Source organism: Amblyraja radiata, chromosome 4, assembly GCF_010909765.2.
Source record: "Amblyraja radiata isolate CabotCenter1 chromosome 4, sAmbRad1.1.pri, whole genome shotgun sequence".
Lineage (NCBI taxonomy): Eukaryota > Metazoa > Chordata > Chondrichthyes > Rajiformes > Rajidae > Amblyraja > Amblyraja radiata.
Window position 1 is genome coordinate 2,585,355 of NC_045959.1, and position 288,358 is coordinate 2,873,712.

Here is a 288,358-nt window from a genome sequence, read left to right on the forward strand (position 1 = left end):
TATCCTGTCCACAAAGCAAGTATACTTACGATTAATTATCTTTTGTTCATTTTGCGACGACCAATAGATAGCATGAATATATTTTATTACATAGTACTATGTAGTGTAAACATTGATTTCCAAGTACAAAGATTTGATATTTCAGCTCATAAAGCATTGGAAATTGAGTAATGCACGCATTTCCCGTGTAACGCCTTTGAAATGTCTTTATACCAAATCGGTTCTAACACTTGTTGAATGAGACTTGCAAAGGGATGTCAATTTCAGCAGTGATAGCCCCTTTTACCAAACTGAAACACTAGAAGTTGAAACATAATTTAACCAGTGAAACGTGTATCGTGAAAATCCCCCTCCCCTTTGTTTGATATCTGCAAGTTTTCATTTAAAAGTCATATCCCCATAATTCCTGGAGGAAAGAATGTAAAATAAATGTCAATTTTGTAATCTGAATCTATCCAAAAAACGTCACAATGGAACATCGCGCCATCATGCGATACATTCACGTTATTCCCTATAGTTTAGCAATATTATTCATATTATGATTCAATAATACGCTAATATCATCTTTTCTTTGTTAAATTAATAGCATATCTATTTCAAACAGCAATTCAAAAGAGACTTCAGTCTGAAGAAGGGTCTCGACCCGAAACGTCGCCTATTTCCTTCGCTCCATAGATGCTGCCTCACCCGCTGAGTTTCTCCAGCATTTGTGTCTCCCTTCGATTTTCCATCATCTGCAGTTCCTTCTTAAACATCACCTTTACAATTTATCTACAAACTATGTAATTCTTCGGATTACTTTTCTTTACTCCCACTGATGGTGTTAACAAAGGGAAAAATAAAACGAGGCATGTATCTGAGGATTTGGGTAAATTTGGCCAATCTTCATGTCTGAATGTGGGCACATTACTTAGTTAGGAAATGGGCGAGGGAGTAGGTAGACTGCGAGGTTTGGTTGTGAGTTCATCTATCATTCACAAAAACACACTTTCCAGTAAAGCCAGCTGTTTATTGACTAGCAACTTTATAAAATTGTTGTTGTGTCCTTTCCAACCTTGATTTCACAGGTTTTGACAAGAATTACAGCTCTTGTATTGGCACCTGTCTTGACTACATTCAGCACAGATCATAAATGGAATCTATTTCTCAGGAGGGCTCACCGCACCGTTGCAAGCTACTATCAATACCGCGATGAGCTAAATAGATGCTGTCTATCATTATGCCCAGTTGATGCACCCATTTGGAGAATATCCTAAATATCCAGTCCATATCCCATTCCCGTGCCATTAGCTTCGCACAAATTGACATCTCGCAGTGAGACTGTTGAAATCCATTGACTGGAGTGAAGCCGCACAAGAAGAATAAGTCAACTTTCCACAGACCATTACGTCTCCTCCCCTCGAGTCTAAGTATCCTACGTGATAAATAATTGCCGGTAAACCTATCTGATACTGAAATATAACTAGTTCATTGTAATAGTGACCTTTGCTATGGTACTCATTGTTGGAGATTTTCTGGAGTTTGAAATATTTTTCATTTCTCTATATGTTTTCACTTTCTTTATCTAAAGTTTATTTATTCTCATTATTTCCGCTACTGCGCCTTATGTGATCTCGAACTCAACTGTTTATACTTCCTTTTCAGGCGTCGAACAAGTAATGACACCACCCTTCAGTCAGATTGATGAGTAAGATACATAGCTGCCAGTCCTTGTCGCAGACAATCGAGGTGCCCCGTTTCCAATTTTGCCTTTGACGCCAAAAAAACACATATGTGCTGAGTTGATTATAGCTAACAGCAGGCATTTGTTTTCATTCTCTGAATAAAACATGTAAAATGATCTTTTTTTTTTCAAATTTCAAGTATATAAATAATTGGGAAAATTATTTACTAATTAAGTTCTCTGCTACCTTAACTTACCTTTGGATAATTATTTAGAAATTGGATTGACTATCATTGAAATATAAATGTTTAGCGAAAGAAAAAAAATCATGTCCTCTTAAAGTCAGGCTACTCTACTCATTGTACATGTGTGTGTGTGTGTGTGTGTGTGTGTGTGTGTGTGTGTGTGTGTGTGTGTGTGTGTGTGTGTGTGTGTGTGTGTGTGTGTGTGTGTGTGTGTGTGTGTGTGTGTGCTTCCAGCATGTAGACTATTAAATCTGCACAGTAGAATCAGAATATTAGTAATTGTAGAACCAATAATATCAATTAGGGTAATTTGTTTGTCAACTGTTTAAGACTGAGGTGAGAAAAAACTTTTTAACCCAGAGAGTTGTGAATTTATAGAATTCCCTGCCATAGAGGGCAGTGGAGGCCAAATTACTGGATGGATTTAAGAGAGAGTTAGATAGAGCTCTAGGAGCTAGTGGAGTCAAGGGATATGGGGAGAAGGCAGGCACGGGTTATTGATAGGGGACGATCAGCCATGATCACAATGAATGGCGGTGCTGGCTCGAAGGGCCGAATGGCCTCCTCCTGCACCTATTTTCAATGTTTCTATGTCTCTATGTAACTGATTGTGTGTGACATTTGCCTCAAAAAAAAATACAGAACAGCAACAGAAAAGTTTTAATTGTATGGACATTCAAGGTGTTTTATTCTTCTTCCTACTTTAAGAATCTTATTACGTTTAGATTCAGATTCCGATTCAGATTCAACTTTAATTGTCATTGTCAGTGTACAGTACAGAGACAATGAAATGCAGTTAGCATCTCCCTGGAAGAGCGAAATAGAATATGATTTCAATAAATAAATCTATTTACATGCATACAGTCATAGTGTTTTTCCTGTGGGAGGAGTGTCGGGGGGGTTGGGGAGGGGGGTGATTGGCAGTCACCGAGGTACGTTGTTGAGTAGTGTGACAGCCGCAGGGAAGAAGCTGTTCCTGGACCTGCTGGTCCGGCAACGGAGAGACCTGTAGCGCCTCCCGGATGGTAGGAGGGTAAACAGTCCATGGTTGGGGTGAGAGCAGGCCGTTTAATTTACATTTCTGTGTAATAAAATATAAAGCTGAATTAATTTATATAATGGAAAGGAAAGATCAGCAAAATAATATATCAATTCACTCCATTGGCAATGAATTAAATGTATCTATTTCTTCTATAACTGAATAAAGCCCCTAACTACAAAACAGATGTGTTTTTACATCAAATGTTATAGAATCCCCTTTGTCGAAATATCTAACTGTTAAACATTACGCAGCTGACAGAAAATTATATAAACAATCTAAAAGGGATAGACAGGTCTTGACTCGAAACGTCGCCTATTCCTTCGCTCCATAGATGCTGCCTCACCCGCTGAGTTCCTCCAGCTTTTTTGTCTACCTGGAGCTAATTATGTCTGTATAGCAACATCAATACCAAAATTATCCTTTCAAAATTAACCATTCACAGGGATTCATTATTTATAAATAATGATTAATTTTGGTTAGGCCATTCTCTTTGGAATTTGAAGGTGAAATGCTCAATTTCCATTCTAAATAATATGTTTTTCAAGTCAAAATGAAAGCTAGCTAATGAAAGAGTTTGCAATGTCCCAAGTCATGCTTAAAGAAATGAATAGGTGAACGACATGGTTCATAAGCTTGATGCTTGATGATAAACTCTTGCCCACACATCTGCTGCAGCTGCAAGACTATCAACAAGTGCACTGTAATGGCATCTATCTCTATACCTCTTCAGCTTTTCTGTCCCAAGTCCCTCACCCGCATATTTGTCAGCTCTAAACTTGAATATTCCAATCCTCTCCTTCTCAATGCTCCATTTTCTACACTGCATATATAGAGGTATTCTTTGTTCTCCACAACCTTGCTCCCAATATATTAATGCTGTGGCACTGATCTACAATTAGGATATTGAGCTACCACTCAATCTGTAAGAATGTAGGTTGCAAGTTAATCAATACTTTTAGGCAACATTTTATTCTGTTCAGCATATATACAATGAACTAATTAATATAATTATAATCATAAACATTTATCATAGTGCACTTATCAATATATGGTTTGGAGACCTATGTGTCATAATAATTAGAGATCAGCTATTGAGGTGAATAGGACGAATCCAGACTTTCAGCATAAAGGCTATAGTAAGCCTTGGCTCCAACACCAAGACCCGGAGCGTGGCCTTGCATCACCCGGCGCGGCTTTAAATGGCTGCGGGACTTGCTAGCGCCCGCCAGGGGCTCCAACACCAAGACCCGGAGCGCTGCCTTGCATCGCCCGGCGCGGCTTTAATGGCCGCAGGACTTACTTACCATCGCCCGTCGGGGGCTTTGACACTGATATCGGGAGGAGAATGAGGAGTGCAGGGGAGAGATAAGACTTTGCCTTCCATCACAGTGAGGAGGAGATTCACTGTGATGGATGTTTGTGTAAATTGTGTTGTGTCTTGGTTCTTTTTCTTGTGTGTATGACTGCAGAAACCAAATCTCGTTTGAACCTCAATGAGGTTCAAATAAGAACAAATAAATTGTATTGTATTGTATTGTATTGTATTGTAGAACACCTGCAGTTGCATCCAATGTACTTCTATGCAACAATGTGGAGTATGGTTCTGATGTAGGGTCTTTGAACTGAAATTTAAGTATTTTTCCCTTTCCACAGACTTCATGGATATGTCATATCACAAATATCTGCTTATCATGAGAATCATAAGGTTCAGGCAGCATCTGCAATGGGAGAGAGTGCATGATTTTTTCCGTTTTCTCTGTTTTTCTCTATCCACAGATACTCTCTGGGTTGCTGATTATTTCTTTTTTTTTTAATGTTCCTATTACATATATTTTTAAATTGAGATAATTATGGCAACTTCTATTTATATACTACCTAGACTCCAGGAAATTATCCAAAAGAGCATTATCAGACAAAATTCAACACTGAGGAAACATGGTTCAAATAACCCAAAAACATAAAAGGAGATAAATAAACAGAATGGACCAGATAGGGATTCTAAGACCAATGTTCAAGGAAGCTCTGGAGCTTAGTACCTGGGCAGCCCAATGAGAATCCTAAAATGGTGGTGAGATTAAAATCACTCACTTTAATTCTCTACCCCACTTCTATTCTGACATTGTTCCATAAAGACCAATGTAACCTAAAGGAACTTCATATTTTGTTTAATACTCAAATACATCATTAGATAACCAACTTTTGTTAATCCTATGGTAAGGTTTTCTCTATGCAGATCTCGGGGTATCTAAATCTAAATTTTATTAGTTATTTAAGTGATGACATCGGATGGAAGCAGCATACCCAAATCTCATTGCACTTATGTGAAATGACATTAAAATATATTATTATTATTATTATTATTATTATTATATTATTAGATGCTGCCTGTGTATTGGATAACTAATCTATCTTTAATTTCAAATTTCACACAATCATTGTTCTTGATGTCACTATTCCACAATTTGCTTTTTCTTCTATTTTCATCTCCTCTAAACATACCAGCAAGTCTGCATCAACCTCTCAGTAAATATCTACATCACACGTTCATCCATTCCATTTCATACCACTGCCCCTCCCCTTCGCTGCTTGACTGATGAAGGCTCATTAAGCTCAAATATTAGTTTTGTTTCTCACTCCACAGATGCAAAGACCTCATCAGTAAGTCCAGAATCTTCCATTTTATTTCAAATTTACAAAATTGGCTTGTAAGGGGTAATTGTGGAGGGTTAATTTTCTGATTGGAAGCCTGTGGCCAGTCTTGTGCCACAGGGTCGATGCTGGGTCCCCTGCTGTTTGTTATATATATTATCAATTTGGATGACAACATCATTAACATTGTTAGTAAGTTTGCAAATGACATTAAAATCGGTGGAATAATCGACAGTGAGGAAGAATATCCAAATTTACAAGATCTCGATCAGTTTGGAATGTCAGCCAAGGAATGGCAACTAGATTTTTTCTCTGACAATTATGAGATGTTCCACATTGATATGTCAAACTAGAGCAAGGCATTTACCGAGTAAACGGTAGAGGCCTTTGGAGCAATACACAATAAAGCGATCTAGGAGAACATGTGTAGTAGGCCCCCCTCGGTCATGACTGACCATGGGAGATGCATCCTAGTTTGCTGGTGATGTGTGGTCGGATGCAAGCCTGTGCGATATCATATGGAGGCCAGGCTGTTGCCCATGCAGCACGTCCCCCCTTTCCATGTCGCTGATCGATCCAAAGGAACAGCAGGGCCATTACAGTTTGGCACCAGTGCCGTCGCAGGAGCTGCCAGAGCGAGGTTGTAGACAACGACGAACTGCCTTACGGGCTCCGACTCCGGATTTTCTTGAGGTTTACTCCAGGAGCCTTTTCCATGACTGGACATGGCCACAAGGCAGTGGAGGATTTAAATCAGAGTTTTCCCTCTCCTAGATGGACTGCCTTCCCAGACCGACGAGCCCCATCTGCATATGTGTGGTTCCCTAAAAGTGGTGAGTTGCAGGGTTTGGCGTGCTTGCCTTCATTGAGGAAACCATTTGGGACATCATGATGTAGGTGTACGTCATTGGTGAGACCACACCTGGGATGCTGTGTAGAATTCTGGTCACCCAGCTGCAGGAAGGACATTATTACCTTGGAAAGGATGCAGAAGAGATTCACCAGGATGTTACCTCATCTTGCCCGCTTTAGTTATAGAGAGAGGTTGGACAAATTGGGACTTTTCACTTTAGAGCGTCACAGGCTATGGAAGGTAATCCACACCTGGAATGAGCTGTCAGAGGAAGCTAGAGAAGTGGATAAAGTTATTGATTTAAAAAAACATTTGGACAGATATATGGATACAAAGAATTTAGAGGGTCAAATGTTGGCAAATGTCAACAAAAGCTTTGGCAAATGGATACAAAGGATTTAGAAGGCTATAGGTCAAATGTTGGCAAATGCCATCTGAAAAATACGTGTAAATCAGATTAGAGCAGAATTTGGCCACAGTCATGTGAGTAAGGGGAATACTGTAAGGGGCCAGAATACAGTAAGCAACCTTGCAGAATACCAGTGTTCAGAATTATCTTGGAGGCCATCTTGCCATCTATCCTTACTGCTTCTTAAAAGGCTTTTCATCACTGAGATTTATTTCGTTTAGTTTAGAGATACAGTGCGAAAACAGGCCCTTCGGCCCACCGAGTCAGCGCCGACCAGCGATTTCTGCAGTTACACTATCCTACACACACCAGGAACAATTTACAATTATACCAGGCCAATTAACCTACATACTTCTACATCTTTGGAGTGTGGGAGGAAATTAGAGATCCCGGAGAAAATCCATGTAGATTACGGGGAGAACGTACAAATCCGTACAGACAAGTCCCCGTAGCCAGGATCGAACATGGGTCTCTGGCGCTGTAAGGCAGCATCTCTACCACTGTGCCATCGTGCTGCACCTTTATGTTGAATATATTTATAAAGATCACTCTTCAAAGATCAATTGTGCTTTTATAGATCCAACAGGTGTTGCACTCTGCTTTATTAGGAATTCACCAAAAGTATTGCATAACTGATATTAATGAAAGTTTGCATGTTAATTATATTTCCAACTACTCTTATTTTTTCATAAAGTTTTATTGTTGAGAATTCTGTGGCATTGATTATTTTTTCTTACGCCTGGGTTTTTGTGTAGTCAATGGAATTATCTTACTGATAATGTGATATTGATTTGATCTTTACATATCATTTATGATGTTTGTTCAGCTGTTCGAATGTGAAGCATTTGGTGAATGTATTTAATAATTTCCCAGATCCCTTTGTGATCACATATTATCAGGGTTGGCAGGATACAGTGATGTTCTTGGCCATAAGAAATGTATTAGATTGTTTATGAAGTGGCAGACTGATGACAATCCGTATCTCAAATGGCTGAGAAACTATGGTAACTCAGCTGTATCATCTACCACGCAACATAATTCTACATCAAGTTTCTAAACTAGCATCCCTATTATTTGTGTGTAGTTGTCTAAACAGCTAACATGACACTTTTGTAATGAGCATTAATAATTTATTTCCATCATTATTAAGAGAAATAGTAAGATTAAACGAGAACTTACCAGTTTGAAGTTTGATCTGTATTTTATGAGGAGGAACGTTGAGGGAATACGTGAAGAACCCGCTTCCAACGCATGCGTGCCATTCTTCAAAGCAGCGGTGTGAGGTCACAGAAACTATAATGACCTAACATAGTAAGATTATCAAAGAGATACCAGTTTTGATATGATCATAGGAGGGTGGGAGCGGAGGGCACGTATTCCCTCAACGTTCCTCCTCATAAAATACAGATCAAACTTCAAACTGGTAAGTTCTCGTTTAATCTTACTATTTTACTTCGGAGTCACGTGAGTGACTACGTGAAGATTTCAAAGCTCTGTGACCTCATGCCGTGGAACGAGTCCATGCTTCACAACTGCCTTGGGTATCGGGAGAGAGTATCATTAGCAATTTTAGACACACTTATACAAAGACTTGTGTGATATAACGAGAAAATACATTTATTAATTGAAATCATAGCCCTGTAACCCTTCGGGCAAATTATAATATTGAACGTAAAATGCTTTCCGAAAATGATGATGGCTCCAAAAAACTGGTTTATTATAAAACCTTTGGAAAGTCCTTTCGGATGACCATCCTGCTATTCTGAGGATTTGGTCCGTGGGTACCTCAGAATTTTTGCTGCGGATTTTGCTGCAGCCCTGGTGGAATGAGATTTAAAACCATTAGTGTTTATTCCTGCCATCTTTAGGACACATTTGAGCCACCTTGAGATAGTTTGGGTCGTGACCCTTTTGTGCGGTTTCTTGTAAGAAATTAACAAAGCCATTTCCTGACCTCGAATGCTCTTAGTATATTCCATGTATAATTGGATATGTCTTGCTATACACAGACGTTCGTCATATGGATATGCCATAAATTCAATCACTTGACCCGATGAACCTGGTCTGTTTGTTTTATTAACTCATGAATGACAAACACCAGTTTCTCTCGTGAGATGATCAAGGAGTCCAGGCTCAGTTTGCTTAATGACTGGACTCGTTGTGCAGTAACTAACGCCATGAGCATAACCATCTTCATGGTCAGTTTCTGCAGTGATAATGCTGTTTATGGGCTACCAGCTCCTCAGCATGTTTAAAACGACACCCACATCCCAGATTTTGGAGTACCTGGTTTTAGGGGGATTTGCATTGAATATGCCCCTCATAAGTTTTGTTACCAGGGGGTGCGTTCCCACCGTGTGCCGCTCCGTTCCTTGTGATAGGTAATTGGAGAGTGCACTTCTGGCACTATTGATGGCACTGTAGCCCAATCGTTTATCATAATGGAGGTTTGTTAAGAATTCCAATACGGCCAGAATATTCTTGGCCCTTTGGTCTAGGTTGTTGTCAAAGCAGTATATGCCCCATTTCTTGATGTGTCTGAGGTACTGCTTCCGTGTTGACAGTCTTTGTGCGGATGTGATGAGATTCATCGTCCTGTCTGACAGCCCCATGCCGTGTAGTGGGTCTTTCAGACTCTACAAATCAACAAATCCATAGTCTTATGGCATGGGTGACTGCCCCCCTCCAGTTACTGGATGAATTAATAAATTCGGGCTATGTCCAATAATGGAACATGGTTCTAACACCATCCCCTGTATGACCGAATACCACGGTTGAGTAGGCCAATCGGGTACTATGAGAATCCCAGATGCCGAATATTGTTGAATTTTCCTTTGTACCCGATTGATGATGCAGAATGGGGGAAAAGCATAAAAAACGCCATTTCCCCCAATGCAGTGAGAAAGCATCTGTAGCTTCTGCCCCAGGGTCTGGTTCCCAGGACACATACCTTGGTAATTGGTGATTCAACCTGGACGCAAAAATATCAATATCTGGTCTACCATATTTTGCTGTAATTTCAGCAAATACATTTTATTTAACATCCATTCCGTGTTTTCATTAAATTTGCGTGACCTGGTGTCTGCCACTGAATTTAGCTTACCTTTATGTTGCCGATATCCAAATGTTTCTTTGGATACACCATTTTGTAATACCATAGACGAGTTGTCAATAATGATGGGGTTGGAGCAATACCTAATGCTATGTTCCCACCACTGTAGTTCAATTATAGCTTCCGTAGGCAGCTCCATAGGTCTATCAAAATGACCTTTGTTAAATTTGAGTGCTCTAATTTTTGCTCTTTGCAAATTTTGATAATGTAATGGCCCAAAATGTGTGGCCGGGAATGTAGCCACAATCTTCCCAATTATCCGGCCTACCCGTCTAATGGAGGGTCTGTTGGTGTTAAGAAGCTCGCTGCAATCCGCCTGTAGGGCTGCGGCTTTATTTATTGGTAAAGTTACTAACATATTGACCGTGTTAATGGTGAATCCTAGATAATCCATATTCGTTTCTGGTATCAATTTACACTTAACTACCATCTGTGTTCCCCTCTGATGGGTACTGTATAGTATGCATCTTTTAAGTCAATGCTTGTCATATAGAAACCAGCTGATACTAATTCTTTAGCAGTGATAAAGGTATCCATCTTAAAATGAACATATTGAACGAATGTGTTTAGGGTTGAAAGGTCAATGATAATCCTGCAACCCCCATCTTTTTTATTTTTAATAAATATGTTTGATACAAATTTTAATTGTTCATGAGTAGTATGCTCAATCACACCTTTTGTATACAATCGTTGTAGCTCCATGTGGGCTTTAGATTGTTCGGTTTTTGTAAGGACGAAATGCCTTTCTGGTGTATGTTGTACTGGGGGGTTATTGGGATGAGTAAATTCTATCAGATAACCCTGAATACTGCTTAGAACATACGAGTCTGTAGTGATTTTACACCATTCGTCACTGTAGTATTGCAACCTCCCTCCCACCGTCGTGGGTCCCTTTTTTACAAAAGAACCACACCCACCTACCTCCATGGTTACTGGTGGTTGTATTATTTTCTTTGTTTTTTGAAAAAAGGGGGTTTTGTTTTTATTCGTGTTCGTGGTTGTACTGGAGGTTTAGGCTTCCGCATCTTCCAGGGTGGCCGTCCCTGGCCATACCCTAAAAGAAGGCTGCTGCGGGTTATATTGGGTTCTGGCACTGCCACTGATATAAGCCACACTTTTCGGTCTTCCATGTGGCTGGTACCGTGATCCAAAATAAGCCTTTGCGCTGGTTTTGATGAGCCCCAGTGTCTTGGCTTCCCCAAACAAAAGGGTTGGGGTTTTAACGGCTCTTTGTTTGCAAATTGTTGCATATTTAGGATCCAGTGCTGGCTGAATAGCCGCCCTCCGCATGCTATTCAGCTCATATTGTACATTACAGAACAGGGCTAGTGCGTCTTGGTGGCCTTTAGTTTGCTCTGTTTTGTCCAGGGTGCGGATGTAAGCTGTGATCCCTGCCGTAAGCCCCTTTAAGGCTTTCTGGATTTTGAGATCATGGTTCCTGATTTCCTTCCCCATATGCTTCCAAATGCATTGGTTGACACTGGGGATTTGTAATACATCACAGTTACCAGGTGGCAGATGTCTGGCCAGTGTCTCTGTGAATATTTGTTGTTGGAGTTGATGGCCAGACATGTAGTTAATACTGGCTGCCATCCTGGAATCCAAGTCTGCCCCTGTTTGACTTGGTTTGAAGTAATCAGCCACCATGTCCAGCAGTGTATGTTTTTCTGCAGATTCAGGATCATGGGAAGCTGTGTGATCAGGGTCTGGCCCATCAGGGTCCTGCCCACTCTCCTCCGAAGAGGTCGAGATTTCAGGGGGTCCCTCACGGGGTACCCATATGGGGCTTGTCTGCCCACTGTGGCTAGTCTCCACATTCATGGGACTGCCACTGTGAAGGAGCTCCTCCAGCAGCTCCTTTAGACGGTGAGCTGCACTTGCTATTTTTGGCTGCTCCCATTCCTGCAGCCTTTCAGCAGTGTGCTGCTCTTTGTATCCCAGCTGTTCCCATCCCCGGTACTCACGGGTGCTGGTTTGCGGGCTTTCCTCGTCCCGCCGCTGGCCACACCGGTCCTGACTGTCGGTCCACGTCTGTTCCCGGTCAGCTGTTTCTCCTGGCTGCTCCGTATGCAGCCACTCATAGCGGGTTTGTTCCGTCTGCCGCACCCGTTCAGCCCTGGTCCGATATTGATACGGGCTGGTCGCCCGCTGCTGCTCCAAGTCGGGCTCTGCTAGATGGTGCGTTTTTGTTTGAACTTTGCCTCCCGGCCGGTGAGTAAGTTTCGTCGGTGCCAGAATGATTTCTGGCACAGCTGATTCCTCTACCGAGGCCTCTAGAGCCGACGGCTGCTGTCTCTGCCGTTCATCCACGTTTACAACGCGTTTCTCGGGCAGCTTTTTTGCAGACCGTTTCCTTTTCACTCTGTCCATTTTTCTGTGAATAAAAATGCAGAGTCCTTACCTGCCTTTTGCTGGTCCTTTTTTCCTTCTCCCGTTACTGGGGGATGTTCTCCACCCTTCTGTTGACTCGTGCAATGCGCTGTAGCGATATGACACGCATGCGTTGGAAGCGGGTTCTTCACGTAGTCACTCACGTGACTCCGAAGTAAAATGCCATCATTCTTACCTCTTATGAACTGGAACAGCATGCATCATTTCATATATTTTTTAACTTCATTTATATAGCATTGAATCATGGTCAAGGCCCAGTCAAAAAGGCACAACAGAGGATGTACTTCCTGTGGCAGCTGAGGAAGCACAATCTGCCACAGGCAATGATTGTCCAATTCTATACGGCTATCGTAGTCTGTCCTCACCTTCACCATCATGGTCTGGTTTGGCTCAGCCACCAAGCACGACATCCAGAGGCTACAGCAAATCGGCCGATCAGCTGAGAAGGTTATTGGCTGCAACCTTCACTCCATTGATGAACTGTACACTGCAAGAGCCAGGAAGCGAGCGGGTAAAATAATCTCTGACCCCTCTCACCCTGGCCACAAACTCTTTGAATCACTTCCGTCTGGAAGGCAACTCCGGACTGTCAAAGCTGCCACAGTCAGACATTAAAACAGCTTTTTTTCCACGAGTAGTAGCTCTACCCAATAACCAAAAATCTGTAGCCTCCTTTTGCTCTGGTATTTTATTTAAATCACATGTTTAATCAATAATGTTTTATTATTAATGTTTTATGTGTCATTCCGAACTGTCACTGTATGTTGTCACTTGCGGGAGGAGCACCAAGGCAAATTCCTTGTATGTGAATACTTGGCCAATAAACTTATTCGTTCATTCATTGAATCATAGTCAAGGCCCATATTTATTTTTCTACCTTTGCGAAGATTATGTTAACTGTCTGAACTGTTCTTGTGAGTCACTCTCCATCGTGATCCCGATTCATGCCCTGTTGATGATTGAAAGACTTTGGAGGATCAGGCGAGTCAGTTGCCACATGACATGCCTTTGATTCACTCTTTTAGCCACAATATTTACTATTTCAGTCAAATTTCTGATGAATGGTAACCTTGAAGATGTTAATAACAGAGAACCTCATGAGGCCATCACCAATGAATGCTAAGATCTTCTTGTTGGTGATGGTTATGTGATGGAAATGTTATTTGAGACTAATAAGTCTTCCTGCGTGTCAATTACATCTTGTTGAATGTGACATGGACAGGTTCATTTTCTAAGGAGCTGCGAATGGGACTATGTAATCATTACAAAATAACTCTACTTCTGGACTTCCGCTAGAAGGAAGATCATTGCTAAACTAGGTAAAGATGGTTGAGCCTAGATCATTGCCTGAGAAACTCCTGCAGTAATATTCTGCGGCTGATATGATTGACTTCCAAAGATCATGGCCATCTTCTCTCTTGCTCGATGTTATTCTAGCCTGTGAATGTTTATTTTTCTCCTTGAAACTACTTTTTGACTTAAAACTTAGCTCTTCATTCGGAAATAAAAATGGAAAACCTGAAGATACTGGAAATCTGAGAAAGGATGCAAAGTTTGAAAATATTCAACAGGTCAGTAACTCATGTTTTACATTGTGCCATTTTTAAATGATTACTCTTCATTTACAGAAACCATAATTTGGCCTTTTCATCTGGGAAGGTAACCCCTTATATCCAATTTCAATTCATATGAATATGGAAAAAAATATATATAATCTTTAACATTTTTGGGGTTGATTATCCAAATAATATACCCCGTTGCATGTCAAAGAATCATCTCATGAGTCTTCATCAATCTTGAGAGTTGAGATGCAATTAAAGATAGATCTACGGTCTGACTGCAAATGAAATGCACAATAACCAGAAGTACACAAGATAATTTTCTAAAGTCAACTGCTTTTAAGTTGCATCTGGATAAGTTAGAAGCAAATGCCAGCATTTGCAGTTATGGTAAAATTCTTGCTGATCGTTTTTGACAAAAATTGGTAATGAAGAAGATAAAGAACAAGCAGAGTCTCATTCCATATCTTACTCCATTCCTGCAAGTAGTAACAAGAATAATTTGAATTTCATATTATGTGTTGTTTGATCTGGGAATTGATCACAAATATAGGCGATCATGCCTTTTCCCAATTGAAAATAAACAGGATAAGAATAGTTTGAGCAAAACCCATATTAAAGCTGGAGGGCAAAGATCAAAAACAAATAAATAAACATCATCCATGTCTATCATCCGTCCCTTTGGGCATCCATTGTTTCTAGCTTCTTATAATTTTGAAAACTCTTTGTTCTTTTTCGATGTCAGTGACCTCGTATTAGTATAGTGAAATCTATACCGCTTTGTTCATTAAAATTAATACATTTGGCAATTTCATGCTTTTATCTACAGTGCCGACAATGCTGCCTCTCTTCTGCCTATGGGTGGGCGGCGCGACTCACGTCGCAGCGGCCTCTGCAGTCCGTCTGTCTTTTTTTATTTTTTGTCTCGTTTGAATGTAGTTTATAGTTTTTTTTTAAAACTGGGTATGTGTGTGGGGGGCGGGGTGGGGAAACTTTTAAAATCTTTTCCCTGTACGGAGAACCCGACCTTTTTTCTGTCGGGTCTCCGTTGTCTTTGGGGCCTAGCACCGTGGAGCGGCCTCCAACCGGAACGACCTGAGGCTCCAGTCACGGAGCCTACTGACTTACTTACCATCATGGAGCTGGCCGAGTTCAGAGCCTGGAGGGCTGTGGTGGCGCGCTGCTGCGACCCGACCCCGGTGATTCGGAGGCTCCAGCTGCAGGTCTGGTGGACAGTAACACCGGGAGCCCGCGGGTCCCTGGTGGGAGACCACTTTTCGGGGCTTCCGCAATGGCGACTTCTCCCGCCCGAGTTGCGGGGTTGAAAATTACTTGGTGCGGGGCCTTACATCTCCCAGCGCGGCTTTAAATGGCCGTGGGACTTGCTAGCGCCCGCCAGGGGCTCCAACACCAAGACCCGGAGCACTGCCTTGCATCGCCCGGCGCGGCTTTAATGACCGCGGGACTTACTTACCATCGCCCGTCGGGGGCTTTGACACTGACATTGGGAGGAGAATGAGGAGTGCAGGGGAGAGATAAGACTTTGCCTTCCATCACAGTGAGGAGGAGATTCACTGTGATGGATGTTTGTGTAAATTGGGTTGTGTCTTGGTTCTTTTTCTTGTGTGTATGACTGCAGAAACCAAATTTCGTTTGAACCTCAATGAGGTTCAAATAACAACAAATAAATTGTATTGTATTGTATTCATTCCATTGGTTAAGTTGCAATTGACACTTTAATATCTAAGTTGCCAGCAGACCAAGTGACATGGGGAAAATATTTGAATCGGCTAGGCTTTGATTAATAGTGAAGGGGAAGGTCAAATCTGAAGCCAGTCTAACTTGAATGGAATGAGAAGGGATTTGGATCGAGAAACATGAAATGTATGATCTATGTATGATGGTTGGGGGGGAGGGACTCAAATAGAGAAAGCTTTTAGACAGTGTGTGAGGCAGGAGGCAGAGAAGGAAAGCATTCAGACCCAACATGTAGGGGGTAAAGAAGAAAACAATAATAAACAGAGAATAAGAGGTGGTGGGGTTCTTAAATGGGTGAGCAGAGAAACAGAGGGGTGTAAAATGCGGGCAGAAGCAATAGGTAGCAAGGTGAAAAGTAAAAGTGGCAGGCAGACAAATCCAGGGCAAAAATCAAAAAGGGCCACTTTTCAACATAATTGTATAAGGGGTAAGAGCGTTGTAAAAACAAGCCTGAAGGCTTTGTGTCTCAATGCAAGGAGCATTCGTAATAAGGTGGATGAGTTGAACGTGCAGATAGCTATTAATGATTATGATATAGTCGGGATCACGGAGACATGGCTCCAGGGTGACCAAGGCTGGGAGCTGAACATCCAGGGATATTCAATATTCAGGAGGGATAGAGAGAAAGGAAAAGGTGGTGGAGTAGCGTTGCTGGTTAGAGAGGAGATTAACGCAGTGGAAAGGAAGGACATTAGCTTGGAGGATGTGGAATCGGTATGGGTAGAACTGCGAAACACTAAGGGGCAGAAAACGCTGGTGGGTGTTGTGTACAGGCCACCTAGCAGTAGTAGTGAAGTTGGGGATGGCATCAAACAGGAAATTAGAAATGCGTGCAACAAAGGCAAAACAGTTAACGGGTGACTTCAATCTACATATAGATTGGGTGAATCAAATTGGCAGGGGTGCTGAGGAAGAGGATTTCTTGGAATGTATGCGGGATAGTTATCTAAACCAACATGTAGAGGAACCAACGAGAGAGCAGGCTATTCTAGACCGGGTATTGAGTAATGAGGAAGGGTTAGTTAGCAGTCTTGTTGTGCGTGCCCCCTTGGGCAAGAGTGACCATAATATGGTTGAGTTCTTCATTAGGATGGAGAGTGACATTGTTAATTCAGAAACAACGGTTCTGAACTTAAAGAAAGGTAACTTTGAGGGTATGAGACGTGAATTGGCCCAGATTGACTGGCAATTAGTTCTAAAAGGGTTGACGGTGGATATGCAATGGAAGGTATTTAAAGACTGCATGGATGAACTACAAAAATTGTTCATCCCAGTTTGGCAAAAGAATAAATCAGGGAAGGTAGTGCATCCGTGGATAACAAGGGAAATCAGGGATGGTATCAAAGCAAAAGATGATGCGTACAAATTAGCCAGAAAAAGCAGCATACCAGAGGACTGGGAGAAATTCAGAGACCAGCAGAGGAGGACAAAGGGCTTAATTAGGAAAGGGAAAATAGATTATGAAAGAAAACTGGCAGGGAACATAAAAACTGACTGCAAAAGTTTTTATAGATATGTGAAGAGAAATGTAGGTCCCTTGCAGTCAGAAACAGGTGAGTTGATCATGGGGAACAAGGATATGGCGGACCAATTGAATAACTACTTTGGTTCCGTCTTCACTAAGGAAGACATAAATAATCTGCCGGAAATAGCAGGGGACCGCGGGTCAAAGGAGATAGAGGAACTGAGTGAAATCCAGGTTAGTCAGGAAGTGGTGTTAGGTAAATTGAATGGATTAAAGGCCGATAAATCACCAGGGCCAGATAGGCTGCATCCCAGAGTACTTAAGGAAGTAGCTCCAGAAATAGTGGATGCATTAGTGATGATTTTTCAAAACTCTTTAGATTCTGGAGTAGTTCCTGAGGATTGGAGGGTAGCAAACGTAACCCCACTTTTTAAGAAGGGAGGGAGAGAGAAAACGGGGAATTACAGACCAGTTAGTCTAACATCGGTAGTGGGGAAACTGCTAGAGTCAGTTATTAAAGATGGGATAGCAGCACATTTGGAAAGTGGTGAAATCATTGGACAAAGTCAGCATGGATTTACGAAAGGTAAATCATGTCTGACGAATCTTATAGAATTTTTCGAGGATGTAACTAGTAGAGTGGATAGGGGAGAACCAGTGGATGTGTTGTATCTGGACTTTCAGAAGGCTTTCGACAAGGTCCCACATAAGAGATTAGTATACAAACTTAAAGCACACGGTATTGGGGGTTCAGTATTGATGTGGATAGAGAACTGGCTGGCAAACAGGAAGCAAAGAGTAGGAGTAAACGGGTCCTTTTCACAATGGCAGGCAGTGACTAGTGGGGTACCGCAAGGCTCAGTGCTGGGACCCCAGCTATTTACAATTTATATTAATGATCTGGATGAGGGAATTGAAGGCAACATCTCCAAGTTTGCGGATGACACTAAGCTGGGGGGCAGTGTTAGCTGTGAGGATGCTAGGAGACTGCAAGGTGACTTGGATAGGCTGGGTGAGTGGGCAAATGTTTGGCAGATGCAGTATAATGTGGATAAATGTGAGGTTATCCACTTTGGTGGCAAAAACAGGAAAGCAGACTATTATCTAAATGGTGGCCGATTAGGAAAAGGGGAGATGCAGCGAGACCTGGGTGTCATGGTACACCAGTCATTGAAAGTAGGCATGCAGGTGCAGCAGGCAGTGAAGAAAGCGAATGGTATGTTAGCTTTCATAGCAAAAGGATTTGAGTATAGGAGCAGGGAGGTTCTACTGCAGTTGTACAGGGTCTTGGTGAGACCACACCTGGAGTATTGCGTACAGTTTTGGTCTCCAAATCTGAGGAAGGACATTATAGCCATAGAGGGAGTGCAGAGAAGGTTCACCAGACTGATTACTGGGATGTCAGGACTTTCATATGAAGAAAGACTGGATAGACTTGGCTTATACTCGCTAGAATTTAGGAGATTGAGAGGGGATCTTATAGAAACGTACAAAATTCTTATGGGGTTGGACAGGCTAGATGCAGGAAGATTGTTCCCGATGTTGGGGAAGTCCAGGACAAGGGGTCACAGCTTAAGTATAAGGGGGAAATCCTTTAGGACCGAGAAGAGAAAAAACTTTTTCACACAGAGAGTGGTGAATCTCTGGAACTCTCTGCCACAGAGGGTAGTTGAGGCCAGTTCATTGGCTATATTTAAGAGGGAGTTAGATGTGGCCCTTGTGGCTAAAGGGATTAGGGGGTATGGAGAGAAGGCAGGTACGGGATACTGAGTTGGATGATCAGCCATGATCATATTGAATGGCGGTGCAGGCTCGAAGGGCCGAATGGCCTACTCCTGCACCTATTTTCTATGTATCTATGTAATGTGAGCGTTAAGGAGGCATTTCATAAACAAGATAGAAACATTTCTACAAGGAAAGGGAACCAATGCTAACAATGAAAGCAAAATATAATGGTGTTCTATGAAAGTCAAATAAATAACTACACAGAGAAATTTGTTGAATAGTAAGTTGAGAGGGGAAGTGAAAAGGAAAATATGATGCTGTATGGAAGTATTTAGAATTTGCAACTAAATCCTTAATTAAGGATCATCTTTCAAAGTTACAGACTAATTTAACATGATCCTTCGATAACTAGTGTGAACATGGCAGAATCTAATCAGATGAGCGGGGGAAGTGAAAAGTTAAGGGAATATGAAAAGAAGGCAGTTAACATGAAAGGAAATTCAGGTCTTCTCGGCTTAACCCAGTTAGAATGACCTCACGATGCACCGATGCATCCTTATGGCGCTTTTCATCCCAGAGACCAAACTTGCACACGTACAAGTCCTCTTTCCCTCCCCATTCCCGAACTTTAAATATAACAACCACTTGGGCTGGGCTAAGTGGTGCAGCTGGCAAGGCTCTAGCCACATCAGCAAGGTGAGTGGAACTGCTGGCAGTTGTTCGCTATCTGGGTCCTAAGTTTTCTCTAATCATCTTCCTTTGGAAAATACAGTTGCCCCTCTGTGTGGTTGCAAACCTCCTCTCAGCCCAGAGATTTCTCCATGGTAACAAACTCAGCAGTGGTTTTGATGTGATCTTATTATCATTCCAAGGAATGATCTAGTTGTGACAGAGGGTATGCAGACTACGTATGAGAGGCAATCTCATGCAAATGTGGAAATACTTAAGGGTTTTGAGAGGTCAGACATGGAATTGATGTTTACACCTGATGCATTGTCTGGAAGCAGTAATCATTGTTTTTACAACACAAAGGGTTGGTCTTGCAGGAAAGGGATTAGAAAAGTTCTCTACTATCAGCATGATGAATTTTTTTAAAGGAATTCACTACCTAAGAGGATTGCAGAAGTTCAGTATTTTCAGGTCGACAGAATGAGATTAAGGGAAGCACAGGATGTGACGGTAATTCAGTTTTGACTCCACATGCTGTAACTGAAATGCAAGAGTTCACTCCTCTACATTTTATACAAGGAAGGTAAACAATAGCTTCAGTAAATGGTCCTTTTATGTTTATTAGTGCCTGTAATGTATGTTGTAATCACATGGCAATTTGAAATAACCACTCAAAAGCTTGAATGATCAATTTAATAAAACAGAATGGGAATAAGAATCAGATACTTTACTTACATGTTTTCATTTATCTTTACTCAGAAATCATGAAGTTTGTCTAGTTATGATTGTAGAAACTCACATTTCTACAAGGTAATTTTTAGAATACAATCATTTTTGAACTACTTCAAAATATGGAATTAAGAAACTGCCTCCGAAGAATGGGATTAGTATTTAACGAGGTTGATGTTATCTATGTTATTAGATGGGAATGTGATTTTTATTTCATGCAATGTGAATGGAAATGATGCATTATTTTTAGATAAGTAAATATCCATGAAAACATGTAAAATACAAAATGTTATATTATTACAAATGTTTTTCCTTGATCAAATTCTGTGCAATAATTAATATATAATGTAGAGGCAGAATAGCTATTTCACCACAGCCACAATATGCTTCTTCCTCTCTGTAACAAATGGTACAGATCCTGGTTTGCTGTGCTTGCGACGGTTCAGTTCTCTGTAAGAAAGATATACATAAATGAGGTTCTTTACTTGGTAAGTAATGACTCATACATGGACTTTTTACCTTGATCGTTAATTTTGTAATTTTCTCAGTCTTAAATGTATGGTTTACCAATCAATTGGATTCAAATACACAGAAGCCAGGTGTGAAATTGTGCAATTTGCCTATTCAATTGACTTTGTCAATTTTTATATTAGGTTTGCCTACAATACATCTCAGGGTAAACAATGTAAATGCAACACCATGGTTTATGAAATTATCAAATTAATATTAAACCAGCTGAAACAGGGAAAAGGAACATATTCACTTGATAACTTGTATTCTCTTGCATTGAGCTTTTCCAGCTGCATGTTAAAAAAATGCAGAATACTATTTCTCCTATAAATATACATCTATATAATATGCAATATAGATGTGTTAAATAATGCATAGAGACAGAGGCATGTTTGGACTTTGGCAGTTTACCAAGCTTAACTTTAAAAAAAAAAAAGGATTTTAATAAATATTTAAGTAATTCCACAATCCCTCGCATTTTAAATTGGAGATCGGGAAATTGATATTAATTAATATCATGAAAACGATTTAAATAATCCAATGGATTAAAAGCTAGGATAAACTGTGCAAAACTGTAAAGTCTTTGCAAAAACAGACTGCTGGAGGAACTGAGAGGGAAATACCATTTTGGGTCAGCACCCTTCCTCAAACGGAAGTCTTCCCTATTATCAGTCAGAATAATCAAAGTTAATAAATCAAGGAGTGCAAACAATACACATTGGTATGGTTAGTATACTTCCCAAAATAATATGACTTGGTGCTATGCATGAGGCATCAAGAAGAATCTTCTGTTTAGGTAAATGCTAAATAACTCTTCTTTGATTGTCCAATGTACTCTTACAGAGCAATTGAAAGTTGATTACAGAGCAATACTAACAACAATGGGAACACTTTTTGAAATTAAAACGCAAAGAATTACAAATCCTAGTAACTTGAGCAAAAAACAAACTGCTGGAGGAACAAATATCATTGTTTGTTATACAGAAGTGACTTGGATGTAAATGTAGGCAGCTTTGTTAGTATGATTGCAGATTACACAAAGATTATTCTGAAGGCTGTCAAAGTATACAGTGGAATATAAATCAGATACAGAAATGGGCAAAGAAATGGCAGATGGAGTTTAACCTGAACAAGAGAATGTAAAGGGAAAATATATAATTAATGGCACGACCCTTAGCCGCATTGATGCACAGAGGGATTTTGGGGTCTAAATCCATACCGTCCTGAAAGGGGCAACACAAGTACATAGCGATAAAAAACATCTATGGTATGCTTGCCTTCATTGGTTCAGTACAGTAAGCCCTCGCAATAACGCACCACAGAGGGGGAGCTGGTGGCCGCAATTGCAGATTTACCACTGTAACCTAGTGGGGGGAGTAAAGTTTAACCCAAAATTGGGAAGGAAAAAATGCTGCGTTAAACAAGTGGGAATTCACAGGGCTGGGGAGCCACAGAGCCCAGTTATGGGTCGAGTACTCACTATTTCCCAGGATACAAATATCAAGAACTAGAGGACATCGCTTGAAGGCGAAGGGGAAACATTTAAAAGGAGATGAGTTGGGAAAGTTTTTAAAAGAAGAGATGTTGGCAAGTACGTGGAACAAGCTGCCAGAGGTGGCAGATACAATAGTGGCATTTAGAATCATACAGCATGGAATTAGACCCTTCAGCCCAACTTGTCCATGATGACCAAGATGTCCTACATCAACACCAGTCCCATCTGCCTGTTTGGCCCCATATCCATCTATACTGTTCCTTTCTATGTATCGATCAGCCATGATCACATTGAATGGCGGTTCTGGCTCAAAGGGCCGAATGGCCTACTCCTGCACCTATTGTCTATTGATCCAAATGTCTTTTAAATGTTGTTATAATACCAGTCTCAACTACCTCCTCTGGCACCTTGTTCCATTTATTTACCATCCTCTGTGTGGAAAAAGTTGCCCCTCGAGTTTCTATTTAAATCTGTCCCCTCTCACTTAAAACTAACACAGGATAAAATAACCTGTGCATTCATCCTATCTATTCCCCTCATTATTATACATCACCCCTTACCCTCTGTGCTCCAAGGAACACAGTCCTAGCCTGCCCAACGTCTCCCTATAGCCCAGGCCCACAAATCCTAGCAACATCCTTATAAATCGTCTCTGCACTCATTCGGTTTAACTGCATCCTACCTTTCAGCAGGCCGACTAAAACTAAACACAATACTCCAAATGTGGCCTCCCGACATCTTGTAGAACTGTAACATAACATCCCAACTTTTATATTCAATAACCTGACTGATGAAGGCCAGTGTACCAGAAGCCTTCTTCACCACTCTACCTGCGACACCACATTCAGGGAATTATGTATCAGCACTCCTCGATCTCTGTATTCCACAAAATTCCCCTGGCTCTGCCATTCACTGTGACGATCTTGGCCTGGTTTGACTTCACAAAATGCAACACCTCGCACTTATCTACATTAAGCACCATCAACCATTCCTCAGCTCACTTGCCCAATTGATTGACACCCTGCTGTGATATATTGTGGGATATTGATTATGTGCTGGCAGATAAGGGTTGGTCTTGGCATCTTGGTCAGCACAGACATTGTGGGCTGAAGGGCTTGTTCTTTTGCTGTGCTGCTCTATACTTTTAAGTCAACAGATCAGACAGCATCTGTGGAGGGAACGACAGATGGCGTTTTGGTCAAGAGCCGACGTCCAGGCTCTTTGTAAATGTTGCCTGACCCACTGAGTTCCTCCAGCACTTTGTATTATTTGTGAAATTAGCCATATTTCAGTTGCACACATCTTTGCACATTTTAATCTTAATTGTTATTAACTTTGTGATTTTAAAGTAATTCCCCTTTTCTGAAAATGGCATACTCTCGTGGAAGACCAAGACAGATTTAATACAAAATATTATATATTTTTCTATTACAATCGTTATTGATAATTTAAAACTTTTATCCTTTCTGTAAACCATAATACTTATTTTATTGAATGCATTTTCTCTCTTGTTGGAAAATAATGTGATTATCTTATGGACTTTGGCCAGTGCTGCAGAACCTGGTTGCAGATTAGCTGAAATTTTACATCTTGAGCACAAGGTTGGTTTGATGTAAACTAAAATGTCAAGTGCACCTTATTGATTGTAATATGCTCAAATCAGCCAATTTATTCCTGAGCTAACCAACGGAAGAACACTGCACAGAGATCAGATTTATCAGGAAGCATTTATAAACAGAGATATAAAACTCAATTTCTGGAGTAACTCAGCAAGTCAGGAAGGAATGGATAGATGTTTCAGGTTGGTTCCCTTCTTCAGACCCAAAACATTGCCTATCTACAGATGCTGCCCGACCTACTGAGTCCTTTCAGTACTTTGTGTGATGTTCAAGATTTCAGCATCTGCAGTTCCTTGTGTTTCCATATAAAAATGCAAAATTGTTTTTCACTTGCATATGCCAAAATAAATTATGGATTCTAGATATGGTTTACCATGATCTCTGTCATTTGACTCGGGGTCTGAAAACATGCCTTCTGTTTTGTTATAGACCTAATCCAATGTTCTACCATTTTGCAGAAGTACTTTAGAAAAAATCCCTGATTTTATTAAATAATAAAGCCATATTTAGTGAAAATATATGGTGACCTGATATTCCAGATGCAGGTTTGTTTGAATATATAGGGCAATTCAATAAAATTGTAATTCAAATTTGAACAAAGGATATTATAAAAGGAAACATTATGTTGGACAAGATGTAGCCCGACAGAATGGTTATCCGAAACATACTTTCTGCGTTGTGCTTCCCTCATGATACGGAGTTCCTTGGACTGGCTATAAATCAGTTTAGGCAAATGCCGGTGACGAGCTATCCGTTTGATCTGAGGATGATGCTGGAATTTTTCTTTAAGCTTTTGATTGTAGTTCAGAGCAGCCTTCTCTCTTGGCATAAGCTAAAGCAAAAAAGAAAATGCATTATTCTTTTTTTAATATTTTATTTATTAGAAGTACAGTAAATTACAGTAGTACAAGCCACCTATATCTTATTACATTTATTGTACCCCTTCATTTTTTACGCTTTAAGGAAAGATAGAAATAAAGAAAGAAAAGAAAGTGAGAGAGAGATGTGTTAGTGTAAAAGAGTGATCAATAAAATAAAAAAATAAAAAACAATAGTTAGAGAAAAAAGTTAAGAAATAGACCATAGAAAAGAAAGAAAGAAAAAGAAACAAAAGCTCTATTATGAAAACAGCGCAAAAGGGATATACCAACTTCGTATTTTTCATCCCCCCGTACCAGATCCTGACACCATTTCTTTTTTAAAGTACTGATGCACCTTATACATGTAGTAAGTCGATAAATGCAGACTACGTCTTTTGGAAGTGGTCTGATTTGCCTGCAAGGAGGAGTCTCATATCTTCCAGGTGTAATGTTTCAAACATGTTTGAAATCCACATATGAAAATGCATTATTCAAGCAAACAAAATACCATTAAGTTCAGAATCAGATTTCCAAATTTCATATCTTGCTCTACACTATGCTCACATATTCAATATCCTGAATAGCTAATATTCTTCAACATTTTTATTCCTTGCAATACAACTGTTAATATTTGTTAAAATTACTTACTTGGGTAACATAATATTTCAAACTGCACATTTTCACTTTCAAATAACATATTTTAATTGTTTTTATCATCTTAGCCCTTGATTATATAAGGTACCAGAGGTCATTTTAAAACACCAAGCAGAAGCAAAATCATTTACCCTAATTAAATCATGGTCTTCACTTTTACACCTCAATCAATGAGTTCCAACTTCCATTACCAGTTAAATAAATGTATCACGCTCGATCCACTCAAGTTAATTTTCCTAAGGCTGCCTAAATCGCTGCTTCTGTCTTAATAAATCCTTGTCTCATTCGTTTTACTGAAAATAATCAAAGCAATCTCAATTTTAAGGGCTTTTATTATAATTAAAAGCAATGATTTTCTTTGCTTCAATTTATTTAATGTGCAAATTGCTGATCTGGTGCAACTACATTGCTACTCTAGGCAAAAAAAAGTATCAGTTAAGTAATTTATGAATACCTTCAAAATATGGGCAACCAAATAGGATTTTTCATTAGATAATCAGCAGATTCAGGCTGAAAATATGGAAAGGGATACCATATGGTCTGACATTAACTCATGAAATTGAAAGTCTAAAGATATATTTTAAGGTTTCAGACATCACATTGAGACAAACCTGCACCTAATTGAGCATTGAAGAGGAAACTTGATACAAAAAACAAAATCAAACTCATTTTTAATCCTCAATGTCAAAAATATCCAAACAATCCAAGACTGTATTGTGCTTTCCAGAGGTAGTAGGCACAAGTCAGGAAGCAGATAAGAAAGTCAATTAATGCTGTAAAAAGTTACATATCAAATCAGAGAAAGATTTTAAGATGAAGAGAAATTCCAGAAATTCTGTGGTTAAAAAGCCTCAGCAGAATAGGTATAAAAATAAATTAAAGATCACAAAAAAATTCAAGCTAGGAGAATGAGTTTGTTCCATTGAATTTAAGTAATCACAAGTTGCAATAGACATAGTTCAAGCAAAGTTCAAAAATATTGTAAAGAATATCCCCTCCTTTGCTGACATTTGCAGATATTTCTAAGTGGCCTAGCTTCTGACAATCATCTTATTCTTGTCCTGCTCACAATTCTAGCTGGATGCTTGGATATTACCACACAAAACAGTCATGACTCATAATACAACCATTAGTGAATAATGAATTCACACTTGGTTTGAATAACACCACCAAAATGGCTTTGCTGAAACAAGAAGTTAGCTGTACTCTGAGAATGTAGAAATGTGATGGAGAAATTCTTACGTGGAATGTATTCAGCAATTTTGGGATGTCAGCATTAATGCATAAATATCTGAGATAATGGATATCAATTGGATGCGGAACACTGGATGAAGACTTACAATACCAACATCATCTTGGAATATAGTAACATATCTCAGGTTGTCTTCATTACTACCAGATTTTATTTTGCCCCAAATTCTTCCTTTACCTTCAGGCAGATGTTTAACAAGTGCGTGCACTCAAGAAGATTGAGGCAATTGAATAGAATGCTGCACTGCCATTAGCAAACAGAGTGGCACTCTCCTTGGCAGAGTCCATTTCCATTGTGTGGATATAGTCAGAACATCAACAGCAATTAATTATTGGTACATAAAAATGCTGGAGAAACTCAGCGGGTGCAGCAGCATCTATGGAGCGAAGGAAATGGGCAACGTTTCGGGCCGAAACCCTTCTTCAGACTGATGGGGGGTGGGGGCGGAGAGAAGAAAGGAAAAATGAGGAGGAGGAGCCCGAGGGCTGAGGGATGGGAGGAGACAGCCCGAGGCTGAGGAAGGGGAGCTACTTGGTTGCTCTTCCAGTTCCTCATTATAAATCCTACCATTTTTGACTATAACACACTGACATTTATCTTTCTTCTTAGTTGTTGAAACTTTTAGAGGCTACTTTATTTTCCATTCAACCTTATTCTTATACTTATTTTTCATCTTCATCAAACTCTTTTTTTGCGGAATTGCTGCCTAATCGCAAGTCTGCTACTTTTGCTAATAACTTTGTGTCCCTTTTTTTGGAGTTAATCCTGTCCTTATTTGTTGGTTTTTCTTTTGTATTTTGCTCCAGAAACCAATCAAGATTCTGCACATGCTGCTCACAGTCATGTTTAAAAAAAAACATTTCGCCTTACTAAATAAAGGAGACACAAGGATAAACATTTACCAATCTAGTTTCACCCGGAGAAGAGAATTTTGCAGGTACACAATGATATCTTTAGACCAAATCCAGTGAAAAAAGCATTATAGAATTAGGAAAAAAGCCAAATGGACATTCAGATAAATCAAAATGAGGAAGAAACTTGGGATTACGGCATGAAATTGAAGAAATGAAATTAAACAGTTCAAGAAAAAATGACTGCAACAATGAAATCAGAATAATTCAGATCGAATTATTCATTTCTAGGACAGCAAGGTAGATAGGCATTGAAAGGCAAGTATTAAATTATTTTAAGCATTTTTAGTCTTACTTATGGACCTTAACTTCCTGCAGAGTTTTATGGGCAACTGGAAATGTAGAGCAAGAAACTATTTGTGTAAAGTGAGCAATAAAAGTAATGTAAATCACCAGTCATATCCAGGAGGCTTGTAATTTATTGTATTTTTCGTCTTTAGTCTGCTGACAGATTTATGGTTTAACAATGATTCGCATATGAACTGGGCAAGTGTTTATTTAGGATGGTGTGGCTCCCTCTCTACCATTGCTACCACAGACATTTCAATTGAATTAGGTAGACACAGAATGCTGGGGGAACTTGGCAGGACAGGTAGCATCTCTGGAGAGAAGGAATGGGTGACATTTCGGGTCGAAAACCTTCTTCAGGCCAAGCTCAATTCAATTATGTCACCTGCAGCATTACTTTTGTTATCTATTACTAAAACTCTGTTCTTGACCGCTTTTGCCAATCTGTGCTGCGATTTCCGAGAGAACGCCGCCACCTACGGCCGTCATTTTTGGCCACCTCCCTCAGAGCCCCCCTCTGCCGCATGTGTGCCGAGGATTTTTCCAGTGGATGAAATATGACCGAGATAATAATGATTTTACAATATTCCCCATTCTCTCTGCTGCCCCCGTTGGCGGCAGGGTAGGGAGGGACTATAAAACCCGGAAGCGTCCCGCTTCAATCACTTTCTTCCGGACCACGAAGTGAAAGGGTCACGGCTCTCTGAGCTGCAGCTCTACTCCGAGGTGAGTCCCCTGCATGTGCTTTATCAGCCAATTGATATGTACGTTGTTCACCATTCACCATGGTCTGAGGTTTCTTGGCATTTTGTTGGAAAGAGTTTGTATATTTGTCTATCCAAATTGTCTTTGAAATGTGTATTGAACAGCCAATTGATATATATGTTGTTCACCATTCACCATGGTCTGAAGTTTCTTGGCATTTTGTTGGAGTTTGTATATTTGTCTATCTATATTGTCTTTTGAAATGTGTCTTGAACATGAAATGCATTTGCAAATTTGTCTATCTATATTGTGTTTGAAATGTGTCTTGAACATGAAATGCATTTGTATATTTGTCTATCCAAATTGTCTTTGAAATGTGAATTGAAAATAAAAGCATTTGTATATTTGTCTATCTATATTATCTTTGAAATTTGTATTGAAAATAAAAACCATTTGCAAATTTGTCTATCTACATTGTATTTGAAAATTGTATTGAAAATAAAAATCATTTGTATATTTGTCTATCTACATTGTGTTTGAAATGTGTATTGAAAATAAAAACCATTTGTTATTGTTATAAAGCGTTTGCAAATTTGTTTCTCTTGGGTTTTAAAATGGTTGCACCCGTTTTCAGGTAACTAAAGCATGATGTCTATTGTCTTTGAAATGGTTATGTAAATTGAAATGCATTTGTTGCAACGTTTTCAGGCGAGTAATGTACGAATAAAGCTTTTTATTTCGACCAGAACTGTGTTTAAATTTAAAATTGGCGCTCATTTTGTGATTTTTGGCGGTTGCAAGATGGCAGCGATGACGTCATTTCCGACGATCGGTAAGCCGGCGGCGATGACGTCATTTCCGGTCGGAGGCGAGGCGGCGGCGATGACGTCATTTCTGGTCGGAGGCAAGATGGCGGCTGCCCACAGAGTGCACGAGGTGTTAAATAATTCTACAGAACTGGTAAGTGTTTGTTTGTTGCAGCCACAGCGGCAATTGTGTTTCAGCAAAAGCTGCAATTGTGTTGCAGCCAAAGCTGCATTGCCTTTCAGCCACAGACTACAACAGGATTTGAAGATTCGTTCAAATATTCGGCTGCTTTCTCTATGGTAAGTCTGTGTTTGTTGGACGTTATTTAAGAGCAGCATTTTGTTTCAGCAAAAGACTCTACAGCACGGTGTCCAGCCCTCCCGTGTGATGTCGGGACCCAACGGGTCCCACTTAGTCTAGTAAATGATAAATATTACAAAAAAAAAAGAACATTTCTAATTCTATGATAGTACCTTATTTGGCTTAACTCTGTGTTGCACCAAATGTTAAAGTGATACCTATTACATAACTGAAGTTACATATCACATATTTTTTGCACTCTTTTGAAAAATTGTTTCAGTATTGTGTGTGTGTGTGTTCCACACTGACAGTCGCCTAAGTGGGACAGGCCTATTACTGCGCTATACTATTTAAGCCAATGCAGCAACATTCTGCAGTGTGAAGAAGTGATAAGGACAGTTTGCAGACAACAATTAATCGATGCAAATAATAAATGTGCTTTTTGAGTTTAAAAATTGGATCCCAAGATATGGAAAGCAAGTAGCGTGGGAAAGACTCCTGGAGTACCTCAGGCTTCTGGAAAAGGATGAAGATAGGCCAAATGATCATCTGTGATGCTTTTAGTGACAATTTACGTGTTAATTTTCTGGAATTTAACTTCTCAAACTGCCATGGTGGGATTCAAGTTCAGATCCTTGGCTTAATAACCAATGTATCTGTATACTTGCCTAGTACTTAATCATTATGCTTCTTTACCTACATATATACATACACATTCGTGTTAAGAGGAATTTAGCAAGAATACCATCACTTACCACACCAAGTTTTTCTGAAGCATTAGCCTTCCACAAACGGATATTCATTTCATCAGAACCACAAAGTATGTATTTACTATCAGAAGACCATTTTACACACATCACATGTTGCATACGTTTTGTATGGTACACCTCCCTAGAAAATAAAATGATACAATAATATTCAGATACATTACAACTAGCAATTGTAGGGGCCATGTATAGAAACATTTAAATATACACAAATTATGAACTTGGACCGGTGCTCTAATTAGTGGTTAATGGAAAATAATTTCAATCCACCTACATTAAATTCATTCGTGTTAAATATTTATTAATTATTACTTTCTACACAATTTATTGCAGCGCCAATCATTTTTGCCTGCAGGTTCAATTGACTAAGTAACCTTGGTTTATGAGTAATGCAAAATATTTACATTGCAGTTAGTATTCAAGAATAAATGAGGTGTAAAAACACACACAAATTTCTGATGTGTACATTAACAAGGGAAATGGGTAATTTTCTTATTGGCATTACATGTACATACCACATTCAAATAAGTTGGGTTCTAACCAGACTTAAATAAATAAAATGATGTAATATTATTAAATACTAACAGAGAAATGATCAAAATTTTAAATGTGTTCCACCATATTATAAATGTAACGGCATTTTATTTTTTGTCAGTGTGTGCTTCCTGAAGTTTAGCAACGCCTCTTGTTCTAAATCAAAATTATATACTTTACAAAAGATAGGTTTCTACATTTATTGATGTTGATGACTAAATTTATGTAAAGATTAGACGCTTCATTTTAAAGGATTAAAGCTACTCCAAATTGTCCACATCCAATTACAGCTCTTATTGTTACATTCTATTGACCTAGGTATTGGAAAGGTGTAATTGTGGAAAATACCAAGTCTTCCAGCAAGATGGCCTCAAGGCCGACATAATCAACTATCTTTCTTTATAACCACAAAAATGAAACAGTGGCCATATCTTCAAAAGCATTAATGAATCATGGCTAAAGATTAAACAATGATAATGCACAGTTTTTGTTTAGTTGTTCAAATCAAATGGACAAGGTGGGGGAGGGAGGATCCAAATATCCTTCCCAACAGTGCATTAAATAAATTACAGCATCAATAAATTACTTAAATAGTGAGTTTGGTAAAATAATCCTGTTCAACTAGCATTGCACTGCTCCTGTTTATGCTGACTACTGAAAGGTACATTCATCATGCTCAGCAAGCTGGAAGTTTCTGCTAAATCATGGCCAAAAGCTTTTAAAAGCCTTGTTAAAAATCAATAAATGATTTCACTGATCATACTATGCTCAAATAATTTTATTTTAATTTCTTTAATATTAGCATAGTTAAAATCATATCTACAAAGAACCAATTTATGGCACAATACATGATTTTAGAGATGCAGGCTGAATGGAAGAGATCTGAAAAGTGCCAAACATCACACTAAAAATGATTCTACTGAATAAATTTGCAAATGTAAATTAGTAAATCTACAACTAAATATTTTCTAAAATTAAAATGTCTTCTTTAAAATTAAAATATTGCCATAAAATGTTTGAAATCAGATTTAAATAAATATTGTTGCTTTGATGTTAGCTAACCAAAAAGGGAGTGTTTCTCAATTTTAGTAACAGAAGTATAAAGATAAGCACCGTACCTATCCCCACATCCTGTCCTCCTATTTCATGGTCAGGAATCCCATTCAATTAGACAGGCGACTCCAATACCAAGCTTAAATATGACTTGGCAGAGGATCACAAAACTGCATACCCCAGCAAAATTGCTGGAATTCCAGTCCGCCTGGATTTTGTCACTAGACATGTGGATTATGAACTAGCTTCCACATCATTAGTTCCCGTCTTTGGATTCCAAACCACCAAACCACATGGTAGTCATTACATCTCACTTGTTGTTTTTAATTTTGGCCTTTTAATTTTATCCTTTCATAATATTCATCAATTTAACAATTCAATATTAAAACACTTGGTTGACCTCTGGCTCCACTTTTATGTTTGGCCATCTCATACCTCCACAGTAAATTAGCATTCAGAAACTTTTAAATTCTGATAGTTCTGCATAAAATATCTGGAATAAAAACCTTCTTGAAGTGCAAATACTAATACCTGATAATGTGAAAAAATGTATTGGCATTAGAAATAAAACCAAATAGAAGCAACAAAAATCAAACAAAAAATGATAATATAGTTAAATAACACGATTATATACATATATATTTTAAGCCACAAACCTGCTATGCCCTTTGTCTGCAGGGAAAATACGAATAGATTTATCAAAACTCGCTGAAACAAACTCTGTTCCTGTTGGAGAGTAATCTACATCCAGTACTGCCGACACATGATCCCTATGCACCATTAGAGGCGTATCAAGGTAGCGCATGTCAAAGGTATATAAGCTGCACAAAAGATAATATATAAAGAATCAGTGTACTACAAGAAAACACAGATCAATCTGAAATAAAGGATTCAATACCTCAAGAACATGGGAAAATCTTTCTTGATTTATTAAGCTTTTTGATTGTTAAATTTGCTAAGTCTTTACATATAATGTCTAGTTATGGTATAAGATTTGAGTTACCAATACCTTATCATTAAACATATCCAACTTTTTTATCAAGACATTTACCTATTTTCAACTTGTTTACCTTCACCATTATAAAGATTTATAACCAAAGGCTTTAGATGTTATCTTATTAAACAAAGCAATTTTGTAAAAAGGAGCCATTGTTTAACAGTCCATTGTGAAAAAGGTCACAAATCTATATTATCTTTCAAGATCACAAAGTGGATGGGCAGCTTCACATTTCTAACACTTATTGAATTTTTCTCCAAAATGCTGCATATTACCTTTCAACATATTGGATTCAGAATCTCAGGTGCACAGAAGCCTGTTGTTCAGCCCAATATGCCTGTGCTGGCTCTTCAAACCCACAGTCTGCTTTTTTCCTACAACTTTAAGCTCATCTGATTACCTTTAACAGGTTCTCATGCAATTCATCATCCTTTGACTTGGTGGTTACTAGAATGAAGCCATCATCCACACAGTGTAGTACTTTTGACAATTGTTTTACATCTATGACGCGTTTCAAATCAACATCAGGGAAACAATTTCTCTTTACCTTCCCCATAATACTCTCAATTTGAATAACTCTAATAGATCTTCACAATCTTCTGAAAACAAGCTCAGTTCCGTTGCCCCTGTCCTACTTAGGAAACCTGAACGGAAACCTCTCGAGACTTTGCGCTCCACACAAGGTTTCCGTGCAGTTCCCGGAGGTTTTTGTCAGTCTCCCTACCTGCTTCCACTACCTGCAACCTCCGGCAACCACCTGCAACCTCCGGGAACCGCACGGAAACCTTGGGTGGGGCGCAAAGTCTCCAGAGGTTTCCGTTCAGGTTTCCTAAGTGGGACAGGGGCATAACTTTCTACATACCCAAACCTCTTCTGAACCCTTTCCAAAATCTTGATATCGATCTATACACAACTCTGATCTTGTTATCTTCCGATTTGGCTGTCAATCTATTTGGGCAAAAACTGTACGCGCTAGCACTACATTTTTTGGCCAGCTTACTCACCGTTCTCCTGTACTGCGATTACACCAAGTTTCGTTCTGATCGTTGGAAGCTGGTAAGCGTTATCGAGGTTTAAAAATCATTAAAAAATGCGCGTGCGCAGATCGATTGCCTCTCCAGTCATTCAGAGCCGCGCGTATTGGTCCGTTCTACTGTCACTCCGCGGGACGGGCCAGTCGGCTGGCAGTTGGCTCCCGGTTATTCCTTGAAATTCCATTTCAAGCTCGGTGCAACGCCACCAAATTCAATGCAGTTTCATACCACTTCAACCAGCGTGCAAGGCCACCACATTCAAGCACAGTTTCATACCATTTCAAGCAGGGTGCAAGGCCACCAAAGACAGCGAGTCGTGACCTCTCCCTCCTCCATCTTGCAGAGACCGAGCCAAGCCCACACTTCTGGGTTTTATAGTCCCTCCCCCTCCCACAAGAGGGGCGAGGCCTTCATGGCATGATTGACAGGAAGAAGAATCTCAACATTTTTTAAACACTAATAACTCTTTTATTTTTCATCGATGGTAACAAATCCTCAGCACCTCAGCGGAGGGGGACTCTGAGTGAGATGGCCACCATTCACAGCCATACGTGGTAGCGTTTTATCTAAAATCAATATAAAGCGCAAACAGGAAGTAGTCAAGATAAGACTTTTAATTATATAGAAGTCAAGGCAACTTTAATTAGGCAAGGCAACTTTAATTAGGCAAGGCAACTTTAATTAGGCAAGGCAACTTTAATTAGGCAAGGCAACTTTAATTAGGCAAGGCCACTTCAATTAGGCAAGGCAACTTTAGCATTCAAACCAAAGGCAACACAGCGTTAGCATTTCCAAACCAAAGGCAACACAGCTTTAGCATTTCCAAAGCAAAGGCAACACAGCTTTAGCATTTCCAAACCAAAGGCAACACAGCTTTAGCAGTTTTTACCCCACTGCTATAAAGGCACTAAATGTAGCCGCCAAGGAACGCAGGGGCGATACATACTAAGAGACTGTGGAATCGACAGAAGGATGTAGGGCTGGGTGTTTATGCGTGCTATTTTTATGATATTTATTTTAGTTGTTTATCTTTTTTAAATATTTTACCTTGTATGTATCGTTAGCTTTTAGAAATGTTTGAATGGTGCACTGACTGGCTGACATTTTACAATTTCGTTGTACATGGTTCATGTTACAATGACAATAAAGAAACTATTCTATTCAAACCAAAGGCAGCACAGCTTTAGCATTTCCAAACCAAAGGCAGCACAGCTTTAGCATTTCCAAACTATATTTTCAAACTAAGGGCACTAGCAGGTCAGTAAAACCACTCACAGTTTAGTAGACATGTGTTCAGTGTTATTCACAGCTCAGGCTGAGAGACGTGACCCTCTCGCTCCCCCATCTTGCAGAGACTGACTGAGGCACTCAACACTTCCGGGTTTGATTGTCCCTCCAGAAGGGGCGTGGCCTTCAGGAGAGAGAATCTCAACGTTTTTTAAACACTAATAACTCTTTTATTTTTAATCGATGGGAAAAATCCTCTTGTCCTGCGCAGCGGAGGGGGACTGAGTAAGATGGCCAAAAATCACAGCCGTAAGTGGCAGCGTTTTTTCTAAAATCAATATACAGAACAACAGGTCAAGATCAGACCTTTAGTAATATACCAAGTATATTACTAAATATACTAAGTATACCAAGGCTCTTTTCCAGTACTCATTTTAAGTGCACTGGGATCACATTCTCACACCCTAAGACTGGGGCCTTGTTTCTTCAGCTCCTTTAAAATGGGCTGGTTTCCTATGCTCACCTAGTTCAATTAAAATGTGTTATATGACTGCAACATCTAAAGAAAGTGAATTAAATTTGGATGGGAGTATTATCTGGAAAATTTGCCATCCTGACACCAAACACATAATGGTGTTAGATTATCAGTATTGTAGATTTCATATTGTATTTTACTATAAACTCAATTGTGCAACATTTTTTGCAATCAATTAAGAGGTTTTAGAAACATAGAAAATAGGTGCAGGAGTAGGCCATTCGGCCCTTCATGGCTGATCATCCAACTCAGTATCCTGTACCTGTCTTCTCTCCATACCCCCTGATACCTTTAGCCACAAGGGCCACATCTAACTCCCTCTTAAATATAGCCAATGAACTGGCCTCAACTACCTTCTGTGGCAGAGAATTCCACAGATTCACCACTCTCTGTGTGAAAAATGTTTTTCTCATCTCAGTCCTAAAAAATTTCCCCCTTATCCTTAAACTGTGACCCCTTGTTCTGGACTTCCCCAACATCGGGAACAATCTTCCTGCATCTAGCCTGTCCAACCCCTCAAGAATGTTGTAAGTTTCTATAAGATCCCCCCTCAATCTTCTAAATTCTAGCGAGTACAAGCCGACTCTATCCAGTCTTTCTTCATATGAAAGTACTGACATCCCAGGAATCAGTCTGGTGAACCTTCTCTGTACTCCCTCTATAGCAAGAATGTCTTTCCTCAGATTAGGAGACCAAAACTGTACTCAATACTCCAGGTGTGGTCTCACCAAGATCCTGTACAACTGCAGTAGAACCTCCCTGCTCCTATACTCAAATCCTTTTGCTATGAATGCTAACATACCATTCGCTTTCTTCACTGCCTGCTGCACCTGCATGCCTACGTCTGAAGAAGGGTTTCGGCCCGAAACGTTGCCTATTTCCTTCGCTCCATAGATGCTGCTGCACCCGCTGAGTTTCTCTAGCTTTTTTGTGTGCCTACTTTCAATGACTGGTGTACCATGACACCCAGGTCTCGTTGCATCTCCCCTTTTCCTAATCGGCCACAATTTAGATAATAGTCTACTTTCCTGTTATTGTCACCAAAGTGGATAACCTCACATTTATCCACATTATACTGCATCTGCCATGCATTTGCCCACTCACCCAGCCTATCCAAGTCACCTTGCAGCCTCCTAGCATCCTCCTCACAGCTAACACTGCCCCCCAGCTTCGTGTCATCCGTAAACTTGGAGATGTTGCATTCAATTCCCTCGTCCAAATCATTAATATATATTGTTAATAGCTGGGGTCCCAGCACTGAGTCTTGCGGTACCCCACTAGTCACTGCCTGCCATTGTGTAAAGGACCCGTTTACTCCTACTCTTTGCTCATTAATGGTAACGTGCAATTGCACATTAATGAACTGGATTTCCAGGTTGAAAATTCAAATACATTAGTAAAATTAATATAATCTCTATTATAAACCTTCACATAGGATTGCTTGCATAACCTTACAGGTAGGCTGCAACTTGTAGGGAAAAGTGAGAAGAAAAGCAGATAACATTTCAAAACAGGGTGGAGACAGAAGGAAGTGGATAAAATGAGTTCTTAAAATATCTTAGTTGAAGCTACTTTTTCCTCATGGTGTAATTGAAAACTAGTGAAAAAGCCTGAAACACTTACCCAATAGTCAGAAGAATGATCCTCAAATTTGTTAGTAAGGACAATCAATGCATAAATCCCTGTGATTTCATTATACAGCAAAATACTTGCAAAGAAATTAAAACTTCTTAAGACTGAGCCTGACAGGCAATAAATTAGTTCACTTATAATCAACAATAAATTTCCATTAACTACTTTAAAAGAAATCAATGAGTCTTTTCAGGATCACAACTGTGAACATCCATAAAATTAAATTTAGTGTAGTTTTAGCAGAAACAGCACAATGAGAATTGGCTGCAACTCTGTACGATAAGCACAATCCACAAGGCAAAGTGCAACAACAGCTTTGTTGTATGTATCTTATATCCCAGATACAAGATATAAAGGATCCCAAAGACAAAAGATTATTTCTTCTATTCTTGAATGTATTGAGCTTTAAGAAATTAATTTATTTCATTCTCCTTTGGAAGTTATTATTGATAGCTTTTTATAGCTGGAGTTTTAGGAACTCAAACCAGACAAAATTGAGAATCCAAACTGGTTAGTTCAAAACACCCGTAGGACAGACCATGAAGAGTAGACAGTATGCATGCCACTAGATTGTTACCATGATGATTGAATTACATATCTGTTCCCAGGAGAAAGATTTCCCGTATATTTCATGATGAAAAATCACTGAAAATCCTTAAATCACTCAGGCATTAAAGTAGACAGCTTAAGAAAAATAGTCCTTAACCTAAAGAAAATGTGTTCCATAGCCTGTAATTAAACAAATATGCAATAACATAGCACTTTCCCACATTTTAAATTATCAATTTAAGATCCTTTGCTGATTCAGATCTTGGTGAATAGGAAGTGCTGCACTAATACAGATGTTGACTATCATGATATTTCACAGTAAGTAATGAATCAATGAATTACAATGCTCTTAAACTAATCTGATATACTTTCCATTCCGTGCGTGCCAATTCACACTAATCAAAAGAAAATCTGAGTTTCAATATAGTTAGTGAACAAAGTGATCTAGAGTAATTGAGATCTTTGGAGTCTCAATGGTTTTCAGTTACCAAAAGACACTGCTGACTCCAGGCATCAATGGAAATTATTTTCTTGCGTTTAAAACGATAATTGCCACTTTTAGAAAATGACTATTTCATGATGGTGCCAGCATATTTCAAAGTAGTCTCACGATGCACCCTGATGATTCCATGTTCAAGTTTCTTAACAAGAATTAACCAAATTGTAACAACAAAGTATCAAATCTTATGTCTGGAATGCACATAGTTAAAAGGTGTTTAAGGATTTTAAGCTCCTTAGAGTCATAGAGAGGCGGAAACAGGGTCTTCGGCCCAACTTGCCCACACCAGCCAAGTCCCAGCACTAGTCCCACACTAGTCCCATATCCCTTCAAAATTGTCCTATCCATGTACCTGTCAGTTTCTTAAGCGTTAGGATTATCCCAGCCTCAACTACCTTTTCCGGCAGCTTGTTCCATACACCCATCACTCTCAGATTCCTATTAAATCTTTTCCCCTTCACCATGAACCTATGTCCTCTGGTCCTCGATTTCCCCCACTCTGGGGAAAAAGATTCTGTACATCCACCTGATTTATTCCTCTCATGATTTTATATACCTCTATAAGAAATTCCCTCATCCTCCTGCACTTCAAGGAAAAGACCCAGCTTATTTAACCTCTCCCGATAGCTCAGACTCTGTAGTCCTGGCAAAACCCTTGTAAATCTTCTCTGAACCCTTTCAAGCTTGACAATATCTTTCCTATAACAGGAAACAATCCAGGACTGAACACAATACTCTAAATGCGGTCTCACCAACGTCTTATACAACTGCAACATGATTCCCATTGTCTCACCCTAATGAATTTTGGTCATGTATACACATTCCAAAAAAGAATATAGGTAGTAGAATCGGAACAGCCACGAGTTTGAAATATTCAACAAAGTGAATTTGCACTATTTTTGACAATTTAATTGAATTGTAGAATTTCCATCTATTAGATGGAGCTAGTTGTTTATTCATCAGTGTCACTCTACTTCCAGTAAAATATTTAACATTTGAATCAGCATTAATCTGGATAGCAGAAACAGCTATTCAGGTTATTGAAAAATAAAATAATTATTGCAAGAGACATCCATCCAAGAACCCCAGGACCCCGGCCAAGTGAGACAGAGGCTCATATGCGTCTCCTCTAACCTCATCAATTGTATTTGGTGCTCCCGACGTGGCCACCTTTACATCGGAGAGACTAAGCAGCCATTTCACAGAACACTTGCGTTCAATCTGCTGGATCTCCCAATTGCTAACAATTTAAACTCCCCTTTCATACCGACCTTTCTGTCCTTGGCCTTCTCCATTGCCAGAGTGAAGCTCCTCATATTCTGCTTGTCTAGTTTACACCCCAACTGTAAGAACACTGAATTGTGCAATTTTTAGGTACCACACCCCCCCCCCCCCCCTCACCTCACCTGGATGTGCTGCTTTCTCCCACTATCCTATACAACCTATACCTCGTTCCTCTAGCTTCTCAATTTACTCATCTTCTCCCTTTATCTTACTGTTTTGTCTTATTTTTGTCTCTGGCATTTGTCAGAGCAATAAAAACTTACCTGGTTCCACCCATCACTTGCCAGGCTTTGTCCCGACACCAATTACAATTAGGCTGAAGAAAGACCCTGACCAAAAACATCACCAATCCATGTCTTCCAGAGATGCTGCCTGACCCACTGAGTTACCGCAGCACTGTGTCTTTTTTATACGTCTTTTTATAGGACTTTGATAGGTCTTTTCAGAATGGAAATATATCAACAGTGACAAATTCAGCAAAGAGAAATCTATCTGATCATTCATTAGTCATTGGATAGTCTATAATTGAGATAGCTGCATAATCAATATACAGGAACAATTGGGATAGTCCGTATTTAAAAGTGATAATTTGTCTGGTGTGTATGTATAAAGTCCAGCTCCAAAAATCATAAATGAACTCCACAATGATCTTCCATTTGAGTCTTAATTTTGACATTTTAAAACCGAGCCAGTCAGCAAATCTATTGCTTACATTTGGCAACTCATCTTTGGTTTAAAGATAATCAAGTTAAATTCTCCTGCTTGGCTCTTGGAACCAAATTGGGAAACAGTCACCATGTGTACAAACAGGGTTAAAACCATGCACTGTATATCCACGCAAGCACAAAACAAATTACTTGTAATCCTCATTCGCTCCAGTAAAAATAAAAGCTTCCAAAGGGTTCCAACAAACGGCATTAGTCCGCAGGTCCATGATAACCTGCCAAAATAACATTTGAGTTAAAAATAAAGATGTGTCACATTTTAATTCAATTCAATTTCACACAAATATACGATTAAAGACCATACCTTTTTCAAAGGAGCTGCCTGTCTCATATCATACAGAACGATATTTCTGTCAGAAGCACAGCTGGCAAGAAGGTGTGTCTGAAATGGAACGTTGAATTTAACACCATCAGATGTCATTATTAAACTATAATCAACAATGAGGCTAGTAAACAAAAGAAAACATGAGAAAACCTAACGGCATGGTATGAGGAATGGTTAATAGACAAAAATGTTGTAATAAATGAGTCATTTTCAGGTTGGAAGGCTGTGACTGGCGGGATACCGCAGAAATAGGCTTGAGAATCCCAGCTGTTTGCAATCTTTAAGGATTTGAATGAGAAAACAGTGTATACCCAAGTTTGGGTGATGATAAACACTGGCTACAGACAATAGGTGCAGGAGTAGGCCATTTGGCCCTTCGAGCCAGCACCGCCATTCAATGTGATCATGGCTGATCATCCCCAATCAGTACCCCGTTCCTGCCTCCTCCCCATATCCCCTGACTCCGCTATCTTTAAGAGCCCTTTCTAGCTCTCTCTTGAAAGTATCCAGAGAACCCGCCTCCACCGCCCTCTGACGCAGAGAATTCCACTGACTCACAACTATGAGAAAAAGTGTTTCCTCATCTCCGTTTTAAATGGCTTACCCCTTATTCTGAAACTGTGGCCCCCAGTTCTGGACTCCCCCAGGGAACATGTTTCCTGCCTCTAGTGTGTCCAAACCCTTAATAATTTTATATGTTTCAATAAGATTCCCTCTCATCCTTACTAGTAATTAAAGGCATCAAGGAGGATAGACGAGGATTTGGCTAATGGGACAATGCAAACAAATCTCATCACTTTCATGGAAAAATAAAGCCTTGATGAATACATTGAAAGTGTGTGTTTAAAGATACTCGAGTGCCTTTGTACACAAATTACCGAAAGTAACACGTAGATAGTGTGAGCATCTGAGACAAACTGTTCAGGTTTGATTTGCCATTGTGTTTCGGTACTTGTGACAATAATACACCAATACATTGTAAAAGAAAGGAGTACAAAAATAAAAGATGTTTTACTGAAATTCCATGGGGCCTCCGTAAAATCTAATCTGGGATATTGAGTATTGTCATGTCTTCTGAGAAAAAATATATTTGTGATGGAGCACAAAAGTTTAACAGGTTGAACACTGGAATGGATAGAGAGTGATACACAGTGAGAATAGATTAAACAGAATCAGGCTGAGATGCACAGAAATGTCCCACTTGGGTAGGTGTTTAGAACAAGGGAGAGTCTCTAAACATGGTGAAATACATTTCGTCACCCCTGGGTTAGTTATTCTTAGGAATTCTCTGTCCAAGAAAGCTGTTGAGGCTGTTATTAAGTATATCCAATACACAGATTGACGTTTGGACAACATGAAATGAAAGGTACATGCAAGTGGTGCTGAGGTAATAGATCGGCCTTGATGTTATTAACTGAGAGAGAAAACAAAAGATATTGAAAAGCCAATTATTCTTTCTTTATTAAGCCAAACTGCTTTAAGAATCAAACAATCTGTATGAGAAACTCAGTGGGTAGAGTAGCAACTGTGTGTGGAGAGGAATGATCGATGTTTCAAGTCGAAACCCTGTATCAGGACTGGAAAGGGAAAAAAGCCAGTATAAATATCCTAAATGCAGATTCATATCCTAGCAACCTATTAATGTAAAGAATGAAGATGAGTGCTGTTGCATTGCTAACATAGAAACATAGAAAATAGGTGCAGGAGTAGGCCATTCGGCCCTTCGAGCCTGCACCGCCATTCATTATGATCATGGCTGATCATCCAACTCAGTATCCTGTACCTGCCTTCTCTCCATACCCCCTGATACCTTTAGCCACAAGGGCCACATCTAACTCCCTCTTAAATATAGCCAATGAACTGGCCTCAACTACCTTCTGTAGCAGAGAATTCCAGAGATTCACCACTCTGTGTGAAAAATGTTTTCCTCATCTCGGGCCTAAAAGATTTCTCCCTTATCCTTAAACTGTGCCCCCTTGTTCTGGACTTCCCCAACATCGGGAACAATCTTCCGGCATCTAGCCTGTCCAACCCCTTAAGAATTTTGTAAGTTTCTATAAGTTCAAGTTCTACCTGGCTAGGCACATACATAGTATTACATTGTTCTTTTAAAGCACATTACAGCTAAATACCATAAAACACATTTAATAACTAAATATCACTATTTTCTCAAGGTTTAAAATTCATGTCTAGAAACCCAATTGTCTAATGCTGCTTCTTTTCAGCATTCTATAACCAAGATACAGGTTTACCTCCCCACAGGTAAAGCATGATTAAGACCAGTCCCAATCGCTTAGTATTGCTTACACGACTAAGCACTTCCTTGTCATGAGCATAGAGAAGTACAGTGCAGCAATAGACCCTTTGTCCACCATGCCTGTGCCAAACATGATGCCAATCTAAACTTGTCTCGTCTGCCTGTCCATGGTCTGCATACCTCTATCCCCTGGAAAAACAAGGAAATGCAGATGCTGCTTTACAGAAAAAGACTCAAAAGTGCTGGAGTAACTCTGCGGCTCAGACAGCATCTCTGGAGGACATGGATAGGTGACATTTTGGATCTGGACCCTTCTTTGGTGGGGGGGGGGGGGGAGGGGGGGAGAGAGAAGGCTGGAAGGGAGGAGGAGCAGGAAAAAGCCTGGGAAGTGATAGGTGGATACAGGTGATATCCCTCTCAGTCATATTACAATTACTATTTCTAAATTCCCCCTCTTGGTCAGATTATTAACTATGGTTTGTCCTGTACTAATCACTGGCATGGTTAGTCCTTCATCAGCAGTGGGTTGCAAACTGTTCTATATATATTCCAGAAATCCCATGGTTTAAACCATTTTATTTCTCCCAGTTTGTGAAAATTAAAATTTATTGTAATCAATTTTTGAGATTTGCTTCTCCAGTTTTTCTATTTGCATGTCTCCCACGGTAGTATTATTTTAGAGAAATTCACACCCATATAAATGCAGTACCTGGGAATGAGTTTCTTTAAAATGAATTATAGGAAGAGGTTGGCAAGCTAGAACTTCACACCTTGGTATGTAAGAGATTGATGGATGATCTAATTGATGTGAATAAACCACAAGGGTAAAAGACAGAGGGAATGTACAGTCATTTTTCCAATGTTTGGAAATCAAGAATCTCTTTTCTATCATTGTTGCCTGCTCTATTATTACAATCCACTGACATCTTACATTAGCAATGTTACAAAATTTTGAGATTTAAAAAATCAAGTCTGTAATTTATCCCATCAGATAAAGCATAAAAATAAGTTTAATTTGACACCTAATTCACTTTCATATCTCAAGTATTTAAAAAGTTATGGCCATTTTCATACTCAGAAATTAGCATCTTGTTCCCTATTGATTTTCTATGGACATAACAAAAAAGCTGTGATCGTGAACAGTCAAAAGCCCATAACTTTCTTAAAAATTAAGAGAACTGAATGAAATTTTCAGTTATCATAGATTGAAGCATTCTGAAACAAATATAAAATAATCTTACTTGGATGACCTGAAATTAAAGCATATAATTAGTTAGTTACCTAATTGTAGCTAATTTCAGACTTCAATTACTAGATCTAAACATCTATCCATTTCTTAATAAATGATCAACATTCTTGAATAGCCTAAATGTCCAAATAATATTCACAAATAATTCACAATAAAACATGATTTTTAAATCTCATTTACATTAATTTATAGACCAAATGGAAGGAATTTAGTGTTCAATTGCTGTAAATAAATGCCCATTTAAATCAGCTTTCCAGTGGGTCCCTGTGAACGCGCTGGTTTAGAACGTTCACATTGCGGTAGATTTGTGCCCTCAAATGCCCAGAAAAATACTGCGGGATATAATGGGCCCAAAATGAGCTACTCGCAATATTAAACTTTGTATAAAGGGATCTTAAGAAGCCCTTTTTAATGTAAAAATATACAACCTACCTTCAGTTATTTGCTCTATGATACCCTGCGGTTGCGGGTGGTCGCGGGTTTTGAGATTGATTTTTAAACTACTATAACTATTATACGAGGCCTTTAAAACTAATAATAGCTTTTGCGACGGGGTCTTCCAGCGATTTTTCGTTAATAATTAACTAGGCTGAACATCTTCGATTTGAACAGCCTAGAGAAAATCGCGTTTTAAACCTGCCCCCTCTAAACGGCGCCAAAATCGCGCACACCCGCAGCGGCAGATTTTCAACGACGCTTCAGGTACGCTTTGCAACATACCTACTTACATGAGCCAACTCTTATGTGGTATTTCACCAACATTGGTGCTTGGATCTTCAGTTGGTTAGGCATGAAGCTTTGGAATTGTCATTATGCATTGTTGCCTCTTTCAGGGTGCTTATTCAACCGTAAACTTTACTTGAAGTAAGATTCCTGCTCAAGTTTGTTATTAAATGTTGCAATTATTATTTTTGTCCCTTTAAGAAGCACCTTGGGATCATTTCACTAGGCTTTAGATCCCATATGAGAATCCATTGTCCTGTTTCTGTACTCTGTCCATTCATCCAAAGTGAACATGAAAGCTCTATTACTGCAACTTCCAGTTTATACATCAATGAATCATTAAAGACTTGATGTTTTCTCTAATTTTCTTCCACAGCTGTATAATTGAAAGTGAATTAAATGGTTTTGCCCAGGCTGATAAAATGCACTGCAGAAAAATGATTTAACGATTTAAGCAGACTAGATAATCTTAGAAAGTTTTAAGAAGTTTAGAAGACTTTTTAAATCAATAAAGGCAACTGAATCTCCTATCCAATGACATTAAAAATTGAATGTAATCAAAACCAAAATAATTTTAGTAGTCAGCTAATACACTTAATTTCAGAAACATCAGGGAATATTTGCAAATAATTCACCTCTATTGGGTTAAATTTAACACTGCTGATACTGTCCACACTCCACGTAAAAGAGCGAATTGGGCTAGTCCTCTGTTCATCCCAGATATCCACCTGCTGTCCACATGTTGCAAATACACCATCTTTCCAATGGTGATCAATTCCTGTATAAACAGTCTAAGTACAAGCATGGATTATTACATTTGTTATGAGTACCAAGCATGCAATATTAGATTTATGCAGCAATACGGAGATAAAATATAACACACTTTTCAGAAGTAAAAATGGTAATTCAATAAAATGTAAAATAAAAAAGTGTGGATTCATGTATAGAACTTTATAAATTCTAGTTGATTTATAAAGCTAATAGGAAAAATATAGCGAAGGCAGATGATGCGGATAAAATTGACTAAAGGGATTGACGATCGTTTTTTTATGGAAGTAAATTGTAGTTATATTTAAAATTTATTTGTAGCCCAAACACCTTTGCAAACTGTCAGGAAAGCTATTATATTTGTATCACCTGTCACAATATCAATGGGATGATTTCAAATATCTCAAGAAATCCCAGTTCACTGTTGCTTCCCTTTTATCCATTTCGTCATTTAATCCATCCTGCTTTCCGCCCCATCAAAATTCTTCTTTGTAACTCTGCTTTACTTCCCTCTCAGTTATAACAGTCTTTCATCAGAACTGACACTTACAGCTTTCACTCTCTCTCTCTCTCTCTCTCTCTCTCTCTCTATGATACGATTTTCCATATTTCCCAATTTTATTTCTCCTTCCATTTAAGTTTCGATTCAAAATAAAAATCTGCTTTCATGAACTAATAACCTGTCTCTGGTCCTTTCCTGTTCAGAACAAGTGAAGCTAGAGTTACTGGCAGCAGAACATACGTGATGCATCTATAAAAGTGTAATTAGCTGACCATGAAATTATCCTGTTCCACATTCTGGAAGGTGATTAACACCTATTATATTTTGACAGCAGAGCAAGGGTTCCTGCAATACTGTATTTGGCGCCAGAGTAGTTTTCTGATTTCCAGTAGCATTTATGACCTCACCATGCACTAACAGACATTTGCAAGGTATTTAAGTCTCACCAGCATAACCCTGTGCCTTTGTTTACATAAGGATTTCTGCCGCACATATTTTATTTATCAATAATTTGCTAAATAAATGTCATACCTTGCCTAGAATCATGTGCATTGGCTCTTCTTCCTCATTAAATGCGGGACTCTCCATTTTCCACTGTTTGATGGTCTTATCATCACCGACCTTCAATAAAACTCAATCTATTAAAAAAACTGCAAATAAGCAAAACTAATTCTACTTTTACCTGTAGGGTAAAAGTTTAAATGCTCACAGTAATAATTAGGATCTATTATAGCCCATGCGACATGAAGAAATTGGTACCGATAAAGAAACTCTGAAATGCATTATATATTTAAAATAATCTGACTAATTGCAATAGCTTGCCAAAACATTAATTACAATAGTTTGACAAATGTCTTGCAAAATTATGATTGAAACCTTTGGAAAGAAATCCAATTTTGCACAACAAAAACTGAAATCATTAAACATATCTCTCAATGTAAAAACCACAACAGTTAAACTTGACTCTCATAGTTTAATGATGATTCTTTCAAATTATTTTTGGTCTTCAATTAGTCTTTTCTTTCCCCACTATTATCATTAAACTTGATGACTATATTATGATTATTAGCACTCGGGGAACAATGATGAAGCATGAGAAATACTTATGTTCTGAAATACAGTAATTCAGTCTACTGTTCAAGGATGTGGACATTTTATAACTACTGAGAAAAATAATCACAAACTGCACATCAAGTGGTAATTACAATCTACACTGCAGTAGATTTTCTGATATTCTTCATTATTATTTTCTTGCAAGTAATTATCCATAAACCATCCTAATTCACATTTGCTTGATGTCCCAAAGAAACATCACCTAAATACATGACATCAGATTCTACAATAAAGCAAATGAAAGTAAGCCTTATGTTAGAACCATCCCTCATGGTCTCTTCATAGTCCATTGTTTCTTCCTTAATAGGCTAGATATTATATGCATGCACATTCATGTGAATGCCAAAGTATACAGACATCTCAAAGCCATCCTCTCAGAACTAGACACCTATCACACTCGTAAATTTATGCTCATTCAAAAACAGAAAATGCTGTATATACTTGGCAGATCAGGCTGCGTCTGTAGGAAGAGAAGTATTTTCTGGATTCATTTTACATTTCTAACCTGTATTGTTTTTAATCTCTGTAGTCCAGAATACAATTCCTACTGCTCCCACTCAATCCTATGCTCCTGCATAGTCACGATTTCCTTTCTTCAACATCAAAACTCCCACTTACTCTCCCTTCTCTCTCCTTTAAGAAACTCCTTAAAATTGACCTCTGATTCTGATGCCTTATTCATATTATTGATCATACTTAGCCTAAGAATGGTCCCGTGACTTGGGATGTCATATTAGCCTGCAGACATGATACATGTGTAATTAGTCAGTATTGTAATTACTATTCCTTTTATTTAAAAAAACCCATTAAAATGACTCCGATGAAAGCATGCACAGCTAGTTTTTTTTTACACTAAGATTTTGAACATCAATCAATAAAACCTAGAAAGCTGAAGATCATAGATAATTTAGTCCCTCGATAATATTCTGTTTTCTCTTACATCATAGCTAAGCTTACCTTAACTTATGTTACTACTCTTGCTCTGTTTTCCACAAAACCCTCACCTAATAAAAATCCACACAACTTAAACATGAAATTTTCAATTGGTCAGCATCCTCGGCATTTTTAGGGGAACTGTTTCCAATAGTCCACTAAATTTCCATTATGGAAAAAATGTAAAATTATATTACTCCCTAAATGGCCTCTTTTGTTTATGGATCTCAACCCGAAACGTCACCTATTCCTTTTCTCTAGAGATGTTGTCTGACCTGCTGAGTTACACCAGTTTTTTGTGTCTATGTTTGATTTATACCAGCATCTGCAGTTCTTCCTTCTTCTTCCGTCCTTCCCCCCCCCCCCCCCCGCACACTAACCCCCCTCTTGATTTATATTAATATTATTCACTCGCTCCTTTTACCCCATCCCTCACCCTATCCACTCACGCATAGCCCCCAACTGCGCAGGCGCTGTTGGAGAGAGAGAGAGGGGGGGGGGGGTAGAGAGGGAGGGCAGAGACAGGGAGAGAAAGAGAGGGCATAGACAGGGAGAGAGAGGGCAGAGACAAGGAGAGAGAGGGAAAGGGCAGAGACAGAGGGCAGAGGGGGAGAGAGGGTAGAGACAGGGAGATGGACAGAGACAGGGAGAGAGGGCAGAGACAGGGAGAGAGAGGGAAAGGGCAGAGAGAGGGCAGAGGGGGAGAGAGGGTAGAGACAGGGAGATGGACAGAGACAGGGAGAGAGGGCAGAGACAGGGGGAGAGAGGGAAAGGGCAGAGACAGAGGGGGAGAGAGGGTAGAGACAGGGAGGGACAGAGACAGGGAGAGAGGGCAGAGACGGAGAGAGAGAGGCAGAGACAGGGAGAGAGAGAGGGCAGAGACAGGGAGAGAGGGCAGGGAGAGAGAGGGCAGAGACAGGGGGAGAGAGAGGGCAGAGACAGGGAGAGAGAGAGAGGGCAGAGACAGGGAGAGAGTGGGCAGAGACAGGGAGAGGGAGAGAGGGGCACAGACAGGGAGAGAGAGAGGGCAAAGACAGGGAGAGAGGGCAAAGACAGGGAGAGAAGGCAGAGACAGGGAGGGGGAGAAATAGGTGGGGAAGGATGGGAGAAAGAGGGGGGAAGGAGAGGGGGGGAAGGGAGGAAGAGGAAGAGGAGGGGGGACAGGAGGAAGGGAGCGGGGGGCGCATCGACCATAGAACTGCGTGTTCAGTGGCTTCAATCCAGAGCCCGGGGGGGAGGGGGTCGTTGTCGGCTTCAGGCTCCCGTCTTGGATGGGTTGAAACATTTCAAATAAACTAATCAGAAAGACAATTAATATTTGCTTCTGTTCCTCCAGCATTGTGTCTACCTAATATTTGCTTGAAATGTATTGAGAAACCAGGAAAATTAACTCTACTTTTTGATAATGCAAAAAGTCATAATCATTACTTGAAATTACTTTGTTGTAAATAGTTGAACAAATACACCACCTACCAAGGCCCCTCCTTTCAACATCTCCACTGACCTCCTTACCCCTCCTCCACACTGCTTCCTCTCCCAGTTTGACCTGGTCACCCCTACTGAAATCTCCAAACTCATCAGCTCTTCCAAACCCACTACCTGCTCCCTCGACCCTCTCCCCACTCCCCTGCTGAAGTCCTGCCTCCCCGTTCTCTGCCCCTACCTCACTAATCTCTTCAACTCCTCATTGTCCCAAGGAATTGTCCCCTCCGCTTTCAAAACTGCTGCTGTCACACCAATCTTAAAGAAACCTGGTCTTGATCCCTCCTCTCTCATTAATTACCGCCCAATCTCAAACCTCCCCTTTCTTTCAAAAACCCTGGAGCGTATCGTTGCGTCACAACTTCATTCCCACCTCCTTGCGTATAACCTATTCGAACCCCTCCAATCTGGCTTTCTCCCCCTCCATAGCACAGAAACTGCTCTCCTCAAAGTCCTCAACGACCTCCTCACCTCTGCTGACACGGGTTCCCTCAACATCCTCATCCTCCTCGACCTGAGTGCAGCCTTCGATACAGTGAACCATAACATCCTGCTTACCAGACTTGGGGACCTTGGCATTGAAGGTTCTGTACTCAGCTGGCTCTGTTCCTACCTTTCCAACAGATCCCACTTCATCTCTCACCATAACCACACCTCTGCTACAGCCACAGTCACTCAAGGTGTTCCCCAAGGCTCCGTACTCGGCCCCCTCCTCTTCATCATCTACATCCTCCCCCTTGGTCAGATACTCCGCCACTTCAACCTGGACTACCACTGTTACGCCGATGACACCCAGATCTACCTCGGCACCAAATCCCCCCACAAGCCCCCGTCTCCCATATCAACTCCTGTTTGTCAGCTATAAAAACCTGAATGCAACATAACTTCCTCAAACTCAACAGCCATAAGACAGAATTCCTCCTCATAGGCTCCAAAGCCACACTCAGCAAAATCAATAACCCCACTCTCACCATCGACGGCACCACTGTCTCCCCATCTCCCCAGGCCCGCAACCTTGGTGTGATCTTTGATTCCACCCTCTCCCTTGAGCCTCACATCCGCCATGTCATTAAAACCTCCTTCTTTCATCTCCGCAACATCGCCAAACTCAGACCCTCTCTCACACCTCCCGCTGCTGAAAGACTCATCCATGCCTTCATCTCCTCCCGACTGGACTATTGCAACTCACTTCTCCTTGGCATCAGCTCCACCTACATCAACCGACTCCAACTGGTCCAGAACGCAGCCGCCCGACTCATCACCCACACCAAATCCTGGCATCACATCACTCCAGTCCTCAAACAACTTCACTGGCTTCCCATCTCCCACCGGATCACCTACAAAATCCTGGTCCTCACCTACAAAGCCCTCCACCATCTGGCCCCCCCATATCTCATTGACCTCCTCTCCCCCTACCAACCCTCACGGTCCCTCAGATCCATATCAGCCGGTCTCCTCTCCATCCACAATGCCAAACTCCGCAGTTTTGGGGACAGAGCCTTCTCCAGGGCAGCTCCCAGGCTCTGGAACTCCCTCCCCCAACTGATTCGCAATTCCGTGTCCCTCACCATCTTCCAGTCCCGCCTCAAGACCCATCTCTTCACCTCTGCCTATCCTTAGCCCCACGTCCCCCTCCCTTTTCATCTGTGCATTAATTGCCTCATATTGTGTATTGAATTGAATTCTGCCTTTACTTTGTGTACTAGTCATGTCTCTACTATTTATTTCATTCCCCTTACATGTTTTTCCTCTACCTGCTAAATTTTTGTAAGGTGTCCTTGAGACTCTTGAAAGGCGCCCATAAATAAAATGTATTATTATTTATTATTATCAACGGCACCACTGTCTCCCCATCTCCCCAGGCCCGCAACCTTGGCGTGATCTTTGATTCCACCCTCTCCCTTGAGCCTCACATCCGCCATGTCATTAAAACCTCCTTCTTTCACCTCCGCAGCATCGCCAAAATCAGACCCTCTCTCACACCTCCCGTTGCTGAAAGACTCATCCATGCTTTCATCTCCTCCCGACTGGACTACTGCAACTCACTTCTCCTTGGCATCAGCTCCACCTACATCAACCGACTCCAACTGGTCCAGAACGCAGCCGCCCGACTCATCACTCACACCAAATCCTGGCATCACATCACTCCAGTCCTCAAACAACTTCACTGGCTTCCCATCTCCCACCGGATCACCTACAAAATCCTGGTCCTCACCTACAAAGCCCTCCACCATCTGCCCCCCCCATATCTCACTGACCTCCTCTCCCCCTACCAACCCTCACGGTCCCTCAGATCCACATCAGCCAGTCTCCTCTCCATCCACAAATCCAACCTCCGCAGTTTTGGGGACAGAGCCTTCTCCAGGGCAGCTCCCAGGCTCTGGAACTCCCTCCCCCAACTGATCCGCAATTCCGTGTCCCTCACCATCTTCCAGTCCCGCCTCAAGACCCATCTCTTCACCTCTGCCTATCCTTAGCCCCACGTCCCCCTCCCTTTTCATCTGTGCTTGAATTGCCTCATATTTTGTTTTGAATTGAATTCTGTCTTTAATTTGTGTACTAGTCATGTCTCTACTATTTATTTCATTCCGCTTACATGTTTTTACTCTACTTGCTAAATGTTTGTAAGGTGTCCTTGAGACTCTTGAAAGGCGCCCATAAATAAAATTTATTATTATTATTATTATTATACTTACTGTAAAAAATGATGTACCACAGAATCTAGAACAGATGCCTCTGACAAAACCTGTGTGCGCTTGCACTGTACGGATGCATTCACGCTTCATCAAGTTCCAAACTTTGATCTACACAAAAATAATAGAACATTCACATTATATAAAGAATTGCAGAAATTATATTTTTCCAAAAGTTGTACAAGTAGAGTCTCTTTCAAAAAATATTTTTATAAACAATTTCAGCGAAACTCAAATTTTAAGTGATTTTTAAGCAAGGGATTCAATTTATACATGGAAAATAGATGATGGTACATTTTAAAGTACTATCATTATTGATGATATTGTTTTCCCTTGGGCATGCAAGAGAATCCTGATGCACCTAGCAGTGAAACACTTGCAAATGTTGATTTCTCTCAAATTGATATTCAGTTCAAGGACAGAAATTTAACTGCAAAATAAATTAGAATGTTTTCTGATACCAGTGCATGCCAACTGAGTTGTTATTTTGCTATATAACAAATATGTAGGAGTAAACCATGTAAAGGGACATTAGGTGAAAGACTGGCGAGGTCAAACAGGATGTCACCCTTCTCTTCTCAATTACATGGTGTAGAAACAAAACCAGCAAGTCCCTCTTATCATTAAAAACAAAATCTAATTTCACTTCTTCACAGAATACCAACAGCCATAATTACTGTCCATATGGTTACCAAGATATAGATCAGAGAAAACTTGGTGAAAGTTGCAGTGGGGTTGGGAAAACATAGGGCGAAGAGAATAAGGCGAGGTCACGACTGCTGTGGAAAGAAGGATTCTGAGCAAAGAATAAAAACTATGAAATGGGTTGTTAAAGGTGGGAACACAAACCGAGGAATGTAAAAGTTGTGCTGTGCATTGCAGGTCAGGATATTCTAATTGACAAATAAATACTGAACCTATATCACAAACAGGCAGGGAGTTCCGATGCAAATACAGAAAGCAAATAATCTTAAATTGCAGAATTCATTATAAAGTTCAGGCAGCAATATATCAGGGCTGCAACTCTCATGCATTGAGCGTGAGAATCACGCATTTCACTCGATTCTCACGCTCTAATGCTGATCACAGTAGTCTCACGCTCAAATTTTTAAATTTTAATTAAGAAAGTCACGAAAAATTCAATTCGCCCAAGGCTTCCACACTCATTGGTGACCACACTCACCAATGAGAATAGCTTTCTGTCAGCGAGTTGCCCGTAAATAACGAACAATTTGATTGGATTAAGCCCATCGCACACTATTTAAAATGGCAAATTCTGCAGTGCTAATGATTCCATTTGACACTCAGTTGCTGGAAATTCAAATTAAAGCAAAAAGTGTTTTTGAGGCGAGTAAAAACAATGAAGGGAATATATGAGGTGAATGCATATTCTTTTTCCCCGGAGTATGTGATTCAAGAACTACAGGGCCTTGTTTTAAAGCAGGGCTCTCAAACTACCGGCCCGCGGGATGATTTGGGAAAAAAAGGAGTTTAGTTTAGAGTCTAAAGGTGAGACATGCCGGTGGTCCCAGTACCAATCCCCGAGGCACCGCTCACACCTCCCACCCTCACCTCCGGCGGCTCTGTGTCCGTCAGCCGCTCTGTCCACACCCCATGGAGATTTAACCCCGGAGCCAGGAATGGAGGTGCCGCCTCCAAAGCCGTGAGGATGGATCTTGGACTAAGGCCCCGCTCCGATGCCCGGTCCCTGGGTCACTGACACTCACCTCCCCCGGACCCCAGCTGGACACAGAGCACCTGGGCCGGCCCGCATTCCAAGAGGGGCGGGGGATAGAGACGGGGGGGAGGGGGGGAAAACGCGCCCTAGGCTACCCAAGCCTAGCTATAATGCAGGAGGCTACAAATGGGTCAGAGCGTGAAAGGGGAAGACAAATCAAAGTGACCGGCAACTGAAAGCTCGATTTGAATATTTCTACTTTCAAACATAGAAACATAGAAAATAGGTGCAGGAGTAGGCCATTCGGCCCTTCGAGCCTGCACTGCCATTCGATATGATCATGGCTGATCATCCAACTCATCCCATCCCTGCCTTCTCTCCATACCCCCTGATCCCTTTAGCCACAAAGGCCACATCTAACTCCCTCTTAAATATAGCCAATCAACTGCCTTCTGTGGCAGAGAATTCCACAGATTCACCATTCTCTGTGTAAAAAATGATTTTCTCATCTCGGTCCTAAAAGACTTCTCACTTATCCTTAAACTGTGACCCCTAGTTCTGGACTTCCCCAACATCGGGAATAATCTTCCTGCATCTAGCCTGTCCAACCCCTTAAGAATTTTGTACGTTTCTATACAATCCCCCCTCAATCTTCTGAATTCTAGCGTGTACAAGCCGAGTCTATCCAGTCTTTCTTCATATGAAAGTCGTGCCATCCCAGGAATCAGTCTGGTGAACCTTCTCTGTACTCTCTATGGCAAGAATGTCTTTCCTCAGATTGGGAGACCAAAACTGTACGCAATACTCCAGGTGTGGTCTCACCAAGACCCTGTAAGACCCTGTACAACCCCTGTACCAGAGGACTGGGAGAAATTCAGAGTCCAGCAGAGGAGGACAAAGGGCTTAATTAGGAAAGGGAAAATAGATTATGAAAGAAAACTGGCAGGGAACATAAAAACTGACTGCAAAAGCTTTTATAGATATGTGAAGAGAAAAAGATTAGTTAAAACAAATGTAGGTCCCTTGCAGTCAGAAACAGGTGAATTGATCATGGGGAACAAGGACATGGCAGACCAATTGAATAACTAAGGTACACAAAAATGCTGGAGAAACTCAGCGGGTGCAGCAGCATCTATGGAGTGAAGGAGATAGGTAACGTTTCGGGCCGAAACCCTTCTTCAGACTGAAGAAGTTATTCAGATTGAATAACTACTTTGGTTCTGTCTTCACTAAGGAAGACATAAATAATCTGCTGGAAATAGCAGGGGACCGGGTGTCAAATGAGATGGAGGAACTGAGTGAAATCCAGGTTAGCCGGGAAGTGGTGTTAGGTAAATTGAATGGATTAAACGCCGATAAATCCCCAGGGCCAGATAGGCTGCATCCCAGAGTACTTAAGGAAGTAGCCCCAGAAATAGTGGATGCATTAGTGATAATTTTTCAAAACTCTTTAGATTCTGGAGTAGTTCCTGAGGATTGGAGGGTAGCCAATGTAACCCCACTTTTTAAAAAGGGAAGAAGAGAGAAAACGGGGAATTACAGACCAGTTAGTCTAACGTCGGTAGTGGGGAAACTGCTAGAATCAGTTATTAAAGATGGGATAGCAGCACATTTGGAAAGTGGTGAAATCATTGGACAAAGTCAGCATGGATTTATGAAATGTAAATCATGTCTGACGAATCTTATAGAATTTTTCGAGGATGTAACTAGTAGAGTGGATAAGGGAGAACCAGTGGATGTGTTATATCTGCTTTCAGAAGGCTGTCGACAAGGTCCCACATAAGAGATTAGTATACAAACTTAAAGCACATGATATTGGGGGTTCAGTATTGATACTCTTATACTCAAATCCTTTTGCTATAAATGCTAACATACCATTTTCCTTCTTCACTGCCTGCTGCACCTGTATTCCTACTTTCAATGACTGGTGTACCATGACACCCAGGTCTCGTTGCATCTCCCCTTTTCCTAATCGGCCACCATTCAGATAATAGTCCACTTTCCTGTTTTTGCCACCAAAGTGGATAACCTCACATTTATCCACATTATACTGCATCTGCCATGCATTTGCCCACTCACCCAACCTATCCAAGTCACCTTGCAGCCTCCTAGCATCCTCCTGACAGCTAACACTGCCCCCCAGCTTCGTGTCATCCGCAAACTTGGAGATGTTGCATTCAATTCCCTCATCCAGATCATTAATATATATTGTAAATAGCTGGGGTCCCAGCACTGAGCCTTGCGGTACCCCACTAGTCACTGCCTGTCATTCTGAAAAGGACCAGTTTACTCCTACTCTTTGCTTCCAGTCAGCCAGCCAGTTCTCTATCCACATCAATACTGGAAAAAAGGTAATAGATTATGGCCATGGATAGCATATGAGGTGCCAATTTCTAAGGTGGAAAGGTTAGAGTGATTGGTTAGGAGTTCCTCGGTGTCTTAGTAATGTGGCTTTAAATGGGAAAGGTATTCTCCATTTACCATTATCTAGCCAAACAGAGGTGCAAAGATGAGGTTATAGTTGCAATTATCAGGGTGTAAGGATGCCTTAGTTCGTAATCTGGTGCCAAGTGTAACTAGGAGGAAATGGAACTCAAAGCAGGCAATAGAAGAAACACAAGCAGCTCTGAGGCATGCAGACATTGTTTGTAGGGTGCAGCACAGGGAAGCCAGTGTGGAGTAAGGCAGGTCCAACAGAGAGGAGGAAATTGGTTGTCGAGCAGGTACTTCGTCAGGAGGAAGCAGTGAGTTGTGCAACGGCAGTAGCTACGGTTAAGCAGGGATAGTGGATGAACTGGGAAAGTGTAGAAAAGTGGAGGTTTAGATGAACGGACCTATGATGCATGGAGGCGGGTCATGTAAGATTCCTTATAAGGGCTATTTATAATGTGCTGCCATCACTGCAGAACCTCAAACAATAGGTAGGTGGGTATCCGGCATGTCCCTTGTGTTCAGAGGTGGCAAAGTTGAGGCATATTTTATCAGGATGTAGGACTAGTCTCTCAGGATCGGTATACTTTGCGGCATAACCAGGTATTGAAGTGTATAGCTGCAGCAATTGAGAGGAGGAGAGTACAGGTGAATTCAGTGGGCATCAGGACTGGGAATGTAGCCATTCATTTTGTCTGTGAGGGAGAGAAAGTTTGAGGTGGAAAGTTTGCAGATAGGTATGAATCAGGCCAGTTACGAGGAGCTAATGAATGGGAGATGCGGATAGATTTAGGAGGAAAACTTGTTATTCCACAGGAAATAATTACTACTAGTTTGAGGCCTGATAGAAACATAGAAAATAGGTGCAGGAGGAGGCCATTCGGCCCTTCGAGCCTGCACCACCATTCAATATGATCATGGCTGATCATCCAACTCTGTATCCTGTACCTGCCTTCTCTCCATACCCCCACAAGGGCCACATCTAACTCCCTCTTAAATATAGCAATATTTAAGATAGATATAGTGTTATGGTCAGTTAGTCAGCGAATAATGAATTTTATAGAACTGACGGTGCCTTGGGAAAATAATGAATGAGACATGAAAGGAAAAGGCTGGGACACCAGAACCAACTATTGGGCCTTCCTGAGATGTCGTGGGCCTAACTCAATGACACACCAATGAACGGAGGTGCCCACTTGATGGCCCCAATGATATACTTGCATCTCTAGGATTAGTTTTTTTGCTAATGAGCTAATTAATATGTAGGTAGCTTTTTTTTACATATGGAGTCATTTATTGTAAGTTGGTGTGTTTAGCTAGATAATACGTTTGGTTTTGGGCTTCGTTTTCTTAGTTGAGCGCTTATCCTGGAGTTATAGCACAAGAAGTTTGTGTTTTAATTATAATTTAAGTAAATGCAGATGGTAGGGACTATTATGTTGTTCTGAGACAATTCTGTAGCTATGTCTGGGACTGGGATGATCGATTTCCAATCATCTTCTTTGATGAAGTATAACTCCAAATCGATGCTTTCCCCTTGATACCCAGTGATTTTGATTTTTGTTTTTAAGTTCACTGACTGCACAGTATCAAATGATGTCTGATCCAAAATAGCATACATCCTTTCAAAATAAGAGTGGATGTATATGTACAGAAAATAGGACAAGTTGAGATGAGATAGAAAGGGAGATTTGTATGGAATATAAACACCTGCAAAAATATAACTGAAAAGTAATAGCAAAATATGAAATATTTCCATAGACTGAGTGTTAGTTCAAGTTCGTATTTGCATTTTTAAACCCAGCAAGGATGAAACTCTGAGTTATTGTAGACATTCAAAGACAAAAAAAATAATTATTTGCCTAGTTTCAGGTCACTAAAATAATCCTTTAGATATTCAGTGTGTAGGAAGGAACTGCAGATGCTAGTTTGCACCGAAGATAGACACAAAATGCTGGAGTAACTCAGTGGGACAGGTAGCATCTCTAGAGAGATGGAATGGGTGAAGTCTCTGAAGAAGGGTCTGAAACGTCACCTATTCCTTCTCTCGACATGCTGCCTGTCCCGCTGAGTTACTCGAGCATTTTGTATCTACCTTTAGATATTCAACTTGGTCTTAAACAGTGAAAGTTTTGGTAACTTCTGTCAGAATTGCTGCTGGTGCTATTTTAATCAAATTAATGGCTTTACAATACAAAAAGATAATTGGCAGTTTGGATTACTTTGTAGGAATAGTCATATCTACAAAATAAATTGATTTGCAATTTGTCAGCCCAGAAAACAGATAGAGCAGAACGGGTGTAATTTACAGAACTGCAAAATAAGGGCAATGATTCTGGTGGTATAGCAAGATTAGGTTACAGCCAACAACCTATCTATAATTGTGGACAAGAGATCACTGATCCAAGGGTGACTGGGAATGGGAAGGTTTTTCTCGCTACACCAATAATGGTGTATGATTCTGTAGTGTGAGATTGAACAAAGTAAAATAGGGCTCATGCTTTACATGAAGCAAAGAATCAAGTATCTGACGAAAAATAACTGAAAAAAAATCTAACACTAAAATGAGTACTGTTAAACAGTTTTCTGAAAATGTGGTCTCTTTTGTATCCAGAGTGAATTTATGTTTATTTATATAATTCATAATTGATCAGAATAATAGAAACAAATGTCTTGTTCCTGCCACAATCAAGCAGAATTTGTCTCCCTCTACAGTAACATCATTTAACAACAGAGATCAGATCTTTAATAGTTACCAGAATTACAGGTTTTTAAAATAAGGATCTGAAAACGTGACAACTTGTATTTCATGCACTGGATCATTTTGGTCTGAGACACTGATATACAGTGCCCTCCATAATGTTTGGGACAAAGACCCACCATTTATTTATTTGTCTTTGTACTCCACAATTTGAGATTCGTAATAGGAAAAAAATCATATGTGGTTAAAGTACACATTGTCAGATTTTATTAAAGGGTATTTTTACACATTTTGGTTTCACCATGTAGAAATTACAGCTGTATTTAAACATAGTCCCCCCATTTCAGGGCACCATAATGTTTGGGATACACGGCTTCACAGGTGTTTGTAAATGCTCAGGTGTTTAATTGCCTCCTTAATGCAGGTATAAGAGAGCTCCAAGCATCTAGTCTTTCCTCCAGTCTTTCACTTTTGGAAACTTTTATTGCTGGTTATCAACCAAAGTTGTGCCAATGAAAGTCAAAGAAGCCACTATGAGACTGAGAAACAAGAATAAAATAGACAATGGACAATGGGTGATAATATTGGCCAATTTGATATGTGACAAAATGGAGGATTTCTGCCTTTGCAGCTTTTGTAGAAAGATGTCAAGCAGGTTTTGCAAAGCCATGAGGTTCATGGCTCCAGAATGTCTGGGTCCTGGGAGGAAGGTAAGTGCAGGGTGATGTCCACATGTCCCCTCAATTGTATGTATGAGGGTTTTGCAGAAAGAACTGAGCCTTGCTGTAAATGCATGAACAGGATTGGTTGGGGAAAGGTACGTTATAATACCACTGTTAACTATGTTGCAGGGTCTTTGCACTGTCATCTTGTGATTGGTCAAGGCATGGAGCCTTGTCCGAATTGTTTATGTTACGTGATAAAATGTTTCTTTACTTGTGGGGACTGTTGTCCATTAGGAACTTTATGTAGAAACAATATAATTGGGTATTTTGTGATTGGGTTAGGGGACTGTCAATTAATGTATTGTATGATCTTTATTTATGATTGGTTTGTAGGGGTTGCCCCCGCCCCCACCACCACCCCCCACAGGTCCGATACAGTATATAAGAGGGGACACCACATGAGTCTGCGTTGATCTACTGGGGTAGCACTTGGGACCGTGCTGACTTGCCTGAGGTGTCAATTCACACGAGGCTGAAGGGCTTGGACGAGTAGAGACAAGGATCGGACTCGTGGTGTTGGTTAGGTATCATATAGAAAGCGTGTTTGTGTTTGAGAATAAAGAAGTTTAGTTGATCCAGTGCTTGACTCAGTGTTTTACTGAACCAGACTAATGGGGTGAGATTAGGAGCAGAATTACATTACGGGTTCATCCAGGATCTCAACGGAGCCCCAGACATAAGTTTGCAGTCAGGGAGTGGTTGTTCCAGATAGCGAGAGGAGAAATCAGCGCCACGGTGCGGTTTTCACATCGGTTTTCCCCGCTTCGCTGATCAGGACGAATTGATCAGTTGCGTGCTTGTGTTGGGATTCCTGACAAGATCAGAGAATATTAGATTAGCTGATTCCGCCTTTGTCTTCATTGCTTCATCTAGTAAGTCGGAAGGCATATTATGATAGTCTTTTGTGTATTTTTTCAGATAATCACGAATTTGAAGATATTTAAAATATTGGTTATTTTTCAAATTATATTTCAGTTGTAGTTGTTGAAATGATAGTAATTTTCCCAATTCATACAGATCTTCAAGCGTTTTGATTCCCATTCTTTCTCAGCTAATCTAATATCGCACTTATATAATATCATTTTAAACATAGAAATACCCACAACAGATGGAATTAGAAGAGACTGGGAACAAGAATTAGCTATAAAAATTTCAAAAGAGAGCTGGGATAATCATTTACTACAGGTGCATAAATGTTCGATCAATGTACGACATACGCTCATCCAATTCAAAACATTACATAGACTATATTATTCAAAAACTAAATTAAATAAAATCTTTCCTAATGTTTCACCAATCTGTGATAAATGTCTGTGTCAAGAAGCTACCATAGCGCATTCTTTTGTTTTTTGTACAAAAATCCAAAAATTCTGGTATGAAATATTTGATATTTTTTCAAAATTAATTAAAATAAAACTGGTACCAAAACCAGAATGGATCATTTTTGGAATATCGGAAGGTATCCCTGAATTAAATGTGTATCAGAAGAATTTATTCAATTACGGGCTAATAATGGGAAAAAAGCTCATACTTAAATTCTGGAAAAATGCGCCCACACCAACAATAAAAATGTGGACATCAAATATGTTTGAAACATTACATCTGGAAGAGATGAGATTCCTCTTAGCAGGTAAAGCAGACCAATTCCAAAAGACGTGGTCTACGTTTCTGGACCTATTACAAGCATGAGGTGCAACAGTAATTTTAAAAATAAATAAATAAATAAATGGTATCCGGGCCTGGCAATGGGAGGAAAAACAACAAAAACAGACTTGGTTGGTAGTCCCCTTTCTGCGGAGTATAATATTATAATAGAGCGATTGTTCCTACTTTCTTTTTCTTTCTTTTCTAGGGTCTACTTTCTTACTTTACTTCCTTCTCTAACTTCTTTTCTAAGGGGCTTTCTTTTCCCAACACTCTCTTGCACTTCACGACTCTTGCGCACTTTCTTTATTTTCCTTACTTCGATCTTTTTCTTAAAGCTCAAAAAAATGAAGCGGTACAAAAAATGTATTAAGATATGTGTTGTGTATTATTGTAATTTACCGTACTTCTAATAAAAATAATTTAAAAAAATAAAATTAAAAAAAAGATCAGAGAATAGTAGTCTTGGAGAGATAGAGTCCTTGCCGAAGGGCGTGGTGGGGGTTAGGCTCACAAGGCTTTTCTCTAGTGGGTTAAAGTCCCCACACCTTACTTAGTCAACACCTGTTGCGGTCAGGTGCCATTGAGTTGGCCTGACACCAAAGAGATTTCAGGGGTTGGAGGCCCCGCTCAGACTGGGATACCTGAATTGCCTGGGGTGAGGGTGCGATTGGAAGGACACTTTAAAGATCGGCATCGAAAGCCTGAGCGAAGCGGACACGTGCTGAAGTCCAGTACTTAGCAGGTTGGAAGGAGAGAAGCTTAGGGGATTGAAGGCCCCGCCTACGTGAGTAGTATTAGAACTTCAGATAAGTTCAAGGACTCCGTAACAGTACTGGGAGCCCAGTGTTGCGAGTATAATTGGCTGAAAATACTCTGAGACAATACTGAGGATTGATTATCAAACATAGAGGTGATGTCAGTGGGGTTGAATGGGGTGGATCAGTACAGGATGAATGGAAGGATCACTACAGGATGAATGGGTGATCAGTACAGGATGAATGGGGGTGGGGGGTCAGTATAGTGTGGATCGGACTGTCTGTGTAGGATGAATGGGGGGGATCACTACAGGATTGATGGGGGATCACTACAGGATGAATGGGGGGGGGGGGGGGATCAGTGTAGTATGGATCGGAGGGTCTGTGCACGATGAATCTGTTCACACTCCCTCCCTCCTCCCGGGGGAGGGTTTGTTTTGAAAGTGGTATCGCCATTAGCGGATTGGCAAGCAGCGGCCGCTATCAGGGCGGGAGGGATGCTGGAGGAGGAGGAGGAGCCGCTAACACTGCCAAATATCCTATAGGATCTTTGCTCCGGCCCTCCGTCACCCCACATCCCGTCTCTTTGCTCCGCACTGCGTCGTCGCCACCGACACGAAACGTCACGTTCCTTTTCTCCAGAGATGCTGCCTGACCCGCTGAGTTACTCCAGTTTTTCGTGTCTATCTTCGGTATAAACCAGTATCTGCAGTGACAAGCCAGGCAAAATGACTCTGCATTTAGGTTGCTCGGCAGCACTTTGGGTGGTCATTGGCACCCGGGCAACCGCTAATTTCGAGCCGTGTAATTTGTCTTTGTCTAGATTAGTGTTTAAGTGTAGAAGATTTGCTGCTGACGTGTGCTTGATTGTTTTGTTGCACCTTAGATTAAAGCACCATCCCTCCCCCCCACACCCTCTTTCCCCCCCTCCCCTCTTTCCGCCCCACCCCCTTTCCCCCCTCCCAACACTCCCCCTTTCCCCTCCTCCCCACACCCCCCCCCTCCCCCTCCCCCGTTCCTTCCTCCCCCCCACTCCACCCCCTCCCCTATTCCTGTACCACATCCTGTGCAAAGCCGTCGACACGGCCGCGAACCTTCTGTGAACACGTTTAAGAAAGAACTGCAGATGCTAGAAAAATCGAAGGTAGACAAAAATGCTGGGGAAACTCAGCGGGTGAGACATGCAAAGATTGCATGAGGCTGCCTCACCCGCTGAGTTTCTCCAGCATTTTTGTCTACCTTCTGTGAACATGATTTAATGCCTGCCATCCGGGGCAGGATCCATGTGTACACGTGATAGATGTGGCCCGACATCCCTTCAGACATGCGTCCTGGCCCCTATGCAGAACAAGGTTGCAGACCCCTGATGTATAGCAACCATCTGCTGGAGGAATTCTGCAAGACGAGCAGCGTCTGTGAGGAAAGGAATTAATGTCATTGCAGGTCGAAACTATGCACGAGGACTAAGAATAGAGAGGGAAGATAGCTGGTATAAAAATGGGGACACACTTGTATACTTTCCCCAAACAGTCATCACTAGCTATTGCATAGAAAAAGAGCAATTTTGCATCGCCAATGCCTTTAACACCACAGGTTGTAAACATGCTCATCATCAAATACATCTTGAAAGTCCACCTGCACACAAATCATTCTATTATCAAACAACTTTATTACTTCAGCAAAATACTAAATCGTAGACAAGCAAATGATCCATGCCGAATTCCATTGTCCATCATTTTCAAAATATCACTTCATAATGGCACAGATACTGCTCAAATAAAAAAGCATGCTGCACAACTATCCTTTACCAAACATTTCAGAATTTACATTACATGTTATTTTTATCATAGATTTGCATATATGATTTCAGAAGTACTTTGTACATTTCAATATTATTTTGAGACGTATACCCATCAAATCATAAAATAAGTTTAAAGAATCATAGACGTTAATCGTCAAAAAAATAAACTAATCTTTAACACAAATAACAATGGGGTAGACAAATATATTTTAGTAAAATGGCCTAGTTTATCAAGGAGTTAAGCAAAGTGCTTTAAATCACAAGCCAGGTCTTTCTAGCTCATTCTTTTGGCTGATGTACACATCACTCTTATTTGCCCAATGAAAATAGTTCATCAATCATAACAGTGCATTGGTACATTTCCAGTACGCAAGGCAAGAAAAAACGCGACAAAACTGTGACTTACACGGTTGCTAGCCAGAATTAATATTTTAATAAAATTAATTGCATAAAAACCATCCATAATTTATCTCAAATGAATCCAGAGTATTCTACTTGTGATATTCTCTTAATTACATTACAGGTGCACAACCTTTTATCCGAAAGCCTTGGGACCAGACACTTCTCGGATTTCGGGATTTTTCGGTTTTCCGAACGGAAGGTTTTTAGCGTAGATTTTAACATGTGGCTCAGTGGTAGAGTGCTCGGCTCGTGGCCACAAGGTCGCGAGTTTGCGCCTCGATCCCGGCAGTTACCCGGTCAGGGCCGGCCTTTAGCCGATAGGACCTATTTCTCCCAATTGGGCCCTGCGCCTAAGGGGGCCCCGCGCTAGAGTAATCAAATCAATTGGAGCAAAGATCTTATGCAAGATGGTCCAAGATGGTCCACTCCTGCGAAATACAATGAACTGACGCGTAGTCCGCACCGGAGCGTAACCTCCGTCATTTCAGTAACCCCGACCCGACTTCAGTTATGCCTCTCGCAGCGTTGCGGGGGAACAGTTTAGGTGTTGTTAAATGTTTTTTATCACTTCCTTTTTAAACGGCACATGCCTTGTACTTTTTAAACGGCATATACTGCAGATGCTGATTAAACCGAAGACAGACACAAAAGGCTGGAGTAAATCAGCGGATCAGGCTGCATCTCTGATGAGGAATACGTGATAATAGGAGGAAATAGGTGATATTTCGGGTCGACTTTTTCAATAGCTGCCATGAGGGGAGAAGCGCCGGCAGCAAGAGCGAGCGAAAGCGTGGACAGACGGATGAAAGCAACGTTCATAGAGCGGCGTTGGTAGACATTTCGGGTCGAGACCCTTCTTCAGACTGATAGTCAAGGGAAAGGGAAACGGGAGATATCGGCATATCTTCCATTCACTTGTCCTTAGTACCGTCCATAGCTCTTGCTCCTCTTTCCCCTGAGTCAGTCAGAAGAGGGGTCTCGACCCGAAATGTCACCTACAAAGATCTTTGGTCACCTATTCCGACCTATGATCGTTGCTTTTGTCCGTTCTGTCCGCGTGTTCGCTCGCTCTTAGTGCCGGCGTTTCTCCCCTCGGTCTCCGCCAAACAAACACACACACACACACACACACAGCATGTCCGGCAGATCGCTGCGAGCCGAGAGAGAGTAGAGAGGTAGAGGGGGAAGAAAGGGGTAGATGGGGAGGGGGAATGGAGAAGGGGGAGTTGCCCTCATGCTCCCGGGGCAGCTCTCCCGTCCTTCTAGTCGCCATGCTTCACGCACACAGCCCCGGCTCCCGCCCTCCCCCCTCTCTCCAGGAAGACGCGGTGAACAATACACGGAGGGCCAGGCCGGGGGTTGCAGCAACGTTTACAAACCTCGGACTCGGCTCACGCTCGGATCCAGGCATCCGTTCCCGCCGTTGGACCTCTCCCTCCCTTCCCTCCCTTCCCTTATTTTCTCCTTCTCCCCTCAGACTCCGCCAAACAAACACACACACAGCATGTCCGGCAGATCCTTCCTCTCTCTTTTCCCTTCTCTCCCCTCCCTTTGCCGAAACCCTTCCTCAGACTGATAGGGGGGACTGATAGGGCAGTCTGAGGAAGGGTTTCGGCCCGAAGCGTTACCTATTTCCTTCGCTCCATAGATGCTGCTGCACCCGCGGAGTTTCTCCAGCATTTTTGTGAATCCCTAGACCTAGTTCAATGAGCGTCCACCGAGGGTCACCCGGAGAGGTGACCGCGGAACCTCTCCGGGTGACCCTCGGTGGACGCTCACTATACTAGGTCTAGGGATTCCTACTCTCCCGGGCAATATACCCTCCCTTTTTTCCATGACCGAAAATGTCCGATTTTCGGAGCTTTTCGGTTTCCGGAAAAAAGGTTGTGCACCTGTACTAGGTGCAACACAGCAGTTTATCAAAATACACAATGTGTTTGGGCTTTCCTCTGGCACTGATTCAAAATAGATATTATGTACTTTGCATACAAATGTAAATGGTATTCCTTACATTTTGCACAACTCAGAAATATGCATCCCTTACCTCACCATTGCAAGCCCCAGAGATTATTGTGGATAAACTCTTAAAATGCTTAGCCATACAGTGCACGCCATCTCTGTGACCATCAAGTGATGCTACGAATGGCTTGGCAAAGACACGCTCCAGTTTGGTGGCATTCAGTGCTCTGGTGTATTCCCGAGGTACCTCAAATGGATGCAATGCAGGATCATAATTCCTTGGAACTGAAAATACAAATTGTATCAAATTAAGCAAATACCAATTATTCTACAATTAATTTCTCAATTATTCATAGATAGGTAAGCACTGCTTTGTTGTGGTCGCGAAGGCCTAGACTACATGGTGCAGTTTTCCATCTTCCCCGATGGCATTTACAGGGAGATAATATAACCCGAAACAAACTCATAGCTTCCATTTTTGTTTGCAGAGAAAAACTCCAATAAATTGTTCCCCAACTATTCTGAGATTTCAATGTTTTGTCAGTAAGATGGGGTGATTGTCAGATGGGTGGAAATAGGAACAAAAACTAGAGGTCAAATTGTTGAAAATAATCCAATACAAAACACTTATTTTTATAAAGCTTTGTTGACGATAGCTTTCTGAAAAATCAGCGCATCGAACTGTTGCTGGTTACATTAAATTTTCACCAACTGCAGCCACCAGATGTTCCGTGACTGATGCGACAGTGCGTCTCCTCTTCCTGTAGCCTGATGAATTACTGCCTTCTGCTGCATACCCCCAAATCAATCTTGGAGAGGGAGACATGGGTGGAGGCGGAATCAAGCCCTTAGATCTTAACCTAAAACTCATTAGGTGCCTCTTGACTGGTATCAAATATATTTTGTGTGAAGATCTGAGGACTTGATCTCGTCTCCCACCCCCACCAGTCACAGAAGCACATGCCCTTCTATATGCTCTGTGACAGTCTTCACAGAATTTTCCAATGTTATTGCAAGGAATAAAAAACAAAATTGTGTCTCGCCCAGGGCGACATGCCCAACGATCATTTTAGTTTATTGTCTCTTTTACCGAGGTACAGTACAAAGCTATTGTTGCAGTCAGCGGAAAGACAATACGTGATTGTATTCGAGCAATTTACATTGCGTAGATACATAAGGGAATAACGTTTAGTGCAATGTAAAGCCAGTAAAGTCTGATCAAAGATATTCCAAGGGTCACCAATACGGTAGATAGTAATTCAGCACATAATAGCAGCACATTTGGAAAGCAAGAGTCAAAAGTGTTTTATTGTCATATGTCCCGGATGGGACAATTAAATTCTTACTTGCTGCAGCACAACAAAATATGTGAATATGTAAACATAATCCATTACGGTGGAAGAGAAAAAAAAAATCAATAAATAACAAATATAGTGCAATAATAATATGGTCTTTTGCTGTTCAGAACTCAGAGCTTATTCATTGTTGTGTTTAATAGCCTAATGACTGTAGGGAAGAAGCTGCTCCTGAACCTGGACGTTAGTTTTCAGGCTCCTGTACCTTCTTCCTGATGGCAATGGTGAAATGAGTCAGTGGCCAGGATGGTGTGGTTCTTTGATGATTTTGGCTGCCCTTGAGGCAGTGACCACAATAGATCCCTTCGACAGTGGGGAGGTCAAAGCTTGTGATGAACTGGGCAGTGGTCACAACATTTTCTCTCCTGGACGTTCAAGTTGCCAAACCAGGCCATGATGCAACCAGTCAAAATGCTCTCTACCGTGCACCTGTAGAAGTTTAGGAGAATCCTCTTCGACATGCCAAATCTCCGTAATCTTCTCAGGAAGTAGTCACTGATGTGCCTTCTTTATAATTGCATCGGTGTGCGGGGTCCAGGAAAGATCTTCGGAAATATGCACGCCCAGGAATTTGAAGTTTTTGACCCTCTCCACCATCGTCCCATTGATATGAACAGGATTGTGGGTCCTCATTCTTCCCCTACCAAAGCAGTGACAGGGTGGGTGGCAGTGTGAGCTGCAATGAGGATGCCATGAGGCTGCTGGGTGACTTGGATATGTTGGCAGAGTCGGCAGATGCATGACAGATGCAGTCCAGAAATATCATGATTTGGTTTGGGAACTGCTCTGCCCAGGACAAGAAGGCTCTGCAGAGAGTAGTGTGTTCGACCGAACGCACTATGGGAACTTCACTCGCCCCCCTGCAGGAACTATACATCAGAAGGTGCAACTCCAGCGCCAACTAGATCATGGGAGACCCCTTCCACCCCAGCAACGGACTGTTCCAGCTGCTACGGTCAGGCAACGCCTCCGTTGCCATGCTGTGAGAACGGAGAGGATGAGAAGGAGTTTCTTCCCAGAGGCCATTAGGACTGTAAACTCCTATCTCACCAGGGACTCACTTTACTGTACCATTCTACTGTTTTTTTGTAAAATTTTGGTGGCAAGAACGGGAAGGCACATTATTATCTGAATCGTTTCAGTTTAGGAAAAGGGGAGGTGCAACAAGACATCGGTCACTGAAAGTAAGCATGCAGGTACAGCAGTCAATGAAACATAGAAAATAGGTGCAGGAGTAAGCCATTCGGCCTTTTGAGCCTGCACCGCCATTCAATATGATCATGGCTGATCATCCAACTCAGTATCCCATCCCTGCCTTCTCTCCATACCCCTTGATCCCTTTAGCCACAAGGGCCATATCTAACTCCCTCTTAAATATAGCCAATGAACTGGCCTCAACTACCTTCTGTGGCAGAGTTCCACAGATTCACCGCTCTCTGTGTGAAAAATATTTTTCTCATCTCGGTCCTAAAGGATTTCCCCATTATCCTTAAACTGTTACCCCTTGTCCTGGACTTCCCCAACATCGGGAATAATCTTCCTGCATATAGCCTGTCCAACCCCTTAAGAATTTTGTAAGTTTCCATATGATCCCCCCCTCAATCTTCTAAATTCTAGCGTGTACAAGCCGAGTCTATCCAGTCTTTCTTCATATGAAAGTCCTGCCATCCCAGGAATCAGTCTGGTGAACCTTCTCTGTACTCCCTCTATGGCAAGAATGTCTTTCCTCAGATTAGGAGACCAAAACTGTACACAATTCTCCAGGTGTGGTCTCACCAAGACCCTGTACAACTGCAGTAGAACCTCCCTGCTCTTATACTCAAATCCTTTTGCTATGAATGCTAACATACCATTTGCTTTCTTCACTGCCTGCTGCACCTGCATTCCTACTTTCAATGACTGGTGAACCATGACACCCAGGTCTCGTTGCATCTCCCCTTTTCCTAATCGGCCACCATTCAGATAATAGTCTATTTTCTTGTTTTTGCCACCAAAGTGGATAACCTCACATTTATCCACATTATACTGCATCTGCCATGCATTTGCCCACTCACCCAACCTATCCAAGTCACCTTGCAGCCTCCTAGCATCCTCCTCACAGCTAACACTGCCCCCCAGCTTCGTGGCATCCGCAAACTTGGAGATGTTGCATTCAATTCCCTCATCCAGATCATTAATATATATTGTAAATAGCTGGGGTCCCAGCACTGAGCCTTGCGGTACCACACTAGTCACTGCCTGCCATTCTGAAAAGGACCCGTTTACACCTACTCTTTGCTTCCTGTCTGCCAGCCAGTTCTCTATCCACATCAATACTGAACCCCCAATACCGTGTGCTTTAAGTTTGCATACTAATGTCTTATGTGGGACCTTGTCGAAAACCTTCTGAAAGTCCAGATATAACACATCCACTGGTTCTCCCTTATCCACTCTACTAGTTACATCCTCGAAAAATTCTATAAGATTTGTCAGACATGATTTACCTTTCATAAATCCATGCTGACTTTGTCCAATGAATTCACCACTTTCCAAATGTGCTGCTATCCCATCTTTAATAACCGACTCCAGAATCTTCCCCACCACCGATGTTAGACTAACTGATCTGTAATTCCCCGTTTTCTCTCTCCCTCCCTTTTTAAAAAGTGCTCAGGAACTACTCCAGAATTTAAAGAGTTTTGAAAAATTATCACTAATGCATCCACTATTTCAGCGGCTACTTCCTTAAGTACTCTGGGATGCAACTTATCTGGTCCTGGGGATTTATCGGCCTTTAATCCATTCAATTTACCTAACACCATTTCCCAGCTAACCTGGATTTCACTCAGTTCCTCCATATCATTTAACTCCCGGTCCCTTGCTATTTCCGGCAGATTATTTATGTCTTCCTTAGTGAAGACAGAACCAAAGTAGTTATTCAATTGGTCTGCCATGTCCTTGTTCCCCGTGATCAATTCGCCTGTTTCTGACTGCAAGGGACCTACATTTGTTTTAACTAATCTTTTCCTCTTCACATATCTATAAAAACTTTTGCAGTCAGTTTTTATGTCCCCTGCCAGTTTTCTTTCATAATCTATTTACCCTTTCCTAATTAAGCCTCTGCTGGACTCTGAATTTCTCCCAGTCCTCTGGTAGGCTGCTTTTTCTGGCTAATTTTTACGCTTCATCTTTTGGTTTGATACTATCCCTGATTTCCCTTGTTACCCACGGATGCACTACCTTCCCTGATTTATTCTTTTGCCAAACTGGGATGAACAATTGTTGTAGTTCATCCATGCAGTTTTTAAATGCCTTCCATTGCATATCCACCGTCAACCCTTTAAGAATCATTTGCCAGTCTATCTTGGCCAATTTGCGTCTCATACCCTCAAAGTCACCTTTTTTTATGTTCAGGACCCTTGTTTCTGAATTAACAATGTCACTCTCCATCCTAATGAAGAACTCAACTATATTATGGTCACTCTTGCCCAAGGGGCCACGCACAACAAGACTGCTAACTAACTCTTCCTCATTACTCAATACCCAGTCTAGAATAGCCTGCTCTCTCGTTGGTTCTTCTACATGTTGGTTTAGAAAACTATCCCGGATACATTCCAAGAAATCCTCTTCCTCAGCACCCCTGCCAATTTGATTCACCCAATCTATATGTGGATTGAAGTCACCCATTATAATTGTTTTACCTTTGTTGCACACATTTCTAATTTCCTGTTTGATGCCATCCCCAACTCCACTACAATACAATACAATACCTTTTATTATCATTTAAACCTCACATGAGGTTCAAACGAAATTTGGTTTCTGCAGCCATACAAAAAAAGAACCAAGACACACACCAACACAATTCAATTCACATAAACATCCATCACAGTGAGTCCTCCTCACTGTGATGGAAGGCAAAACTTAAACATATCTCTCCCCTGCACTCCTCTCTCCCCCCCATGTCAGAGTCAAAGACAGAGTCAAAGCCCCCAGCGGGCGATGTTAAATGTCCCGCAGCCATTAAAACCACGCCGGGCGATGCAAGGCCACGCACCGGGTCTTGGTGTTGGAGCCCCAGGCGGGCTCTTGGTGTTGGAGCCCCGGGCGGGCGCTCACAAAATCCCGCGGCCATTCCAAGCCGCGCGGGGCGGTGATGTAGGCCCCGCTCCAGGTAATCTTCAACCCCGCAACTCGGGCGGGAGAAGTCACCGTTGCGGAAGCCCCGAAAAGCGGTCTCCCACCAGGGACCCGCGGGCTCCCGGTATTACTGTCCACAGACCTGACCTGCTGTAGGAACCTCCGAAACTCCGGGTGTCGGGTCACAGCAGCGCTCCACCACAGCTACACCCGCTCCGGACTCGGCCAGCTCCGTGATGGTGAGTAAATCCGCAGCTCCGTGACTGGAGCCCTAGGTCATTCCTGTTGGAGTCCGCTCCACGTTGCAGCCCCACGACAACGGAGACCCGACAAAGAAAAGGTCGGGTCTCCCGTGCAGGGGAAAGACCTTAAAGTTCCCCCACCCCACCCCACCCACACACACATACCCCGACAAAAAACCCCAATAAAAACTACATAGAACAAGACAGAAAACAATAAAAAGACAGACGGACTGCAGAGGCCGCTGCTGACAAGAGTCGCCGCCGCCGCCGCCTACTACTGTTAGGTGGCCTGTACACAACTCTCACTAGCGTTTTCTGCCCCTTAGTGTTTCGGAGCTCTACCCATATCGATTCCACATTCTCCAAGCTAATGTCCTTCCTTTCTATTGCGTTAATCTCCTCTCTAACCAGCAACGCTACCCCGCCTCCTTTTCCTTTCTGTCTATCCCTCCTGAATATTGAATATCCCTGGATGTTCAGCTCCCAGCCTTGGTCACCCTGGAGCCATGTCTCCGTGATCCCAACTATATCATATTCATTAATAACTATCTGTACATTCAACTCATCCACCTTATTACGAATGCTCCTTGCATTAAGATACAAAGCCTTCAGGCTTGTTTTTACAACACTCTTACCCCTTATACAATTATGTTGAAAAGTGGCCCTTTTTGATTTTTGCCCTGGATTTGTCTGCCTGCCACTTTTACTTTTCACCTTGCTACCTATTGCTTCTACCCTCATTTTACACCCCTCTGCCTCTCTGCTCTTGCATCCCCTGCCACATTAGTTTAAATCCTCCCCGACAGCACTAGCAAACACTTCCCCAAGGACATTGGTTCCATTCCAGCCCAGGTGCAGACCGTCCTGTTTGTACTGGTCCCACCTCCCCCAGAACTGGTCCAATGCCCTAAAAATTTGAACCCTCCCCCTTGCACCATTTTTCTAGCCACGTATTCATCTGCAATATCCTCCTATTTCTACTCTGACTAGCCCGTGGCACTGGTAGTAATCCAGAGATTATTACCTTTGAGGTCCTACTTTTAAGTTTATCTCCTAGCTCTTTGTACCACCTCATCCCTTTTTTTAACCTATATCGTTGGTGCCAATGTGCACCACGACAACTGGCTGTTCACCCTCCCCCTCCAGAATGTTCTGCAGCCGTTCAGTGACATCCCTGACCCTTGCACCAGGGAGGCAACATACCATCCTGGAGGTACACAAAATTGCTGGGGAAACTCAGCGGATGCAGCAGCATCTATGGAGCCAAGGAAATAGGCGACGTTTCGGGCCGAAACCCTTCTTCAGACTGATGGGGGGTGGGGGAAAGAAAGAAGGAAAAGGGGAGGAGGAGGAGGAGCCCGAGGGCGGGCGGATGGGAGGGTGGGAGGAGACAGCTAGAGGGTTAAGGAAGGGGAGGAGACAGCAAGGGCTAGCCAAATTGGGAGAATTCTATGTTAATGCCATAAGGACGCAAGGTCCCCAGACGGAATATGAGGTGCTGTTCCTCCAATTTCCGCTGTTGCTCACTCTGGCAATGGAGGAGACCCAGGACAGAGAGGTCGGATTGGGAATGGGAGGGGGAGTTGAAGTGCTGAGCCACCGGGAGGTCAGGTAGGTTATTGCGGACTGAGCGGAGGTGTTCGGCGAAACGATCGCCCAACCTACGCTTGGTCTCACCGATGTAAATCAGCTGACATCTAGAGCAGCGGATGCAGTAGATGAGGTTGGAGGAGATACAGGTGAACCTTTGTCGCACCTGGAACGACTGCTTGGGACCTTGGATGGAGTCGAGGGGGGAGGTGAAGGGACAGGTGTTGCATTTCTTGCGGTTGCAACGGAAAGTGCCGGGGGAGGGGGTGGTGCGGGAGGGAAGGGAAGAATTGACGAGGGAGTTGCGGAGGGAGCGGTCTTTGCGGAAGGCAGACATGGGGGGAGATGGGAAGAAGTGGCGAGTGGTGGGGTCACGTTGGAGGTGGCGGAAATGGCGGAGGATTATGTGTTGTATTTGCCGGCTGGTGGGGTGAAAGGTGAGGACCAGAGGGACTCTGCCCTTGTTGCGTGTGCGGGGATGGGGAGAGAGAGCAGTGTTACGGGGTATAGATGAGACCCTGGTGTGAGCCTCATCTATGGTGGCGGAGGGAAATCCCCGTTCCCTGAAGAACGAGGACATTTCCGATGCCCTGGTATGAAATGTCTCATCCTGGGAACAGATGCGGCGTAGGCGGAGGAATTGGGAGTAGGGGATGGAGTCTTTACAGGGGGCAGGGTGGGAAGACGTGTCGTCCAGATAGCCATGTGAGTCAGTGGGTTTGTAATGTATGTCGGTCAGGAGTCTGTCCCCTGCGATGGAGATGGTGAGGTCAAGGAATGGTAGGGACGTGTCGGAAATCGTCCAGGTGTATTGGAGTGCCGGATGGAAGTTGGTGGTGAAGTGGATGAAGTCAGTCAGTTGTGTGTAGGTGCAGGAGGTGGCGCGAAAGCAGTCGTCAATGTAACGGAGGTAGAGGTCGGGGATGGGGCCCTGATACGTCTCGAACATGGATTGTTCAACGGGTAGAGGTCGGGGATGGGGCCCTGGTACGTCTCAGGATGGTATTGCATACCATCCTGGAGTCTCGTTTGCGGCCACAGAAACGCCTATCTATTCCCCTTACAATTGAATCCCCTATTACTATTGCCCTTTCACCCTTTTTTCTCCCCTCCTGTGCCGCAGAGCCACCCATGGTGCCATGAACTTGGCTGCTGCTGCATTCCCCTGATGAGCCATCTCCCCCAACAGTATCCAAAATGGTATACCTGTTTAGGAGGGAGATGACCGCAGGGGACTCCTGCACTACCTACCTTACCCAACCAGATGCAACTAAATTTAAGGTAGCCCTTTCTTCCCAAAAACCATTTCTGACTTAAGTCCTCCCTCCACTACCTCCAGTTTAAATTCCATTTTGAATATTTTGGAGGACCAAGAACACAAGAACCAAGAAGAACAAGCCCCTCGAGCTCTGTCTAACCCAATGACGCCAATATGTACGAGATCTTCAGCTGTGTCCTTGCAGCTTGTGAGGGGTGTGTGCGTGAGTAAACAAACAGCAGCCATAGAGTGACATCCACATGCATCCCCAACACGTTTCACGTGGCTGCTATTACTATTAGGCCCGGCCCAGCTTCCCAGCACCGTCCTCCCCCACCACTCACCTCGCTGAATGTCTAGTTTCGTCTCTCTAACGTAGTCATCCGGATTTCTGCACAACATTTTCACCTTCATCTTGAAGCCCCGTGCGAACCCGAGCCGCTTTCAAATTAAAACGTCTCCCCTGCTCTCGCGGGCAACGCGGAGGAAGGGCCCCTGCGCGGCGGGTCACGTGGGCGGCGTGATCGCAATGACGTCTTTGGTCCCCCCTGCAGGCGCCGGAGCAAGTGGGCGGGGCCTCTGTGCGCGTGCGCGGCGGTTGGGAGCGCCGACTGTTCCTCGTGTGCGCCGTGACGTCAGCCGCCAGCCGGACGAATGGGCGGAGCAAGATTGCTTGCGTCGTGACGTTGGTGCCGGTTGCCGCCGTAAGCGGCAGTTGGGAAGCAAAGGTCGGGACGGAGCCGCGAGAGAGATAGAGCGCGGGCGCTGACAGCAGGAGGATGGCGTCGGGAGTCGGCCAGGCCGCCGAGGCCGAGCTGTCGCAGGCAGCGCCGCCGCCGCCACCGCTGATCCGCTTTGTGCAGCTGGTCAGGTACGAGAACTTGGTGGCCGGCATCAGCGGCGGAGTGGTGTCAACCCTGGCGCTGCACCCGCTCGACCTCATCAAGATCAGGTTCGCAGGTGAGAGCCGCATCCCTCGGCACCATTCATTCCCGTGCAGACAAGCCGGTGCACCAGCCGCACGTTGGGAGGCGGAGGCTGGCGCTGGCGGTGCAAGACACGTGTCACGGATTCCCTTGCGACGTCAAAGGAGCCGATTGCAATCGGAAAGAACGGTCCCGATCCGAACCCCCCCCCCCCCCATTTCTTCCACAGATGTTGCCTGACCTACTGAGTTCTCCAGCAATTTGTGCAAGATTCCAGCATCAGTAATACCTTGTGACTCCATTTCCATTTCGTCGATATTTCAAGTTCAAGAGAGTTTATTGTCATGTGCCCCTGATAGGACAATTAAATTCTTGCTTTGATTCAGCACACAGAAGATAGTAGGCATTGACTATCTTGGGGAACGGCTGCTAACCAGCAGCTGTCCGTTCAATTCACTTTTTTTTTTAGTTTTTAGTGAGTTTTGTCCTATGTTTGTTGGGGAATTAGACTTTTTTATGTGGGGGGGGAAGGGGGAAACTATTTTCTAGGTCCCTACCTGGTCGGTGAGGCAGCTTTTTCTCCGGACTGCACCGTCGACCCGTCCTTGCGGCCTACCAGTGGGAGTGGAGTGGCGTTTTCCTGGCGGGGACCGCCCAGCACCTTCAGCTTCGGTGGCGGCACAGCGCTGGAGCGCTATCGCGGGCGATGCCTTGCTTGGGTCGCTGCGCTGGAGCTCCGTGAGACCGCCATGATCAACACCGTCGAGCTGCGGGTCTGCGGAGCGGCGCCGACTTTAACATCGGGAGCCTCGGAGCACCAACCGACGCGGCCCTGTCGGCTTCGGAAGCCACGGACTCTGGTAGGGAATCGGCTGTCCCAGCCGCTGTGAGGACTCTCCCGACGCCGGAGCAACACCACCCGGCGAGAACGGCCAGGAACATCGGGCCTCCGTAGAGGCAACTGTGGAGGCCTCAATAGGCCCGACTATGGGAGAACTGGGGATGGGGACTGGACATTGTGCCTTCCCCCACAGTGGTAACCATTGTGGGGGGATGTTCTTTTGTGTGTAAATGATTATTTTATTCTGTGTCCAAGATGGCTGCCAGAAGGGAGAGTGGACGCTGGCGCGGTTTAGCTGCCGCTGCTCTCTCTTCATATTGTGTTTTTGATTTTTGTCTTTGGATTGAATTCTGTCTTTAATCTGTGTACTGGTGATGTCTTTACTATTTATTTCATTCCGCTTACATGTTTTTACTCTATTTGCTAAATTTTGTAAGGTGTCCTTGAGACTCTTGAAAGGCGCCCATAAATAAAATGTATTATTATTATTATTATTATTGACTACAAACACAGATCAGTGAGTCCATATACCATTACGCAGTGAAGTGTTTTGGCACCGGCAGGATGGAGGTGGTTTTAAGGCATGTGGGCACAACTGCTCGGGCAAGTGACAGGTTGAAGATGTTAGTCCAGACGTCTGTCAGCTGCACAGCACAGGCCCTGTGGACGCGCCCAGGGATGCCGTCTGGACCAGCAGCCTTACGTGCATTAGTCCTACTCAGTGACACGTACACGTCGTAGGGGGTGAGTGTGAGGGGCTGGTGATCAGCAGGGAGCACAGCCTTGATGGTCATCTCTTGATTGTCTCTGTCAAAGTGGCCATAAAAGTGGTTAAGCTCCTCAAGAAAGGAGGCGTCGCTGGATGTGGGGGTGGTGTTGGTGGATCTATAGTCCGTGATAGCCTGGATGCCTTGCCACATGCTTTGGGGGTCGGAGTTGTTATTGAAGTACTCCTCAATCCTTAGCTTGTAGCAATGCTTGGCCTTCTTGATGCCCCTCTTCAGGTTAGCCCTGGATGAACTGTAGGCTCGAGCATCGCCTGAACTGAAAGCTGTGTCCCGTGCTTACTGCAGTAGCCTGACCTCGCTGTTCATCCATGGCTTCTGATTTGGGAATGTGGTAATTCGTTTGAGGGAGGTGACGCTGCTGCTGGTGGAGTTGATAAAGTCCAAAACAGGATGTATAAGAGTCAATGCCCGTGTGGGAGTCAAGGGTGGCCTGAGCTGCAAACGCATTCCAGTCAGTGTTTCCAAAACACTGCTGAAGTGTGGAGTCCGCCTCCTCTGACCAAACTTTAACTGTCCTCACTGTGGGTTCAACACGTCTGATGAGTGGGGAGTACTTTGGGAGCAGGAACAATGAGACTGTCCAAGGTGGGGGAGGGGGACGGCTTTGTAAGCTTCAGTCATATTTGGCTGAAGGGAGGGGGACGACTTTGTAAGCTTCAGCTCCAGAGTAAGGTGACGTGCTTCAATGACTATCGACCAGTGGCACTAACGTCTGTGATGATGAAGTGCTTTGAGAGACTGATCATGGTGCAAATCAACTCACACCTCGACAAAAACCTGGACCCACTGCAATTCCCTTACTGCCACAACAGATCAATGGTGGATGCGATCTCACTGGCTCTCCACTCCGTTCTGGACCACTTGGACAACAAAAACTCATATGTCAGGCTGTTATTCATTGTTTACAGCTTGGCATTTAAATTCCTCATCCCCACCAAGCTGGTTACCAAGCTCTCAGATCTGGGTCTCTGCGCATCCCTCTGCAATTGGATCCTCGACTTCCTCATTCACAGACCATAGTCTTGTCTGTATTGGTGGAAATGTGTCATCCTCGATAACAGTCAGCACGGGAGCACCTCAAGGCTGCGTGCTCAGCCCCCTGCTGTACTCACTCTATACTCATGACTGCGTAGCCAGACATAGTGCGAACTCCATCATCAAGTTCGCCGACGACACCACTGTCATGGGACGTATCACTGATTGGGACGAGTCAGAGTATAGAAGTGAGATTGACCAAATGGTGCCAGCACAATAACCTGGCTCTCAACCCCAGCAAAACCAAGGAACTGATTGTGGACTTCTGAAGCGGTAGGATGGGAACCCACAGTCCCGTTTATATCAACGGGTCGATGGTGGAAAGGGTCATGAACTTCAAATTCCTGGGCGTGCACATCTCTGAAGATCTCTCCTGGTCCCAGTACACTGATGTAATCATAAGGAAGCACATCAGCGCCTCTACTTCTTGCGAAGATTACGGAGAGTCGATATGTCAAGGAGGATTCTCTCAAACTTCCACAGGTGCACAGTTGAGAGCTTGCTGACCGGTTGCATCGTGGCTTGGTACAGCAACCTGAGCATCCAGGAGCGGAAAAGGCTGCAAAGAATTGTAAACATGTCCATCATCGGCTCTGACCTCCCTACCATCGAGGGGATCTATCGCACCCGCTGCCTCAAAAAGGCTGCCAGCATCATCAAGGACCCACACCATCCTGGCCACACACTCATCTCACCAGTGCCATCAGGGAGAAGGTACAGGAAGGAGCCTGAAATCTGCAACATCCAGTTTCAGGAACAGCTTCTTCCCCACAGCCATCAGACTATTAAACACAACTTCAAACAAACTTTGAACTATAACAGCCTATTGCACTTTATCGGTTTATTTATGTGTGAGTATGTGTATATATATATATATAATCTATGGTATATGGACACACTGATGTGATCTGTATTTATGCTTAAAATATTCTGTTGTGCTGCAGCAAGCAAGAATTTCATTGTCCTATCTGGGACACATGACAATAAACTCTTGACTTAACCCTGTGGAAGAAACCAAACAAGTGGACACAGTGGTGCTAGATTTTGCAAAATCTTTCGACACCGTTCCACATCAGAGGCTTCTTCACCGTCTCAAATACTTTGGTGTAGAGGGCTCACTTCACTCCTGGATAACAATGCTGATGACACTGCTGGCTTTGGCTGGTGCCCCTTCCACATGCTTGTTCCATTTTATGTTTTCAGACAAAGTAACTCCTAAGTATTTATGACTAGAAACTGCCTCTAGCTGATGTCCTGAGAGTGTATAGGGAGGTTTCACGGCAGTCGGGTCACGACCCATGACCCGTACTGTTGCTACGCTACTCCAAACGGATTACACGCGATGAACTGCAGGTAGGCACTTACCATTGTTTCCAGCATAGTGGGCCCGTTAAAACCCGCTGAAATTGTCAATTTTTGCGCTGTAAATAATTATGGAAATCGGGATAAGCGTGTGAGACATTTAGCCTACTTCAGAATTCCAAAAGTGAGGAGAAATGACGGCAGATAGAAGCGAAAGCTGAAGGGACAACAACAGACAGAGTGCTTAGCGAACATTGGCCGTTTGCTCACTGCATTTCATCAACTAAGGTGTTTTTTCTTGATTCCTTTTGCATCTAAAAAGTTTCAGAAGTGATAAATCTGGCTGAAATTTTTTTAAATCGCCCATAGTTCCCGTGGGTTTTTACATACAAAATGAAAACACATCTGAAGAAAAATTTACAGCCAGATTTATCACTTCTGAGATTTTTTAGATACCAAAGGAATCAAGAAAAAACACAAATAATGCCTTACTTGATGAAATGCAGTGAGCAAACGCGATAATTCCCAATATTTTCAATGTTTACCAAGCATTTTAGCTGCTGTTGTCCCTTCAGTTCGCGCTTCTCTATACCTTCATTTCGCTCCACTTTTGGAATTCTAAAGTTGGGTACATGTCTCTCACACTTACCCCGACTCCCACAATTTTTTTCAGCACAAAAATTCAACATTTTGGCGGTTATTAACAGGTAGGAAAGTGCGCATTTTTAGCATTAATAACATATACCGGAAGTGACGGATGTCCTCCAGATGGATTTAGCGGCTCCGTGCGTCAAGCCCTCTGACCCAGTGACCTTTAATGCAACCCCCCTATAGAAACATAGAAAATAGGTGCAGGAGTAGGCCATTCGGCCCTTCGAGCCTGCACCGCCATTCAATATGATCATGGCTGATCATCCAACTCAGTATCCTGTACCTGCCTTCTCTCCATACCCCCTGATCCCTTTAGCCACAAGGGCCACATCTAACTCCCTCTTAAATATAGTCAATGAACTGGCCTCAACTTCCTTCTGTGGCAGAGAATTCCAGAGATTCACCACTCTCTGTGTGAAAAATGTTTTTCTCATCTCGGTCTTAAAAGATTTCCCCCTTATCCTTAAACTGTGACCCCTTGTTCTGGACTTCCCCAACATCGGGAACAATCTTCTTGCATCTAGCCTGTCCAACCCCTTAAGAATTTTGTAAGTTTCTATAAGATCCCCCCTCAATCTTCTAAATTCTAGCGAGTACAAGCCGAGTCTATCCAGTCTTTCTTCATATGAAAGTCCTGCCATCCCAGGAATCAGTCTGGTGAACCTTCTCTGTACTCCCTCTATGGCAATGATATAGGGGGGTTGCACGTAAGGTCACCGGGTCAAAGGGCTTGACGCACGGAGCCGCTCAATCCATCTGGAAGACATCCGTAACCTCCGGTATATGTTATTAATGCAAGAAACGCGTACTTTCCTACCTGTTAAAAACCACCAAAATGTTGAATTTTTGCGCTGTAAAAAATTGTGGAAGTCGGGGTGAGTGTGAGAGACACGTACCCAACTTCAGAATTCCAAAAGTGAAGAGAAATGAAGGTAAAGAGAAGCAGAACTGAAGGGACACCAACAGCTAAAGTGCTTGGCGAACTTTGGCTGTGCAGATATCGGAATTGAAAATATTGGGAATTATCGCGTTTGCTCACTGCATTTCATCAAGTAAGGCATTATTTGTTTTTTCTTGATTCCTTTGGTATCTAAAAAATCTCAGAAGCGATAAATCTAGCTGTAAATTTTGCTTCAGAGGTGTTTTCTTTTTGTATGTAAAAACCCACTTGAGAACCATGGGCGATTTTAAAATTTTACAGCCAGATTTATCACTTCTGAAACCTTTTAGATGCCAAAGGAATCAAGAAAAACCACAAATAATGCCTTAATTGATGAAATGCAGTGAGCAAACGGCCAATGTTCGCTAAGCACTCTGTCTGTTGTCCCTTCAGCCCTCGCTTCTATCTACCGTCATTTCTCCTCACTTTTGGAATTCTGAAGTAGGCTAAATGTCTCTCACGCTTATCCCGATTTCCATAATTATTTACAGCGCAAAAATGGACATTTTCAGTGGGTTTTAACGGGCCCGCTACGCTGGAATCAATGGTAAGTGCTCACCTGCAGTTCATCGCGTGTACTCCGTTTGGTGTAGCGTGGCAACAGTACGGGTCATGGGTCGTGACCCGACTGTCGTGAAACCTCCCTATAGAATGATGGATTGGGTTAGATTTCCTAGTAAACGCAAGACATTACATATTTCTGGTTTGAACATCATGTCGACCACCATCATAGTGCTGAGTGATGCTCTACCTGGAGCTTTTCAGTGTATTACATGCAGATCCAGATCTTTGGTGCAAACTCCGTATTCCATCGGAGATCGAAGTTGAATCCTGGTTGCAGTTTTGAGGCACCTGCTCGTTTGGTTGTGTTATGCGCTGAGAATGATGTGGCCAGCAGTGATGAACCTTGGGGTCAGCTGGTAGGATTATGATTGTGTTTGGAGATGGGATGTGGAATGTTACAACTACGCTTTTATTTTAACAAATGCCTTTTTTTAATTGACAAAATTGTGATGATACAAAATATTTGCTTTCTTATTAACAAAAGTTCACTGTACCATAAGGGTTATTTCTTAGTGCATCAATTGAAAATTCAGTCCCATATATAGTTTAGTCCAACTTAAGGAAGAAATCATTGACAAATTGTCTGAAGTCCAAGCACACAAGTTCGCCGCGTTCATGGAACACAATTTGAAGCCTTTCCTTTATTTCCTGAGGCAACAGATCTAAAGCTACTAGTAATCCATCCGTGAGTTGGTGAAGAGGTAACTTTTTCAAGCAAGGGCTACTATGTGTAACCCGATGCAATTTTTAAACTTCTCAGTGGGGTCTCGGTACAATCTTTTATTTGATGCAATGTGAATGTTAATTTGGAAACTGCTGTGGGCGAGTAGCATCCTTATTCTTGGGAGCAGAAAGTGTGAGTGGCGCAGTAGTGCAATTGCCTCACCTCCAAAGATGCAAGTTCAATCCTGTTTGGAGATCGTTTGTGACTATCCCCAGGTTGCTCCAGTTCCCACTCGTAGCACAGATATGTATGTGCTGGTTAGTAAGTGCTGTAGAGTCTACCTGCTGCTGGTTTATCAGGGTGGAGTTAATGGGCTCGTAAGAGAGAAAAGGTTACGTTGGCAAATGTGCTTTCTCAGCGAGCTAGCATATACTCAATTGGTCAAATGGTCTCCGTCTACACCATAAGTTTTAGATGTTCACAGAGCACCAATCATACTTCACCGTGCAGAGAGAGAGTCACAGGTTGGCAGGCTGGAAGGTATCATTCACCTGCAGAAGGTTTGGAGGAAAAGAATTATGGCATGTGAATTGTTTCATAATTTTACAAAGAACGATCCAAAAATTTACAAACTATGCTAAGAAGCTTTGAAATTTATATTTTTGTGCAGTGAGTGATGGTCTGCATACGAGGCCAAAATACAATGGAATTTTACATTGTATCAAGAGCATTTGGAAAGTTGATGGAATTCAAGGGCTTTACCAAGGAGTTACCCCCAATGCCTGGGGCGCAGGATTGTCTTGGGGATTATACTTCTTCTTGTAAGTATTATAAATAATATTGTGTAAGAAGGCACTGCAGTTGCTGGTTTAAACCAAAGATAGGCACAAGAAGCTGGAGTAACTCAGCGGGACAGGCAGCATCTCTGGAGAGAAGGAATGGGTGATGTTTCGGGTCGAGACCTTTCTTCAGACGGGTTGGGGATAAGGGAAACGAGAGATATAGGCGGTGATGTGGAGAGTTAAAGTACAATGAATGAAAGATATGCAAAAAAGTAACGATGATAAAGGAAACAGGCCATTGTAAGCTGTGGGGTAAAAATGAGAAGCTAGTGCGACTTGGGTGGGGGAGAGATAGAGAGAGAGAGAATGCCGGGGCTACCTGAAGTGACAGAAATCAAGCTGCCCAAGCGAAATATGAGATGCTGTTCCTCCAATTTGCGTTTAGCCTCACTGGCAATGGAGGAGACCGAGGACAGAAAGGTTTGTGTGGGAATGGCAAAGGGAATTAAAGTGTCCAGCAACCGGAAGATCAGGTCGGTTCTTTGCAGGGAATTAGCTTTCCTATCATATTTGGTACAATTTCAAGTAGTATGATAATGTGTGAATATTTTTAGTGGTGCTGTTCATGACTGAATATATAAATATATACTACTTTCAGTTATAATGCCATCAAGGCATACAAGCAAGATGGGATTCCAACACTCAGCGCTACTCAGCACCTCGTCTCAGCTGCTGAAGCTGGTAAGTATTTTGAAAATTCACTTGACTCCATATTATTTATGTGACCACCATATTATTGCTCCTATATTTCATCAACAATAAATCTAACTTGGTTTACTCTTCAGGCTGTTTTTTTTGTTGCAGTAATTAATACCCTTGTTGTATTTCTGAATTCAGGAGAAAAAGTGATATGCAATGTTATCGAAAATTGCATTTTCATTCCATGACATTTTTTGGGGGGGGGAGGTTTGGGTACAAATAGTCCATACAGTGTTTTCAAATCTGACTAATGTGAATAGTTGCTGATTCTTGCTGTAAATTGTGGAATACTGCAAAAAAAAAAAAATCATTTTTTGATACATTAGCTATCAATGTGAATTTTATTAGAATAATACCTGAACATTTTCAGTAGCTTAATGCTTTTTACTTCAGTGCTATACATAGGAAAATAAGATCATTCCATAATTCCATGCAGTATTGGCCATTTCTAGGTCTTCATGTCATTCCTGAAAATCTACTGTTTAGCGCTTGATATTGTGGGGTGATATTGTTTTGTATAAGACATAAGGATGCTGGTTTACATAAAAAGACACAAAGTGCTGAAGTAACTCAGGCAGAACATGGAAAGGTGCCATTTCGGGTTGGGGCCCTTGTTCAGACTGATCGTAGGGTGTAAGGGACACACAAAGTGGCAGGTGATAGCCTAACACGGGGGGGGGGGGGGGGGGCAGGAAGTGGAGGAGGTAAGAGCTTATGTATTTGGTCTGACAGACCAGAGAGCACCAGCATTTCACTGGTATTTTCCTGAATGTTTACCTGTTGTGGTCTTTGCATGATTCCTCCATAGTACTGTGTCATTATAAGATTTCAGCGAATCAACAATAGATTTTCTAGGTGACTTTCCTCCAAGCTAAGTTCTAAAGTGCAAGTTTGTGAAGCATTAATTAGGGTGACAAAACTCAATACGTTTATTATGTGCGTTTCTTTAGGGTTTCATTAGGGCTGGAGACCCAACATCGTAACTGCGCTGACTAAAACTACAACTGTGCTGACTAAAACTTTTACTGAATTGTATGCAACATGGAACCCTGTCTTAATGGTTCCATTTCAGAGCAAATAATTTCTAAATTAGCATTAAAAAAGTTATTCCGTTTGATACTAAGCAATATTTGCTTTATTTTAATATTTAATGTTAATACTGATCAAGTTAAGCAATCAGAATAATAAAAGTAAATTTATGTTTCCTTTTAGGTGCGATGACTCTTTGCATTACAAATCCAATTTGGGTGACTAAGACACGATTGGTTCTGCAATATAATGCAACTACTGATCCATCAAAGAGAGCATACAAAGGCATGTTTCATGCCCTTTTGAAAATATATCAGAATGAAGGTATTCGTGGGCTTTACAAGGTGAGATAATGACAGCAGTGTGTACTTTATGTGTATAAAGTTCTCAATGGGGCAGGACTTTGTGATAGAAAATTATGATTAGCTAATTGTGCTCACCATTATGACAGCATAGGAATAGGAAATAAGCTGTTTGACTTTGAGAGGCTGCCCTGCCATTCATCAAGATCATACTTGATCTTAACGCCACTTTTGTGTCCTATTCCCGTATTGCTTGATTCCTCTAATAGACAAATCAGTTTTAAGTTTTTTGATTAAATTATAATAAACCGAGCATGAAACTAAATTGAACTGTATTGTTGAACTCTTCAGCTTTTAATGTAGAATTTCCGTTAAATGTCGCCTTACTTTGAAGTGCTACGATGTCTGGGGACTGGGCGAGTATTATGCTCATTCAACATTGAGATAACCATATAATATAACCATATAACAATTACAGCACGGAAACAGGCCATCTCGACCCTTCTAGTCCGTGCCGAACACGTATTCTCCCCTAGTCCCATATACCTGCGCTCAGACCATAACCCTCCATTCCTTTCCCGTCCATATAACTATCCAATTTATTTTTAAATGATAAAAACGAACCTGCCTCCACCACCTTCCCTGGAAGCTCATTCCACACAGCCACCACTCTCTGAGTAAAGAAGTTCCCCCTCATGTTACCCCTAAACTTCTGTCCCTTAATTCTCAAGTCATGTCCCCTTGTTTGAATCTTCCCTACTCTCAGTGGGAAAAGCTTATCCACGTCAACTCTGTCTATCTCTCTCATCATTTTAAAGACCTCTATCAAGTCCCCCCTTAACCTTCTGCGCTCCAAAGAATAAAGCCATAACTTGTTCAACCTTTCTCTGTAACTTAGTTGCTGAAACCCAGGCAACATTCTAGTAAATCTCCTCTGTACTCTCTCTATTTTGTTGACATCCTTCCTATAATTAGGCGACCAAAATTGTACCCCATACTCCAGAATTGGCCTCACCAATGCCTTGTACAATTTTAACATTACATCCCAACTTCTATACTCAATGCTCTGATTTATAAAGGCCAGCACACCAAAAGCTTTCCTTACCACCCTATCTACATGAGATTCCACTTTCAGGGAACTGTGCACAGTTATTCCCAGATCCCTCTGTTCACCTGCATTCTTCAATTCCCTACCATTTACCATGTACGTCCTATTTTGATTTGTCCTGCCAAGATGTAGCACCTCACACTTATCAGCATTAAACTCCATCTGCCATCTTTCAGGCCACTCTTCCAACTGGCATAAATCTCTCTGTAGACTTTGAAAGTCTACTTCATTATCCACAACCCCACCTATCTTAGTATCATCTGCATACTTACTAATCCAATTTACCACACCATCATCCAGATCATTGATGTACATGACAAACAACAGTGGACCCAACACAGATCCCTGTGGCACCCCACTAGTCACTGGCGTCCAACCTGACAAACAACCATCCACCATTACTCTCTGGCATCTCCCATTCAGCCACTGTTGAATCCATCTTGCTACTCCACCATTAATACCCAACCATTGAACCTTCTTAACCAACCTTCCATGAGGAACCTTGTCAAAGGCCTTACTGAAGTCCATATATACAACATCCACTGCTTTACCCTCATCAATTTCCCGAGTAACCTCTTCAAAAAATTCAAGAAGATTAGTCAAACATGACCTTCCAGGCACAAATCCATGTTGACTGTTCCTAATCGGACCCTATTTATCCAGATGTTTATATATATTATCTCTAAGTATCCTTTCCATTAATTTGCCCACCACTGACGTCAAACTAACAGGTCTATAATTGCTAGGTTTACTCTTAGACCCCTTTTTAAACAATGGAACAACATGCGCAGTACGCCAATCCTCCGGTACTATTCCCGTTTCTAATGACATTTGAAATATTTCTGTCATAGCCCCTGCTATTTCTACACTAACTTCCCTCAATGTCCTAGGGAATATCCTGTCCGGACCTGGAGACTTATCCACTTTTATATTTCTCAAAAGTGTCAGTACTTCCTCTTCTTTGAATCTCATAGTTTCCATAGCTACTCTATTTGTTTCCCTTACCTCACATAATTCAATATCCTTCTCCTTGGTGAATACTGAAGAAAAGAAATTGTTCAATATCTCCCCCATCTCTTTTGGCTCTGCAGATAGCTGTCCACTCTGACTCTCTAATGGACCAATTTTATCCCTCGTTATCCTTTTGCTATTAATATAGCTGTAGAAACCCTTTGGATTTACTTTCACCTTACTTGCCAAAGCAACCTCATATCTTCTTTTAGCTTTTCTAATTTCTTTCTTAAGATTCTTTTTACATTCTTTATACTCCTGAAGCACTTCATTTACTCCATGCTGCCTATAATTATTGTAGATCTCCCTCTTTTTCCGAACCAAGTGTCCAATTTCCCTTGAAAACCATGGCTCTTTCCGATTTCTACTATTTCCTTTCAACCGAACAGGGACATGAAGATTCTGTACTCTTAAAATTTCCCCTTTAAATGTACTCCATTTCTCTTCCACATCTTTCCCATAAAATAAAATGTCCCAATTTACTCCTTTTAAATCCTTTCGCATCTCCTCAAAGTTAGCCTTTCTCCAATGATGTGAGGCCTGGGTGCACGATGATTTGGCACATTAGATGCAAGCCATTGTTGGAGACTAGCAACAGCTATTCCACGACCACCCTATTTCTAGATCTCTCTCATCGCGTCTATGATGTCTTGGGCATTACGAAGACTTGTTTGTGAGAGGGAAATGGACTGGCAGTTCAACATTCTGTAGTTTAATTATTTTAGATGTAGTAGAGAGGGAGATAAAAGAGGTGGGGGAGTTGCTTAACTAATCAGAGAGAATGTCACCGCAGCACTCGGAGAGGACAATCTATGGGGCAGAATGGGTTAGGTGTATCCAAGAGGATTACCTGAAACTGTATATGGACAGTCCAAATTGAGGAGGGACCATACTGGTCCTTGTTTTGGGAAACATGCCTGGCCAGCTCACTGGTGTTTCAGTTGATAAACATTTTGAGGACAGTGATCAAACGTCCATAAGTTTTAAATTGTTATAAATAAGGATACATCTGGACATTGGGGGAAGGTACTAAATTAGAGTATGGCAGATTACAACATTTATTAGGCAGTTGTTAGGGAGACTAAATTGTAAACAGTTGTTAATGGCTGTGTACGCATCGGACATGTGGAAATAATTTAAGGGCATTTGATCAGAGGTCAGCTAGCATGCTCCAGTAAGGAGAAAGGATAAGGATGGCAGAGTAAGGGAACCTTGGATGCCAAAAAAGATTGTAAATTTGGTCAAAAAGAAAAAGGAACTGTGTATAAAGTTTACAGAGATGAAATCAGATGCGGCCTTTGAGGAATACAAAGCAAGGAATACAAGAACTCAAGCAGGCAATTAGGAGGGTCAAAAGGGGTCTACGAAATGGCTATGGCGAGTTTTTAAATGAAAATCCCAAGGCCTTTTACAAATTCCATTAACAATTAGTGTCATCTCGGAGATGGTAGAACCTCCAAGGATAAAGGAGGGAATTTGCACTTGCGGGCGAGGTAGTAAACAATTACTTTCCATTTGTAATCACCACGGAGGAGGACAGTGAGACCAGTGTGGAGAATATTAATATACTACGGCAGTTTGAGATCAAGAAGGTGGTGCTGTTGGGTCTCTTGAATGACTGAGATGGATAAATCCTCAGGGCCTGTTGGGATCTATCGCAGATTGTTGAGAGATGTAAGAGAGGAGATTTCAGTGGCATTGATAAATATATTTGTATCTAGCCACAGGCGGACTGGAGAATAACCAATGTTTTTCCTTTGATTAAGAAGGCAAGTAGAGATAATCCAGGATATCACAGGTCAGTGAAACTGGCATCAGTGGTAGGGAAGCTTTTGAAGCGGATTCTTCAGGATATAATGTACTCGGGTTCAAAATAGAATGGGCTAATTAGAAACAGTCAGCATGGCTTTGTACGTGACAGGTTATATCTCTGAACGATTGACTTTTTGAAATATACAGTGATAATCATTAGAAAAATCAAATGGACAAGGGCAGCTGATTTAGGTAGCTTGTAAAGTAATTTTGCAATCGTTACTTAGAACGTAAATTTTTGGAGCAATGAACTATAATCATTATGTTGAATTCTTCATCTTCAGATTAAGGGAGAAAAGAATGAGTCCAAGACTGGTATTTTCAACTAAAGGGTAAATATGAGGGCATGAATACAGTGTGGACAGACAAATTAGATTCAGGTGTTAGTTGAGATGGAGAGGTAAATATTTAAGGGGACTTTCAGAACATACAGAATAGATTCGATCTGTGCATGAAAGAAACATTCCAAGAACGCTCACTGTGGAGTTGTATGGCAGAGCAGGCTTGAGGGGCATCTTCATTCTTGCCCATGAATATACAGTGTATTATTCCTCTCTGTTCTTCGTGACCTATATAAAACTAATTGCGGTTAATTAACTATACAGGTGCACAACCTTTTATCCGAAAGCCTTGGGACCAGACACTTCTCGGATTTCGGGATTTTTCGGTTTTCCGAACGGAGGGTTTTTAGCGTAGATTTTAACATGTGGCTCAGTGGTAGAGTGCTCGGCTCGTGGCCGCAAGGTCGCGAGCTTGCGCCTCGATCCCGGCAGTTACCCGGTCAGGGCCGGCCTTTAGCCGATAGGACCTATTTCTCCCAATTGGGCCCCGCGGCTAAGGGGGCCCCGCGCTAGAGTAATCAATTCAATTGGAGCAAAGATCTTATAGCGCGCAAGATGGTCCACTCCTGCGAAATACAATGAACTGACGCGTAGTCCGCACCGGAGCGTAACCTCCGTCATTTCAGTAACCCCGACCCGACTTCAGTTATGCCTCTCGCAGCGTTGCAGGGGAACAGTTTAGGTGTTGTTAAATGTTTTAAATGTTTTTTATCACTTCCTTTTTAAACGGCACATGCCTTGTACTTTTTAAACGGCACATACTGCAGATGCTGATTAAACCGAAGACAGACACAAAAGGCTGGAGTAAATCAGCGGATCAGGCTGCATCTCTGATACGTGATAATAGGAGGAAATAGGTGATATTTCGGGTCGACTTTTTCAATAGCTGCCATGAGGGGAGAAGCGCCGGCACCAAGAGCGAGCGAAAGCGTGGACAGACGGATGAAAGCAACGTTCATAGAGCGGCGTTGGTAGACATTTCGGGTCGAGACCCTTCTTCAGACTGAGTCAAGGGAAAGGGAAACGGGAGATATCGGCATATCTTCCATTCACTTGTCCTTAGTACCGTCCATAGCTCTTGCTCCTCTTTCCCCTGAGTCAGTCAGAAGAGGGGTCTCGACCCGAAATGTCACCTACAAAGATCTTTGGTCACCTATTCCGACCTATGATCGTTGCTTTTGTCCGTTCTGTCCGCGCGTTCGCTCGCTCTTAGTGCCGGCGTTTCTCCCCTCGGTCTCCGCCAAACAAACACACACACACACACACACACACACACACAGTATGTCCGGCAGATCGCTGCGGGCCGAGAGAGAGTAGAGAGGTAGAGGGGGAGGGGGGGTGAGGGGGAATGGAGAAGGGGGAGGTGCCCTCATGCTCCCGGGGCAGCCCTCCCGTCCCTCTAGTCGCCGTGCTTCACGCACACAGCCCCGGCTCCCGCCCTCCCCCCTCTCTCCAGGAAGTCGCGGTGAACAATACACGGAGGGCCAGGCCGGGGGTTGCAGCAACGTTTACAAACCTCGGACTCAGCTCACGTGCGGACCCAGGCATCCGTTCCCGCCGCTGGACCTCTCCCTCCCTACCTTCCCTTCTTCTCTTCCTTCTCCCCTCAGACTCCGCCAAACAAACACACACACACACAGCATGTCCGGCAGAACCTTCCTCTCTCTTTTCCCTTCTCTCCCCTCCCTTTGCCGAAACCCTTCCTCAGACTGATAGGGGGGACTGATAGGGCAGTCTGAGGAAGGATTTCGGCCCGAAGCGTTACCTATTTCCTTCGCTCCATAGATGCTGCTGCACCCGCGGAGTTTCTCCAGCATTTTTGTGAATCCCTAGACCTAGTTCAGTGAGCGTCCACCGAGGGTCACCCGGAGAGGTGACCGCGGAACCTCTCCGGGCGACCCTCGGTGGACGCTCACTGTACTAGGTCTAGGATTCCTACTCTCCCGGGCAATATACCCTTCCTTTTTTCCAGGACCGAAAATGTCCGATTTTCGGAGCTTTTCGGTTTCCGGAATTTCGGATAAAAGGTTGTGCACCTTTACTAATTTTTCCTCTCCATTGTCAGTTGCATTCAGAGAGTCTTTTGCATTTATGCATTGTTACTTATGTGTTTGCTTAAAGACCTATTCATGCCACCTTCTACTCTCTTATCTACTTGCTGATTCATCCAAAATATAGTTAGCAGTTAACTAGATAACCACCTCTCTTGATCCTGTTGGCAGACCATTTACCTGACCCATAATTCTGAATCTGACATTAACCCTGTCTTTATCTGCCTGACAGGCTGAGTGTTTATGTTTTAAATTTTTTAATCTTTTCATTCAGTGCCAGAGATGGTCAAATCTAGATTTATTTTAACCCAGTTAATGTTAGTTACTTGAATCGAACATAGTACATCAGCAGTAAAAAATAATGCTGGGGGACATTGTAAAGCTGCACTGCATTTGAGCTCTGTGTATCTGCATATCTGCAGGGATTTGTGCCGGGACTTTTTGGGACCTCACATGGTGCTCTCCAATTCATGGCTTATGAGGAGCTGAAGAAAGAATACAATAATCACAGGAATATGGCAGCAGGTGCAAAACTGGTGAGTTCATTGTTACTGGGCTTGGTTGATTTCTAATTATCTGGTACATTGCAGGTAGAGAAACTTTTTGACATATTGATTCGCCTTTGCCCATGAAGTCTGCATTTAGAAGGATCGAGTAATTCAATTTTTTGAAATGTAAATGAAAGACAATAATGGCTTAGAATGTGGGCATGTTAGAGCAGGATTCCCAAAAAGTTAATTTGCAAGTCGAATCAGAAGTAAGGAAGGCGAATGCAATGCTTGCATTTATTTCGAGAGGGCTAGAATACTAAAACGGATGTAATGCTGAGGCTTTAGAAGTCACTGGTCAAACCGCATCTGGAGTATTGTGGGTAGACAAAAGTGCTGGAGAAACTCAGCGGGTGCGGCAGCATCTATGGAGCGAAGGAAATAGGAGTATTGTGAGCAGTTTTGGGCCCCGTATCTGAAGAACCATATGTTGGGGTTGCAGAGGGTCCAGAGGAGGTCTCCAGAGAGAGAAACATTCAGTGGTATAGGAGATCAGAGACACCAGGAATAACTGTGGGGTGGGAGACTGGAGATCTCGTCCAGTTGGTGGAATGAGAGACTCTGTGAGAGGGTGTGCCAGTGACTTTCATAAATGATGGGTTGGTAGATGGAACAATTAGCCAGTTGCAGAAGAGACCTGATGTTATAGGATCAGCAATTTCTACAGTCCCTTGATTTAGGTAGAGTGGTACTTGCATAGTAATTGACCACTGAATTGACATGCAAGACTGTGTAAATGGTTTTGTGTAAATAACTGACAGCAAAGTCATCTTAATGGGTCCACTGATTTTTGTGATGTGGTACTAACCTGTTATTAGATATCGAGGAAGATTTGAAACCCGATTTAATGGTGACTCTGCAAAAATGGTGGTGTGTGATTGAATATTTTGGCAAAATGAAAAAATCCCCAGAATATTTTGAAAATGTGATATTAACTGAGATAATATAAATGTTGCTGTTTTGTTGAAGGACTATCAGAATATTAATCATAATTGGTTTGTTTATCCTTAATATTAGAACACCTTAGAATACATAACCATGGCTGCATTGTCCAAAGTATTTGCTGTGACAACAACCTATCCATATCAAGTGATACGTGCTCGGCTGCAGGATCAACATACCCGGTATTCTGGAGTAACTAATGCTATATGGAGAACGTGGAGGTAAGATTAAAAAGACTTAAGGGCAAGAAAAAGTTATTTGTTCCCTCAACTATGCTCTACCATTTAATGATATAATTACTGATCTGAATATAATCTTTACTTCATGTTCCTGTTGTACCTTTTAGTAACCTTCATCACCTTGATTAAGCATCTATCTCAGTCTTAAAAGTATTCAGAGACTGCTACCTCTGAAGAAGGTCCAATGACTCAACCCTCTGTGAGAAGTAATTTAGTTTCATCTAGGTTTGTTAGTGATTGCTGGCCATGTACCAAGCAAGCTGACCTAAGTAAAGATGTTTATTTTTCACTATAGTGACAGTTTTATTGCTCCTAATGTTTCAATTTGGTTCTTCTGATACAAATGTTTGGGAGCTCAAGCAGTACTCCACAAGTTCAACATATAATGTAAGAAATGGGAGCAGTTTGGCCTATAGGCCTACACTTACCTCAGTGTTACTTTCCCTTATGTTATGTTTATTTCTAGCTCCAATATATTCCATGACCGAGCACTCCTAGGTAGAAAATTTCCAAAGATTCAGAACCACCTGTGTGATGAAATTTCTTCTCAATTCCATCTTGCATGTTGACCTCCAATGATTTCCATACAAAAACACAGATAACTCTGACTACGTACACCTCTCAATCTTCCACCATTTATAAAATCTAATGCTGTTCTACCAAAATAAATAACCTATGTTTCCACACTCATTTTTGTAAAGGGTCTATAAATTCTTGTCCCCAAAATGTAGCATAAGATTGTTGAAATAATATCAGAAACCAATGGCAAAAGGCCAAAATAAATCCCATGGAAGTTGCAGTTGTCGGTATAAGCAGTCTACTGGAATGCTGCCTGATCAAATTAGCTACATTTCAGATGGGATATTTAGTCCCCTATTTTGATGGTTAGTTTGGACAATATTGATATAATGCTGTTACCTGAGGAAAGGCTGGGAGTGCATGGCTAGAGTGCCAGTAATATCTTGATTAGCAATCCAGATAAGTTCCTAGAAAATGGAGTGCTGTCCGAAGCTGCACTCTACAGGGTCATTATAACACATTATAAATGGAGATGCGCTCCTGATGATAAGCTATTTTAAAATCACTTTTTGTTAACTTGCTAATTCACTTAAGTCTGTACACTTTTTCACATGTTTACTCTGGTTATTTACCCCTTTATTCCACATTTATCCGAGGCTCCAAAGTGAATTCCCACGCACAGAGTTATTGTGTTGTTCTCATATTAATCGTATGACATATGTCTGAGCCCAGATTCCTTTCTCCCCGCCTATGTCCGACTGGAGGTTCAATTCCTCCGTGCATAGTTAATCTGGAGTTATTCCTCCAACATGTTATATTTCCCCATGCAGTTATTGCGTTGGTCATATTGCAAATCACTTGACACCACTACATTCTGCTGTCTCTTTGTTTATATATATATATATATATAGCTCCAAATAAGAGCACTGTAAAGAAATAGCGCCATGTGGAGTAGCACTAAACAAGATATACCTGTATATTTTTCAGCCAGATTCAGATTAAGTTGTATTTAAATTATTAACCTGTGGTTTGTATCTTGGGAATGTTTTTATACTTCAAACACAGTAATAATAGTTAACATGTTTATGATATGATTCAGTAATTCAAAAGCATTGTCGCTTTTCAGGAATGAAGGCATTCATGGATTTTACAAAGGAATTCTTCCAAACGTGTTCAAAGTGACACCTGCATGCTGCATTACATTTCTAGTGTATGAAAATGTTTTACAATTTCTATTTGGTTTACAACAACAGTGAACCAAGAACTATTGTCAGAACTTGAATAATGGTGTCGCATTGTTTCACAGAACTAAATGGTGGTCATGAGGAGAACGTCAAGTGTTCTCTTATAACTATTTAAAGCATCCCTAGTTGTTCCAATAGTATTTCAGCACTACTGTTAAAATATTATTTATTTAACAATAAAAAAATTTGGAATGCTTGTAAATAAAATTATAAGTGCAATTCTAAATGTGTAAAAATTATAATGATAAGGCCAAAGAAAAATGTTTAATATTTAATACTGATGAAATCATTGTATTGACATTATAATCAGCAAGTGAATGTTAACAAGTAGCGTCAAACTGAATTGATAAAAACAACGGTTTTATATTCCTGCAATAATATTTTGTAATAAAATACATTTTTGTACAATTTGTTACTTAATGGAGATAAAGTATCAAAGTAATTTGAATAGTAAAATTTGGTTTTACTTTAAAGGAAATATAGGCATCTTGTTTTACGTGTTTAATTTCCACATTTTTAGAATAACGAGTTAATTTCTCATTTCTACCATTTGTGCACTTTTTGATAATGCTTTGCTTCTCAAGATTGAAGCTTCATTGTCATCTCTGTTTATTGCAAAGAAATGAGTTAAGTAGCACTTTGGGATGGATTTTTAAAAATATATTGCATGAATATTTTCAAATCAGAATGTTTTAAGATATCGGGTAAAGATCAATTGGAATAAATTTGAACAGTTCACACCGCTTTTTACATTCTTTAATAGCCTGTTGACTAACTAAAATCAGTAATAACAAGCTGGTTTTAATAAGTTCCATCTTGAGTTTCTCAAATCTTTCAAGTTGCTTTTTATTTGAAAACTTACAGGTTTTTCTTCTACGTTATCGTCTACAAATGAAATATGCAAATCATGTAAATGTTGCCATTTTCTAACACTAAGCAGCACAATATTCTTCAAAAAGAATACTGATGATACAAATTTGTTAGTTAAATCAAAGTGCAGCAAAGTATATAGAACAGGGGTCAGCAACCTTAGGCACCCGGGACGAATCCGGCCCGCAGGAGTATTTTTTTCCCCCGTATTTATCCGGCCCGCCGACTTCCTTCATCTCCGGTGCCTCCCAAGGCCGCGGCACCCAGGCGCGGTGACGCAAGGAGGCCTGCGCTGGCGGCCGCAATGACGGAGCACCGAGCAGCGCCGAATTGCTGAGGAACGCCAAGCTCTGGCTGTACCGCATCCTGCGCAAAGCCGCCGGCACGCAGCGCACCTGTGTCTGAGCTTCACTGTCGGGATCGAAGGTAGACAAAAAAGCTGGAGAAACTCAGTGGGTGAAGCAGCATCTATGGAGCGAAGGAATAGGCGACGTTTCGGGTCGAGACCCTTCTTCAGAACTTTCATATGAAGAGGGACTGGATAGACTCGGCTTGTACTCGCTAGAATTTAGAGGATTGAGGGGGGATCTTATAGAAACTTACAAAATTCTTAAGGGGTTGGACAGGCTAGATGCAGGAAGATTGTTCCCGATGTTGGGGAAGTCCAGAACAAGGGGTCACATTTTAAGGATAAGGGGGAAATATTTTAGGCCCGAGATGAGGAAAACATTTTTCACACAGAGAGTGGTGAATCTCTGGAATTCTCTGCCACTGAAGGTAGTTGAGGCCAGTTCATTGGCTATGTTTAAGAGGGAGTTAGATGTGGCCCTTGTGGCTAAAGGTATCGGGGAATAGAGAGAAGGCAGGTACAGGATACTGAGTTGGATGATCAGCCATGATTATATTGAATGGCGTTACAGGCTCGAAGGGCCGAATGGCCTACTGCACCTATTTTCTATGTTTCAGAAGCGGCTGACGTTGCTCTGAGACCAGTCTGAAGAAAGGTCTCGATCCAAAACGTCGCCTATTCCTTCGCTCCATAGATGCTGCCTCACCCGCTGAGTTTCTCCAGCTTCTTTGCCTACCTTCGATTTTTCCAGTATCTGCAGTTCTTTCTTAAACACACTGTCGGGATCGGGGTTGTCAATAGGCCGGGAATGTATGAGTATTTGAGCCACCGCCTTCAGGACAGAGCCATGTTCGTGAGCACCCATAACTAGAGGGCCAGTGCTGCAGGTGGCGTCCTTGAAGGGGTGGGATCTATGTGAATACGGGATTAGATGCCTGCCATCCGGGGCGGGATCTATGTGTACACGTGATAGATGTGGCCCGCCATCTGCTCACAGACATGCATCCCGGCCCCTATGTAGAACAAGGTTGCTGACCCCTGATATAGTAGATAAATTTGACTTTGCATAATATGATTTGGTATGCCGCACATTTGTATGGACATCAGGCAAAATATATAATAGACAGCTGATACCATATTACTATTATCCAGAGACCAAAAACATGGATCCTGGCCATCTAAATTTCAGTTGGTTCGCTACACTAAAAATTTGTTTTGATAATATTCCTTGGAATTTCAGATTGACGTGCTAACACATTAAATGTGATCATTCTATTAAAATGAACAAAGTTGATTAATTTTCATTGGGCATTTCAGTTACTGCTATTTTTCATTAAGAATACGAGTGAATTTATTTTGTGAAGTTTATAATTTTCCATCATATAATTTCAATGGGGAGCAAATTGGTTTTTCATGACTGCATTTGCAGAATGGAAATTAATTTGGTAACTCCTCAATAACCATCCGTGATACTGAGTTCCAGCCAGTGGAAGCATCACCTTGCGGGTACCCATCCGCACACAGCCCGATCCAGAGTGCAACATCCACAAGACCAGCTGTGATCCCTTCACATAGCCCTTCCACTGAAACAAAAATAGAACGTAATCAGAAATCTGCAACCAAGACAAATCATTTAGTTTTTTTAAGGCAACAGTCCAGTCCCCTTGTAAAGATGACGTATTACACACCATACCCACATTTTCCAAGTACAATCGTTTGCCTGATCCTTTTTCTCCCCAACTTCCACATGCACATGTGGTAACTTTCCTTATGAAATTACTTAATTAACAAAAAGAAAAGGATTAAAAAAAAATTCTGTTCAACACTGAAGATAATTTTATGTGGAAGGTGATTCAAACATAAGGGAAGACCACGGGACAGACAACTTGCTATGAATCATGCACCAGTATGACAAAAGATGCCGGTGTAAAATGTATTGGTCTTCTTGCGCATGGTGTGCACAACCTAAAGTTTGATCTATTTGTTTGTGCACATCGGGTTGATTGCATTAGTCAAAACAGGGTGGACCACGTGAAGGTTGCAATCTCCCACCCCAATGTATTGGTGGGAGAAGTCCAAGCCTGATTCTTAATTTAAGATGCATTGGTGCCCATTTTCACCTGAGAAGTTCATATTTAAAGATTCAGTTTCAAGTCTCAAGGCTTATTCCCCCCTCTCCAGAACTCGGGTACTGCTCGAGCTGAAATTTGTGGAAACCAAGGATCTCACCTTGATTAGTGTGGAAGAGGTTTGCATTAGTATTGTTTTACAGAAATAACAGTAAGCGGCTTGTAGACATCAAGTGTAGTTCAAAACAAACCTGTAGATGTCCGATGTATATTGATAGTAGAGTTGAATTCGGGGCTTCCTTGGTCAAGATAAACGATAGCTTCAATTGGGAGTGGGCCGTTGCACTCTGCTCCATTAAATGTGAAGTGCCAACGCTGGCAGCAGGGAGTTTTACATTTCAGGCGCAGGGGACCAATGAACAGTACTCTGAGAGCACTGTCCATGCGTATCTTTGTGAATGTGCATTCCTGAAAAAAGACGCATATCCATAAAGACAACAAGAAACATTTCTGTGCAGTGGCATTTACTTTTAACTACAATAGATGAAATTTTGCATACTTCACCCGTGCAATCATGTGAAAACTGTTAGTTCATATAAATAGTTACATGTAGTTCGAATTTATAAGTCAAGTGCCTTTTGCACGGGACAATCTTTGCCTCTTGCAATGAAGCAGTATCTTCCAATAGTTAAATAAATAATTATTTTGAACTTTCAAGAGTTAAAGCACTGCTCTGGAATGTGAGGCATAAAATAAATTACTTTCAGTTAGATTGTCACTAAATTACTTTCAGATTGTTGCAATATTAATTCGTAAAGGTATACCCTTTAAACATATATCAACGATAGAAGACACTGAAGGCAGATATATTGTAATAAAAGAGGAGTTATACTTAAAAAAGATGACTCTCCTCAATGTGTATGGACCAAATTTTGATAGCCCTCTGTTTTTTAAGAGAATTCTTAACAATATCCCGGAATGTACACAACAAAACTTAATAATCGGTGGAGATTTAAACTGTACATTGGATGCTTGTTTGGATAGATCATCAACTCAAAGAAAACTAAAATCTCGATCAAGTGAATTTTTAAACTCGTACATTAATACTACTAATATTAAGGACGTTTGGAGAATTGAAAATCCATCGGGCCGAGAATATTCATTTTACTCACCAGTACATAAAACTTACTCAAGGATAGACTATTTTTTAGTAGATTCAAAACTTATCCCATTTACCTATAACTCGCAATATCATAACATCATAATCTCAGACCACGCTCCACTAACATTTATGATCAAACTAAACGGAATGGTAGAGACACAGTCACAATGGAGATTTAATCCCCAAATCTTAAAAGATAAGTTATGTAATGAATACCTAATAAAACAGATTAAAATGTTTTTTGAGGCTAACGATAGCCCTGAAATCTCTGCTTCCCTTCTTTGGGAAACATTTAAAGCATTTGTACGAGGAGCATTAATTTCTTCCCAATCATTTTTTAATAAAGAGAATAGGGCCAAACAACAGAAACTGGAAATGGAAATAAAGCAATTAGACACAGAAAATGCAGTAGCACCATCCACGATAAAACACAATAAAATTGCAGTACTGAAATATAAATTAAACAAGATATATTCAGACCAAGTTATAAAACTTTATCAACATACAAAACAATTAAATTTTGAATTTGGTGACAAACCACAAAAACTACTAGTGCGTCAACTTCGTAAATTGGATGGGGAAAAAACAATATACAAAATTAGAACAGACAAGGGAGAAACATTAACACTGCCTAAAGATATTAATGATAGATTTCTACAATACTACCAAAAATTGTATTCATCTAAAATAACAGAACAACCAACGGGAATGGAAACATTTTTACAGAATTGTAAGTTTGCGGGTCTAGATCAGAAAGAGAGAGAATTACTAGGGGCTGAAATTACGATAAAAGACATCGAAGAGTCAATCAAATCTTTAAAAAACGGAAAGTCTGCAGGACCCGATGGTCTAAATTCTGAATTTTATTAAAAAAAATTATGATTTGCTTTCCCCACGCCTACAGCCAATGTACAAATACGCATACACTCAACAGAAACTCCCAGAAACTCTAAATGAATCTACAATCATACTCATACCAAAAACGGACAAGGATCTTGAAGACCTAGGTTCATACAGAGCTATAGCCCTCTTAAATACTGATCAGAAAATATTAACTAAAATTTTATCTAATAGATTGAGCTTAGTGATCAGTAAATTAATACATCCCGACCAAACAGGGTTTATCCCAAAACGTTATTCATTTTATAATCTGAGAAGATTATTTAATATTATATACTCCAATAGAATTCCTAATGCAGATCTAGCAATTATTTCGTTAGATGCTGAAAAAGCATTTGACCAGGTAGAATGGCCATATTTATTTTCGGTGATGGAAAATTTTCAACTAGGAGAGAAGTACTGTACATGGGTTAAATTGTTATATTCTAATCCAACAGCCAGAATATTAACAAACAAAATGTTATCAACTAAATTTAATCTCTCTAGAGGCTGTAGACAAGGATGTTCACTATCCCCACTATTATTTGCTCTTGCAATCGAACCCCTAGCAGAAAGCGTTAGAAATCATCCAGGAATATATGGATACAATACTAGAGACACAAGGAATAAAATTTCATTATATGCAGATGATGTACTAATATATATTACAAAGTTAGAAACTAGTATTCCAAACTTATTAAATCTAATAACTCAATTTGGTCAGTTTTCAGGATATAGAATTAATTGGAATAAAAGTGAAATCATGCCAGTAACAAAATTCAATTTACATACAATACAACAATCCCCTTTTAAAATAGTTAAAGATAAATTTAAATACTTAGGAATCTATGTAACTAAGACATATACCTCTTTATTTAAACTAAATTTCCCACCCTTACCGAATAAACTACATAAGAATATTCAATACTGGAAAACACTCCCCATTTCTATGCTTGGGAGAATTAATGCTATAAAAATGATCTTCTTACCGCAACTACTGTACCTATTTCAATTCATTCCGATATATATCCCAAAAACTTTTTTCAAAAAAGTCGACTCCATTGTTACAAGTTTTGTCTGGGATTATAAGAATCATAGAATAAGTAGAAAACATTTATGTAAGTCAAAGATAAATGGAGGTCTGGCTTTGCCAAATTTCTTATTTTATTTTTGGGCAGTCCATATTAAAAACATGAATTTCTGGCTGGAAGAAATGGATCGACAACCAGATTGGTTAATGATGGAAAAGGAAGACTGTCTACCTTTTGAAATAGGTCCGATCATATTTGCCCTCACAAAAATGCACAAAAAAACCTATAAAGAAAACCCCATAATACATAGTGGAATACGAATTTGGAAACAAATAAAAAAAGATTTAAAATTGAATAATATACCACTATGCCTTCCCATTGTAAATAATCCTTTATTCAAATCATCCTTTATGGACAAAGGTTTCACACAATGGAAAAATTATGGAATCAAAAATATTGGACATCTTTATGGGAAAAGCACTTTTCTTTCATTTCAAGAGTTACAACAGAATTATGGACTGCACTCAAATAATTTCTTCAGATACCTACAAATTAGAGATTATGTTAAATCTAATACACAAGTCTACAGGAGTAGGGAATCAGAAATTCTTGATGAATGTTTGAACAAACATCCTAATACTGAAAAACTAATAGCTTATATTTATAACACCCTACTAAACAATGAGGTACCACCGACCGAACCATATAGATACAAATGGGAAAATGAAGTAGGTCACCCTATAACGAAAGATATGTGGGACGAAAGTTTACAACAAATACATCAATGTTCATTAAATGCCAGACATACTTTAATACAATTCAAGGTCTTACATAGACTACACTACTCTAAAATTAAACTAAATAGAATCTTCCCACAAATCTCTCCTATTTGTGATAAATGTCTACATCTAGAGGCTAATTTAACAGATACGTTTGCAAACTGTATAAAACTTAAACATTTCTGGACTGATATTTTTGAAATAACTTCAGAAGTTATTAATACAAAACTGGACCCAAACACAAAATTAATAATACTTGGAATATCAGAACAAAGTTTAACACTCACAACAAACCAAAGAAATTTCCTCGACTACAGTATAATAATTGGGAAAAAATTAATATTAAAATTTTGGAAAGGCCCTACAACCCCCACAATTAATATGTAGATTACGGAAATGTCGGAGACCCTATACTTAGAAAGAATTAGACTTGTCTTAATGGACAAACAAGATATTTTCGATAAAATCTGGGCTCCATTCATTAACTATCTGAAGGGATAGATTGGCACAGCACGAGGACCCAACTGAAACTTGAACTCAGGATCAGATGAAAAGCTATACTTTATAATCTACAAACCTATCTCCATTGACGTATTACAGGTAACCCATTCCACCTCCTCTGTTTTTCTGGGGTTTTTTAATTTGTAACTTTCTACCCTTTTCTCGAGCGGCAGCATTTTGAAACAGTAATCCATGCCTTTATTACATCTAGGCTGGATTACTGTAACGCACTCTACTCTGGAGTCGCACGAGCTTCATTGGCTCGTCTCCAGCTTGTTCAAAATGCTGCCGCTCGCCTTTTGACCGGAACTCGAAAAAGGGAGCACATTACGCCAATTTTGGCCTCCCTTCACTGGCTCCCAGTGCACTTTCGAGTTCATTTCAAAATTCTTTTATTTGTTTTTAAATCGTTGAATGGGCTCGCCCCGCCTTACCTCTCTGAGCTGCTCCACCTATATGCTCCTGCCCGGTGCCTCAGGTCAGCTGATCAGCTGCTCCTTGAGGTACCAAGGTCTAAGCGGAAGCTCAGAGGGGATAGAGCCTTTTCTGTTGCTGCTCCGGCACTCTGGAACACCTTGCCGCTGCACATCAGACAGGCCCTCTCACTGTCCATCTTCAAATCCTCCCTAAAAACACATTTTTGTTCTTTGGCTTTCGACACTGGCTGAGGCATTGCTCCTGTTCTTAGTGCTTTTAATGTCTTTTAATTTTTAGTGTGTTTTTTATAGTCCTTCGTTTTACGATTTTTTAATGGTTTTTAATTGTTTGTAATAGCTTTTTGTCCATGAGTTCTCATGTACAGCACTTTGTGGCAACTGCAGTTGTTTAAAGCGCTTTATAAATAAAGTTATTATTATTATATTACCCTCTTTTTCTCTCTCTATAAAAAATAAAAACACTAGAAGCAGAAGTAATTGATAATTGAAAATGTTAATAATGTATGACTGATGTATATGAAAAGTCTTTTTACTATAATATGTAACTATACTTTATAATATGTCTACTAATAAAAATATATATTTTTTTAAATTAAAAAAAAAGATTGTCACTAAAATTGTTATCCTTTATTCAACTACCTCTGCTACTTTGCTCTTTCCCCAAACTAACCCAAAGGTTTCCAGCCGCCTCCGTTCTGAAGGTGTATCTATCAATTTCATACTTCCCCTTGCATCATCCCGAAGCCCAAAATTTCCGTTTGCTTTACCGAGTTTACATTAAACCTGAACAAAATGTCCTTCTTCATTATATTGATAATCGTCTATCTTGTTTGACTATTGTTCCTCTGTCGTTATTTTTCAAAAAACACTCAACATTTTGCGAGTTATTATTCCATCTCCAACCTCCATTCACACACTCCTCTTACAACTCTGTGTGTGAACCATTTCAACCATGGCCCAGCCTCTGATATGGCACTGAAGAAAGGCTCTCGTCAAAGTATCAAGATTATGGTTAAAAATTCCTACTCCCTAGCTCCAGCTTTAATAACTTTATTTATAGAGCACTTTAAAAACAACTACTGTTGCAACAAAGTGCTGTACATCATGGACAAGAAATTATTACACGACAATAAAAACATTAAAAGAAAGAGTAAAAACAATAAAATTAAAAACATTAAAAGTACTAAAACAGGAGCAAAGTCTCAAGCAGGGTCAAAAGCCAAGGAATATAAATGTGTTTTAATACCGGTTTTGAAGATGGACAGTGAGGGGGCCTGTCTGATGTGCAACGGCAGAGTGCCGGAGCAGCAACAGAGAAGGCTCTATCTCCTCTGAGCTTCCCCTTAGACCTCGGCCTCCACACCAATCCACCTCTTGTTGCCATTTTGTTGTCTGGATGGATGGGGTTACTCTCATTCCTAAAAAGCTGAAAAAACTTTCTGCTCCAATTTATCCTGAAATCTGCAAGTATCTGTGTGGTCTGCTCCAATTTCTCTTTTACACCTGACCCACTGGTAACATCTGAAAACATTGCAAACTGTTGAATAAATCCAGCTATCTTTGATCAGTTAGGCTATTTGTTCAACATCTCTTTGATGAGCAGATGTTTCATTTAATTATCTTTTAGTACCTGTTACAAGGTTTGATTCCGAGATACTTCCCTCGCTGTCAGTTGCCTTTTCATTTTTGGAGAATGGGCAGTATAAGGAGAAAGAGATAAAATCAGCTGACATTGAAACCCAGAAGAAATTGGATGGCTGACACATTAGTATGAATAGCATCAAGAGAACAATACAATTATCCATAGATGAAAGAAGATCTGTTAATGCAATATAGGAGAAGTGAGAGAAATGTGAGGTTTGGACAAGCTGGGGAAATAGATATTTGGCTCATTAGGCTTGTGAAAACAAAGAAAAACAGTTAAAAAATAAGTGGACGTACAAAGATCATCAAAACATTTTTGAATGTTGCGAGTCTTTAGAATTCTATTCATCTGAGAACAGTGGAACCAAAGACTGAATGTTTTTGAAACAGAAGTAGATTGATTCTTGATAAACAAGTGGGTAAAATGGTGTATTGGGAGCAGATATGGAAGTGGGATAACGGAGCACTAGTGTGAACAGATGATCGATGATCATCGTGGACTCGATCAACCAAAGAGCCTGTTTTGATGCTGTATCGATCGATAAATTAATCACAACACTGTTTTACCTGATGAGCAAGTCTTAAGATAAATGATTGAACAGCAGATATTAGCAGGCAACTGTTCTTTTTGATCGTTTAATGACCTGGTCTTGAGTATAGAGAACACAATTTCAAAGTTTGCAAATTACACTAAATTCGGAAATCTGATAAATAATGAGGAGGATAATATCAAGCAATGAGCTCAGACAGCGACTGATGAAATAAACATCATGTACCATTGCAAAATAATGCAGGGATGTACAAAATGATACTGTTGGTAGGAAGAGTAGCTGTATTCATTGATAGTACCTTAAAAGCTTGCAGAAAACAGGGATCTTTGAGATATACTCATTTTTTGAATGTCACAGAAGGAGAAGGGTATTATGAATGGATACAGTTCCCTCCATGATGTTTGGGACAAAGACCCATCATTTATTTATTTGCCTTTGTACTCCATAAAATGTTTCCATGGGTGGATGGAGGTGCATGGATGAATTAACAAATTTGCCAGGGTCTCCTTCAATAGCAGAGGATCAAATCATTGCAATAGGTGCAAGGATATCAAAGAGAGAAACTGATGTTTAGTTCTGCAGATCATTTGCTGCAGAAATATTAGGATGATTGCAAAGGTCAAACATTAGAAAATTGAGAATTGAAAGTGCAAGTACAGTGCCCTCCATAATGTTGGGACAAAGACCTATCATTTATTTATTTGACTCTGTACACAATTTGAGATTTGTAATTGAAAAAATCATATGTGGTTAAAAGTGCACATTGTCAGATTTTAATAATTACCATTTTGGTTTCATCATGTAGAAATTACTGCAGTGTTTATACATGGTCCCCCCATTTCAGGGCACCATAATGTTTGGGACAGCAATTTCATGTAAATGAAAGTTGTCATGTTTAGTATTTTGTTGCATATCCTTTGCATGCAATGACTGCTTGGACATCACCATGGACTGATGATTCATGGACATCACCAGTTGCTGGGTGTCTTCTCTGGTGATGCTCCAGCATCTTTGGAGTACATTGATGGGTGACGTTTTGGGTTGAGATCCTTCTTCAGACGAGAGAAGAGTCTCAACCTGAAACATCATCTATCCACGTTCACCAGAGATGGCTGCCTGACCCGCTGAGTTACTCCAGCACTCTGTCTTTATAAATTATGGAGTTCATTTTCACCTTCACTTTCTGGAAGATAATCTGAGACTAAGTTAGTGTTTCCATTGTAGAACCTGCCTGTTTTCTGCATAGTGAATAATGACATTTATGTTGGGCAGGTCCTGTAGTTTGGTGAATTTATTCCATGTAAGTGTGACCTCAGCACCTTTCATTACTCCTAATACACTCATGACTGTGCAACCCAATACAAATCCAACTCAGTTTACAAATTCTGACACAAAAGTTCAAGTTCAAGTTCAAAACACCAATGCCTTTACTCCTTGGAAGGCTTAAGAAACTCGGCATTTCCTCAACTACTCTCAGCAACTACTACAGATATGCTGCAGAAAGTGCTTTGTCGGGATGAATTACAGCATGGTTTGGGAACAGAGATTCAGTCCCTTTATCAGGAGCAAATTTGATATGCCCGTGAGAGTTACATTTAATAAGGTACCCAGAATGCAAACTCAGTGGAAAAGATTCCAATGGTTCCTGGGGACAAGGGCCATTCTCCACCTCCCCAGCTTCCAACAGCTGTTGCAGGGCCATGGAAGCACCAAAAACATCATGGGAAAAAACATACGTTGTATCGTGTTCATTTGTTTATGACCGTCTTCACATCATTTGTTTGCTGTACATTGCATCACCTCATTATGTCAAGGGAATAACAATATGCAAATGAATTGCCGGAGGGAGCAACATGACCAGGGAAAGAGGTCATCATGGGAGATCACCATTGGCCTCATTTTGCATTAGTTTAGAGGAGGGGAGCTATGATTGAATGGATGATAATGGGCTCTGGGATGGAGAGAAAGCCCGTAAGCAGACAATAATTTCGTAGTCCCCAATGCGGTTAAAGAAACCCTCTATTATTCACCAGTATTTGCTGAGATGGCCCAGATGACATTATAATTCCTCATATCCTGCTCTGCAGGAACATTTGCACTCTGTATAACACCTCAGAAAATGATGCTTTGACCAAAGAAGTATAATTCCTGATGTGGGACATATTAAAAAATGCTGACCTCAACACAAAATATGCGTTCTTTGAATCAATCCAATTTTGCAGAAATAGACACTGGCAGGGATGTGGACTGCTTTGGACCATCGCTCAACATTCTTAGTGCATGCTCTGCATTGAAGTTGCAGCAGTTGAGAGTGATGCATAATGCTAGATAATAATCAGGTTACCATCCAGTCAGTATGGAGTTTCACTGAGTAAGTCTTGAATGAATAATCCCTCATGAGGCTCCAATGAAGGGTCATAGTAAATCATTCCAAGGTCACACTTTCCCACACAATCTAGCATTTCTCACTAGCACTAATATACATGTGCACTACATTGCTGAGAATTGTATCTTTCTGTTCACCTTATCTATTGTACTTGAGTTTGGCTTGTTTATATTTATGCATAGTGTTATCTCATTTGATTAGATGGCACATATTACAAAGCTTTTCACCGTACTTCAATACACGTGACAACAATAAACATGAACCTACACCTAATAATCCTGTCTCTTTCAATCACATACATTATGGGGAATGGTGGTTTGTGGTGTCCTTAGATGAGGGTGAACATGAAACAGATGTGTCATTTTGGTATGTAACCTTCCTCAATTATTTCTGCCTTGTGGATTTCCTCTCTTATAAGTGGCAATCTTAAGCAAAAAAAGGATCTGAAGGCCCCCAGATTGTCAATGGGAATCAGAGGAACAAATATGTTAAGAGACTGCAGACTGTTGCAAGACTAAGGGGGGTGTTGCGGCTCCCGGTGCCGGGCATCAGTCGACCCGCCTGACGGTGTTTGCCTAGTTTCTATCGTGATGTGCTAAGAGTGAGGAATTTGGTTGTTTTCAGCCAGCGTGTTGCTCCACAGGGGGAGGGGGTTGTTGTGGCTGCGGGGGTGGCTGGTCCTCACCCTGTCATGGTGGGTATCGAGGAGAGGCGTGTGCCTAGAGTGGTTCTGACTGAGCTTACCCCCGCTCCGTCGGATTTACTCATTGGTCCCAGGTTCCGGGATATTTCTCGGGCGCCGGCTCCACACGACTTGAGCCGCCTTTCCGAGATGCCCAGCATGTCTTTTCGTGATGCGACGAGACACATACTGTACAGAATGCTCCTGCACACTCTGCACCTCTTTGCCTTCGTCTTCCGTCCGGACACGCCTTGGCGGTCCGTGTTACCACCTGAAGGAGGGGGCGGTCCCCAGTGGAGGTCTCTCTACACGGGAGTCGTCCCCCTTTACATTGGGGACCTGGGGTGGAGAGTGCTGCACAGAGCGGTGGCATGTAATAAACTTATGAGTCGGTTCACGGGCTCGTCGGCCGCATTTATTTTCTGCAGCGAGGAAGAGACCGTGTTCCACGCGTATATGGAGTGTGTGAGGTTGCTGCCCCTGTACCAATATCTGAAGGGGTTGTTCCTAAAGTTTTTGTTGCATTTTAGTCCAACTATTCTAGTGTTTGGACACGGCAGGGAGCGGGAAGGGCTGATCGGAGGGGTGGGATCTCCCTGTCGGTTTGCTTCTGGGCCTGGCCAAGATGGCCATTCGCGGGTCCAGGCAGCGGGCGGTCGATGGTCAGGCCAGAGTCGGCTGCCAGCCCCTCTTCCAGGCCTACGTCCGTGCTCGCGTGACCACGGGGACTCTGGAGGCCTTCTGTGGGCGCTGGTCACCACGTGGGGTTGAGAGTATCGTAAATAATGAATGCATCATTGTACTATAATGACTAATTGATACATTGTAACTTACAATTGTGATCGTGCTGAATAACGTTTTTGGAAAAAGAAAAAAAAGAGAGAGAGAGAGCATGAAAGAACAGGCTTTCACTTCCTCTGCACTGTCTCCAGTGCTCCAGTCTATCCCACATCTCCTTATGCACTACTTTCTTCCTCCCTTCCTCATTTCACTCATTGGAACATTAAAATCCCTTGCTGAAACTTTATGTTGCACCCTGCTGTCCTCGCTGACAACATGTAATTATATGCTACTGTGTGCCAGCCATGGGGTGTGTGCCTTTTACAGATGATGCCTTTCTGTCATTGATGTGCAACAAAGTATTTCCAGCTGTGCTCAACTGGGTTAGATCATCTCAGTAACCATGTTGTTTTCATTAAGTCAAGTCAAGTCACTTTTATTTCTATAGCACATTTAAAAAACAACTCTCGTTGGCCAAAGTGCTTTACATTGGTGTAAGAATAGTATAACAAACAACAGTGGTTCATAGATTAAATACAAACATCACTACATACATATAGCCCTCGCTCAGAGGACGTTAAGAAAGGTGAGGGAGTAGAGATGAGTTTTAAGTCTCGACTTAAAAGTCGATGGAGGGGGCAGTTCTGATGGGAAGAGGGATGCTGTTCCACAGTCTAGGAGCTACAACCGCAAAGGCACAGTCGCCCCTGAGCTTATGCCTAGACCGCGGGATGTTCAGTAACCCCAAGTCGGCCGATCTGAGGGACCTGAAGGTGGAGTGGTGGGTGAGAAGACTTTTGATGCAAGGATGCTCTGGTAATATTCCACAGACCTCGAATCTTCCTTAAAGGATCCCTCTTGAAGCAGAATTTAAGTACAAACACCGATGTATCTCAAGGCACTTACAAAAACATTAATGGAAAAAAAATGAAAATATGACTAGATTTGTGAATGATTTGTTTTAGCCACTAGGTGGCATAATGATGAGCAATGCAAAGTACACCTCTGCCTGTCTGGACACAATGTATTCATTTTCTTCTTGGTGGTGTTTTAACAGCCTAACATCCTCCCACATTCCAACAAAATGAATGCTGCAGAAATTGCAGGCGGAGGAGTAAACTAAAGGCTCCGATCGCAATGTGTGGAGGGACCCTGCCAGTTGGCCCTGGTTCAACCTGAAGAAGAAATTGCGCATCAATTAATTAATTAATTGTGCACTGAAACAGCACCAATTATGATATCTTTGCATCAATGCATTATAGCGGGTAGTAATTTCAGGAGAGCTGTTAGAAGTGACCTGTGCTGATTCAAGTCCTGCCTGGATCTCTGAAAGGGAAGCTGATCAATAACTCCAACCACTGCTGAAAGGTATTGTGCTGACGGATGAGCATTGAACAGAAGGATGTTGTAACACACAAGAGAAAGGGCCCGTCATGGAATTTCTTGAAAATGAGGAAGATACCTGAAGAACACCCCCTAGTGTCTACGCAGGATCCTGAGTGTGTTGGAAACCTTCAGCTTCAAAATGAAGTGGCATTGGATAGAGGAGCCGGACATACATACCATTCATTACTCCAACATTTACATTGTACACTTTGCATGCATTGCACAAATTCCCAGCTATTCAACCATGGCATACACATCACACAGACATACTATAATGCACATGTACACTCAACTCACTCCTACAGAGTAAGAGAGCAAACCATAGCTAAGTGCAAATAGTCCCTAATCTAACACACAAGGGTTGTTTGCTTGGAGCGTAAAGTGCTTGCTATCATGGACTCTATTTCTACAGAGATCACAAACTGTTGAGGACTGGGGATCACTGAAAATAACAATGTGCATATTTCTAGTAAACATCGACACATCCCATTATCCCATTATCCTGTGGATTGGAGGGTAGCTAATGTTATCCCACTTTGTAAGAAAGGCGGGAGAGAGAAAACAGGGAATTATAGACCAGTTAGCCTGACATTGGTGGTGAGGAAGATGCTGGAGTCAATTATAAAAGATGAGATAGCCGCACATTTGGATAGCAGTAACAGGATCGGTCCGAGTCAGCATGGATTTACGAAGGGGAAATCATGCTTGACTAACCTTCTGGAATTTTTTGAAGATGTAACTAGGAAAATGGACAAGGGAGAGCCAGTGGATGTAGTGTACCTGGACTTTCAGAAAGCATTTGATAAGGTCCCACAAAGGAGATTAGTGGGCAAAATTAGGGCACATGATATTAGGGGTAGAGTGCTGACATGGATAGAGAAGTGGTTGACAGACAGGAAACAAAGAGTAGGGATTAACGGGTCCCTTTCAGAATGGCAGGCAGTGACTAGTGGGGTGCCGCAAGGCTCGGTGCTGGGACCGTAGCTATTTACAATATACATCAATGATTTGGATGAAGGGATTCAAAGTAACATTAGCAAATTTGCAGATGACACAAAGCTGGGTGGCAGTGTGAACTGTGAGGAGGATGCTATGAGAATGCAGGGTGACTTGGACAGGTTGAGTGAGTGGGCAGATGCATGGCAGATGAAGTTTAATACGGATAAATGTGAGGTTATCCACTTTGGTAGCAAAAACAGGAAGGCAGATTACTATCTAAATGGTGTCAAGTTGGGAAAAGGGGAAGTACAACGGGATCTGGGGGTCCTTGTTCATCAGTCTATAAAAGTAAGCATGCAGGTACAGCAGGCAGTGAAGAAAGCGAATGGCATGTTGGCCTTTATAACAAGAGGAATCAAATATAGGAGCAAAGAGGCCCTTCTGCAGTTGTACAGAACCTTCGTGAGACCTCACCAGGAGTATTGTGTGCCGTTTTGGTCCCCTAATTTGAGGAAGGACATTCTTGCTATTGAGGGAGTGCAGCGTAGGTTTACAAGGTTAATTCCCGGGATGGCAGGACTGTCATATGCTGAGAGAATGGAGCAGCTGGGCTTGTACACTCTGGAGTTTAGAAGGATGAGAGGGCATCTCATTGACACATATAAAATTGTTAAGGGCTTGGACACGCTAGAGGCAGGAAACATGTTCCCGATGTTGGGGGAGTCCAGAACCAGGGGCCACAGTTTAAGAATAAGGAGTAAGCCATTTAGAACGGAGATGAGGAAACACTTTTTCTCACAGAGAGTGGCGAGTCTGTGGAATTCTTTGCCTCAGAGGGCGGTGGAGGCAGGTTCTCAGGATGCTTTCAGGAGAGAGCTAGATAGAGCTCTTATAAATAGCGGAGTCAGGGGATATGGGGAGAAGGCAGGAACGGGGTACTGATTGGGGATGATCAGCTGTGATCACATTGAATGGCAGTGTTGGCTCGAAGGGCCAAATGGCCTACTCCTGCACCTATTGTCTAAAAAGGTCTACGCTAACTACTCTCTCTGGTCTCTTGAAAATGCACCCCTTCATTGAAATATATAGGGTAGTTTCCCACTGTAACCAGCGGAAATCATTGCAACTTCACACTGGTGGCGCTGTTGCTAGCTGCCTCTGCCCACGGGCTGGCTGTCTTTTTTAATTTTGTTATGTTTAGGGTGTGATTTTTTAGTTTTTTTCAGTATTTTATGTGGGGGGAAGCGGGTAGGGCAAGGGGGAAACGGTCCTTCAGTCGCTTCCTGGCGAGGATGCGGCTATTATCCGTATCGCGTCCTCGCCCCCCCCTCGCGGCCTACCAGCTAGATTGGCGCGGCCTTTCCTGCCGGGACCGGACCAGAGCTTCAGCAGCGGCGGCGAGGCGTGGAAACATCGCGGAGCGGGCGAGGCCTTCCTGGGATCGCCGCTTGGAGCTCCGGAGTGTTGGGCCGCTGCTCCAACATCGCGGAGCTGTGGGTGCGGAGCGCCCAACGCGGGCGACGCTGACTTTAACATCGCGGAGTCCTGGGACCCTTTGCCGGGGGTCGCCAGCGCGAATCTCCGCCCACCGCGGCCTGTGGACATCGGGAGCCGCGGACTCCGGTGGAAGGTGGCCGATGAGAGGTTCCCGGCGAGAGGGCCTGAACATCGGGCCGCACGTAGCAGCAACTACGGGGTGCTCGGGAGGCCAAGACCACGGGTGAACATCGGGGAACATCAGCGAGGAGGTTGACTGGACTTTGGTTCCTTCCCTCACAGTGGGGTACTTTGGTGCCGCTGTGAGGATGCTTGTGTTGTGGACTACAGTGTTCTGTGTTTTGTGTTTTTTTTATTTTATTTTCTTGTATGACTGTAAGGGAAAAATAATTTTGTTGTCTCTTCATTGAAGACAATGACAATAAATTAAATCAAATCAAATCAGATCAAATGCTCTCATTCAGTGCAGCATAATTGACCAAATAACAGCTAATTGCTAACCACAATTTCTAAACTTCTGCAGCTGGAAAACTGCTGAAAATTCCACGGGGGAAATATCTTCTGTTGCACAGTGAAAATGCCAAAATTTTCCCACAAATCTGAGCCAATTAGTCAATGGTAAGAATGTAGGGCAAAAGCACACTTTTGATTTACACTTGAAGTCCAGATAAAATACCTCAGAGCTAGCCAGGTAATGGTATTTACAATAGGATATGGCGCTTGCAGGGTGAGAAAAATTCAAAGTCCACTTAACTAACCTTTTATTTCCCTGCTAGATTAATATATTCTAATTTATAATGAAATTAATAACCAATCACAATAAATAACTCCATGAGAAATCTATGAAGAAAATACCTGGGGTGGACAGCTTTAGGAATTAAACCCCAAAGCCACTTTTTCCTCCCAACCAAACCACATTTACTGTGACAATTTTTGAATAACCCACATACACAAAGGAATCCATTTCTGATTGCAGGTATTATTAATATTATTGTGTTTTGTCACAAGCAAAGATGTGGCTATCAAGACTTGTCGGTGGGTACAATTCACTGCTTCGTAATAATGCTTTGCCCTGGCCCTGCTCCCTTCCAGATCTCCCCCCTCCCCCTTACAATCAGTCCGGTTGGCGGCGCGACACTGTTGCAGCGGCCCCTACAGCCCGTCTGTCTTTTTTTTTTGTGTGTCTAGTTAAATGTAGTTGTTGTGTTTTTTTAATACTGTTTTTAACTGTGTATGTGTGGGGGGCGGTGGGGGGGGAGGGGGAAACTTAAAAAAATCTCTTCCCTGCACGGGAGACCCGACCTTTTCCCTGCCGGGTCTCCGTTGTCGTTGGGGCCTAGCACCGTGGAGCGGCCTCCAGCCGATACGACCTGGGGGCTCCAGTCGCGGAGCCTGCGGAGCTGCGGACCTACCATCGTGGGGCCGGCCGGCTTCAGAGCGTGGGGAGTGGTGGCGGCTCGCTGCTGCGGCCCGATCCCGGAGCTCGGAGGCTCCAGCTGCAGCTCCGGTGGACTGGGACATCGGGAGCTCGCGGGTCCGGGTGGGAGACCGCTTTCTGGAGCTCCTGCAACGAGACTTCTCCAGCCCGTGTCGCGGGGTTGGAACGACCCGGAGCTGGGCCGTACATCACCCGGGACATTCGAACGCCTGCCTGGGGCTCCATCTTTGTGACTTTTGGGCCTGGAGCGGGGCCGTACATCGCCCGGCGCGGCCTAAAATGGCCGTGGGACTTACCATCGCCCGCCTGGGGCTTCAACATCTGGAGAAAAATGGAGAGCAGGGGAGAGAAAAGACTTTGCCTTCCATCACAGTGAGGAGGAGATTCACTGTGATGGATGTTTGTGTGAATTGAATTGTTTGTGTGTCTAGTATAAATCGTTTTTTTGTTTGTATGGCTGTAGAAACGGAGTTTCGTTTGAGCCTCACTGAGGTTCAAATGACAATAAATATTGTATTGTATTGAACGGTCCGCCCCATAAGGTCATCCATCCATGTTCTCCAGACATGCTGCCTGACCTGCGAAGTGATTTCAGCACTTTATGTGTTTTTTTTGGCTTGTGAATAGACCTGATCAAGACCACAATAAATTGCATAGTGTTGTGTGGGGCCGAATCCATCACACAGACCAGTCTTTCCTCCATTGAATCCATCGACATTTCACGTTGCCTCGGTAAAGCAGCCAACATTATCAAAGACTTGTCCTACCCTGTTTTTTTTTTTTTCATGCTCCCATCAGGCAGAAGGCACAGAAGCTTGAACCACCAAACAGGAACAGCTCTTCCCCTGCTTTATCAAGCTTCTGATTGGAATTCCTTCCATAGGCCAGTGTGCTGGTCGATTCACCTCTACCCCATGCACGACTGGTTCTTCCAGCTGAGGCAGAGGTTCACTTGCACCTCCTCCAACCTCATCTACTTTATCCGCTGTTCCAGGTGTGGACTCTATATATCGGCAAGACCAACTTCTTCTTGTAGTTCATGGCCTCTAATCCAGCAGCCTCATGATAATCCTTTTCTAAACCATCACCAAGGCCTCTACATCCTTGTCTCTGCCTCAGAGGGCGGTGGAGGCAGGTTCTCTGGATGCTTTCAAGAGAGAGCTAGATAGGGCTCTTTAAAATAGCGGAGTCAGGGGATATGGGGAGAAGGCAGGAATGGGGTACTGATTGTGGATGATCAGCCATGATCACATTGAATGGCGGTGCTGGCTCGAAGGGCCGAATGGCCTACTCCTGCACCTATTGTCTATTGTCTATTGTCCTTCCTATTGGGGCAACCTTAACTGCACACAATACTCAAAATGCAGCCTAACCAATGTTCTACAAAGCTGCAACATAAGACCACAAGAAATTGCAAAGTGTTGTGTCCTGACTCTGAAACTCAATGTCACAACCAATGAAGGGGAGCATTTCATATGCCTTCTTTACTGCTCTTCACCAGGCAGATTCTTAAAGTGTTAAATAGCTGTGGTGAGATTAGCCAATGGTGTAAATCCAACAATGAGCTTCAATGAAGAGCCCCATAACATGAAAATAGCTGTATTTGGTCTTGAAGAGCCTGAGAGGAATTTGAATTTGTTGTAACTCTTCCTCAGCACCATCTGCTGATCTCTTTACATTAGTGAATAATTTGTGTTTCATTAAATGAGTGCATGTTCAAGTGCTTTAATCAAACAATTACTTACCACAACTTTGCCGAGGTCAATGCCGTAATTGAGTGCTTTCCAGGCACATTGCTTGTAGTTGACTCTCCAAGGCTCCTCCAGGCGCTCTTGCATGCACTCACCCTTCTCTCCTCTGATTCCATCACGTCCTGGGATTCCTGGGGTTCCCGGAATGCCATTTGCTCCAGGATTACCCTCTCGGCCAGGAATACCTGGTGAACCTCGCTTGCATATCTCATTATACTGCATTTGATGAGAGAGAAAACACTCAGCAGTTACCATCAAATGTTGCTGTCCAAGGGGATCAGGAATGATTCAATATATTGATGAAATAGATTATTTTACAGTACATGGAGTGAATTATATAAAGTCATTTATAATTCACTCCTTGTAAAACTATTGGCGTTGATACAAAATAAAGATTTTGTTGTGGGGAAAGAGAGAATACTCAATAGAACGGACAGCTTCTGTAGAGAAAAGAACAGAGTTTACATTTGATGTTGATGAACATCCGTCAGGACATGAAAATGAGTTTTATTTAAGCAAATGGAGATGTCAGTGGGTGTGGAATGTGTAATGTGTTCTGGGTGGCAAGCACCACAAGAAGTAGTTGTCAATGGCCTTGTTGTTGATCAGGATCTACGAGTGGTAGGGCCATGTGAGAAGACATCGTTGAAGGGCTGCTTGGGAAGATTAACAGAGCAGTTTCTAAAGGAGCAACGTTTTCAGCAAGTGAGGTGATTCAGATGAGAAAGAGGTGTCCCGAAAATAAGTGAATAAGTGTTTTGTTTCAGTGTCATTCAATGCCTGATGGAGGAAAAGAACAACAATATTTCACCAAGAAACTGGAGTAGTACATGTTAGTATCGCTATGCCAGGGGTAAGGACAGTACATTGCCGTCCATGAATGGAGTTTCAATGAGGCCAGTACATTTGTCCACAACAAAGTGATGGATGACATGTTCTGTAGGAAATTGTAGTGAGGAGCGGCCAGTAATGAAATTGTGCGACTTCAATCTAAAGAAGGTAGGAGTTACCGGCTGAATGGGCAGAAACATAATTTGCAAGCTTAGCTCCCATGGAAGCAGTGAGGAAGGGAAGTTGTGGTGGCTCACAGGTAGCTCACAACAGGTGCTTTAGTTAATCATTTGGAGAATGCCCATCACTGAATCCTGCTTTGTTGAATTTCAGGTAACATAGAAACATAGAAAATAGGTGCAGGAGTAGGCCATTCGGCCCTTCGAGCCTGCACCACCATTCAATATGATCATGGCTGATCATCCAACTCAGTATCCTGTACCTACCTTCTCTCCATACCCCCTGATCCCTTTAGCCACAAGGGCCACATCTAACTCCCTCTTAAATATAGCCAATGAACTGGCCTCAACTACCTTCTGTGGCAGAGAATTCCACAGATTCACCACTCTCTGTGTGAATTTTTTTTTTCTCATCTCGGACCTAAAAGACTTCCCCCTTATCCTTAAACTGTGACCCCCTTGGTCTGGACTTCCCCAACATCGGGAACAATCTTCCTGCATCTAGCCTGTCCAACCCCTTAAGAATTTTGTAAGTTTCTATATGATTCCCCCTTAATCTTTTAAATTCTAGTGAGTACAAGCCGAGTCTATCCAGTCTTTCTTCATATGAAAGTCCTGACATCCCAGGAATCAGTCAGGTGAACCTTCTCTGTACTCCCTCTATGGCAAGAATGTCTTTCCTCAGATTAGGAGAACTAAACTGTACGCAATACTCCAGGTGTGGTCTCACCAAGACCCTGTACAACTGCAGTAGAACCTCCCTGCTCCTATACTCAAATCCTTTTGCTATGAATGCTAACATACCATTCGCTTTCTTCACTGCCTGCTGCACCTGCATGCCCACTTTCAATGACTGGTGTACCATGACACCCAGGTCTCGTTGCATCTCCCCCTTTTCCTAATCGGCCACCATTCAGATAATAGTCTACTTTCCTGTTTTTGCCACCAAAGGTAGTGAAGAAGAAGGGTCTGAGTGGGAACAAGACATCATATGAGTAATGAGCACTAATCCAACATGCACATGCAAATGAACATTGTACATTTGGATTGATCTGCAACAGCAAACAGATACATTCCAGTCATGAACAGCAAGCAGGACAGGAGAAGGTGCGGTAGGATTTAATGAAAGTGAAACCCAAAGGCCAGAGAGCAGTGGAATTGCAGCCAGGACATCAACAGTCTAGGAGTCCAGGGACTTTACCATTGTTATTTAAAATGTCCTGTATCTGACGTTTTATTTTCAATTTTCACCATAATATTTGCAACTTCTTGGGAAAAATCATACTAATTATAACTGTGGTCAAAATGTCAGGAAAATTATAACAGGAAAGGTCCTGATTTAGAAACAGACAATAGGTGCAGGAGTAGGCCATTTGACCCTTCGAGCCAGCACCGTGATTCAGTATGATCATGGCTGATCATCCAAAATCAGTACCTCACTCCGTTTTCAAACCCATATCCCTTGATTCCTTTAACCCTAATAGCTAAATCTAACTCTTTCTTGAAAACATCCAGTGAATTGGCCTCCACTGTCTTCTGTGACAGTGAATTCCACAGATTCACAACTCTCTGGGTGAAAAGGTTTTTCCTCATCTCAGTCCTAAATGGCCTACCCCTTATTCTTAAAGTGTGACCCCTGGTTCTGGACTCCTCCAACATCGGGAACATTTTTCCTACATCGACCCTGTCCAATCCTCTAAGAATTTTATGTCTTTATAAGATTCCCTCTCATCCTTCTAAATTCCAGTGAATACAAGCCCAGTCGACCCATTCTTTCATCATACGTCAATCCCGCCATCCCAGGAATTAACCTGGTGAAGCTACGCTGCACTCCCTCAATAGCAACAATGTCCTTCCTCAAATTAGGAGACCAAAATTGCACACAATACTCCAGGTGTGGTCTCACCAGGGCACTGTACAACTGCAGTAGGCCCACCTTGCTCCTAAACTCAAATCCTCTCGCAATGAAGGCCAACAGGCTGTCTTCACTGCCTGCTGTACCTGCATGCTTACTTTCAGTGACTGATGTACAAGCACACCCAGGTCTCATTGCACCTTCCCTTTAATCTGACACCATTCAGATAATTATCTGCCTTGCTGTACTTGCCACCTCACATTTATCCGCATTATACTGCATCTGCCATGCTTCTGCCCACTCACCCAACATATCCAAGTCACCCCGCCGCCTCATAGCATCCTCCTCGCAGCTCACACGGCCACCCAGCTTTGTGTCATCCGCAAACTTAGAGCTGTTACATTTAATTCCCTTGTCTAAATCATTAATATATATTGTAAACAACTGGGGCCCCAGCATCGAGCCTTGTGGTACCGCATTAGTCACTGCCTGCCATTCTGAAAAGGACCTGTTAATTCCTACTTTTTGCTCCCTGTCTGCTCACCAGTTCTCTATCCATGTCAATGCCTTACCCCGAATACCATGCGTTCTAATTTTGCACACTAATCTCTTGTGTGCGACCTTGTCAAAGGCTTTTTGAAAGTCCAGATGAACCACATCCTCTGGCTCTCCCTTATGCATTCTACTTGTACATCCTCAAAAAAATTCCAAAAGATTAGTCAAGCATGATTTCCCCTTCATAAATCCATGCTGACTTTGACTGATCCAGTCCCTGCTTTCCAAATGCGCTGCTATAACATCTTTAATAATCGACTTCAGCAACTTCCCCACTACCGATGTATGGCTAACTAGTTCCCCATTTTCTCTCACCCACCTTTCTAAAAAAAGTGGAGTTACATTGGCTACCCTCCAGTCCACAGGAACTGATCCAGAGTAATAGTTTTGTTCTATAGGCTTAGGATCCAAAATTAAATGCCCTTCTTACCCCACTCCTCTGTGATCTAGTGCTCATAAAATGCATCTAAGGCATAACAAACGAATTACTTCATAATTTGGAATGTTTGGATTTTTACTCATCAAACATTTGGTCAGCAAATGAGAATTTACTGTAAGGTCAGTTAAACAACTGTCATGGTAACATTCTAGTTGGAAAACTTAAAACTGTTTTTTCACATAAAGAACTTCCAACTCTTCATGGCCTGAAATTTGGAGAAAGTTGTTCAGTGCTGTCTAAAACTACAGAAAGCTGGAGTAACTCAGTGGGACAGGCAGCATCTCTGGAGAGAAGGAATGGGTGACGTTTCCGCTCGAGACCCTTCTTCAGACTGGTTAGGAATAATGGAAGCGAGAGATATAGACGATGATGTGGTGAAATAAAGTTCAAATTCAAGTGAGTTTATTGTCATGTGTCCCTGATAGGACAATGAAATTCTTGCTTTGCTTCAGCACACAGAACATAGTAGGCATTGACTACAAAACAGATCAGTGTGTCCATATACCATGATATAAATATATACACACATGAATAAATAGATATGCAAACAAGTAATGATGATAAAGGAAACGGGCCATTGTTCGCTGTTTGTTGGGTTAAAACTACATTCTGGTTCACCACTTCCGTGCCCGACATTCTCCCGCAGTTGTTAATGGCCAAGGGAAAGGATTTACACTAATGTCTACACTATTCCTCACTGACTGGACAATTGTGAGTATTCAAGACACCACTTGCGAACGGAATTCATCAACGTCCTCAATGTAATTGCTTCCTCCAATCTAACTAACAACTTCAGCAACAAAAAGACTATTCGTTATTACTCCTCCCAACACAGTTAAGGGCAAAATACAAGGCAGAAATGTTTACCCTTTCAATTAACTCCTCATCTCGTTGACGCGCAGTTCTTTTCTTGCCCGGGTCGGCACCAAATAAAGGTAGAAACAGCCAGGTGACGAGTAGCAGCCGAGCCAGTGAACCCATTTTGGGAGAATGAGTATTGAAAGTGGGATGTAAAGTTGGAGCAGAGGATTTATTCAGGACACAGCCCTCACCCCAGAATCAACTAGCCACTTTCAGGAATGCCTCTGCCCGAACACTGACTCACTTCTCTATGTGGCTGCACTTCAGAGCCGATGCACAGGGGGAATGTTACAGAACTACAGATTCATTCTTTGTTCCAAAATGTAGGTCTCGCGTTGGAATGAAAATAAAGACACGTTTGTAAAAACAAGTTTGTGGTCGGCGATGTCTGGCCAATGTAATGATTGCAGGTTAAGAACTGCCGCTCGTTTTGAGAACAAAGACGGATTTGTCCTCCTCAACTGCTCGAAGGTGAATGCAGTTTTCAAATTGGATATTACGAACGTGGCAAATCACAACTTTAGACATAACACCAAATGATGGGATGCACAAATAGAACAGTTCCAAAACCACCAGAGCTTCAACTTACAACGCGTCTTAACACAAGTACTCATCTTCGCTGGTAGATGGTTTCTATCAACCAGTTTTCTATCAGTTGGTTAACACCCTTGTTACCCCGTTAGAAAGGAGGATCGATGATGCTACTCGTGCTAACTGTGGCAATATTAAAGCATTTGTACACGAGAATGGGCTGGGGAAAACCCCCCAATGTCATTTAATGCTTAGAGCACCTGCTCCACCAGGATTTAATAATAAAACTCCGGCCATGGGAAGACATTATGTCCACCTTAGTCAAAAAATAATTTTAGACTGACTCCTCCACGCACCTCTTGGTCCACAGCCCTGCAGGTTATAGCTCTTCGTGTGCTCATTTATATTTTATTTACATACTGTATGGTGAACGATTCTGCCTCAACTATACACATCGCCACCTACATCAATGATTTGGATGGAAATGTACAAGGCAACATTAGTAAGTTTGCAGATGACACTAAAATAGGTGGGATCATAGCCAAATAAGGTTATGAGGATTACAGCAGGGTCCTGATTAGCTGGATAAGTGGGCTAAGGGACGATAAATGGAATTTAATTCAGAAAAGTGGGAAATATTGGATTTTGGGAAGTCAAATCCAGGTAGAATTTTCACAGTAAATGACAGGAACCTGGTGATTATCAAAGAACAGAAGGATCTAAGAGTACAAGTTTCCTGAAAGTGATTTATAGACAATAGACAATAGATAATAGGTGCAGGAGTAGAACATTTGGCCCTTCGAGCCAGCACCGCCATTCAATGTGATCATGGCTGATCATCCCCCATCAGTACCCCGTTCCTGCCTTCTCCCCATATCCCCTGACTCCGCTATCTTTAAGAGCCCTATCTAGCTCTCTCTTGAAAGTATCCAGAGAACCTGCCTCCACCGCCCTCTGAGGCAGAGAATTCCACGGACTCACCACTCTCTGTTAGAAAAAGTGTTTCCTCGTCTCCGGTCTAAATGGCTTACTCCTTATTCTTAAACTGTGGCCCCTGGTTCTGGACTCCCCCAACATCGGGAACATGTTTCCTGCCTCTAGCATGTCCAAACCCTTAACAATCTTATATGTTTCAATGAGATTCCCACTCATCCTTGGGGTAGGTTGTTTGTGGACAAAGGAATGTCCAGTATGTGGGATGCTTGTAAATGAGTGATGACAGAGTTCAGGGCACGTATGAAGTGCAATGCAGGTGGGAGTAGGGAAGCTTGGATGACAAGAGAAATTACGGCTCTGGTTAGGAAGAAGAATGAGACATGGGACAGGTATAGGCAGCTGGGATCGTGTATCCCTGGAGGTGTTTCGGGAACTGAGCAGCATATTTAAGCAGAAAATCAGGCAAAAAGGGGGCAGGAGGTAGCTCTGGCAGATAATTATAGGAAGGATGTCAACAAAATAGAAAGAGTACAGAGGAGATTTACTAGAATGTTGCCTGGGTTTTAGCAACTAAGTTACAGAGAAAGGTTGAACAAGTTAGGGCTTTATTCTTTGGAGCGCAGAAGGTTAAGGGGGGACTTGATAGAGGTCTTTAAAATTATGCGAGGGATAGACAGAGTTGACGTGGATAAGCTTTTCCCATTGAGAATAGGGAAGTTTCAAACAAGAGGACATGACTTGAGAATTAAGGGACAGAAGTTTAGGGGTAACATGAGGGGGAACTTCTTTACTCAGAGAGTGGTAGCTGTGTGGAATGAGCTTCCATTGGAAGTGGTGGAGGCAGGTTCGATTTTATCATTTTAAAATAAATTGGATAGGCAAATGGATGGGAAATCCATCGAGGCCAGTTCATTGGCTATATTTAAGAGGGAGTTAGATGTGGCCCTTGTGGCTAAGGGGATCAGAGGGTATGGAGAGAAGGCAGGTACGGGATACTGAGTTGGATGATCAGCCATGATCATATTGAATGGCGGTGCAGGCTCGAAGGGCCGAATGGCCTACTCCTGCACCTAATTTCTATGTTTCTATGTTTCTATGAAATGAATGGAGGGTTATGGTCTGAGTGCAGGTAGATGGGACTAGGGAACAATAAGTGTTCGGCACGGACTTGTAGGGCCGAGATGGCCTGTTTCCGTGCTGTAATTGTTATATGGTTATAATACTTAAGGCAAATCCAAGGAGATTTTATGTACACAAAGGGAAAACGGGTAACTGGACCTAAACCATTGCTGTGATAATGATGCACATTGAAGGAGCTGTTTCCAGTTCCTTTTATCTCACTCAAGTACAATTGACTTTGCATCAGTTGAAGATTTTTGCTCCCAGTCTATCTTTATCTTTTTCTATTACAAAGCCAGAGCTAAATAAATTATGATCACTACCCAAAACATGCTCGCCCACTGCATCCTTTCACTTTTGTCCAGGTTCGTTGTAAACTTAAGGCTAATACTACTTTCTCTGATTAAGAAAATTCTCCAGTTCTGCTCCTCCTATATCCTTGTGTGGTCCCAGTTAATGTTAGGGCAGTTGGAATCTCCATTTATCTAATATGTGTTTTAATCCCATCCATAAGCATTTTCAGAATTCTTAATATCATTGCTTTAAAAAAATAGGATGGAAACTTTCAGATTTTTCTCCTTAGAAGCATTCTGAAATTCCCACAAAAGGATGAAGAAATGCTTTCCGGCATCATAGAAACATAGAAAATAGGTGCAGGAGTAGGCCATTCGGTCCTTTGAGCCCGCACCGCCATTCAATATGATCATGGCTGATCATCCAACTCAGTATCCTGTACCTGCCTTCTCTCCATACCCCCTGATCCCTTTAGCCACAAGGGCCACATCTAACTCCCTCTTAAATATAGCCTGTAGCGGCAGATTTTTCATATCTTTCAGGTAATTAGCACCCTAGCCACTAATTGGATGAGAATGGATAAGGGGAATATCTTCGGTACGCATGCAAGCTGCCTCAGAGACCTTCAGAGCTTCTCCATTCATAAAGCTTCAGCACACAGTCTTTTGATGAATATTTTCTTTATTGTAGATATAAAACAGTAAGATACATCCAAGGTTTTTCCGACTTGTTACGGCAATCTTCTTCGAACTCCAGCTCATTACTTCAGATATTAGAAAGCTCCTCGTGTCTCCGTAACAATGACATGTAATGACATGCTCGACATGGTCGAAGGATTAACATTCTCCCTCGTCTCTCCAAAACGAATCTAAAAACTAAACTTCTGCCCAAGCAGTTAAGCTGCAAACACACCCAAAGACACGTCATAAATCCCACCCACATTATAACGGGCAGTCTAAAATTTAAAGGCACATGCCATCCACAATGACATGCAAAACAGGCCAAATGGCCACTACATAGCCAATGAACTGGCCTCAACTACCTTCTGTGGCAGAGAATTCCAGAGATTCACCACTCTCTGTGTGAAAAATGTTTTCCTCATCTCGGTCCTAAAAGATTTCCCCCTTATCCTTAAACTGTGACCCCTTGTTCTGGACTTCCCCAACATCGGGAACAATCTTCCTGGTTCTATATCATCATACTGGTTCTAACTTTAAGGGCTTATTCAGTTTATTTGTTTATTTTGTGGGATGTGATTTCACTGAGTATAGAAGTGTACCTATTTTTAATTGTCCTTGTGAAGATCCTGCTTTTTCTTCCCGTTTAGTTTACTGCCACCAGAGGAAATGTTTTTTTATCTGAAACATTCACTCCGTTTTTCCATTCACAGATGCTGCTTGACCCACTGAATATGCCCAGCGTTTTTTGTTTTTATTTTCAGATTTCTGGCATTCACATTTATTTAATTTTCCAACACTTGCCCTTTTGTTCATGGTGTGAGATAAGTTGTCGACCACGTGCTCATTTGAAATTGTGCATGAAATTCCCTGAAACCAGCCTCTATGTAGAGTACATGAAAAGCATTTTAGAAAATCTTTCCGTAATAATTCTGTAAATGTAGGTGGATTCCTCTATTCTCACCACTATGGAGTAGAGGGCATGTGTCAGTTTGCACATTGCAAATTTACCAATGCTCCCCATGTATTCTAATTTTCTTGTGATGGACCCTCGAGTTTGGTATGTGACCAATTTGAAGAGTACACTGTGACTCCTATATTCCTCAACAAGTAGTTTGTTTAAGGTGATCAATCTATCAGGTTAGCTCTTTTTCTCTCTATGAATACTTGGTGCCACCCTTGAAGAATCCAAACAAACCAAGTATCTTGGCATCAAATTGCAGAATGATCTGCGTTGGAATGGTCATACTCATCATGCAACGGTGAAAGCAACACGTGTCCTAAATTTTCTGAGGCGCAAGTTTCATCATTGTTCAACTTCTGTCAAGGAGAAGCTATACTTCACCCTCGTTAGACCTCATTTGGACTACGCAGTTGCAGCATGGGACCCATACACAAATAAAAACATTTCTTCCATCAAACGTGTCCAAAGACAGGCAGCTCAATTTGTTACTAACACCTATGAGAGAGAAGCGAGTGTCACCAAACTTCTGAATTCTCTGGGGTGGAACCCTCTCCAAGACAGACGTGAAGCTCACCGTTTGACCTGTTTTTGCAAAATGTTAAATGGTCAGCTCGACATAGATTACAAGACCTACACCAAACCCAAACCAATTAGGAGCAGACGAGGGCATTCGATCCAATTTGTGATTCCAGCTGCAAAGACAGATGTGTACAGCAATTCGTTCTTCCCCCGCACAATTAAAGCATGGAATAATCTCCACCCTACTATAGTTACCCAACCAGATGCAACTAAATTTAAGGTAGCTCTTTCTTCCCAATAACCCTTTCTGGCTTAAGCCCTCCCTTCACCACCTCCAGTTTAAATTCCATTTGAAATATTTTGGAGGACCAAGAAACCAAGAATGTTGCAGTCAATGCTGAATAGATTCATTGTTTTCTGTTTTTGGTGACGATTTTATCATCCACAATAATTTTCATTTTGATTTACCACTGGACCTTGTATGGTGTGTATAAGGGGTAGTCATCAAAATACATCTGCCACATATTTGAAATTCATACCCCATGCAATCCCAATTGATGGACCTTCTGCAAATTTGCAATGGATTAAAAAAATTAGGCACAGCACTCCATCTAGTGGCCGATGTGTGCCGGACATTTGCTCCCTTTTTACATTAATCTGCTAATGAAAAGCTGAGTGTCACATGTAAATTAGCTAAGTCAAATAAATCATGTTTATTTTAAGTTTATTCCTCTCACTATTTAAAATGCTTTGCACGTGGTGCATAGAACTAGAACTTTCATTTGAGCACATAAGTGACAGTAGGAAGAGATTAAACCAACTGAGTGATCAGAGAATCTATCTTGACCTATCCAACATGATATAATTTGTGGAAGCCTTTCCTGTGAAGTGCAGATGGATATTGACACCTTGTCTGCATGATGGACTGGGATACACCCACACTCTTCACAGATGTTTGCAGTCTTGGGCGGAGCTGTTCCCAAACCGAGCTGTGATGATAGAAGGCTTTTTCTATGGTGCATCTGTAGAATTTGGAAGAGTTGTTGGAGACATGCCAAATTTCCTCAGTCTCCTGCGGAAGTGGAGGCGTTGGTGTGTTCTTTTGGCCTAACTTCAATGTTGTGGGTCCAGGACAAATTGTCGGTGATATTTATCCCAAGGAATTTGAACCTCTTGTCCATTTCCCCTCCAGCACCATTGATGCCGATTGGAGCATATACTCCACTGTGCTTCCTGACGTCAAATAACTCAATCGTTTGGCTTGCTAACATTGAGGGAGAGGTTGCTGTCTTAACTCCATGTTACTAAGCTCTCAATCTCCTTCATATACTCTGTCAGCATTGTTCAAGATCTGGCTCATTCCGTGCAGTCATCTACATACTTCCAAATGGAGTTCGAGCAGAATGTGGCTTCAGTCACAAATGTACAGGGAGTTTAGTAGCACCTGAGAACTCATCCCTGTCGAGCACTGGTGTTAAAAATTATTGTGGAGGACGTTTTGTCACCTATCCTTATTGATTGTAGTCTATAGGTCAAGGATCCAGGGGCAGACTTCAGGAAGTAGACTTCAGGAAGTCTAGGGGCGGCACGCACACCCCCATCCACATCAACGGGACGGATGTGGAACGTGTTTCCAGCTTCAGGTTCCTGGGGGTCAACATCTCCGATGACCTCTCTTGGACCCACAATACCTCAACTCTGGTCAAGAAGGCTCACCAGCGTCTCTTCTTCCTGAGGAGACTGAAGAAGGTCCATCTGTCTCCTCAGATCCTGGTGAACTTCTACCGCTGCACCATCGAGAGCATCCTTACCAACTGTATCACAGTATGGTATGGCAACTGCTCTGTCTCCGACCGGAAAGCACTGCAGAGGGTGGTGAAAATTGCCCAACGCATCACCGGTTCCTCACTCCCCTCCATTGAGTCTGTCCAAAGCTAGCATTGTCTGCAGAGGGCGCTCAGCATCGCCAAGGACTGCTCTCACCCCAACCATGGACTGTTTACCCTCCTACCATCCGGGAGGCGCTACAGGTCTCTCCATTGCCGGACCAGCAGGTCCAGGAATAGCTTCTTCCCTGCGGCTGTCACACTACTCAACAATGTACCTCGGTGACTGCCAATCACCCCCCCCCCCCCCCCCCCCCCCCCGGACACTCCTCCCACAGGAAAAACACTATGACTGTATGCATTTAAATAGATTTATTTATTGAAATCATATTCTATGTCGCTCTTCCAGGGAGATGCTAACTGCATTTCGTTGTCTCTGTACTGTACACTGACAATGACAATTAAAGTTGAATCTGAATCTGAATCTGTACTGACTCCTTGGCCTGAGTGTTTGGAGATGCGTTTGGTTGGAATGATGGTGTTGATGGCAGAGCTATAGTCAATGGACATGGGCTTAGAGCAGGAAAGTGGAACACAGATTGGAGATCAGCTTCATCTAAGATCAGTAATCTCATCTCTTGATAGAGCGAGCAAAAAGGTTTTCTTCAGTGCCTCTCCAATATTTATACTCAAGGGATAAAATGATCAGTAGCCAGAGACTGCAATCTCAGCACCTCACCATTATCAATGCCAAATATGATGGATGTGTTATGTACAAACTTCATATCCTATCAATCATTACAAAGTTACAAAGTCCGATGACATGTTTTTTTGTTTCAGGAGGAACAAGTACGCAGGCAGCAATATTCGGCTGTCACCACTATATGCAGTGTTCCTCAACCAAGATCAACCTCAAATCAACTTCTATACTCAACACCCTGACTGATGAAGGCCAATGTACCAAAAGCCTTCTTTACCACCCTTTCTAACTGTGATGCCCCTTTCAGGGAACTACATACATGTAACTCCTAGATTCCCTCTGCTCTACAACACTCCCCAGCACCCTAACATTTATTGCAGATAATTTAAATAGCAGTCTAAAAATGACCTGATCAATGATTTGGTGTACATATCTTGAATATCGACCTTGTCTCCTTGATGTGGGATCTTACACCTGTATCAATATAGGACTTTTGTTTATGAAAATCTTTGGGTAAAGATCCTATTTTGCGTAAAGGTCCTATTTGAAGGTCTAATTCGATTTGGCCTTGAATATTGATAAACTCTTGGAGTTTGTTGAATATCCTGAAGATATTCCATCCTGTTCAATGTTACACCCAAAATGTGAACCATTTCATCTGTGCAGAGATGTTTAACAACCTGTATTTTTACTTTTAATCTGTAGAGTTTGCAGGTCAGTAAAAGGTACCTTTGTGTCAGATTCATTAATAGTTTCCGGGAAAAGAAAGAAAGTGCAGAACTGCATCATGTTTCGTATGCAATTACAGGATCTGTTCTGGATCTGAATACCCTGTGTTCCTGCAGATTATTTTCAGCCTTTGCCCCATCACTGTTTCAAGAACAAACTGAACAATTGGAACAAAATGTCACAATTAAATGTGGAAATATAATTTACACAAGTAGCCCACTTGTGTAAACACTTCCAAACAATCCCTGCATTTTGATTAAGTGTAAAATCCTGCACTTCAAATTAGCAATAGCTCTAATAAAAGAAGGACACATTGAAGTACTTATTGTAATCAAATAGAACATCACTTGTAATCAGATTGCAGAAATACAAATTTGTGCAAAAGCATTTGAATCACAGGCCACTTCCATTAAGAAAACATTTTAAATAGCATATATAAAAATAGCAGCAAAATACAGATATAGAAGAAAACTAACAAGAATTTGGAAATACAGCAGTCCAGCCACATATTATTTAACTGATCCTTTCGCAGTTAATTTAAAGGGGAAAAAACATGGATCTTATTATTCTTAAATCATTTAATGTTTCAGTAGTTATGCATACATACATACATATGAGAGTTCATCCTTCTAATTTTCCTTTATGACATGAATTTATATTCAGTGAATAATGTACAAACATTTAACACTAAATTTGGTCCAGAACAAGTTTTAATAGTTGCACACTGAAATATCAAAGTAAAACACATCACTGGGACCATCAAAACAAGCTCATTTTCAAATGCAAGGACCAAAATGTGTTCAATGCACTGAAATGTTATTTTTGTATATCAGGTAGCTCACTTTGACAAAAAGTATTTGACACTGTTCTTAATTACAATAGCTTGCATTCCACATTATTGTTGAACAATATTGGTTGCATATACTTTCCACAATGGGTAACCAGTGCCCAGTAAATGTATAGTCCCTCTAGATCCATCCACCCAGTGGCAACATTGAGCATTGTTTTAGTAAACTTCGAATATTTCTGGCTCAAACCTTGGAATACCTTTTGTTACGTGCTAGTATTTTGTCTTTCACCATTCCACTCACCACATATCCTCAAAGCCTTAATAATCTACATTCTCCAATATTATAGTGGACCTCACTGATACATTATGAAGCTGACTGAATTGAAAAAAAGCTTGCATTTTCAGAAAGCATTATGCATTCCACAGATCAGCAGTTACATGACATTGATACACATTTTGATTTACTGCCATTTTCAGCAAGAGCATGAAAAATAAACAGCCACCTAATAATAGCATTGACAATCCACATCAATTTACTTGCATTGTAGCACCAAGGCAAATTCCTTGTATGTGAATACTTGGCCAATAAACGTACTTACATACTTTATCTTCCAGAAAAGAGAAGGCCAAGACATATTCTAACAATGATCTTTGAAGGCAGATAGAGCAGATGTAGAGATGTATTATTACACTTGTGTAGCAAACCAGAACTCATGACAATATAAGATGGCCAGTGATCAAAGGTTGGCAGGTATTCGGTGAGCTTGAAGGGCCTGTTTCCCATGCTGTATCTCTAAACTAATATCTGAACACATTGAATCAATTTTAATCAGGTGATGGTAATTTCATTAGTGCTTTAATTACTTCAAATGAATTGCAGTCTCAGCTCAGGATACAGCAAAGAAAGTGACTGTGTGTGCCATTATAATGATGCTAAGGTCAGGGGCGGAAACCACTATCAAAACATAGGGGGGGGGGGGGGACACAATTTCTTGGTGCATGCGCACACACACACACACACACACCTCTCAAAACATGGGAGGGATGTGTGTGTCCCCCATCTCCCCTCTCCAGGATTTCTGCCCATGGGCTAAGGTAGAAGAAGGGTCTCAACCCGATATGTCACCTATTCCTTCGCTCCATAGATGCTGCCTCACCCGCTGAGTTTCTCCAGCATTTTTGTCTACCTTCGATTTTTCCAGCATCTGTAGTTCTTTCTTCAACATTTTATAATTATGCTAGCTTTTTATTTAATGTTATTCAATGAATTGCACTCTCTGATCTCACTCTTGCACCATGTCAACTGAACAGTCTCGGCTACCTTAATGATTTCAGACTTTGCCATGAGTTTAACTTCTCAAATATAACAGTCATGGTGACTCACATCCATGGATTCTATGCTACATGATAGCACAACACAGATAACTAGTGCTGTGCTGGATTTACTGTGCAGTAAATCTCTGATAAACCAACATGCTTGGGAAATTGGTAGTGATGGACTGGCAGGCTTTCTGGATTATCAGCATTCCAACACATTTTGTTCACATTTTTATTTAGATATTATTCAGTATTAGAATACATTTCCCAGTGTAAGTTTAAAGGGAGCACAGGAAACAGGAAACTGGTCAGTTTAAAAAGACCACAGGAATCGGGGCCCCATTGAGTGCAGGAAATACTGTTGCAGTGAGTTGGAAGGAAGAGAGGGAAGCGGAGCTCCCACGGGTGGAAAAGGAGTGCGAGAATCAGGAGCCCAGTATATGAGAGGGGTTGCGAGTGTGAGAACTAGACAGCCAGTAAATCAGAAGGAAGCACAGCAAAGTTAGACTCTGTCCTTTTGGGATTTTCAGATGGCCAGAGGGTTATCGAAATTTTACAGCACTTCCACTCAAAGTATTGCCCTCTCTTTCCAGTTGCGTGCTAATCCACTGATTACCTGATACATTTTTTAAAAACTTTTTTTGCAATAATTATAGAAACATATAAAATTATAAAAGGACTGGACAAGCTAGATGCAGGAAAAATGTTCCCAATTTTGGGTGAGTCCAGAACCAGGAGCCACAGTCTTAGAATAAAGGGGAGGTAATTTAAGACTGAGGTGAGAAAAATCTTTTTCACCCAGAGAGTTGTGAATTTATGGAATTCCCTGCCACAGAGGGCAGTGGAGGCCAAGTCACTGGATGGATTTAAGAGAGAGTTAGATAGAGCTTTAGGGGCTAGTGGAGTCAAGGGATATGGGGAGAAGGCAGGCACGGGTTATTGATAGGGGCGATCAGCCATGATCACAATGAATGGCGGTGCTGGCTCGAAGGGCCGAATGGCCACCTCCTGCACCTATTTTCTATGTTAATTCCACTTCTGAAGTCTGAGATTAAATGCAATCAATGTAATTGATATACTGCAAATATACAATATCAGTGATGTAATTGCAAATAAATTTGTTTTTTCACCCATTTCCTTAGTCCTCAAGGTGTTATTTGTTGTTTGTTCACAGGCTCATTAGACTCAGGCACATGCTATATGGTCAACCATGGCTGGTTGTTTGGCCTTTATAAGAACTGAGGCACTGAGGTGTCTTGAAAGAAACTATCTAAAATAGTGCCATTAACGATGCCCAAATGTGAATATTATACTGAGGAGTTAATTCAGTGGAATCACCACCACTGATTCCATTTGTAGCCCTCACAAATGATAACTTCACTGATTTTTGCATGCATATTCAGACAAAAATATACAAACTTCAATTGCCGGCTAAGTTTGTTGTCGTTCATCGTTATATATATATTTTTTTCTCAGTTTATAAAGATTATAATTTTCCAGTGTGTTTGACCATAAAAAAATCACCAACTCATTTTCCCCTTGCTTCTTAAAACAAAAATGCCTATCTTCTATTTTGAACGTTTTTTACCAGCATACTAAATAATCCAGTACAACAAAGTGGGTCCGTTCAAGACAGTTATCCAGAGAGATTGCATGTCTGCAACAGTGTTACACATCACAATTCATATTTTAAGACATTTCCAGAAATTCTTACTCTACAACCAACATAAATGTTGAAATAATATTTAAATCTAAGAGTATTCGCTCTATTTGATTGAACAGAAAAATATGCCACATAAGAACACTTTACACTGCACAAAAAAGGCAAAATATTCACTATACTAATTTTCTCCCCTTTACACAAAACTAAAATTTAAGTAGAAAATAAGGACCACCATAACATCAAAAATACTTTGCTTGGAAGTATAAAAATGATTTAACATGCTATTTTATGGTAGTTTTAAAATCTGTAGTAACTGCCGATTTATATTAAACATTACGTTTACTTTTCTACAAACTATTTAAGATGTAACATACTTAAACGGCATCTTATAAAAAGCTGCATGTAGCGTACAAAATATTGTATAGCAAGTACTAAGTTCACAAAGAGTATGTTATGATCAAAATATTTTACAAAGGAATGTAAAGCTAAACAGTTCAAAGCAAGCATCCTCAGGCATTTGACACATCATTCTCAGAGTCTTCAACTTTGCTGAATTGCGGCAATGCATGTACAAGGAGAGAAGCACAACCCTTGCTACTGGTGGGATGTGAATAGTGTGGCACTTGGACATAGCTACTTTGCGAAGTAGGTTCCTCAACATCGTTGCCACTTGGTGTTAATCTGTATTCAAGGACAAACAATAATTGAGAACAAATCAATCAACTTCCTTGGAGCTTTGCATGTATTGTGTGGGGACACTGTGTAGATTTGGGGTATAGCATAATTAACCAGTTGAGTATAATTGCAGGCATGTAGTTATAATTTAGCAGCTATTGTTAATTTAAATTTTACATTCAGCAAAAGGAACAGCGATTTAAGAAGCCGAAATGTAGAGTATTTTGGAACATAGGAGTTTCACAGTAAAGGAGGAGAAACAAGGAACCATGAGGTTACACAAACCACTGACAGCAAGGTTAAATCACTGAATTATGTTTACGTGGGTAGTCTTTATGCTAAACTTGTGCGAGCTTATGTCAAAAACCACCACACAAACTTTATGCTAGCAATGTCTACACACAGAATATGTGTACACACTCATGATTCATTCCATATAATTAATTTAGTGGCCCACCCTCATTCCCAATGTCTAACTGGGAAATTGGATAATTCTGGTAACTTTGTTAATAGAATGGTCTCAAAATCTCTCTGCCTTGCTCACCACAAAAAAAAAAAACCTCAAAGAACCATGGTTTTCAACTACTTTGATATTCTTCCCCATTATGGTCAACGTTGTCAGAAAACGGAAGATATTAGTTTCAGGTAGATTAATTCCTGTTTATTTATGGTACCTGGCTGTATTTCTTGCACCATAGTTCAATCAAATGATCAGACGTATCAATTTCCTCTTTAAAGCCCAATGAGTGACTTTCTAACACATGCTATATTTAACTTTAATGCATAAATATAAAATAAGCATTGCAGTTTTAAGGTAAATTTCATGCAACTCTCAATATAAACAGCACCCACTTTGAAATTAAATTATGGTTGATTTCAGCAGCTACCTGTTTGCCGTAAAAAAAAATTCTGTAATAAAAAAAACTAAAATCTAACTTTCCTCTTGATTACTTCAAATTATGAAACAACTTATTAAGGGGAATAAAGCTGCTTCAGACTGTCAGAGGACTGCATAATGGTTGCATAGCAGGCCCCCTACTGGCCATTCCAGACCAAGTCACAGGATACATTGTGACTGAGAAGTTGAATTGGTCCATCAATTTTCAGTTCCAGAGAAACAGCCGATAGAGATACTGAGGTAGAGAAGTAGCCCGGTCCAGCAATGAGGCAGGTGCAGATTAGAAACAAGACCATTCAAGCTGGCAGCGAGACAATCCGGGTTGCAACATCTTTAACTAACATTCCCACAAGCAGTGAAATTCATCATTGCATCAAACAATAAACCAATCATTTCAAATTTATTTCAGAATTTCGGAAGATAACATTTGATCCCCAGTCTTGAATGTTATGATGATTAAGAGTAAATTCCATTACATTAATTTACTACAACTGCAATCAATAAATTACACAGTAAATCACCTGTTCCTCACCTTCCATCTGGGACACACTGCAAGCTTTCAGACTGGATGCTGATTCCACCGGAATTCTTGTTCTCTTTATTTCTTTTCTCCTGTAACTCAGCAGACATTGCGTGGCCCGATACACTTACTGAAGCTTGTTTGCCAGCCGAGACATTCAATGTCAAAGGCATTTCGGGCAGGAGAGCATCATGCTCGCTGACTTCAAGAAAAGGCTTTGCTTCTGACAGTGATCCTGGAGCTGCTGCAAGCAAGGAGGTGCCATGACTTGCCACACCTATGGTGGATGTCCCCATGGATTTGGAGATGACCCGGAGTTTATGGGAACTTGACTTATGTTTCTTCTTGTGCTGCACTTTGGAATTGTGCTTTAGGAAAAATTCACAGGACTCCTGCAGCACCCTGCGACTTTCCGTTATCGGGCTAAAGAGATATAAAGTATGAGAGCATTCAGAAAAGACAGACATTGCTTCAAAAAAAATTATTATTTGAAAATCAGAGGTTAAGTGCGATTATTATGCTGCTGTACTAGTATTCCTCAAAATCACAATCCAAACCTCCCATGTCATACTGTGAAACAATTTAATAAATCTACTCATCTGTATATCTTTGCAGAGACAATAATTATGAAATGTTGTAAAAACCAAATGAAGAAATATTAGTTAACTCTCTAATTGTTACCATATTGAGCTCATAAGATAAAACATGGTGAAAAGCAGTAGTGATTTGAAATTATAAAACAAACTGCAGTTGTGTGCAGTTTTCGTCCCCTAATTTGTCAAAGGACATTCTTGCTATTGAGGGAGTGCAGCGTAGGTTTACAAGGTTAATTCCCGGGATGGCTGGACTGTCATATGCTCAGAGAATGGAGCAGCTGGGCTTGTACATTCTGGAGTTTAGAAGGATGAGAGGATTTCTCATTGAAACATATAAGATTGTTAAGGGCTTGGCAGGAACATGTTCCCGATGTTGGGGGAGTCCAGAACCAGGGGCCACAGTTTAAGAATAAGCAGTAAGCCATTTAGAACGGAGACGAGGAAACACTTTTTCTCACAGAGAGTGGCGAGTCTGTGGAATTCTCTGCCTCAGAGGGCGGTGGAGGCAAGTACTCTGGATACTTTCAAGAGAGAGCTAGATAGGGCTCTTAAAAATAGCGGAGTCAGGGGAAATGGGGAGAAGGCAGGAATCGGGTACTGATTGGGGATGATCAGCCATGATCACATTGAATGGCGGTGCTGGCTCGAAGGGCCGAATGGCCTACTCCTGCACCTATTGTCTATTGTCTATTGCAGGAGGAACTCAGCAGGTCAAGCAGCATCTGGAAGAAAATGGACAGATGACATTTTGGTTTGGAACCCCTGTGCAGTTCCTCCAGCAGTTCGCAGTGATTTGAAGGATAAACAAAGTGTGGAGGTTTTATCTTCCACATTGAGAAGCAACTTGTTCTCCTTTAATAGCTCCAACGGGCGGACAGAGCAACTGGGAACATGCAATGAACACCTCCATTGCTGCCCTAACTTCCCTCACTGCAGAGCAATCACCCCACCCTCACCCAAAACCTACCTCCATCCAAACCCCCCCCCCCCTCAATTATTCTGCTCCATTCCCCATATATAGTGGGCACATTTCACTCCAATATAAAAGGTGGTCTTACTCTCGCTTGCGAGCTCTCTGGAAGAAATTGGCCCATTCAGAACAGGTCTTCTTGCTGCCAACCCAAAATACTGCTGGTATACCGACAATTAGAGTCATCAGGTATTTCATCATAAAAAGAGACAAATCAGGTCTTGTCAGAGTTTCTACCTGAATAAAAATGTACAAAAAATCATTACATCAAAATATTCAGAAAGACGAGCAAGAAGTCACTAATTAAAATTCTATGCCACTCACTCAGCATAAATTACCATAATACAACACAATTATCTATATTTTAACCTGGATGGAAGATGACAACTCATCAGCTAGCAGCATCCACAAGAAGATTATAACGACACAATTACGTTTCATATAATTCCTGCAGAAAACAACAACTAAAATTCCTGCCAAAGATTCTTCTGGTCTCGTGTCCTAACTTTGGCAGGGGCTAAGAAAAATGGTATAACTTTGAGAAACATAGAAAATAGGTGCAGGAGTAGGCCATTCGGCCCTTCGAGCCTGCACCACCATTCAATATGATCATGGCTGATCATCCAACTCAGTATCCTGTACCTGCCTTCTCTCCATACCCCCTGATCCCCTTAGCCACATGGGCCACATCTAACTCCCTCTTAAATATAGTCAATGAACTGGCCTCAACTACCTTCTGTGGCAGAGAATTCCATCACTCTCTTTGTGAAAAATGGTTTTCTCATCTCGGTCCTAAAAGACTTCCCCCTTATCCATAAACTAGAGCATTTTCTCCAAGGTAATTAAAAGAGTTATTCATGTGGTATTTTTTATCCAAAATGATAGACAAATAAACCAAAATAACCACATAGTTCAGTTTCCAGCATATTTTATAAAGACCACTACAATATAGTGGCACTGAAAATTAAGCTAATCCATGTTCCTTATTCTTCTCCTTACATGTTTATTCAAATTAAAAAGTCCATACAGATGTGTATGGATTAATTTAAAAACTGGCCACAGATCACAATTGTTACTGTTCTATTGATTATTGCCCACCTCATTCCTACTTCAAAAAACACTTGGATGAGAAATGGAGACCTCGATTCTCTCTGATCAAGGTAAACACCATTTCATTTAGAAACATACAAAATAGGTACAGGAGGAGGCCATTTGGCCCTTCGAGCCAGCACCGCCATTCAATGTGATCATGGCTGATCATTCACAATCAGTAACCAGTGCTGCCTTCTCCCCATATCCCTTGACTCCACCCGCCCCTAGAGTTCTATCTACTCTCTCTTAAATCCATCCAGTGAATTGGCCTCTACTGCCTTCTGTAGCAGAGAATTCCACAAATTCACAACTCTCTAGGTGAAAAAGTGTTTTCTCATCTCAGTTTTAAATGGCCTTTCCTTTATTCTTAGACTGTGGCCCCTGGTTCTGGACTCGCCCAACATTGGGAACATTATCCCTGCATCTAGCTTGTCCAATCCTTTTATAATTTTATATGTTTCTATAAGGTCCCCTCTTATCCTTCTAAACTCCAGTGAATACAAGCCCAGTCTTTCCAATCTTTCCTCATATGACAGTCCCGCCATCCTGGGGATTAACCTCGTGAACCTACGCTGCACTGTCTCAATAGCAAAGATTTCCTTGTTTAAATTAGGAGACCAAAACGGCGCACAAGAAATTTTCTTCCTCTTTGGAATGAAATGATCCTGCATCTTCCATATTATGCCCAGAAATTCCTGCCATTGCTGTTCCACCGTCATTCCTGCTAGGATCCTTTTCCAGTCAACCTTGCCAGCTCCTCTCTCATGCCTTCATAGTCTCCTTAGCTCAACTGCAACATTGACACTTGTGATTTAACCATCTCCCTCTCAAATTGCAGATTAAAACTTATCATATTATGGTCACTACCTCCTAGCGGTTCCTTTACCTTGAGTTCGTTCCCTTTATTAAATCTGGTTCATTAGACAACACTAAATCCAAAATTGCCTTCTATCCAAATAGGTTCCAGTACAGGCTGCTCTATGAATCCATCTCTACAAGCTCCCTTTCTTGGGGTCCAGAACCAACCTGATTTTCCCAGTCTACCTGCATATTGAAATCTCCCATAACCACAGTGGCATTATCAGTGTTAGATGCCAATTTTAACTCCTGCTGCAACTTGCACCCTATATCCAGGCTAGTTTGGGGGCCTGTAGATAACTCCCACTAGTGTCTTCTTACCTTTACAATTCCTCAACAGTGACTCTACATTGTCAGTCCCTATGTCACCCCTCGCAAGGGACTGAATTTCATCCCTCCCCAACAGAGCTACCCCACCCCCACCTGCCCGTCATTTCTATAGGACGTATAACCCTGAATATTCAGTTCCCAGTCCCGATCTTCCTGCAGCCACGTCTCTGTTTCTGAGCAAATATACTTCACAGTGACATATGATGAACATTTAAAATATTTGAGAAGTTTTTTAAAGTGTCGGCTATTGGAAGTACCTGGTTGGGACATGGAATGGGATAATCTTGACAGTAGTCGTGAACCCACGTAGTTTCCCAAGTTGTCCGAAGAGTTTGTTCATAAATATAACATCCCAGGAGAGCAACCAATGGCACCAAGTACAGCCCGCTAAAAACACCAATTCGAATCATAAATCTCTTCAACTTCTCCTGATTTCTTCCGTCATGTTGGATGACTTGCCGCACATGATTCAAGGATATGATTCCTGCCAACAAAAGTGACAATCCCACCACCACACAGAGGCACAATGGTGTCAGGATAAAATAACGCAAAGCATTCAAATCGTATAGTCCAACAAAGCATACACCACTGATATTGTCGCCTTCAACTTTGTTCAAGGCCAACAGCATTATTGTGAATATTCCAGGCATTCCCCAAGCAACAGAATGGTACCACAATGCTTTCTGTTCAATGGCTTCACAACTCCATTTCAGTCCAGCTGCCAGGAACCAGGTTATGGTCAAAATCACCCACCACACAGTTCCTGACATGGTAAAGAAATATAGCAACATAAAAAGGAGTGTGCATCCCTTGTTCTGTGCACCGATGACAACAGTTTCCATGGTACCCAATTTCTCATCAGCCTTGTTACAGACTATGTTATTACCAGCAATGAAACCAACAAAGTACATCAGAGACACCATGCTATAGCATACTGCGTAGAAAATGATAGGTCGCTCAGGGTAGCGAAATCTTCTGACATCGATAAGAAAAGTCAAGAATGTAAAGAGTGTCGAACACAGACAAAACATGGAAACAACTCCAATGAAATATTTAGCAAAGTTCAGCTCATCTTCTTTGAAGTACATGTTAGGACATGGTGGCAAACAGTCATCTACGCCAAGAAATGAACTGCCATGACCAGTCGGGTTTTTCAGAGGTCGTGGACACCAAAATCCATAATCCTTCAACACCATTTGTGATGTCTTCTCTGTAACTGATCTTGAAGTCGAACCTACTGCTGGAGAGTGCTGGCCATCAACGCAATCTACCAACCTTGAAATGAAAGAAATCACGTCAAACTTAGTTTAAAAATCAAGTTACAATTCAAATAACGCCTATTTGATCAAAGACCAGCAGAAAAATTTAGTGCTTCCTTTATTTTATGAGATTACATCCCAACTGGTAACCCAAATTCTACTTATAGATCTTATTTTATACTTATCTGGTGCCCCAAATGGAATAATTTAATATTCTGTTGTTCAATTAATTCTTCTTCATTTGAAGTCTCCCCTGGTCAAAAGGCTAATAACAGAAGTAAACAGGATGAAGCTAGGTATCTTAATTTAATTTAGTTTTGTTTATTGTCACGTGTACCGGGGGGAAGTGAAAAGCTTTTGTTGTGTGCTAACCAATCGGCGGAAAGACAATGCATGACTACAACCAAGCCATGTGTTTATACAGATGAAGGGAATAACCTGAATAACATTTAGTGCATGATAAAGCCAGTAAAGTCTGATCAAAGATAGTCCGAGGGTCTACAATGAGGCAGAATTCAGAACTACTCTCTAGTTGTTGGTAGGATGGTCAGTTGCCTGATAACAGCTGGGAAGAAACTGTCCCTGAATCTGAAGGTATGCATTTTCACACTTCTATGCCTCTTGCCTGAGGGGAGAGGGAAGAAGAGGGAGTGGCCAGAGTGCGACTCGCCCTTGATTATGCTGGTGGCCTTGCCGAGGCATTGTGAGGTGCAAGTGGAATCAATGGAAGGGAGGTTGGTTTGTGTGATGGTCTGGGCTGTGTCCACAATTCTCTGCAATTACTTGCGGTCTTGGATAGAGCTGTTCCTGAACCATGTCGTGATGCATCCCGATCTCTATTCCTTTGTAGTACAAAACATCTCTCAGTCACAACCACAGTAACACCTAAAACACAGTGTCTTCAAATCTATACTAACTAGGGCAAGCTCCATTCCATCACACCATTGGCAAATTAAACATACACGGAACCTTTACTGTAACAATATATCGGAAGAGATTTTCTATGCAGATGGGGCATGGAAAGGGTACTTTTTTTAGCTTAGAAAAATAACATGCACTCTAGAAGGTGGATCAAGTGAACATAGAATTGATTGTTTCATTGAGGTCCTCCTCAAACTTCGATGCAAACTTCAATCGCACACTTTCAAAATTGAAAATCTGGCACCTATTATAATAATTGCATGTAATCCATTTTTTTTCCCCCTGACATAGAAATTATCTTGGGGTTTGAGGGCGAGTCACAATCAAAAACAGCCATATGAATTTCCAGAGTGACGCATAATAATCTGAAAATGACTGCAACTGCATTCTACTCCAGAAAAATAAATTCAATCCAAGAATGAGAATTACAGCACCATTCTCAGCACCGCTGTTTTAGAAAACTTCTGCCAATGGAAAAATAAAGTGAAATATCAAAGGAAATTCCAGATTTCAGGGTCACGACAACTCAAAGTGCAATAGAAAAACGGAGATTGATTGTAGCCACAGACATTCCCTGATCTCAATATTCTCGATCTCCCAATCTACCCTATGACAGCCCTTGCACTTTTTTGTCTGCATGCACTTTCTCTGTAGCACTGTATTTTGCACTTTCCTTCTTTTGCAATACCTGTACTCATATATGGTTTCATTGCATTCATGTACAGTACGATTTGTGGATAGCACGCAAAAAAATGTATTTCACTGTAATAATAATACTAATAAACTAATATCAATAATAAGTATTCAAAAGGGAACTGCAGATGCTGGAATATCGAAGGTACACAAAATTGCTGGGGAAACTCAGCGGGTGCAGCAGCATCTATGGAGCGAAGGAAATAGGCGACGTTTCGGGCCGAAACCCTTCTTCAGACTGATGGGGGGTGGGGAAAGAAAGAAGGAAAAGGGGAGGAGGAGGAGGAGGCCGAGGGCGGGCGGATGGGAGGAGACAGCTAGAGGGTTAAGGAAGGGGAGGAGACAGCACGGGCTAGCCAAATTGGGAGAATTCAATGAGAATTCATTGAATAAGTATAGTGGATTTGAAGGCCAGGATCCATGGCATCACACAAATACTATGATCCAAACCTATGAAATGGTTGATTTCACAACTCCCCTATCCGATTTATTACTATCCGTCAAGTAAGCAATAATGAAGGTGGGCAAAGAACACAAGGTGATGGACAAGGAAAGCTGAGTGTTTTTACTGGGGCATGAGTGAGAGATTGGTTACAGCTCAGGAGGCTGGTTCAAATGATGGTTTCTCCAGCAGCAGGGGCAAATGTCTCAGAGGCTTACCGATCACACTGCAACTCCTCTGGCCACGTGATCCCAAATGTCTTGATGTGCTTTTCACAGTCCTGGAAAACCTTCTCACAAAGCTTTTGACAAGGCTGGTCAATCCAAAGTTGTTCAGTGCAGGCCGGCACAAAGACACTGCACAGAAACGCTTTCACATCCGGTGAACAATGCAGATTGATAAGAGGCTGGAAAGGCTGCAAGAGAAGACAGAAACATAGAAACATAGAAATAGGTGCAGGAGGAGGCCATTCGGCCCTTCGTGCCAGCACCGCCATTCATTGTGATCATGGCTGATGGTCCCCTATCAATAACCCGTGCCTGCCTTCTCCCCATATCCCTTGACTCCACTAGACCCTAGAGCTCTATCTAACTCTCTCTTAAATCCATCCAGTGACTTGGCCTCCACTGCCCTCTGTGGCAGGGAATTCCATAAATTCACAACTCTCTGGGTGAAAAAGTTTTTTCTCACCTCAGTCTTAAATGACCTCCCCTTTATTCTAAGACTGTGGCACCTGGTTCTGGACTCACCCAACATTGGGAATATTTTTCCTGCATCTAGCTTATCCAGTCATTTTATAATATTTTATGTTTCTATAAGATCCCCCCCTCATCCTTCAAAACTCCAGTGAATACAAGCCTAGTCTTTTCAATCTTTCCTCATATGACAGTCCCACCATCCCAGGGATCAATCGCGTGAACCTACGCTGCACTGCCTCAATCACAAGGATGTCCTTCCTCAAATTAGGCGACCAAAACTGTACACAATACTCCAGATGTGGTCTCACCAGAGCCCTGTACAACTGCAGAAGAACCTCTTTACTCCTATACTGAAATCCTCTTGTTATGAATTATAGTCTGTGTAGTCACTCAATAATATTACCCCTTCACATTGTGAATTACCAAAAAGCATAAAGCAATTGCACTTCACGTCTTAGTGCACCCATATTGCACCCAAAAATGGAGAATGGAGAAGGACCTTGACCCAAAACATCATCTGTCCATTTACTTCCGCAGATGCTGGTTGGCCCTGCTGAGTTCCTCCAGCAGTTTGATTTTTGCACAAGATTCCAACATCTGCAGTCTCTTGTGTCTCTTTCAAAGGGAAGCATTAGTTAACAGACCAAGTGAATCGTTCTTCCCCATAACCATACTTAAATACGTTTGGAAGAGAATGGTTTAGAAGCAAAACCTTAGATGTAGTTTAGTACAGGTTGAGCACGATTTTCCAGCACTCACGGTTCCAGAGTCTTTCTGGACAAACAGAGGTCACGTGATTATGACAATACAATACACCCCTGGCCTGCTACTGACGCCCCTCCCGTGTGTCTAAAGCACCATGGAGTGCTATAAACTTAAATAATACAAATATAAAATGTAAACTGAATGAGAATGGAATGGCCTGCCAACCCATCCCCGGCTCCTCCTGACTTCCCAGCTGTTTGGAGCCCTGGCTTCTGACCCCACCCCCAACTTGCGAGGAGCACCAGTAAGTCCTTCTTCACGCACCGCATGGTCCGGTGACATGGCTGTTGACGCGGCTCACGTTGTGCCCCCGGGGACAGGGCTTTCTTCAGGTGGCCACCACCACTGACGGAACGAGTTTGGTCACCATGGGAGTCTCTCCCCTCCCAGTGGCCGCTGCTTCTTGCTGTTGACGGTGGGTTTGTTCCCTGCTTCTCCCGTCGCATCTTCCAGTCGGCCTCTTTACCCCTCTCCTCCCCCACCCACTGCCGCCTCCGCCTTCACGCCCGTAGTGGCCGACATACTCCACCTTGGAAGTGACAGCAGATGAGAAGGAAGGGAGCCTCAGGGTGGCCGAGCGTGTTCTGTCAGTGGTGGCGGTCTGAAGAATGCCCTGCCCACAAGGGCTACATTGCGAGCCGCAACAACAGCCATATCACCGGGTCATGCGGTGGGTGAAGAGGAGCTCACTGGTGCACCTTGAGAGTCAGGAGAGGGGTTGGACACCGGGGCTTTAAATGACCAGGGAGATGGTGGGAGTTGAGGATGGGTCGGCAGGACCATCCAATATCTAAGGAGGTTGTTAAAACGAGGGTTTACTGCATTGTCTTTGTGAAACAGTTAGGAGAGAAGATTGAGAACATTGTTGATTTTTTCACGATGAAGGAACATGACTGGAAAGAACACTTGCTACTTGCAGCGCCATCTCTGGCCGATCAGGGAATGTTATTAAGAACCATGAATTACAGGTCATAGGCAATAAGGTTAGACAAAGCCAAGCTTACACATAGACAAAGAAAGGAATACAAATAGAAAAGTACTGGAAATAACAGGCTGCACCTGGAGAGAGAGAGAGAGAAACAATTATGTTTTCAGGCTAATTAAGGATTTTCTTCCTTTGCCGTCTCTGTGGCTAAAAAAAACCTTCATAAGGGAAATGGGTTAACACAAATATAGCAATGCAGTAACAGCATTTGTTCAGTTTACTAGTATGCATGGGTGGAAAAGTAGCTTTGAAAATCAAAGACATTGGTGAACTCCTTACCTACCCTGCTTCGTTTCACCATGGTCAGCCGGGTGCTAGAGGTTTAGAGGGCATCTCGAACTTTCATGAGGCTCAGGCTAGACTTGCTGTGTAGCTGCAGGCTTGTTGTAGAAACACCACTTACGAGGCATTCCTGGACAACACCCACTGTTCACTATCTCTCCAGGACTCTGATCGACAGAAAGGTACTTGGTACTGTTTGCACTGTTTTGTGACGATAAAATGGCCAATCTCACGTGGGTGTTCAGTCAAGCCATGCGGGTGTAGCTGGCACCTCATGCACTAGGTATCTGGGTCACAAAGTAAAACTTCAGGAGTGGCGTCAGAAGCTTTGGACACCCTGGCATGAGTATTAATGGTTGTGTAAAGGCAATAGTTGGAGTCGTTGGTCGTTCAATCAATCAATCAATCAATCAGTTTTATTCGTCGCTTGCACATAAAGTGCAAGTGAAGAATTTGCCAGCAGCGGTACAATAAAAAATAAAATAAAAATCACACAAAAACATAATAAAAATGTAACACAAACATCCACCACACCATTCATCACTGTGGGGGAAGGCACACAATTTGGCCAGTCCTCCTCCATTTCCCCCCCGTGGTCGGGACCTCAACCCTCTGCAGCCACCGCTGCGGGCGTCCAGATGAGTAAAAGTCCAGGTAAGTCTGAATCGGTGCCTCCCCCACTGGAGACCGCGGCTTCAGGTTGGTGTAGGCCGCAGGCCGGTGGTCGAAGATTTAAAGTCCCCACCGCGCCGCAGCCAGAAGCACCGCAGACCGCAGGGCCGGCGGTCGAAGCTCCGCTCCAGGGATCCTCGGCAAGGAACCCCGCTCCTGATGGCAAGTCCACGCCGCGCCCGCGGTAGAAGTAACTGTTGCGCCATTCAGCCATTGTTGCAGCCTCAAAGACGTCAGGAAAGGCAATGTTCTTCCTGAAGACCGAGCAGGAGGTGTCCTGGCCCAGAGTAAGGGGATCTCGGTGGGTGGGAGATTCCTGCCGGTGAACCCACTGCAGGCCATGATACAAGGTGTAGTACTCTCCAGTCAAGCTATTCATACCCAATGAGCTATTTCTCCCCCATCTCTGCCCTCTGAGGAAGCTTGGGTCAGAGATCTCCTCTAATCCGGTCGGTCTTCAGGAGAGCAGCCTCCCACAGGTCCTTTCATTTGACAGCCAGCTGTTCATTCAGCCTAGAGCCATTTTGGTGTCCAGTTTGAAGGGGAGGGGGGTTTCCATTGGGACCTTGGACTGTGCGCAGTGTCAAAGCCTGTCCCTGGGCCCCAACTTCTGCCTTGGTGTCCCAAGATGGTACTGCTAACCCTCCTCCCCACCCTGCCCCAAGGGGCAGTGGACAGTGGGGTAGAGCGTGTCACGGGTGAGGTATGTGGGTGGGGGGGGGGGCAAAAAATAAAATAAACCATCAAACGGCTTCTTGATTGTCAGGGACCTGCATCCGACCCTGGGTCTAACCATGGGGAGCCTGCTGGTCCTGGGGTGAACCAGGGGGGTGGGGAAGGCAACAGATGCAGCGGAGGCAGGGACCTCCTCTGAGGCGGATGTCTTAGTGCCCCCAAGGCTTGTGAGAAACAAAGGTGGAGGCATCCATCCTCTGAGGTAGAAGGTGACCCTGAGGTACAAGGCCATCCCTGTGGGGGAGGATTTATCAGATGTTCACCGTCCGCCGTCTTTGAACAGAGTTCAACATTCAACACTGTCAAAGCTGGCCAGTCCGAGGAAACACTTTTTCTCACAGAGAGTGGTGAGTCTGTGGAATTCTCTGCCTCAGATGGGCGGTGTTCTCTGGATGCTTTCATAAGAGAGCTAGATAGGGCTCTTAAAAATAGCGGAGCCAGGGGATATGGGGAGAAGGCAGGAACGGGGTACTGATTGTGGATGATCAGCCATGATCACATTGAATGGCGGTGCTGGCTCGATGGGCTGAATGGCCTACTCCTGCACCTATTGTCTATTGTCCATAGTATTGCTCTTGGAATGTTTGCTGAAGAAGCTCAGAGTGGGCTCAGTGTACATATTTTCCAATTACATCATACTTTAGGATGATGGGACAGTTCAAGAACCACAGATATTATTCCATTCCAAAATTACATTCTATAAATCTTACCTTTTTTTTTAAAATTTAGTTGGATCATTTTGTCTGGATCATTTTGAGAGAAGGAGATGTGGTATAAGAGAAAACATAGTAATTTATCTGCAGTGTGGGCCAAAGAACCAGGAAAAACAACTACTGGCCAAAGCTTTATTTACAGTGCATTTATAAAGGCAGCTTGATCAGAATTTTTAATGTAAAAAGATACCATCAAACTGTGAGTGAAACATTGTAACAGGAACAACTAGATCTTGACATAAGCATCCTCAAGATAGTAATTGGTAATTAATGAGTGCATACAGATATAACACGCAGAGTACAGACGTAAGCAAGTTTAAAATAAAACATTTTAATTTGTGCTGTGAGCCAGAAGATAATTGCCCTATTAATATGGATTTGTATGATTTTACCAGTGCTTTATAAATCATATTTTAGTTATTCATCTGTCAAATCTGAAAATAGCCTTGCTCATGATATATTGTTTAAGAAAGAACTGCAGATGCTGGAAAATCGAAGGTAGACAAAAATGCTGAAGAAACTCAGCGGGTGAGGCAGCGAAGTCTATGGAGCGAAGGAAATAGGCAACGTTTCGGGCCGAAACCCCACTTACAAGTTGTTTTTTTTTGTTTGGTATTCAAATTCATAAATTGACCAACCCAAACTAGATTTTTTTCGTAAAAAATAAATTCAGAATCTCATCAGTAAACCTCAGCCGTTTCACAATTCCTCTTGTTGCTGTGAATGCTACATCTAACAATCTTAATCACTAACTTTGAATGTTCTTAATGCTAATCAATCTCACAGTTACATTTTAATTAGTCATGCAAGACTGAAATCGGAAATTCAGAAACTGCAAATGGTAGTAACTGCTGATATTCACCCAAACCCTTTCACAAAAGCCAGTGAATCTCGGTTATTTTCTCAGTAGCATTCTTTTTGAAGGGGTAAATATTAACCTGAACTTCCATGAAGTGAGGAATTAAATAACCATCACTACACCACGAGCAGCAGAGCTGGCATCCACACATCCTTCCTGTTTGGTTAGGAGGAAAAGATGTATTGTTCACAACCACCAATCTGCCACTCCCAATCTGTTAATCTTGTACTACATGACCAGTTTAAAAATAAAATTCTTTCAAACTTGAAACTCAATCAACTGTTTTACCCCATTCTCAGCAGAAACTCTGCCTTTTAAATATAGTACTGTACAGATTAAATAGGTTTATTTTCTCTCGAACTCTTTTCTCTCTCCAGCATATACTATCGCCTTTCAGACGTGATAAAGTGTCTCATTACAAATATGTGCCCTTACAAACTTTAGCATGCTTTTCAAGGCTTGTAATGATATACTCGAAATGGTATTTTCATTTTAGTGAGATAACATTAAATTGACTAAATGAACACCTTCAGCATTTCAAAAGCGTAAAATTTTAAAGTAATCCAATCCAATCCAACTTTATTTGTTAAGCACTTTAAAACAACCAATGTTGACCAAAGTGCTGTACAGAAGAATAAACAAGACATCATAAACAGACAACATAACAGCTCACATGAGGCGCAAAAATTACATATGAAATACAACAATAAATTAAAATACATAAAACATGAATAAAAATAATAGCCACACAATAAAAGCAATCAAAATAAGAAATTAAATCAAGTAAATAAAGTCGACATCTTACTGGGTATCAAAGGCCACGGAGAAGAGATGGGTTTTAAGTAGCAAGAACAATTAACATTTATTTTCTGGAAATTTCTAAATGGATTTAAATTTCTCTATCAAGAAAACCAATGAGTAAAGGGCCTGTCCCACTTACGTGTACTTGGCATGCAAATTACGTGACCTCGTTGTCGCGTTGAGGTGCACGGACATCATATGGCCGCGCAGGGCCGGTTCCACTGAGAAGCGCGGAGGGGTATGTAGTTGTGCGCGGTATCACGCGGGGATCCGAAATATTGTAGCGAACTAAATCTTCGCGCGCCAACGGCCTGTCGCGTAACTGACAGCCAAAGTGGGACGGGCCCAAGACCCTGGCGCAACGCAACGACTCACCTCCAACAGCAGCAGAAGCAGGTAAACGATCGCCGAACTCGGCCTGGGGCTCACGGCCGTTGCGGATCCGGATCCGCTCCCACTTCTACTCCCAGAGCGGGGCCAAGAAAATTGAAGATAGACATAAAATGCTGGAGTGACTCAGTGGGACCGGCAGCATCTCTGGAGAGAAGCAATGGGTGACGTTTCTGGTCAAGATCCTTCTTTCAGATTGAAGAAGAGTCTCGACACGAAACATCCTCCATTCCTTCTCTCCAGAGATGCTGCCGGTCCCGCCGAGTTACTTTTGTGTCCATCTTCAAATGACGTCACGCGCTCCAGACAGCTGTCGCGCCTCAACATAACCACGGGGTCACGTAATGAGCGTGCCAAGGACACGCAATTGGGACAGGGGCTTAAGGCCCTGGGAAGTGCTGTAGAGCAGAGGGATCTAAGAGTGCAGGTACATAGTTCCTTGAAATAAGCATCATGAGTTGATAGGATAGTCAAAGCGGCTTTCAGTACATTGTCCTACGTCAGTCAGGGTATTGAGTATAGAAGTTGGGATATTATGTTACAGTTTGACTTTCAGAAGGCTTTCGACAAGGTTCCACATAAAAGATTAGTATACAAACTTAAAGCACAAGGTATTGGGGGTTCAGTATTGATGTGAATAGAGAACTGGCTGGCAGACAGGAAGCAAAGAGTAGGAGTAAACGGGTCCTTTTCACAATGGCAGGCAGTGACTAGTGTGGTACCGCAAGGCTCAGTGCTGGGACCCCAGCTATTTACAATATATATTAATGATCTGGATGAGGGAATTGAATGCAACATCTCCAAGTTTGTGGATGACACAAAGCTGGGGGGCAGTGTTAGCTGTGAGGAGGATGCTAGGAGGCTGCAAGGTGACTTGGATAGGTTGGGTGAGTGGGCAAATGCATGGCAGATGCAGTATAATGTGGATAAATGTGAGGTTATCCACTTTGGTGGCAAAAACAGGAAAGTAGACTGTTATCTGAATTGTGGCCGATTAGGAAAAGGGGAGATGCAACGAGACCTGGGTGTCATGGTACACCAGTCATTGAAAGTAGGCATGCAGGTGCAGCAGGCAGTGAAGAAAGCAAAGGGTATGTTAGCATTCATAGCAAAAGGATTTGAGTATAAGAGCTGGGAGGTTCTACTGCAGTTGTACAGGGTCTTGGTGAGACCACACCTGGAGTATTGCGTACAGTTTTGGTCTCCTAATCTGAGGAAAGACATTCTTGCCATAGAGGGAGTACAGAGAAGGTTCACCAGACTGATTCCTGGGATGGCAGGACTTTCATATGAAGAAAGACTGGATAGACTCGGCTTGTACTCGCTAGAATTTAGAAGATTGAGGGGGGATCTTATAGAAACTTACAAAATTCTTAAGGGGTTGGACAGGCTAGATGCAGGAAGATTATTCCCGATGTTAGGGAAGTCCAGAACAAGGGGTCACAGTTTAAGGATAAGAAGGAATTCTTTTAGGACCGAGATGAGAAAATCATTTTTTACACAGAGAGTGGTGAATCTGTGGAATTCTCTGCCACAGAAGGTAGTTGAGGCCAGTTCATTGGCTATATTTAAGAGGGAGTTAGATGTGGCCCTTGTGGCTAAAGGGATCAGGGGGTATGGAGAGAAGGCAGGGATGGGATACTGAGTTGGATGATCAGCCATGATCATATCGAATGGCGGTGCAGGCTCGAAGGGTCGAATGGCCTACTCCTGCACCTATTTTCTATGTCTATGTTTCTATGTTTGTACAACATGTTGGCGAGGCAACATTTGGAGTATTGTGTTCCATTTTGGTCACCCTGTTAAAGGAATGATGGACAAAGTGCAAGAAGATTTACAAGGATCTTTCTTGGACTTGAGGGCCTGAGCTATAGAGAGAGGTTGGGCAGACTAGGACTGTATTCCTTATAGTGAAAGAGGATACATCTTATGGAGATGTATAATATCATGAGGGGAATACATAATGTAAATGCTCAGAGTAGGGGAATCAAGACATAGGGGACATAGGTTTAAGTTGAGAGGGGAAAGATCTAACAAGAACCTGAGGGGCAACATTTTCACACAGAAGGTGGTGGGTATAGGGAATGAGCTGCCAGAGGAGGTAGTTGTAGCAGGTATTATTACAACATTTAAAAGACATTTGACCGGTATACGGATAGGAAAGGTTTAGAGGGATATGGGCCCAACGCGGACAGATGAGACTAGTGCAGGTGGGCATTGTGGTCGGCGTGGGTAATTTAGGCCAAAGGACTGTTTCCGTGCAAAATGACTCTAAAAGCAATGGAATCTTATTTTCTGGATACCGGAACTCCAGTCACAATTGTTTGGAGCCCACAACTATGCCTTAGAAATAGCTCAAAAGCTAAAGATCAGCTAATTTATTTTAAACTTGTTTCATTCAATAGACTGTAATTCAACACAATGCTACAGTTCATAAGCTATTTTTCCTCCTTTAACTCTTTCCTGTAAACATTCAAATAGCACATGTAACACTGAATTAAAATAAATGTGCTCTGAAAGTTAGGTGACGTGATTGAAATTTTACAGAACAATTATGTGAAGTACAAAGGTGGACTACTGCCATCAAGAAAATTATTTTATCCTGAGTGTTGAACGTTTCATGTAAGACTAAAGGGCCTGTCCCACTTACGTGATTTTTTCGGCAACTTGCCACCTCTCTGGTCGTGAGTAGTCGCCCAAAGAGTCGTGCCTTTTTCTGGTCGCCACTGGATTTTCAACATGTTGAAATTTTTCAGCAACCTGCTGCAACTATGCCGGCAAGTCGCCGAAAAAAATCACGCAAGTGGGACAGGCCCTTGAGGTTGTTGGAAAAAAAACGTGTGTATACATGATACAATAAACCACTTCTCTTAAAGAAGTCTGTTTTGATACATTATCACCCTTATCCCAAAGAATCATTACGAATAATTCTTAAATTCACAAAAGAGTTTGCCTAGACATGCTTCTGGTTACTTAACATCACCAGGAATGTTTGAAACTTATTCAGTTGAAAAGGATCAGATCATACACTGCTTTTTTTTATGAAACAATTATGACAAAAGTTTTGATCACTTATTGTTCCATGAATAATCCATGTTCCATTTTAAATCTGTAAAAATTTAATCTCAAGCATAACTAATTAAAATAATATTTTGAAATGTGATAGCATTAATTAATTAGTAATCTTACATTAAGCAATCCCTAAGGGAAGGATGATTAATACAATAGGTTCAATTTAAAAGGCGTGATATGGTTAGGTCAGAAAGAAAGATATTACAGACATAGGAAACATAATTTGGTGGTGTTTTAGGGGGAAATTAGAATAAAAGTAATGAAAATAAAAGAAGACAACTGGAGATGCAAAATAAGAATGTATTCATTGTGGAATTGAAATTCAATGAACAATAGCACAGACATGACCAAATTGAGAAACTATGAATGGCATCAAGTTCAGTTGCCATTATGGAAAGCTGCAGCAACTCAGCCAGAGTGCTGCTCTGTAAACAATAGCTCCTGCAGTGTTAGTGGGGCTACCAAAGCCCCAGGTTCATTGAACACATTGGTTGTGAGGCATGCTAAAGCCCCTGTCCCACTTTCACGACTGAATTTGTGACCTCTGACGACCTTAAACGACCTAAAAAAAAAAAAATCAAGGTCGAGGTAACCTATGACCTTCCACGACTATGTGTAGACCTCCTATTACCTTCCATGACTATGTCTATGACCTCCTACGACTATGTTGAAGACCTCCCACAACTATGAAGAAGACCTCCTTCGACCATGTTGAAGACTGGCCTCAACCATGTACGTTTTACTGCTGTTTGCAGCGGCCCTTTTGCTTCAGCAGCCTTTAAGAAAGGCAGAAGGGGAAGAGCAAGGGTGAAGAGGAAGCACAAGAAGAGGTCTCAATGGGTGAATGGAGATGATGTGATGGACTGTCCCAGTGCACCGGATGACTGGAAGAGAGTGGCGCTGGGCTTTGACAAAAGATGGAACTTTAAGCACACACGTGGGGCAGTGGATGTCAAGCATGCCATTCTTGTCCCTGTCCCTGTACCCCTCGTTTTCCTTTTCGTACAGGATGGCATTCTGCTGGAACCATTCCTCAAGGTCCCCCTCCTGCTGCCTGGTGAAGGTGTAGGGCATAACCTTCCTCCAGCCCTCCCTCACCACCAATGGGGCATCTGCCTCTGATGCTGTGTCAGACACAGGAGAAAGGGCTGCTTTGCTGCCTTCAAATGAGGCAGTGAAGGATGGGGTGGTGGTGGGGACATATACTACCACCCTGGTCTCCTCCTCCAGGGGTCTCTCATGCAGGGCTACCTCCTCCTGCACTATCACCTCCTGTGGCATCACCTCCTGCCACTCCTCCTCCTGGGTGGGCAACACCTGCACGGCCGTTTTTTTTAGGGTTGCGCCCTCCCCCTGCGCTGCTGCCTTTTTGGTGCCATCTCTAAAACACAAGTCTCCTCTCCAAAAAACTTTCCAGCTATGAATGAACATGCCTTGGAGTGACAGAGGTGACGTTCTGCTGTTTAAATAACATTTTTTTTCTACTGACTTTTTTTTCACCCCGGAGCTATTACCTTCGACTACCTACGACTAGCATCACGACCTACCTACGACCTACCTACGACCTCGTGGCGACCATGCTGCGAGTACGAGTCAAGGGCAAACTCGGCAGAGGTCGCGAATTAGGTCGTGAAAGTGGGACAGGGGCTTAAGACTGCTCGAGGGCCATGGAGACCTTAAAGAACCAACGCCTGATGCTTATAATAGGAGGTTGCCAGGGAGATGCCTGGAAGGCCTGCAGATCTGCACAAAAAGTAACACAATTTTGGAAAAAAATGTGGAAGTGAGAGTTCAACACTTAATAAAGCAGTTGTTGGATCTTTTTTCCCCAGTATAATTTTTCATTCGCACAACGTCCATTCTATAAACAACGACAGAATCTGCAACCTTTTGTTCTCTACTTATCATCTCAAGGCCTCTGTTGCTATATCCACCCTCCCTTCCAACACCTGTACCCAACTATCGCTCACTACCTCTTCCCTCACCTCTTTACACTAACTATCTGCCCTCTACTCTTTCAGTCCAGACCAAAAACATCATAAGATTATAAGAGTTCAAGAAGGAACTGCAGATGCTGGAAAATCGAAGGTACACAAAAAAGCTGGAGAAACTCAGCGGGTGCAGCAGCATCTATGGAGCGAAGGAAATAGGCAACATTTCGGGCCGAAACCCGAAGAGTTTCGGCCCGAAACGTTGCCTATTTCCTTCGCTCCATAGATGCTGCTGCACCCGCTGAGTTTCTCCAGCTTTTTTGTGTACCATAAGATTATAAGAGATTGGAGCAGAATTAGGCCATTCGGCCCATCAAGTCTACTCCGCCATTCAATCATGGCTGATCTATCTCTTCCTCTTAACCCCATTCTGCCACCTTCTCCCCATTACCTCTGACACCCATACTAATCAAGAATCTATCTATCTCTGCCTTAAACATATCCATTGACTTGGCCTCCACAGCCTTCTGTGGCAAAGAGTTCCAGATTCACCACCCTCTGACTAATGAAATTCCTCCTCATCTCCTTCCTAAAAGAGGCTATAACCTCTAATCCTACACTCTCCCACTACTGGAACCATCCTCCACATCCACTCTATCATGTCTTTCACTATTCTGTACGTTTCTATGAGGTCCCCCATCATTCTTCTAAACTCCAGCGAGTACAGGACCAGTGCCGACAAACGCTCATCATAGGTTAACCCACTCATTCCTGGGATAATTCTTGTAGACCTCCTCTGGACCCTCTCCAGAGCCAGCACATTCTTCCTCGGTACACAAAAATGCTGGAGAAACTCAGCGGGTGCAGCAGCATCTAAGGAGCGAAGGAAATAGGCGACGTTTCTGGCCGAAACCCTTCTTAAGACCACATTCTTCCTCGGGTATGGTGCCTAAAATTGCTCACAATGTTCCAAATGCAACCTTATAGAGCCTCAGCATTACTTGCCTGTTTTTGTCCTTTCAAAATAAGTGTAAGCATTGTGTTTGCTTTCTTTACTATTGATTCGACTTGCAGATGAACCTTCTGGGAATCCTGCAACTCCCAAGTACCTGTGCACCTCTGATTTCTGGATTCTCTCCCCATTTAGAAAATAGTTTACGCCTTTATTCCTACTACCAAAATGCATGACTCCACACTTTGCTACACTATATTCCATCTGCCACTTCTCTGCCCACACTCCCAACCTGTCCATGTCCTTCTGCAGAGTCCCTGCGTTCTCTACACTATCTGCCCATCCGCCTATTTCCATCATCCGCAAACTTGACCACAAAGCCTTCAATCCCCTCGTCCAACTAGGGGTGCTGCATGATGGCAGCCTCTGCCTACAGTCTCTGTTTTCCCATCTTTTTTTACTTTTAGTCTGTTTAAAAGTTTATTTTGGAGGATTTTTTTAGTATTTCTATGTGGGGGGAGGGGAGAGGGCAAGGGGGAAACCATTTCCCAATCAATTCCTGGCGAGGATGCAACTATTCTCCGCTTCGCGTCCTCGCCCCCCCCCCCCTCGCGGTCTACCAACTGGATTAGCGCGTCCTTTCCTGCCGGAGACGGGCCAGAGCTTCAGCAGCGGCGGCGGCGCAGCGCTGGATACATCGCGGAGTGGGCGATACCTTACCCGGATCACCGTTTGAAGCTCTGGAGTGTTGGGCCTGCTGCTTCAACATCGGGGAGCTGTGGTTTGCGGAGCTCCCAGCCACGGGCGGTGCTGACCAACATCGCAGAGTCCTGGGATCCTTTTGCCGAGGGCCGCCAGCGTGAATCTTCGCTCAGCTCCGCGGTCTCCGGTAGGAAGTGGCCGATTCGAAGGTCCAAGCTGCTGAGAATGTTCTCCCGTTCCGACGTCGGAGTTCCATCATCCCAGCGAGCGGGCCTGAACATCGGGCTACCCGTAGCGGCAACAGCGGTGGGCTCGGGAGGCCCCAACCATGGGTGAACAACAGAGGACAACAGAGGAGGAGGACTGAACCTTGATGCCTTCCCTCACAGTGGGAAACTTTGATTCCACTGTGTGGGGATGTTTGTGTTATAGACTATTGTGTTCTGTGTTTTTTTTTTATTCGTATGGCTGCATGGTGACCACAAATTTCACTGTACAATTTGGTGCATGTGACAATAAATAGCTCTTGTCTCATCTCTTGTCAAATCAACTGTCTATTTCACTCCACAGATGGAGTGGCTGATGGATAACTGGCTGAGTTCTGCCAGCAGCTCTCCTTCATTCACTCCAGATTTTATCATCTGCCGTTCCTCTGCCCCTGTAAACAATCTTTTTTCTACTCGTAACAAAAACAATAAGAGGCGACTACATTTGGCAAATTAAGCAGCATCTAATGAGGACCAAAAATGATTGTAACAAATGAATGACTTCATCACAACTGAAACAATACACGTGCACCTCTCCCCATAAGTGTTGCCTGATCCGTTGAGCATTCCCAGAATTTTCAGTTTTTTAATACAAATTTTCAGCAATCTTTGCTTCTTAATCTCTCTCACACTCACACGCTTGACGTTGTCCCTCATTCCTTTATTTTTTGCAATCATGTTAACGTCTTCACTTGATGATCATGTCCGAGAGCCATCAAATAATGTATTGCCTTGGAGATTATGGTGGCAAGAATAGTTAGCTTGTGAGAGAATGTGGCCCCAGCTGGTGACTATGTGGGGTAGATACCCTGGAGTGTTCCACTTTGCAATTTATTATTCTACACTTTCACACATTCTTCAATAAGTTCCTTGTGGTGACCTTTTCCCGTTATGATGGTGCTCAACTGCAACTCTGAGTCATGAAGAGTGGATCTCTCTTATTAACCAAAATCCTTTCTTCCGCAATTCTTTAGTTTCGTTTAGAGATATAGTGCGGAAACAGGCCCTTCAGCTCACAGGCTGACCAGCGATCCCCGCACATTAACACTAGCCTACGCTAGGGACAATTTTACATTTATACCAAGCCAATTAACCTACAAACCAGTACGTCTTTGGTGCGCGGGTAGAAACTGAAGATCTCAGAGAAAACCCACGCAGGTCACGGGGAGATCGTACAAACTCCGTACAAATAGCTCCCTTAGTCAGGATTGAACCCGGGTTTTTGGCGCTGTGTGGCAGTAACTCTACCGCTACGCCACTGTACCGATCCTGTGAGATGAAAGCTAGCCACGACTGACTCAGAATAAAGGAATCATGCAAATATTCCTGTGATGGTTGACTACAAGTTGCACATTGAGTGAATGGAGCCCGCTGGAAATTGATGAACAGCTCAACAGTACAACAGGTTGTGAAGGGCAACTCCAAGAACTACATGTTTAAGAAAGAACTGCAAATGCTGGAAAAATCAAAGGTAGACAAAAATGCTGGAGAAACTCAGCAGCTGAGGCAGCATCTATGGAGCAAAGGAATAGGTGACATTTTGGGTCTTCAGACTTCTGAAGAAGGGTCTCGACCCAAGACGTCACCTATTCCTTCACTCCATAGATGCTGTCTCAGCCGCTAAGATTCTCCAGCATTTTTGTCTACCGAAGAACTACATGAGTGCAGTCTGTGAGTGGCTGTGCTTTGGGAAGGACTGCAATGCAAGAAAATCCTTTGCCTGCTGTGTCTGGTCCTCTGAGCTGAAAGAACAGCAAACAATATTTTCAATCCTTTAGTACAGAGTCTGGGTGACATCCTTTATGCAGCAATGTGGAATCAAGAATAGATTAACAACATTGGTCTTGACTGATCTGAGGTTTGAAATTTGAGAGTAATAGTGACTTACACTGAGGGAGCAGTGACAGGAGTTCACAGATCTTAGTAACAATGGTCTTGCTGACACACAGAATGCTTTGATATTTCAATTCAAGGAAGTTTAGATTAGAGCGTCGATCCATGTAATTATCTTCAGTCGAGTTTTTTTGTTTTCTCCCAAGAGCACAGTTGCAAGGAAAATAATCCCTGCTGCTTCATTCTGCACATATTATGAAATTCCCTCACAGGAATAATATCAATATATTTCTTCTCCAACCCCTCCAGACTTATCGAATATTTTATAAAATGTAGCACCCCGAATCAGACTCTTCCACTTGAAAGGATAACTGTTCCGCTTTCCACAGATGCGGCCTAACTTGTTGAGTGCTTCCAGCATTTTCTATTTTTATTTCTGTAGATTTTCACAACCATTCATTACTACTGTTTCCTGCAATTTATTTATACACTGTTCTGGTCACGGTGCTAGTTTTTTTTGTTCCATGGTCTTCATTCTTGAAGGCAAGTCCATATGAGTCACCTTATCAAATGTATGGAACTCCACAATATCCCAATTCAACTCCACTTCTCTCTTCAGTCTTCTCTGTTACTTCAACAAATACTATCAAGCTACTTTGACAAAATGTGCATTTATCAAACCCTTTTCTGGAACCAATTCACACTTGACCAAGCAACTGCTAATTCTGTCCATGGCCACTGCTTCTAGAACGCTGCCCATCACAACTGACTGGTTTATAGTCACTGGATGGATCTTTGCACCTTTTTTGAGCCACAGTACAACATTTGCAATTTTCCAATCCACAGATACCATTCTGTACTTGTAGATATTTAGAAAATTGTGGCCAGTCCTCTGTAATTGTTTACCTTATTTTCCTCATCAATTCTAATCTGGACCAAGTATATTTAATCTGGACCAGGTAGGTATATTTTCCATTTCAATTGCAGCTAGCATATCTCGAATCTCCTCTTTATCAATGTTTAACCTAGGTAGAATCTTAGTGATGTCTTCTTTTGCTGACACTGCAACAGAGTCATCCTTTTTTTTGTAAAGATGAATGCAAGATATGCATTTAGTATCTCACCCATGTACTCCCCCTTCAACATCTTTTTCGATTTACTCAGCCTGAAGGAATTCTGAAAACTCCCCAGCTCTTTTTTAAACCAAATGCTTGCTTGAACTCATTGGGCTGTTGCTCGCCAAGCTCATTTTAAACTCTTGAGAGAGAGAAAAGTCTCAAATATAAAATTCTCAGCTTTGTTTCAGCTCTGCACATCCTTGTGGTGTTCTGTCTACAACTCAACATTACATCAGACTCCCACTTCTTCACTAATAGCCTTGAAATGTCTGACTTTCATCACGTTACGGCACCTTGAAGGCCTGCAGCTCGTGTTCCCTCCCAGAATTTCTCCCTCCTTCTTAAAACTTCTTTCAACGACCAAGCTTGAGTCTATCTATCCCAATATCCCACTTTGAGCATGTGCCAATTTTTATTTGATAATGTTCTTGTTTATTATGGCATCCTTTGAAATAAGTCTTCACATTTTTGATGAAAATAAATGTTAATAAATCTGCTTTCACCTATATAGTTAGTTCCTTCCTGTGAAAGTAATAAAAATGATCACTTGACGTGGTTGTCTAACAGCAAACGTACAATATGTTCAGATCCAGATTGGAAGACCAGACAAACTTTTTCTGCTCCAATGTGACTTTCAGGGATTCTCCAACATTGGAAGGAAGGGCCACCTCTCAGTTGAGATGTTGAAACTACAATCCGTCTTTTCACACCAAAGACCCATGGCACTACTTGGAAGGAGAGAATTTTCCCCACCATCATGGTCAATATTTGCCTCTCAACTGCTGGCACTAAATCAAATGATCTGGTTATTACTACATGACTGTTTATGATCAGTCAACATCAAAAGTTTTGTGGAACTCCACAATATCCCATATCAACCCCATTTCGCTCTTTGATCTTCTCTCTTACCAACAACACTATCAAGATACGTTGACAAAAAAATTGCATTCATCAAATCCTTTCACACTTGACCAAGCAAGTGGTGCAGTGATAGAATTGCAGCCTTACAGTGCCAGAGACCTGGGTTCAATCTTGACTATGGGTGCACAAAATTGCTGGGGAAACTCAGCGGGTGCAGCAGCATCTATGGAGCGAAGGAAATAGGCGACGTTTCGGGCCAAAACCCTTCTTCAGACTGATGGGGGGTGGGGGGGGGGGGGAAAGAAAGAAGGAAAAGGGGAGGAGGAGGAGGAGCCCGAGGGCGGGCGGATGGGAGGGTGGGAGGAGACAGCTAGAGGGTTAAGGAAGGGGAGGAGACAGCAAGGGCTAGCCAAATTGGGAGAATTCAATGTTAATGCCATAAGGACGCAAGGTCCCCAGACGGAATATGAGGTGCTGTTCCTCCAATTTCCGCTGTTGCTCACTCTGGCAATGGAGGAGACCCAGGACAGAGAGGTCGGATTGAGAATGGGAGGGGGAGTTGAAGTGCTGAGCCACCGGGAGGTCAGGTAGGTTATTGCGGACTGAGCGGAGGTGTTCGGCGAAACGATCGCCCAACCTACGCTTGGTCTCACCGATGTAAATCAGCTGACATCTAGAGCAGCGGATGCAGTAGATGAGGTTGGAGTAGATACAGGTGAACCTTTGTCGCACCTGGAACGACTGCTTGGGACCTTGAATGGAGTCGAGGGGGGAGGTGAAGGGACAGGTGTTGCATTTCTTGCGGTTGCAACGGAAAGTGCCCGGGGAGGGGGTGGTGCGGGAGGGAAGGGAAGAATTGACGAGGGAGTTGCGGAGGGAGCGGTCTTTGCGGAAGGCAGACATGGGGGGAGATGGGAAGATGTGGCGAGTGGTGGGGTCACGTTGGAGGTGGCGGAAATGGCGGAGGATTATGTGTTGTATTTGCCGGCTGGTGGGGTGAAAGGTGAGGACCAGAGGGACTCTGCCCTTGTTGCGTGTGCGGGGATGGGGAGAGAGAGCAGTGTTACGGGGTATGGATGAGACCCTGGTGTGAGCCTCATCTATGGTGGCGGAGGGGAATCCCCGTTCCCTGAAGAACGAGGACATTTCCGATGCCCTGGTATGAAATGTCTCATCCTGGGAACAGATGCGGCGTAGGCGGAGGAATTGGGAGTAGGGGATGGAGTCTTTACAGGGGGCAGGGTGGGAAGACGTGTAGTCCAGATAGCCATGTGAGTCAGTGGGTTTGTAATGTATGTCGGTCAGGAGTCTGTCCCCTGCGATGGAGATGGTGAGGTCAAGGAATGGTAGGGAAGTGTCGGAAATCGTCCAGGTGTATTGGAGTGCCGGATGAAAGTTGGTGGTGAAGTGGATGAAGTCAGTCAGTTGTGTGTAGGTGCAGGAGGTGGCACCAAAGCCTATGGGTGCAGTCTGTACAGAACCTGTATGGTCTTCCAGCGACCACATAGGTTTTCTCGAGGTGTTCCAGTTTCCTCCCACATTCCAAAGACGTACAGGTTTGTTGATTAGTTGGCTTCTAAAAAATTGTCCCTAGTGTGTAGGATAGAACTAGTGTACCGGTGATTGTGGGTCGGTGCGGACTCAGTGGGCCGAAGGGCCCGTTTCCACGCTGTATCTCTAATTCACACTAAATTAACTTACTTTAGGCAAATTGTTTTGCCCTGTTTCCAACAACAGCAACTACATGCCAAATATATAATGAATTGGCTAATGTGAAAGGTGCTCCATGGCACATATATCAAAGTATTTCCAATCTGCAAGCGTTGACCCTGTTCATTACTTAACATTTTTCTATTTGGAAGTATGCTGGACTCAAATATTGTCCCTCTGGTTATTTATTTATTAGGTCAGTCCACTGCCTTTTCCCATCCATTTTCATCTTTACTAAAATACCGATTTATTAATCAGCTATAGAAGGTTCTTACCCAAAATGTCACGTTGCGTTTCTACTTTACCATTATTAATTGACTTGCGGTATACTTCTGGCAATCTCACTTTTGGTTTTGTTACTTTGTTGAGGGCTACTGCGAAAAATATGCCACAAACATTCGTATTGACAAGATAGACACAAAATGCAGGAGTAACTCAGCAGGTCAGGCAGCATCTCCGGAGAAAAGGAATAATTGACGTTTCAGGTCTAGACCCAAAACATCACCTATTCCTTTTCTCCAGAGATGCTGCCTGACCCACTGCATTACTCCAGCATTTTGTGTCTATCTTCTATGTAAACTATCATCCGCAGTTCCTTCCTACACATTGGCATTGAGAATATGGGATTAATATGAGCATTTGCAAATGAGAATATTGAGCAAGGCACCAGTTGAGTAAATGTTGCTGATGAAGAAAATATTGAATAAGTTTTATTCATTGTTAAACCTACAGCTATATTTAGCATGTGCAGATGGCTTGAATGGGACACCAGATGTAAGGAGCAAAAGGCAAGCTTGTGATTGAACTGAAAATTGGCACTTTCCTGTGGTTCAGATAAAGAATGATAAGATGCATTCAATAATATAATAATGGACAAAAATACACCAGGAAGAGGTAATAGTGTTAGAACGGAAATGTTAAACCAGTCTATAAACATCCACCTACATGCCCAATCTGAAGCATTTTCTTAATCTAATGTTATTATATTAATTTATTCCATTCAACATTTCCTTGAGAAATTGGGAACCCAAAAGCTGCTGAATTATTATTCTTTGTGCAAATTTGCATGTTAGAATACTGGAGGCTGTTCTTCAGTTCCATCAGCAACAAAACACCCACAGATTGTTCTCACTCCATTAACATATATAAAAGAATGACGTACTTCAAAATGAAAAGCATCATTGCACGAATCAGTTTATTTATTTAACTAGAGTCTATCATTTTTAGCTTGAAATACAATTGAATGACTCACTTCATTCTATCACGACCACAGAAGACTTCGACTAGCAGCTTGAATAATTTCCAGTCTCGCTCTTTCTTGCTTTACCCAAGTACCATGTACTGATCCTTCTCCTGCTCCCGCTGTCTGCCCAATTAATGTTTGGGTACGACAAATTGAAGGTATGCAAAACTGATCCTGGATGAGTTAATCCATAGTTTTATTCCCTCCTAGTAGGAAGTGCAAGTTGACACATTTTACTCCAATACAATTTCCAAAAATAGCACACTCCAGTTACCCTCTCATTCTTAAAGCATGGGCCTTTACTGAATAATCAGGGGCAACATAAAGCACAATTAATTTTCATTCCAATTCTTTACTTTAATATGATTATTGGGAAAAATTGCACAAAAAGACAGACATCTAGTCTTCCAGCAGCCAGGATTAAAAAAAGAGTGATGCTTAACAAAGTGCCAAAACCACAGCGAACAACCCGACTATGAACATCTGGAAGGATACAGCAGAGGAAATCAGATTCTCAGCATCCCTACCATTGCACTGGCCCTTCATCTTCATGCACCTACTCACTTCTTGGAAGATGTTGGCAACTCGGCCAGGAATCGCTCTCCACCACCTCCCTTGCCTTCCCAGTGTTGCACCGACTGTGGCTGAAACTGGAAGAGCAGCGAGCCTAGGTGATACTTTTACATCTATGAGGAGAATGGGAAGCCCTTGCCATCCTCCGGTTGTTAAATTTGTGTTTTTCACTTTTACTAAACTCTCGGCTCACAGCAAATCCCGCCCGCCCCGCCTTTCTAAACCTGCTGGATCCCAATCTAACGGCTGCAAAGCATCCAAATCCCTCAGCGCTGCAAGCCTGGGCTTGGCTGAACTCACCCACCTCTATATCCTGCTGCAATTTAAAATTTCCCTTCAAAGCAGAGCTGCCAAGGAAAAGGTTTCAGGAAGAATCAGTGGTTTCACCATTTTGAATGCTCTGAAATGATTCCATAAACATGGCTGCAATAATGTAGTTATTGAAGAAATGAAACCACCTATTGTGAATTGTTTACGCAAGTGAGAGTTCATGCAACTCGGGGAGTGCCTGAACGTAAAATTGCGAGTGGCAATGTCAAGGTAGAGGGCGTCTTTTTTTTCTGAATGGCAATGTCAAATACTAGAGAGGGAGTAACCTTAAGGTGACAAGGGGAATGCTTAATGAAGATTGATGTGGCAAGTTTTAAAACATTTTACAGAGTGGTAGGTTTCTGAAATGCACAGCCAGGGGAAGTGTCAGAAGCAGATATGATAACAACATTGGCATTTAGACAGACACGTGAACAGGTAGAGAATTGAGGGACATAGACCACATGCAGACATACAGTTTAAATTGGCATGATGTACAGACAATGTGGGCTAAAGAAGCATTTCCTGTGATGTACTGATCTATGTTCTAAGCATCATCCACCACAAATTCACTTTATGCTTCCAAATCCAGATTATCCATATCACTCAAATAATCATTGGTATCCGGCCACACTGAAGTCATCATGTGTATCTAAGTGACTCTTCACAATGCCAATAAAATGCAATGATAATGACTGCACAAGAGCAGCTTTGTTCAGGAGCAAGCTCCAATGCATGAACCTTCTCCATTCCATTTAGATCGTTAGATCGTTCATATAGCTACTCACACTCCACCTGGATTCAAGTCAAGTCAGGTCAAGTGAGTTTATTGTCATGTGTCCCAGATAGGACAATGAAATTCTTGCTTGCTGCAGCACAACAGAATATTGTAAGCATAAATACAGAACAGTTCAGTGTGTCTATATAGCATAGACCATATATATACATATAAATAAACAGATAAAGTGCAATAGGCTGTTATAGTTCAGAGTTTGTTTGATGGCAAGTTTAATAGCCTGATGGCTGTGGGAAAGTAGCTGTTCCTGAACCTGGATGTACCAGATTTCAGGCTCCTGTACCTTCTACCTGATGGCAGTGGAGAGATGAGTGTGTGGCCAGGATGGTGTGGGTCCTTGATGATGTTGGCAGCCTTTTTGAGGCAGCGACTGTGATAGTTCCCTTCGATGGTGCGGAGGTCAGAGCCAGTGATGGACTGGGCAGTGTTGACAACTTTTTCCGCTCCTGGACGCTAAAGTTTCTGAACCAAGCCACGGTGCAACCAGTCAGTATGCTCTCTACTGTGCACCTGTAGAAGTTCGAGAGAGACCTCTTTGACATACCGACTCTCCGTAGTCTTCTCAGGAAGTAGAGGCACTGATGTGCTTTCTTTATAATTGCATTAGTATGCTTGGACCAGGAAAGATATTTGGAAATATGTACGCCCGGGAATTTGAAGTTCTTGACCCTTTCCACCGTTAATATAAACGGGATTGTGGGTCCCTATCCTACCCCTTCCGAATGTCCACAATCAGTGAACCTGTGAAAATAATGATTCCCTATTTTATATAGGATGTGGGATAGAACTTGCAGCTACAGTGTGGAAACTCTAGCCTTAGAATCAATTATTTGGGATCAATTTAATTAAAAAGGGGCAATAATTGAAAGTTCCATTGTATAAAAGCTCTTTGGAATACAGGACAGTTCGAATAGAGGGTAGAGGAGTTGATGTGATTTTTTTGGATAAAATAGCACTTAGACCTGTGAGCAAAATTGAAACTCATTGAATTAAAGAGCTGCCTGGGTATCAAATTGGTTAATGGAACATAAAATATACAAAACAAATGTAGTGCATTTACGTAATGATTCGCAAATCATTAAAAGAAAGAAAGGTTAACAAGGCTACAATAAATTAAACAAACTCACTGGATATCATTCCCAAAAGAGATTAATATGAATGCAGGAAAAGTTAGGCTAAACTTGTGAAGAACCAAGATTACTAAATGCAGCTCAGTTTTTTCATTACACAAACACCAATATGTCTCTGGAAAAAAAGGTCTCAAACAGATTTAAAAAAATCAACTATAACATCTTGGACCACAAATAAATTACCCTGGTCTTTTCTACAGACAGAGGGCAGAGAGACTCAGTTAATAAAATCCTTCTGAATTATGAAGGGGTTTGTAGATTTGAAGCAATGAAAGAAACAAACAATAGGTTTATATATTTTTAAATATTGCAATGATTGAGTACTTGAAACTTCATGGGCAAAACAAAATACTGGATGACAATGTTCCTGGTATGTAGTTGGGGAAAATGGAATCAACTAAATTGGGTCAAAAGTAAATGAAAAATAAACAAATGTCACAGAGGAAAAGCGGCCACTGAAAGTGTTGAGTGGAAACACAGCAGGTCAGGCTGAACTTGCACAAAGTGAAATAGCTAACCATTCCAGTCTGGGAAGACCTGGTGCATTTGAGCACATTGACTGGTCTTCTCCTGAACTACATTGTTCTAACGGGCTTGTCCAGGCACGTGCCGTGAGTAATTGCTCAGGGTAGGCAGTCAGTCAACTTTTTAAAAATCTTTTAAAAACCTCGCATGCAGATTGTTCTCTCCAGTAGGCAGTCAGTCGATTTTTATAAAGTAATTTGTCTTCAAAAGCCTTATCTCTGAATAAACATATTAGAATAAACAAAAGCCTTATCTCTGAAATTTAAAAACATATAACAAAGAAATGTACTTACCACATTATTTGTATACAAACTCCATTTTTCTCTCTTTGTTTCTTAAGATACTCTTAAGATAATGACAATCCATGTTTGAAAAACCCTCCAAAATACTTGCGCTACGCATGCGCAGTACGCTGCTGCGCGGCACATGCACACAGTCCATGGTGTAAAGGCAGAATTTCAGCTGTCTTTATAGATCGTTATTATTGAAGGCTTGAAGCAGCGTCGACGGCACGTGAGTACCACATACTTTCGAGTTTTACACGTACTGTGGATGAAAGGCACGGGAGAATTATGCCTACCTTAGCTATACCTATGCCTTAGCTAGGCATAATTTTCCAGTGCCTTTACCATGTATATTTATTAATAACATTTTATAATTTTGGTCAGGGTAGGCACGGCTTAACTTGCCTATCCTGACAGCATGTGCCTCAGCCTGTCCCACATAGGCGATTTTTCAGGTAACTGTCACTGGCGACTGTAGCCTGTCGCTGAAAACCCGGCGACAGGAACGGCAGCTTCACCAGCCCGTTATGCAGGCGGGGGACAGGGTAAGCGGGGGGAGCGCTGTCTGAGTGAAATTCACACGGTGCAAAGCCAATGTGATACAGACACTCATCACAATGAACAGGAAGGCTGGTGCTGTAATTAAGACGGTGAAAGCACATTGTACGGGATGGGTCACTTCCTTTAACGGGGGGGGGGGGGGGAGGGGGAGTGGAGTCGACTTTTAAGGAGCCAGAGATACACGGCTGTCAAACTCGGCAGACATTAACATTACCGGTCGGTTATCCTTGGTTCTGAAAACTACTGCTTACGTTTATTTTCCCCAATGAGCCAATGAAATTCACCAGTTAGCACCGATGACAACCTACGAGAGCCTACAACCTCCTGGCAACCCACTACCACAGCACCTACATCACGGGAATTCTCGCTACTCTCCCTGGTGGCTTCATTCTGGTCGCCGCCAACTTATCAACATGTTGAAAAATTAGCGTCCACCAGTGGGACCACTCTTGGACCCACAATACCCCAACTCTGGTCAAGAAGGCTCACCCGCGTCTCTTCTTCCTGAGGAGACTGAAGAAGGTCCATCTGTCTCCTCAGATCCTGGTGAACTTCTACCGCTGCACCATCGAGAGCATCCTTACCAACTGTAACACAGTATGGTATGGCAACTAATCTGTCTCCGACCGGAAAGCACTGCAGAGGGTGGTGAAAATTGCCCAACGCATCACCGGTTCCTCGCTCCCCTCCCTTGAGTCTGTCCAAAGCAAGCGTTGTCTGCGAAGGGCGCTCAGCATCGCCAAGGACTGCTCTCACCCCAACCATGGACTGTTTACCCTCCTACCATCCGGGAGGCGCTACAGGTCTCTCCCTTGCCGGGACCAGCAGGTCCAGGAACAGCTTCTTCCCTGCGGCTGTCACACTACTCAACACTGTACCTCGGTGACTGCCAATCACCCCCCCCTCACCCCCCCCCCCCCGGACACTCCTCCCACCAGGAAAAAAATACTATGACTGTTTGCACGTAAATATATTTATTTATTGTTCATATTTATGTCGCTCTTCTGGGTGAGATGCTAACTGCATTTTGTTGTCTCTGTACTGTACACTGCATAATGACAATAAAGTTGATAACTGCATTTTGTTGTCTCTGTACTGTACACTGCATAATGACAATAAAGTTGAATCTGAATCTGATTGAAGCCGCAACTATTTCCGAGAATGCGGGAACTACTCACGACCATGAAGGCGACTCCCCGGCAATCACCCGCGAACATGTGGCGACCGCATAGTCCCCTGTAATCGCCAAAAAAGTCGCCTAAGTGGGAGAGGCCCATAACTGTTGCTCTACAGGTGATGGGAGTACACTGCTGTGTGTTGCAGAGGTCACAGGTAGCAGCACAACACTTTCCAATTCTATAATTAATCACCGACTGCACTTAGGCGCAGACCATAATAATTATGAAGTATTGCATTAAATCATAATAATAAATGTAGTACCGGATTAGGAAGACAGCAACACAAGATTTAACACAGTGAAGTGAAGCATGAGGAGAGGCAATATAAACAAAATGGCTTACATTTAAAATAAGTGCAGAAGCTCAGATCACAGATGTGAAGGCAAATGGATTTTTAAACAAGACAGGACGGGTAAGTGAAGCTTGTTAAAACAAAGGTTAGCGGGATTCTTGCTGTACAGGAGGTGCAAGAATACAAAAGGAGATTACATAAACACCTTTTAAGAAATGCAGGTTGGGCCTGGAACAAAAACAATTGTGGAATGAGATCAACAAGTCCGCACACAAGAAATTTAATCGAGTCATTGTGAGAGGATATGGGTTACATCCACAAAGAATCTGTGGTTGCTCATCTTTGAGTAAATAGAAAAGGACATATTGGCAAGTGCAAACCCTTGTATGACTCCGATTGAGTAAATAAGGAGAAATTATGTTCCATTAACTAATTTGGTATCCAAGCTGCTCTTTAATTCCATGTGTCTTAACTTAGCTAACAGCACTATTAAGTGGTATTTTACTAGAAACATATAAAATTGGTGCAGGAGGAGGCCATTCGGCCCTTCGAGCCAGCACCACATTGTGATCATGGCTGATCGCCCCCAATCAATAACCCGTGCCTGCCTTCTCCCCATATTCCTTGATTCCACTAGCCCCTAGAGCTCTATCTAACTCTCTCTTAAATCCATCCAGTGTTTTGTCCTCCACTGCCCTCTGTGGCAGGGAATTCCACAAAATAAAACCTGCAATAAAACCTGCCCCTCGCATACTATCATCATTGTGGCACCTCCATGCTGCACTCTCATTTCCTTGCTCTAGTCTCTCTACATTCATGATTGTGTAGCCAGACACAACTTCAAATCTATCTTTAAATTCGCATTTAAATTCCCATACACAGCTCTATTGAACTGATGTGTTTAAGAAGGAACTGCAGATGCTGGAAAGTCGAAGGTACGCAAAAATGCTGGAGAAACTCAGCGGGTGCAGCAGCATCTATGGAGCGAAGGAGATAGGCAACGATTCGGGCCGAAATCCTTCTTCAGTCAGCTACTTTATCCAACTTATATAGGTGTATGGTGGAGAGCAAAACTTACTATTTGCATCACAGCCTGCTACCATATGTAATTTGAGCATTCAAGAATGTAAAGAAACTGTAGAAAGTGGACACCAAGCTGCCCACCGATCAAAATGATCTACAGGAAGCACAGTGTAAAGGCAGCAGCTTATATTTGAACTATTGCCTGTAAAATAAAAAAAATGGTAAACAATGTATTACTCTTTACAAAAGACCTGCCATAATCTTGTATTTATTATTTATGAGAATTGCAAAGAACTCGGTTCATAAATGAGTTAACTTCCCTCGTCACAAATTTGTTATTGCTATTTTTTTGTGTGCTTCCCCAGCTGTAAATTATTCCATTGAGGATTTCACGAACGGCTGGTAGCGGGAGTATTGCTGGATGTTTGTGGAAGGGCAAATTTCAAATGTGGGCATGCTATCATTAGAACAATGGATATTTCACCAACATGTGCTGCTTTGGGCACATAAAACCAATGACCTTCTTTCCTAGTGAGAAATTGTGCTGTGAAATGCAGACCCTTTCATTTTTTCCACATTTTGTTACATTACAACCTTATTCTAAAATGAATTAAATTCATTTTTTAAATTATCAATCTACACACAATACCCCATAATAAAAGTGAAAACAGGTTTAGAAATTTTTGCAAAGTAATTAAAAAGAAATAACTGAAATATCACATTTACATTTAGTATTCAGACCCTTTACTCAGTACATTGTTGAGGCACCTTTGGCAGCGATTACAGCCTCAAGTCTTCTTGGGAATGGCGCTACAAGCTTGGTACACCAATATTTGGGTAATTCTTCCCCTAGTTCTCTGCAGATCCCCTCAAGCTCTGTCAGGTTGGATGGGGAGCGTCGATGCACAGCTATTTTCAGGTCCCTCCAGAGATGTTCGATCGGGTTCAAGTCCGGGCTTTGGCTGGGCCACTCAAGGACATTCACAGACTTGTCACAAAGCCACACCTGCATTGTCTTGGCTGTGTGCTTAGGGTCGTTGTCCTGCTGGAAGGTGAACCTCTGCCCCAGTCTGAGGCCCAGAGCGCTCTGGAGCAGGTTTTCATCAAGGATCTCTCTGTACTTTGCTCCGTTCATCTTTCCCTTGATCCCGACTAGTCTCCCAGTTCCTGCTGCTGAAAAACATCCCCACAGCATGATGCTGCCACCACCATGCTTCACTGTAGGTATGGTATTGGCCAGGTGATGAGCGGTGCTTGGTTTCCTCCAGACGTGACTCTTGGCATTCAGGTGAAAGAGTTCAATCTTGGTTTCATCAGAGCACCAGAGAAAACAACCCTTTTGGCAAACTCCAAGCGGGCTGTCATGTGCCTTTTACTGAGGAGTGGCTTCTGTCCAGCCATTCTACCATATGGGCCTGATTGGTGGAGTGCAGCAGATATAGTTGTCCTTCCAGAAGGTTGTCCCATCTTCACAGAGGAACTCTGGAGCTCTGACAGAATGACCATCGGGTTCTTGGTCACCTCCCTGACCAAGGCCCTTCTCCCCCGATTACTCAGTTTGGCCAGGCAGCCAGCTCTATGAAGAGTCCTGGTGGTTCCAAAGTTCTTCCATTTAAGAATAACGGAGGCCACTGTGATCTTCGCGACCTGCAATGCTGCAGAAATTGTTTTATACCCTTCCCCAGATCTGTGACTCGACACAATCCTGTCTCGGAGGTCCACGGACAATTCCTTTGTCTTCATGGCTTGGTTTATGTTCTGACATGCACTGCCCACTGTTGGACCTTATATAGACACGTGTGTGCCTTTCCAAATCATGTCCAATCAATTTTATTTACCACTGGTGGTCTCTAATCAAGTTGTAGAGACATCTTAAGGATAATAAATGGAAACAGGATGAACCTAAGCTCAATTTTGAGTGTCATAGCAAAGGGTCTGAATACTTATGTAAATGTGATATTTCAGTTATTTCTTTTTCATTACTGAAAACATTTCTAAACACCTGTTTTTGTTTCTTCATTCTGCGGTATTGTGCGTAGATCGATGATAAAAAATGTTTTTTAATCAATTTTAAAATAAAGCTGTAACGTAACAAAATGTGGAAAAAGTGAAGGGGTCTGAATACTTTCTGAATGCACTGTACAAACCTGTTTTACGGACAATTTGAAGCTTTAATATTTGACTACTGAAAAGGATACATTTTGATCCTTAGCAAAGCTGATGACTTATGTCATCAAAAGGAATCGTGATGAATACATTTATTCAAAGTATCAAGATATTTAAGGCAAGCCAAATGAAGTTTCATTTTACACAGCAATTTTCATGCTGATGCTGGATATTATAAGTAATATACACCAAACTTATTTAAAATGAAACATGATACAATTTCAAATAGGTGAGGCTTTCTTCAACAGAGCGACTTAAAATGATAATGTCCTGATTTTTTTTTGTCTCTTTGTACTGAAGCAGGTACACAATAACAAGTGATGAATTAGACATGAAGCTTACTGACTTTCATGCAGACTTCATTTAATGTATTTAACACATTAACATCAATGAGGACCGGTGCTCCTACCCGACAGAAACATGAAGAGTTCATATATCAGCTAAACAAAGAATCCCACAGAGTGGTTGCCCCAAAGACAAGACTGGCAATAAATGCTCTGTTGCGTATGGAATACACACAAACACAGCTGCATTTACCACTAAAAGGAAACGACAAACTATTGTGATGCTTCATAATAATTTTATTAATTGAAGTTGCGTATTCAGAAAACTATAAATCAGCTCCGCGACAAAATCAAAAGCTCTTTTCCACGGAGGTACAATCATGATTTTGAAGTTCAGCTCCACCGATGGAGCAGATTCAGTTGATTCCTGTGCGCAAGTCATAATCAGATCTGCTTTGTCACAGACCAAAACTAGTTGTTCGGGGATTCAAAAGAAGTGGGAGAGCAAATATAATTCAAGCAATCTCAGTTCACCTCAGTTGTCACAGTTCCTGTTGGTTGTCTGAGAGAATAATATCCATACTGTTCTTTTATTTCAGCAGAACAGATTCTACATTGTAAAGGTTTCTCACCAGGGCCAAATCCTGCATATCTCAACAGCACATTGCATCGGATTAAAACCAGAAAAACAGGGATTCAGAGCATCAGTTCACAACTTTTCTGCACCAATGAGAAACTTTTCAACCACAAATCCATTTCTCCAAGCGTGTAGAGAGATATGCGACGGGTGTAAGGCATTTCATTCATGTGGTGCACTTATTAACGAAAAATGCCATCTTCAGTCACAACCAATGTGATAGTTCCTTGAAAGTAGCATCACAGGTAGATGGGGTGTTCAAGAAGGCTTTGGCCCCATTGGCCTTCTTCAGAGTATTATAAAAGTTGGAGGGTGATGTTACAGTTGTACAAAACATTGGTGAGGCCACATTTTGAGTATCGTGTTCAGTTTTGGTCACCCTTTAAAAGGAAAGAATTTACGCTGGAAAGGACAGTGAGAAGATTTACAAGGATGTTGCTAGAACCCGAGGGCCTGAGCTATAGGGAGATGTTGAGCATGAAGGGACTACATTCCTTGGAGCACAGGAGGAATGGGGTTATCTTAGAGATGTATGGAGGGGATTAGATTAAATGTAGTCTTTTACGCAGAGTAGGGGAATCAAGAACAAGGGGACGAATGTTTAAGGTGAAGGGGAGGGGGAGAGGATGCGATAAGAACCTGAAGGGCAATTAAAATATATATATTTCTACACGCAACAGATGGTGGGTATTTGAATGAGTTGATAGCGGAGTTAGTTGAGGCAGGTACTATCACAAAGTTTAGAAAACATTTTGACAGGTCATGGATAGGATAGGCTTAGAAGGATATGGGCCAAATGCAGGCAAGTGGGACTGGTGTAGATGAGGTCAGTGTGAACAAGTTGGGCCAAAGGGCATGTTTCCACACTCTATAAGGTCTGCTGGGCTATGCCTAGCTTATTTACACTGGGCAAAGCATTGATAGGTCATGGTCAACATTTTCAAAACATAGAATACAAGTTTCTGAATTTTTTTAATTTAGATTTTTAATCTAGATAAAAGACAAACCCAAGAGGCTCAAGCTCATTGAAAACTTTTCATTGTACCCCAATATGGAAAATGGTATATACACTTTTCTGAGTGGACAAAGTAAGGATCCAGAAAATGTATATAGTGCTTAACAACTTTCTAAAATAAATGATACTAGACTAAGCGGGACCCATTGGGTCCCATGTTCACACGGGAGGGCCCGTCCCCAACACAATATTCCACCTCTCCACCAATTCCAATATTGGTGGCCAGTGGGGGGCTTTCTGGAGCTCCAGTATGGGTGTTGTGGGCCAAAGGGACTGGTTTCCAGAGGGCTAGCCTATGGACATTGCGGGCCGAATGGATTCTTGGGTTGGCAGCTCAGTCACTCAGGCCTGGTGGGCTGGCAGCTCCGTCACTGCCAGAAATTCTGCCCAAAACAGGTGAGAGACTGTGAGAGAGAATGGGGAGAGGGTGGAGAATCAATTTTAGATATTTTTCATCTTTTTCTGCAGATCACAGCAATGAAGGAGGAAGGTCTATCCTGGCCTGGATCTCAGAGGGAGCCAATGAAGGGAGGGAGAAAAATACTGGGGTTTTCCTGGCCTGGCCTGGCACTGGCCTTTTGGGCCGAAATGCTCCTCCTGGGCTAATACGAGCATTTTGGGCAAAACTAACTGGTTTCTCGGCTAATAGGGGCCTTGTGGGCCGAAATTAGTGGTTTCAGGCAGGCCAAACAACTCATTTCATTTCAATTTCAATTTCAAGCACAGGGCAGGCCAAACAGCTCATTGCATTTTCATTTCATTTCCGTTCCCCTTTACAGTTTCAATCACAGGGCAGGCCGAGCAGCTCATTGCATTTTCATTTCACTTCCATTGCCATTGCAGTTTCAAGCACAGGGAAGGCCGAACAACTGATTGCATTTTCATTTCATTTCTCTTTTCCATTGCAGTTTCAAGAACAGGGCAGGCAAAGCCAAACAGCTCATTGCATTTTCATTTCATTTCCCTTTTCCATTGTAGTTTCAAGCACAGGGCAGGCCAAACAACTCATTTCATTTTCATTAAGGGCTAACAAATCATTTTTTGCAGACTCACAGTTCATTTGATTCATAGGTTAGAATGAGAGTCATGGCCTCTCCCTCACGATCTTGCAGAGTGACCGAGTCATGTCCAGGCATCCGGGTTTTTAAATTTCTCAACTCCCCTCTAATACCTTACTCAAGTCTAAGTTTTATTGTCTCAAATTTCTTGACCTTTTTAAACTAAGGGAACTAAGTCTATTCCGATTATCCTAGTGAGGCTTTTCAGTCTTCAGCAGGTAAAATAAATCTCCCCTTCATCTCCTTTGTTCCAAAGTAAAACATCCCAAGCCTGGAAGGGCATTCTTTACAATTATAATTTTCTAGTCCTTGCAACAACCATGTAAATGTCCTCCTCTCAATTCTGTCTGGTACTGTCAGACCCTTCTTGTATGAGCCAGGACCTTTGTTTGTTTTTTTAGCTGTGGTCTAACTAATGCTGAATATATTTTAAGCATGCCCTCTCTGCTCAAGTAACCCTTCTAAAACCACCCCAACTACTGTACATTCAGTGATGTGCAGGCATTTAAATATTGGTGACATTTAGACAGTAAGAATAGTGGTGACTCCTGCATGTGTAAATATGCAAGAATAATTCCACTATACAGCTGCACGGGACAAATAAAACACCATTGAAAATGATCTCTTCTCATGAAACCAATGGGATGTTGTAACATGCAATCCAAGGTCCCCTACACGTCAGTATGCTACCACTTATCATGTACTCCTTCCATTTTCACACCTCCCAACATACTTACCCTCAAATTTCCTCCAAAATGTTTTCCAATGTCAATTTGGCACACACAAAACAAGTCCATCGATATCTCCCTGAAACCCACAACTTTAGGTAGAGTTGTGAGATCCTTTATGGTTCAATGCTTACATCCAAGTTCAAATCATTTATACATACACCACAAAATTCAAGAGACCTAGTATGGAGCCCCATAGAACACATAAACATGCAATATTTCAATCATCAACATTTTTATCAACCGTATTCTTTTGTTTAATGCCACTAAATGCACTTACTGTTTTTCCCTGGTTCCCAACAATCTAAATGAAATACAGTACAGTTGAGTCAGTAATTTGGCAGCCATGCACTGGTTGCTATAGTGATGGCTTTCAGTTTGTTTTAGTAAACCAGTTCCCTGTTAAATGGAGATTCAATTATGCGGTTTGACAGATGGATACGCAAAATGGTTGCAAATGACATTGAGCTATCGGCATTACATTTGTATTAACATGCCTTGTTCACTTTATAGGCAGCACCTGAAACAGCAACAATACGTGAATGTGCCTTCCACTGTAGCTCACATCAATCCAGCACAGGAGTGCCCATGTACATCTGTAATTGCATTCCACAGAAACCTGTAACTCTAAGCCAATGCAACACAGGCAACACAGCTAAGTAGTTGCTATGATCAGAATCAGGAAACCCGTTGTAAGGGAGGCGGAGGGGGGGTTTACAAAAACAAAATGGTATTTGTAACAGTAAACTGAACAACCAACATCAGTGGTGGCAGTGTGAAGCAAGGAACTGCAGATGCTGGTTTACACTGGAGACAGACACAAAAATGGTGGAGTAACTCAGTGGGACAGGTGGCATCTCTGGAGTGAAGGAATGGGTGACATTTCAGGTCGAGACCCTTCACAATGAACAATGGACAATAGGTGCAGGAGTAGGCCATTCGGCCCTTCGAGCCAGCACCGCCATTCACTGTGATCATGGCTGATCATCCACAATCAGTACCCCTGTTCCTGCCTTCTCCCCATATCCCTTGACTCTGCGATCTTTAAGAGCTTTATCCAACTCTCTCTTGTAAGCATCCAGAGAATTGCCCCCCACTGCATTCTGAGGCAGAGAATTCCACAGGTTCACAACCCTCTGTGTGAAAAATGTTTTTCCTCATCTCCGTTCTAAATGGCCTACCCCTTATTCTTAACGTACTGAACGTGAAGCCGACAACATTGTACAAAATACATGTAATTGAGTCGTGGGTCTCTGTTCCGCTCAGTAACTACTTCTACTATCCTGACCTGCGCGGCAGAAACATAGAAATAGATTCTGAAGTGGTGGCAGTTTCTGATCATTACAATGTCTATGTTTGCAAAGACATAAAATAATGAAAATGTACTCCACAAAGAGTAAGCTTCTGATTTCCTGCACAGAAAGCTTAGTTTATTACATGCCGTTTGGCTTAAAAGGGTCTGTCCCACTTCCGCGACCTTTTCAGCGACTGCCTCTCACGACCATACAGGCGACCCCCTGGTGGCACCCAGCGACACCAGCCACATGTCGCCAGGGATCGCCTGTACGGTCTCCTATTCACCCAATGAGTCGTAGCGGCTTTCTGGTCGCCGCCGAATATTCAACATGTTGAAAATTTTCGGCGACCTATGACGGGTGCCGGCAGTCGCCTAAAAGGTCTTGTAAGTGGGACAGGCCCTTAAAATATCACAGCTGCCCCTCTCTTAAGGCAGTGATACAGACATATCAGTTGAGGCTTTTAAGGTCTTGAGCAAAACGTATTACAAATGACTTTCAGGTCAAACCCACTCATTCCCCAAACATTTTGAAGATGCGTTTGGTTGCTTTCATCAATGACGAAGATTCAAATTTAATACGTATAAATAAATAAAACCATTCAGAGTTTTCCCATTGAAGATCTTTCCCAACAAATTAGATATTTTTGGCATAAGGTCATAAGTGATAGGAGTAGTTAGGCTATTTGGCCCATCTAGTCCTAACCCCCATTTCCTGCCCTCTCCCCATAACCTCTGACACCTGTACTAATCGAGAATCTATCTATCTCTGCCTTAAATTATCCACTGAGGTCCTCCACAGCCATCTGAGGCAAAGAATTCCACAGATTCACCACCCTCTCACTAAAGTAGACAAAAATGTTGGAGAAACTGAGCGGGTTAGGCAGCATCTATGGAGCGAAGCAAATAGGCGATGTTTCGGGTTTCTTCAGACATTTTTGTCTACCTTCGATTTTCCAGCATCTGCAGTTCCTTCTTAAACAACCTTTGACTAAAGAAATGTTTCCTCATCTCCTTCCCAAATGAACGTTCTTTAATTCTGAGTATGACCATTTAAAGGTTAATTTATTTACACAAAGATGCGCATTATTATCCTGGCCACACTTCCAATTTATCCATTAAGTGCAAAAATTACAACTGCACATATAATTCCTGTTCCTTTGTAAATATTATAAAACCATTGGATGCAATTCTTGATCTGAAACGCATCACTGAATCGAGGAAGATATGCTATATCATGCGTTTCAATAACACAAATGGAATATGGTGCAATTGATGAATTAGGACATGGGTTTGCTGTAATATTTATAACTATAATTTCCATTGGGAAATAGAGAATCACTTAAAAGTTACTTTGGAAATTAACAAGCGGAGAAAAAGCTGTCTTGTAGGACAGGGTGAAAAATAAACCTGTTTCCATATTGCCTCCGTGCATTAATCAGACAACAGTACTTCTTAAGAACACAGCTGTCATTTAACAGCGAGTGGCCATTGAAACTGGCAAGCAATCGTTTCTGCTGTGCATTTTTACTGTATTAAACAATGTGATATACAGCCTTTTGTAATTTTAGCTTGCACTAAAATAAACTTATTGCTATCGAAAAGACATTTTTTGAATCCCGCCGGAAAAATTACCTTGTTATTGTTGGTCTGAAACTCCAGCTCCTAAACGACTTTCCCTATAAACACAACTTTCTCGGGTTGCCGACTCACACCCAAAGCAAAGTTCACACTAAAGGAACAGAACAACTCAGGTGAGTGAAGCAAGTACGGCAGTGGGGGAAATTGATGGCAGGCCAGCAGAGGACAAGGAAAGCAAAATCAGAGTAACATGACATAGGCAGAGCTGTTAACATTTTCTGTGCATATGGGAGCTTAGTTTAGTTTAGAGATACAGCGCGAAAACAGGCCCTTCGGCCCACCGAGTCTGTGCCAACCAGCGATCCCCGCACATTAACACCATCCCACACACTAGAGACAATTTACATTTTAATACCAAGCCAATTGAACTACAAACCTGTACGTCTTTGGAGTGTGGGAGGATACCGAAGATCTTGGAGAAATACCACACAGATCATGGGAAAAGCGTACAAACTCTGTACAGACAGCAACCGTAGTCAGGATCGATCCCGGGTCACTGGCGCTGTAAGGCAGCAACTCTACCGCTGCGCCACCGTGCTGCTCATGCTGGGAACTGGCCCCAGAAATTAGAATTTGGTTAGGCCCCAATCTACTAACATAATTTCCATTACCCAGATAGTGCAAAAGATAGCAGAACAAGACAAAAAGACACTTCTGACGCTTCAACACTTGTATTGAGGGAATGCTGCGCTGTCAAAGCTGCATCTTTCACTACAGCATAATGAATGAATATATCTCTCACACATACATAAAAAGTAAGATTAATTTATTTTGGCAAGGTTATCCTTTATGGCCAATACATATCCTTAAGTCGAGCATGATCTGGCATGTCAGTTCCATCAACATTATTGGATATAAATTTTGGAAATGCCTATGCAGGAGCGCTATAGGAGAGCATTAATCACATGGGCTACAACAGTTCAAGATGCAGTTCTCTGCCACCGTTTCAAAGCACAATTTGCAATATGCAATTAGTTGATCAAAAAAAAAAAATCAAGGTTATATGGTTATAACTCCTACGGCAATCTTAAGAGGCACCATTTATTAAAACACCAGCTTTAAAATGCTACTGCCAATGAGAAACTGATTTGTTTTTCACTTCATCCTTCCCACGCATCTAATTTGTGTGAAAGTACAGATGCCACACTCCACATGAGAATTACGCACATTTTTCATCATTTTAATATTCTTAATAGAACTAATCAACATGAAAACAGGTAACAGATGCAGCAGAACTGCAGCAAGTCAAAGATGATTCTCAAATCACAAAATAAAAATAGTTAAAATGCCAATCTAACTTGACACAAATGAAATGCAGACAGATAGAAAATAGTTGGAGGCATAGGTTGACAGTCTCTGGGTCCTGATGGACATCATCTCAAGGTAGCAAAACTAGTGGCTGGTGAGATGGTGAGTACTGGTGTGACAATATTGGCCCCCTTATTCAAGGAAGTATGTAGGATTGTTGGCATTCTCTTTCTCAGAGGGCTTCAGATACAATATTTTTAAGGCCGAAGTAGATAACTGCCTGATAAACAAGGAGTAAAATGCTACAACAGGAAGAGAGAAAGTGCAGTTGAAGGTTATGATCAAATCAGGTGAAAACGGCAGTCGAGTGACTCATCCCAACTCATAAATTGTATGCTTTGATAGATTTTCTTTTATTTAGAAATATTGAATATTTATTGTTGAGACAACTAAAAAGTCAATAGGTCAAAAATGTGTGCAGTGATGCATAGTGTGTGACTGCAGATTTACAGTTGTGCACAAGTGACCTACGTGCATCAAATGTATTCCTCAAACCAGTCGTCACTTAACATAGAAACATAGAATCATAGAAACATAGGTGCAGGAGTAGGCCATTCGGCTCTTCGAGCCTGCACTGCCATTCAATATGATCATGGCTGATCATCCAACTCGGTATCCCGTACCTGCCTTCTCTCCATACCCCCTGATCCCTTTAGCCACAAGGGGCACATCTAACTCCCTCTTAAATATAGCCAATGAACTGGCCTCAACTACCTTCTGTGGCAGAGAGTTCCAGAGATTCACCACTCTCTGTGTGAAAAATGTTTTTCTCATCTCGGTCCTAAAGGATTTCCCCCTTATCCTTAAACTGTGACCCCTTGTCCTGGACTTCCCCAACATCGGGAACAATCTTCCTGCATCTAGCCTGTCCAACCCCTTAAGAATTTGTAAGTTTCTATAGATCCCCCCTCAATCTCCTAAATTCTACTGAGTACAAGCCGAGTCTATCCAGTCTTTCCTCATTTGAAAGTCCTGACATCCCAGGAATCAGTCTGGTGAACCTGCACACTGAGACACACTGCACATTGCTGTGTTTCACATTTAGAATGCTTTAATAGGATATCTTTGGAGTAGATTCCACAATTCAAAACTGTACATTCAAAGGTGCTGCAGACCATTAGCATCAATTAAATTCCATTGCATTTTGTGACTTCAAGGCCTATTATATTCTTCACTTTACTATTACCATCAAATTAGAGGAACAGCATGGATTCAGCAAGGAATGTAAAAAAACCATGCCAGATGCAACACTGAGTACATAAATGGGAGGTGCTAATCCTGTAGGGCCACCTAGCATGAATGCAGAATGTCATAGCAGGGTTCGTACACTTGGAACAGCTATAAATTCAAGGACTTTTCAATGACTTTCAAGGACCAAAACCCAGCAAACATTGATGGTTAATCGGACACTTGCATATAAATTGCTTGGTATTGGATGATTTGGTTCTGTACCAAATAAAAGTAAGAAAGAACGTTGGCTGGTCACCATCTCAGATTCGATTGAAAATCATGTTTTGCACACCTCTGGTGCCAAGAACACAGCAGAAAAATCAAATTTCAACTCAAATTTCATTGAAAGTTATGAACCATTGATATAGCTGGAACTATTGCCAAATGCCCATTGGAATTTGGAGTCGAGACCTTGTTTTCTGTTGTGTTACTTGTGTGCTCTGATGTACAGATTTTCAGGGAAATCTGAGAAGGTGATCATTAGTCCAGGTTGCACAGAACGACACTAAACTACATAATAATTACACACAAGATGGTTAGAAACATAGAAACATAGGTGCAGGAGTAGGCCATTCGGCCCTTCTAGCCTGCACCGCCATTCAATATGATCATGGCTGATCATCCAACTCAGTATCCTGTACCTGCCTTCTCTCCATACCCCCTGATCCCTTTAGCCACAAGGGCCACATCTAACTCCCTCTTAAATATAGCCAATGAACTGGCCTCAACTACCTTCTGTTGAAGATTCACCACTCTTATCTATATTCGTACTTCAATAAATGTTACAAGGATGTCTGCAAGAGAGATATGAAGGCGCTCAACATTGATGTGGAAACCTGGGAGAGCCTTGCAGCTGACCGCTCAAGGTGGAGAGGTACCCTGAACTAACATCTCAAAACGGGGGAAGAGAAACTGTTGAACACAGCGACAGACAAGCGGATACGCAGAAATGAGAGCAGCAACTTCAACAAACCAGATACCACAAACAAATGTGACCTTTGCCACAGAGACTGTCACTCCCGCATTGGTCTCTTCAGCCACAAGCGATGCTGCACTAGCCGAGGTTTCGAGCAAGCAGCCAACAACTAGGATGCATCACCCATGGTCAGACATGACCAAGAGGGGGAGGCTACAACTCAAAAACTTCAATAGAGTACTGATGGTCCATTTTCTCTGAGAGGGTGAGAGGGGAAGAGAAAACATTTAAAAATGATAAAACTTTGAATTTAAAAACGGCTGCCTTTCGCTGATGACGTCACAATGGGTCTGCTCCGTGCGGCATTCTTCCACTCGCTGCAAGTGACGTCACTCCTCCGACCTCCCCCCCCCCCCCCGGTTATTTAAAAGATGCAGAAAGAACAAGCAAGTCGGGCCCTGTACTGGGGTCGCTCTCTCGGGTCGACGCCCGCCACTGTATCCCACTCTGTGCCTCTGCCCTCTCTCTCTCTACCCCCTCCCTCTCCAGCCGCGCCTGCGAGTTGGGGGCTATGCGTGAGTGGATAGGGCGGAGGATGGGGTAAAAGGAGCGAATGAATAATATTTAAGGTAGACAAAAATGCTGGAGAAACTCAGCGGCATCTATGGAGCGAAGCAAATAGACGACGTTTCAGGTTGAGACCCTTCTTCAGAATGAATAATATTAATATAATATCAAGGGGGGTGGTTGGTATGCGTGTGTGTGGGGGGGTTAGTGTGTGTAGGTGTGGTTAGTGTGTGTGTGTGTGTGTGTGTGTGTGTGTGTGTGTGTGTGTGTGTGTGTGTGTGTGTGTGTGTGGGGGGGGGGGGGGGGGGGGGGGGGTTAGTGTGTGTGTGTGCGACTCAGCAGGTCACCCCTCCTCCACGGCAACCATGCGTTGAGGGGACTGGACCCAACAGGTCCCACTTGGTTTAGTTACATATAAAATTCTTAAAGGATTGGACAGGCTAGATGCAGGAAAATGTTCCCAATGTTGGGGGAGTTCTGAACCAGGAGTCAGTTTAAGAATAAGGGGTAGGCCATTTAGGACTGAGATGAGGAAACATTTCTTCACACACAGAGTTGGTTGGGAATCCGTGGAATTTGTGGAGGCCAATTCACTGGAAGTTTTCAAGAGAGTTAGATTTAGCTCTTAGGGCTAAAGGAATCAAGTGTTGTTGTTATTGTTGCTAAGTAGCACTTCCTCACCAGTCAATGGGACTCAAGGGGAAACGTGCACGCTACAAGTGTATTCCACACAAGCTACAAGTGTTTTCCACACAAAAAAGCTGTGGCTGAAGGAGTTAAACCACCTTAGCCATGGGACTTTGCTGCAAGAATTCAGGTCATACATCCAGTTGATTCTTTCTCAATATCAAAGTGGAAATATATGCTTATGACTGCACAATTTTTAATATTACTCACAACTCTTATAAACAAGGAATGGACAGCATGCACACCTAGGCTGATAACTTACATACTTACCACACGATGACTATCTTTAGTAAAAGAAAGTCTCACCATCTCCCTTGATGTTTAATAATGCTCACCTTTAGTTTCTGCAGCCATGTCTGAGGTTAGGACTACACAGAAATTAATTTAAGTGCTGTGATTAAAGAGCAGATCAGAGGATCGGCAAACTCCAGTAAGTGACATCCGACTGCCAAGCTCCCCTTTCAAACATTTCAACATTACCCAGGGCCTAAAAAGTAGGAAACGGGAGTTTCCTCCATCACTGACAGACAGGGCCCTCCATAATGTTTGGGACAAAGACCCATCATTTATTTATTTGCCTCTTGTACTCCACAATTTGAGATTTGCAATAGAGAAAAAAAAAAATCAAAAAAATCACACATGGTTAAAGTGCACATAGTCAGAAGGGTTTCGGCCCGAAACGTCGCCTATTTCCTTCGCTCCATAGATGCTGCTGCACCCGCTGAGTTTCCCCAGCAATTTTGTGTACCTTCCATTTTTATACATCTTGGTTTCACAATATAGAAATTACAGCTGTGTTTATACATAGTCCGTCCCCCCCCCCCCCCCCCCCCATTTCAGGGCACCACAATATTTGGGACACATGGCTTCATAGGCGTTTGTAATTGCTTAGGTGTGTTTATTTGCCTCCTCAATGCAGGTGTAAGAGAGCTCTCAGTACCTGATCTTTCCACCAGTCTTTTCATCACCTTTGGAAACTTTTATTGCTGTTTATCAACATGAGGACCAAACTTGTGCCAATGAAAGTCAAAGAAGCCATTATGAGACTGAGAAACAAGAATAAAACTGTTAGAGAAACATCAGCCAAATGTTAGGCTTACCAAAATCAACTGTTTAGCACATCATTACGAGATGGCCTGTTTCCGTGCTGTAATTGTTATATGGTTATAAGAAAGAGAGCACTGGTGAGCTTACTAATCGCAAAGGGACTGGCAAGCCAAGGAAGACATACAGAGCTGATGACAGAAGAATTCTCTCTATAATAAAGAAAAATCCCCAAACACCTGTCCGACAGATCAGAAACACTCTTCAGGAGTCAGGTGTGGATTTGTCAATGACCACTGTCCGCAGAAGACTTCATGAACAGAAATACAGAGGCTACACTGCAAGATGCAAACCACTGGTTAGCCGCAAAAATAGGATGGCCGGGTTACAGCTTGCCAATAAGTACTTAAAAGTTCTGGAAAAAGGTCTTGTGGACAGATGTCGAAGATTAACTTATATCAGAGTGATGGGAAGAGCAAAGTATAGAGAAGAGAAGGAACTGGCCAAGATCCAAAGCATACCACCTCATCTGTGAAACACGGTGGTTTCAAGTTCAAGTTCAAGTTTATGTTTACTCGTCACATACACATACGAGATGTGCAGTGGGGGTGTTATGGCCTGGGCATGTATGGCTGCTGAAGATGCTGGCTCACTTATCTTCATTGATGACACAACTGCTGATGGTAGTAGCATAATGAATTCTGAAGTGTATAGACACATCCTATCTGCTCAAGTTCAAACAAATGCCTCAAAACTCATTGGCGGCAGTTTATTCCACAGCAAGACATTAATCCCAAACATACTACTCATCAACAAAGAAGCTAAAAAATGGTCAATTCTTGAGTGGCCAAGTCAATCACCCGATCTGAACCCATTTGAGCATGCCTTTTATATGCTGAAGAGAAAACTGAAGGGGACTAGCCCCCAAAACAAGCATATGCTAAAGATGGCTGCAGTACAGGTCCGGTAGAGCATCACCAGAGAAGACACCCAGCAACTGGTGATGTCCATGAATCGCAGACTTCAAGCAGTCATTGCATGCAAAGGATATGCAACAAAATACTAAACATGACTACTTTCATTTACATGACATTGCTGTGTCCCAAACATTATGGTGCCCTAAAATGGAGAGACTATGTATAAACACTGCTGTAATTTCCACATGGTGAAACCAAAATGTATAAAAATGGCCTTTATTAAAATCTGACAATGTGCACTTTAACCACATGTGATTTTTTTTCTATTACAAATCTCAAATTGTGGAGTACAGAGGCAAATAAATAAATGATGGGTCTGTCCCAAACATTATGGAGGGCACTGTGTCTACATAACACACTGTTTTCAACAACAGCATCTCCTAGATTCATGTCTTCTTTGCAGTAAAAGTCAGTGACACATGGGAACAACAGCTTTCATAACTTTATCTTCTAGTTATACTCCATTCTGACTGAGAAATGCATCATTATTCCTATATTTTTTAGTCAAAATCTGAAACGTCTCTACCTGTAGTGGTATCATTAGTAATTTAAGATAGTAACTATATATGAACTTCAAGTGATGGACATTGAGTATTATTCTTGTCAGCAATATGCACATCCCAAGAAATAAGAATTATGTTGCCATAAATGTATCAGTGCTCAAAATGACTCCATGCTCCAAACAGTAACAGCACACTGTGTAACAAGTTCCTCCTAAATAACTCTTTGGTGTTATTGGTTACTATAATTAAGACGTCTTCCCCCTTCCTTTCACACATCGTCTTGACGAAAATATTTTACAGTTCATATTTTATGTGTACAGATCAAATTTATTCCATTAGTATTAGCGGCAAGCTAGATTTATAAAATAAATAGTAACAATTGAAAAAAATTAACACATATTGAGCCAGCATGGATTGCAAAAGTCACATCATGTTTGACTAACCAAATTATGCTTTGTGTTAAACAGAAAACTGAAGGAAATGCAATGGATGTTGTCAATATCGATGTGGAGATGCGGCATACAGCAACAGAGATGTCAATATGGGCAGACAAATACATTTATATTAACTGATGTATATTATAAGCCAGTACACTGACTCCCACAACTATCTGGACTACACTTCTTCCCATCCTGCCTCCTGCAAAGACTCTATTCCCTACTCCCAATTCCTCCGTCTATGCCGCATCTGCACCCAAGATGAGGTGTTCCATACCAAGACATTCAAAATGTCCTCATTCTTTATGGAAAGGAGGTTCCCCCCTTCCATTATATACGAGGCCCTCACACGTCTCCTTGGTAACCCGCAGCTCTGCTCTCCCAGTCGCAACAGGTACAGAGTCCCCCTAATCCTCACCTTTTATCCCATCAGCCGTCACATACAGAACATAATCCTCCGACATTTTCACCACCTTCAACAGGATCCTATCACTAGTCACATCTTCCCATCTCCACCACTTTCTGCCTTCTGTGGAGACCATTCCTTCCACAACTCCCGGTTAAGTCATCCCTTCCACCCAAACCACCCCCTCCCCAGGTACTTTCCCCTACCTCCTCCCTCGACTGTCCAGGGACCCTGACAGTCCTTTCAGGTGAGACAGAGGTTCACTTGCACCTCCTCCAACCTCATCTACTGTATCCGCTGTTCCAGGACTCTGATATAATCGGCGAGACCAAGAGCGGACTGGGTGATCACGTTCTTGAACACCTTTGCTCAGTCCACCTCGGCCTATGCAATCTGCAAGTTGCTGAACACTTCCTATTCCCATTCTGATCTTTCTGTCCTGGGCCTCCTCCACTGTTAGAGTGAGGCCAAACACAAATTGGAGGAACAGAACCTTATATTTCGCTTGGGCAGCTTACAACTCAGCGGTATGATTTCTCTAACTTCAAGTAACCCTTGCATCCCCTCTCTCGCCGTCCTTCCCCCACCATAGTCATTGTACTAGTTTCACTGTCGTCCTGCTGAATTTCTATTACTCTTTATCACCTTTCCCCACAGCCAACAGTGGACTATTGTGGGCTCCGCCTCTCCTTGATCATCATTGCTGGCTTTGATCTGTTAATTACCTGGATCTTTGAAGATTGGAACACATTGTTAGAAAAGCAAATTAGATGTTATGTTTCACAAATGGAATACCTAAACGAAAGTTTGGTAAGCCTTAATAAACCTCAGGATAGTCCAGAGACAGAGTACTGTGTCCTAACCATATCAGCAGACTTCAGAAAGGATGTTGAAGGTCCTTGACAGGTGCAGGTTACATAAATTATACCAGGTTTAGCTAAGATAAATAAAGCAGTTCCCAGAAGTTGATACAGGTGCACAACCTTTTACCCGAAATTCCAAATAACGAAAAGCTCCGAATAGCGGACATTTTTTCGGTCCTTGAAGACGTTCACCGAGGGCGGCCCGCAGAGGTGACAGCGGAACCTCCGGTCGGTCCTCGAAGAAAGGGGAACTAAATCCCCATTCATAAAAGAGAAGGTGAGGGTATATTGCGCGGGAGGATTAATAATTGACAATCTGCTGCTGCCTGCCCGCTGAGTTAAAAAGTTCCCACGGTAGACTCACGATACACAGTGTATCGTGAGTCTTGCGTGGGAACTTTTTAACTCAGCGGGCAGGCAGCAGCAGATTGTCGCTCCCTTCAGTTTCACCCCACCTACACCCCTCTGCTTCCCGGCCATGTGTGTGACCCCTTCCCTCCCCTCTCCAGCTCCCCGCCCATTGCACTGGCGCGGGGGCTTTGCACTGTCTTCACGTCGGCGATGCCAGCAGGTCAGTGCCAGTCACCGGAGACTTCAGGACCAACGGGACACCGACCCCCAGGCCCACTGCAAGCACGGATATCCCAGAGACCCACAGCCAGCAGCAGCCCAGCCCCGTTCCAACTCCAGAGGAAAACTGCAAACTGGTCGGAGACGTCAGGACCACCAGAAGCCGCGCCGCGATGGGCCGCTACGGCGACAAGTGGCAGTTCGCCCACAGCCCGAGCTGCGCCCCCTCATCGGGACACCGACCCCCAGGCCCACTGCAAGCACGGAGATCCCAGATCAGCAACTCCAGCCCAGCCCCGCTCCAACTCCAGAGGAACACGCTCCCCGTAGGGGAAGAAGCTGATGGTGTGCAAGGTACGTCTTGTTCTTGGGGTGGCGCAGCTCGGGCTGTGGCCGAACTGCCACTTGTCGCCGTAGCGACCCATCGGGGAGCGGATTCCTCTGGAGTTGGAGGGGGAGGGGGGTATTGTGCCGTTTCATCGCCCCCTGCTATCCCAGGGACAGGGAGACACAGCGGCTTTTGAGAATGGTGGGCAATCACTTCTAAAGTTCTGCCCACACAGTCAGTACACCTCTCCTACACTTGTCTCCCGCACTAAGATCATCTCGCAGAGAATGATCCCAGCCTAACCCTCCCTATTCTCTCCTATTCTGCAAGAAAAAACTACATTGAAGACTCAAACTCGCGATCGAGTAACTGCCGGGATCGAGGCGCAAACTCGCGACCTTGCGGATATGAGCCGAGCACTCTACCACTGAGCCAGCCGTTAAAATCTACGCTAAAAATCTTCCATTCCGAAAGCCGAAAAATTCCGAATTACGAAAAGTGTCTGGTCCCAAGGCTTTCGGATAAAGGGTTGTGCACCTGTACTAGGAGGCTCAGGGATCAATATTTTTAAGATTCTGGGCAAAAGATGAAAGGACAGTTCTTAGTTAATGCAATGGTGGCAATGATCTGGAACTTATTGCCTTCGAGAGTGGTGATGATAGAGATGAAGAAAAATCTCAGAGGAAATTAGGGAAATAAATCTTCTGGATTTTACTAAATAGAAATGACTGGATTGTTCGGAGGCAAACACAGATTGATCGTGGCATGAGTCTACAACTATAATTAAGAACAGCAAACAAAACTCTTCTGCCTGGTTACTGGACACTGAGCTGCCAATGTCACACTTTGTCCCAGGCACAAAGCATTAGAGGGTAAACCTTCACATCTAATCTAGAGTAGATTTAACCTGCAAAATGTCCTGATCAAATAGCAATTAAATCTAAATTAACCAAGTAATATTGAAGATGTACGGGCATAGATTCTAACGATAGCCATTCCACACTGCAACTGATCCAATTATTAATTTTAAGCAATTACCTTCAAATCCTTGAAAAGATGACAAGTAGAAGCATATAACATCTTTCCTTTCAATTACAGCACAAGGGTTCCCTACAAATCATTAAAATCTGGAGACAAATTTATAATGATACAAAAAAAAGACGATGAATGGTCCACAAATTTAAACAATCTAATCTGCACAGTTGCTTGATCAAAAGAAGGGCTCTTTATGTAGCTGTTTAAGAAGGAACTGCAGATGCTGGAAAATCGAAGGTAGACAAAAGTGCTGGAGAAACTCAGCGGTAGCTATGAGACTTTTGCAACACCAGCAAAAATCACCTTAATTTGTAATCAATGTCATTGACTAAAACGTATTGAATTTAAAGGGTAGATCTAAAGATAAGGATGACAAATTAACCAGAAAAGCAAAATGTTAATTAGATGAGGTAATACCTCCTTGCCAATTTAATTTGCACTAGTCAAGGGTAGAAACTATTAACTACATGGATTACAGGTAAAGGCTAAAACAACTGATTAAGAACAGCAATTAAGAATACAATTGAGATCCAAACCGGAGGCATTTTTTCCTAATTATCCACATTTTATTTAAAGATATGGTTGTAAAAAATGCAATCACACAAATAAAACGTACCTTCATTGCAACCAATGCAATGTCCTGATCATAGTGTTCCAATTTGTTGGGGAAAAATGTCATGTTGTAGGAGAGACCTTCACACCAGTGGATGGTTATGGGCTCACAAGTGAAAAGGCTGTGACCCTGGCTCCAATGTATCACCAGCAGGATTAACAGACCGACGAGGACTTGTGAACTTTTCATCGTGGGTCAGCGATAAATAACTTTGCTTGCAGATTCAAGGGCACTTTGATCCAAATTAATGTCAAGATACAGTAGTGGTTTTCATCCACGTTTGATAGTGAACCACATCCCTTATTCTTCCGAAAGAATGCATTAACAAGATGTTTCTGAAGTGCTGGAATTCCTAATGTTTATATTCCTTTAAAAAAAAAAACCTGGAAACAAAACACTTAAAATTAGTACTTCAAACATTTCAACTGCGCTTATCTACATTAATTACTTCTTCATTCAGGAAACTGTTTTTATCAGGAAAAAAACTCCAGCAATCTCAAGCACGTGTGGACATATAGACAAGGACTTCAAACTAAAACAGCTAGAATAAAACATTGATATTAATATTGGTGCATTTTATGTATTTACTCAAACGTAAAATGCTTCGAATTAATTGGCAGATGGAAGGGGGAGGAAATTACCAGGGGGGCTGAAAATGCAACGTGTGGGAGGTCAGGCCGTGAGCTTCAACGAGACAGCTTCTCACTAACTATTTTTACACCTATTTCCAAAATAGCAGTTATATTTAAATGTAGAATGACGTTTCATATTTAAAAGAATTTGATGTTGGCATCATTTCATGTCGAAAATTGCTTAACAAGTACCTGCAGCCTCTCCCCACACAACACAGCTCGACAATGTTTTCCTGACACATTCCAAAGGCTACAGGTTGAGTACAAACTATGACTCCACTTACTCTCCCTGTATTTCCATTTCCACCCATGAGGGCGACGTTACACTCGAATTTCCAAAGATCCAGGACTCTTCCCACACTCGAGAGTTAACAGGGGGCCGTGAGAAAGACTCTCTCTCCCGCCACAGAGTCACTGAAAGAAACGTGTTGCTTGCTGCAGTAGTGCGATCCCCCCCTCCTTCAGGCAGCCCACACTCCCTCCCTCCCTCCCTCCAGACGGCGAGGTGTTGCTGGCTGCAACCCCCGGGAGCAGCAGTAGCAGTAGCAGCAGCAGCCGCTCTTTGCACACTGTTTTACCGGCACTACAGCCTGCGCTTTCCCTGGGCTCTAACCACCGTCGGCCCATTGTGGGCCCCACTGCGCCCAGAGGCAGGCAGGCAGGCAGCGCTGGTCATTCGCGGATTCACAAGGCACTCACTCACTCACTCACTCACCTTGTATCCCATCGGACGGATTGCCCCACCAGGAAGCGCCGCGGCTCCGGGCCGGCCTGCCTGCCCCCCTGCCCCTGGGGGTGTTGTGATCCCACCGCGATCAAAGGCAGATTGATCTTTCAAAAGCGAGCGGCGGATTTGCCCCCCGACGGCTTGTTGCTCCCTGCGTCTGGCGGGTTGTTGCTGCGAGCGGGACAGGGGAAGGAATCACAACCACTCCCCTTCTCGCAACAGTGAAGCTGCCGAACCAACCCGACCACTGCCGGCACTCTGCTGGGTGATCACTCACAGCCCACAGGTGTGTGCTCCTATACACCTATACACCTACCCACCTACTGTCTGTGCACATGGGAGAAAACGGACACACAGCCCCATTTACGCCCATCATGTTTTACCTCGGGCTCCGTCACTGTTAATCCCACGAAACGCGAATTTGGTAAAAAAGTAACACGGGGAAATCATCTCGAGCTCCATAAAATAATGATGTAAACTCCTCAATCCAAATATGACAATTCCAACCTATTGTCATCCGCCCTAAGGAATTTCTCACATGTTTAGAACTGCAAAAGACTATATTATTATTTATTATTTGCACTATATTTGTTATTTATTGAACGTTTTCTTTTTTCCCCCGTTATGTACTATGTTTACATATTCACATATACTGTTGTGCTGCAGCAAGTAAGAATTTCATTGTCCTGTCTGGGACATTTCCATACTTATAAAACTCTGATCTTGTTTCTTTATTTGTGTGTATGCGTGTGTGTATTTGTGTGTAATCATATCATCGCTAAAAAATGACGCACTAATGGTAAAATCTTTACATATTCCGGTAGAGATTTTTACCCTGCTCCAAAATCGCCTTATCTGAAAAATTCATGCTTTATTTCTTGAGGTATTAATGAAAATGTTCAAAATTCTGAAAAAACTTTGAGCTGTTTTTCGCTGATGAAGTCACAATAAATCTGCGCACTGTGTTCCATGAAGAACGAGCTCTCGAGTCGGGTCAATCTCCGATCGGGTCTGTCTCCCCCCTCCTCCTCCTCTCCCCCCTCCTTCCCTCCTCCCTCCTCTCATCCCCTGCTCTCTACCCCTCCCCTCGCCTCCTCTCTCACTCACTAGCCTCCCATCCCTTCCCTCTCCCTCTCTCGACTCGCCTGCAAGTTGGGGGCTATGCGTGAGTGGATAGGGCGGGATGGGGTAAAAAGAGCGAATTAATAATATTAATATAATATCAAGAGGGTGGTTAGTGTTTTTGAGTGTGTGGGGGGTGGGTGGTTAGTGTGTGTGTGTGGGGGGTGGTTAGTGTGTGTGATGCCGCAGGAAACCCCTCCCCCTCACTACCAGGGACGGGATCCAACGGGTCCCACTTGGTCTAGTATGACAATAAAACACTCTTGTCTTGATTATTGTCACAACATCCGAGTTAGAGTGAAAAGCTTTGTTTTGATTGCTATCCAATCAGAACAGATCAAAACTATTGATAAATGCAATTAAGCCAAGATCAAGTGCAATAGGTAAAACGAAGAGAAAGATAGAGTGCAGAATATAGTTCTCATCATAATCGCACAACAGTTACAGAGACAATGTCCAAAATGTGGTAGAGGAAAATCGGCCAGTACCCTGCCTTTTGCAAGGACCTGTCAGAAGCATGATAACGGGAAAAAAAGCTGTTCCCGAGTTTGTTGGTGCACGGTTTTCATTTTTGTACCTTTTGCCTGATGAGAGCGGGGAGAAGAAGAAATGACCAGGGTGGGGACGGGTTTTGATAATATTGGCTACCATCCTGAGGCAGTGTGAGGTGTAGATGGAGTCTGGTCTGTGTGATGGACTGGATTACATCTATAACTCTCTGGAATTTCTTGCAATCTTGGGCTGACATGTACGGGTAAGGTGTGAAACCAACAGATCAAAGTAGTTTAGAAAAATGAGGGGGGACCTCATTGAAACATCCAGAACAGTGATAGAGTAGACGTGAAGTGGATGTTTCCACTAGTGGGAGAGTCTAGGACTAGAGGTCATAGCCTTAGACTTAAAGGATGTTCTTTTAGGAAGGAAATGAGGAGACATTTCTTTAGTCAGAAGGCGGTGAGTCTGTGGAATTATTTGTCACAAAAGGCTGTGGAGGCCATCAGTGGATATTTTTAAGGCAGGGATAGAATCTTGATTAGTATGGGTGTCACAGGTTATGGGGAGAAGGCAGGAGAATGGGGTTAGGAGGGAGATATAGATCAGCCATGATTGAATGGTGGAGTTGACTTGATGGGCCGAATGGCCTAATTCTACTCCTATTCCTTATGACCTTAAAGTAGACAATGAAGAAAGGTCTCAATCCAAAACATCACTCATTCCTTCTCTCCAGAGATGCTGCCTGTCCTGCTGAGTTACTCCAGCATTTTGTGGCTATCTTCAGTGTAAACCAGCATCTGCAGTTCCTTCCTACACTTCCTATGCTTCTATGATGCATCTGTCGAAGTTTGTAAGAGTAATTGGAGACATGCCAAATTTCCTTAGTCTCCTGAGGAAGTAAAGGCATTGGTAGCCTTCTCAGCTGTCAATTCAACATGCTTGGTCCACAGTTAATAATTATGCCAAGGAAGTTGAAGTTTTCAACCATTTCCACTAAGGCACCATTGTTAATGATTGGGGCATGTACTCCACTATGCTTCCTGAATTTGATAAACAGCTCCTTTGTCTTGTTGATTCTTTATCCAATGGATACTGGACTCAATCCAGCTGTCTGGAATCTATTCTAGAAAGGGTGATCACCTTTAAGAAAATCAGTGGTGGGCTCATAGCACCACCACTTGGTAATATCAACTTGTGCAATTTTGACTGGACTTCACCTAGGTTTAGACTGGAGATACAGCATAGACACAAGCTATTCGGCCCACCGAGTCACTAGCACTATCCCACACAATAGGGACCAATTACAATTTTACCAAAGCCAATTAACCGTCAAACCTGTACGTCTCTGGAGTGTGGGAGGAAACCAGAGCACCCAGAGAAAGCCCACGTGGTCACAGGGAGAATGTATAAACTCCATACAGAGAGCACCTGTAATCAGCATCAACCCCGGGTCTTTGGTGCTGTAGGGCAGCAACTCTACAGCTGTGCCACACTGCCTTGCAAACTCAGTGCAGCCATTGCAAAGGCTTTGTAGGGAAGAATGATTGTCTCAGGTTCTGCCATGGCTGGACAGTGAGGGCTGGGTGCTGTGTAAGAGCCTCAAGCACTTCATGAGTATATTGTTGAATAAGGAAATATGTGTATTATTGATGCTTTGTAAATATAACAATAGACAATAGGTGCAGGAGTAGAGGCCATTTGGCCCTTTGAGCCAGCACCGCCATTTAATTTGATCATGGCTGATCATTCACAATCAGTACCCCGTTCCTGCCTTCTCCCCATATCCCTTAACTCCACTCTCCCTAAGAGCTCTATCGAACTCTCTCCTGAAAGCATCCAGAGAACCAGCCTCCACCATTCTCGGAGGCAGAGAATTCCACAGACTCACAACTCTCTGTGTGAAAAAGTTTTTCCTCATCTCCATTCTAAATGGCTTACCCCTTATTCTTGAACTATGGCTCCTGGTTCTGGACTCCCCCAAACATCGGGAACATGTTTCCTGCCTCTAGCAGGTCCAAACCCTTAATAATCTTATATGTTTCATAAGATCCCCTCCCATCCTTCCAAATTCCAGAGTATACAAGCCCTGCCGCTCCAATCTATCAACATATGGCAGTCCCGCCATCCCGGGAATTAACCTACGCTGCACTCCCTCAATAACAAGAATGTCCTTCCTCAAGTTTGGAGACCAAAACTGCACACAATACTCTAGGTGTGGTCTCACTAGGGCCCTGTACAACTGCAGGAGCACCTCTTTGCTCTTATACTCAACTCCTCATAGATAGATAGATAGATAGATAGATAGATAGATAGATAGATAGATAGATAGATAGATAGATAGATAGACAGACAGACAGACAGACAGACAGACAGACAGACAGACAGACAGACTGACTTTATTGTCATTCAGACCGAAGTCTGAACGAAATTTCAGCAGTCATACATATAATACAATAAAAACAACAATAAACACATATTAACATCCACCACAGTGAGTCCACCCAACATCTCCTCACTGTGATGGAGGCAAAAGTCTTAGGTCTGCAGTCTCTTCCCTCCTCTTCTCCCTCTGCACTGAGGCGATACCCCCCCGGGCGATGTTATAAATCAGTCCCGCGGCTCAAACACCGCGGCCCGGGGTGGTCGAAGCTGCCGCCCACCAGTCCTGCAGACTGGCCCGCTGGCCCGCGGCCGAACCCCGGACTCAGGCCACCACCGCCAGAACACCGTCCCAGCCACCCTCACGTGAGTACCGTACCGTCTTCAGCCTCGGGCTGGGCCGCCCCGACATGGGCGCCGAACCGCCCCGACATGGGCGTCGCTTCTTCCCCGGGCCGGGCCGCCCCGACTTGGGCGTCGCTTCTCCCTCTGGCTGCGAACGCCGCACCTCCTCGAGCTCGGCCGCTCCGACGGGAGCCTCGTTCCACTCACGGGAGCACTGTTCCAGCCCTGAGCCGGACCACCCTCACGGGAGCGAGCTCAGGGCAAGTCCTGGCGGGCTCTGCCCCCGGAGCCTCGAGGTCATCAGCTCCATTAGGCCTCAGCGCAGACGGAGGCAGAGAAGGGGAATACGACAAAAAAGTAGCATTCCCCCGCAGGGAGAGACAGCAAGCCCCATTTCAACCCCCCCCCCCCCCCCCCCCAAAACACAAACTAAAAAACAAAAACTAGACTAACCAAAACAAAATAAACAACACAAAAAACACAAACAACGGGACTGCCGGTGAGCCGCTAAAGCCAAGGCCACGCCGCCACTCTTGTTATGAAGGCCAACATTCCATTTGCTTTCTTCACTGTCTGCTGTACCTGCATGCTTACTTTCAGTGACTGATGGACAAGGACTCCCAGATTCCGTTGTACTTCCCCTTTTCCCAACTTGACTCCATTTAGATAATAACCATTTAGATAATTAGACACCAATAATAACAGATTGGTTTGATGTCACAATGAACATCGAGGCTGACACTGCTAGAACATCTGTTAGAAGAGGTGGAAGATTGATATAAAGCAATATTGTGCAAGGAGTTATAATTCATCAGCTTTTAAATACATTGGGCTGTAATTGATTTATAGAAGATGGTGGATTGGTTTAAATTCTCCTTTACATAAGATTAAGCTGATTATGAATGCTCAGCAATAACCGTTAGGGTTCTATTTTAGGGAAACGCGGCTATAACTGGAACTACTGAGCAATTATCATTTGCTCTTCAATGGCTGTCCTGCTGTTTCCCATGGTTTCTTTATTCAGTGATGATTGTTTCAAATGCAGCGACTTCCAAAGATGGTCTTTTTTACTGGTAACTTTGCACTGAATGCAGCAGAGACCAGACGTTGGTCAGTGCGGACTCGGTGGGACAAAGGGCCTGTTTCCACGCTGTATCTCTAAACTGAACTCATTGTATCTGCTTCCACCACCACACCCAGCAGTGAGTTCCAGGCAGCTGCGTGTAAAAAACTTGCCCTGAAAATCTTCTTGAAGCTTTCTCCCTCTGACCTTGTAGCTGCGCCCGCTAGTATTGGACGCGCTTTCATCATGAGGTAATGTGTTCTGATTGTCTATGCCTGTCTAAATAAACCAAGTTGCTACTCTGATCTAAGACCTGCAGGTGACTATGTTTTAAGACTAGCTATCCTTAGTGCCAAAATCTTGAGTTATTTGTCGTATCAGATTCTGAGCTAATTTCAGATGTCTCTGGGGAGAAAAAAGTTTATTTTAGTGACCTTGCAGGTGCCCTCATGATTTACTGGTTCTTCTAAATAAATCTAAGCATTCTTCCGAGACATGCTTCCAAGATATGCCTTGCTTTCCTAAGCAAAGCTGGACATTGGACGCTGCTAATTTAGTTGACAACACAATTTTAACAGATACAATCTGTTTAACTCTTACATTGTAGGGAACTATGGAATTAAACTCCAAGATAAATCTGCACATCAATGGCTGTTGAGAGCCCTGGCATTAACTGAATATTTTCCTCTTATCTTGTGATAAAATCTCTTACCTCAACAGAGCTGCGATTTTTTTTCGTATATATTATCTCCATCCCCACTGCGGCCTAACGTCATGGAGAGGCGCGGCTTTGCCTGGAGACCGACGTGCGCCCCCACCCGCAAGAGTCTGCGGGACTTTAACATGGTGGAGCTTGCGATCCCTTTGCCGGGGATCGAAGCTCCAACCGTGGGGCCTGTGGACTTTAACATCGTGAAGCACGCGGCCTCTGGTAAGACGAGGCCGACTCGGGAGCTCCATGCCGCGGAGAGAGTTTCAACCACCCCGACACAGGAGCTTTGATCACCCCGATGGGGACTTTGATCGTTGACTGCGAGGGCTTTGATCGCTACAACTGCGGATGGCTTGACTGCCCCCACCGTGGGAGAACAAGAGGAAGAAGATTGGACGACTTTATTGCCTTCCATCACAGTGAGGAATGTGGAATCAACTGTGGTGGATGTTTATGTTAACTTTTACATGGTTGTGTGTCTTGTTGCTTTTCACTTAGTATGGCTCTATGGTGACTCAAATTTCACTGTACCTTAATTGGTACATGTGACAATAAACTTACCTTGAAACCTTGAAACCTTGAAGATGCAAATAAATTCAGGACCTTCTAAACCTAGAGGGCAGAAATATAATGTTGGTGGTTTTGCAGAATAGCCATCTGTGAATTGTTAGGTTGTTATGTATTTGTTGAAATATAGAGTCATGGAGTGACTATGCTATACTGCACAGAAACATTCCATCTTTTCCATGTTGACCAAGTTCTGGGCTAGTCCTATTTGCCTGTATTTGGCCTATATCGCTCTATACCTCTTTCTATCCATACATCTGTGATGATGTCTTTTAAAATTCTTAATTGTATCAGCTTCTGTAACTTCCTCTGGCAGCACATTCTAGATATGAACTGCCCTCTTTTCCCCAAGTTCTTCTTAAATATCTCTCCTCTCACCTTAAGCCTGTGCCCACTTGTTTTAGAATCCTCTACCCTGAGTGTGCATTCGCTTTATCTATGCCCCTCATGAACTTGTACACCTCAATACAATCACCCCTCAGCCTTCTATGCCCAAAGAGAAAGGTCCCACAATGTCCAATTTCTTCCTATAACTCAAACACCGGTAACAAGATAGACACAAAAAGCTGGAGTAACTCAGTGGGTCAGATAGCATCTCTGGAGAAAAGGAATAGTAAGTATGTAAGTAAGTTTATTGGCCAAGTATTCACATACAAGGAATTTGCCTTGGTGCTTCGCCCACAAGTAACAACATGACATACAGTGACAGTTACGAATGACTCAGAAAACACTAAACATTAATAATAATAAAACATTAATGATAAAACACCATTGATCAAGCATGTGAACCAACAAAATACCAGATCAAAGGAAGGCTACAGATTTTTGGCTGTTGAGTAGAGCAACTGCTCGTGGATAAAAACTGTTTCTATGTCTGGCTGTGGCAGCTTTGACAGTCCGGAGTCGCCTTCCAGAGGGAAGTGATTCAAAGAGTTTGTGGTCAGGGTGAGAGAGGTCAGAGATGATCGTGCCCGCTCGCTTCCTGGTGACGTTTCGGGTCGTGACCACAACTGAACACAATACTCCAAGTGCATCCTCATCAACACTTTAGATAATTGTAATACAATGTCACAATTTCCATATTCAGTTCCCTGACTGATAAGGACCAATGTGCCAAAACCCTCCTCCACCTACCTACACCCATACTCCCAAATCTCTCTGTTCTGCACCATTTTTCAAGGCTACTCCATTCACTGTGTAAGTTCATCCCTGGTTTGACATGCCAAAGTCTAATATAATATGTATAATTGGCCTTCTAACTTTTATTCTTCACTTTTATGTATTTCAATTGAAAAGTATTGACCCACAGTAGGTTGGAGTGCTGCAATTCATGACACGACCCATCAGTAATAAGAACTACTGTAGCGGCACCCAGTGGTGGTTTGAGGCAATGCGAGCCCTCGCTATTGGCTGGCGCCATCACCTGATCGCGGGTGTGTTTTCGCGGGCTTTTGGTTCCTCAGTTGATCGAGCTCCACCTGTGTAACAGAAGCTTTAATATATTTGACTGACCCAGCAAGCGGTTTTAGTATACTTCTTTTGTTTGTCGTTTACAAATAAAGATTTATTACAGTCAACCTGCTCGTCTCGCCAAAGCCGTCCGATCGTGATTTCGGATCCCGACAATGAACGCCGCTGCAAACCTCAACCCCCAGCCCGCCCAGCAACACGCGGTGGCCCTGAAACTGCATGTTTTCTGGGCGGTGCGGCCTCAAGTGTGGTTTGCCCAATTTGAGGCCCAATTTGAACTCTGCAATATCGTCGCGGACGCCACCCACTACTTCTACGTGGTTGGAGCTCTCAGTCAGGAAACTGCCACCCGATTGTTGCCGTACCTGCAGAACCCGCCCGCGTTCAGCAAATACGAGGGCCTCAAAGCGCTGCTGCTCTGCACTTTCGGGCTCAGTCGCCGCGATCGCGCCGCCCGCCTTCTCCATATGGACGGCCTTGGCGATCGTAAGCCGTCCACACTGATGAGTGAGATGCTCGCCCTGATGGACGGCCACCAGCCCTGCCTGCTTTTCAAGCAGGCTTTCCTGGAGCAGTTGCCCGACGACATCAGCCTGCTCCTCGCTGGTTCGGATTTCGCCGACCCCCTGCAGCTCGCTGAATGGGCCGACGAGCTGTGGCTCGCCAAACAGCAGGACGGTGGATCCATCAACCGGGTGTCCACGCCCTTGCACCAGCAACCTCGCAGAGACGTCCAGCCCTCCGCTGCCATCGCCGCGCCGCAGTCGCCTGCCAGAGACCGTGGTAAGCACCAGTGGTGCTACTACCATCAATGTTGGGGTGTAGAGGCTCATCGATGCCGCGCCCCCTGCTCGCTTCCGGGAAATGCCTCGGCCAATCGCCAGTAGAGGCCAGAACCATCGCCTCTATGTCCAGGATCACTGTTCCGGGCTTCGATTCCTCGTTGATTCCAGGGCTGTGCTGAGCATCTTCCCTCTGACTGGACTTGATACCCATGCCTGTAATCATGGCCCCATCCTGACCACTATCAACAGTAGGTCCATTCGCAGCTGATGGGGACGGGCTGGATACTTCCCTATTCGCCGAATTCCCGGAGCTTCTGACCCCCCAGTTTCTGCGCAGCTGCTCTTAAGCATGGGGTGGTATATCACATCTATACCGCCGGTTCTCCACTGCATACAAAGGCGTGCAGGCTCCCACCTGACAAGCTGCGCATCACGAAGGAGGAGTTCCGCCAAATGTACGACATGGGGATTGTGCGGGGCTCTGACAGCCCGTGGGCATCCCCGATGCACATGGCCCCCAAATTATCTGGGGGGGTGGAGACCGTGTTGGGATTATCGACACCGGAACTCTGTAACGACCGCGGACCGCTACCCGGTCTCGCATATTCAGGACTTTACGGCCCACCTGGATGGTGCTACATTCTTTTGCAAGGTGGACCTGGTGCGCGGCTACCACCAAATTCCCGTCCACCCCGATGATGTGCCCAAGACCGCTATCATCACCCCATTCAGCCTTTTTGAATGGCTGCGAATGTCGTTAGATTTAAAGTACGCCGTGCGGGCTTTCCAGCGGCTAATGGATATAGTGGGCCGAGGGTTGGATTTCGTTTTCATATACGTGAACGATATTCTGGTCACCAGCCGCTCCCACCAGGAACACTGCGCGCACCTACGGTTGTTGTTCCAGCGGCTTCAGGATCACAGGCTGGTCATCAACCCCGCCAAGTGTCAGTTTGGCCTTCGCTCGATTTCCTTCGTGGGGCACCACGTCACCTCGCAGGGCGCGGCCTGGCTGCCCGCTAAGGTGGAGGCCATTCGACAGTTCCCTCGGCCACTCACCATCAAGAGGCTGCAGCAGTTTGTCGGGATGGTCAGTTTTTATCATCACTTTGTGCCGGCGGCAGCCCAGATCATGCGGCCTTTGTTTCAGTGCCTCGCCGGTAAGCCGCGGGACCTCGTGTGGGATGATGAGGCCACGGCTGCTTTCGACAGTGCGAAAGGGGCGTTGGCCAAGGCCACCATGCTGGTGCACCCACGGGCTGCTGACCCGACCGCCCTCACCGTGGACGCCACAGATACGGCTGTTGGAGGGGTTCTGGAACAGTTCATCACCGGCCGCTGGCAGCCGCTTGCATTCTTCAGCCATCTCCTGCGACCCCTGGAGCGAAGCTACAGCACTTTCGATGGGGAGCTCCTGGCCCTTTATTTGGCTGTCCGCCATTTCCGTTATTTCCTCGAGGGCAGGCACTCCATGGCCTTCACTGACCACAAGCCCCTGACGTTCACCTTTACCAAGTGGCCCGACCCCTGGTCAGCTCGGCAACAACGGCACCTGGCGTTCATGTCGGAGTTCACCACCGGCGTTCAGCACGTGGCAGGCAAGCTGAACCTGGTCGCGGACACTTTGTCTAGCCCTGCGGTCCTGGCTGTGATGTCTGTGGACCCCGGCGTGGATTATTCAGGGCTGGCCGCCACGCAACGCAAGGTTGGCGAAATGGACGTTTACTGGATGGCTGCCTCGGGGTTGATGTTGGCTGATGTCCCGTTCGGTCGGGCAGGTGTGTTGGTCCTCCACGACATGTCCACCGAGAGACCACGCCCTATCGTCCCCGTAGGTTGGCAGCGGCGTGTTTACGATGCTATCCATGGTCTGGCCCATCCTTCCATCTGGGCGACTTCTGCATTGGTGGCGGACAGGTTTGTCTGGCTGGGCCTCCATAAGCAGGTTGCGGCCTGGGTCAGGGCCTGTATTCCCTGCTGGGTGTCCCTCCTGCCGTTTCCAGCACATTCACGTCAATTTAGTGGACCCGCTGCCGCCGTCTCGTGGTGCCACCCGCCTGCTGACTGTCGTGGATCGCTTCACGAGGTGGCCTGAGGCAATTCCATTCGGCAACACCTCCACGCTCTTGTGGCCCAATGGATTGCTCGTTTTGGCGTGCCTGCGGGCATCTCCACTGACCAGGGGGCTCAGTTTCTTTAGCTTTGTGGTTGGCTTTGGCGCAGCTGTATGGGGCGCAGCTACATCACACCGCCGCCCATAACCCTCAGGCCAACGGGTTGGTGGAGCGTTTCCATCGGCATTTGAAGTCGGCGCTGAACGCAAGGCTTACAGGCCTGGACTGGGTCGACCAGTTACCTTGGGTGTTGCTTGGTATTCGCACGACCCTGAAGGCAGATTTGGATACGTCATTCACTGAGCTTGTGTACAGCTCCCCGCTGTGGGTACCCGGGGATTTCCTTCCTGTGGCTCAAGGGCAGCAGGAGCCCACTCCGTCTGTGTTGGCGAACCTCCGGGAGAACGTAGGCGGTCTGGCTCGTATTCCAACCTTCCGGCATGGGACTGCTCCGGTATATGTGCCGCCGGAGCTTAAGAACTGTTTTATTAATGTTTCTCCGCAGTGATTCGCACCGGACTCCGCTGCTGCGGACATATAAAGGTCCTGTCCGGGTGTTGCGCCCCGGCGTCGCAACTTTTCCTTTGGACGTTGGGGGTCGGGAGGAGATCATTTCGGTCGCTCACCTCAAACCTGCCCACGTGGATACCGATAGCCCGGTGGTGGTGGCCCAACCCCGGCGTAGAGGTCGTCCGCTGATCATCACAGTTGCACCTGTTGTGCCTGTTTCCCCTGTGTCTTTAACGATCGCTGGCTCTATTCCGCCAGTGCTGCCTGTACCACCTGTTGTGCCCCACGTTTCCACTCAGTCCGGTTGCTTCATTCTGCATCCCGCTAGTTTCCTTACCTCGGGTTCTGGGGGGGGGGGGGGGGGGGGTGGCTTGAGGCAGTGCGAACCCTCGCTATTGGCTGGCGCCATCACGTGATTGCGGGTGTGTTTTCGCGGCTTTTGGTTCCTCAGTTGATCGAGTTCCACCTGTGTAACAGGAGCTTTAATATATTTGGCTGACCCAGCAAGCAGTTTTAGTACACTTCTTTTGTTTGTCATCAAAGATTTATTTTACTCAACCTGCTCGTCTCGTCAAAGTGCATTATTTCTGTTTCTACCTTTCTAGTTTGGAGATTCAGACAGATAAAGTACAACAGGAGACAAAGGTTATTTGAGATCTTTGCTGCAGTTTCCACCCTCTTCCTTCAACAGACAGAAAATGACCCGTGTCCCTCTAAAATATGTACAAAGAATAACTATCCTCTTTTGATGTTGATGCAGTAAATTGACATTTTGTGGATCCTTTGTAAATTGACATTTTGTGGATTTGCCTTGTGCACTCTGCAGCATCGCAGATAAATTATGTGGCTGTTTAATCCCATGGGAAATGTGGAAGGAGCAATGAAACAGATGCCTCATCGATTCATGCGACTTCCAAAGCAGTTTCACATTACATAATTACGTCAGCAAGAAAATTACACAAACTTCTAATTTTGTTTTCAAAAAGATTAAATAATGTCTAAAATGTATTTTAGCTAATCTGTGCAGCAGCACTATCTACTGTGCTCAAAGGCGAACTGACGCAGAGCAATGAAATTCAAATCTGCATTCAATGACAGCAGCTGTCACTGCCTTTAGTAGGTGACAAGAAGGTAATAACAGTCTTGAAATTAGATGTTCTTTCATTTGTTTATCGGATGTTGATGACAAGGTCAGCACATTGCATTTCTTCGTTGCTTTTTGAAAAACTAGCGATGAGTCAACTTCTTGAATCCCAATAGTTCTTCAAGTGAAAGTATACACCTACAGTGTTGCTGGCAGGAGCGGAAAACACGGGGGGAGGGGGGGTGGTGGCAGGGGGACACAAGTCCCCCCTCTATTTTGAGAGGTGGGGGACATGACCCCCCAAGTTTTTGTAATCCGGATTTTAAATCTCTGCTTTCCACGACACAGTGGGGGTGGGACTGCTGATCAAGGGGTGCCGATTAGACGAGAGAGACGTGGGTCAGCAGGCAATGGGGGCGGGACATGATGATTCAGCATGATGATTCAGCATGAATCATCATGATGAATCAATAACCCGTGCCTGCCTTCTCCCCATATCCCTTGACTCCACTAGCCCCTAGAGCTCTATCTAACTCTCTCTTAAATCCATCCAGTGACTTGGCCTCCACTGCCCTCTGTGGCAGGGAATTCCACAAATTCACAACTCTCTGGGTGAAAAAGTTTTTTCTCACCTCAGTCTTAAATGACCTCCCCTTTATTCTAAGACTGTGGCCCCTGGTTCTGGACTCGCCCAACATTGGGAACATTTTTCCTGCATCTAGCTTGTCCAGTCCTTTTATAATTTTATATGTTTCTATCAGATAGCCCCTCATCCTTCTAAACTCCAGTGAATACAAGCCTAGTCTTTTCAATCTTTCCTCATATGACAGTCCTGCCATCCCAGGGATCAATCTCGTGAACCTACGCTGCACTGCCTCAATCACAAGGATGTCATTCCTCAAATTAGGAGACCAAAACTGTACACAATACTCTAGATGTGGTCTCACCAGAGCCCTATACAACTGCAGAAGAACCCCTTTGTAGAAAGAGGGTAGAAAGATTCAGGATTCTAACCAGCAAGGCTGTAGGAACGTGTTTGTGAGAATCGAACAAAGTGGTGCTTTCGTGCATTTGCTGCGCTTGTCCTTCTTGGTTGTAAAAGTATGGATCGGGCAGTATTGTTGGAATAGCCTTAGACGGATAACTGCAGTGGATGATGTAGATTGTGCACCCCACAGCTATGGTGCAATGATGCTGGAGGGAATGAAAGTTTAAGGGGTAGGATCAAGTGGACTGCTTTGTCCTGAATAGTGTTGAGCAACTACAGTGTTGCTGCAGGTGCAATCATGCAGACAAATGGAGAGTATTCCATCTTCTTCCCCACAAATCATTCCTTATCTTTTGCATTTGAAGATAGTGCAAATGCGTTGTCAGGAGATGAGTCACTTGCTGCAGGATGCACAGCTTTCGGCATGACCTTATCATCGTATTTGTGTCTGGTCCAGTATAATTTCTAACCAATAATAACTAAAAGCTTTTTCGTTATGGGGAAATTGGCAATGTAAATGTGAATGAATCTCAAAGTAGATGGATGGATTCTTTCTTATTGGAGATTGTAGTGGCCTGGACCCGGTCAGATAAAGGTCAGACACCAGGTGCCACCGCTTGACATCCACGAGGAGTGAATACGCTCGAAGGAAGTTGGCGCCCAGCAGCGGCTGGGAAATGTCGGCGATGTAAAGCAGCTATTGCCGAAGACGAGGGAGATGGAGCGGACCCCATAATTACGAATAGGGCTCCCGTTCACCGCAGTGTGGAGGGGGCCGTGTTTGCCCGCATGGATGTCAGCGATGGACGGAAGCAGCACACTCACTTCCGCCCCGGTGTCCATGAGGAACTGACCCCCAGTAAGGCGATTCTAGACCAACACGCGATGAATATGGCCAACCGGCCACCGAACGAATCACTGACGGATGGCCCCTGCGTTTCCCGCGAATGCCTGGCTGCAGCTCCCCAGCGGCGGTGATAATAGCACCAGCCCCCTCTGATGGCGACTGGTGGTATAGAAGGTGGCGCTGGCTGGACCTCTCCTGGCGTTGGAGGGAAGTGCCGGCGGGTCGTGCTGGAATGACATGTTTGCGCCGGGGTGCTCTATGGCGTCCGTATTTCGCTGCAGAGATCGTCCGGAAGCGGCCGTGATGCGGTCGATAGAGGCCCTGACCTGCTCTGCGCTTGCCGATGCCACGTGTCTGTGAAGGGATCATTGGCGAGCTGCAGGCAGATGTCGGGCGGGAACTGCTGAAGGTAGGCATGCATAAACAAAAAACAAGGCTCGTGGTCAGCCATAAGGGCAAGCATGTCCTCCAGGAGAACCGATGGCCGGCCGCCACCGAGGACGTCCATGCGCAGAATCCAAGTTGCCCGGTTGGACTCGCTAAGGCCAAACCTCCTGATGAGTAGGGGCATGAGGCCCGCATATTTGTTACCTGCCGGGGGGGGGCAGAGATAATGTTTTACTCGCCTCGCAGTCGCCTGGTGAAGGGCAATGACAACATAATAGTATTTGGTTTCATCCACCGTCACACCCCGCGGAGCGAACTGTGCTTCTGCTGCTGGAACCAGATATCAGGCTCTTCGGTCCACAACGTCGGGAGTTTCAGCGCGACAGCGTGGATGTCCGCGGGACCGGGTTGTACATTGTTCTGGTCCATCACGACACGTCGGGGTCACCAATGTAGTGGCTTGGACGCGGTCAGGAAAATGTTTAGATGCCAGGCAGGTTCAAAGGTTCTTTAATGATGGTTGTGAGCATCCACTCACAACGAGTTCCAACGAAGGGAGAAAAAAACTCCCAGAAAACCCCTGAGCAGTAACCGGAAGCCTGTGGGCAGTCCCTCATCCCTGTCACTCAAGTGCCGAGGGGGATGACCCAAGGAGTGCCCTAATATCCAGGGACCATCACAAGATGATCATTGCGTGGCACAAGGCAAGGTACCTAGGGTTGAGTGAACCAAGGATTTGCAGAAGTGGGTCCCTATCAGAAGTGGACATTTGCAGAAGATAGGTCCCTATCAGAAGTGGAAATGAGTGGGCGTAGGAAGATGTAACTGGTGGTGGATCACGTTGAAGGTGGCGGAAATGTTGTAGAATGATGTGTTGGATGCTGAGGCTGGTGGTGGGAAAGGTGAGGACCAGGCCAACTTTATCCTTGTTTGTCCAGATGGAACAAGGCCTGTTTAAGCTCTTGGTTGTTTATTATTTTAACTCCCTCTCCCATATCAATCTGTTTGTCCTTGGACACTTTCATTGCCAGATTGAAGTCACACACAAATTGTAGCGATGTGCAAACTTACCTTTGGCACCTTTGAGGGGGGGGGGGGGGGGGGGTGGGATTAAAATGCCGTTTTCTACTGCTTATAGGAGGCGGACTTCCTCAGGCTGCCAGCTGCTGAAGAAAAATCGATCCTACTTCCGTTCCCGATTTTTTAAAATATAATCGCGAGACAATTTAACAATTACATTAAACTAAAAAGCGACTTCCAACGCCCTCAACGCCTACAACGTGACGGATCACATGAACAGGACAAAACAAAATGTAAGTCGTTTATTTTACATATAATATTGTTTCTTGGGATGGCTTTAATCAAATTTTACGATGCGAAAATGTGATTTGGGCCCCATACGAACCGGCAGTGTTTTTCCTGCCGACATGGGTTTCAAATTCACCGCAAATGCAACGTTCCAATCGATCGCGTTCCAGAAAAACCCACTCGCAAGATGATATAAATGCTCTTTTTTTTGGACAATCATGTCATAAGAGCATCTAAATTACCAGAATGATGCCTGGATCAGGGAGTATCAACTACAGGGAGAGGTTGCACAAACTTGGATTGTTTTCTCTGCAATGGTGGAAGTTGCGGGGAGATCTGATTGAAGTATATAAAATTATGAGAGGCATAGATAGGGTAGACAGTCAAAATCTTTCTCCCAGGATTGAAAAATCAAATATTTTGCATATATTATTTTGGCATAGCTTTAAGGTGGAAGGCAAAGTTTAAAGGAGATATATGGAGTAAGTTTTTTTTGCACAGAGGGTAGTGAGTGCCTGGAACATGCTGCCAGGGGTGGTGGATATCTGAGGCAGATATGATAGTGGCATTTAAGAGACTTTTGATAGGCATGGGGATATGCTTGGAGAGATACGAATTATGTGTAGGCAGATAAGAGTTGGTTTGGAATGTGGCCTCTGTCCTCCGCAACTTGATGATGGAGGCTGGAATGAAGACAATAGTGCTTAAACATTTTCTTATTCTTCCTGTGGATTAGATCAATGGAGTGAGGCACTATTCTGCCACATAAAAGATGGTCATGATTATGGCATCTCTGAGGTTCTCAAGTATCTCCCTTCTTCCCAAATGCTGGGGTAGAAATTGTAAAATCATGTCCGAAGTTCCTCTCCATCAAGCGTTAAGACTTCAACATGGATACTCTCTGCTTCTGAGGGATGTTTGTTTTTCACTTGAAATATGGTATATTGAAGCATGGAAGATGGCTGTGCACAAATTCTTTGAAAGTAGTTTTTTTAGTGCACTTCAGCTTTCACACCAACTTGGTCCAGTTACAAGAGGGTCAAGATGATTGAAGAATAGGCTTTGCTGTGTGGACATTAATACATACCTGGGATGTCAGGACTTTCATATGAAGAAAGACTGGATAGACTCGGCTTGTACTCGCTAGAATTTAGAAGATTGAGGGGGGATCTTATAGAAACTTACAAAATTCTTAAGGGGTTGGACAGGCGAGATACAGGAAGATTGTACCCGATGTTGGGGAAGTCCAGAACAAGGGGTCACAGTTTAAGGATAAGGGGGAAGTCTTTTAGGACCGAGATGAGAAAACCATTTTTCACACAGAGAGTGGTGAATCTGTGGAATTCTCAGCCACAGAAGGTAGTTGAGGCCAGTTCATTGGCTATATTTAAGAGGGCGTTAGATGTGGCCCTTGTGGCTAAGGGGATTAGGGGGTATGGAGGGAAGGCAGGTACAGGATACTGAGTTGGATGATCAGCCATGATCATATTGAATGGCGGTGCAGGCTCGAAGGGCCGAATGGCCTCCTCCTGCACCTATTTCTATGTTTCTATGTTTCTACACACACATGGAGATACATTCCAATGGTAGTCCATGCACACTCCCACATCCACAACACATGCACAGGTGCGTAGGTGAGCTCGGGCACAAATGTTATTGCTAACTCCATCCTCCTTATCCATCCATCCTCCATCCAGTTTATTTATTGTGTATATATGGTCTATAGATACACTGAACTTCTATCTTCCGTTTTGTATTATGTTTACATATTCTGTTGTGCTGCAGCAAGTAAGAATGTCATTGTCCTATCTGGGACACATGACAATACAACTCTCTTGACTCTTGACTCCTAATAATGGCCCTGTCCCACTGTACGAGTTCATTCAAGTGCTCTCCCGAGTTTAAAAAAAAATCAATCTCGTGGTAAGCACGGAGAATGAACGTAGTGGGTACGTCAGAACTCGGGGACGTCTCTTGGCGGCTCGTAACGCTAACGGCAGGTACTCGGGAAACACAGTAAGCTCGGGAACACTCGTGAAGATTTTTCAACAAGTTGAAAATGTCCACGAGAGCCCCGAGTACTGACGAGCGGCCATTACCGTATATCTCCGATTTCGAATCAGGGCAAACTCGGGAGAACTTTTTGAATGAACTCGTACAGCGGGACAGGGCTTTTAGTCCCTTTCCCTGATACATGCTCCCGTGACCCCACTTATGCTTGATCACTGTCATTGCCTGAGCTTCTTGCAACAATCTTGCAAGTAATGACTCACCCACCTAGCACATCCCACACTTTCATGCTGAAATAAACATTTTTCACATCCTTTTTCCTTTCAGAGCTTTACATTTGATAACAGAGTCAAAGATCAACACATCACTGACAAACTGAAATGTAATCAGAAGGCTTGTTCATTTTTCACACTTGATTCACAAGGTGAGAACTCTGTATTATTTTTGTTTGAGCCATGGATACAAATCAAATGCTTCAAGATTCAAGATTCAAGAGATTCAAGAGAGTTTATTGTCATGTGTCCCTGATAGGACAATGAAATTCTTGCTTTGCTTCAGCACAACAGAACATAGTAGGCATTGACTACAGAACAGATCAGTGTGTCCATATACCATTATATAAATATATACACACATGAATAAATAAACTGATAAAGTGCAAATAATATCTAATGGGCTATTAATATTCAGAGTTTTGTCCGAGCCAAGTTTAATAGCCTGATGGCTGTGGGGAGGTAGCTATTCCTGAAGGAATATTCTGTATGTTAGCAATAATTTCTCGATTTGTGTTTGATTAGTCAGAAATTTGATCACTTCCTCCACCTGTTTCAATTTCATCATAGTCATATGGGACGGAAACAGGCCATTCGGCCCAACTTGACCAAGATGCCCCATCAATGCTAGTCCCATCTCCCGATGTTTGGGATACATCCCTCTAAATCATTCCTATCCATTTACCTTTCTAAATATCATTTGAATGTTGTCATAGTACCTGCCTCAATTACCTCCTCTGGCAGCTCGCTCGTCTCATATACCCACCACCCTCGGTGTGAAAAGGTTGACCCTCAGGTTCCTATTAATTCCTACCGCTACATCCCCTCATGCGTTGTATCTGTAGAAATGAGCAAGACTCAATGGGGACATACCAAATGTGGTTAGACCAACTCAGATTGTTGATGATATTTACACCCATGAACTTGCTTGTTGAAGCTATTGGAAAAGTTTATTCGGGATGTTATTAGTAAACTTCTGAGGGAGCAGGATTAACCTACACTTGAAAGAGCAGGAGTTGATCAAAGTTAGTCAGTGTAACTTAGTTGATGGAACTAATCTGATTAATTTGAGTTTTTTGAAGAAGTAACAACATATATTGATAAGGACAGTGTAGTGATGTGGCCCCCCAGCCCAGTGAGTTTAGGCTGACCATCACGCATGCATCCCTATACTAATTCCACCCTCCCCTATTTTATTCTAACCATATGCTCAGTTTCTATTACTCATCTACACACTAGAGGCGATTTACAATGACCAAGTAACCTATCAACCCACACATTTATGGAATGTGGGAGGAAACTGGGAGTAAACCTATGGGGGTCACAGATAGAACATGCAAACTCCACACACCAAACAAGCCCTGAGGTCAGGATTAAACCCATGTTGCTGCAGCTGTGAGGTAGCAGCAAGTATCACTGTGTTCCCCATAAATTGAAACAAAAGTATCATCACATTTTGAATCTTAGCATCTCTCATGAGGTTACCCTTCATATATAAATTGTGCAACCATGTCTGTTCTCTTGGTTGCAGTTTAAATTTCGGCAGCCAATACTAACAAATCATAAATACTCATGAAGCAAAATTGACCCAGCATGAAACCAAAGCATGATGAACATTTGAGGGAGATATCAATCCACTATTCTCACAGGATGACAACAACATTTTCAACAGAAAACTTGCTTTATGAATTAATTTTCAACATAACAGCCCAATGAATGAGTCACACAATTGTTTTATCCAGACAAGGATACAACACTGAGGATGTAACTCTGCAGTAGAATGTTAAATACTACGTGGGATCTGATTTGAATTATTTCTGTACAGAAGTGAAGGTTTGCTTTGCCCAGCATTCACAGTTATGGGGTGACACCAGAGCAAGCGATGTCTGCGAAGGGCGCGCAGCATCGTCAAGGACCGCTCTCACACCAGCCACAGACTTTTTACCAGCAGGTTCAGGAACAGCTTCTTCCCTGCGGCTGTTACACAACTTAACTCTGCACCTTGGTGATTGCCAGTCACCCCCCCTCCCCCCGGACACTCCTTCCCCCAGAAAAATTGCTCTATTGCTAATGTATGTACATATATATATATTTTGCTGTTCCATTATTCTATGTTCGCTCTTCTGGGTGAGATGCTAACTGCATTTCGTTGTCTCTGTACTGTGCACTGCACAATGACAATAAAGATTGAATCTGAATCTGAATCTGAATCTGAATCTGAATCTAACCTGTTTGTCTTGAGTAGTGTCCCAAAGAGTCGTACCTTTTTCTGGTCACCACTGGATTTTCAACATTTAAGAAAACAAAACCTACACAAAAAACATGGCCTCCCACATAATCATTTCTTTAAATATCTTCAGGTCCGCCACTTTGTCATGAAAAAATGTCCTTCTTTTCCTGATCTCCCTCCTGTCACAGTGTTGGATAAACTCACTCTTACCTTTGCAAATAAAGGACTGATCTCTGCAGTATATTCTCAATTGATGTATTTAGGAGATCAAATCCTGAACAAAGTTAAAGCTAGGTGGGAGGATGACCTTGGTATGGATCTGTCTGAGGAATGCTGGACAGAAATGCTGAAAAAAGTCCACTCCTCGTCATCATGTGCTAGATTGGGGCTCATACAATTTAAAGTTTTACACAGGGTTCATTTAAGCAAAGCCAGGCTTGCTAACATATATCAGGGACGGACGCTGGCTGTGACAGGTGCTCGTTCTCTCCAGCCAATCTAGCTCATGCATTCTGGTCTTGCCCCAAACTTGTTAATTACTGGGCAGTGGTTTTTAAAACCATCGGTGAAGTCCTTGGGATGACAGTGAGACCTTGCCCGCTTGTAGCTGTATTTGATGTAACAGATAAAACCTTGGGTTTAAATACAACCCAGTCTGATATCATTACATTTACATCACTTTTGGCCCGTAGGAGAATCTTGCTGGTCTGGATATCTACCACTCCTCCATCTGCCGCTGCTTGGCTGGAAGACGTCATGTTTTTTTTAAGACTAGAAAAGATTAAATTCACATTGAGGGGGTCTGTGAAAAAGTTTTATTTGAAATGGGAACCCTTTTTATCATACTTTGAGGGTCTAAAGGAACTACCTATTGACTGAGGGCACTTGACAGTAAGTGGGGATCCGCCTTTATTCTGTTTTGTTACTTTATTATTGTTAAAAAGTGCATTTTATTTTGTGATATATTTGGATTGTGAAAAAATAAGCTGCCAAGAGGTGTTTAGGGAGGGTGGGTTAGGGTTATTTTGTTTATATTATTATTATTATTATTTATAAAAAACAAAATGGGGGAAAATGTAATGCCATACGTCAGATGTACTGTGATTTTTTTTTTTCCCTCCAATAAAAAACTATTAATAATTTTTTTTAAATTTCAGCGATCTGCTGCGCCGAAAAAATTGCGTAAGTGGGACAGGTTCTTACACTGCTTTTTTAGTCGCATGAAGAATGTGAACTTTAATGACGAGGTGTACAGAAAAGCATTATTGGTGTTTCTCTGTGCTGAAGCTAGCATTATTGCCTTCTTTATTGAAATATCACTATTCATGTAGTCACCATGTAACCGAGGAGGTGTAATCTTTGCAGTAACAAAATATATTGATCAGGGCAGTGTGCTGATGTGGTCCACGGAAACTTTTTAAGGGATACACCACAAAGCAGGCAGCACTTTTCCAGCTACTGGAGGTGTTGCTTCTGAACAAATGGATGATGTAATGATGGTAGGCAGCAGAATGGTGCTTCTGAGACATCAGAAGAACCCCATCTTGCAGTACAGTCCTCACAGATGGAATGTTCCAAGAGAAATAAGGTTGGAAAAGCATGATTATTTTGTGAGTTAAAAATAACTTTTGTTTTGTAGAACTTGTTGGCTTGGAAATTTCCCTGCAGAATATTTATCTTCGAAACAAATGCCTGGATGCACAATAAAACCCTGCTGATCAATGAAGAAACATTTAGTCATGAGTCATACAGCATACAACTGGCCCATCGGCTTAATGTATCCATGCCGACCAAAATACCCCATCTAAGCTAGTCCTATATTCTGTGTTTAGCCCATATCCCTCTGAACCTTTCTTTCCATGTACCTATCCAAATGTCTTTTAAATGTTGTTATTATATCTGCCTCAACTATTGCCTTTGGCAGCTCGTCCAAATGCCCACCACCCTTTGTTTGAAAAATGTTGCCCCTCGGGTTTATTATAAATCTTTCCCCTCTCATCTTAAACTTATGTCCTCTGGTTCTTGATGCCCCCTTACCCTGGGAAAATCAAAGTCTGTGCATTCACCCTATCTATTTCCCATTGTGATTTTATACTTTGCTATAAAACTACCCTTCTGCCTTCTGCACTGCAAAGAATAAAGTCATACTCCCCAACCTCTCCCTGGAGCTTAGACCCTTGATTCTGAGCAATATCCTTGTACATCTTCTTTGCACTCTTTCCAGCTAAATGATATCTATCCAATAGCAGAGTGATCAAGACTGATTACAATACTCCAAGTTTAGTTTTAGCTTACGTATACAGTGTGGAATCAGGTCCTTTGGCCCACCAAGTCCGCGCTGACCATCGATCCCCATACACTAGCACTATCCTGCACACTAGGGACAATTTACAATCTTTACCAAAGTCAAATACCCTACAAACCTGAATGTCTTTGGAGTGTGGGAAGAAACCGGTGTGCCCAGAGAAAACCCACGCGATCACGGGGAAAACGTACAAACTCCGTACAGACACCAACCATAGCCGGGATCGAACCCAGGTCTCTGGCACTGTAAAGCAGCAACTTTAACGCAACACCCTCATGCCGCCCGCATGTGGCCACACCACCATTTTGTATTACTGTAACATAATGTCCTAACTTCTATATTCAATTCCCTGACTGATGAAGTTCAGAGAACCAAAAGACTTCTCCGCCACCCTATCTATTTGTTATGCCAGTTTCAGAGCATCCCTCTGTTCTACAACACTCCATAGGGCCCTACTTTTCTCTACGAAGGTCCTGCCCTGGTTTGGCTTTCCAAAATGCAACACATCTCACTTATCTGAATTAAACTCCATTTGCCATTCATTGGCCCATTTGTCCAGCTGATCATGATCTCTCTGTAATGAACTTCACAGTTTACGATACCACCTATATTATTGTCCTCTGCAAATGTACTAATCATGATTTGTACATTCTCATTCAATTGTTAATTTAGATGTCAAACAGCAATGGGCCCAGCACTGAACAACACTGGTCACAGTTCTCCAGTGAGTTTAAACAACCTTCCATCACAACCCTCTGTTTTCTAGAATGACGTTAATTCTGCACCTTGTCCTGGCTATTACCGATATTCAGAAATGGGCACAAAAGGTCTCTATTTCAGATAAAGCCAATTTTCAAAAGTGCAACATGCTTTATTTTAAATTGTGTGAACACATTTTATTGACGTATTGCATACATCGAGCAATTTCAGTTTTATTACAGATAGAGTTTATAAATGAAAAAACTTTGGCACGGTGCAGAAAATATTTAACTAAAAACTGGAACCAGGGCAATTATAACCATCTAAACTAATCTATAAACTAAAATCTTTCACTGACCCAACTCTTTTAACCCCAAAACTACACGTCCAGTGGGAATGCTTTGATTTCATGTTCCATTGTCAGTATATATGACAATTAAACATTCTTGACTTCTTAACTTCTTGAACATTTATTGTAAGTAGAATTTAGTCAATAGTCTCTCTTCCAATCTCTTCTCTCGACCCGAAACGTCACATATTCCTTCGCTCCATAGATGCTGCCTCACCCCCTGAGTTTCTCCAGCATTTTTGACAACAATCTCTTTTCAAATTATCACTTTTGGCAGGGTTGGAGGTGGGAGGGGACTGTGGTTTACAACCGGGAGATCCAGTAAGGTCTTGGTGGACCGAGCGTAGATATTCAGCAAAATGGTCACTGGTACAGTAGCCCACATAGAGAAAGTTAAATAAAAATATATGAAAAAAACTAAAAGTGTGCATGTATAAAAAGGAATGTAAATTATTAAGATAAAGTAAAAAATACCACTTACTTGAACTTATTTCCTTATTCAAGGGTGGTCCGATTCATATTGCAAGCAACAGGCCCAGCATGGAATCAGAAACAGGCTGACCTGTGGAACAGAGTTATTCAGCCTTTCTCTACATTACCACTAGCTAATGATCTGGCCCTATGTCTTAAAAATAGAAGGGAGAAATTCAGGAAGTCTGCACTGATCTGTTTAAGGGAAAGAAGGCTTTTGCATTGGTTGTTTGAGAATTATTGTTTAGAATTGACTGAGGGCCTATTTGGTTTTACAGACTCTGGAGGCTTTTGCTTTTGCTGAGAACAGTCAATTTATTTATTCACCTTTTAGAATGTGGGCCTCCCTGGAAACACCTGCATTTATTTTCCTGGTGTAGGGGAGTGAACAGTCACTGCAGTTTTTCTAGTAAAAACAGTCCCACGATGTTGTTGGGTAGAGAGTTCCAGGTTTCAACTACAACAATGGCCTTCTTCCCTATACTCCTGCCTTCTCCACCTCCTCTCTCCATCTATCCCTCCCTCTCCTCTCTCTTCTCCTCTGTCCCTCTATTCTACAAACCTTCTCCCTCCCTCTCACTCACAAGAACACAAAAGGATAGTAGTTGGCCATGTGCTTCCTCAACCGTGCCCCAATATTCAATATGATCATGATCATGATTCAATATGACCATTTTCAACCTGAGCCTCCAGTCAGGGAGGGTACCAGGTCTGTGGAAAACATCATGTCTCGTGCCGGTTCCCAAAGCAGGGCGGCCGACCGAGATCAACGACTACAGACCGGTGGCCCTTACATCCCATATCATGAAAAAAATGGAGCGGCTACTCATTCGTCTCCTGAGACCACAAGTCCAGCACGCACTCGACCCACTACAGTTTGCATACCAGGAGAACATTGGGGTGGATGACGCAGTCCTCTACATGCTGCACCGGATCTACTCCTTTTTGGACAAACCCGGTGGCTATGTGAGGATTATGTTCTTCGACTTCTCAAGTGCGTTCAACACCATCCAACCCCTGATTCTGAATGACAGCTTAAGAAGATGGGGGTGGATTCCACATTTATCTCCTGGATATACGACTACCTGACGGGTCGGCCACAGTTTGTCAAGCTGGGGGACAGTGTCTCTGGCACAGTGGTGTGCAATGTTGGAGCCCCACAGGGAACGGTTCTGGCCCCGTTCCTCTTCACCCTGTATACTGCAGACTTTAACTATAAGTCTGACACATGCCACGTACAGAAATATTCAGATGATACAGCGATTGTGACATGTGTAAGGAACGGGCAGGAGGAGGAATACAGGAACTTGACCAGTTCCTTTTGTGCCTGGAGTGAAGAGAACTGTCTCATCCTGAACACAACTAAGACTAAAGAGATGGTGGTTAACTTTGGCAGGTCCAAGCTCCCCCTTCAGCCGGTCAATGCTGCAGGGGCTGACATTGAGGTGGTGCAGACATATAAATACCTTGGAGTGCACCTTGATAACAAACTGGACTGGTCTGTCAACTCTGACTCCCTCTACAAAAAAGGCCAGAGCAGACTCTTTTTCCTCAGAAGGTTCAAATCCTTCAATGTGTGTAATGAAATGCTGCACATGTTTTTACAACACTGTGGTTGCAAGTGTTATTTTCTACGCTGTTGTCTGCTGGGGCAACAGCATTAGTGCAAAAAACAACAAGAAGCTGGTCAAACTCGTTAAACGAGCTAGCTCAGTGCTGGAGGGGAGAGTAGACTCTGGGATGGATGTGCTTGAGAGGCGTATGAGGCACAAGGTGCAGGTCATCCTGAAAAACCCCGGGCATCCCCTCCATGTAATTCTGGACAGTCAAAAGAGCACTCGGAACAACAACCGGCTCCCCTCCCTGCCCTGTAGAACGGAGCGGTTCAGGAGATCCTTCACCCCTGCAGCCATTAGATTTTATAATTCGGACCGCTAGGGGGATGCATTTTGCAATTTTTAATTTTTAATTGTTAATTATTGGTCTTTTTAAGTATTTATTGCTCTCAGGTAGTGTCCACATTGTATTCTATGTATTTTCTGTCTGCGTTCGTTTTGAATCTGTGGGTTTGTTGGTTGGGGGCTTCTGGACATCTGAATTTCCCTGAGGGGATCAATAAAGTATTTATTATTATTATTATGAATCTACTCCAGGACTCAATTTCTCCTCTGTTGAGATTTGACGATTCAATTTGTTGTCAATAACAAACACATTTTTGCTACAGATCCCAATATCACTCAATTCCCTGATCATTCAAAAACAAATATGCCTCCAATTCAATAATAATTCCTCCCTCTTAACCCATCTCCTTTCCTCCTCATCTCTTCCTGTCCCATACCCCTTTCATCTTCTCTCCTCTGCATCCCCCTCCCCCACCCTCTGCCCTCTTCCTTACCCCTTTCTTACACTCTTCTGTTCACCCCCATCTCATTCTTCATCTTTCTTTATGCGACAGTGACTCTGGGCCCATGGAATACTAAAATGAAATGAAACAAAAAAAATCCAACTGATTACCATATCGTGCATACTTAAAATAATGGTATGAGACGGTATGAATCTGTACCAGGGGTGAAAGGTCTACTATCCTTGTCCTTGCTAGTGTATTTATGACAGGTAGATGGCGGAGATCGTGAAGACAAAGTTCTGCCTTCTCAGAGAAAGCCCACAGTGCTAAACACAATAGTTTCAGAACTGAGCAAGCATCTTAAGTCGGGACATTCACATGGTGTTGCCGGCCATCACCAGTAATAGAAATGTAGTCAAAGTGAGGTCTGGAGGTAAGTTCTTTGGTAAATATATCTTCACTTAATGATTCATGTTACTTGTACTGTAATAGCTCATTGTTATTGTTTACACCACATGCCTTTCACAGTCCATTTGCCAGAGTTGGTGAGGTTATTATTCTGCTATTTTCTGAGAAATTCTGCAAAATGTAAAAAAAAATTAACAGATTTCTAGTCCAATCGAAACTATTATCGTAGACAGAAGCTATTCAGCCTGCCATCCCCTTTAATAAAGCAGTTATGATTATTCTCACATGTACTCTTTTAATCTATAAAACTGTAAAGTTCCCAACCTCCAGCACCTGATCCCAACAACCCTCAGTTAGAAAGTTTCTTCTGTTCTCAATTGTTCTATTCCAATGCTTTTAGATCTAGTTTTGACATGTTCACCCACGATAATTACTTTTTTCCTTTCTTTTCTATGAAATGATATGTTGTGTTCGATAAATAGATAAGTATAGATAATAGATGGCACAATGGGCTAAGTGTTCGGCTGGCAACCGGAAGGTAGCTGGTTCGAATCCCGCTTGGAGTGCATACTGTCGTTGTGTCCTTGGGCAAGACACTTCACCCACCTTTGCCTGTGTGTGTCCTTGGGCAAGACACTTCACCCACCTTTGCCTGTGTGTGTGAATGTAATTATGTGAAGCACTTTGGGGTCAATGCAAGTTGACTAAAAATGTGCTATATAAATAAAGAGATTTAAATTTAAATTTAATTTAAGTGTTGATTAATTCAGTAATTTATTACACTACTAAATAACGCACGTATTCTGGAATACACTCGCAAACCCCAAGTACAGGGCAGAGCACATCACAGGATGTTATGTTCAAGATCACTAGGCACCGTTTGCGACACGGCTCAAGGCTGAGGTTCCGTCTTTGACTGGGCGCCCAGCACCCATCTATATGGCATTTTTTATCAGTACAGACCGCACCACTGCCCCTTCCCAGAGCCCCCCTTGTCTGCAACGTTTCAGTGCTACTAGCTGCAGGGGTCGGAGGTGGTCGACCCAACTATTGGTGTTGTGTTTTGTTCACCGATGCAACCTTTCCCCCATAGAATGTCCTGGGAAAGGCTGCGTTCCCATGCAATGATCACAGGTGCGAGAAGATCAACTTGTTTTCGAGAGGCTATGGAATGTAGGGCTGCTAACTTAACTGGTAATTCCATTCCACATTTTAGCTGAAATTGTCAGTTTAATCCTTATACTACATCATACTACCTAATCTGAGGTAAGACATTCTTGCCATAGAGGGAGTACAGAGAAGGTTCACCAGACTGATTCCTGGGATGTCAGGACTTTCATATGAAGAAAGACTGGATAGACTCGGCTTGTACTCGCTAGAATTTAGAAGATTGAGGGGGGATCTTATAGAAACTTACAAAATTCTTAAGGGGTTGGACAGGCTAGATGCAGGAAGATTGTTCCCGATGTTGGGGAAGTCCAGAACAAGGGGTCACAGTTTAAGGATAAAGGGGAAATCTTTTAGGACTTAGATGAGAAAAACATTTTTTATACAGAGAGTGGTGAATCTCTGGAATTCTCTGCCATAGAAGGTAGTTGAGGCCAGTTCATTGGCTATATTTAAGAGGGAGTTACAGTTAGATGTGGCCCTTGTGGCTAAAGGGATCAGGGGTTATGGAGAGAAGGCAGGTACAGGATACTGTTAGATGATCTGCCATAATCATATTGAATGGCGGTACAGGTTCAAAGGGCCGAATGGCCTACTCCTGCACCTATTTTTTATGTTTCTATATAGTTTTGAAAAACTTAGATGAGATGACCTGTCAACCTCTTTTCGGAGCTGAACTGCTCAACTGCTTCTCATAAGTGTAATTCCATATTGCTGATAATATTCGGACAAAGCTTCTCCACCCCACCTATCTTTACTGAATTGCATTGGTCATGATTTATATATTCACAATACGATCTCTTGGTTTATTCATCTACTTGATTTAAAAACCCAGGTAACCTTTTGATATTTAATCACCTTTTATGGAGTTGCTCTTCCGATGTATATGTGTTTAGTTTAGTTTAGAAACAGCGTGGAAACAGGCCCCTCGGCCCACGGAGTTTGCGCTGGCCAATGATCACCCATACACTAGTTCAATACCACACACTCTGTAGAAGCCAGATAATCTACAAACCCGTGCGTCTTTGGAAAGTAGGAGTAAACTGGAGCAGCTGGAAAAAATCCATGTGGTCAAAGGGAAAACATACAAACTCTGTACAGACAGCACCCTTGGTCAGGATCATACCTGGGTCTCTAGCGCTGTTAGGTATCAACTCCTCCACTGCGCCACTGTGCAGCCCAGATGCTAAATGAATTATTCTCATCACTGGGGAAAGACATGAATGCTGGGGCAACTCAGGGAAGTTAATAGTGTTGTCTTAAAAAGAGCCCAAATTACAAGAGGAGGTACTGGAGGTCCAAGTTCAAGTGAGTTTATTGTCATGTGTCCTTGTATAGGACAATGAAATTCTTGCGTTGCTTAAGCACACAGAAAATAGTAGGCATTTACTACAAAACAGATAAATGTGTCCATATACCATGATATAAATATATACACACATGAATAAATAAACTGGTAAAGTGCAAATAACAGAAAGTGGTTATTAATAATAAGAGCTTTGTCCGAGCCAGGTTTAATAGCCTGATGGCTGTGGGGAAGTAGCTATTCCTGAACCTGGTTGTTGCAGTCTTCAGGCTCCTGTGCCTTCTACCTGAAGGTAGCAGGGAGATGAGTGTGTGGCCAGGATGGTGTGGGTCTTTGATGATACAGCCAGCCTTTTTGAGGCAGCGACTGCGAAAAATCCCCTCGATGGAAGGAAGGTCAGAGCCGATGATGGACTGGGCAGTGTTTACTACTTTTTGTAGTCTTTTCCTCTCCAGGGCGCTCAAATTGCCGAACCAAGCCACGATGCAACCGGTCAGTATGCTCTCGACTGTGCACCTGTAGAAGTTAGAGAGAGTCTTCCTTGACAATCCGTCTCTCCGTAATCTTCTCAGGAAGTAGAGGCGCTGATGAGCTTTTTTGATAATTGCGTTCGTGTTCTCGGACCAGGAAAGATCTTCAGAGATGTGCACGCCCAGGAATTTGAAGTTCTTGACCCTTTCAACCATCGACCCGTTGATATAAATGGGGCTGTGGGTCCCCCTCCTACTCCTTCCAAAGTCCACAATCAGTTCCTTGGTTTTGCTGGTGTTGAGGGCCAGGTTATTGTGCTGGCACCATATGGACAGTTGCTCGATCTCTCTTCTGTATTCTGACTCATCCCCATCAGTGATACGCCCCACAATAGTGGTGTCGTCAGCGAACTTGATGATGGAGTTCGCACTGTGGTTCGCTACGCAGTCATGGGTATAGAGTGAGTACAGCAGGGGGCTGAGCACGCAGCCTTGAGGTGCTCCCGTGCTGATTGTTATCGAGGCTGACACATTTCCACCAATACGAACAGACTGTGGTCTGTGGATGAGGAAGTCGAGGATCCAGTTGCAGAGGGATGCGCAGAGACCCAGTTCTGCGAGTTTGGTAACCAGTTTGGAGGGGATGATTGTGTTAAATGCCAAGCTGTAATCAATGAATAACAGCCTGACATATGAGTTTTTGTTGTCCAAGTGGTCCAGAGCAGAGTGGAGGGCCAGCGAGATCGCATCCACCGTTGATCTGTTGTGGCGGTACGCGAACTGCAGTGGGTCCAGGTTTTTGTCGAGGTAGGAGTTGATTTGCTCCATGATCAACCTCTCAAAGCACTTCATCACCACCGGCGTTAGTGCCACTGGTCGATAGTCATTGAGGCACGTCACCTTACTCTTCTTGGGCACCTGGTATAATTGATGCCCTTTTAAAGCAGGTGGGGACCTCAGACCTCAGAAGTGAGAGGTTGAAAATGTCCGTAAAAACTCCCGCCAGTTGGTCCGCACAGGTTTTTAGAACACGAACGGGGTATACCATCAGGACCAGGTGCTTTTCGGGGGTTCACCCCCCTGAAGGATTCCTGACATCGGTCTCTGTGACTGAGACTGAAATGCCATCACAGCGAATGGGGGATCGGGAAGGCACATCAGTATTCTCCCTGTCAAAGCGTGCGTAAAACGCATTGAGATCGTCAGGGAGTGATGTTACACCGACATTCGAGCTGCCTCCTGGTTTTGCCTTGTAGGAGGTGATTGCATTCAGGCCCTGCCACAGCTGCCGAACATCTGTCTCGTCCTCCAGTTTGGAGCAGAAGTCCCTTTTGGCCTTTTTGATGGCCTTACCAAGGTCGTATCTGGTCTTCATGTAGGCCACTGTATCATTGGAGGTGAATGCCCTGTGTCTGGACTTCAGGAGAGTGCGGATCTCAAAGTTCATCCAAGGTTTCTGATTGGGAAACACTCGGAAGGTTTTCGTAGGGAAGCAGTCCTCCACACATTTCTTTATGAAGTCTGGAACGACTGTGGCATATTCGTTCAAGTCCGTTGCCGAGTCCTTGAACATTGCCCAGTCTACAGACTCCAAACAGTCCTGGAGTTGTTCTTCTGCCCCCCCCCCCCCCCCCTCAACCAGCTCTGTGCTGTCCTCACTTCTGGGGGTGCACTCTTCAATTGCTGCTTGTAGGCAGGAAGAAGCAGCACCGCTGTATGGTCGGACTTACCATAGTGAGGGCGAGGGATAGAACGATAGGCATTCTTAATGGTGGTGTAGCAGTGGTCGAGGGTGTTAGGTCCTCTGGTGCAGCAGGAGACATGTTGGTGGAAGTTGGGGAGTGATTCCTTGAGGTTCGCCTTATTGAAGTCCCCAGCAATGGTGGTAAATACCTCGGGGTAAGATGTCTGGTGTTTGTTGACCACGGCGTGCAGCTCCTCCAGTGCCAGACGGACGTCTGCCTGGGGTGGGATGTAGACCGCGGTCAGGATAACGGAGGGGAATTCTCTCGGGAGGTAGAAGGGATGGCACTTCACCGCCAGATGTTCCAGGTGTGGAGAGCAGGAGTTGGACAGGACTGCCACGTCTGAGCACCATGCAGAGTTGACCATGAGGCAGACGCCCCCTCCTCTCCCTTTCCCAGATGCCTGTGTACGGTCCATACGGTGGATGGAGAACCCTTCAGGCTGGACCGCTGAGTCTGGGGAGCTGGGGGTGAGCCATGTCTCTGTGAAACAGAACACAGAGCATTCCCTCAGCTCCCTTTGATAAAGCAGTCTTGCCCTTAAGTCCTCCACTTTGTTTTCAAGGGACTGTACATTAGCCAGTAGGATAGTAGGGAGAGGGGGCCGAAGGCCCCTGCGCTTCATTCTGACCTGAAGTCCTGCCCGACGGCCACATTTCCGGACACATGGAGGCTTCCTCTTTGTTTCCAGGTACTGTACTTGCGTACCTGCTGTTTCTGCGGACCTGCGCTGGAACGGGGATTCCCTCACAGACGGCAGCTCCAGCTCCGTAACGAACGGGGGTTCCCTCAAAGTCGGCAGCTCCAGCTCCGTTGTTCCTGGAAGATCCAGCCCGTCGGCTCTGGGGGTCATCCCGGGGTTTCAAGGTACAGTACCTGTGATCCACAGTCGGGTCGTGAGTTCCAAAGCCAGCGTGGGAAAATTTAAAGTCCGGGGTTCCCGCAGCTGCGGGAGTTCGCGAAATTGCGAGAGCCTTGAGGTGCTCCAGCAGCTTGTCCAAAACGGCACCGATTTCTGCCGTTTTTCTGATCCAGTTAAGTTGTTGGAAGTTGTAGTTGAGCCTTTTCTTTTCCGGAGCTCCGCAAAAGTCGCCGCAGGCAGGCGCCATCTAGCATCTTGCAGGCCCAGGTCTTAAAATGCAATGTAATAAATGCAATATTTACCAACGGATGTTAATCCTGAATACGGATTATTCTTTTCAATATCTGGATTGTATCCCAAATTTAATTTTCTATAAATCCAAATGTTAATGTTGGAAATATGTACTATAATCTGAATGCTCTGTTACATAGTAACATCTGGTACGTATTTGACATAACCTCATTATATTTTACAGATAGTTAAAAAACAATGCAGCTTACATCTAGAAATTCATAGGATCTCCGTATCTGTTTGTCCAGCTACAGCTGTCGCATATTTACCAACGTCATTAAACAATGGCATTTTGCGCCTGAATTTGACTAATGCGTTAATTAAGCCTGTCTATAAACAACATGCTATCTACACCAAGTAACCAAGTTGGAAAATATAGACAAGAGGATTTTATATTTGGTTGCCTAGTTGAAAGCTTGTCAGCTAACGGACTGCAAATATTGAACTACTTCACTATGTTGATGCCATACCCAGCTCACCGTCATGGATCAGCCTTGTCCTGTGTCTGTCTCTGTTCCTGTTTGTAATATAAGCAAGTATGTATGGACCAGTTATAATTATGATTAATAACTGAGTATACTCTACAACATGTTCGAATGATTGTTGATTTTCCTGGCATAAATAAGAGCTAATTAAGACAGAACGGTTGAAAAGTCGTTCAGAGGTATAAGTGTGTGTAACAGATACACGACATTCAAACTTCTTTCTAATTTTTTTTTAAATTTCAAAATAGACTTTATTCAGGTAATAAATATATACAATACGTGAACCGTGCGAAAAATTCATCCCACATTTTCGGAGGCTATACAAATTGTTCAATACAGTGTTTATACATTTCTCAGATTTAACAAAACTGTCCCCCACCCGTGCCACTCATGTGGCCCCCTGGCATGGGATACCTTCCCTTATTTTGAGGGGCGTCTCCACCATACCGTGCCCCCCATGTCCAGCAGTGGAAGGACCCTTCTTTCTAAAATGGGAAATAGGTTTGTATCATCTCCTATTTAATATTGTGCCAACTCCACCTTTCCCTTACTTAGTCTATTGAAACCCCCTTCAACCACATTAGACCCCATGGATTATTAATAAAATGAATTGAAACAATTGTTTAAAACTATTATTTATTTATTGAAAAATTAATACGAGAGTTAAAAGAGATGTTTTCTTTATTTGAAAGGTTTTTTCAAGAGTAAGTTGGGACATCTAAAACACAGGTGTTTGGCTTAGGAAGAGCCAGGACAGCGAATAAAAGGAAGGGAAGATTTAGCAGATGTCCCTGGTTGTCATCAATGCAAACATGGCTTCTCCCTTCTCCCCACCTCCCACCCCCCCAGCAGTCATAGATGGATCCCTCACCCGTGTCTCTTGTGTGACCTGGAGTTCTACTTAGTTTTTAGTTTTGGAGGTAAGTTTTTGGAGTGTGGGAGGAAACCGTAGATCTCGGTGAAAACCCTCATGGTTACGGGGAGAACGTACAAACTCCGTACAGACAGCATCCGCAGTCGCTATCGAACCCAGGTCTTCAGGCACTGCGAGGCAGCAACTCAACCACTGCATCATCGTAACGCACTCTCACTCCCTCTCTTCCCAGACACAACCATAGATCCGATCTATGATCTTTGGACACAATGATAGAGTTCTCATCATCTTGACACCAGAGCTGATCAAAGGCTGCTGACAGCAACAAGCAGTAAAAAGGCCATCGGTGTACTCAGGATGGAGGCTGACACTTTTATTGTTCATGGAATGTGGATGTTGCTTGCAATGTTCGCATTTATTCCTCTCTCCAGATTGATCCTTATATCTTGTGGCTTGCTTGGGGTTTTCAGTGAGCAGTTTGTACCTGTATGTGTAGAAGGGTCTTGACTCAAATCTTCACCCATTCCTTCTATCCAGAGATGCTGCCTGTCCCCCTGAGTTACTCCAACATATGTGTGTATCTTCTGGATCAATAATCCAGACTCTGAATATTAATCTAATAAAATACTTCTAAATGTAAGTAAGACTGATATTGACATAAATCAATTGCTCTCCCACCGCTAGTTTGGGACCTGATCAGAGGGGCTCCCGCTGTCTGTTGAAATATTACCTGTATTTCTAGCAATGTTACAAAATTTTGAGATTTTAAAAATCGTCTGCAATTTATCCCATCAGATAAAGCATAAAAAGACGTTTAACTTGACACCTAATTCACTTTCATATCTTCAGTATTAAAAACTTTATGGCCATTTTCACACTCGGAAATTAGCATATTTTTCCCGATTGCTTTTCCATTGACTTAACTCAAAAGCTGTGATCGAGGACAGTCAAAAGCCCATAACTTTCTTAAAAATTAAGAACAATGAAATTTTCAGTTATTATAGATTGAAGCATTCTGAAACAAATATAAAACAATCTTACTTGGATGACCTGAAATTAAAGCATATAATTAGTTAGTTACCTAATTGTAGCTAATTACAAAATTGTCCGTTGTGACGGAAATAGCAATAAACACCCAGACTGCCTTGAAAATTCAAAAATGTGATATTCTCAAGATCAGAACTTTAATATTATTGTATAATATGCTGGAAGTCTGTAACAGATAGGTAAATAAATTACAATTTCTAGCAATGGACCAAGTCTTTATGGAGAAGATCAGTTGCTAGCTGGTACATTGGCATATCATAATCAGTGGCATCATCATACTCCTCAGATGGTAACCAATAAGCAACTCTGTACACCTTGTTTTTCCTCAACTTTTCAATGTTGGCATTGTAAACTACAAGTTTTTGATCTTCAAACCACACATAACATGCCTTTCTGCCCACTACTTTCCCATTAACAATGTCCTGTAGATTCAATTTCTTAAGAAAAGGATATATTTTTTAAATAGCCTAAATATCCAAATAACAAACTAATCCCATTCACACAAGAATTCACAATATAACATGATTTTAAAATCTCACTGTCATGAATTTATATGCCAGATGGAAGGAATTTAATGTTTAATTCCCATAAATTAATCTAGAAACATCCACTCAATATAATCAAAATTATTATTTTTTTGCACAATACATGGGACTAAAACTGATATTTAGTATAAAAATATTGACTATGGATAGACAATAACACAAAATATAGACGATTTAGATGCTCTTATGACATGATTGTTCAAAAAACGGCATTTAATTCATCTTGCGAATGGGTTTTTCTGGAACGCGATCGATTGGAACGTTGCATTTGCGGTGAATTTGAACCCCATATTGGCAGGAAAAACACTGCCAGTTCGTATGGGGCACAAATCACATTTTCGCAACGTAAAATTTGATTAAAGCCATCCCAAGAAGCAAGTTTATATGTAAAATAGACGACTTACCCGTTGTTTTGTCCCGTTCATGCGATCCGTCACATTGTAGCCGTTGAGGGCGTTAGAAGTCGCTTTTTATTTTAATCATATTATTAAATTGTCTCGCGATTAAAAAATTAAAAAATTCGGGAACGGAAGTCCGATCGATTTTTCATCAGTAGCTGGCAGCCCGAGTAAGTCCGCCTCCGACAGGCAGGCAAAAACGGCATTCTAATCCAGCCCCCCCCCTCCTCAAAGGTTCCAAAGTCGCGCACACGGCCAGTGGCAGCACTGCAGCACCGCTGAAGTTAAGTTTTGTAACATCGCTACTATTTCTCTTTGTCTGATTTGCCATATATTCCCTGTATTTTTCTCTTTTTATTCCTTTTAAATCATCGCAGATAAGACAGTCATGAAAGAGAATTCTGAAAAATTTACTGTACAATGAAACATTCAACAAACCCGAAATCTGTTTGCTGGAAAATTGAAAATGTGATGTATGTGGCAAAGAACATGAAAGCATTAACAAGAAATCTAGGCAATCTCACGAGAGAGAACAATATAAGCTGCCAGCATCAGATGAAGAGGAGAGGGAGGGTCAGGATAAACACAAATTGTGGTGTAGATGAGTTGTATCAAATGGCCTGTTCCTTTGATGTTGACTCAATGTAACACCAATCAGGCCTCCCCAACCAGTCCTAGTAGCCAGTCACTTGCCAAGCCTCAAACTTCAACTCCGGACCGAGTCCATATACCAACCTGCACCCTTATCCATTTGTTAAGATCATTCCCGAGACTCCTCCTACAGTGGAAACAGGCATTTTCATGATTGAAAAACTTTGAGTTTGGAACATGGTCCAGGTATGAATAAAATGCTAAGATCGCACAAGGACCATTTAAAATGGTCCATAGGAGAGAGATGACATCAGTGCCAAAATGGACTTGTAGATGATGGGTTTTATCTATGCAGTGGAGGAATAGCAACTCATCCAAACAATGTCAGACAAGCAATCTGATAACATGGGAAATGGAGACATATGTCCTGAAAAATGTCTTTGACCCGAAATGTTAACTCTGTTTCTCTTTCTGATCAGCATTTCCAGCATTTGCAGATTTCATTTCCTATTTCCAGCATAGGAGAAGCATCAGAGGTTTGCACGGTGCACCAAGCCAAAGGGTAACGGTGTTCAAAGATATTATTATGGAGGAAAGAAAGATATTCAAATATTGAGAAGTTATAGGGCTGTCCCACTGTACGAGGTAATTCAAGAGCACTCCTGAGTTTAAAAAAAATCAAACTCGTGGTAAGTACGTAGAAAATACATAGCGTCTACGTCGGAGCTCATGGACGTCTAGTAGCGGCTCGTAACGCTAACGGCAGGTACTCGGGAAACGCGGTGACTCGTGTTTTTTCAGCACTGTGAAAAATGTCCACGAGAGCCCCGAGTACCAACGAACGGCTATTACCGTAATTCTCTAAGTTCAAATCAGGGGAAACTCGGGAGAACTCTTGAATTACGTCGTACAGTGGGACAGGCCCTTAAGGAAGCTGATCATCAAGGGGAAATCATAAAACATAATTTTTGAAATCATTTAAATAAATGAGATGGCCAGCTACTTTCAACAATAATCATCATCTCTAAATTTGAATTTGAACATTTAATAATGAATAGTAAAACACAAGTTTTACTATTCTGCGGGCGTCCGGCCGCGGGCGGCGCTGGATTTGGAGCGCCGCGGAGCCAGGGATCGAGTTCGCCGGGGTCGGAGCTCCAACCGGCGCGGCCTGAAGTCTACGAGTTCTCCGGTCTCCGGGGAGGAGGCAGCCGCTCCAGACTTTCCAAGCCGCTTGAGGAATTGTTTCACCCGACGCCAGTGTTCCAGCTTTACGGCAAAAGGGCCCTGAAAACATCGGACTGGCTGCAAGGCCACAAATGGGCCCCGACCTCGGGTGTTTCTTTCTGCTGCCTTTCCCCACAGTGGACATTTTTGATTCTGTTGTGGGGGGATGTTTGTGTTCTCTCTATAATGTGTTGTGTTCATTTTCTTTCTTTCTTTATTTTTAACCTTTTTCTATGGTTTGTATGTAAATTTATTATTTAATTTATGTAAAGCACTTTGGTGTCAATGCAAGTTGACTTAAAATGTGCTATATAAATAAAGCAATAATAATAATAATAAAAAGTGAGAAGTTACCTTGCAGATGCTTATGTCAGCAAATGAATTATGTATTTGTATTTTTGATAAATGTTCTAATTGGCTGCCCACAACAAATCTTGATAACACTCGTCAACTTAATATAATTAACAAAAAAATGATGACATCACAAAATGAGGCATTTCATTCTGAAATAAACACTAGATTATCGGAGGTGATGAAACCATCTTTTGTCGGAGTCTGGGTGCTGAATATAGGCAAAGCCATTCTGCAAATGATGCAGGACAATGAGAGAAATGGTTTGAAATCTGTTTTGTTGACATACTGTAGCAACAATCTTTAATGAGCTACAACTGTCACAGATAAGGAAATTATGGGAACAAATATTTGGTCCTTTGATTTTTATTTACAAATACAATTTTATTTATTTAATACTCTCAGTCAAGATTGCATTTGTGGTCATAAAATTATTCACAATATAATGCAGTTGTACAGAGCCCTAGTGAGACCACACCTGGAGTATTGTGTGCCGTTTTGGTCCCCTAATTTGAGGAAGGACATTCTTGCTATTGAGGGAGTGCAGCGTAGGTTCACAAGGTTAATTCCCGGGATGGCGGGACTGTCATATGCTGAGAGAATGGAGCGGCTGGGCTTGTACACTCTGGAGTTTAGAAGGATGAGAGGGTATCTTATTGAAACATATAAGATTATTAAGGGTTTGGACACGCTAGAGGCAGAAAACATGCTCCCAGTGTTGGGGTTGTCCAGAACCAGGGGCCACAGTTTAAGAATAAGGGGTAAGGCATTCAGAACGGAGATGAGGAAACACTTTTTCACACAGAGAGTGGTGAGTCTGTGGAATTCTCTGCCTCAGAGGGCGGTGGAGGCCGGTTATCTGGATACTTTCAAGAGAGAGCTTGATAGGGCTCTTAAAGATAGCGGAGTCAGGGGATAAGGGGAGAAGGCAGGAACCTGGTACTGATTGTGGATGATCAGCCATGATCATATTGAATGGCGGTGCTGGCTTGAAGGGCCGAATGGCCTACTCCTGCACCTGTTGTCTATTGTCTATAATATAGAATTTATAAATCAATAAACAATGTTGTAGCGCTATGTCGAACCTGAAATGAAGGCGAGGAGCCAGGTGCTTCGGGAGGTATTTTTAATAGCGGTCTTTCTCCTTGCTAGAGGAAGATGGCACCTAAACCTTTGCCTTTGATCAACATGTCCCATCTACACTAGCCCCACTCACACGCGTTTGGCCCATATCCATCTAAACCTGTCCTATCCATGTACGTGTCCAAATGTCTCTTAAACATTAGGATAGTCCCAGCCTTAACTACCTCCTCTGGCAGCTCATTCCATACACCCAGCACCCTTTGTGTGAAAAAGCTACCTCTTGGATTCCTGTTAATTTCTGAAATATTAGTCATAAATTTGGTGCAAAAATGCTCAAAAAAAATGCTCAGAATGCATCAGAGAGCATCTAAAACCCCTGAGCTTCCTGGACCGTGGCATCGAGGGACTTCACGCTTCGCACTCGTGATGTGTGCAGCGCGCACATTATTTCACATAAACATTTTTGTAATCCTGTCATGCCACCCCACTTTTTGAAAAGCTTCGTACGGGCCTGCGTTTGTTCTATTTTCTTTTCATTTTTGTTGATTCATCTGCAAAGTTCTAATACTATTTGAAAACTGTGACATTTAGATTCTTGTGAAATAAAGCTTGCAAAATGTCCACAACAAATTTGTATAGCATTTTTGTTTTGACACCGCCAAACAGCATCACGTGAGTGACTACGTGAAGACCCCGCCAGTACGCATGCGTGGCATATCGTCTATCGCATTGCGTGACGACTGGCAGGATGGACATGGTTCTCCTGCCAGCAACAGACCTGATGTAAGTTTTTAAAAAACCTTTTCAGGTTTTTCATCTTCTTGCAGGAACCTCCACTTAGAGGTCCTGCTAAAAGTCCGGGGCAAAGTCGGGACTAGGGGGAACCCCAGTCACGGGGATGCCTGCCCACCGACCAAGTCGCTCGGGAGACTGCAGAATGCAGGTAGCGAGCGGAAGTGGATTCGCCTTTCGAGCCGCTGGTGGTGGAGCCAGCGGCTTCATATTGGTGCCGGGGGCACCTGGAGAACCGCTCCGGAGACCGCGGGACGCGGGGAGTAGACGGCGGTGGATGCGCCTTCCAAGCCGCTGGCAGAAAACCAGCGGCTTCATATTGGTGCTGGTGGCACCCAGAGCAGATACCCCCCCCCCCCACCCCCACCACCCCGACATTGCAAATCATGGCTATCCCTTTTATAGGGACCGCGGGGATATCCCGGCTGCAGTTGCTGCGGGGATACCCAGCTCAGGGGGGGGGGGGGGGGGGGAGCCCCGACTGGAGAACATCGCGGAGAAGCCCTGCTATAGGGACCGCGGAGGTAAAGCTCGGGGGAGAAATACCCGACAATGGAAGCCTTTCAACAAGGACCACAGAGGGAACCCCAGCTGCAACAACTAAGACCAGGAGACCAGGCTCGGGAGGAGCGTTGCCCCTGCTGAAAGGTTGTTTTGTGCTATTTTATGAGAATGTTATAGGAATGGACCGCATCCAGACTGACTGAGGAGGACCGCGGAATTGCGGGCAGTCAGCATCGGTAGGCTGCACCTGGATCGCTATTCATCAGCAGTCTCCGACCTGGCACCTGCACAGTCGGAATCGATGCCACAGACTGGCGGGAAAGCCAAGCAGAAGTCGGACAGGCCCGAAGACTCGGACGAGTCGGGCTGTGAAGACTCACCGCCGGCGGGAGTGACTATGATCGCATATCCCGCATGGAGCGGTTGATGGAGCTGATGCTCCAATGTGACATGCTCCGGTATACGGAGTTCTAGTCACCATGGGGTCCTAGGACGCCCATGGCAGCACCTTATCGAGGGCTGCATAATGCATCTCCCTCAACAGAGGGGAGCATTAGGAGTCACTCTGGGCTGACTCTGAAGACAGGGGTTTGGCTGAAGATACCACAAGTGTGCTCGGGGTGCAGGAACAACACAACCAGCAGTAGGAGAAGGCTGTGAATAACAACTACCAAATACCCAGCACCAGGGAACTGTATTTCGCTCAGTGTTCCTGTGGTGAACAGCTATCAGGGGGATACTGCCATTTGGGCAACCTGATGAAACAAGTCAAGAAGCTCGACAAGAGCCGTTGGGCTCATGAAGGCCACATCATCACGCAAGACCTCACATCTCCAGCAGCAGCACCCCTACGCACCCACCAGCAAACCACGATACACTGAAACTGGTGAAAGCTTGAAGGCCATACAACCAGGACAAAGGTCTTTTTAGGCCACAGCCCAGAACGGCCTTTCTGGAAGATGCGCCAACCCCGTATTCGAGCTCCTCTACCTCCCAGGAGCAGAAGTGCAAAATCATGCACACATGGTTGAGGCAGCTCCTGGGTCGGGTTGCATAAGTCCTCCCATTCGGATGTGGAAGGATGAAGCTGATTGAGGCAACTCCTAGAAGTTCCCCATCCGGGACTGAAGGCTGATAACTCCCCTGGACCTGATAGTCTGCATCCCAGGGTACTCAAGGAGGTGGCGCTAGAAATTGCGGACGTAGTGGATGTAGTGTGCCTGGACTTTCAGAAAGACTTTGATATCATCTCACACAGGGGATTAATGGGCAAAATTAGAGCACATGGTATTGGGGGCAGGGTATTGACATGGAATAAGAATTGGTTGGCAGACAGGAAACAACAGGTTCCTGTCAGAATGGCAGGCAGTGATGAGTGGAGTGCCGCAAGGCTAGGTACTGGGGCCGCAACTGTTTAAAGTATATATGAATGATTTAGATGATGGGATTAAAAGTAACTAGCAAATTTGCAGATGACACAAAGCTGGGTGGCAGTGTGAACTGTGAAGAGGATGCTAGGAGGTTGCAGGGTGACTTGGACAGGTTGAGTGAGTGGGCAGATGCATGGCAGATGCAGCATAATGTAGATAAATGTGATGTTATCCACTTTGGCGGCAAGAACAAGGAGGCAGATTATTATCTCAATGGTGTTAGATTAGGGAAAAGGGAAGTCCAACGAGACTTGGGGGTCCTTGTACACCAGGCAGTGAAGAAAGCTAATGGCATGTTGACCTTCATAACGAGATGATTTGAGTATAGGAGTAAAGAGGTTCTTCTGTAGTTGTATAGGGTCCTGGTGAGACCACATCTGGGGCATTGTGTGCAATTTTGGTCTCCTAATTTGAGGAAGGACATCCTTGCTATTGAGGCAGTGCAGCGTAGGCTCATGAGGTTAATTCCTGGGATGGCGGGACTGTCATATGAGGAAAGATTGGAAAGACTGGGCTTGTATTCACTGGAATTTAGAAGGATGAGAGGATATCATATAGAAACATATAAAATCATAAAAGGACTGGACAAGCTAGATGCAGGAACAATGTTCCCAATGTTGGGCGAGTCCAGAACCAGGGGCCACAGTCTAAGAATAAAGGGGAGGCTATTTAAAACTGAGATGAGAAAAACTTTTTCACCCAGAGTTGTGAATTTGTGGAATTCACTGCCACAGAAGGCAGTAGATGCCAAGTCACTGGATGAATTTAAAAGAGAGTTAGATAGAGCTCTAGGGGCTGGTAGAGTCAAGGGATATGGGGAGAAGGCAGGCACGGGTTACTGATTGTAGATGATCAGCCATGATCACAATGAATGGCGGTGCTGGCTCGAAGGACCAAATGGCCTCCTGCATCTAGTTTCTATGTTTCTGCTTTATGTATATCGATGATTTAATGTTATTCTCACACATTTCCAAATTATGTTTCAAAAATCACCTTCAAGTATATAGTGCTCAAATAATGTATAAAGAACCAGGGCAAATTTATTAATATATTGAATATCATACTTAAATACGTGCAATGCATTTCCAAAACCCTTCTGCAAACATGGGCTCCACATTTGTACAGATTGTGAATATAATTGATGACAATAATGGGGATTTATGTCATTGATCTATGCTAATTTATAATGAATTCAAAATTGCAAGTATATGGTTCAAATGCATGAATTAGCTTACATACATTTTTTTAATAAATCTTTTTGCAACATAATTGATCATATTTTTTCTCATAGATCTGGAGTGGCAACAGTATACATTTCTTAATACAGCTGATAAAGTAAATGTTTATGACAGAATCACCTCTCAGATAGGTCATCCCCTTATCAATAATTTAAATAGCTTCAATCTTTTTAGTGGTGCCAATGAGTATTCTTGTATGTAAACAAAAATAACTTCAAGATTCCCCATTAAACACAGCAAGTGGGCAAAGCGAGTAATATCCCTAAAAATAGCATTTATAATTTAAATTTATAATTATAAAAAGGTGGGAGCTTATGTGAGGCACAGAGGGAGGGGGTGGGGGGAGGGGAGAGAAAGGGAGAGATGATGTAGGGGAGTTTAGTAGGAGGTTGCCTAAACTTGTAGAATTTAAGGTCGTACAATTCTCAATGGAGAATTCAACGTTCAAAATGTTATTATCTTTAAATACGAAATTTAGAAGATTAACAAGATGGAGCAGAAGACACAGTGGCATAACTTTTATTAATTTCTGTTAGATAATATTTAACTCTCTGGGAGTGGATCCTGTTGAAATTGTTTCCATCTGCCAAAACGTTATGTGCTTGGGCAACAGAAACATAGAAGTGAAGAATAAGCAAAAGTATTTTAATAAAGTTTAAGGAGAGCTTATCCAGGTTACTGAGAATTTTAATTTATTTATGATTAGCATACATTTTTTCTTTTGACTGTGTGCAATAGATTTATAAGAAAACCTGCATGCATATTTCAGGTTCTTGTGTTGTTACATGTATTCAGAATTTGTTAAATGATACATAGGTTTTGGTATATTGATTGCAGCTCTATTCTTTTTTGAAGAACTAATCATTGAATGAATCTTCGGATATTGGATATGAAGGCACAGTTCAGCTTTGAAGATTTCTAAGCATTTTAATTCTTCGTCTTCTTGTGGTAATTGAACTTTCATAAAGTGCAAAGAGCATTGATTTTTCTGTAAGATTCTTTTCAATAAGATTAATTGATTTTTTACTTCACGCAGCTTTCCATTTGTCTTCCTTCTGAATCAATTGAAGAGTTATTTTTTGTGACTTCATTTGCTAATATATTGTTCCCATCACTTTTTTTCTTCTACGTTAGCAGAAAACACGTCAGGTTCAAAAAGAAAGAAGAAAATCAGATTACAATAAATAACAGGAGAGATATGTTAAAAATGATTGCTGCATGTTAAGGAAAGCTTCTGTCTAATATTGATAGATTTGACATTATATTAATACATTGAAAATAAAGTATATCTGACTAGGTTACACTTTGATCTAGTTTAAGGAGTCGCAATATCTTTGGAATCAGAGGATTGTATCATAGAATAGATAGCCTACAGATGAAAAAGTAAATCATTCCAATCAAATTCCTGAGCCATTTTATGCAGTGGCCCTTATTAATGTGAATGGACATTCATTGTGCCTTGCAATTGCAGGACTAATATCGGGGCAGAACCAGTATAGACCGTAGCCCCATACGTAGGGACATTGCCCCAGTGGGGGATATGGTCGTGGAGGTGGGGATGAATAAGTCTGCTTGACAGTGTTAGATATTATTCTTGTACAAACTCCGATGCTTTGTCCAGCCCCGTGCAAATAATGAGTAAAAATTGCATTTGGCTACATTTTTGTAGTAGCAAGGTATGGTCTGCAAGGCTCACTCTGAGCCCAGGTTTCTCTCACAATCAACAGTTCAGGACCCTAATTTCCCAATAATATAGGGGCTCCACCCGATTCAGTGACCAGCCCCAGTAAATCTGATGCTGAAACAGGGGCAGGCCAGTGCCTGACCACAATTACTTGAACTATAAGCTAGTCAAGTAAAAATTGGTATTCAAGAGAGCAAACACATGCTGTTTCAAAATCAGCAGCTAAACCCTGGAGCACAGTTACAGCATTGAATCCAATTTATGGCATATTCCACTGACATGGAACTACAACTTTGCAACTAACAGATGATATAGCTCATCATTAATTTGGTGACTGAATTACGTGGATGTTTTTGTAATAATGGTAGAAAAGTATGAACTCATTTTAATTCATTTTTGATCATGAATAACTGCTGAACTGATATTAGCACTTTGTTGACATTGCTTCACCAACCAAATGCCATAATAACAAGTAATTTTGAAAATTACTAATCTATTGATTAAAGAAAACTGTACCTGTGTGGGTTAGTGGGATTTAATAATTGATCTTTTGGTTCAATCCACAAATGCCAGAAAATCACTTGCCATGTATACAAACTTAAAGCACACGGCATTGGGGGTTCAGTATTGATGTGGATAGAGAACTGGCTGGCAAACAGGAAGCAACGAGTAGGAGTAAACGGGTCCTTTTCACAATGGCAGGCAGTGACTAGTGGGGTACCGCAAGGCTCAGTGCTGGGACCCCAGCTATTTACAATATATATTAATGATCTGGATGAGGGAATTGAAGGCAACATCTCCAAGTTTGCGGATGACACTAAGCTGGGGGGCAGTGTTAGCTGTGAGGAGGATGCTAGGAGACTGCAAGATGACTTGGATAGGCTGGGTGAGTGGGCAAATGTTTGGCAGATGCAGTATAATGTGGATAAATGTGAGGTTATCCATTTTGGTGGCAAAAATAGGAAAGCAGACTATTATCTAAATGGTGGCCGACTAGGAAAAGGGGAGATGCAGCGAGACCTGGGTGTCATGGTACACCAGTCATTGAAAGTGGGCATGCAGGTGCAGCAGGCAGTGAAGAAAGCGAATGGTATGTTAGCTTTCATAGCAAAAGGATTTGAGTATAGGAGCAGGGAGGTTCTACTGCAGTTGTACAGGGTCTTGGTGAGACCACACCTGGAGTATTGCAGTACAGTTTTGGTCTCCAAATCTGAGGAAGGACATTATTGCCATAGAGGGAGTGCAGAGAAGGTTCACCAGACTGATTCCTGGGATGTCAGGACTGTCTTATGAACAAAGACTGGATAGACTTGGTTTATACTCTCTAGAATTTAGGAGATTGAGAGGGGATCTTATAGAAACTTATAAAATTCTTAAGGGGTTGGACAGGCTAGATGCAGGAAGATTGCTCCCGATGTTGGGGAAGTCCAGGACAAGGGGTCACAGCTTAAGGATAAGGGGGAAATCCTTTAAAACCGAGATGAGAAGAACTTTTTTCACACAGAGAGTGGTGAATCTCTGGCACTCTCTGCCACAGCGGGTAGTCGAGGCCAGTTCATTGGCTATATTTAAGAGGGAGTTAGATGTGGCCCTTGTGGCTAAGGGGATCAGAGGGTATGGAGAGAAGGCAGGTACGGGATACTGAGTTGGATGATCAGCCATGATCATATTGAATGGCGGTGCAGGCTCGAAGGGCCGAATGGCCTACTCCTGCACCTAATTTCTATGTTCTATGTTTCTATGTTTCTATGTCTTCCCTCCCATGCCCACATTATTCCTCATGCTTCCCTGAAGGAATTCTCCTTAGTTCTTCTTATGTTTCATCCACACAACGCCCTTGACAACATCAACAATACAGCTTGGCATCATTTTCAGCATGTACAATGAACAATCTTGTCACTTCCATGATCCCACCGTATCCACCAGTCTTTAATTCAGCACTTTATCGAATTTTATTTGAAAATTTATTAACGTCATTCACTACTTTGCCTTTTTCCTACTGGACACATCCTCAAAAAACAACCCAACATAGTTTCCCTCTCATAAACAATGTTTATTCCGTCTATGCTTGTTTGTTAAGTGCCTTATCATCACCTGTACAATTGGACAGATTGTGCTTGATCTGGCCCAATGCTCACATTTGCTCCCCACGTTAATCACTTGTCTGCATTTACTTGTGTTTCCAGGAGTCCGTCAAGATTGAGGTGTTGCTATGGCAGTCATTCCAAGAAGTGGAGGGGTCTGTGAATGTTGGCGAAGACTCAACATTCGACGAGGACAGATTTTGAGGACCCATCCCCAGACTGTGTTTGAAGATCAAAGACATAAAACTTTAAATAGACTTAAATAATTTTTATGTTTAAAAAATCATTTAAAGTAACCTTACATGCTGTAAATTAATTTAACGTATTTTGCACATTTGTGACTGCAAAATGCATGAAGGTATTTGTCTAGGTCATCCAACAAAAATCCTTGTCATCCAGTAGTAACTCTCTGATTTGCTAAACCTGCTTTGAAGAAGGCATACTGTGTATAAATCTGTGTGGTTTGCTGCATTTGGTAGCTCTTTAGCTGGATAGAAACATAGAAAATAGGTGCAGGAGTAGGCCATTCAGCCCTTCGAGCCTGCACCGCCATTCAATAGGATCATGGCTGATCATCCAACTCAGTATCCTGTACCAGCCTTCTCTCCATACCCCCTGATCCCTTTAGCCACAAGGGCCACATCTCACTCCCTCTTAAATATAGCCAATGAACTGGCCTCAACTACCTTCTGTGGCAGAGAATTCCAGATATTCACCACTCTCTGTGTAATAAATGATTTTCTCATCTCAGTCCTAAAAGATTTCCACTTTACCCTTAAACTGTGACCCCTTGTTCTGGACTTCCCCAACATCGGGAACAATCTTCCTGCATCTAGCCTGTCCAACCCCTTAAGAATTTTGTAAGTTTCTATAAGATCCCCCCTCAATCTTCTAAATTCTAGCGAGTACAAGCCGAGTCTATCCAGTCTTTCTTCATATGAAAGTCCTGACTTTCATATGGATGTTGAAGAAATGAAATTCTTTTTACTTTTGGTAAAGGACATTGTTGATATTCAGATTTCACAGTGATGGCATAAGTACATGACATGATGGGCAAGTGTCAAGCCAGGCAATGTCATTTACTGGGTTCATCTTCTGACTTCGGGCCAAAATGAACTAAATAGATTTTGCTCTCTTGAATAAAGAATGTAGTGAACATTCTTACACATCATGTATTTCAATTGTTCCATGCGCTCATTTTCAATTCCATACTATGATGTACATAAGGAAATAATTGCATTGTGGAGAAGTTAGGCCGTCATTCCGCAAATTCTTCAATCTCCCTGTAAGCCCTTGCAACATTAAACAACTATAGACAGCACCAAATGTGTGCAATCTTAACCACAAACAGTACAAATGTGGGCTGTGGGTAGGCTCCTTCCAATCTGGTTGCACAGTGAGAAGAGAGTTGGAGTGATGGACCCCCAAATGGCTGTGTTGGCATCAAATATGTCTGCATGCTAATTCATATCATAATCTGCTTGTCCCGACAGAACTTAATCATTGTGCATGAAGGAACTGCAGACGTTGACTTAAACTGAAGATAGACACAAAATGCTGGAGTAACTCAGCGGGACAGGCAGCATCTCTGGAGAGAATGAATGGGTGACGTTGAAGGGTCTCGATCCGAAACATCACCCATTCCTTCTCTCCAGGGTTGCTGCCTGTCCCACTGAATTACTCTAGCATTCTGTGTCAGAACATCATCATTCATGCACAAATGCCCACCCTTCAATGAGAATATATTTTTAACATTTGAAATGTTAGCCTGCATCATATATCCATTTCAGGAGCCGAAAGGGCAAAGGTACCACCCAGAAAACACGGGCCGGTGGTACCTTATCTCATCTTATCTTTGCTGAGCAATGGTGTGCAGGGACCAGGAGAGGGCAGAGTGGGGGGAGGGAGTGGATCCCCCTAGTTCGAATCTGTTGTGGATACATCCATATGTACATTTTTAAAACAGCCTTCCAAAAGCAGCCAGATTGACATCCTGCCCCGCACCCTTGCTCCTGAGTACAATTTCTCAGGACTTCCCATGAGTGATTTGTGGACCTTCTGGAGAAAAATGTAATTTCAACCGGAACAAAGCTCAAATGCTTTCCCAAGTAAACTTCAGGTCCTGCCCAGTGTACAATTCACACTTATGCCCCTGTCCCATTTAGGAAACCTGAACGGAAACCTCTGGAGACTTTGCGCCCCACCAAAGGTTTCCGTGTGGTTCTCGGATGTTCCCGGAGGTTTTTGTCAGTCTCCCTACCTGCTTCCACTACCTGCAACCTCCGGCAACCACCTGCAACCTCCGGGAACCGCACGGACACCTTGGGTGGGGTGCAAAGTCTCCAGAGGTTTCCGTTCAGGTTTCCTAAGTGGGACAGGGGCATAACCAACTCATCCCTGTAGTAATGTCACTCATCCTAAAGAAAATTACAGTTGTTCCTTATAAAACTATAAGGAAACATATTTAAAGCATTTAAATTGGACGTTGAAAAAATATATTGGAAAAATTGAAGGAAAACTGTTTGGGCTCAAATCTCCTTTGAGATATTCCAACTGAGTTAGAAAATAATAATTTCAGAGTTTGCAATCGTGTTTTTGTTAACATGAACCTACCTCGTCTGTTCTAAATATACGTCGTTTCTGTACTGAAGTTCCTGGGACATGCGTTAACTGTTGTTTTCCATTGTGTGTGTTTGTTCCAACAGTAGATGTCCTTTTGTGGGCGCTCACTTTTTCATGTGCATTAGAAGACACAGTGACATGGGTATGAGTTTGAGTGCTTCCTTCCGAGGTGTCTGTTGAAAAGAGGATAATTTTAGATTGTTAAACGAGCATTCAGTACATCAAAATTAAGAACACTGCTGCAAAACAACCAATTTCACCTAGAGAGGCAGTTCAGTGGGTCATCCCTGGCATGACGTTACTCCAGTCTGGAATTCTCTGCCTCGGAGGGTGGTGGAGGCAGGTTCTCTGGATGCTTTCAAGAGAGAGCTAGATAGGGCTCTTAAAAATAGCGGAGTCAGGGGTTATGGGGAGAAGGCAGGAACGGGGTACTGATTGTGGACGATCAGCCATGATCACATTGAATGGCGGTGCTGGCTCGAAGGGCCGAATGGCCTACTCCTGCACCTATTATTTATTGTCTATTGTCTATTGTCTATAACACTGCTGCAAAACAACCAATTTCACCTAAAGAGCCTGTTCAGTGGGTCATCCCTGGCATGAAATTACTCCAGCAGTTTAATTCATCGTGCATTTCGCAGGTTTATTAGTAACGACTTTCAGATTTTAATTATTCAGAAACCAAATAAATGTGTTTTAATCTTCAGTATTCAGTATTTACTTTAATGTCATTTTAACTGAGTACATACATACACAGATGAAACGAAAACATTGTTTCTCAATCAGTTCCCGTCAGTGCAGTTAATAAAAACGGAATAAATACATATAGCTTTAAAAAATAAAATTACCATATCTAAAATAGGCCTAAAAATTGAAATAAAACCGACATTCAGACGGAACAGTGGCTTTGCTTTGACAGGTGCCTAGCTGTCAAAGTATGGGCGAGGTTAGATGTGTTGGTGTATGATATATGGGGAGGGGACACAGTCCGTTAACTAGTCTTATTGCCTGTGGGAAGAAGCTGTGTAGCATCCTGCTAGTTTTGCAGCTGATGCTCCTGTACCTCTTCCCTTGTTATATCAGTACAAGCCAGTGTGCCCACTTAGTACAAGCCAGTGATGAGAACACAAATGTTGCATGTATTTTTATGGTCTTTTTTGATGAGGGCAATTCAAAGAAGATTCACTAGATCGATTTCTGGGGTGAAGAGATTGTTTTATGAAGAATGATTAAGATAATAATAAGATTTTAGAAACTAGAAAATAGGTGCAGCCGTAGGCCATTCGGCCCTTCGAGCCAGCACCACCATTCAATATGATCATGGCTGATCATCCAAAATCAGTACCCCTGTTCCTGCTTTTTCTCCATGTCCCTTGATTCCGTTAGTCTGATGAGCTAATTCTAACTCTCTCTTGAAAACATCCAGTGAGTTGGCATCCACTGCATTCTGTAACAGAGAATTCCACAGATTCACAACTCTCATCTCAGGCCTAAATGGCCTACCCCTTATTTTTAAACTGTGACCCCTGGTTCTTGGCTCCCCCCAACATCGGGAACTTTTTCCTGCATCTAGTCTGTCCATTTGTTTTTAAATAATGTTATGTTTTTGTAAAATTCTCTCTCATCCTTCTAAATTCCAGTGAATACAAGCCCAGTCAACCCATTATCATTGAGAAGCATATCAAAATTAGCTGTTAAGGCTAAATGATTGAATATAGTCAAGTGATTATTCTTAGGTCTATGGGGAACAGGTTCAGAAGTGTTAAAAAGATAAAAATCTAATCTAATCTAATTATATGGGGCAGTAGGTTTGTTTGGGGGACTGTATGGTCTATTGTTGTATCCTTTATTTATGTTCTTATATTTGAACAGCAAAACTTTCCCGAGACTGAATCCCAATCCAACTCAGATAGCTGATATCCTATGCGGATGGATTTAATTTTTCTAAATAGAGAATAAAACCATCCTTGTTAAAAGTAAACCTGTTTATTAGTGCAATTAGATTGGGATTCTGGAAGCAGGCAACTCATCAGATGGGTCCTGTAACTCATCTTTAAGTCCAGCACTGTTTCGCCGGTCTCAAGGTTTGTATGCCAACGATAAAATGGACCCAGAAGGCTGCCACAAGGATAAGAACATTTGAATCATCTGGTAAATACAGGTGCTAACTCACTGGCCTTCAACCACTGGAAGTGGAATTATAACACCACCAGTAAAGAGAACATAGACCATTACACACAAAGAGAAACCATAGAGAACCCAAACAGAACCATAGAGCACTCAGGCTCACAATTCCTGTGTTGACCTGATGCCAAGTGAAACTAACCCCCACCTGCCTGCACATGATCCATATCCCCCCCCCCCCCTATTCCGTGCATGTTCATGCCCTTGTCTTAATGGCTTTTAAAAGCAATAACCATGTGTAATTCCATATCTCTTTTAAAATCACCCTCTCTCACATAGAAATATGCCCTCTAGTATTTGACATTTCTACCCTGGGAAATTTGACATTTGAAATTTGACATTAGTATTTGACATTTCTACCCTGGGAAAAAAGACTATCTATTTACCCTATCGATGCCACTCGCAATTTTACAAACTTCTATCTGGTTTCCTCTGAACCTCCAATGGTTCAGCGAAAACAATTCAATGTTGTATAATCTCTCCTAATAGCTCTCATCCTCTCATGCAGGCAGCATTCTGGTACAGCAGTATGTAAACATCTTTGTATGTGGTGACAGAATGCTCTAGTAAGGCCCAATGGAGAGAAGCAACAATGGTTTCAGAGTCTGCAGAGGAATAGAGTGGACCAAATGCATCAACCTTTGAGATGGAATGGTGATTGAAGTTTATGTAGATCTCCAACAGCTACGTATATTGATGCAAAAATTCACACAAAGATATTCATGTATTTTTGGTCCTTAGAAATTACTGTTTGGGTGCTGGCATTCTGTGCTTTATTTTACAGTGCTCCAAATACCTGTGTGAAATTTGCAATTATTTTTGCATTGTTGGTTGTATATTGGAAATAGCTATACGCTGTATCATAGATGGGGACTTCTGTGATGTGTGCCTTCTATTTATGCTTGTTACACTTTTCCCATTGAGTTGATGTGTGGGCAAGCATCAAGAAGGCAAAAGGTATCCAATGGAACCAAGTCGTCAACTGTCCAGACTTCAGTCAGTCACAGGAGAAAGCCAGCACCGAAACAAATCCAGGTTATGAAAGTACTTGTTCAGAAACCCTGATTGAAGCCACAAATGCTCACTCTTTGTTGCATTAGATTTGTCTCTCACATCATCTGTATGCCGTTAAGTATATCTTGAAATGGTGCACTGCAAACCAATCTTTCAGATTTGTTGACTTTCATTCTTAATTATCCCCTTTCTGTGCAATGAAATGAACAATCATACTTTGTAAAATCAGTAAGATTTAGAGGATCTATTGAGCAGATATTCCAGGAAGGCATTAATTCGCAGAATTTACTGTCACTGCAGTACTATTTGCTTAATCAAAACATTAACAATTCCAGTGAGTGCTTGTTATTACAGTTAAAGTGTCGAGAAGTAGACAATGAGTAAGGACACACAAAGTAAAAAGCTGCAGTTCTAGTCAATCCTTTATGCTGCAGCAAGTGCAGATAATTTGACAGAAGTAGATATGTAAACAGAATAATATTTATTGAAGGCACCAACTCTCAACAAAACAGCAGTGGTTGCTCCAAAATGTAAGGTCATGTTATGTTGCGTTCTCAGTTCTCTAATGGCATCCTTTCACATAGATACTTTTTTTCCCTTAAAAAAAGAAATAAACCCATACAAACCTCCAAATATTACACATAATACAATGTGTTATTGAAGAAATATTTACATACTTATGCATAATTATGAATTGAAACAATTAGAAATTCAACTGAGCAACAAATCGCTTCAACAGCAAAAGTGAACCATAGTCAATACTGAAGAGTCCACTCCAGATGCCCACATTTCTTGCAGATTACTTTTGCTGCAGGTTGTATGTTGTTTATTTCATTCCAAATCTCTCTCCTCACCCACATGGCTCCATCTTATAACACAAATCCATACTCATCTGCAATCCCACTTTCTTAGTCATGATCCTCTTGAATTTCATGTGCATATATTGATTGGTCTAACTTCCATTGCCATTCTTCACGTTTTAGTACAAAATCAAACTGCTGGAAGAATTCAGTGGATCAGGCAGCATCTGTGACGGCAGAGGGATAGTCAACATTTTGGTTCAAGACCCTGCATCAGGACTGAATCTCACCATGAAATTCACATCGTACTTCCTGATCCCAGTACTTCCATAATCTCCCCCACAGCATCGTGTTAATGATCCTGCACTGTCTGGTGACCAGAGGATCCTCACAGTATCTCCCACTTGAAACCATCACTTCCAACTCTGTAACTTGTGCTCCCACTTCAGACTTCTCTTCTTTCCCTTCACCTCCCCTTAGAATTAGGCAGCACCAAATTCACCCTTGCCAGTAAACACCAAACCGTCTGAATCACAGTCGGGGAAATCTCTGTTGTAGATTGAATATTGGGTTTCTGAGTAAATGGTACTTAATAGCTTCTCTTTCTGGTCAGGCCAATTCTGTTCTAACACTCCAGCAGAAATTGGATGTCATTCATGTAAAACCATGCCTAACTTCATTGGAACGGGGGGATCAGCCAGACTGCATTGAGGTGAATTTTCAACCACTGTTAGAAACTAGTTCTTCAGAGAGCCTTTGCGATCACAAACTTCAGCCTTTATTGTCAGCTCTGCACAGATGCATGGTCCAAACATCAACACTTCCAAAAACCTAAACCAGCGGAAAAGCTTTGGTTCCAACTGAAAAAAAAATCAATGTGTTATCTCAGGCAGAGACAATCTGCCCAAATGCTGCACAATAATCACACTAACTCCTAAATATTTACCATTGGCATTCTTTGGTGTCACCTTCAGAAACCCCATGCTGTGATGCCACTTTGGGCAAGTTGGATTCACCAGCAGTTCACACTGCTTTCTCCAGAAAAGTCTGATCTTCTCATCATCATTTCTGATTCACTCCAACCCAACAAAGTATTTTTTTTTGTACAGGAAGGAGCTGCAGATGTATTTTGTGTCTATCTAAGGTATTTTTGTACAACTGCTCAGTCTGAAGAAGGGTTTCGGCCCGAAACGTTGCCTATTTCCTTCGCTCCATAGATGCTGCTGCACCCGCTGAGTTTCTCCAGCACTTTTGTCTACCTGCTCCAAAGTACCATTTTTATGAGTGAGCATGACAACCTTGTCCAGACCCACTCCCCAGGAGAACACTCCATTTGGCCCATTGCCCCCTCCCCACAGTCTTCCCTGCATCCCTACAACTTATACTTTCTATAGCCCATCAACTCATCCTTGATTTAATTAGTCACCATCTTAGTCAAAAGGATAATGTTTAATAGTTAATTACTCCACTAGCACATCTTTGGAATTCAGAGGACGCTGATGCCCACAGAGGAAACCCATGCTGTCATGGAGAAAACTTTCTAGCTCCATACAGGCAATACTTGAGGTCAGGATTAAGCTCAAGCCCTGGATTGTGGAGCAACATCACTAACTGGGCTACCACTGTGTCACTCTCTCTTGAAGTAGCTTGAGAAAATCACTGTCAACAACTTGCAAAGGTAGAGTGCTCTGTTCCAGAATAGTCACTGCTTCCACATAAGGCAGATGGGAGAATGCATCTGTTACAGCATTCTGCTTTGATGTCTGGCACTCAGTGCAGCAGTCCAGTGCAACAACTCTATAGCCCATTGTAGCTCTGATACAGCTTCCATCACAGGAATGATAATAATAATAATAATAAACTTTATTTCAGACTCAAGGTCCAGACAAGGGGCAACATTACATTAAAAATGCATTGCATATCAAATATCATAAATACATATAAAATCTTGGTATATCACTTATAAAAACATCATAGTTTATATTTTTTTAAAACAACAAAAAAAACACAATACTTAAGTTAAAAATCCAGATTAAAAGATGATCAATGTCCTACAACGAGACAACGATACCAGTGTCTCCACAACTGGGATTCGTAGCGTGTAGTGCTAACCCTTATGTTTGACAAGGCCACAATAAGCAAATTTTTAGAGTCATTTATCCTGCAAATGAATTTATACATGTGGTGTCTTAGGATAGCTTCTAAAGTACTGACTCCTGCAGCCACAAACATATTACTGGCACTACACCATCTAGGTTGCCTTAGCAGTGTTCTCATGGCATTGTTATATGCCACCTTTAGTCTCTGCATACTTGTCTTTAAATAGTTCGACCACAGGTGCGCAGTGTAGAGGGGTGTGCAGTATGCTCTAAATAGCGACATCTTCACCACATCTGCACATGCACCAAATTTACGCAAGAGGATATTCGCCTGTACATACAGCATGCGTCGTTGCCTATAAATATCCTCATCATCTATCATTTGTTCTGTAATAATATGCCCTAGATATTTTACTTATTACAGACACCAAGATTATTGTCAGACAATTTAAAATCAGGATATTTTAGACATTTATCCTCTTTGGTTCTACAGACAATAACAGCACTCTTACTAGCATTATATTTAATGTCATGTTCCACACCATACACAGAACATATAGTAAGGAGCTGCTGGAGACCAGCGCTAGATGGACTAAAGACCACAAGATCATCTACATACATAATATGGTTCACTAAAATATTACCAATCACGCACCCAGTGTTACAGGCTTTCAATTGTTTAGACAGATCATCAATATATAGATTAAAAAGGAATGACTGACTTTAGTCCAAGAGATACCATCAGATTTTCATGGTCCATAACCACAGTTAAATGTTTGAAGTCAAGTAAACTCCAAGAAGAATACATAGATTTTCTATTTGGTTTCAATTCAATTTCAATTTCAATTCAACTTTAATGTCATTGCACAAATACTGAGTATGGGTACAACGAAATGCAGTTTTGCGTCAGTCCGTAGTAGTGCAATATAGCAATTTAAAAAAAAAGAGGATACAGAACAATAAAAAATGCAGAATAATTAAACAATGGGGAAGGAGGGACCGGAGGAATCTATCGGCGGGACTCCGAGTTCAGCAATGCGACGGTATGATTGTAGAAGCTGTTCCTCATCCTACTGGTACGAGACCTGAGGCTCCTGTACCGCCTCCCTGATGGGAGGAGGGCAAACAGTCCATGGTTGGGGTGGGAGGGGTCTTTAATGATCTTCCCAGCTCGTTTCAGACACCGTTTTCGGTGGAGGGCATCCATGGCAGGGAGCGGGGCGCCGATGATGTGCTGCGCGGTTTTCACCACCCGTTGTAGTGCCTTCCTGTCCGCAACAGTGCAGCTGCTGTACCATACCGTGAAGCAGGCGGTCAGGATGCTCTCGATGGTACACCTGTAGAAGTTGGTCAGGATCTGGGGGGACAGGTGGGCTTTCTTGAGCCTCCTCAGGAAGTAAAGGCGCTGCTGTGCCTTTTTGATCAGCTTGGAGGTGTTGAGGGACCAGGACAAATCCTCCGAGATGTGTACCCCGAGGAATTTGTAGCTGGAGACGCGCTCCACCTCTGTCCCGTTTATGTGGATGGGGGTATGTCTGCCACCTCTGACCTTCCTGAAGTCGACAATAAGTTCCTTCGTCTTCTTGGAGTTGAGGACGAGGTTATTATTGGCACACCAGGTTGTCAGGTGCTGGACCTCCTCTCTGTAGGCTGACTCATCGTTGTCACTGATCAGTCCTACCACCGTGGTGTCGTCAGCAAACTTAATGATGGCGTTGGATCCGTACTTAGGGATGCAGTCGTGGGTGAAGAGGGAGTAGAGGAGAGGGCTGAGCACACAGCCCTGTGGCACGCCGGTGTTCAGTGTTATAGTGGTGGAGGTGAGGTTGTTGACCCTAACAGACTGTGGTCTGTTGGTGAGGAAATCCAGTGTCCAGTTGCAGAGGGAGGTGGAGATGCCAAGCCCGCTGAGTTTGGTGATCAAGCTGGCGGGGATGACAGTGTTGAAAGCGGAGCTGAAATCAATGAACAGCAACCTGATGTAGGAGTTGTTGTTGTCCAGGTGGGTCAGGGCAGAGTGTAGGGCCGCCGATATGGCGTCCTCTGTAGACCTGTTGGCCCGGTAGGCAAACTGATGGGGGTCCAGTTTGGGGGGGAGGCTGGCTTTGAGGTGAGCCAAGATCAGCCGCTCAAAGCACTTAGCAATGACAGGGGTGAGTGCCACTGGGCGGAAATCGTTGAGGCTCCCTGTAGCTGACTGTTTGGGCACTGGCACGATGGTTGATGTCTTGAGGCAAGTGGGGACAACACCCTGGGCCAGTGAGTGATTGAAAATGTCGGTAAAGACTTGGGATAGTTGTCCAGCACATGCCCTAAGCACCCGGCCAGGGATGCCATCGGGGCCGGCAGCTTTGCGCTCATTCACCTTGCTCAGTGCATCTTGTACAGCAGAGGTGGAGAGACTGAGGGGTTGTTCATTTGGGGGTGGAGCAACTTTGATGGCTGGGGTTTTGTTATCTCGGTCAAAGCGAGCATAGAAATGGTTTAGCTCGTCCGGAAGGGTGGCGTTGTCTGGGGGAGGGGTGTTAACTTTCTGGTAATCGGCAATGGATTTGATTCCTTGCCACATGCGCCTGGGGTCGGAGTTGTTTTGGAAATGCTCCTCAATCCGCCATTTGTGATTGAGTTTGGCGTTCCTAATTCCCTTTTTCAGATTGGCCCTGGATGAGCTGTATCTCTCAGCATTGCCAGATCTGAAAGCGGCATCGCGAGCCTTCAGTAGGAGTCTGACCTCCCTGCTCATCGACGGCTTCTGGTTAGGGAAGGTCTTTATCTCTTTGTTGGTAGTGACATTATCGGTGCAGAATTTTATATAGTCCATAACTGTTGAGGTGTATGAGTTGATGTCCACTTGTGAATTGAAGGTGGCCTGGGTAGCAAACAGACTCCAGTCTGTCTGCTGAAACTGCCGCTGTAAAACAGAGACAGCCCCCTCAGGCCAGACCTTCACTGTCCTCGTGGTAGGTTTCACACGTCTGATCAGAGGTGTGTATTTGGGGAGCAGGAACAGAGAGAGGTGGTCAGACTGACCAAGGTGGGGGAGGGGGAGGGCTTTGTAGGCTTCAGTAATATTAGTGTAAACTAAGTCCAGAATATTGTTTCCTCTGGTTGGGCAGGAAACATGCTGATGGAACCTGGGGAGTACAGTTTTAAGGTCGGAGTGGTTGAAATCACCCGCAACAATAAATGTCCCCTCTGGGTGAGCAGATAGATGTTTGCTGATAGCAGCATGCAGCTCTTCCATTGCTAGTCTGGCATTAGCGTCCGGGGGTACATAGACTGCGGTGATAACAGTCGATGAGAATTCTCTTGGCAAATAGAAGGGCCTGCACTTTAACATCAGGTATTCCAGGTCAGCAGAGCAGTGGCTACCAATCCTAACGATGTCCGCACACCATGAGTTGTTCACATAGATGCACAGTCCGCCGCCCTTGGTCTTACCGGAGTCCTCCGCTGTTCTGTCGGCCCTGAAGACAGTGCGCCCCTCCAGCTCGATGGCGTTGTCCGGGATGTTGCCGTTGAGCCATGTTTCAGTAAAGACCATGGCGTTGCAGTCAGCGATCCGTCTGTGTGTGGTAATCCGCAGCCTTTGTTCATCGATTTTACTCACCAAGGATCGGACATTCGCGAGGAAAATGCTGGGCAGAGCTGGCTGGTGCGGGTTTGATTTCAGCCTAGCTCGATGTCCTCCCCGCTTCCCACGTCTTTGTTTGCGGTCCCTGCGCCGCCTCCGGGCACTACCTGTCGGGGAAGCTGTCCCGCTAGACCACGGTGTCCTGGAGATCTCCGGCGGCAGTTGAAAGTCGCTTCTGGGGCTCGTTACGCAGAGACGGCCGAGCTCTAGTAGCTCCTGACGGCCGTATAGAGTCTTCGCTCGGGTGCTCCGGGCGAAAACTAAGGTGATGATTAACAGAAAAATAACTAAATTACAAATACTACGGAGACGCAGAGCCTCGCGTTGTGCACGCGACGCCATCTTGTTCTCAGCTTTGCAACATATTTCCACTGGAATTGAGCGTGCCAGAAGCATACTTCTGGGGTGATTCTATTAATTGGGCAATGGATGCATTCGCCCCATTGCAGGAGGCATCGTATCAGAATTATTTTTCCATGTCATATGGACAAAGTGAACTCATGACTATGCTTTGCTGCATATAGCGCATATGACTTCTGTTGTTTTTTAACTGCGAGCCGGGAATCCCCTTTGTCAACAAATTGCAAAGGGTTTTCACGGTGATGTACACACTTGAAGTGGTATTGACCTTTCCAATGGGTGAGTGAAGCTCATTAACATTAGTCAGCTCTCTTGTATCATACACATCTACCACCTTTACCATTAATGAAGTCTGCCCATTTTGATCCTATCTGAGTCTCAGCCGGACAACTTTGGATCGCATAAAATCACATACATTCCAGCTCTAGTTTGTGTTTCTGTCTTCTGCTAAATCCACTCTGGCACCTTCAATGGTGGCTGTTCTCTCTCTGTGCCAATGACATATAAGCTACAACTTCTGTACACGTTTGTTATTGAGCCCCCATTCCATTGCATGCAGAATGGTTCAGGCATCATGAGGTTGCTAATTCCATGAATGAATCTTCTGAGGTGGACTCTGCTCATTTTTCTGGGTTGTGTTTAGTATTATTCTGTGGGACCTATGCAATTGTACAGTTCTATCTGCCTGAAGAACCAGCGCTGGTAGGGTTGCCCACTCACTGTGTTGGACACTCACCAACATTACATTTTGTTCTAATTCATGCATGTTTCCTCCACCTGTAGTTTAAAGGCATTAAAACAGGTTCTGAATTATGATGAATGGGTTTGGCTCCACAATGAATGCAAAGATGAGCTTTGTACCCAACAATGCCTCTCTACTAATCTCTGGAGTGATATTTTATTGGGCCACAAACTTCTATAGGCTCACATGTGCCTCAACAGCCTATGCCCATTAGTACTGGTCATCCTGTGTAATTGGACATATCCATTAGCCACTTTTACCCCATGCCTCAGTCCTGGACTGTGCATGACAATTTCTCAAGAGTTTGTGATACCTCCTTAGAGTACACCTGTGGAATGGAATTGTAGCTTACCATGTGGAATTTGCAATCTAATTTGCCATTGGAAATACCCTGAATAATCCTTCATAGAATCATAGAAACATAAAAAATAGGCGCAGGAGGAGGCCATTCGGCCCATCGACCCTTCGAGCTAGCACCACCATTCATTGTGATCATGGCTGATCGTCCCCCAACAATAACCCGTGCCTTGCCTTCTCCCCATATCCCTTGATTCCTAGAGCTCTATCTAACTCTCTCTTAAATCTATCCAGTGACTTGGCCTCCACTGCCCTCTGTGGCAGGGAATTCCATAAATTCACAACTCTCTGGGTGAAAAAGTTTTTTCTCACCTCAGTCTTAAATGACCTCCCCTTTATTCTAAGACTGTGGCCCCTGGTTCTGGACTCGCCCAACATTGGGAACATTCCTGTCATAATCCAATAATGGGGGATCCTCAAAGGTATCACTTGCTATCTTTGGTAGAGAATCATTTAATGTAAACTGTAAAACACTGTTGGCCCATATTGAGAACAGCAATTCTAGGAGCTAGTCTTTTTCCATCAGAGCCGTGCATCATTTTTCTGCATTTTGAGGCCCTGTGACCTAATGTTCCTGCCGAGGCCAATGCCTGTAATGATGTATTGTGGGCAAAAATATCTATTATCATCCTTTTTTGTATGCCTGGCAGATTCATGTTGGAGTTACACCGTCTTAATCATCATTTCCTTACTGGTGGCCATCCCACATGCTCCCACCAACTATTAAATATAAATATCGTGACTAAATTATCTCAGCGGCCAGACTGTGTGCTAAAACATCCTGTGGCCGATGCCATTAAGCTGACCATGCATTTGGCACTTCCTCTGGTCCCTGACTCCACGTGGTAAACTTACAGCACTTGAAAATCTTCAGTGGCATTCCATCAAAATGGCCATTGAAGATTATACTCTGTCATTATGTGGACCCATGTCCATAGTTCATGGTACCAGTAGATTCATATCCAATCCCAATACTGACAAGAATATTGCTTTCCTCTTCTTGCCTACTGCTACATTTTGCTGTTCTGGGTCCTTTCTGGAGCCTAGATAATATTGCTTATCCCAGGATTTGTTTCTACTCATTCTATTTACAGAACAATTGGTTTCACCACATATTCAACATATCCACTGACTGTTATCTATAGAGAAGGAACCTATTCTTTATTTTATCTCTAATCCAATTATATCCGAAACCCTATATCAGTACAGATTTCTTCATGCTGGTGCAAGCGTAAGTGGTTGGACAGAGGTATAAAGGTATCCTTACTGAGGCAACCACTCTTAGCTAAATAGCATTGTCTGCTAAATCAATGTATCAGAACTATACTACATGGTACACTCCATTCTAAAAATACCCTTGCAGTTCATAGATTGCAATTGTGAAATTATAAAGCTATCCTGAGATTAATAAAGTGTATGAAAGAATCCATAGCTTTAATCTTATTCAGACCTTTTGTTATTTTCTATGCTTTGATATCATTTCAAACAAAAGAACCTCCCTAATGAGAAGAAGGACGTGTCACATTTTTCGTTCAGTGCAGCATAAGTGTATTTCCATTAAAGTGTCATAAGCCTACACATCACTCAATGAAATCAGAAGATGAAAACACTGAATATGACCGTCTTTCAGTAAAGGCTAACCTATTCAGAACAAATACCATTTAATCCTGAACAGAATTGTATCAAGGAATATGAAATTAGCCTAATGTTAACACCAAAATATTTCAGTGAACATTAATAAAAAATGACATTAATAACATAAATATTATTCCACACTACTATTTCATCTAAATGAAAGCAATGTTATGCACTTAGTTACATCAAATAATTTATGAAACCAGGATTTAGCAATCTTATGTGTTTAAGAAGGAACTGCAGATGCTGGAAAATCGAAGGTACACAAAAATGCTGGAGAAACTCAGTGGGTGCAGCAGCATCTATGGAGCGAAGGAAATAGGCAACGTTTCGGACCGAAATGTTGCCTATTTCCTTCGCTCCATAGATGCTGCTGCACCCGCTGAGTTTCTCCAGCATTTTTGTGTACCTAGCAATCTTAGCTCAATTTCATGTTATCCTTCAGTTTCATACACAAAACAGTAATATGCCATAATGGATGATTGGGCTTCTCACACTAGAATTAAAAATGATATACAAATAAAGCACCCGATTGTCACCCAGAAAGTAATTTAAGAATACATGGTTGAGTTATATAGTTTTCTGTTCAAGAATTTGACTTCAATTCTCACAAGCCCTTTAACTAAACTCGTCAACTATGCCTTTATCTTCTAAACATTTAAATTCAATTCTACATTACAAAACGTTGAGGGTGTTTTTCATTTTCACGTTACAGTCATTAAACAATGAAGCAAACTTAGCCAAGAATAGTTATACTTTGAGAGTGAATTAAATGCAAAGATGACAAAAACTTTTATTGGTATTCATTTAAAATCTATTAATTTGAATAACTTCATGTTTTGCTCAAATGTTTTGCATTTTCTTTGACTGGTGACCAAAATCATTGTTTGGGCGAGTAATCCTCTGTACCATTCTTTGCAACCAACACTACTGCAAATATTCATATATTTTTAAAAGACGTTGACATATAATCTGCAAGGCAATGCAAAATGTGTGATGGTGAATCAGCAGCCTGCTTTAAATGTACCTGTTTCTTTCCACTGATGTCAAAGCATAAAAGCGTACAAGCTCATTGCTGACACATTGCCACCTCATTTGTACTGTCACATACACAATGGTTTCTACCTCAAACACTTCATGTAGGGATTTTTACAATATGCCAATAAAGTAATTCTCCAAAATGGCAATTATGATTTCCCCCACTAGAATAAATGATCTCTTCTAGCTTTGTTGCTGGAAGAGGTAAAATTGAGTGAATTTGTTACTGTGGATGCATAGGATACATATCAATTATGTAGATAACTATGGCACAACTCCCAAAGCTACCTAGAGACAATAGACAATAGGTGCAGGAGTAGGCCATTCGGCCCTTCGAGCCAGCACCGCCATTCAATGTGATCATGGCTGATCATCCCCAATCACTACCCCGTTCCTGCCTTCTCCCCATATCCCCTGACTCCGCTATCTTTAAGAGCCCTATCTAGCTCTCTCTTGAAAGTATCCAGAGAACTGGCCTCCACCGCCCTCTGAGGCAGAGAATTCCACAGACTCACCACTCTCTGTGAGAAAAAGTATTTCCTCATCTCCGTTCTAAATGGCTTACTCCTTGTTCTTAAACTGTGGCCCCTGGTTCTGGACTCCCCCAACATCGGGAACATGTTTCCTGCCTCTAGTGTGTCCAAGCCCTTAACAATGTTATATGTTTCAATGAGATGCCCTCTCATCCTTCTAAACTCCAGAGTGTACAAGCCCAGCAGCTCCATTCTCTCAGCATATGACAGTCCCGCCATCCCGGGAATTAACCTAGTAAACCTACGCTGCACTCCCTCAATAGCAAGAATGTCCTTCCTTAAATTAGACTGCGGTGAGGATTTGCAAATTGTTCTGTATTGACAGTCTAATGCAACCAGTTATTTGAATTAGTTTTGTCAATAAGAAATCGGTTCTGGTGAGCTTGAGAGTTTTATTGGTGTGTGGCACATTAGAAGGAGAGATGAATTTCTAGTTAGTAATTAACACAGCCAAACGCATCTATCTGGCAATCAGAGTAAGGTAGCATAGCATCATAAGAGTAAAACAGAGGCACAAAGGGAATAGCAAATGGGATGATTAAAATGTTTCCTTGGCTTTTGTCAAGGTTCAATATATAATATGGTTTGGAATGTTTTTAGTCTTGCATTCATTGGCTGTAGTAAAATATATTATTTTACATTAATTGTTTTGACTGGATATGGACATTGATGGCAGTACCTGCATTTATTGCCAATCCCAAATTGTACTTGAGAAGCAAACTGCATTCTGAAACTGCTGCAGAAGGTTTAGATGAGTTCACAGATACTGCATGGTTACAGTCCCATTGACCCACTGAGGCAATGCTGACCATCGACCACCCATCACACTAGTTCTATGTTGTTCCACTTTCCCATCCACTCTCTACACACTCGGGGCAATTTGCAGGGGCCAATTAATGTCTTTGGGATGTGGGAGGAAACCGAAACACCCAGAGGAAACCCACACTGAACGTGCAAACTCCACACAGACTGCACCCAAGGTCAGGATTAAAGCTGCGTCTCTGGCACTGTGAGGCAGTAGCTCTACCAGCTGTGTTGCCCAATGGTATTGTGTGGGGGTTCTGAGATTTACAGCTAGTTCTGATGAAGGAATGGTAAATTAATCCGTGTTAATGAATGTGGTAGTTTGGTGCGAGCATGCATGTATAGTGATGTTTCACTGTGTTTCATGCTGATCATTTGTGCAGGCTGATGATATGGGTTTGGAAGATTCTGTGGAAGAAATCTTGATCAGCAGCAGAAGGAAATGAAGATGGAAACAGGGGTCAAATGGGATTTTTATTTCTGTTTTATCTATACGCACATAACATGGGCTTCATTGGTAATGAGATGTTGTAATGCTCATCTCTAATTGACATAATCCTGAATTTACTCAAAGCAGCCACGTTAATAAAAGTGTTTAAAAATTCAATTACATCGTGAAAATGCAGTATCTATACGAAGTACCCATAGGCAGGTGCCGTTTCAACTTTCAACATCCCACGCAATTTATTTTTTCTTTGCCCAAAGGAATAATGTGACAAATAATAAAGATTGCCTTTTAATTTTCTATTAAAACTTCTTTCATTTCATCATTTTCCAAAGTATAATTGCTTTGCTGAGCATCAAGGAATCTTGGGACTTTGATGGCTCGCCCTTTTAATTCTGCATCTCACATTCATTCTGACTTCACTGATATTGCCCTTCTACACTATCCCTGCCAAGATCAAAGTTAAGTTGAGGAACCATCCTTTTGCTGAGGCACCTAAAAACATTAGAACATTTAAAAACAAGTATCCAGTAGTCTCTTAGACTGGAGGTGCCTTAACTTTTTCAATTGCATCTTTTATTTTTCTATTTGTCAAATTTCTTCTTGCTTGCTCTGCAACACAGTATGTAATTGCCCTTGCCTTATGTTCTATTTGCACCATTGTTCTTGCTCTAACATCCTTCCTTTCCACATTTCTACATTTGCCTGCAATATGTTCGGAAATGTGAAGTCTCCCCATAAATGCTGATTTTATTTCTAGCATTTTCTCTTTCCATTTGTAGTTTGATCCATCTCATGGAAATATATGTTTGATATTAACCACAGAGCATTCTTATGTCAGTAAAACTCAGATTGCTTTTTCTGAAATGTTTGTCCTGAATGTTATTATATAGCTTGAGCCCTGAACATTAACACTCGACTTCCTTTACATATTGCAAAAGCTTCTCTTTATTTTCATGCTGGCATGTTGGAAAAAATGGGGATAAATTTGGTAATTTGCTGTTCAGGTATAAACCAATCTTTGCCGATCAACTAGCAATTGTTACATGTTCCCGAATGATATGCGCTAAAGGGATCAGGGGGTATGGAGAGAAGGCAGGGATGGGATACTGAGTTGGACGATCAGCCATGATCATATCGAATGGCGGCGCAGGCTCGAAGGGCCGAATGGCCTACTCCTGCACCTATTTTCTATGTTTCTATGTTTCTAATGAGAGGTTTTACAAGATCTAAATTACTAAACGTATTTAAACGATAAACCTGAGATATATGTAGTCAGAGATCTTCTAACTATCGCGTATGTCATAGAACAATGATCAATTGAAGAACGGCATTTTGAATACACTGTAAAGAGCTTTAAAAAATCCTAAAGTAAAACAAACGATTGAAACATAAATATTGCAATCTGCAGCCTAGACGTTGTGCTGTCGTTCGCACTATATTACTTGTATCTGTCAAGTTAGTCGTCAATGTCTATTTGAAAAACTAGAACGTTTAGAGCCTAGAGAATGACCAATTTTTCAATATGATGGAAGGGACTTGTCAGACTACAAGTATTTGCCTACTTCCAAGTATGATCTACTGTGGCGGCGGCGGCTGTGACTCGACCACCGTCATATCTGGAGCATTATTGCAGAAAAAGAACCATCTCTGCCGATAGCACTAATAATCTGCACCACCCACGCAGCGGCGCCTTCAAACTTTTTCTCTTGTCAGTTTCGGACCCTGAAGATTATACATGTGAAAGGCGGGTAGTAAACACGTCTGTGAGTGTTGCTATAGAGACCAGGACTTCAAACAAGCTCGTTTCTCTGCCTTTCTTTAATCCTTTGTTGAAAAAAATAGTCTCCCGATGGTGACTTGGATTGCAATGCGTTTCAGAATATATATGGCCAAAGACATTATAATCGAGATCTGTGCTTGTTCAATATTAATCTGACAATCCAATGGAAATACAAACACTACTCGAATGGACTGCTAGATTGTAAATCACGAAACTGGAAACTGGACTTGGATGTAGATTTGAAAAGGCAGTGGCCGTGAACATAAACAGGGCTTGGCTGCCAACACCAACCCCAACCCCAAAACATTATTTAAGCAAGACGTGAATTCACCCGCCGCCCCCGCCCAACCAGACTAAAGCCATCCTTAACCATAAAACTAAATGTAACGTTAAAGTAAACCCACAGTGCCCCTAAAGGAAGAAACTAAACACACAACACTAAATCTCAAACAAAGCCAACCCCAGATGCATTTGTGATACCCCTGATGTTCTCGCTGCCCTCGACATACAGGTTGAAGCTTAACGCATATACATTATAACGCAATGAGACAAGTCCCAGCCCGTAAAGCAGCGCTGCTTACTGGAGTACACATGCACCGTAGCCTTGTCCAATGCATTGGATTCGACTGGCAAAGGCACATCCGTGTCGGTGTTGGCCAGCCACGTTGATTCCGTTTCTCTGGTCCAGCTTTCGTAGTACCTGGGCTCGATCGTATCAGCCCGACTTCCACCACAACCCATCCTTTGTATATTTATTTTCCTTCTCCTTCGCAAACCTTGCTGGTCGGTCCAATTTGCAGATCACTAGAGAAAAAGCAGCAGCAGCCGAACCTTGTTGTTCTCAGTCAAGTGGGCGAATGGAGCAAGGTGGCGAACACGAACTACCGGGCGGCTAAAAGCCACCCGCTGGAAATCAAAAGGGGTTCATCGTCACCCCCCATAGTTCGAGGAAATGTTATGTTGCAGGAGAGTGAGAGAAGCAGTCGGAGGCTTCAAACACACTGACTGCCGCCGCTTGCTAATGCCAGCAGCCTGACGTCAGGGATTGCGTGCTCTTCAGGCGAAGCAGAGAGGGGCCACATCTGAAAGCTCATGGTATTGTGATCAGACACCTTACAGGGGTTGGCAAAGAGCAAGCTGACGCGATAAGATGTCTTCATGGAACCAGTAACAACATTATATCTCATAGGATGGATTTCCTTTCTTTTCGAACTCATTTTCTGCATGATTGCTCAGAATATCCACAGCAATTCCACATATAATGTTGTTACTTGTCCCACAGAAGAATCTTATAAAAATCGTCAGATTGTTGTAATTGACAATTATTCTAAGAAAGCAGGTGCCTGATTATGCATTATGCATCAGCATTTTAATACAAACTAGACCAAGGGGGACCCGTTGAGCCCCATCCCCCTACCCGGGGAGGGTGGGGGGTCCACACAGGAGGGCTGGTTCCCGCACGGTTGGCGCTCACCCCGGAGACAGGCGCCCCCCGGAGCCAATCACCCCCATCACCCCTTCCCCCCAATCACCCCCATCATCCCTTCCCCCAATCACCCCCATCACCCCTTCCCCCCAATCACCCCCATCACCCTTCCCCCAATCACCCCCATCACCCCTTCCCCCCATCACCCCTTCCCCCCAATCACCCCCATCATCCCTTCCCCCCATCACCCCCTCCCCCCAATCACCCCCATCATCCCTTCCCCCCATCACCCCTTCCCCCCAATCACCCCCATCACCCCTTCCCCCCAATCACCCCCATCACCCCTTCCCCCCAATCACCCCCATCATCCCTTCCCCCCCATCACCCCTTCCCCCCAATCACCCCCATCATCCCTTCCCCCCAATCACCCCCATCATCCCTTCCCCCCAATCACCCCCATCATCCCTTCCCCCCAATCACCCCCATCATCCCTTCCCCCCAATCACCCCCATCACCCCTTCCCCCCAATCACCCCCATCACCCCTTCCCCCAATCACCCCAACACCCCCATCATCCCTTCCCCCCAATCCACCCCTTCCCCCATCACCCCTTCCCCCCAATCACCCCATCATCCCTTCCCCCCCATCACCCCCAACACCCCTTCTCCCCATGTAATCCGTTAGCCCAACGCGATATCCCATCACTCACCCATAGCCCCCAACTGCGCAGGCGTGGCTCATTTCCCTCACCTCCCCAACACTCCGTCCCCCTCCCTTTTCTCTCCCCTCATCTCCTCCCCTCCTCCACTTCCTCCTTCACCTCGCCCTCCCTCTCCGTGCCCCTACCATCAGTCACTCCCTACCCTCAGTCACTCCCTCCCACCCTCCATAACCGCTCTCCCCTCCCTACCCCCCTGATCCGTTGGGCCCCGTTTCCCCAAACAATATTCCACCACTCACCTGTTTCCCCAACGCAATCAATCCTTCCCATGTGGGGAGGGGGGGCAGTCGACGCTTCCTGGAGCCAATGTATGGAATAGACTTTTGGGCTGGCGTTGGCGCTCCCTTGAGCCAATCATTTGTTCCCAAGGGTGGTGAGGGGCAGTCGGGGATTCCCGGAGCCAATGAATGGACTTGACTTTTGCGTCGGCATCGGCGCTCAATCAATTCGTCACACATGGGGAGGGGGCAAAAATATCTCTCCCTCCTTACTCTCCTTGAAGCTGCTGATCCCATTGTCTCTCCCTCACCTCTCACATTTCGCACTCCCCCATTAAATACGATTTTAAAATAATATTTCTTCTCCTCTCATCCCCCACTCAAGTCAAGTCAAGTCAAGTCAAGTTTATTCGTCACATACACATACGAGATGTGCAGTGAAATGAAAAGTGGCAATGCTCGCGGACTTTGTGCAAAAAGACAAACAAACAAACAACCAAACAAACTATAAACACAATCACATAATCCTTTACATATTAAATATTGTGGGCGGAAGGAAAAACGTTCAGTAGAGTTAGTCCATGGTGAGATAGGTGTTTACAGTCCTAATGGCTTCTGGGAAGAAACTCCTTCTCATCCTCTCCATTCTCACAGCATGGTAACGGAGGCGTTTGCCTGACCGTAGCAGCTGGAACAGTCCGTTGCTGGGGTGCAAGGGGTCTCCCATGATTTTATTAGCTCTGGAGTTGCACCTCCTGATGTATAGTTCCTGCAGGGGGGCGCGTGAAGTTCCCATAGTGTGTTCGGCCGAACGCACTACTCTCTGCAGAGCCTTCTTGTCCTGGGCAGAGCAGTTCCCAAACCAGATGGTAATATTTCCGGACAAGATGCTTTCCACCGCCGCTGCGTAGAAGCACTGGAGAATCATCAGAGAGACTCTGAATTTCCTCAATTGCCTGAGGTGGTAAAGGTGCTGCCTTGCCTTACTCACGAGTGCTGCGGCGTGTGATGTCCATGATCCTCAGAGATGTGGACTCCCAGATATTTAAAACAGTTCACCCTATCCACAGTATCCCCATTTATCCTCAATGGTGTGTACGTCCTCGGATGATGTGCCCTCCTAAAGTCCACGATCAGCTCCTTCGTTTTTTTGATGTTTTCTTGATGTAGGGGAGGGAGGGGGTGGGGGATTGTGGGGGTAGGCGAGGGCAGGCGAGGGTGTGTATGTGGGGAGGGGTGGTGTGGATCCCCGCTCGCAAAACACAGAACACAGTCCCCGCTCACAGAACACAGCCTCTGCTCACCAAAGATACTAGAGGAGTTCCGCTATAGGATATTAATGATCTGGATGAGGGAATTGAAGGCAATATCTCCAAGTTTGCAGATGACACTAAGCTGGGAGGCAGGGTTAGCTGTGAGGAGGATGCTAGGAGACTGCAAGGTGACTTGGATAGGCTGGGTGAGTGGGCAAATGTTTGGCTGATGCAGTATAATGTGGATAAATGTGAGGTTATCCATATTGGTGGCAAAAACAGGAAAGCAGACTATTATCTAAATGGTGGCCGACTAGGAAAAGGGGAGATGCAGCGAGACCTGGGTGTCATGGTACACCAGTCATTGAAAGTAGGCATGCAGGTGCAGCAGGCAGTGAAGAAAGCGAATGGTATGTTAGCTTTCATAGCAAAAGGATTTGAGTATAGGAGCAGGGAGGTTCTACTGCAGTTGTACAGGGTCTTGGTGAGACCACACCTGGAGTATTGCGTACAGTTTTGGTCTCCAAATCTGAGGAAGGACATTATTGCCCTAGAGGGAGTGCAGAGAAGGTTCACCAGACTGATTCCTGGGATGTCAGGACTGTCTTATGAAGAAAGACTGGATAGACTTGGTTTATACTCTCTAGAATTTAGGAGATTGAGAGGGGATCTTATAGAAACTTATAAAATTCTTAAGGGGTTGGACAGGCTAGATGCAGGAAGATTGCTCCCGATGTTGGGGAAGTCCAGGACAAGGGGTCACAGCTTAAGGATAAGGGGGAAATCCTTTAAAACCGAGATGAGAAGAACTTTTTTCACACAGAGAGTGGTGATTCTCTGGAACTCTCTGCCACAGAGGGTAGTCGAGGCCAGTTCATTGGCTATATTTAAGAGGGAGTTAGATGTGGCCCTTGTGGCGAAGGGGATCAGAGGGTATGGAGAGAAGGCAGGTACGGGATACTGAGTTGGATGATCAGCCATGATCATATTGAATGGCGGTGCAGGCTCGAAGGGCCGAATGGCCTACTCCTGCACCTAATTTCTATGTTTCTATGTTTCTAGGATCTTTGCTGCTCACTACGCTCCTCAGCTTCATTCTCGCGGCCGTTGATTGACAGCGGGTGCCGGAAGGGGCGTCGCCATCTCGGCGAATAACAGACCAATAACTTTTCTAATATTTCACCGATCGGAACAAAACTTTGTGCGCTTGGAGCAGAGGAGAACAGTGAGTAAAGTGGCTTAAATATCCTAATGATATAGGGCAGCGTTTTTGCACAAATTTAAATACAACGCAGACCGGAAGTGGTCAAGATGAGAGTTTTAGTAATAGTATAGAAGATAGATGTTTCTGTCTTTTCAGTATCTGATCATAAGTTTTCATCTTCAATTACGTGTAGAGGGGTCCAAAGGAATAGTATTTTCTGCCTGTCAATCAAGTGAGATGACAGTAACCGTTAATTTCCAGTGTTTCATCAAATTCCTAGTTAGCTATCAGTGTTCGGTTAAAAATCCTCGTCTTTTCTGAAATCATTGGCCTGAATCTTGTCTTTTATTCAAGGCGTGTTTCCGCATTATTCAAAAATAAGATTACACTCCTTTTGTGCACTGAATGTCAATCTGCGATTCCATATTCCACAGCAGACGTGATGTTCAATATCGCCAAAGGCATGGAAACATTTTTCAGTACACGTTTAGCAGTAGAACACATGGTGCTGGAGTAACTGCACATCAAGCAACATTTCTGGAGGACATGAATAGGCGACGCTTCAAGTCTGGATCCTTCTGCAGCCAACCCGACATGGAGCTTATCCATGTCCCCTGGAGATGCTGCCTGACCCCTGAGTTAATCCAGCGCTTGGTCTTTGCAAGATTCCAGCATCTGCAGTTCCTTGTGTCTACACTTTTTTTAAACGGCAGCTGAAAATGGGAAATGTATTTCCTGATGTCATGGGCAAGTGGTGTTATCTATATCCAGGAGGAATGCAACCAGGAAGCTGTCCTCTGATTCCTCTGACTTGGCAGGTTGGTCCAAACAGTCTGACCGGCGTCTGACCCAAAGCATCATCCTTGTTCTCCAGAGAGGCAGCCTGACCCATGGAGTTATTCTATCACTTTGTGTCTTTACTTTTATAAACCAGAATGCAATTCAATCCTGGTGTGTGCCATTAGTTTAGTTTAGTTTAGAGATACAGCGAGGAAGCAGGACCAACCAGCGATCCCCGCACATGAGCACCATCCTACAGCCACTAGGGACAATCTTTACATTTACGAAGTCAATTAACCTATAAGCCTGTACATCTTCGGAGTGTGGGAGGAAACCGAAGATCTCGGAGAAAACCCATGCAGGTCACGGGGAGAACGCACAAACTCCATACAGACAGCACCCGTAGTTGGGATCGAACCTGGGTGTCCGGCGCTGTCTTTGCTGTAAAGCCCCTAAGGTGGGGGCCAGGGACAGCGGAGGAGCACTGTCTGCGCGATGAAGAGGAAGGTAAACGGCTGCCACAGAGCATGGTGTCCTTTAGAGAACGCAGGAGGGAGGGAGAGAAGGGGAAAGAAGGGGGAGAGAAGGACAGAGAAGGAGAGAGAGAAGGGGGGAGAAGGGGAGAGAAGGGGAGAGAGAAGGGGAGAGAAAGGGGGGGGGGGAAAGGGGGGAAAAGGGGAGAGAAGGGGGGGGGGGAAGGAGTGGAGATAGTTTTAAGAAGTTTAATAAAGTTAGCGGGCATTTTGCCTTCCGGTGGATCTTCTTGGTCCTGAAAACCAAAGATCCTATAGGATCTTTGCTGAAAACTCCAATGAGCCAATCAAAATGGCCGGTCAGCGAAGGAGATTGCCTTCGACTGCCTGTTAGTAAATAGTGACCCCACTCCACTGGCTTCGACCAAACGGCAACCTATTTATAGTCGAGGCCGATTTTGATTTTGTTGAAATAATCGCAGGAACATAGAAGAAGCCTCGACTACGTGGAAACCACTTTCGACCATTAGGGAGAGTGACCAAAACCTCCGGGAACCTCTGGGGACCTCACGGAAACCTTGGGTGGGGCGCAAGGTCACCAGAGGTTTCCGTTCAGGTTTCCTAAGTGGGACAGGGGCTTAAGGCAGCAACTGTACCGCTGTGCCACTGTGACCACCCTACGGTTCATTGGTTTCTGAATGCCAGTGGGTCTTTTTACTGATTTTAAAAGTGGCTGATATCACAAAATTGAATGATGGTACAATATATGAACAAATTGCTTTTAATTGTTTTTAAAAAGTGTTTTGATGCTACTCAAATAACTGGTGCATGGCAATATCATTGCTAGACCATTGGGTCTCTGATATCCTCATCTACACAGCCTATCACTCTCTGGTTAAAGAACATATTTGGTAATAGTAATGAGGCTTGTATTTTTGAATTTAGATTTACAAAAGTGAATGTATTTGGGCTCTGTAAAGTCTAGAAACCTTGGCATGAATACCAAAGAATAAATGCCGCAGATGCCGGAAATCTGAATCAAAGTAAAACGCTGGAAATACTCAGGTTGTCAGCAGTTCATAATCCCCTTGGGTAGCTTATAATCCAATAGTATGAACATTGAATTCTCTAATTTCGAGTAATAATCTACCCACTTTCCATTTCCCCCACCCCCAGTGTACACGCATTTGTCTCTATTCACCCTGCATTTTCCCTTCTCCGTATGCTTATCACCCATCCCGGAGTCCCATATTTGCCTCTTATTCCCGCTTCTATCTCCATCTACTTGTCTCTTTTCACCCATATCATTCCCTCCCAAACCTCCCCAGCCATACTATTCCTCTGGAAAGAGAATCTTGAGGCTTCAGAGATCTGAACTACCATTAACAGGAAGTCACAAAGATAAATATAGACAAGCACTCTTCGCACTAAGTCTTTATGGAATGGAATTTCTGTGGGGGAAATAGTCACTAGGCCATTCGGCCCTTCGAGCCAGCACTGCCATTCAACGTGATCATGGCTGATCATCCACAACAAGTGGGAAGACTCACCTGTTATACTTTCCATTGTGTACCGATTCTGCCAGGCCTTATGTTTTCACATCATGCCTATCCCATGAAAATACAGCAACTGAAATGTACAATTTGTCTGTCGAGTGGAAATCAACAGAATTAGAACTAGAGTTCGACAAAATTACCAAAATGACAACAATATTCTTTCTTGAATGGTGAAAATAAACTTTAAATAATCTTACCATTCTTGTTTTAACTATATGCGATCATGCCAACTTTTCAGTTTTCAGTGTGACTCATACATGAGAATGTATTTCAATTAACAGAAATTAAGTGCAGCTCTGCGCAAGGATAAATCAAGAAGGCACATTAAAACATAAATGAACTGCCAAAGGATGTGGTTGAGGCAGGTACAATAACAATATTTGAAAGACTTTTTAACAGGAACAAATATAGAGAAAGTTTGGAGGGATATGGGTCAAACATGGGCAAATGGACTAGAATAGTTGGGCACCTTGCTTGGCATAGACGAGTAGGGATAATATGCTTAGTTCCATGCATGACATAAAAGCAGAATATCATTTAAAAAATTTAATGAACAAGTGTAATTGCAGGATATTTACATGTATAAAATTGTAGCCTGGAATAGAATTTAAATCATTTTTTTCTTAGACTGTTTCAAGATAATTTGATAGCTTTCCAGTTTTGCGGGTCCTGAGGTGACTGATAAGAACATTGAGCTCTTTACTTGTGCTCTTGCAATGCCTGACTGTGTAGCACCATGTGGATTGTACCAATAGTGTTATGTCTGGCGGCTTTTTCTGTTGTCTTTCTTTTCTTTCTTTTCTTTCTCTTTTTTGTTTTGTTCTGTTTGTTTAAAAATTAATTAAAAAAACAAAAATAATGATAATGAAAGCATTATAACATTGATTTATTAAAAATATTAAAACATAAATCAAAATAAGAACATTGAGAACCATAGACTCATCCACAGAAAGGAGAGGTGATGCAGAATAAAATACAAGCATAGTACATTGCACAAATTCAGGATAGGCATGGTTACACACATTACATATTGGCTTCCAAATATGAGTGTCTTTCTTTACAGTTGCTTAATGCTGTGATTATTGGCGTTGATATTAATATTGGTTTATTATTGTCAGATGTACTGAGATACAGTGAAAAACTTTGTTTGCATGCTATCCAGCTAAATCATTTAGTACAATCAAGCCTCAAGCACACCAAGTAGTGCAAAGAGAAAAGTACCAGAATGCAGAATAAAGTGTCATAGCATTGCAGCTTTACAATTACAGAGACAAATTCCAAGGACTGCAACGTGGTAGGTTGGAAAAAGGACCATTCAGTGGTCTGATAAGAAGGGGGAAGAAACTGTTCCTGAATCTGGTTGTACATGCATTCAAGCTTTTGTATCTTCTGCCCAACGGGAGAGGGGAGAAGAGGGAATGACTCGGAATGAAAACGTCCTTGATTATGTTGGCTGCTTTCCTGAGGCAGCATGAAGTGTAGATGTTGTTGATGGTGGGGAGGCTGTTCTGTAGAACATGGGCTGCATCTACAACACTCTGCAGTTTCTTCATCTGCTGATGTTGGTTAGAGTCATTAGAGGCCTTTAAACTTCCTTAGACTTCTGAGGAAGCTGAAGCAAAGTCTGAAGAAGGGTCTCAACCCGAAGCTTCGCTTATTTCCATCGTTCCATAGATGCTGCCCTACCCGCTGAGTTTCTCCAGCATTTTTGTCTACAAACAAAATACACAATTTGACTTAGATTATAACTTTCGTTTCTGAAACACTACCTATTCAGTTTACAAGCGAAGTCAATCAAATTAATGCTTTCAATAAGAGTTCTGAGTATTTGATACCTTTTCCAAAATACTTAAAACTAAATTGGACCCAGATATAAAACTGATCATACTAGGTATGTCAGAGGCCTGTTCTAAGCCAACGATATTTCAAAGACGTTTCCTCAATTACTGCCTAATAATGGCGAAAAAATTAATACTTAAATTTTGGAAACAGACAACAGTCCCCACAGTGAAGATGTGGATTACAGATATGTCCTAGACACTACACTTGGAAAACATTAGGCTTCTCTTGGCGGAAAAAACAGATCAATTTCTTAAGACATGGATACCCTTTGGGGGGGGGGGGGGGGGTGGGGGGAGAGGGAGGGGCATGGTATATCTCCATCTTTTCTTTTCTTATTCCTCTTTCTCTCTGCTGCACTGCTTATTTGGGAGCTTAGGGGCCTCTTTCTCATTCTTTTCTATTTTATCCCTTCACTTTTTTTTCCTTTCTTTTCTTCCTTTCCTTTTGTTTTCTTTTTTCCTTTTTTTTTCAAATTAGGTTATAAGGTTAAAAATGAAGCTGTACAATAATTGCATAATTGTAGATGCCGAACGTTTTATCCTTGTACAATTCCTTCGAAAAAATATATAATAATAAATAAATAAATAAATAAATAAATAAATAATAAGAGGTTCTGAGTTCTCTACCATCAACTTGTCAGATCGGGAGTCTTAGAGCCCAAGTCTTGGATGATTGTGGTTTGAAATGCAGGAAATTGAAGCTGGGGTCCTCGAGTCTGAATAGTCAAGGTGAGGTACAGGTATATTTGGTGTAGTGTGTAGTTGAGGGCTGCACATTGAAGAGCATGGCTTGGGGATTGCACTGGGAAGACCAGACTGTCTGGTGAGTACGCAGCTGCAATCACTCTTGGGCCAAAAGAGCCCAAATTCTACTGCAATGCTCCTTGAGAATCACATCATCCATTGATCATTGACTCAGACATGATGTCAGATTGCAGTCGGGACTCATGCCTGGAAGTGCCTGGTCAACTTTCCAAACATAGAATAATCATATCATTCTGAAAACCCCCCATTTATTTGCATAATGGTGAAGTGACGAAGCAGACATCTGAAGGCTCTTGCAATGATACACTGAATTACTTGAAACCCAGTTACTCTTTAATAGTAAGATTAAACGAGAACTTACCAGTTTGAAGTTTGATCTGTATTTTATGAGGAGTTACGATGAGGGATTACGTGAAGAACCCGCTCAGTGCGCAGGCGCGGCATACTTCCAAGCAGCGGTGTGGAATCACAGATAGACACAGTTATTTTGAAGTAAACATAGTAAAGATAAGGAGACATCAATTTATTAGTTTGATCCATATAATGAGGGTGGGAGCGGAGGGCACGTAATCCCTCATCGTAACTCCTCATAAAATACAGATCAAACTTCAAACTGGTAAGTTCTCGTTTAATCTTACTATTTTACTTCGGAGTCACGTGAGTGACTACGTGAAGATTTCAAAGCTCTGTGATTTCAAACCGTGTAACAGTTTCATTTCACTCACTGCCGAAGTTCTTGAGGGAGGAAGTGTTATCGTAATGAACCAATGAGTCTATTTGTAGAAAAACACAATGGTATTTTTTAAACAATAACAACAAAGAATTAAGTTGCTCCCCTGGGCTTAAATTAAATATTTGCAGTTCGTAAATCTTTACTGCAAATAAACCAGGTTTTGCCAACGGCTTATTATAAAATTTCTGAACGGTCTTTTCCCTTCCCACCATCCTGCTGTAGCCAGGATGTGGTGTATAGGCATGTCCATTCTTTAGCCGTCGACATGGATGCTGCCCTGGTGGAATAAAATTTGTACATGTTAGTGTTTATCCCAGCAGTTTCTAGCACCTGCTTGAGCCATCTCGCAATGGTTTGGCTCGTACCCCACCATAAGGTTTTTGTGACTGACCCACAAGGCTTTTCATCTCCCTCGAATATTCTGGTTGTGTCTATGTAGGATAGTAGGTAGGTCATGGCACATAACCGTGGTTCTGGTGGGTAAGCCACGACTGGATTAGGTGTTCCTGGTCTGCTCTGTTTGACCAGTCGCTGGATAATGACAGATCTGGTCTGGAGCTGTGATCATGTTGTCCAGTCGCAATAGGTGTAGTGACTGGACCCTCTGAGCGGATACAAGTGCCATCAACCTAAGCGTCTTTAGTGTAGCTTGCTCGAGGCCGGGGGATCTGGCTGGTGGCCATTCCCTGAGATATGTCAGGACCACACTGATATCCCAAATATGGGTATAACTGGGCTTAGGGCTTGATATTGTAAATGCCCTTCATCAGTTTTACCACCAGTGGATGGGATCCCATCGCCTGTTGTCCTGCCGCTGGTTTGAGATAAGCAGAAAGAGCACTGCGCTGTGTTGATGGCACTGTAGCTGATCCCTACATCGTGGTGTAGATGGCCAGGAACTCCAGTATGTTGGTGGCTGTAGCTGTTGCGTATGTTGTCCATGTTTCCTGGCAGTACTTCTCCCTTTTTTGATGCTGGTTAAGTACTGCCTCTTGGTGGATGTTCGAAGGGATGCCGACATGGTGGTGATGGTTTGTTTTGACAATCCCAGTTCCAGGTAAGGTCTGTTCAAACTTGCAACCCAGACGTTTAATTTTCTCATGGCATGGGTGTTTAGCTTACCTGGTAGGTAAGTAGCTGATAGCCAAATATGTCTTTCGACATACCATTGCCAAATCATGTTGACCAATTTGTCGCATTATAATGATTTTATGCCACCCATATGGTTAATATAAGCCATCACCGTAGTATTTATCAATTTGTAACCGAACATGCAAGTGCTGCATATTAGATAAATATGCTTTTAAACCATAAAAGGCGCCCAACATCTCTAGATAGTTAATGCCCAGTGTAAGTAGTAATGATGACTCTAGTTTAGTCCATCTACCACTTGTGCTGGATATGGAGTTAGTCGCTCCCCAGCCTTGAGCACTGGCATCTGTTTGAATAACTAAAGTAGGGTTAGTGATAAAGATAGGGCTGAAACTATGCCAAACGTTTTCTGCCCACCACTGTAGCTCTGATATTGCTTCAGTGGGTAAGTTCATGACACGATCATAGTGACCTGTATGTCGTTTTATTGCCCGTACCTTTGCTCTCTGTAAATTTTTTGATAGTGCAAAGGTCCGAATTGTGTAGCCGGAAATGCTGCTACCATTTCCCCAATTACTCTTGCTACTTGTCGAATAGTTGGTCGCTCGTTGACCATTAATTTGTTGCATGATTGTGCTAATTCAACCATTTTTGCCTTTGGCAAGGTAACAGTCATATGGACTGAGTTAATTGTGAAGCCCAGGTAGTCCATGATAGTGGATGGCTTCAACTTAGATTTATCTGGATGTAGGACGAACCCCAGAGTTTCGAGGAGCTGTTTTGTAGCTGGTACTGCTGCCACAGCCAATTCCATCGTTTTACCTACTATGAGAATATCCTCCAGATATGCCATGACAATATGTTTTTGTTTTCTTAGTATTGCCATGGCTGGGTTCAATATTTTGGTGATTAATCTTGGGCTGAAGTTCGCCCATAGGGCAATGCTTTGTACCATCCAGATAAATTTTAGGTATCTGCGATGATCCTTGTATATGGGTACTAGATAGTAAGCATCTTTAAGATAAATGCTTGCCATGAAGTGTCCTTTGGAATTCAGTTGTTTGGCAGTAACATATGTCTCCATTTTGAAATGTATATACTTAACAAATTTGTTTAGTGATGTTAAGTCAATGATGATGCGACAGACACCATCTTTTTTGGTTTTAGTGAATATATTCGATACAATTTCCAAAGGTTCATGTTTGGTCTTTTCGATGACCCCCTTTGTGATAAGTCTCACCAGTTCAGCTTGTCCCTCACGTTTCTCTTTGACGGAGGGAGAAATACCCTTTGGGGCCATTGTTGAACTGGCGGCGTTTTTTCTGACATGAATTGTATTTTATATCCTGTAATGTTGTTGAGTATATACTTGTCACTCGTGACCATACCCCATGCTTCTTTAAACAAGTGTAATCTCCCCCCTGTTAATAAAGCACCCTTATTCTCTATATGCTGGTAGCGACCAGACCCACCTACCTCCATGGTTATTGACGATTCTGTTTCTTCATTTTCCTGAAGATTTTGTTCTGACGTGCTGGCGATGTTGGGGGGAGGCGCATTTTCCAGAGGGTCCGCTGCGGGCCCTGATCTGAAAGATCTTTGGGGATAATGTGCGGACCCCAAGCGTTCACCAGTCCCATATTGCGGACGTCGACTGGTGGATGCCGTGGGGTGCTGCCACTTGGGTATCGGAGGTCTTGGTTTGCTCGTCCCGGGGCCTGCCCTCATTAGGCCGAAGGTTTTTGATGCTTCCTGCATCTCCTTCAGTTTTTATTGAAATCTTTCCCAAATAGCAGCGCGTCCGTCTCCGCAGCTGGGGCTTTACACAAGCCAGCAAATTTGGGATTGAGGGCAGGTCTTATGTTTCCCTCCGTAGATTGTTGATCTCAAATTGTGTGGTACACATTAATGCCAGCACATCCTGCTGGCAGGTATCCATCTCCGTGGTCTCCACGGAACGAGCAAAGGCTGTGATGGCTGACGTCAGGAGCCTTAGGATCCGCTGTAGCTTGAGTTCTTGGGTCTGGATGTGTGACCCACATGCCCCCAGATTTGGCTGTTGACACTTTTTACTTTGAGGGCCTCACCGTTTTCTGGTGCTGTGTTGTTTCAGCACCTCAGCGAGCACCTTTTCCAGTAATGGTTGATGCTGGCCGCCATTCTTGGTTCCAGCGGTGCTCCAGCCCGTGGGGTTGCTACAAGCGGTCCATCACACCCAACAGCTCTTCATGTTCCTGCACCCCTGGCATACTCCCGAATTTGTCCGCCTGCCCCTGTTCCAGACCAGCCCAGCCCTGGTCACCAATGCTAGCCTCCAGTAATGAGGGAGCAGAGGGCAGTGCATGAGGCACTGTGGAGGGGGTGCCTGACCTCCCTCCGCGAGAGCGCTCTTTCTGCGCATCTCGCTGGAGCTGCTCCAATTGCTGTTGGATGCAGCTCAGGCGGCTGTCTCTCCTCCATTTAGGTTGAGACATGTCCCCGTCCGACGAATCGGACGCCACCGGCCGGATGCCTGTTCGGATGGCTAGACATCCAGCCCGCAGTTCAGGCACTAGCGGGACTGGGCTCGGCGCGGTGATGGGGATAGCGGGGCGACCGGTAATTGTTCCTACCGCCTGTTGCTGCCCCCCCTGCAATGGAACGCTCCTCCGCTGGAGTCGAGCGGGGGACAGGTTCTTCTGGAGCTTTTGTGCCTTGTGTAGCGAGAGCGCCCCTCAAGCAGCGCGTCTCGCAGGCACTGCTCCGTGAGCCGCTCCAGCGGCTCAGGCGGCTCTCTCTCCCCCCGTGCGGGTGGAGAGACGTCCCGTCCGACATCGGGAAACACCTGCCGGATGCCTCTAGAGTGGCTATGCGTCCAGCCCGCTGCTTCAGGTACTAGCGGGCTGGCTTCGGCACGGTGTCGGGGAATTACGGAACACCGGTATAACGCTCCTACCGCCTGTTGCTGCCCCCCTCCCCAACGGGAAAACGGGGGACAGTTTTATCCAGAGCCTTTTTCTCTGCCTGTAAAACACAAGCAGAAAAAGGCTCACCTGTAAAAGAAAACCCGACCTCAGGATACTCACCTGACGGTCCGGTTCATCCTGTAACGGGACAGCCTAACTCCCGTTGCAAGCCGCTGTTGCACTGCTGGCGTAATGCCGCGCCTGCGCACTGAGCGGGTTCTTCACGTAGTCACTCACGTGACTCCGAAGTAAAATTAATGTTTCTTTGTGTGTTTTGTGTGGGGTGTGGTGTGGGGGGGTGAGGGGGAAACCGCTTCGGTCGCCTCCTCCACGGAGAGGCGAGTTTTTTCAGGTCGCCTCCCCCGTGGCCTAACATCAAAGATCGACGCGGCCTTTCCCGGAGACGCGCCCGGGGCTTCAACGGCGGGCGCAGCGTGGACTCTCGGCGTGGAGCGGGTAAGCCCTCGCTGGAGGGGAGCGCTCCGTTTCGCTGGCCCGGGGCAGCCGGCAGTCTGCAGAGCTCCAGCTGGTGCGGCGTCTACAGCCCGGGATCTCACGTTGGGGACCCGGGGGAAGAAGAAGCCATCACTGCCGGCCCGCGGCCGACTTCTACCGCGGGTCCGGCATGGACTTACCATCACCCCTGGAGGGGAGCTTCGACCGCCGGCCCTGCAGTCTACGGTGCTTCTGGCTGCGGCGGGGACTTAAATCTTGACCGCCGGTCTGTGGCCTACAACAACTTAAAGCCGCGGTCTCCGGTGAGGAAGAGCCGATCTTGGACTGACTCTGGACTCTGGTCCTGACCACGGGGGGGAAATGGAGGAGGACTGGCCAAATTTTGTGCCTTCCACCACAGTGATGAATGCTGTGGTGGATGTTTGTGTTACATTTTTATTGTGGTTGTGTGTTCTTTATTATTGTATTGCTGCAGACAACCCAAATTTCCACCAGCCTGGCTGTGTGGCAATAAATTATATCTATCTATCTATCTATCTAAAACAAATAAATATAAGAGATTGCCTTTGCTTAAAAGTTGGGCAAAAGACAAAGTGCTGGAGGAACTCAGTGGCTCAGGAAGCATGAGTGGAAGGAAAAATGCATGTAACATTTTGGGTCAGGAATGAAGAAGGGCCGGATCCGTAAGGTTGTCTGTTCATTTCCTCCACTATTGCTGCCTGACCTGCTGACTTGATACTGGACCCTTACCTGTTACAGTTAAAGATTTGGGAGAGAAAATTGACAAATCCATTTACCTATCTATTCCTGTAGAGAGTTGTTGTTACAGCGTATGAAGTGTTAAATGTTATTATTTGGGGAAAGCAGCTCCAAAAATGACCTTCACTGTAATTTTTGATTTTCCCTGTGTTTTATGGTACATGTCAAACTTTTTAGGTGTGGATTTTGCAGCATTAGCTCACTCTTTGCTCAATGTCCCTTTGGTTTTGGGCACCATATCTGAGGAAGGATGTGCTGGCTCTGAAGAGGACCCAGAGGAGGTTTACAAGAAAATCCCAGGAATGTGTAAGTAAACCTATGATGAGCGTTTGTTGGCACTGGGCCTGGACTCGCCAGAGTTTAGATGAATGAAGGGGGACCTTATTGAAGCGTACAGAATAATGAAAGGCTTGGATAGAGTGGATGTGGAGAGGATGTTTCCACTACTGGGAGAGTCGAGGACTGGAGGTCATAGCCTCAGAATTAAAGGTCGTTCTTTTAGGAAGGAGATGAGTAGAAATTTCTTTAGTCAGAGGGTGGTGAATATGCGTAATTCTTTGCCAAGGAAGGCTGTGGGGACCAAGTCAGTGGATATTTTTAAGGCAGGGATAGATAGATTCTTGATTAGTATGGGTGTCAGGGGTTATGGGGTGAAGGCAGAAGAATGGGGTTAGGAGGGAGAGATAGATCAGCCATGATTGAATGGCAGTAGACTTGATGGGCCGAATGGCCTAATTCTATTCCTATCACTTATGACCTCCAGATTCAGGGACAGTTTCTTCCCTGTTGTTATCAGGCAACTGAATCATCCTACCACACCAGAGAGCAGTCTTGAACTGCTATCTACCTCATTGGAGATCCTCACACTATCTTTGTCATAGAGTCATAGAGTGCTACAGTGTGGAAACACCGGCCAACATGTCCTAGCTATAGCAGTCCGACCTGTCGGCATTTGGTCTATATCCCTCCAAACCTGGTTGCATTTCCAAGCAAGCCACTTGGTGCGATGCAATGTTCGAAAGTAAGTGTTGCATGAGATTGGTATCGTCCATTCATCCCTGACTCAGATGTTATGTCAAATTGTAATCGTGGCTCATGCCTGAAAATATTTGGTCAAATTTCTAGTGACTTAAAATAGACATTATAACATCACTCTCGATAAACATCAACTTTATTTGCATAATGGTGAAATGAGGAATCAGACACCTAAATCACCTGAAACCTATTTACAGTTCCACCATCGATTTTACGGCACCCGTGGTTCCAGAGCCTTTCTGGATTATCCGTTTTGTCGAACCAACAGAAGTTATGCTCTCTGTGAGGAGTCCAACAGTACCACAACAGTTTGACTAGGCCACTGAGATATCGGCCCCCAACGTCAGCCTCAGTAGTCAGCTATGGGAACAGATCTGCTGGCTCCAGCCGGGCCAGAGTTCCAGAAAAGTAGGAGAGGGCAAACCCACCGAATGGTCGCAGAAGTTGGCAACGGGAGCCTCAGAAGTGGAGATCAACTGCCTTACTGGGTCTGGGTGCCACGTTTTCAGGGGGACTTCCGGGAGAGGGGGAGGGAGGGGAGAATTCAAATGTACTTTTGTAATTTTGTCCAGATCAAAAGCCAGATCATCAGTTGCCAGAAAATCGGTGGTGGATCCGCACTTCTTTAAAAAAGATGTAAGAGACTGCAAATGCTGAAATCTTGAGCAAAAAGGAAAGTGCTGGATGACCTCAATGGGTCAAGCATCATTTATGTATGGAAATGAATAAATAACGTTTTGGGCCAAGACTTAAGAAGGTTCTGGCCCAAAATTGTGTGTCCATTTACTTCACCGATTGACTCCCTCCAGCACCGTTTTTCTGTTTTTTTTAAATCATAATTTTATAAGATTGAATCTCTTTTAATTAAAGGGTCACTGATTTACTTATTTCGTTCCTTATTCCTGTTCTATGAATTTCTGTGCAATTCATCTGTTGGCACATTTTCTATAAGATTTAAAGTCGAATTCTAGCATTACTTGATACTGGATACTTACCTTAAAGATTTGGGAAAGAAAATTGAGCAAATTCCCCCTATCTATCTACTCGTGCAGAGTTGTTGCTGCAACACATGAAATGTTAATTTTTTTACTGCAGCATGTATTCACTCGAAGGTCAATGCTCAGAATATAAAAATGCTTTGGTTTTGACAGACACATGAAGAAACTCACTCTTATAGTTAAACATGTAGATATAAGAAATAGCAGGGTTGACCTATATGGCCCCTTGATATCCAGAAAGACCAGAGATGATCATCTTCCCTGCAGAATTCCTACATCATGAAAGCATAAGAAATAAGAGCAGATGTTGGTTGTGCAGATGTTCAGGCATGAGCCCCATTGAATAATTCATGGGTGATCTGATCCTTGACAGAAACTCTACTTTCCTGCCTGATCCATATGAATTCCTTGTCATCCAAAATTTACCAGAGCCATGAATTTATTTACAGACTATGTATGCACGCCTCCCTGAGGGAGAACATTTGAAATATTAAGCAACATTCTGAGAGAAATGAACTATTCATTTCAGGCTTTAAGGGCCTGTCCCACTTGCATGCGATTGCGTGCGTTTGGCGCGACCAAACGGAAGCGGAGTTCACGCAAAGTAGGCGCTAAGTACGCGCTAAGTTCGCGCTAAGTTCGCGCGTGACGTCATTTGCGTCATGCTTGCCAATCAGCTGGGCAGGAGGCGGGCCGACTGAATTTGGGTGTCGCACGGCGTTGGGCGGTGACATCATCACGCAACGCGACGCGCTAGGCGTACGCCATCAAGATGCTGCGTACGCCGTCAAGACGCTGCGTACGACCGTAATGCACCTGTGTGCCGACAGGCCGTTGGTGCACAAAGATTTCGGCTACTGCCAGAATTTCGGAGCACCGCGCGATGTCGGAGCCCAGCCCCGCACAACTCTGCGCTTCTAAGTGGGACCGGCCCCGCGCGGCCATATGGTGCCCGTACGCCTCAAGCGACCACGAGGTCGCGTAATTTGCGAGCCAAGGTCGCGTAAGTGGGACAGGCCCTTTAGTGATCAAACCCTTAATTGAATCAATGTTATTGACTCCCCCATCAGGAGAAATGTCTTCATGGCATCAATCTGTCAAACCTACTCTGAATTTAATGTTTCATAGAGATCGTCTCTCCTTTAGGATCTTGATTCTCTTATTCTATTAAAAAAATCCATTGTCCTTGAAATAACACAAAGACTGAGACCACACTGTGAGGTATGCTATTCCAAAGATTCACGAGCCTATTTCACACACGGAAACCTTGACTCAACCGAGAGGTCGAGTGGACACATTGGCTTTCGAGGTTATTAAATAATAATGAAAATCTAATGATGGAATTCTTAAACCAAAACATAAAAAGCTCAGCATGTTGGGCAGCATCTGTGGAAAGAGAAATTGTCAATGTTTCTGATGAATGGTCACAGACACAGCATTTTGACTGTTTCTCTTTCAAACAATGCTGACTGGACTACTAGCCTTCTTTTTATCCAGGATTTTCTGTTTTTGTAAAAAATAAATCTTATTTGAAGAATAATTTATTGATGGTCTTACAAAAATGTTAACAGTTGAAAGATCTGAAATATTTAATATGCAGTTATTTTGAATAAATGTGCCTTTTCGCAAATTATTGCCTTTAATTAACAAAAACAGTTGATGAGAAATGAGATTTGGTTCTTATACGCAGTGGTCAGTTTTTTTAATTGGATCTTTGATGACCAGGCTGAAGATAATCTAGATAATATCAGGAACCTGCAAACAGTTTCATATAAGGAGATAATTTTCTTAAATGAAAAGAACATCTAAATTTAGTATCGCTGGGCGTATGGAGTGAATTGTACAAGACCACAGTGAAACCACAATTATCGAGTTATAATACAAAGTATTTTGAACTGGATTGCAATATTACTGAGTTGGATGATCAGCCATGATCATATTGAATGGCGGTGCAGGCTCGAAGGGCCGAATGGCCTACTCCTGCACCTATTTTCTATGTTTCTATATTATGTACACTTTATTGATTTATATTTGATGACCTGGGTTTGTTGCATTCTGTGATATTTAGAGTTTGAAATCCCATTCCTTTTCTCCTGATCATTGTTTAGACAATAGACAATAGGTGCAGGAGTAGGCCATTCAGCCCTTCGAGCCTGCACCGCCATTCAATGTGATCAAGGCTGATCATCCCCAATCAGTACCCCGTTCCTGCCTTCTTCCCATATCCACTGACTCCGCTATCTTTAAGAGCCCTATCTAGCTCTCTCTTGAAAGTTTATAATGCCCCATCTTTCTTCGGTTTTCACAGAGATTGGAGGGAATCATAGAATCATAGAAAATAGGTGCAGGAGTAGGCCATTCGGCCCTTCGAGGAGTAGGCCATTCAATATGATCATGGCTGAGCATCCAACTCAGTATCCTGTACCTGCCTTCTTTCCATACCCCCTGATCCCTTTAGCCACAAGGCCCACATCTAACTCCCACTTAAATATAGCCAATGAACTGGCCTCAACTACCTTCTGTGGCAGAGAAAGTCCAGCTACGGACAAGAATGGTGGAAAGCCAATCAAATGTAATCATATAAGAAGCTCCCATTGTTGTTTAAAGACAATTTTTATGGAGCATCCAACAACATGTATCAGTACAGTTTTTATTTGGACATTTGTCGAACTGTTTCCTTGGATTGATCTTGTGCCTTCTTATAAGAATCCTAAAATATGCACCAGCCTGCACAAGGGTAACTGCTATCATAAGTTATGACACATACCAATGATGGCTGAGTCATTGGATGTAATTCACATTGTGCCTCTCGTACCTCTGATTCCTACTAAGTCGAGTGTAGCATACTACTGTGGCCAGTATCACAACAACAACACATACACTATAATGCAAAATAAACCAGCATAATGGGGATCAGGTGTTGGGACTGTAAATGCAAATTTGTGGTCTTCATACATAAAAACTGATAAAGCTACCTCTCCCAACATGTTGTGAAGAATCAAAGGGGTTTTTTAAAAATCATTTTTTTAAAAACAGGTAGTGAGCTGAAGGAAATGCTGGAGAAGCTATTCATACAAAGGTACTTCTTCTTCTTGCGTATGGCGTGCACAGCCTAAAGTTGTAGGACAACTTGCTCTATTTGATCTTATTTGATTGTGCATGCCAGGTTGATTGCATTCGTCGAAACAGGGCGGACCACGTGAAGGTTGCAATCTCCCACACCATACAAAGGCACAAACAAGATGGACAACGCACCAACCTCAGGAAGTAAAAAGAGCGATCAGGCCTTTCAGAATGCTGATGCAGCAAAAATGTTTTTGTATCCAGGCAACGATGAATGATAATGGACAAACATCAAACAGAATAACATTTGCTTGAGAGAACACTGGACTGATATAGTCAGAGAGGAGTGAAGGAAGATGATTTCATAGATGTAAAGCAAACAGACACGAATAAAACAAATGCAGAGCAGAGATTAGGGGGCACTTTAGTCAAAATGTCACAGGATCCATTTTGAACTACAAAGGTGTGTTTAAGAACTTGCAAGGAAACAGCAGACGTGGCTGATCACCCTGTGCTCTGCAAGTGATTACTAAGTCAAGTTGTATTGAAAATAATTTAATGTTAAAGAGCACTGAACATATGTGTTTAATAAGGATCTGTAGATGCTGGAAAAATCGAAGGCTGAAAGATGGCAGATGGAGTTTAATGCTGATAAGTGTGAGGTGCTACATCTTGGCAGGACAAATCAAAATAGGATGTACATGGTAAATGGTAGCGAATTGAGGAATGCAGTTGAACAGAGGGATCTAGGAATAACTGTGCACAGTTCCCTGAAGGTGGAATCTCATGTAGATAGGGTGGTAAAGAAAGCTTTTGGTGTGCTGGCCTTTATAAATCAGAGCATTGAGTATAGAAGTTGAGATGTAATGTTAAAATTGTATAATGCATTGGTGAGGCCAATTCTGGAGTATGGTGTACAATTTTGGTCGCCTAATTATAGGAAGGATGTCAACAAAATAGAGAGAGTACAGAGGAGATTTACTAGAATGTTGCCTGGGTTTCAGCAACTAAGTTACAGAGAAAGGTTGAACAAGTTAGGTCTTTATTCTTTGGAGCGCAGAGGTTAAGGGGGGACTTGATAGAGGTCTTTAAAATGATGAGAGGGATAGACAGAGTTGACGTGGATAAGCTTATCCCACTGAGAGTAGGGAAGATTCAAACAAGAGGACATGACTTGAGAATTAAGGGACAGAAGTTTAGGGGTAACATGAGGGGGATCTTCTTTACTCAGAGAGTGGTAGCTGTGTAGAATGAGCTTCCAGTGAAGGTGGTGGAGGCAGGTTCGATTTTGTCATTTAAAAATAAATTGGATAGTTATATGGATGGGAAAGGAATGGAGGGTTATGGTCTGAGTGCAGGTAGATGGGACTAGGGGAGAATAAGTGTTCGGCACAGACTAGAAGGGCCGAGATGGCCTGTTTCCGTGCTGTAATTGTTATATATGGTTATAAAAATGCTGGAGAAACTCAGCGGGTGAAGCAGCATCTATGGAGCGAAGGAATAGGTGACGTTTCGGGTCGAGACCCTTCTTCAGACTGATGTGGGGGTGGGAAAAAGAAAGGAAGAGGCTGAGGCAGTGGGTTGTGGAAGAGCTGGGAAGGGGAGGGGAAAGAGGGAGAAAGCAAGGACTACCTGAAATTGGAGAAGTCAATGTTCATACTGCTGGGGTGCAAACTACCCAAGCGAAATATGAGGTGCTGCTCCTCCAATTTATGCTGGGCCTTACTCTGGCCATGGAGGAGGCCCGGGACAGAAAGGTCGGATTTGGAATGGGAGGGGCAGTTGAAGTGATGAGCCACCGGGAGATCAGGTTGGTTATTGCGAACTGAGCGGAGGTGTTGGACGAAGCGATCGCCAAGCCTACGCTTGGTCTCACCGATGTAGAGCAGCTGACACCTAGAGCAGCGGATGCAATAGATGAGGTTGGAGAAGGTGCAGGTGAACCTCTGCCTCACCTGGAAAGACTGCTTGTGTCCTTGAATGGAGTCAAGGGGGGAGGTAAAGCGACAAGTGTAACATTTCCTGCGGTTGGAAGAAAAAGTGCCAGGGGAGGGCGTGGTTTGGGTGGGAAGGGACGAATTGACCAGGGAGTTACGGAGGGACGGTCTCTGCGGGAAGCCGAAAGGGGAGGAGATGGGATGATGTGGCCAGTGGTGGGATCCCGTTGGAGGTAGCAAAAATGTTGGATGATTATCTGTTGTATTCGATGGCTGGTGGGGTGGAAGGTGAGGACAAGGGGGGCTCTGTCCTTGTTGCGAGTGGGGGGATGGGGAGTGAGTGCAGAGTTACTGGGTATAGAAGAGACCCTGGTGAGAGCCTCATCTATAGTCGAAGAGGGAAACTCCCGTTCCCTAAAGAATGAGGACATCTCCGATGCCCTGATGTGGAACACCTCATCCTGGGTGCAGATGCGGCGTAGACGGAGGAATTGGGAGTAGAGGATGGAGTCCTTACAGGAAGCAGGGTGGGAAGAAGTGTAGTCCAGATAGCCATGGGAGTCAGTGGGTTTGTAGTGGATGTCGGTCATTAGTCTGTTAAATATGTGTGATAAATGTGAGATGTCACTTAAACATATGTGTGTTATCTATATCCTTTATAACCATAAAACTCTGATCTTGTATGTGGATGTGTGTGTGTGTGTGTATGCGTGCGTGCGTGCGTGCGTGCGTGTGTGTGTGTGTGTGTGTATATGTGTGTGTGTGTGTGTGTGTGTGTATATGTGTGTGTGTGTGTGTGTATATGTGTGTGTGTGTGTGTGTGTGTGTGTGTGGTGTGGTGTGTGTATATGTGGTGTGTGTGTGGTGTGTATGTGGTGTGTGTGTGTGTGTGTATATGTGTGTGTGTGTGTGCGTGTGTATATGTGTGTGTGTGTGTGTGTGTGTGTGTGTGTGTGTGTGTGTGTGTGTGTGTGAGTTTGTGTGTGCGTGTGTGCGTGTGTGCGTGTGTATATGTGTGTCTGTGTGTGTGTATATGTGTGTGTGTGTTTGTGTGTGTATATGTGTGTGTGTTTGTATATGTGTGTGTGTGTGTGTGTGTGTGTGTGTATATGTGTGTGTGTGTCTGTGTGTGTGTGTATATGTGTGTGTGTGTGTGTGTATATGTGTGTGTGTGTGTATATATGTGTGTGTGTGTATATGTGTGTGTGTGTGTGTGTGTGTGTGTGTGTATATGTGTGTGTGTGTGTTTATTTGTTTGTGTGTTGTCACATCTTCTCGAAAAAACGACGAGTTAACAGTAACATTTTCAGATATTCCGATAGACATTTATGCCGTGAAGTCAAAAATCGCCTAATCTGAACATTTCTTGCATTATTTCTCGAATTATTAATCAAAATGTTCAAGAATGTGAGATAACTTTGAAAATAAAACCAAGCGCCTTTGGCTGATGATGTCACAATGGCTTTGAGTGCTGCGTCTGCGCTGCGAGTGACTCCCCCCCACGAGCTGCCCGCCCCACTCCCCTCCTTTTCTCCTCCCCTCCTCCTCTCTCCCCCCCTCTCTCTCCCATCCTACCTCCCCCCTCCTCTCTCTCCCCCCTCTATTTCCCACCTCTCTCTCTGCCCCTCTCCTCCCTCCTCTCTCACCCCCTCTTTCTCCCCCTTCCTCCCTCCCCCCCTCTTCTCTCTCCCCTCCTCTCTCTCCCCCTCTCTCTCCCACCTCTCTCTCTCCCCCCTCTCCCCCCTCCCCCCAATGTTCCCCCCACCACTCTCCTCCTCTCTCTCTCTGTCTCTGCCCCTCTCTCTCTGTCTCTGCCCCTCTCTCTCTGTCTCTGCCCCTCTCTGTCTCTGCCCCCCTCTCTCTGCCCTCTCTCTCTGTCTCTCCCCCTCCCTCTCTGGGTGCGCCTGTGAGTTGGGGATATGCGTGAGTGGATAGGGCGGGGATGGGGTAAAAGGAGCAAATGAATAATGTTAATATAATATCAAGGGTGGTGGTTAGTGTGTGTGTGGGGGGGTGGTTAGTGTGTGTGTGTTGGGGGGGGGATTGTTAGTGTGCGACTGCGCGTTGAGGGGACAGGACCCAACGGGTCCCACTTGGTCTAGTACTTATTAAAAGTCTCATCTTGTATGTATGCATGTGTGCGTGTGTGCCTGTTTCCATATGTTTTTTTCTACCTTCGTCAAAATGCTATGTGCTAGCGCTTAAATGTTTACATATTCTGACATTCCCCCCCCCCCCCCCCCCCCCCCCCCCCCACCTGGGTTATTCACACACCCCGCCCCCACCACCCGACAGGTTATTCCACGAGTCCCACTTGGTCTAGTATACCATTAAAAGTCTCACCTGGTTTGTATGTTTACGTGGGTGTGTGTGTGCCTGTTTCCGTATGTGTTCTTCTACCTTCGTCAAAACGCTATGCGCTACAGTTGAAATCTTTACGGATTATTACTCACATTAACCCGGTCGATGCAATAAACAGGTTCCCTTCACATTTCATGTTATATTTCAAGTTATTGACGATTCAAGTTTAAAAAAAGGCAATGAACGGTTCTCACACACAGCCTTTTTCCAGGACTTTCCACTGATAATGTCACAATCCCACTCTCAGTGCACCAATCACAATGGGCTCTCAAGCTCCCCCCCCGGATACTCACACCCCCGACCACCCCCCCCCCTGGATATTCACCCCCCCCCCCCCCGACCCCTCCCCCCGGGTTATTCATGATTAAAGTTTAATAATAGCCAAAACCAACATTTAAAACACCAGCTTCCAGTGACGTCACAATGCTCCCCCCTCCCCCCTCCCCCCAACGGCACAGTGAAACAGAATATTCCACCATCTTCCAGTGACGTCAGGGGGAGGGCCTCATGTCAAAAACAGCTTCATCAGCTCCTCAATGCACACCGTTGGGGGACCAGACCTAACAGGTCTGCACTTAGTCTAGTTTAAAGCTAAAACTGAAGAGATAAAGGGAATAGACACGGAATGCTGGAGTAACTCAGTGGGACAGGCAGCATTTCTGGAGAAAAGGAATGGGTGATGTTTCGGGTCGAGACCCTTCTTCAGACACATCTACAGTGTGCCAGACTACCTGCAATGAGATACGGGAATAGTAGTTTAGTCTTTTTAAGAAGAATAAACTATAAGGGGAGATTAATAATAATAATAATGGATGGGATTTATATAGCGCCTTTCTAATACTCAAGGCGCTTTACATCGCATCCTCATTCATTCACTCCTCAGTCACACTCGGTGGTGGTAAGCTACTTCTGTAGCCACAGCTGCCCTGGGACAGACTGACGGAAGCGTGGCTGCCAATCTGCGCCTACGGCCCCTCCGACCACCACCAATCACTCACACACATTCACACACATTCACACACAGGCAAAGGTGGGTGAAGTGTCTTGCCCAAGGACACAACGATTGTACTGCTTTATAGCCATGATCAATTTTACAGCACCTAAATAGACTCTGTAATTACGAGAGGGTAGAGAAGGAACTTCTATCTGCAATTGTAACTTTAGCTGAAGTATCACATCAGCCATTTAACCATTGAGGTGCTATGAGATGCCAGTTTTGACTTGTATATGACTTGCAGCAAGAGCAATCAGCTTGTATTGACAGTATCTTGCCTCCTATTCAGAAATAACATCATCCACAATTTGAACTGAGCATCCTCTTTAATAGCAGCCACTTTCACAAAAACCATCTCTCAGAAGAAAACAGGTTTGTTTTGCCACTTGCACCATATGCATCTCTTACCAGAGTAAAATCTCTCCTCTGTTGTGTTTCGGATCCTGCCATATATTGGCACCCAGGACACCCATACGGAGGCTGTCAATCTTCCAATATGTCTGATTGGAAAAATATCTATCAATCAAATAACGTAAAATTTGTGAATAGGTATTAATAGAAAACCTTTGCAGTGAAGTTTAGTACCTTGAGCATAATAAAGTTATGCAGGTTTATTCACGAGTCTATGTATAAAAAGAGAAAAAGGAAAAATTGAAAAGTCATGATCGGAGGATACAGGAATGAAAACAGAAAAATGTGAGACCCAATCGGAGAGGAGGGGGGGGGGGGGTTGTAAACAATGAGAAACAAACCCTAGTTCTCCGACTAGTTTCACTGTCCTCCTGATTAATATTACTGTTTGTACTGTATGTCTCATTGTCATCAACTATTGTACCTTTCCTTGATCATCGTCTGCTTTTTCATACCTTACATTCTTTTTGTACACTTCCATTTCTCCAGATTCCATTCCCCCTGACTCTCAGTCTGAAGAAGGGTCTCGATCGAAATGTCACGCATTATATTTCTTAAACATTGACTTAACCTCTCATTAACTTGCAAATTAACCTTTTGGGAATCCTGCACCAGCACTTCCAAATCCCTTTGCACCTGTGATCCTCTCCCAATTTAAAAAATAGCCTACATCTTTATTCCTAATAATAAAAAAAGCATGACTGCACACTTTGCTACACTGTATTCCTCCTGCCAGTCTCCCAATCTGTTAAAGTCTCTGCTCTCGTTACATTACCTGCCATTCCACCTATCTTCCTATCATCTGCAAATGCCACAATCCTTCAATTCCCTGATGCAAATCATTGATATACAATGTGAAGAGTAGCGGCCCCAGTACCCCCGGCCCCTTGTGGAACACCTCTAGTTACTGGCAGCCAACCAGAAAAAGCCCCCTTTATTCCCACTTTACTTTCTACCATTCAGCCAACCTTCTATCCATTCTAGTATCCTCCTTCTAATACCATTGGCTCTCACCTTCTTTAGCAGCCCCATGTACAGCACCTTATCAAGTCGTAATATTACAGTTCTACAAGATGTTCTTGAGGCTGCATTTGGAGTATTGTGTTCAGTTTTGGCACCCCCACTCTAGAAAAGAGGCCATTAACCTGGAAAGAATGCGGAGAAGATTTACAAGGATGTAGGCAGTACTCGAGGGCAGTGCTGTCTTAATGCATGGGCACGTTGGGCCGTTGTCTGGGGCCCCACAAGCATAGGGACCACATGCTAATCTATGTATTGTGGAATTTTATTGTAGAACATGAAAATGGAGAAGAACATCGCAAGTGCATGACGGCATATTTGATTTGGCATAAAGAAACTGTAAGTGTAGGGGCCCCAGTGCACTGCTTTGCCCAGGGGCCTATAATGCTGTTAAGACGACCCTGCTTGAGGGCCTGAGGTAGAGGTTGAGCAGGCCAGGACTTTATACCTTGGAGGAGAGGAGGTTGAGGAATGATTTTCTATGAGTATATAATCATGATGGGGATAGGGTGAATGCATGGAAAAAATGCAGTACCTTGGCAATGCCATCTATCTATCTATCTTCTATCTTCTATTAATATATAAAAGTCTGTGCCTGTCGCCTGCCGTCCGTCCGGCTGCCTTTCTGCCTTTTGATTCGTTTCCATCGTGTGATGTCACAATGCCCAATGCTTGCAGATGTCCAATCACAATGGCCAATGCTCGCAGATGTCCAATCGGAATGGATCCATTTACATGTACGGCTTCCGGCTGCATTTCTTCCTTTGATTCACTGCAACTCCGAAACCAGACGAAGAATCGCCGACATCTTTTCCATTTCGGTAGAGATTTCACTTTTCTTTCTAAGTATCCGCTCCTCATTACATTTCGTCGTGTTTAAGTACACGTTTTTAATCAAATCCTTCCCCCCCCCCCCCAATATTTCAAAAATAAACTGGCTTCTCACCCATAGAATCAGCACCAGCCCCAGCCCCTGCTGAACGTTCCATCATGTGATGTCACAATGCCTGATGCTCACAGATGTCCAATCGGAATGGATTCATTTACATATGCCTTTGCAGGAGCCCCAGCCCCTGGTGAACGTTCCATCGTGTGATGTCACAATGCCCAATTTTTCACACAGACCCTAC

General features: G+C 43.0%; 5 protein-coding genes across 7 annotated transcripts; 1 reads left to right on the forward strand and 4 right to left on the reverse strand.

Annotated features, from left to right (window-relative positions):
• Positions 1-9,444: 9,444 nt before the first annotated feature.
• dcaf13 (DDB1 and CUL4 associated factor 13) lies at positions 9,445-75,744 on the reverse strand. 2 transcript variants are annotated; one of them, XR_004411624.1, is made up of 14 exons: positions 75,552-75,731; positions 66,735-66,934; positions 52,555-52,662; positions 46,862-46,951; positions 45,696-45,851; positions 40,811-40,888; positions 40,639-40,721; positions 32,681-32,845; positions 30,426-30,561; positions 24,562-24,725; positions 20,590-20,719; positions 14,917-14,926; positions 10,481-10,485; positions 9,445-9,456 (listed from the first exon to the last, which is right to left on the reverse strand). XR_004411624.1 is itself a non-coding variant. In XM_033018907.1 (11 exons), exons 1-11 carry the CDS (start codon positions 75,619-75,621, stop codon positions 20,632-20,634), a joined length of 1,338 nt encoding a protein of 445 aa, XP_032874798.1. In that variant the 5' UTR covers positions 75,622-75,744; the 3' UTR covers positions 20,136-20,631. The 2 variants fall into 2 exon arrangements, 1 of the variants encoding a protein (XP_032874798.1); XM_033018907.1 differs by lacking the exons at positions 9,445-9,456; positions 10,481-10,485; positions 14,917-14,926 and having other exon boundaries at positions 20,136-20,719; positions 75,552-75,744.
• Positions 75,745-75,883: 139 nt separating this feature from the next.
• slc25a32 (solute carrier family 25 member 32) lies at positions 75,884-96,347 on the forward strand. The gene is made up of 7 exons (XM_033018908.1): positions 75,884-76,167; positions 83,589-83,739; positions 84,359-84,441; positions 85,672-85,832; positions 92,536-92,649; positions 93,679-93,824; positions 95,488-96,347. Exons 1-7 carry the CDS (start codon positions 75,987-75,989, stop codon positions 95,615-95,617), a joined length of 966 nt encoding a protein of 321 aa, XP_032874799.1. The 5' UTR covers positions 75,884-75,986; the 3' UTR covers positions 95,618-96,347.
• Positions 96,348-98,170: 1,823 nt separating this feature from the next.
• Positions 98,171-121,707, reverse strand: cthrc1 (collagen triple helix repeat containing 1). The gene is made up of 4 exons (XM_033018909.1): positions 121,463-121,707; positions 116,731-116,952; positions 99,145-99,361; positions 98,171-98,407 (listed from the first exon to the last, which is right to left on the reverse strand). Exons 1-4 carry the CDS (start codon positions 121,574-121,576, stop codon positions 98,262-98,264), a joined length of 699 nt encoding a protein of 232 aa, XP_032874800.1. The 5' UTR covers positions 121,577-121,707; the 3' UTR covers positions 98,171-98,261.
• An 11,591-nt stretch (positions 121,708-133,298) lies between these two features.
• On the reverse strand, positions 133,299-191,971 carry fzd6 (frizzled class receptor 6). Of its 2 annotated transcripts, none has more exons than XM_033018910.1 (7): positions 191,689-191,968; positions 190,345-190,724; positions 142,994-143,190; positions 139,718-140,735; positions 137,269-137,417; positions 135,627-136,037; positions 133,299-134,202 (listed from the first exon to the last, which is right to left on the reverse strand). In XM_033018910.1, the coding sequence occupies exons 2-7, from the start codon at positions 190,528-190,530 to the stop codon at positions 134,031-134,033; spliced, it is 2,133 nt and encodes a 710-aa protein (XP_032874801.1). In that variant the 5' UTR covers positions 190,531-190,724; positions 191,689-191,968; the 3' UTR covers positions 133,299-134,030. The 2 variants fall into 2 exon arrangements, with proteins under 2 accessions (XP_032874801.1, XP_032874802.1); XM_033018911.1 differs by having other exon boundaries at positions 134,094-134,202; positions 135,616-136,037; positions 191,689-191,971.
• Positions 191,972-235,009: 43,038 nt separating this feature from the next.
• baalc (BAALC binder of MAP3K1 and KLF4) lies at positions 235,010-260,242 on the reverse strand. Its single transcript, XM_033018913.1, has 3 exons — positions 259,770-260,242; positions 241,752-241,933; positions 235,010-236,495 (listed from the first exon to the last, which is right to left on the reverse strand). Exons 1-3 carry the CDS (start codon positions 259,927-259,929, stop codon positions 236,394-236,396), a joined length of 444 nt encoding a protein of 147 aa, XP_032874804.1. The 5' UTR covers positions 259,930-260,242; the 3' UTR covers positions 235,010-236,393.
• Positions 260,243-288,358: the final 28,116 nt, after the last annotated feature.

Coding starts and splice junctions, on each gene's coding strand:
- dcaf13 (XM_033018907.1), bottom strand. CDS start 75,621: ATGAAGGTGAAAATGTTGTGCAGAAATCCGGATGACTACGTTAGAGAG. Junction 66,935..75,551: donor GAAACTAGACATTCAGCGAG/GTGAGTGGTGGG, acceptor TTGTATTTTCAG/TTCCAAGGAATTATGATCCT. Junction 32,846..40,638: donor GGAGCGAATGAGGATTACAA/GTAATTTGTTTT, acceptor TCTTTTGTGCAG/CTTATATACCTTTGACATGC.
- slc25a32 (XM_033018908.1), top strand. CDS start 75,987: ATGGCGTCGGGAGTCGGCCAGGCCGCCGAGGCCGAGCTGTCGCAGGCA. Junction 84,442..85,671: donor CGTCTCAGCTGCTGAAGCTG/GTAAGTATTTTG, acceptor GTTTCCTTTTAG/GTGCGATGACTCTTTGCATT. Junction 92,650..93,678: donor TGGCAGCAGGTGCAAAACTG/GTGAGTTCATTG, acceptor CCTTAATATTAG/AACACCTTAGAATACATAAC.
- cthrc1 (XM_033018909.1), bottom strand. CDS start 121,576: ATGGGTTCACTGGCTCGGCTGCTACTCGTCACCTGGCTGTTTCTACCT. Junction 116,953..121,462: donor ATGAGGAGTTAATTGAAAGG/GTAAACATTTCT, acceptor CATCAAATGCAG/TATAATGAGATATGCAAGCG. Junction 98,408..99,144: donor TATACATCGGACATCTACAG/GTTTGTTTTGAA, acceptor TTTTTGTTTCAG/TGGAAGGGCTATGTGAAGGG.
- fzd6 (XM_033018910.1), bottom strand. CDS start 190,530: ATGAAAAGTTCACAAGTCCTCGTCGGTCTGTTAATCCTGCTGGTGATA. Junction 140,736..142,993: donor GAGGAGTTGCAGTGTGATCG/GTAAGCCTCTGA, acceptor TTTCATTTCAAG/GTTGGTAGATTGCGTTGATG. Junction 134,203..135,626: donor CAGTGTGTCCCAGATGGAAG/GTGAGGAACAGG, acceptor CCTTGAATACAG/ATTAACACCAAGTGGCAACG.
- baalc (XM_033018913.1), bottom strand. CDS start 259,929: ATGGGTTGTGGTGGAAGTCGGGCTGATACGATCGAGCCCAGGTACTAC. Junction 241,934..259,769: donor TACGGTGCATGTGTACTCCA/GTAAGCAGCGCT, acceptor TCTTTTCAACAG/ACACCTCGGAAGGAAGCACT. Junction 236,496..241,751: donor GTATATTTAGAACAGACGAG/GTAGGTTCATGT, acceptor CTGCTAACGTAG/AAGAAAAAAAGTGATGGGAA.